Source organism: Aquarana catesbeiana, linkage group LG06 (assembly GCF_042186555.1).
Source record: "Aquarana catesbeiana isolate 2022-GZ linkage group LG06, ASM4218655v1, whole genome shotgun sequence".
In the NCBI taxonomy this organism is placed as follows: Eukaryota; Metazoa; Chordata; class Amphibia; order Anura; family Ranidae; genus Aquarana; species Aquarana catesbeiana.
Genome location: NC_133329.1, coordinates 168,849,086 through 169,137,443, shown reverse-complemented (window position 1 = coordinate 169,137,443; position 288,358 = coordinate 168,849,086).

The window sequence follows — 288,358 nt, the reverse complement described above, 5'->3', positions numbered from 1 at the left end:
AAAATGTAGAAGGCGAGCTTCCACTTGGCCAGTCTGAGCGGGCCCAATCTCAAAAAGACTTGGTCGGCTCTCTCTCCCCCGTTGAACTGCTCTTAGCAGCTTTTTTGAAGAATGACTGCCTTGACTTCCATGTCCTGGAGAATTAACGACCCAGTCTGTAACTACGGGCCTCCCTGACTCGTTCCTGGTATCGTTTTTTAGGAAAAAATTTTCTCTGGCTGAGGAAGGAACCCCCGACTTCCCCCCAGTGGCTCGGGTTATGGCAGTATCCAATTTGTTGCCAAAGAGGGAAGACCCTTCAAAAGGAATTCGGCACCAAACCTATTTAGAGGCTGGATCAGCCAGCCAGGGGCGAAGCCAAAGGGCTCGCTTGGCAGTAACCGCAGAGAGCATGACCCAAGCCACCAGTCGGATGATATCAATCGAGGACTCTCCGGGAAAAGCAGATGCTAGCCGTAACTCCTGGATAGGAGAGCTCTTTGCTACTTCATCTGAAATGCTCTTGAGAGTATCATCCACAATATCCGTCCAGACTTCCATTGCTTGGACATTGCGGCCAGAGCCAATACTGGCTTACAGGCCATACCAGCCGTGAGGTAAAGTCTCTTTAAGTCGGAGTCAATCCGCCTGTCTAAGGCATCCTTGAAAGAAACCGTATCCTCTAAGGGGAGTGTTACATGTTTTACTAGCCTCATCACAGCTGCGTCCACCAGTGGGGCTGATTCCAATTGCTTGACCTCATCTTCCTTGAAGGGGTATAGCTTTAGAATTTTTGAGAGCATTGAATTCTTTTTCTCCACCTTGCCCCATTCATCTGTAATGACCTCACCAAGTTCGGCAAGAAATGGAAAGTTGAGACTTTCCTTCTTTAGTTGTTTGAAATATTTTCTTTGTTTTGAAGGAGAAGTCACAGGATCCTCCCAATTCAAGGCCTCTCTAATAGCCATTACCAAGGGGGAGAGTAAAGCAAAGTCAAACCCTACACAGGAAGTATCTTCCTCAGACTCACTGTCTGATACTGCAGCTGAAGGATGACTTGGTAGAGACGATTCCCAGGTGTCTTGAATTTGTGAGTCCCTTACTGGCGACTGTGGAGATTCTGCCGGAGTGACAGGGGTCTGGCTGGACCCGATACCTTTAAGAGGCTCTTTAAGAGCCCTTTCGATCAGGGATTTAAGCTGCTGGTCCGTACTCCCTCTTTCATTGAAAGCCTTGGAAAAACAAAGATCGCATAGAGATCTTCCAGTAGGTACTTGTGACCTACATCCCCAGCAAACACTAGCAGCTGAATGGCTGGAGTGAGCCTTAGAGGAGCGAGACCGATCCTCGATACGGTGCCCAGATCTTGGGGGTGAGCCGCGGTGCTTAGACCTGGAAGAGGAATGTTGGTGATGCAATTTTGAAGAGTCGCTTCCTCTGTGAGAGCTGCGTCACTGTTCTGACCTGGATGGGCTGAATGAAAGAAATACAGGGAACATAAAGATAAAGATGAAAGTAATCTAGGATGACCAAGACAGGCCCCCCCTTTTTCCCCCAGCCCGCAATACCTTTTGTGAGTGGGCTGGCCACAAGCAGGTGGTGGAGAATCCATGTCTCTAGATGCCTCTATAGTGCTGTAAAGATAGTCAGATAAAAGCCAGGTGCAGAAAATATTTCCCCACCTGCCAAAGAGAGCCACTTACCAGAATGAGATCAACAGAGACTAGGGCAAGTCGTCACAATAGCCCACCAGCATTCCCAAGGCTTGTAGGCTATTCCCCCGTTTAAATAAGGCACCCTTGTGAAATCACCGCCGTGCCGTGCGCAGCGCTAGTGCGCATGCGCGATTAGCGGGACTTTGCGCTATCGCGCATGCGCGAACCAAGCCTCACTCTCACGCCATACTCGCGCATGTAAACGGCGGCTGGAATGCAGGAGGAACCAGCCTCCATGCCTGTTGGCCATAACAAATGAAAAAGAAAAAACAGCATACAAACGGAAGGAATGAACAAACACTGCTGCCATGAATAGAGGAACACTCTCACCACTCCCACACGATCATCACCGGGGCCAAAGGTAAGGAGATCACCAACTTCTCATGGGCAAACAAGGTCACCTGCTAATTAGCTGGGCTATTAGACCAATGTGCAGCCTGCCTGCCAGTGGCTAGGTTCCTGGCTTCCACAGCGCCTCTTCCAGTGCCCACTCCATACCCCGCTAGTAGCTAGGGCTTAACGGAGTCTAGCAACATTCCAGTCCCAAGTCCCCACCCGGCCATCAGATTGTGGAAATGTGTGGGAATCTTCAGGTAGGAAGACCAACATAGGTCCTACGGAGGAGGACAAAAAAAGAACACGGCCGTGGGTAGTGTCCTATAGGGTAGTAGAGGCGGGACTTAACCCACAGGTTGCTGCCATGGAGTCTGTCAGGAAAGCAGATTTATGCAAGCGGGCATGTACCTCTGTGTACTGTGCTAAACAATACTTTGGATAGGAGGAATAGTAACTTGTCCTTGTCTAAATCCACAATTCAATCCTCTTAAAGCACCACACACAGATAAGTATCCTACTCTATCCCTCTCACCTGCCCACTTTAGCAACGCTCACCTACTTAGCAGGATCATAGGATATAGATCAACTACTCAACAATCCATTTGCATTCAGAAGAAAAAAACAGCCTATACTCTAAATTGGAATTTCAAGACAACAACAAACAAAAAACACATAAAATGTAAACATTTCTCTCTGAGCAGATGGAAGAGAATTCCTGTAACGAGCCCCTTGCTCACTTGGTTCCACTCTCCCGACACTCCTCTGCAGCTATGGAATCAGATTGCAACGTCTGATGGTTCGGTCATCCGATGCTCCGGGACTAGAACTACAGCTCTGTGCCGTTCTAGTCCAGTTGTGATAGCTCAGAACAAACACCAGGCAGGCTGTATGTAAGTTCAAACAGGAAACCTCTTTTATTGCAAAATACAGGCTTTTATACACTAAAAGTGGAAGTGCAGACCTCCTGCTCATATTACTCTAACAATACAGCTGCAACCTAATTAACCTAATTAACATGAGCTAATTAACTAATCCCTTTAGACAGCCTAGATGACTCAGACATGACCTTTAGGCCAGACTGGCCGTCTTGTAGTTCAGAAAATCAACATAGACTCTTCTTCACACAATAGCAGAGTTAATTAACACAAATAACAATGGGGATCTAATGACTCTTAGATCCCATAGTAGACTTATTTACAATACACATTTTAGCAGACAATAGACAGACAGGTGTTGGAATTTACATCACCATCTCCTAACAGTATCTGTCCCAGCATTATGAATCAGCCACTATTCCAATATGGCAAATCCAGGGTCCCCAGAGTCTGTGTGTCCTGGGGGACCATGACCCAAATCCACAGTAATACCACCTCAAGGGTCCCCAGGCATACAGCTCACAAAGAGCACCGTTCCCCCAAATGCAAGGGCCCCGATCGATCGGCAAGAGGCTAGCATACAGTCCCTCCAAAAGTCTCTCTCCTGGCTAGGTCTGTCACATTTCTCCCCTTTTGGCAGGAGACTAACACAGGAGGAGACCCCAGACGGATTGACTCCGAAGTTAGTCAGTAGTTCCAGTCCTTTAATGCCTGTACCCACACAGTACCCCAAACAAATCGTTCCAAACAGAGTATTACTCACCCAGCCAACCTCTGCCTCTCTCAGAGAACATATCTGCTGCTGGGGAGAGGCCTGGACTGGCCCTTCTCTCTGGAGTCCTTTCTGCCGCTGGAGAGAAGACAGGGTGTCTGGGCTCACTCCGTCATGCTGTTGGGGATCTGGGCCGACTGCCCAGCATCCCTGGGGTATACAGGTGGAGACTGAAGTCCCATCCACCTTCACAGGACATCCATGCTCTTTTAGTTGAGGGCAAAGTCCACCAGTACTCGGCCCTGTTGCCAGCCCTTCTGCTGGAAACCCCACACCATCTGCTCTGGCTAACTGTTGGGGAGGGATGACGAACACCTCCTCTCTCTTCTCCCCCTGTATCCTGATCTGCTGCTGGGAAGTGACCACCTCCTTCCCACCCTGAGCCTCCGGAACCGCCGCAGGTGTAGGGCAGAGATCTTGGACCCTCTGTCCGGTTACCAGCGCTTCAGCTGGGGAAGTTCCTTGTAACTTCACAGATACTTCTGTTGGTGCTGGGCAGAGCATAGTGAAGTTTGGCCCTAATAAAAGCTCCTCTTCTGCTGGAGGCTCACCAGGTTGTTCTTCCTCAGCAGAAAAGTCTATCAAATCCCCTGTCTCTGCAACTGGTGTCTGGGGATAAAGGTTCACCATCTCCTGTCCCTGGAACCCAGAAGATGCTATCAGTGCTGGGCAGAGCACAGTGAAGTTTGGCCCTAATAACAGCTCTTCTTCTGCTGGAGGCTCACCAGGTTGTTCTTCCTCAGCAGAAAAGTCTATCAAATCCCCTGTCTCTGCAACTGGTGTCTGGGGATAAAGGTTCACCATCTCCTCTCCATGGAAACCAGAAGATGCTATCAGTGCTGGGCAGAGGTTAGCAGAGCTCTGCCCTGTTGTCAGCACTTCAGGCTTGGGGACGGCAATCTTCAGATTTTCCACTGCTGATTCTCTGACATTCAGCTGGACAGGCACATTCCTCCATTCAAGATCATCCAATGCAGAAACAGGTTCATCAAGGTCAGTCAGCACTGACTGCATCCGCCATAAGACCTCCGCCTCCATAGCTGCGGGGGCAGGTTGGCAAAGCACACCGTTACTATGCCACATTGTCAACTCTTCAGCCAGGATTTCAGAGTTGTCAACTGGTATTTCATGATAGTCCGAGACAAAGGGAGCACCACCCTGCTGCTGAGCAGAGTCTAACAGCTGTTTGTAGGCGATCTCCAACTCCCATTCCTGAACGGCCAGAAACTCCAAATCTTCCAGTGCCCAGTGCACTTCTGAGACATTCAGTCTCTGCTCTCTGTGCTCCATTATTTCCTCCAAACGCCACTCCCGATCACTACCAAAGTCAGGGTCCCTGGGCAGCCTCCAGTATAACAATCCCAGGCCATCGTAGTCAAAGCCTTCCGTGGGGCTGTCATCCGCTGTCCATGGGCACACTTGGGCTACATACCACTGGAGGGCTCTGTAGCTCTCGTCCAACTGCATTTCTGCCCGGATCAGCCTGCTTAACTCGGCTGTCCACTCCTGGTTCGGATGTTCCCCCAAAAACAGCATTCGCACTTCATACTGCGACCAGTACCTCACATGGATGGAGGGGAGAACTTTTCCCTGGTGTCACTGCTCACGGGCTAGTGCTTCCTTCCAGAGTTCACAGCGGATAGAATCAAACCATCCTAGCAGGACCTGCTCTGATACTGGTCATCTGTGCTGTATCTCCTTCTCTCACAACCTCCTTCTGAATTCCTCATCCATGGTGGCTGGTATCTCTCCTCTCCTGCTATCCTGCTACCTTGGATCCAGGTGATGGTTTGGATGTGTACACGGCAAGGAAGCATGATCCCACCATTCCCTCCACGGCTCTCAAGTAAGTCTTTCAGCGTGGCTCTCCTGCAGGCTGGTTTGGAGTGTCCCAGTAACTAGAGAGCAAATCGCACGGCTGCCAACCAATGTAACAAGCCCCTTGCTCACTCGGTTCCACTCTCCCGACACTTCTCTGCAGCTATGGAATCAGATTGCAACGTCTGATGGTTCGGTCATCCGATGCTCCGGGACTAGAACTACAGCTCTGTGCCGTTCTAGTCCAGTTGTGATAGCTCAGAACAAACACCAGGCAGGCTGTATGTAAGTTCAAACAGGAAACCTCTTTTATTGCAAAATACAGGCTTTTATACACTAAAAGTGGAAGTGCAGACCTCCTGCTCATATTACTCTAACAATACAGCTACAACCTAATTAACCTAATTAACATGAGCTAATTAACTAATCCCTTTAGACAGCCTAGATGACTCAGACATGACCTTTAGGCCAGACTGGCCGTCTTGTAGTTCAGAAAATCCAATCAACATTATCACAATCAATATAGATTCTTCTTCACACAATAGCAGAGTTAATTAACACAAATAACAATGGGGATCTAATGACTCTTAGATCCCATAGTAGACTTATTTACAATACACATTTTAGCAGACAATAGACAGACAGGTGTTGGAATTTACATCAGCATCTCCTAACAGTATCTGTCCCAGCATTATGAATTAGCCACTATTCCAATATGGCAAATCCAGGGTCCCCAGAGTCTGTGTGTCCTGGGGGACCAGGACCCAAATTCACAGTAATACCACCTCAAGGGTCCCCAGGCATACAGCTCACAAAGAGCACTGTTCCCCCAAATGCAAGGGCTCCCAAATGATCAGCAAGAGGCTAGCATACAGTCCCCTCCAAAAGTCTCTCTCCCAGCTAGGTCTGTCACAATTCCCTATACTAACAACAACTTTCCCTTAACTAATAATCAGTAATTCACCTTTTAATCATTTAACACTACCAACAAATAGTATGCTGATAGGCAAGTTCCCCTTTTCTTAGTTTTAATACTAACACATATAGGCTCACACAAATCTATCTACTGCTAGCTTGCAACTGGCTGTAAAAATTTAACTTCCTCATTTTAAACAGAAACTTTTTTTTCAACTACTTTAAACCTTGGCTTGTATAACATAGCTTTGTCCCATCTGCACCACAGCAACTACATTTATAAACATACATACAAAAGTACTTACCACTTTCACAATATTTGGATTTGAGGGAGATTTCTAATTACTTTTTCCCTATTTCTGACTAAAATTCCTGATCAATCACCTTTTTTTTCCCAGGAGCACCAAGCTTCCAATGGGCATGTACACTTTTCTACAGTGTTCCCAAAATGCTTTTATAGTGTTTCCAAAACGCTTCTACAGCGTTTCCAAAACGCTTCTACAGCATTCCCAAGACGCTTAAATCCAACCTGGGCATAAAATTATAGAAACCCCAAGCTGCTACAAAACATGCAAATAATTTAGCAATACCAACCAGCAATCATAAGTTATGTTACCAGTGTAGCAATACTAATCTGCACACACTTCCTACACTGAGGCGTTTATCCTATAAGGATAAACGATTTGGACCCATATTATCTTATTACTTCTATGTGACAGAAAGAAAAACGAAAGTAGGTTGGAAGTATAATCCTCATTAACCATTTCAGCTCCTTAGGACCTTCTCAGAGGTACTTTCAAAGGCGGATTTTCCCAAAAAACCCCTATACACCAAGGTGTGGTTCGTATCCCTCTTCTACATAAATTTAGTTTGAGATGAAATTTAAATCAGAGCTAAGGCAAGAGAAAGAGTCTGTCTAAAAGACAAATAGATCCTGCTTACCAAAGGTGATTATTTCATCCCACCACTGCTACCATCTGAGGCACGTAATACCGCCACCCAGGTGTACTAACTTTCAGTGACCCTCGGATAGGTGAGAAATCAAATGAGACACGGAAACAGATTTGAGTGTGTTCATAAGACCTCTGACCTTTACTGAATACCACAGTGGCTATGCAAAAGAAAGAAGGGAGGAGCTGTGTTTTAATGCGTATGTTTCTAAAAGTTATACAAACTCAGTATTTTCTTATCATGATTAAAACTGCTCAATTTAGTTTAACAAGAACTAGATGATTTTGCTTACACAACAGGATGCTCCATGAATCAGCTTTAATTTTAAAGTATTTTATTGAGTTTTTCACATAAAAAAGGATAACATAACGTTACGTAAATTCAGAAAGCCATAAATTCCTGAGACTGATACATACAATAGCTTGTGAACATTATGCATACAGTATGAAATAAAATAACAAAGCTGATATTAAAGTAAAGAGGAGCAAAGAAGTACCAAATTGGAGCTTATTATATAGAACACAATTCAAAAGAGGATCTTTGTCGAACTTGCTACCGATTACTCCAGCATTACCTATAAAACCTTCCAATCAGTTAGTCTGCCACCCCTACTGTACCGAAGCCATTCAAAGAGTTTAACCTTGGGCGAAAAGGGCGGGCAGAGAGAGAAAAAATCCTAGAACTAAAGCTGAACACCATTATAAGCTGTCCTGAGGGTATCTAAAAACTGAATGACGTTAGAGATCAACTTTACTGACTCTTTGAGTGAAGGGTAGAGTGTTTCCGGGGGATAAAATTAGATTCTAAAGCTCCGGTCAGAATAATCAGGTTGGAGCCGTCGGGGGGAACCCGCCACCGCCCGAGCAGGAAACCATTCTAAAGCATGTTTTCCTAAGGGGCGTACGCCTGGACGTACTGGGGGCCCACACACACTACCCCTATGGGATCTTTCTGTAGATGTGAAAAGGGAATCCCCAGCATCCCTCGCCGCCCCCTGGAATATGAGAACCTAAAGAGCGGGCAATAAAATGGTGCCCTCCCCCTTTAGATCATTAATTAAGTAAAGAGTAAAAGATGTTGGGCAGTGAAGTAAACCCTACCGACCCCAACCAAAAGACCCCACAACTTCCCCTGCGAATGATGTAAAACTCGCTTAGTACTTAGAAAGCGCCAAAGAGGCTAGGTAGAAACAGGGAGGAAAGAGAGAGAACATGGGAGAGATGAGGGTAGAAGAAGAGAAGAGCAGGAGGTTGATTAGCTTAGAGCGTGAGCAGGTCCGGAACTGGGTTCTAACCCTGGAAAGAGAGATATATTACACAGTGTGGCCCATGGCTCCCAAATAGTATAAAACCTCTCCGTTTTGTCATTAAGCTTAGCAACTATTTGTTCCTGAGACATGATCCAAGACACCTTTCTTTTACAAGCCTGAAATGCCACCGAGGTTTTCTTCCAGGCTTTAGCTATAGTGATTTTAGCCCCTAGAAGGACAAAGAAGGTGAGGGCCTGAAGTTGTTTAGGTATCTCGGGGATGGTATGGTTGAACAAGGCAATGTAGGGGCTGGGGGCTACTGGGGTCCCCACTAATTTGCTTATTGTGTGAAAGGTTTTCCGCCAGAAGGATCTAATTCGTGGACAGGTCCACCAGGTATGTAGCATAGACCCCATTAGCCCGCAACCCCTAAAGCACAAGGGAGAAGTTCCCGGATATATCAGGGGCAATCTAGAGGGGACATAGTACTACCTGGAGAGAACCTTTACATTAGCCTCGATAAGAGAAATATTACATATACCTCTAAAGGAGCGATTCCAGACTCTGAACCATTCAGCTGGCATCCACGTACCTCCCGTGTCCTCCTCCCAGGCCCTTGCGTAACCCGGCTTGTCCAAATTCGACTGTAGTGCGTTGTATATCAGAGAAATTCCACCCTTTTGGTCAGAAGTATTGGAGCACCAGGATTCATATGGGGTAATGGAGGGGGGTTCCGGTTTAGTGACCCAAATAGTGTTTAGGAAGTGAGAGATTTGTGTGTATCTAAACTGTTCTGATGTGGGCATTTCCAACTTACGTGTACAGTGGGATAAGGTAAGAGGGCCAGATTGGGTAAAGAAGTGGCCTATCCTATAGAGACCTTTATCCGTCCACCAACGGAAAGCCTGGATATTCAGGCCCGGGGGAATCTAGAGTTATGGAAGATGTGTGATAATGGTTTCAGTGGGGATATGATGGATGAATTTTTAAATATCTTAGTGCTTAAAGATATAGAGGGAGAAAGCGTAGGGGCCATTATGGCTGGTCTTTGTTTGGGATCACACCATAGCAAAATTTCTATGGTGTTTAGGGGGATTGCCCATCTTTCCATGGAAAGCCATTCCGGTTTCTGGCCTTTGGAGAAAATCAGCAAGATTTGGGATAATTGGGCCGCCTGGTAGTATACCCAGAGGTCTGGTAAGCCCAGGCCTCCTTGGGATTTCAGTCGTAAAAGCAGTTTGGATGGACATCTATACCCCTTGTTTCCCCAGATAAATCAAATTATTTCAGATTGAAATTTTCCCAGGAAGCTCTTCGAGAGTGGAATTGGCAGGGATCTAAATAAATATAGGAGACGAGGCAAGAGCGTCATCTTAACGGCATGTACTCTTCCCAACCAGGACAGACCACATCTCGACCATCGTTGAAGCTCCCCTCTACATTTGATGATCATAGGGGGATAGTTGGCTTTAAACAGATCTTTAACATCCAGGGTCAAGTTTATCCCCAAATAGGGGATGGCCTTAGGAGCCCAGGAAAACATGAAGTTATTAGTGAGTTGTGAAAGTAGATCAGGCGGGACCGTGACATTTAGAGCTGTGGATTTGGACATATTAACCTTCAAGCCTGAAATTCTACTGAATGAATTTAGTACCCTATGTAAGACTGGCATAGAAATCAACGGAGAGGTAACATATAGCAATAGGTCATCCGCGTACAGGGCACATTTGTGTTCCCTGTCACCGCAAGTCACCCCCCTTATATCGGGATTTGTTCTAATGGCTATAGCTAGAGTTTCAATCGCTATGGCAAAGAGGAGTGGGGAGAGAGGACAACCCTGTCTGGTCCCCCTACCAATGGAAAATGGATCTGAGTATCTACCCATAAGTCTCACTTGAGCAGAGGGGTTAGAGTACAAAGACTGTATTATGTTTGCGAAGTGGGGCCAAAGCCCCATCTTTGCAGAATCTCTGACAAGTAGCCGCAATCTATTGAGTCAAAAGCCTTGTGGAGGTCAATCGATAGTAAGAAGCCTGTTTGGGGTGGGCTCCCATCCCATTGCGATTTAAGGAGAGAAATTACATCTATAGACCTTCTAATCTGGTCGGGGCCCTGTCTCCCCGGTATAAAGCCCACCTGATCTCCATTGATGTAGGAGGGTATAAAGCTTGCTAATCTGTTTGCCAAAATCTTGGTCATAATCTTGATGTCGTTATTAATTAGCGAGATAGGCCGGTAATTCCCTACTTCGCTCGTGTCTTTCCCCGGCCTGGGAATCACTGAGATATATGCTGTGTTTAACTCTGACCCCAACGGGGAGCCTTTCCGGAGAAAGTTTAAAAACTTAGAAAGATGAGGTGCTAGGGTAGTACCAAATTTTTTATAATACTCGGTGGAGAACCCGTCTGGACCAGGAGAGGACCCTATTTTCAAAGATTTGATCGTATCAAGGACCTCTGATGGTGAAAACGGGCTGTCCATCAGCTCCTTGTGTTCTTTAGCCACTGTGGGTAAACTGGGAAGCCGCTTTTTATCTGTCCCGAAGAGGGGCCTTGAGGTTTGTACAGTTCTGAATAGAACCGATGGAATTCCTCCATAATTTTTGTAGGGTGCTGGGTTAGATCTCCCGAGTGCATCTTGATTTTGGGAAAGGCAAGTTGTCTAGGTTTCGGGCTAAGTTTAACTGCCAGCTTCGAACCTATCCTATCCTTCTGAGAGTAAAAACGCGCCCCAGTCCACCTAAAGTGCTTTTCAGCTGCTGTGGTTAAGGATAGATTGAGAAGAACCCGAGCTTTGTCCAGTTTAGCCAAAGGATCTGGAGTGGGATTTAGTTTATGAGCTTTTGCGAGTGTTTGAAATTCTGCTGTCAGCTTCACTGTGTCTGCTCTATGTTCTGCTTTAAGTTTAGCGGACAATTGTATTATTTTCCCCGGGATTACAGACTTATGTGCCGCCCACACCGTTGTTGGAGTAACATCCGGTGTAGTGTTAAGGCTGAAGTATTCCTTAATTGCCTCCTCTATAATCGCGGCTATACTGGGGTCGCTAAGCATAGATTCCTGTAGGCACCAGTGCGGACGATCTCTACGTCCTGAGGGTCTGAGAGCTGTCAAAGTAACGATAGAGTGATTGGATAAAGGGGTATCTACAATCCGGGACTTGACAAGTAAAGGAATCAAGTTGGAGCGAGTAAAGATGTGGTCTACCCTGGCATAAGATCCATGGGGTGCCGAGAAGTGCGTGTAATCTTTCGCCCAAGGATTAGCTTCCCTCCAAATATCCACCAAATATCCCCGTGTATCAACTTCGCTATTCATACACTTTGTTTGGAAGGACGTTTAGATTTTGATAACCTGGGGCCAGATTTGTCCAGGGAAAAGTCGAAAGCTATATTAGAGTCCCCCCAAATAAATTTGTGCCCTTTAGGTGAGGTCCCAGTTTGTGGAGTAGGGATTCAAAGAAAACCCTCTGACCCTTATTGGGTGAGTAATAGGAAACAAAAGTGTATAATTCCCCGTCTATATTCCCCGAGACCAAAATATACCTGCCGTGGGGGTCCACTACTGTTTCAGGCTGAGACAGATTGATATGTCTAGCAAACAGATCGCTACCCCCTTTTTTTTATTGGGCGCAGAGGACAAAAAGAATTGGGGAAACCGTTGGTGAAGGAAGGTGGTATTGTAGGAGATGGGAAAGTGGGTCTCTTGTAATAGGAGAACGTCCGCTTGCATAGACTGATATCGTTGGAAAAGTTTTCTCCTTTTGATGGGGGAGTTCAAGCCCTGGGTGTTATGCAAAATAATTTTGAGGGTAGGAGACTTGGTTATGTGGTCAGCCATAAAGTGAGTGGAGTGAAGTCGTGCTTGAGTGATTGGTCCTACCTGACTGGTGAGAGGAGGGTGTCTTGAGGTTCCTGAAGTTGGAGAGAGCCGGGAACGTGAGGCCTGGGAGGAAAGACCAGAGCCGAATGCGTGGTCCGGACCTGCTCATGTGGAGATATAGGGAAAAGGAGAGGAGAGAGATGAGAAAGAGAAGAAAAGAGATTTCAATGATTGCATAATATTGTAACAGTAAACAATTCTGCATGTAACATAAAATAATAAAACGGGGGTCCCCAGACCCCCCCAAACCCTGGGGTAGGATGGTTTTGCCATGCCTAACCCTAAACCTGAAAGGTTCGGTGTCCAAGCAGTAGGACTACCGAGGAAGAAGCCCAGTGCACTACCAGTGCACTTGGTTTCTACTTGAGGTGCATTTAGAACACCGTGGCCCCGCCACCAAAATTTAACACAACTGGAGACCGTTAAATAGTCTAACATATCTTGAAAGAACTGAGCGTCACCACATCTAAAAAAAAGGAAAATAATCAGATACGAAATACCCGCAGCATGAATCTGAATGATAAATCCCAACTTCTACACGGTCCCCCCCCCCACCCTGGAGCTCGGGAGGATTGGTAAACACGTAAGATCTGGGTAACCATGAACTAAAGAACTATTAGGTCCACAAGCTGTGAAGTGAACATGAGAGAAAGCACTGCAATGCCTGGACCCTGGGCCCTTATAGTTGTGCAGAGTAAACCGTGATATGTGGTAAAAAGACTATCCCTTGGTTAAAACGAGACAATATACCCAAAGTCTTTCTACCAAAAAAAAAGGGAGAAAAGAAAAAAAAATTAATATGGTGTTACTACACATATGTAGAGGGGTAGATCTCAGAGATGTTAAATCACACCAGCATATCAAATTTAACCCCATCCACACTGTCCAGAGGTTTCTTAGGCAAAATTACCCCCCTGTGCCTGACCCCGGCCAATGGATGTGTAGATACTGTTGTTATCGAGCCGGTGAGGCTGTGAACCCAAATATAAACAGTAATTTGTACCAAATAAGTCAAACCCTTAATGTGGGATATCTCAGAAATGTGGGCAGCGGATAAGTGGGATAGACTCTGAGCAACCGAGAAAGGTAGAAGGAGAGAGATCCAGATCAGAGCCCTGATCTTTGGTTAAAGCCGGTCATCATGGGGGAAGATTCTCTTTCGAACGCTTGGAGCTTTGCTTCAGCCAGGTAGGTTGTAGTGGACTTGCAGGTGGAGGCCTTTTTGTGGATGAAGTGGAGCTCCTGCTGTTCTGGGAGGACGATGGATCCAGGGGAATCAGGCCTAACTGAAGGAGCAGACGTTCTCCCTCTGCGAAGGAAGAAAAGTTATAGTTTTTGTTTTTATAGGAAAAGTTCAGACGCAGGGGGAATGACCAACGGTATGAGATGTCCTTTTCCAGCAGAAGTTGCAGTAAAGGTTTAAGGGAGCGCCTTTTTTGAACTGTATATGGCGACAAGTCTGCAAAGATCTGCATCCTATGCCCCAGTAATTTGATGTCCTCTGCTCCCCTAGATCTCCTCATTACTTCCTCCTTAATGGAGTAGAAATGGGGCTTCACGATAATGTCTCTGGGGAGTCCATCTGAGCGAGGGGGTTGCAGGGCCCTGTGTGCTCTGTCAAGCTCAAGGCGGTGATCAGAGATATCAGGAATGCGGTTCCGCAGCAGGGTTTTCACACAACTTTGTACCTCTTTTTCTGATTCGGGAAGTCCGCGGATGCGAAGATTATAACGTGTCTATTCCTTACCCAATTTGCTGCAGATCAGCATGGATGGATGCTGTAATTTGGGCTGCATTTAAGGCCAGGCTTTTAGAGATCAGCTGTGAAAAGGCATCCATCATTGAGGGGAAGTCTGAGGGGGCTGGGATGGCAGCAGAAGGCTCTGATACAGTCAATAGCAGACCTGTGTGGGGGTCCATCATAGGGGTGGATGGAAGGCCAAGGCACATCCTGCCCAATATTGACTCAGTGGAGGAAGGAGAGGTGGCCAGAGGCAGGGGTGGAAATTCCATACCTGGGGACTGAGAAGGCTGTGTGTCCTGGTCAGCTATGGAATCTTCAGGTCCCTCCGTGCTGTGCGTGCCTCGTGGCGCCGCCGCCATTTTGGCATAGCTGGACGCTTTCATCTGGCCCTCTAAGTTCCTCCTAACGTTCGCTGTTTTGTTCTCGTGTTTCCCGGGGGTCTCCCCCACTAATATAGCCCAGCGGTGTGCTGTGTGGTGTACTCAGAACACTCCAGTGGCTGTTACAGGGCCGCGGTGGAGCGGAGCACTAGAAGGCAGCGCCCATCTTCGGAGCTGCCGCACATGCGCCTCCCATGAATCAGCTTTAACCTCAATGACTTGCAGGGTGTGTTTCTATGCAAATTGTTAGTTAAGCTAATTATGTCAAAACACATATTGAAAAGTTAATTTCTACTTAAATAAAATGGAGTCATTTATACATTCTATTACACAGAGTTCCAGGGCTATGTGGCCATCTTGGATGCTTCCGCACATGCGCCTCCTGTTGTCTTATTTTTTATTTCAAAAAAGTATATTTTTTCCAAAAAAACTGTGCTTGTAAGACCGATGCGCAAATACGGTGTGACAGAAAGTATTGTAATGACCACCATTTTATTCTCTAGGGTGTTAGAAAAAAATATATATAATGTTTGGGGGTTCTAAGTAATTTTCTAGCAAAAAAAAAGTTTTTAACTTGTAAAACACCAAATCTCAAAACGAGGCTCTGTCCTTAACTGGTTAAAATATTAGTACTACGTTGGCTTTTTGCCAATCAGCCGGTACCATTCAGGTCACTAAGCTGTCCATAAAAATTAAGAATAATGGTCTTGCTATTAATTGGCTAGGTTCTTTGAGGACTCTCGGGTGTAAGCCGTCCTGGTGATTTATTTGCGTTACATTTTTCTCATCTTTTTCACTGGCTTCTGTTAGCCACTAGTGCACATTCAGTGATCTGTTACTATTGATACAGTCTTGATTACTTTACCTTTCTTTTTCCTTTGAAAAAACTGAGGAGAAGAATACATTTAGTACAGTTGCATTGTCATTCATAACCAACTTCTAATGATCATCCTTTATGGGGCCAATATGCTCTGACCTATCTTTGTTACTATGAAGATATTTTAAAAATTGGGGGGGATTTTTTTTCACTCTCTACTGCTATGTTTCTCTCATGTTCTATTTTAGCTGCCCTAATTGCGCTCTTACATTTCATATTGCATTCCTTTTAGTGTTGCAAATTCCGACAATGACCCATCTGCCTTATATTTTCTGAAGGCCATTTTTTCTCTTTTATATGCCTTTTTATGTTAAAGTTTAGTCACCCAGGTCTAACTTTAGCTCTCTTATATTTGTTGCCCATTGGAAGGTACTGGCTAATACCTTTATTTTATATGTTAACGGACTTTCCTCATCTATAATCTCAGTTCTCTTTTTAGCAATTTACCTGGTTGTCCTCTTCAGTCCTTTTTCTTTCTGCTTTTTTATTTTAGCTTTTGCTTTAAGTCTAGTTTTCATTGCGAAAATCCCTTGCTTCTGTAAATTCTTTAAATGGGAAGTATGGGTTTGGGGTTTTTTCCACATTATACTTACCTAGGTGGATGCAGCATCGGTCCAATGTTGCATCTGTCCCCCACCGTCTCTGCACTGAGAACCGAGCCATCGAACACCGACGATGGCTCGGTTCTCTCAGCTCCCCGAGTGGAGAGCTGCTGACTGTCTATCAGCAGCTCTCCTGCTCTGCTCCTCCACACTCACTGGGGAGCTGAGCTGTGGAGGGGCAGGAAGTGGCCATTTCAGCATCTCAGTGGCTCGCAGAGAGGCTGAGACAGCCATCAGTCCAGGCACCTGGTGGATCCAGACTTCCAGATTCAATGTTGTGAATAGTGACCCAACTCCAATGTTGCAATGCACAAGTAAAGGCGCAAAAACTGGAAAGTTATAAAACCATCATGCTGGGCAGACAAATATTATAGATATATATATTGTTATATTGGAAGGAAGGGAAATGATATATTTAGTCCATGACAGTCTATGTTGGGGACATGGGGAAACAGACTATCGGTATGGGATCCACAACCAGGGCTGCCTTCCAAAAGAACTGAAACCGAGCTCCAGAATGTGAAGGAAAAAACACAAGGGGAAAGGCATCTCTGGGTGTAGTATGAAAACCAATTTATGAAAAAAACAATGTGCAAACAACTCACATTTGGATGATTAAAAGATACCATGTGGTAAAATGAAGAGATGATCCATCATAAGAGGTCCGTCGTGTCAGTCACAATAGTCTCTGCTGGCTTGCTGTGCATGTGGCTTGCTGTACACCGCTGAAGCCGGCCGCGGTGATGATGAGATTCAAAGCGAGGCCAGGAACGCTGATGGAAGGCAGGCGCGGATTTGTGACGTCACTGGTAAGCAACGTGTTTCCTGAGCGTACGGCTACGATGTCACGTAGCCGCGCTCCTTCATCAAGCTACAGATGGATCGTGATGTTAGCTTAAGAAGGCCGGTGGAAGGGGGGGTGGCCAAAGTAAAATCACTAAACTTAGTGCAATTTAGTATGCACACATCTGGGGGTATTATGTTTATGGAAATTATAAAAACTAGTATAAACACACGAGTACAGACAATAAAAAATATATATCTAAGATATATCTATACATGCATATGTTTCAGAAAATCATTATTAATAGGGAATGATTAAAACAGCAGTATTAAAAACAGCAGTATTAAAAACCTCAGCAGTACGGTCAAGATCAACAATATACATATGTACATACATGGTGAGTCGCCTCCATGTACAACCTATGCATAAATACACACAGGGGACATGGAAGCGCTCATAATAGAAATCCAGTATATGTATATGGGTCATATATGACTTGTAACTCATGTGGGCAATACAGTAAAAGGGAAAAGTTATTAGAACAACACAAGGTCAATTGTGACTGTAGGGGGCAATATATAGTCTATACTTACACCACCCACATGTAAAGGGAGAATCAAAGAAGGGACCAACCTGTAATATAGATTAGGTGGTTAAAATATGTGGGAACAGGGCTGGAGAACAAAAATAACAGCACCAGGTGATATATTTATAAGATGGTAGCAATCCCAATACTCTCGTTTATACCCCCTGGCGAGAGTACATCCAAGGTATAGATCCAGTAGGTCTCACGAGCGCAGAGCTTCTTGAATCTCTCGGTGGCCGGAAGGGACCTAGGGATCTGTTCAATGACCCAAACCCTGAGGCCAACTATAGAGCTATGGTGGACCATTGGAAAATATTTTGGGACACTATGGGGGTCCGTACCTCCCTCAACAAGTCTTCTGTGTTCGCCAAACCTCTGTCTCAAGGCCCTAATTGTCCAGCCTACATAAATTAGGCCACAGGGACAACTTAGGCCATAGATAACGAAGTCGGACAAGCAATTGAAGAATTCTTTCAATACATAAGTCTTACCCTTAGTGGTGAAGGATTTTTGTCCATGTAGGACGAATTTACAGGTTTTGCATAGAGCCTTTCGGCATTGATACATGCCTACCAGGGGGGATCAATGTAGGTATGGGCGGTATGGTTGAAACGGATGTGAATTTATTAGGTGCAATCTTGTTTTCAAATTGGGAACCCTACGGTAAATGACTTTTGGGCGGGCAGGAAGTAATGTTTTTAGATGAGGATCTTGGTGTAAGATACCCCAATGTCTTTCTAAGATCTTCTCCATATTTTTGTGCTTGTTATGAAAAGTGGTTATGAACCTACTGGAACAATCATGGGAAGGTTGGGTTGTTTTTGAAGGTTTTCCATGCAGATAATGTTTGTAAGCTTCTTCAACTAAGGTTTCAGGATACTTTTTGTTGAGAAACTTTCTTTTTAGAGTTTTGCTGAGTTTGACATAATCAGAATCCTTGGTACAATTCTGCCGAAGATGGCAAAATTGTCCTTTAGGGATATTCGTAATCCACTTATGGAAATGGCAATTCTCAAAATGTAAATAAGAATTGCCTGCTGTAGGCCAAGTGTAGTTTTTTGAGGCCTCAGGGTTTGGGTCATTGAACAGATCCCTAGGTCCCTTCTGGCCGCCGAGAGATTCAAGAAGCTCTGCGCTCGTGAGACCTACTGGATCTATACCTTGGATGTACTCTCGCCAGGGGGTATAAACGAGAGTATTGAGATTGCTACCATCTTATAAATATATCACCTGGTGCTGTTATTTTTGTTCTCCAGCCCTGTTCCCACATATTTTAACCACCTAATCTATATTACAGGTTGGTCCCTTCTTTGATTCTCCCTTTACATGTGGGTGGTGTAAGTATAGACTATATATTGCCCCCTACAGTCACAATTGACCTTGTGTTGTTCTAATAACTTTTTCCTTTTACTGTATTGCCCACATGAGTTACAAGTCATATATGACCCATATACACATACTGGATTTCTATTATGAGCGCTTCCATGTCCCCTGTGTGTATTTATGCATAGGTTGTACATGGAGGCGACTCACCATGTATGTACATATGTATATTGTTGATCTTGACCGTACTGCTGAGGTTTTTAATACTGCTGTTTTTAATACTGCTGTTTTAATCATTCCCTATTGATAATGATTTTCTGAAACATATGCATGTATAGGTATATCTTAGATATATATTTTTTATTGTCTGTACTCGTGTGTTTTATACTAGTTTTTATAATTTCCATAAACATAATACCCCCAGATGTGTGCATACTAAATTGCACTAAGTTTAGTGATTTTACTTTGGCCACCCCCCCTTCCACCGGCCTTCTTAAGCTAACATCACGATCCATCTGTAGCTTGACAAAGTAGCGCGGCTACCGTGACATCGTAGCCTGTACGCTCAGGAAACACGTTGCTTACCAGTGACGTCACAACTCCGCGCCTGCCTTCCATCAGCATTCCTGGCCTCGCTTTGAATCTCATCACCACCGCGGCCGGCTTCAGCGGTGTACAGCAAGCCACACGCACGGCAAGCCAGCAGAGACTATTGTGACTGACCTGACGGACCTCTTATGATGGATCATCTCTTCATTTTACCACATGCTGTCTTTTAATCATCCAAATGTGAGTTGTTTGCACATTGGTTTTTTAATAAATTGGTTTTCACTTTTCATACTACACCCAGAGGCACCTTTCCCCTTGTGTTTTTTTCAACTCCAATGTTGGGTCACTATTCCTTCCATTTACACCTATGATCGGTTACTTTTACTCCCACTGACACCAATCAAGGGTCACTATTCCTCCCACTGACACCAATGAAAGGTTACTATTCCTCCCACTGACACCAATAAAGGGTCACTATTCCTCCCACTGACAACAATGATGGGTCATTATTCCTCCCACTGACACCAGTGAAGGGTCACTATTTCATTCACTGACACCAATGATGGTTCACTATCTCTCCCACCAAAACCAGTGATGGGATATGATTCCTTCAACTGACACCAATAATGGGGACTATTTCTTCCACTGACAACAATGATGGGTCACTATATTCCTCCCACTAGCACCAATGATGGGTCATTATTCCTCCCACTGATATCTATGATGGTTCACTATTACTCCCACTGAGAACAATGATGGGTCATTTTTCCTCCCCCTAACATCAATGATTGGTCACTATTTCTCCCACTGATACCAATGATGAGTCACTATTCTTTACACTGACACCAAAAATGGACACTTTTCAGTGCAATACACAAAATAGAGCCAGACACCAACAATGGGGTACTTATTTCTCCCACTGACACCAATGATAGGTTACTATTATTGCCACTGACACCAATGTTGGGTCACTATTCCTTCCACTGACACCAATGTTGGGTCACTATTCCTCACACTGATATCTATGATGGGTCACTATTACTCCCAATGACACCAATGAAGGCTCACTATTCCTTCTACTAACACCAATGATGAGGTACTTTTCCTCCCACTGACACCAATGAATGGTCTCTATTACTCCCACTGGCACCAATGAATGGTCACTATTCATTTCACTGACACCAATAATGGGGAATTTATCTTACAATGAGACCAAAAACAGGGTACTATTTCTCCCACTGATACCAATGAAGGGTCAACATTCCCTTCACTGACACCAAAAATGGGCACTTGTCAGTGCAATACACAAAATAGAAGTTTTAGAACAATAATAACCCAGCCCTGTTTGTTTAAATGGTTAATGGTATGTATTTTATGTTAATGGTGGTGGATGTACTATCCCTTTAAATATGTTAAGGAAGGTGTCCAGGTCGGATCCAATGGGATTTCAGGGAATGTTCTGGAGTTTTCCTTGGGAGGTGATAAAAGGACTGCAGAGGGTCTCCTCTTCCTCTTGCAGCACCCTGGACCTCGAGTGAAAGAGCTCCCTCCCCAGGGAACAGAATACCTGCGAAAGATGGAAGACCTTGTCCGTGTTTTTATGGAGAAGATAGAGAGCCACGGGGGTGAAGCCTGGCTGCACCGCTGCTTGGTTCTAGCTGAAGCTGAAGAGAAGAGCCAGAATGTCAGCATCAGACGAGCGCCGGAGGAAGAGCAGCAGCTACAGTTTGCACCAGTGAGAGTGCAGCCTTCCCCTAAGAGAAGAACGAGGTGAAACATGCCCCCAGAGCATTTGTCGGCGAGGGGAGGAGAAAAGGATTGTTCTCGCCAAGCAGGAGAAGAAGAAAAAGACGGCGTGGGGGCGGCGCCCAGAAGACGGTTGGGACAGAAGAGGACCTGCTGGCAGTCACCTGCAAGACAGAGAGGTGGTGGGCATTCAAAACAGAGGGCGAAGCGGCCGGAGGGAATGGAAACGCCCTCCTCAGCAAAAACTCAGCAACCGGCGGCTCTCCCACAGCTCTCGGCTCCGCACAGTAACCTGGTCCCAGGTGCACTTTCCAGCAGTATGCACCTGGGTCAACAAGCTCCTGCAGGGCCGCTGTTACCAGCTGGGCAGGGTGAGTTGTCTTTGCATAATATTTTGCCTGATATTATGGGATATCTGTCCAGTATTGCTACTGCTCTCTGCTGCTGGCATTTCTGCCCCTGTTTTTCCTGTCTCTCTGGCAGCATCCACATCTGGGTCTGCCTCTGCCTCTGTTTCTTCAGTCACTGCTCCTGTTTCACTGGGTCAGCTAGGAAGTCATAAAATACACACAAACCCATTCCTGTTAGTGGGACTGTAAATAGGTCAGTACCGGAATCCTGTATGAAGGAGGTGATGCCTTGTCAGGTCTGCCCTTTAGGTTACCACTTACCTATGCTGATTAAAGAAAAGATCTGGAGGGGGGATTTTGTAGATGTTTTATCCCTCTTTCCTGCAGCCAAAGATTTTATTATGATAACTGATAAGAAAGGGGGGGGATAGACAGGAAGAGGATAGGTGCAGGCCTATACTGCGCTCTTTTAACAATTGGTTACAAATGTTTTGTGTTGTTGCAAGTGTGTTAGTGGAAAAGCATCCTAATTTGAGCGGGGGTCTTTTTCAACACTTAGAACATGTGCTGGAGGCCTATAAAAGCTTTGGAGGCCTGGACTGGTACTCCTATGATGAGTCCTTCAGCCAGAAGCTGACTGTTCATCCATCCCTAAGATGGGGGATGAAGGACGTAGGCCTATAGCTAAATTTGATCCTTCTGCAAAAAGTGAATATGGCTAAGCAGAACCCTGTTAACTCTGTCAGCTCAGTTTATCGCAGGGGTTGTTGTTTTTTTCGTTTAATGAGAGTCAATGTTGTTTCAATACTGCTTGTAAATACAGACATGAATGCTCCTTCTGTGCGGGGCCATGTCCAGTGGTGAGGTGTTTTAAAAAGACTGCAATAGTAGTGTCCCAGCCACAGCAGGATATTTTTCCCAAAAGCCTGCATGCCAGTGAGGCTGGAAAATATGCGCCCCTGGCTGGACCTCTACCCAAACAGGGAGAAAGCACTTTTGCTTCTTGAAGGATTTTCAGTCGATTTTCCTCTTCCATCCTTCTTGGGTAAGGGGTGCACTATTGTAGATAATTTAAAGTCGGTTCAACGATTTCCAGATGTGGTGCGGGAGAAAGTTTTTAAGGAGATTGCGGAGGGTCGCATGGCAGGTCCTTTTCGATCTCCGCCGTTCAAAGATTTCCGTATTTCTCTGCTAGGTGTGGCTCCTAAAGTGGGAACCAAATACCTTTCGGTTAATCGAACAGCTCTCTTTCCCAAAAGGGCGATCGTTGAATGACGATATTGATGAGACTCTGTGTTCAGTCGATTATGCGACTTTTGAGGAGGCGATCGTTAAAGTTAAGTCGTGTGGCCGGGGGGCCTTGCTTGCCAAAGCCGACATCAAGTCGGCTTTCAGGCTTTTGCCAATCTCCCATCAGCTTTCAGTTCGTTAGGATTTTATTTTGAAGATCATTATTTCTTTGACAAATGCCTCTCTATGGGATGTTCTTTGTCCTGTATGTACTTCTAGATGTTTTCCACTTTTTTGTATTGGGTCATGCTTTTTTAATTCAAGCAGGACTTAATAGTGCATTACCTAGACGATTTCTTATTTATAGGTCCGGCAAAGTCTGACATGTGTTCGCGGCTGCTACAATTGTTTGGCGTTATTGCGGAACATTTTGGTGTTGTTGTCCTGCAACTTCGGTGGAGTTTTTGGGTATTTTGATTGATACAGAGGCTAGGGAATTTGGTCTGCCGCAGGCGAAGATTGAGAAAATGAGGAACCTCATTGCTTTATTTTTAAGGAGACGGAAAGTTTTGTTGAAAGAGATGCAGTCGCTGTTGGGCCTCCTGGCTTTCGATTGTAAAATAATGCCGGTGGGTAGGATTTTCTCGCGGCGTCTATATCTTTCCACTTCAGGTTTAAAGTCCCTGTTTGCTCACATCAGCTTGACGGGCTCCCTCAAAGATGACTTAATGGTGTGGGCCGATTTTTTGGAGTCTTTTATCCCCAGACTTCTGCTTATTCATTTATGCAGCAGGTTCGAAAGGTTTTGCGGCTATCTGAGAGTCGCATTGGAGTTGTGGGGCGTGGCTGGAATCTTGGATTTGAAATAAGGCTACTAGGAACATTGTGCTGCTAGAGCTCTTTCTAATAGCAGTAGCAGTGTCCCTTTGGGCACAATCCTTTACTAACAAACGGATTCTGGTGGAAACTGACAATAAAGGTGTCTTTTTGCTGTCAACTGCTTTTCTTCTAGCTCTTTATATGTCATCAAGATCTTGCGGCCCTTGTTTTTTTTTATGTTTGAAATGCAATATCTGGATTAAGGCCAAGTAAATGCCGGGGGTGTTGAATATCATAGCGGACTCTCTTTCCCGTTTCCAGATGCAGCGGTTTCATCAATTGCTTCCTGGGCAGACGCAGAAGGGATGCAGTACCCAGTTTACCTTTGGGATTTGATTTAACGCCAATTCTTGATGCTATTAGATGCTCAGTCACTCCTCGTACATGGGCGGATTACTCCGCTGCTTGAAAGAAGTGGATACATTTTGCTGTCAATGCTGGTTTTGCTTGGGATACCCCCACTGAGCAAGCTGTTCTGGCTTTTTTGGCCTTTTTGATGGGTGGGCAAACTTCATATGGTTTTCTGTCAAAGACCCTGGCCAGGGTATCCTTTTACTTTCGCCTAAGATGACTTCCTGCTTGCTCCAGTTTTTTTACAGGGAAGCAGGCATTGAAGGGGCACAAGAATGGAAACTTTGCCCAGGATGGAAGACGGCCTATTTCTTTTAAAATTCTAAAGCAAATTTGTGAAGCAACGTCCTTTGTCTGCTTTAACAGTTATGAGGCTTTGCTGTTTGAAGCAGCTTTTGTGTTGTCATATTTTGGGGCTTTTCGGGTTTCTGAATTGCTTCCAGCATCCAAGGGTAGTTCTTTGGGAATGCTAACGGAGCACGTTTTAGTTGACCAAGGTCGGGTATGCCTTTTTCTGAGGCAGTCTAAACCCGACCCATGAGACGTAGGGTATGGGTAACTCTACCTGCTTGAAGTGACCTTTCGGTGTGCCAGTTGGCGGTGGTGGCGGGTTTCTTGGCAACTCGACCGGTCGGGTCCTGCCAGTTTTTCATTCATTTAAATCTATCTCCTCTCACTCAGTATCAATTTCCATATGTCCTTAAGCGCTGTCTGGAGCACTTTGGTTTACATCATTTTACGTTTTCATCCCATTCGTTTAGGATAGGGGCAGCCTCCGATGCTGCAGAGAGGGGTTTGCCAGCCGAGGCCATATAGGGTATGGGTAGATGGAGTTCCAATTGTTTTAAAAGATATATCAAACCTAACCTTTCCCTTTGATTTCATAGGTTTTCAGCATTGCGTATGGATTTTGGGCTACTCGTATGTACACTGGCCATGGAGGTGTGGGGCTCAACACAGGTACTCAGTTAATTTATCCTTACATCCAAAATCCTTCACTTTGTACTGGAGGGGTATGAGAGGTCTGAAGTGGTGCCAACTTTATTTTCTGTTGTCTCAACTGTATCAGATTTGGCCGCCACCCTCGATACTGATAATCCATCTGGGAGGTAATGACTTGGGTAACATTCGTACATTGGATCTGTTGTTCATGATAAAGAGACCTGTACCGCTTTTGTCTGTCCTCCCCTGATATAACCATTGTGTTTACAGAGATAATTCCCCGCTTGGTTGTCTTCTCCATTGCACAGAGTGATGCAAAAAATGAGGAAGAGGGTCAATAAGGCTATGGCTAAGTACATGCCACTGTTAGGAGGTTTTACGTACAGGCACGTGAATCTGAAGGGGGGGATCCCGGGGCTGTATAGGCAAGACAGGGGCCACCTTTCGGGTGTAGGTGCCAATATTTTCAATCTGTGGTCCCATGTAAAAAAGGGGCGTATCATTTGAGCCCACTTTCTTGGGACAGCGGCCACTCAGCCCTATTTTTTTAAATGGTTAATGGTATGTATTTTATGTCCTAGATTGTAAGCTCTAACGAGCAGGGCCCTCTGATTCCTCCTGTGTTGAATTGTATTGTACTTGTACTGTCCTCCCTAATGTTGTAAAGAGCTGCATAAACTGTTGACGCTATATAAATCCTGTATAGTATTAATAATAATGTTATTGGTGGTGGGTGTACTGTCCTTTTAAATATGTTAACCACTTGCCGACCGCCGCACGACGATGTACGCTGGCAGAATGGCACGAGCAGGCAAAAGGACTTACAGGTACGTCCTTGCCTTCCCACGGGCGGGGGGTCCGATCGGACCCCCCTGGTGCCTGCGGCAGTCGGATTCAGGTCAGGGGTGATCAAAGGTGAGGGGGAGGCCACTCATTTGTGGCTCCCCCCTCACGATCGCTCCTGGCGAATGACAGCCTTCCTCGGCTTCTGTAATTTAAACAGAAGTGGAGGAAGTTATGTCATCTCTCCTCGAGCCGGTCTTTTCGTTCCGGCACCGAGGAGAGAAGGCATCCAAGTAAGTTTGCACAACACTACACTTCCAGCAGAACACACAGGCACACTTTTCACCCCCCAATCACCCCCCAGTCACCCTCTGATCATCCCCCTGTACCCCCTGTCACACTGACACCAAAAGCAGTTTTTTTTTCTGATTATTGCATTGGTGTCAGTTTGTGACAGTTATAAGTGGTAGGGCAGTTAGGGTTAGCCCCCTTTAGGTCTAGGGTACCCCCCTAACCCCCCCTAATAAAGTTTTAACCCCGTGATCACCCCCCCCCCCCGTTGCCAGTGTCACTAAGCGATTGTTTTTCTGATCGCTGTATTAGTGACACAGGTGACGCTAGTTAGGGAGGTAAGTATATAGGTTCGCCGTCAGTGTTTTATAGTGACAGGGACCCCTATATACTACCTAATAAAGGTTTTAACCCCCTGATTGCCCCCTAGTTAACCCTTTCACCAGTGATCACCATATAATTGTTACGGGTGACGCTGGTTAGTTAGTTTATTATAGTTTTAGAGCACACGCCGTTTATTACCTTATAAAGGTTTAACCCCCTGATCGCCCGGCGATGATATAAGTTAAGTTTTTAGGGTCAGATAAGGTCTACGTCGCCCCAGGCAGCGTCAGGTTAGCGCCAGTAATGCTAAAACCCATGCACGCAGCATACACCTCCCTTAGTGCTATAGTATCTGAATGGATCAATATCTGATCCAATCAGATCTATACTAGCATCCCCAGCAGTTTAGGGTCCCCAAAAATGCAGTGGTAGTGGGATCAGCCCAGATACCTGCTAGCACCTGCGTTTTGCCCCTCGGCCCAGCCCAGTCCAGCCCACCCAAGTGCAGTATCGATCGATCACTGACACTCACTGACACATAACTGCAGCGTTCGCAGAGTCAGGCCTGATCCCTGCGATCGCTAACAGTTTTTTGGTAGCGTTTTGATACAGTCGCTGACAGTCAGGAGCTTTTTTGCCTGTGAGTCTCACTAGTGTACCCCTAAATTTAGAGCCCAAAATGGCAAATCGAAGGTACACTAGTGAAGAGGCCTACACGTTTCTGAGCATGACAGATAGTGAAGAGGAAGTCACCCATCTGTCAGATTCAGGCTCAGAATACGATCCTGTAGACGACAGCGGCTCCATGACAGATAGCTCTGACGACTGAGTTGTGGTCCCTGCCAAGGTCAGACGTACCAGACCCCAAACTTCTTCTCCTGTCCTTGATGTGCAAGAACCGCAGGTCCCTCGTATGGAGCAGAGCAGTACTAGCGCCGCTATTTCTTCTGGTGAACTGGCAAGCACCAGCAGCCTAGTACACCCTGGTCGTACATCCAGCACTGCAGTATCACGTGGTGACGTGGCGAGTCCCATAAGTGCAGTTCAAGCTGGCAAGGTGGCAAGCACTAGTAGTGTCCCGCAGCCACCAAGAAGACGAACACAAGCCCGTCGTGCCCATAGTGCCCTTCCTGCTGCATTCGCCAATCCGAATTGGAAACCCACCACTTCTGCAGCACTTGTACGTCCCCCATTCACTGGCCAACCCGGAATTCAGGTGGAAACAGTTGATTTTACGCCACTGGATTTTTATTCACTGTTTTTTCACCGAAGATCTCTATAGATCTATTGTGGACCAAAGCAATTTATACGCTGGTCAACACATCGCTACTATTCCCCAGCCTCCCTTGCCAGAGATTGGAGACCAATTACGGTCTCCGAATTTAAGATCTTTCTGGGCCTTTCCCTCAACATGGGCATAACTAAAAAGAGTGAGTTGCGGTCATATTGGTCCACTGACCCAATTCACCATATGCCCTTGTTCTCTGCCTCCATGACCAGGGCACGATACGAGCAGATTTTGCGGTTCATGCACTTCAATGATAATGAACTCTGTCGTCCTCATGGAGACCCTGAATACGATCGGCTCTACAAAATTCAGCCCCCATAAACCACTTCAACCAGCGTTTTGCAGACTTGTTTACTCCCCATCAAGTTGTCTGCGTTGATGAGTCCCTGATTACATTTTCTGGCCGCTTGTCATTCAAACAGTACCTTCCCAGCAAGCGTGCCAGATACGGGGTCAAGATGTGTAAGCTCTGTGACAGGGCCACAGGCTATACATGTAGTTTTATGGTTTACGAGGGCAAAGATAGTCACGTAGAGCCGACAAACTGCCCTGACTACATAGGAAGCGCTGGCAAGATAGTGTGGGACTTGGTGTCACCCTTATTCGGAAAGGGGTACCATTTGTATGTGGACAATTATTACACGAGCGTGCCACTTTTTAGTCACCTTTTTGATCATTAAATTGGAGCATGTGGCACCATGCGACCTAACCGTTGGGGCTTTCCCCAGCGGCTTGTAGATTCCCATCTTAGGCTGGGGGAGAGAGCCTGCTTGCGCTGTAATAATTTGCTCGCTATGAAGTGGAGGGACAATAAGAATGTTTTCGTTCTTACCTCCCTTCATGCAGACACGACAGTCCAAATTACTACAGTGACTGGTGTTGTGGAAAAACCCCTCTGTGTCCACGAAAATAAGCAAAATATGGGAGGGGTGGACCTCAATGACCAGTTGTTGGCGTCGTACCTAGTTGCCTGTAAGGCCAGACGCTGGTACAAAAAAGTGTCTGTATACTTATTTCAATTGGCTTTACTGAATGCTCATGTGCTATACAGAGCTTCAGGACAGACTGGATCCTTCCTTAAATTCCAGGAAGAGATCGTCAGAGCCCTTCTGTATCCAGACGGTGCTCCACCTCACCTTCCCCAACCAGATGCAGTAAGCCGGCTGCATGGGAGGCATTTTCCTTATGTCCTCCCGAGTACCCCTACCCAACGAGCCCCCCAAAGAAAATGTCGTGTCTGCAGAAAGCGTGGATATAGGCGTGGTATTATTGTCCCTCCTGTCCTGGCAATCCTGGTCTTTGCATTGGTGAATGTTTTGAGCGCTACCATACACTAGTTGAGTTTTAGCGTAGGGTACAGCATTGCACAGACTAGGACACACTTTCACAGGGTCTCCCAAGATGCCATCGCATTTTGAGAGACCCAAACCTTGAACCGTTACAGTTTTAAAAGTTACAGTTATAAAAAAAAATGTAAAAAAAAAGTAAAAAAAAAAAAAAAAAAAACACAAAAAAATATAAAATAAAAAAAACAAAAATAGTTGTAGTTTTATTGTTCTCTCTCTCTCTATTCTCTCTGTATTCTGCTCTTTTTTACTGTATTCTATTCTGCAATGTTTTATTGTTGTTATGTTTTATCATGTTTGCTTTTCAGGTATGTATTTTTTTTATAGTTTACTGTGTTTTAACCATTTTTTTGTTTTTAGGTACGCCATCCAGCTGCAGTGCAGATTTATTTATCTTGACAGCAACAGCGTTTGCTCCCACGATACATAAAGCCGTGACTCCAGCGCTGTTGGAGGTGATTTCACCACCACAGTTACATACTTCAGCATATATGCCGAAGCGTGGGGGCAGCAGTGGGTGGAGGAGCGATTTGCTCCTGCCTTTTGCGGGAGGATGCCTCCATGCTTTGGCATATATATATTTTAGTCACAGGTTGCGTTAAATGTTTTATTTTTAACTATGTTTTTTTTTTATTTGCTTTGCAGGTATGGTAAGTCTTACTGTTATACTGTAATGTTATTTTGTTTTATTGTTAACCATCATTTGCTTAGCAGGCACGCCATTCAGTTGCAGCGCGGATTTATTTATCTTGACAGCAACACAATGCCCTCGCACGATACATAAAGCCGTGACTCCAGTGCTGTCGGAGGTGATTTCACCACCACAGTTACATATTTCAACATATATGCCGAAGCGCGGGGGCAGCAGTGGGCGGAGGAGCGATTTGCTTCGGCATATAAAAACGGTGCATATATGCCCATCATTAGAAGTGGGTGGATGAAGGGAGGTATTCTAATGGTGGGCATACCCACCGATCAATCTCTTTTTTTTGTTCAACCCACAGGCTGCATCAAAAAAAAGTTTACAATATATGCCCAACAATGAACAGCAAGGTACTGGTATGTTGCTGGACTTTGATAGGTTATACCAGAATGATGCCTGCAGGTTTAGGTATCATCTTGGTATCATTCTTTTCAGCCAGTGGTCGGCTTTCATGTAAAAGCAATCCTAGCAGCCAATTAGCCTCTAGACTGCTTTTACAAGCAGTAGGAGGGAATCCCCCCCACCATCTTCCATGTTTTTTTTCTGGCTCTCCTGTCCCAACAGGGAACCTGAGAATGCAGCTGTTGATTCGGCCAGCTGACCACAGAGCTGATCAGAGACCAGAATGGCTCCAATCATCTCTATGGCCTAAGAAACCTGAAGCTACAAGCATTTTATGACTTAGATTTCGCCGGATGTAAACAGCGCCATTGGGAAATTGGGAAAGCATTTTATCACACCGATCTTGGTGTGGTCAGATGCTTTGAGGGCAGAGGAGAGATCTAGGGTCTAATAGACCCCAATTTTTTCCTACCTGTCACTACCTATTGCTACCATAGGGGATATTTACATTCCCTGAGATAACAATAAAAATGCTAAAAAAAAAAAAAAAAATGAAAGGAACAGTTTAAAAATAAGATAAAAATGCAAAAAAAAATAAGAAAGAAAGAAAGAAAGAAAGAAAAAAAAAAGCAACCCTGTCCCCCCCCGCTTTCGCGCAAAGGCGAACGCAAGCGTCGGTCTGGCGTCAAATGTAAACAGCAATTGCACCATGCATGTGAGGTATCACCGCGAAGGTCAGATCGAGGGCAGTAATTTTAGCAGTAGACCTCCTCTGTAAATCCAAAGTGGTAACCTGTAAAGGCTTTTAAAGGCTTTTAAAAATGTATGTAGTTTGTCGCCAATGCACGTTTGTGCGCAGTTTTAAAGCATGTCGTGTTTGGTATCCATGTACTCGGCCTAAGATCATCTTTTTTATTTCATCAAACATTTGGGAAATATAGTGTGTTTTAGTGCATTAAAATTTAAAAAAGTGTTTTTTCCCAAAAAAATGCATTTGAAAAATCGCTGCGCAAATACTGTATGAAAAAAAAAAAATGAAACACCCACCATTTTAATCTGTAGGGCCTTTGCTTTAAAAAATATATATATAACATTTTGGGGTTCAAAGTAATTTTCTTGCAAAAAAAACGGAAAATTTATATCAAATACTTACCATAATTTTCCTTTTCTGATAGGCTCCATGGCAGCATACGTGTGGGTAGGCTCCGCCTCCATAACTACCCAATAGGACCCCTCTCCCATAAATCTTTGCTCTAGGCTGCTATCCATGTTCCGTAACTAGCCTACTTCAGACATTTGGGAGGGACTCCTGCTGCCATGGAGCCTATCAGGAAAGGAAAATTACGGTAAGTATTTGATATAAATTTTCCGTTTTCCTGACAGGCTCTATGGCAGCATACGTGTGGGAAATAACTAGCCAAAACACACCCGGGTGGGCAAAAAATGTTTGAGCAAAGAAACCAAATTTATTTTACATTGTCAACCGACAATACTTGTAAACCAAAATTAATGGATGACAGAGCAGCAGGTTCAACACAGTAGTGAGAAACAAATATGCTAATAGAAGACCAAGAAGCCGCTTCACAAATGATTTCAGGCGCGACATGCCGAGAAGCTGCCCATGAGGTCGAGATACTCCTGGTCGAATGAGCTGTCACTGCCTCTGGAGGAGCCAAGCCCTTTGCCTTGTATGCCCTCTGAATGGTCTGCACAATCCAAGAAGTAATTGATCTGACCGAAGCTCGCATTCCCTTATTTTTACCATGGAGAAGAACAAAAAGAAATTCTGTTTGTCTGAATGGAGCCGTGACCTCCAGATATTGTTTTAGAGTGTGGCCTACGTCAAGCGGATGAACATCCTGATTATCCGTTGTTCTGAAAGTAGGAAGTACAATCTCTTTGTTTTCATGAAAGTCTGAGGACACTTTAGGGTTTGACCCCAGCATGGGAATCAACACTACCCTGTCTGGAAATAAGGTCAGAAAAGGTTCTTCTGAACCTAGATTTCTAATCTCCGACACTCTTTTAGCTGAAGTCACAGCTACTAAGAAGGTGGTCTTGAGCGTGAGGTCTCTCATGGAAAGAGGTTTGTCAGGATCTGATCCGAGATTGGAGAGAAAATCCAAGACAATAGCGAGGTCCCATTTGGGAAACCTAGGTCTTCTTTGAGGTTTAAGCCTGATAGCTCCTTTAAAGAATTGACAAACTAATGTGTGATTTGCCCAGGATACTCCTGTGAAGGCCGAGATGGCTGAAACTTGAACTCTTAGTAAGCTGACTGCTAAGGATAGGTCCAGCCCTGATTGGAGAAAACTTAGAATGTCCTGCACTGCTGCAGAGTTACACAGATTTGACCTGGAAGACATATGATCAGTGAATTTAGACCATATACGTTTGTATACCCTATTAGTACTTCCCCTCCGGGCACTAAGAAGAGTTGGAATAGCTTCTTCAGGACAACCTAGAGATTCAAGCCTTTCCCTCTCAAGAACCACACCCTGAGGTGTAGGCAGGATGGGCATGGGTGTAATGTCATGCCTTGAGACAGTAGATCTGGCCTGAGAGGTAGGGGAACTGGGTCTTGATAACTCAGAAGCGATAACAGAGGAAATCACGGCCTGTTGGGCCAGAAAGGAATCACTGCAATGATCTCCACCTTCTCTCCTTCTCTGTTCTGAGCCTCCGGAGAAATTGAAAAATCACCGGTACCGGAGGGAAGGCATAAGCCTTCTGAAACTTCCATTGATCTGAGAGAGCATCTATTCCATATGCCTGAGGGTCTCTGAACCTTGAATAATATCTGGGCATTTTGTGATTGCATGGGGACGCAAACAGATCGACCTCTGGAAGTACTCCCAGGGTCAGAAGCCACTCAAACACCTCTCTGTGGAGAGATCACTCGTTGTTGTCCATTTGAACCCACAAGAGAAAGTCCGTCTGAACATTCTGAATCCCCGGAATTAAAACTGCCAAGATGTTGGACAAATACTTCTGAGCCGAGCTCATTATTGGCTCCACTTCCTGTAACAGAGACCAGCTGCGAGTTCCACCTTGCTTCTTTATGTAAGCCACCGTGGTTGTATTGTCCAACCTTAGCATTACTGATGACCCTTCTATTAGATGGCGAAATGACCGGAGTGCCTGAAAGGCGGCTCTCAGCTCCAGAATGTTGGAGACAATCCCTCGAGCAGGGACAATCCATCGGCCTTGAGCTACTTCTGAAAGGCAATGAGTGCCCCAACCCCGATTGCTGGCATCCGATGTTAATGTGACCCATGAGATGGGAACGATTGAATGGTGATTGCGCAGATTTTTCCCTTGAAGCCACCAAAGGAGAGACGTCCTCATGATTGGAGTAAGGTGTATGCGCTGGACTTGGCTGGAAGAATCCCATTGTTGAAGGAACCCTTTTTGGAAGGGTCATGTATGCCATTGGGCCCACTTCACCATAGGAATGGTGGCTGTCATCGTGCCAATTACTTTCAGGCATTGGAGAGCGGAGAGGTGAGATGACGCAAGGGCTGCGTGTATTCTGTCTCGAATCACTCCAATCTTCTCCTCTGGAAGGGAGATGGTGCCTTCCAATGTGTTGAAGTGAGCCCCTAGAAACACCAGAGATTGAGTTGGCTCTAGATGGCTCTTCTCTAGATTCAGAAGCCACCCGAATTCCTGCAGGGTGGAGATGACTAAGTTTTTGTGCTCTAAAAGTTGATCTTTGTTCTGAGCTAGCAGAAGTAGGTCGTCTAAATAGTGGTGGAGACGAACCCCCTTGATGCGAAGTAGAGCCACAACAGACAAAAGGACCTTGGAGAAGACCCGAGGTGACGTTGTTAGGCCGAAGGGTAGACATGTGAACTGCAGATGCTGATTGCCTACCGCAAAGCGGAGGAATTGTTGGAAATCTGTAGCCACTGGCACGTGAAAGTACGCATCTTTTAGATCGATTGAAATCATCCAATCCCCCAGATGTACTGATTGTTGAATCATAAGTAAAGATTCCATTTTGAACTTTTCCTTCCGGATAAAGGAATTGAGATGGGTTAAGTCTATTACTGGCCTCCATGTACCGTTTTTCTTCCGTATCATGAACAGAGGAGAATACATGCCTTTGCCTTGTTCGTTTTCTGGAACAGGGATGGCTGCGCCTTGATCCAATAAACAATTCACGTAGGTTAACAGGACCTGCTTTTTCTCTTCTGAACCTGGAAGAGATGTGGGAACAAATCTGAGTCTTGGGGTATTGTTGAAGACCCACTTGTGACCGGAGGAGACCGTCTTGATGGTCCAGTAATCCCGGATTGAGGCCGCCCAGACATGCCTGAAGTGGGGAAGACGAGCCCCCATCTGGCATGCCTGAGCGGGCCCAATCTCAAAAGGACTTAGCGGAGTCCTGGTTGCCAGAGGAACCACCTTTTGCGGGTTTCTTCAAAGAGGACTGCCTGGATTTCCAGGATCTTGAAAACTCCCGACTAGGTCTGTAGCTGCGCGCTTCCCTAGCGCGATCAGAGTTTTGTCTTCTAGGAAAACTACGTTTCTGACTTTGTAGACATCTGTCTTGAGGGAGGAAACCAGACTTCCCACCCGTGGCCCGGGCTATGGCACTATCAAGCTTGTTGCCGAACAATGAAGAACCTTCAAACGGAATTCGGCACCAAGCTTGCTTGGAAGCTGGATCCGCCAACCACGGACGGAGCCATAAGGCACGACGTGCCGAAACAGCCGCCAACATAACCTGGGACATCAGGCAGATGACATCAATAGAGGCCTCCCCAAGAAAGGCTTATGCCAGCCTGATCTCTTGGATAGGAGAATCCTTCACTGTTTCAGTAGAGATACCTCTTAAGAATTCATCCACATTATCAGACCAAGATTCCAAAGCTTTTGAGACTGCAGCTATCGCAAGTACTGGCTTACATGCCATTCCTGTCAGGTAGACCCTTTTTAAATCTGAATCAATTCGTCTTTCCAAAGGATCTTTAAAAGATACAGTATCTTCTAAGGGAAGCGTTACATATCTTGATAGTCTCATCAGTGCTGCATCCACTAATGGAGCTGACTCAAGGTGCTTTACTTCTTCTTCCTTAAAAGGATATAGTTTCAAGACCTTTGACTGCATGGAACTTTTCTTGTCCATCTTGCTCCATTCCTCAGAAACGCCCAGCTCAGAGAGAAAAGGAAAATACTCTTGCTCCTTTTTGAGCTGCTTGAAAAACTTTCTTTTATTTTGGGGGGAAGTAACCGGATCTTCCCACTTCAGGGCCTCTTTTACTGCTTTCACCAGAGAAGGAACCAGAGCATACTCAAACCCCATGCCAGGATCTTCCACATCCGATTCACTATCTGAAACAGGAGCAGAATGATGACTTGGCTGGGAAGACTCCCATGTCTCCTGTACAGAACCTTCACCCACTGGAGGGCATAATGGGTCTGATGGGGAATCCCGGAGTTGTTGAGCCTCTCTTTCCTGTAGAGATTCTTTCACAACCCGTCTCACCATCGATTCCAAACGCTGGTCTGCACCATCCCTCTCATCTGCAGCTTTAGAGAAGCAGTGATCACAGAGAGATTTGTCTGCTTCTACAGGCATCCTTCACCCCCAGCATGATTTTCCTGATCTCTTGCTAGAGTGAGATGAAGGGGCGTGAGAAGGATCTTTATTGCGCTGTTCAGATCTAGAAGGAGATCTATGATGGCTAGACCTGGAAGAAGATTGCCGGTGGTGTGATTTTGATGATCCACTTCCTTTATGAGAACTACGGTGTGGATCAGACCTAGGAGGGCTGTGAGGAAAGAAGCACAGAAAAGATAGAGACAGAAATCAGCTAGTGTCCTAAAATCCCACTCTCAATCCTTGTACAGGAAGAAAAGCATAACTGTAAACATACCTGCTACAAGCGGGCTGGCCACTAGGGGGCAGTGAGGAGTCCATGGTGTCAACACAATAGGAAGCTGCAGAGACAGATTCACACATCAGCTGGCTGACAACAGACCTCAACCCCCAGACAATAGAGATTGTCTTACCTTAACTGCCAAGATAGTTGCCCTAGAAAGTTGCCGTATCCCCCACGATCATTCCCGGGGCTCTGTAAGCTTTCCACAGCTTTTAAAAGTGGGGCCCGTGACATCATCACCGACGTCAGACGCGAGACGCTCGCGCGAACCAAGCTTCGACTTTGTATCGGGTCCGCGCATGCGCAGAGCGCACGCCGGTACCCGGAAGTAATAGAGAGAGCGGCTGCTGGAACGCAGGGAGCGTCAGCGCCAACTAGGACACCAGTGATGCGGAAGAACACAAAGAAAAGAGGTACAACAACACATAAATACAGCTGCCATATGCATATGAATAAAACAACTTACCCCTCCACCTACGATCACCTGGGCCGAGGAACCGCCATCCACAGACACACACACCGGACTTGGTAGCAGATAATGGTCGCCTGAAACATTAGGCAAACAGACCTTGCGCACATAGATTAACCGATCCAATCTTCAGTGCTACTCTGCTATACACTCCATACCCTGCTTAACAGTCAGGGCCTATCGGAGGAATTTTTGGCACTCGGCTGCTTCGATCGTAGGGGAGCTTATCTTCAGGTAGGAGAACCAACACCTGGTCCTACAGAGGAGGACAAAAAAGGAACATGGATAGCAGCCTAGAGCAAAGATTTATGGGAGAGGGGTCCTATTAGGTAGTTATGGAGGCGGAGCCTACCCACACGTATGCTGCCATGGAGCCTGTCAGGAAAAATTATTTTTTCATGTAAACAAAAAGTGTCAGAAAGGGCTTTGTCAGGGATCAGCACCAGACCGGCACATGTGCGTACACCTATGCACCAGCGCGCCCCTGTTCAGGCAATACAGCAATCTCCAGCTGTTACTGTGCGTATGCGCGCACGGGCACATTAGCGCCGTTTGGCGCCAAAAGGTGCATAAAAGTTCTCCTGCTGCAGGGATGCGCTGCTGTTTCGTCTCAGCTCTGTGGATCTCCTTAACCTGTACCTGATTGATTGATTGATTACCCCTTTGACCCGGCTTGTCTGATCATCCCTCCTTCTCCAATCTGACCCAGCCTGCCTGACCCTGCTTCTGCATCTACCAATACCGTTGCCGACCTCTGCCTGCCTACCGACCCTGCTTCTGCCTGCTGTATTAACCGCCTTGCTACCTGCTGATCCGGACTGTCTGACCCTACCTGTGCCTGCCATTTGCTGCTGTGCTGTTGCACCCTCTGCTCCTGCTCCAGGGACTTCTGCATCTGCATCCTCAGCGCTGCAGCCTGCTGCTTCCTGTTACCACCTCACCTGCAGTCCAGCCGTCCCTGGAGGGATCTCTACTCTGCTCCAGCATCAGAGCCTTTCATCTCAACAGGCACTCCTACCCCACTGTGCTCACGAGACCACTGTCCCCACTCCAGTGGCTCTTTAACCAGCATTGTATGAGAGGTCTTCTCCTACAAGTCAGGTTCGCTACCAGGTACCTAACAGGCTTTGTCTTCAAGTGGTTAGAAGAGTGGGTGATGTGTGACATAAGCTTCTAAATGTTGTGCATAAAATGCCAGTACAGTTCAAAAAACCCCTAAATGACCCCATTTTGGAAAGTAGACACCCCAAGCTATTTGCTTTTTTTTTTTGGGGAGCCTAGCTGCGTATGGGACCCCAAAAACCAAGCACCGCCTTCAGGCTTTCTAAGGGTGTAAATTTTTGATTTCACTCTTCACTGCCTATCACAGTTTCGGAGGCCGTGGAATGCCTAGATGGCACAAACCCCCCCAAATGACCCCATTTTGTAAAGTAGACACCCCAAGCTATTTGCTGAGAGGTATGGCGAGTATTTTGCAGACCTCACTTTTTGTCACAAAGTTTTGAAAATTGAAAAAAAAAAAAAAACATTTTTCTTGTCTTTGTTCATTTTCGAAAAACAAATGAGAGCTGCAAAATACTCACCACGCCTCTCAGCAAATAGCTTGGGGTGTCTACTTTCCAAAATGGGGTCATTTGGGGGAAGTTTGTGCCATCTTGGCATTTTATGGCCTTCAAAACTGTGATAGGTAGTGAGGAGTGAAATAAAAAATTTACGCCCTTAGAAATCCTGAAGGCGGTGCTTGATTTTCGAAGCCCTGTACGCGGCTAGGCTCCCAAAAAGTCCCACATGTGGTATCCCCATACTCAGGAGAAGCAGCTAAATGTATTTTGGGGTGCAATTCCACATATAATCATGGCATGTGTATCATTTAGTGACAACTTTTTGTAAAAAAAAAAAATGTATTTTTATTTTTTTATTATTATTCAATCACTTGGGACAAAAAAATGTAATATTCAATGGGCTTAACATGCCTCTCAGCAATTTCCTTGGGGTGTCTGCTTTCCAAAATGGGGTCATTTGGGGGGGCTTTGTACTGCCCTGCCATTTTAGCACCTCAAGAAATTAGATAGGCAGTCATAAACTAAAAGCTGTGTAAATTCCAGAAAATGTACCCTAGTTTGTAAACACTATAACTTTTGCGCAAACCAATAAATATGCGCGTATTGACTTTTTTTTACCAAGGACATGTGGCCGAATACATTTTGGCCTAAATGTATAACTAAAATTGAGTTTATTGGATTTTTTTTATAACAAAAAGTTGAAAATATCATTTTTTTTCAAAATTTTCTGTCTTTTTCCATTTATAGCACAAAAAAAACCGCAGAGGTAATCAAATACCATCAAAAGAAAGCTCTATTTGTGGGAAGAAAAGGACGCAAATTTCGTTTGGGTACAGCATTCCATGACCGCACAATTAGCAGTTAAAGGGACGCAGTGCCAAATTGTAAAAAGTGCTTTGGTCAGGAAGGGGGTAAATCCTTCCGGGGCTGAAGTGGTTAAGGAAGGTATCCATAATGGATCCAATGGGATTTCAGGGAATGTTCTGGAGTTTCCCTTAGGAGGTGATAAAAGGGCTGCAGAGGGTCTCCTCTTCCTCTTGCAGCACCCGAGACCACGAGTGAAAGAGCTCCCTCCCTCCTTTCCTGTCACGTGCATTTTGTGTGGTTGGGTCACCTTGGAATCCGAGGGGGATGTGTTTTTTGGTTAATAAAGTTTAAGCTGCCCGCATTCTGAAAACTGGGCAAAAGCATGCTATGTTTTTATTTCATCCAAAGTTTGTATTAATATTGTTGTGGTTATGAAATTGTAAACCAATAAAGTGCCGTGGCCATTTTCTGCCAAACACAATTTGTTTGTGTTATTATACTATATGGTTGCATCGAGGGGGGATAAGGTGGGGGGCAGGTGTGGCCTGCGGTCCCATAACACAAAGCACAAAGTGCAAATTACAACGGTGTAAAAGAATGGGCATTCACAGAATACATAGAGAATAAGAAAAAAAGAAGAAATACAATGTGTCAGATCACCTGAGGCTAGGTGACAGATGCACACTGTTGGGGTTGAGGACCCTTCGGCTGACTGCTGCCAATGGAGCTCTGGGTGGTTCAGGAAAGCTGTTTCAGCTGAACACTGACATGGACCAGTAGGAAGCTAGAGCGTAAGATTCCCCAGGGTACGGAGTCTAAGAGCCAGCAGGTTTTCACCAAAGCCTCTGATGGTGAGGGTTAAACACAGGATAATCAGGAGAACAAGCCAAGGTCATAGCAACTAGCAGACAGGGATGGTCAGAGGGATACTCCAAGGTCAGGGTCATTGGCAGATAGGAATGGTCAGAAGGACGACCACAGTCGGTACACGGAATTCAGAGATAAACATACAGCAGGACACCACAACAGAAGCCTACTCATAACTTTGCTCGGCAAAGCTGGCTTGTAGTGCACAGGGTTAAATAGTGTTTCCTGTTGAGAGGCTGGGGTGGAGCCATGCTGAGAGTTCATACTTAAACCCCCAGGTGTGGGGACTTGCTCTCTTAAGACTGAGAAACAGACCTGAAAGGTAAGCAGATAGTCAGAGAATAAAACATTACTGCAGATTCATGACACAATGAGATCTGCAGGTCAATCATAAGAAATAGCAGGGATGCAGTCTGTGTACTAAAAAGTTTGGAGAATCAACAAGGGGACCTTAGAGTTGAGGGACAATATCTCTACTTATAGGAGCTTAACATTCTGAGGATAACATAGCAGGTAACCAATGATAGGTGGGTAGTGAGGGGTCTGCGTAAGTTGAGATCCAAAATGGGAGGCATCACAGGATGCTGAGGGAAGGGATCCGTGAAGATACAAATGTCGGGGGGGGGCACCCTATTCTCTGCAGCATAGGTCAATAATGTTAGGCAACAAGGAATGGAGGGAGTGGTCCTGATGGGACTAGGCAAAGGAAAGGGAGAGAGAGAAGCAGAGAAGGAGGATAAGCAGGAGGAAGAGGAAAGGGGAAAAAAGAGGGAGAGGAGTGTGAGAGTGTTGCCGGGGGGAGAGAGGTTGGGGTGAGGTAGAGCCGGGGACTGTATAACAGCAAAGCTGAAAGGGAAGGAGGTTATGGAAGGAGTAATGAGTTAACATCAGGAGGGAGGAAGAGGTCAACCCATGGCTGCCATAATTGCTCACATTTTGAAACCTTGTCAAGGATTACAGCCTTGATCTTAGCATGAACCAATGCTCTCGTGATTCTGTTTTTGGTTTCCACAATATTTAAGTGGGCAGATTTCCAGGCCTTTGCAATCGTTTGCTACTGCAGGTTACCACCGCTGTGAAGCAATTTGAATTGGATCTATGTGATCTTGGGGGTCTGAGATTGAGTAAGGCAATTGAAGGGTCTGGATCCAAGGCAGATCCAACAAGTGTGGAGAGAATGCAAAGGATTTCAGCAGAGAAGGATTGAACAATGGGGCAATTCCACCAGATGTGAAGGTGGGTGCCACTGTCAGAACAGCCTTGGAAGCAATTGGAAGGGTAGGATTAGAGATATTTAGAGATCAGGGCAGGGATCAAGTACCACCACATTATCACTTGGTAATTGGATTCAGAGGCTGCAATGTTGTTGGAGGTGGACTTAGTAGCTAGCCAAATATCAGACCAGTTTTTGGCTTCCAGATGAAGGTCCAAGTCTGATTCCCACTTCGCTACATAGTAGAGGGAGGAGTGTGGGGGGAATCTAATAAATGCACATCACCTTTCCAGGTATGCTTTAAAGCTGTAAGAGCAGGTAAGGAGGGATCAGATGTAGGCACAGAGTGAAGACATTTTTGAGTTGGAGATAACGGAAAATTTCAGGGATGCCATAAGATTATTGAAATGCAAGGAACGATTTAACAGTATCAGGGGTTGTGATCTGATGAGGACCACTTGTGGAAGGAGGAGGGGGTGACCAAGCTGGATTAAAGACTGGATTATGGAGGTATTATTACAAGAGGGTTATGGGGGGACTGAAATCTGAATTCAGTTTTTTAGATTATCCCATAGGTGTAGGGAGTGGCAGGTGATGGGGTTCTGCAATGACTTTGTGAGTTCAGAGGGTAGTGATAAATGAGAAGTACTCGGATTGGACCAGTGTGGAAAGTGGGTTCCCCCAGGGTTCTGTCCTAGGACCAATCCTATTTAATTTATTCATAAACGACCTGTAGGATGGGATAAGCAGCTCAGTATTTGCGGACGATACTAAGCTAAGAAGGGCAATAATTTCTCTGCAGGATGTGGAAAACTTGCAAGAAGATCTGAACAAATGAATGAGGTGGGCAACTACATGCAAATGAGGTTCAATGTATAAAAATGTAAACTAATGCATATGGGTAGCAAAAACATGAATGCAAGCTACTCACTTGGGGGTGAACCTCTAGGATGGAAAAGGACCTGGGGGTCCTAGTAGATGACAGACCTTAGCAATGGCATGCAACGCCAAGTTGCTGCAAGTAAAGCCAACAGAATTTCAGCATGCATTAAAAAGGGATTAACTCCAGAGATAAAACAATAATTCTCTCACTCTACAAGACTCTGGTCCATCTGCACCTGGAGTATGCCATCCAGTTCTGGGAACCGGTCCTCAGGAAGGATGTGCTGGAACTAAAGAGAGTCCAAAGAAGGGCAACAAAGCTAATTAAGGGACTGAAGGATCTCAGCTACGGGAAAAGACTGCAAGCACTGAACTTATTCTCTCTGGAAATGAGACGCTTGAGATGAGATATGATTTAAATGTACAAATACCATACTGGTGACTAAGGATGGGCTGTCTGTTCGAGTCAAACTCATGTTCGACTCAAACATTGGCTGTTCGCCCATTCGCCGAACAGCGAACAATTTGGGGTGTTCGCGGCAAATTCGAAAGCCACGGAACACCCTTTAAAAGTCTATGGGAGAAATCAAAAGTGCTCATTTTAAAGTCTAATATGCAAGTTATTGTCATAAAATGTGTTTGGGGACCTGGGTCCTGCCTCAGGGGACACATTTTTTTTTTTTTTAAATGGCCGTTTTTTCGGGAGCAGTGATTTTAATAATGCTTAAAGTGAAACAATAAAAGTGTAATATTCCTTTAAATTTCGTACCTGGGGGGTGTCTATAGTATGCCTGTAAAGTGTTTAGAACAGTCTGACAGCAAAATGACATTTCTAAAGGAATAAGAGTTATTTAAAACTACTCGTGGCTATAATGAAATGTCGGTCCGGCAATACACATAAAGGTTCATTGATAAAAACAGCATGGGATTCCCCCACAGGGGAACCCCGAACCAAAATAAAGAAAAAAAAATGCGTGGGGGTCCCCTGAAATTCCATACCAGGCCCTTCAGGTCTGGTATGCATATTAAGGGGAACCCCGCGCCAAAATTAAAAAAAAATGGCCTGGGGGTCCCCCTAAAAATCCATACCAGACCCTTATCCGAGCACACAACCTGGCAGGCCGCAGGAAAAAAGGGTCTGGTATGGATTTTGAGGGGGGCCCCCACGCCATTTTTTTTATTTTGGTGCGGGGTTCCCCTTAATATCCATACCAGACCTGAAGGGCCTTGTATGGAATTTCAGGGAGACCCCCATGCATTTTTTTTCTTCATTTTGGTTCGGGGTTCCCCTGTGGGGAATCCCATGCTGTTTTTATCAATGAACTTTTATGTGTATTGCCGGACCAACAATTCATTATAGCCACGAGTAGTTTTAAATAACTTTTATTCCTTTAGAAATGTCATTTTGCTGTCAGACTGTTCTAAACACAGGAAACATGCGCCACTTTACAGGCATACTATAGACACCCCCCGGGTACGAAATTTAAAGGAATGTTATTTTCCACTTTATTGTTTCACTTTAAGCATTATTAAAATCACTGCTCCGGAAAAAATATCAGTTTTTAAAACTTTTTTTGCATTGATACATGTCCCCTGGGGCAGGACCCAGGTCCCCAAACACTTTTTATGACAATAACTTGCATATAAGCCTTTAAAATTAGCACTTTTGATTATTCATGTTCGAGTCCCATAGACTTTAACGGTGTTCGCGTGTGCAAACAAATTTTTGCCCGTTCGCATGTTCTGATGCAAACCGAACAGGGGGGTGTTTGGCTCATCCCTACTGGTGACCCCACAATAGGGATGAAACTCTTCCATGAAAGGAAAATGAAAAAGACTTGCAGCCATTCACTAAAATTAGAAGAGAAGCAGTTTAACCTTAAACTGTGTAGAGGGTTCTTTACTGTAAAAGCGGTAAGGATGTGGATCTCTCTTTCACAGGCAGTGGTTTCAGCAGGGAGCATAGATAATTTCAAAAAAACTATTAGATAGGCACCTGAGCAACCATAACATACAGGGATATACAATGTAATACTGACATAAAAACACACACACACACACAGGTTGGACTTGATGGACTTGTGTCTTTTTTCAACCTCACCAACTAACTATGAAGCCACAGCAAGTTGGCTACTGATAGAGGGTCGAAATCGACTGATTTGAGCGCCACTCATAAAGGCACTTTGTGGGAAGCATGATATTTAGGTAACTGAGCCAGCTGCGCCACCTGGTAATATTTAGTAAAGTGTGGGATCCCCAATCCACCCTGGATCATAGACAGTCACATGGTGGAGCTAGCTATCTGCCCCAGATATATGAAAAAACTCTGCAGGATGCAGAGGAAGTGAGATGGTACTGAGATAGCTAATACTCAAAATAAGTAGTGGATTTTCTGAAGAATGGTTATTTTGGAAACAGTGATACGCCCCAGCCATGCCAGAGGGACTGCGGATCAATAAGACATGAGGTTGGTCAGGTGAGTTAGCATAGGGGGATAGTTAGTAGAATACAGGGTTCCAGGATCTGCAGTGAGCTTGATGCCAAGGTAAGGGATGTGATGGGAAGACCAGGAGAATGGAAGATCCTGCTGAAGTTGAGAGATTATTGGTTGGGACAAAGAGACATTCAGAGCTGTTGACTTCTGCGCGTTTACTACCAGGCCTGATATAGCTGAGAAGTGGTCGAGTGTAGATAGAAGGATAGGAGAGGATGTCAGGGGGGAGGAAAGGAAAAGGAGGAAGTCATCAGCAAACAAAGTTTGTGATGATGCCCTCCTATTTCAAGGTCCTTAATATCAGCATTGGAGCATATCTTTTGAACTAGGGGTTCAATGGCCAGGTCAAAAAGAAGTGGGGACTGGGGACATCCCTGCCTCGTCCTGTGTTGAACTGGTAATGGGTCAGATTTATAGCCTGCATACTTTAGGTGAGCTGAGGGGACTGTGTAAAGGGAGGAGATACAAGTGAGGGAAAGTGGACCGAACCCCCATTTGCGCAATACAAAATGGAGGTAGGGCCATGAAAGTGTGTCAAACGCTTTTTTAATATCTAAAGATACAAAGCACGCAGGAATGTATCAGGAGCGTGCTGCATGAGCAAGCAGAACTGCTCTTCAGATATTATCTCCAGCTTGCCTCAAGGGGATGAACCCGACTTTGGATGGGAGAACCAATGATTAGTTTCAAAGAGTGGAGATGACTTTGGCCAGCAGTTTAATATCAATATTTAGTAAGGATATTGGGTGGTAAGCCCAGGAGGAGTCATCCAGTTGAGGTTTAGGTATCATGGAGATAATGGCCAACAGGATGTGGAAGGAGTGACCTTTTAGGATAGAATTGAAAGCTTTGGATAACAGTGGGGTAAGGAGATTAGCAAAGTGTTTATAGTGTGAAACGGTGAAACCGTTGGGGCCCGGTCGCTTATTTGATTTCAAAGATTTAATTGCAGACCGAATTTCCTGTTCATGATAGGTTGGTCAAGATTAGTCTGCTTGGAAGATGACAGAGATGGGAGAGAGAGATTGGAGAAGAGCTCAGACGCATGGTTTTCATCTAACCTGGAGGACGTGGAGTATAGTTCGGCAAGATATTTCTGAAAAACCGCTAGGACTTTCACTGGGTTACTGGAGAAAGGGTCGAAAGGGAGGTGCACAGGCGAATCCGTTTATGTGGGCAGTCTAGTTTATGAAGTGATAGGGTGAGGAAAGTATCCCGTTTGTTTGCCTTGATCTAAAAACATTTTATTAGATAAGTTCCACTCATTAATGCAAGACTGAGCTTACATCAGGTGTTACATTTGTCCCTAAGGGATTGTAATAGGTGAACCAAGTTCATGTCACTATAGTGGTAAAGGGATGGTGTGATCTGTACTCCTAAACAGGTAATTTGTTGCACTACTTTTAAATAGGGATGAGCCTAATGCCGCGTACACACGGTCGGACTTTTCAGCTACAAAAGTCCGACAGCCTGTCCGACAGACTTTCGACGGACTTTCGACGGACTTGCGGCGGACTTTCTAACGAACAGACTTGCCTACACACGATCACACAAAAGTCCGTCGAATTCTTACGTGATGACGTACACCGGACTAAAATAAGGAAGTTGATAGCCAGTAGCCAATAGCTGCCCTAGCGTGGGTTTTTGTCCGTCAGACTAGCATACAGACGAGCGGATTTTTCGACCGGACTCGAGTCCGTCGGAAAGATTTGAAGCATGTTTCAAATCTAAAGTCCGTCGGATTTGAGGCTGAAAAAGTCCGTTGAAAGTCCGGAGAAGCCCACACACGATCGGATTACCAGCCAGCTTTAGTCCGTCAGCGTCCGTTGGACTTTTGTAGACGAAAAGTCCGACCGTGTGTACGCGGCATAACACCCCCTGGTTCAGTTTGCACCAGAACATCCGAACATGCAAAAAAGTTTGTTCGAACGCACAAACACCGTTAAAGTCTATGGGACACAAATGTGAAAAATCAAAAGTGCTAATTTTAAAGGCTTATATGCAAGTTTTTGCCCTAAAAAGTGTTTGGGGACCTGGGCCCTGCCCCGGGGGACATGTATCAATGCAAAAAAAGTTTTAAAAACGGCTGCTTTTTCGGGAGCAGTGATTTTAAGAATGCTTAAAGTGAAACAATAAAAATTAAATATTCCTTTAAATATTGTGACTGGGGGGTGTCTACTAGTATGCCTGCAAAGTGGCACAGTTTTCCAGTGTTTAGAAAAGTACCACAGCAAAATGACATTTCTAAAGGAAAAAAGTCATTCAAAACTGCTTGCGGCGGTAACGTATTGTCGGGTCTCGGCAATATAGATGAAAATCATTGAGAAAAATGACATCCCCCCCCAGCCCATTAACAGGCTCCTTGGGTCTGATATGGATATTAAGGGGAATCCCAGGCACTATATACTCTGAACAGAGGTATATATATTATTCGGACTGCCCTATATACTCTGCAGAAAATTGGGCCTTAGGTGTTGGTGGTGCCAGAACACGGTAACACCTCACAGTTACTCTTGTTGTGCGCAGGAACGGGCCCTGCTGTTAAATATTATTTCAAAAATTGTAATTGCATTGCCTTGTTAAACAGGGGCAGCAAAAAAATTAAATGGGCCTTAGGCAGTGGTGGTGGTGGTGCCACAACACTGTAACCCCTCACAGATACTCTTGGGCACAGGAACAGGCCCTTCTGTTAAATATTATATCAAGAATTGTAATTACATGTCCCTGTTAAACAGAGGCAGAAAAATTGGGCCTTTGGTGGTGGCGGTGGTACCACAACACTGTAAGCCCTCACAGTTACGCTTGTTGGGCACAGGAACGTGCCCTGCTGTGAAATATTAGATCAAAAATTGTAATTACATGCCCGTTAAACAGGGGCAGAAAAATTGGGCCTTAGGCAGTGGTGGTGCCACAACACTGTAACCCCTCACATATAATCTTGTTGGGCACAGGAACAGGCCCTGCTGTGAAAAATTCGATCAAAAATTGTAATTACATGCCCCTGATAAACAGGGGCAGAAAATTGGGCCTTAGGCAGTGGTGGTGATGGTGCCACAACAATGTAAGCCCTCACAGACACTCTTGTTGGGCGCAGGAATGGGCCCTGCTGTAAATTATTTGATCAAAAATTGTAATTACATGCCCCTGATAAACAGGGGCAGAAAATTGGGCCTTAGGCAGTGGTGGTGATGGTGCCACAACAATGTAAGCCCTCACAGACACTCTTGTTGGGCGCAGGAATGGGCCCTGCTGTAAATTATTTGATCAAAAATTGTAATTACATGCCCCTGTTAAACAGGGGCAGAAAAAAATGGGCCTTAGGCAGTGGTGGTGGTGCCCTAAACCAAAAATATTTTTGGAAGCTAGCATCATCATGATTGAGGAGGAATAGGATAGTCACTCAGCATAGGCAGTCTTCAAGGGATCCCACATCCATAGAAAAATCAATCAGTTATATCAGCATCAGGTGCTTGATAGCTGCTGCTGATCCAAGACTTATTCATTTTTATGAAGGTGAGCCTATCAACGGAGTCTGTGGACAGGCGCACTCTATGATCCGTTACAAACCCTCCAGCAGCACTGGATGTGCGTTCAGAAAGAACGCTGGATGCAGGACAGGCCAGTAGCTCAATTGCATATTCAGCAAGTTCTGGCCAGTGGTCCATCCTCAAGACCCAGTAACCCAGTGGATGGTCTGTTGGAAAGGTCTCCTAGTCTGCTCTTGCCCCTAGATATTCCTGCACCATGTAATGCAGGCGCTAGTGATGGTTGCTTGAACCAATCAGACCCTGGCGCTGAGGACTGAAAAATTGTCTAAAGGCATCAGTCAGCCGGCCACCTTCTCCATCGCTCTTACTCTGACTGAACGATGCCTTAGCAACACGTTGTCCAGCACTAGGAAATTGTAACCTCCCAGGGTCTGGAATTGTATTGCACAAACCTTTCTTCATGGCCTTCTGAAGATGTTTCATCCTCTGCTCCCTCTGCGAAGGCAGGATGAGTTCTGCAACCTTACCCTTGTAACATGGATCAAGAAGGGTTGTCAGCCAGTAATGATCCCTCTCCTTGATACCACAAATCCTAGGGTCCTTTTGCAGGCTTTGCAGAATCAGGGAGTCCTGTGGGTCACTGAGGATGATGTTGTCAGGAACTACCCCCTCCCAACCACGCACAACTCCTTGGGTTTCTGGGGACTGAAAACCATCCCTTGAAGACTGCTGCTGAGTGTTATCCTCTACACCCACGCTGACACAATCCTTCTCCTCTTCTTCCTATGTGTTTGGCGGGCCCACAGGAATGCTATCTGGATAAAGGGGGCATTGAGATGTAAGGAAGTCCTCCTCTTCCTCCTGCTGTTCTGCCTCAAGTGCCCTGTCCATTATTCCATGAAGCGTGTGCTCCAACAGGAACAAAACAGTACAAAACATATTACAGCGCACACATTCAAGAATGACATTTCCTGCAAGGCTAGTTAAAAACACCTGAACATATTCAAAAAAATACGGGGGTTTGGTCACACTATATGGTTATATAGTGCTAAGCCCACTTACTGCGACAAAGTACCCCGAATTAGTGGGTCCTAATAGAATGGAATATCCTGTGTCTCAACCATGGGAGCTGAACTCCTCTATGTGGGAGAACTGAAGGGGATTCTTCCTATGCACTGGTGGCCACTAAATAAGAGGTAATGAAGAGGGGGAGGGGTGCTCCAACAGGAAGACAAGAGGGACAGTATCACTCATGCACTGATGCATGCATTGTCGCTGCTCACCATCCTCGTGGCATCCTCAAATGATGACAGGACAGTGCATGCCTTGATCAGTAGCCACTGGCGTGGAGAAAAAAGCCAAGCTCCCCTGACCATGTCCTGGTGCCATACTCACACAGGTACTCATTGATGGCCCACTGCTGCGATTGCAGCTGCTGCAGCATTGTCAATGTTGAGCTCCACCTGGTGGGCATGTCACAAATGAGGCGGTTGGTGGGCAGGTTGAATGTCAGCCAGCCGAGCACTGGCATTGTATGAACGGCGGAAATGATCACAGACTTTTCTGGCCTGCCTCAGGAGATCCTGTAAGCCTGGGTACCTGCTCAAGAACCGCTGCATCACCAAATTCAGGATGTGTGCCAAACATGGGACATGAGTCAAGTGTCCCTGTCGGAGGGCGGTTGGTTGGCGCCATTTGTCGCATACAACCATTCCTGGCTGAAGCTGGTGTGGCGTCAACCACCTCAGAACCTGCCCCTGCAGAGCTGACAGAATCTCTGCCCCAGTGTGGCTCCTGTCCCCTAAGCAGACCAACTCAAGCACCGCATTGCATCTTTTACCTGAGTGCTTGTGTAGCCCCTTGACCACTTACGGAGCATGGCTGGTTCAGATGAGAAATCTGCAGAAGAGGCCATAGAGGAAGAAGAAGAGGAGGGGGTGGAGGAGAGAGCTGTGGCAGAATCACCACTAGCCTTTTGGAGGTGTGGTTGCGGAACAAGCTCCAACAATACTGAACCCTCTCCTGCATCCTTCCCAGCTGCCAGCAGAGTTACCTAGTGTGCTGTGAAGGAAAGGTAATGTCCCTGCCCATGCCTGCTAGACCATGAGTCAGTGGTAATATGCACCTTACTGCTGACTGCCCTGTCCAACGAGGCCAAAACATTACCTTCCACATGCCGGTAGAGAGCTGGAATAGCCATCTGTGAAAAGAAATGACATTTTGGTACCTGCCACTGAGGTACAGCACATTCCACAAATTCACAAAAGGGGGCAGAGTCTACCAGCTGAAAAGGCAGCAGTTGCAGTGCTAGCAATTTGGCCAAGCTAGCTTTCAGATGCTGAGCATGTGGATGGCTGGGACCGAATTTCTTTTTACGGTTCAGCAACCGGGGTGGGGAAATTTGCCTGCTAAAATCAGATGGTGGTGTACTGCTAGCAGATTAGCTGCAAGTACTTGAGACACTTATTGCTATACCTTCATTCCTCTCAGTGCAGGTTTTTGAGAGGACTGGAGGTATAGTGGGGTTGGAGATCCCAGATGAGGAGCAAGGAGAAGTCTGCCTTTTTCTTTGATGTGGGTCTTTCAAGTGGACTTCAATGGACTTCATGGCAGTTCATAATATGTCTGGTCAAGCATATGGTGCCCAAGCAGTTTCTGTTCTGGCCATGCTTGATCCGCTTCAGACATAGGTTGCAAACAGCAACGGTGCGATCTGCTGAACACGTGTCAAAAAAGTCCCACACCAGGAAACTTTTCAAAATCAGTGGGGAGTCAGCAGTGCCTGGCACCTGAGGAGCTCTGCGGTGTGATGCAGTAGGGTGGCTGCCCTTAAGCTGCCCCCTAGAGGACATCCTGCCTTGTTGGAGTTGTACCTCCTCTCTTCTATCAGGCACCCAAGTAGAGTCAGTGACCTCATCATCCCCTTCTTCCTTGTCACTGGAGCAAACTTGGCCGTATGCTGCGGCTGGGGGAACATGACTACCAGTTTCTTGTCCTTCTTGGGCACCCCTCTCTCTAGGTTCACGTTACTCCCTTCCTCAACCTGGGAACCAACATTGGAGCCTACTAATCGTTGTGCATCCTCCATCAGCATGTACCCGAAACTGTGGTCAAATAGTTTGGGGGACTCCTCCGTGCATGATGGTGGGGCTACGGAAGTGACTGTGGACAAGGAGCTGGTGGAAAAGGCCGCTTTGGCAGCTGCATTGGAAGGCAAACTACTCTGATCCTGGGTGACAGAGGATGAGGAGGATGAGGAGGGCTTTGTTATCCACTCCACCAACTCTTTTGCATGTTCTGGCTCAATAACACGGCCAGCAGCAGAAAAAAAGGACAAGCGTGCCCCACGGCCACCTGCAGAGGATGCACCATGTCCACGACCAGCACTGTTGACTGTAGACACAGAGCCTGCTTGCCCTCTTTTAGTGGCCTGTGAGCGTCCGCCTCTCCTTGGTGGCCTTCCGGACATGATGTATATTTTGTTTTACAACACCACACTGCACTGTATTGTGTACACCACCAGAAGTGCAGTAGCAACTGCACTATGGCTGCACTGTATTGTGCACTGTGTACACCACCAGAAAAGTAGTAGCAACTGCACTACGGTTGCACTGTATTGCGTAATGTGTACACCGTCAGAAAAGTAGTAGCAACTGCACTACGGTTGCACTGTATTGTGTACACCACCAGAAAAGTAGTAGCAGCTGCACTACGGTTGCACTGCATTGTGTACTGTGTACACCACCAGAAAAGTAGTAGCAATTGCACTACGGTTGCACACTGTATTATGTACTGCGCACTCCACCAGAAAAGTAGTAGAAACAGTACACCACAGAATGTACTGTAGATATAGGCTACACTGGAAGCTGCAGAGTATATACACACACACACATATATATATATATATATATATATATATATATATATATATATATATATATATATTATATATATATATATATATATACTCTGCATCCAGTCTGTGTAGCCTAAATCTACATTCTACAGTGCATTCTATGGTGTACTATTTCTAATCTACTTCAGGCAGTGTATTTGAGATATATATACAGTATTTCACAAAAGTGAGTACACTCCTCACATTTTTGTAACTATTTTATTATATATTTTCATGTGACAACACTGAAGAAATTACACTTTGCTACAATGTAAAGTAGTGAGTGTACAGCTTGTATAACAGTGTAAATGTGCTGTCCCCTCAAAATAACTCAACACACAGCCATTAATGTCTAAACTGCTGGCAACAAAAGTGAGTACACCCCTAAGTAAAAATGTTCAAATTGGGCACAAAGTGAGAATATTTTGTGTGGCCACCATTATTTTCCAGCACTGCCTTAACCCTCTTGGGCATGGCGTTCACCAGAGCTTCACAGGTTGCCACTGGAGTCCTCTTCTACTCCTCCATGACAAAATCACGGAGCTGGTGGATGTTAGAGACCTTGCGCTCCTTCTCCTTCAGTTTAAGGATGGCCCACAGATGCTTAATAGGGCTTAGGTCTGGAGACATGCTTGGCCAGTCCATCACCTTTACCCTCAGCTTCTTTAGCAAGGCAGTGGTCATCTTGGAGGTGTGTTTGGGTTCGTTATCATGTTGGAATACTGCCCTGCGGCCCAGTTTCTGAAGGGAGGGGATAGTGTATGTCACAGTACATGTTGGCATTCATGTTTCCCTCAATGAACTGTAGCTCCCCAGTGTCAGCAGCACTCATGCAGCCCCAGACCATGACACTCCCACCACCATGCTTGACTGTAGGCAAAACACACTGGTCTTTGTACTCCTCACCTGGTTGCTGCCACACACACTTGACATTATCTGAACCAAATAAGTTTATCTTAGTCTCATCAGACCCCAGGACATGGTTCCAGTAATCCATGTCCTTAGTCTGCTTGTCTTCAGCAAACTGTTTGTGGGCTTTCTTGTGCATCATCTTTGGAAGAGGCTTCCTTCTGGGATGACAGCCATGCAGACCAATTTGATTCAGTGTGTGGCGTATGGACTGAGCACTGACAGGCTGACCCCCACCCCTTCAAACTCTGCAGCAATGCTGGCAGCACTCATACGTCTATTTCCCAAAGACAGCCTCTGCATATGATGCTGAGCACGTGCACTCAACTTCTTTGGTTGACCATGGCGAGGCCTGTTCTGAGTGGAACATGTCCTGTTAAACTGCTGTATGGTCTTGGCCACCATGCTGCAGCTCAGTTTCAAGGTCTTTACAATCTTCTTATAGCCTAGGCCATCTTTATGTAGAGCAACAATTCTTTTTTTCAGATCCTCAGAGAGTTCTTTGAAATGAGGAGCCATATTGAACTTCCAGTGACCAGCATGAGAGAGTGAGAGCGATAACACCAAATTTAACACACCTGCTCCTCATTCACACCTGAAACCTTGTAACACTAACGAGTCACATGACACCGGGGAAATGGCTAATTGGGCCCAATTTGGACTCTTTCACTTAGGGGTGTACTCACTTTTGATGCCAGCTGTTTAGACATTAATGGGTGTGTATTGAGTTATTTTGAGGGGACAGCAAATTTACACTGTTATACAAGCTGTACTTTACATTGTAGAAAAGTGTCGTTTCTTCAGTCTTGTCACATGAAAAGATATAATAAAATGTTTACAAAAATGTGAGGGGTGTACTCACTTTTGTGAAATACTGTATATATATATAGATATATATATATCTATATATCTATATAGATATATAGATATATAGATATATAGATATATATATATATACACTTGACTGACTCTATCTATCTATCTATCTATCTATCTATCTATCTATCTATCTATCTATCTATCTATCTATCTATCTATCTATCTATCTATCTATCAAATACACTGCCTGAAGTAGATTAGAAATAGTACACAATAGAATGCACTGTAGAATGTAGATTTAGGCTAACTGACTGGATGCAGAGTATATATATATATATATATATATATATATCTCTATCTATCTATCTATCTATCTATCTATCTATCTATCTATCTATCTATCTATCTATCTATCTATCTATCTATCTATCTATCTATCTATCTATCTATCTATCTATCTATCTATATATATAAAATACACTTTCACTAACTGAATAACCTGCCTGCTTAATCTAAATCAAGCTATCTCTCCGTCCACACCAACAATACTACACAGGGCTGCCGCGTAGGCATCCTTAAATAGTGTGGGGCATGGACTTAGTCCCCCTGAGCCATGATTGGCCAAAGGCACCCTGCCTTTGGCCAATTATGGCTCTCTTAGCAGAGGGCGCTGGGATTGGCTAAAGCATGCAGGTCAGGTGCATGCTTTGGCCAATCATCATACAGCAATGCACTGCGATCTTGCAGTGCATTATGGAGCGTTCCACGGGCGCTTGAATTTCCCATGAAAGCCCCATAATGTTCACTCTTCGGCGAATGAGCAAACACCCGATGTTTGAGTCAAACTCATGTTCGACCCAAACATCAAGCTCATCTCTACTTTTAAAGGTGATAATGTATCTTCCTGCAGGGTCTGACAGTGGGTCTTAAACCTGGATGCTTCCCAGTTGAGATCCGCGTTGTAGCTGTCATTCTGCTATAGCACGGATCTGAACAGGTTAAATACACTGCCTGAAGTAGATTAGAAATAGTACAGCATGGAATGCACTGTAGAATGTAGATCTAGGCTACACTGACTGGATGCAGAGTATATATATATAGACTGACTCTCTCTCTATAAATATATATAAAACTACACTGCTACTAACTGAATAACCTGCCCGCTTAATCTAAATAATCATGCTATCTCTCCGTCCACACAAACAACACTACACAGGGCTGCCGAGTAGGCAGCCTTATATAGTGTGGGGCATGGACTTAGTCCCCCTGAGCCATGATTGACCAAAGGCACCGTGCTTTGGCCAATTATGGCTCTCTTAGCAGAGGACACTGGGATTGGCCACAGCATGCAGGTCAGGTGCATGCTTTGGCCAATCATCATACAGCAATGCACTGCGATCTCGCAGTGCATTATGGGGCGTTCCGCGGGCGCTTGAATTTCCCGCGAACGCCCCATAATGTTCGCTCTTCGGCGAACAGGCAAACACCCGATGTTCGAGTCAAACTCATCTCTACTTTTAACCACTTCAGATCCGGGCCATTGCCAAATGATGGCAACAGCACGGATCTACATTACCGGGACAACGTCTATTGACGATGTCCCCTTTCCTCGTTCCTAGCGCGCTCTCATGAGCATGCCTCAGGGAAAATCTGTGTTGGCCGTGTCCCTTGGACACAGCCAATCACAGATCGCTGTAAACGGCCAATCACAGCGACCGTTTACAGCGCGATCGCCGCCTCCAATGAGAGATGATCTGAAATGTAAACAATTGAGATCATCTCTCATTGCCGGCTCTCTCTCCTCACACAGAGACAGCGTGTGAGGAGAGAGAGCTTCTGTGAGTAAATTTGTGACAGTATTAAAGTGAAGTGTGCCCAAAAAGTGCCCAACAGTGCCCACAGTTACATCTATCTAGTGCCATCTGTGCCCACCTGTGCGCCTCAGTGCCCACTTGTGCCATCAGTGCATCATCTGTGCCATCAGTGCCCGTCTGTGCCCATCAGTGCCCGTCTGTGCCCATCAGTGCCCGTCTGTGCCCATCTGCAATCAGTGCGCATCTGTGCCAACTCATTAGTGCCCATCTGTGCCACCTCATCAGTGCCCATCTGTGCCATCTCATCAGTGCCCATCTGTGCCACCTCATCGGTGCCCATCTGTACCAATCAGTGCCCATCTGTGCCGCCTCAGTGCACATCTGTGCAATCTGTGCCCATCTGTGCTGCCTTATCAGTGCCCATCTGTGCCGCCTCATCAGTGCCCATCACTGCCACCTCACCAGTGCCACATCAGTGCATATCTGTGCCCACCTGTGCGGCCTCATTAGTGTAAATCTGTGCAATCAATCAGTGCCCATCTGTGCTGCTTCCTCAGTGCCCATCTGTGCTGCCTCAGTGCCCTTCTGTGCCGCTTCATCAGTGCCCATTTGTGCCGCCTCATCAGTGCCTATCTGTGCGATCAGTGCCCATCTGTGCGATCAGTGCCCATCTGTGCCGCCTCATCAGTGCACATCTGTGCCATCAATCAGTGCCACCTCACCAGTGCAGGCTTAGCACACACCTGTGCAATCTCATAACCACCAGCAGCCATGTCCAAAAAAAACTTTTCTGCCGAGGAGGCATACCAAATTCTTTCCATGGCTGACGAGAGCAACGGGGAGCTCTCTTTTTCGGATTCCCTTCTCAATTCGGATTCTGACGTAAATTCAGTAGTTCCTCAGTAGTGGAACACTAACAGACTCAGAGGAGGAAGAAACTCGGCCCGCCAAATGAAGGCGTTCTGGTGAGGAGGCAGTGGCATCCACCAGCACCGCAGTGGCATCCACTAGCACCGCAGTGCCATCCACCAGCACTGCAGTGTCATCCACCAGCACTGCAGTACCTCGGCAAGAAAGGCCAAGTACCAGTGGGGTGTCACCTCAGCCCCAAAGGGTTAGGTCCCATGCCAGCCTTCCCTATGCCCTCCAGAACCCCTTGTGACTTCCTCCTAATTCAGGAGAAGCTAGCGTTCCCCCTTTCACTGCCCAGCCAGGAGTCCAGGTGGATACAGAGAACTTTACCCCAATTCATTTTTTTAATTTAATTTTTACAGAGGACATGTTGGCGTCAATTGTTACCCAGTGCAACCTGTATGCACAGCAATTTATTTTGCAAAATCCCACATCATATTATGCCCGTCCCTATGAGTGGAGAGACCTGACAGTGGAGGAGTTCAAGGTTTTTTTGGGCCTCACATTTAATATGGGGCTCACCAAAAAAAATGAATTCCGTTCCTATTGGTCAACCCACCCCCTCCACCACATGCCACTCTTCTCCGCAGTAATGCCCAGAACCAGGTATCTGATGATAATGAGGTTCCTACATTTCAGCGACAATACCCAGTGCCCTCCCCGAAATGATCCAAATTATGACAGGCTTTACAAAATTCGGCCAATATTAAATTATTTTTCTGAACTATTCCCCCAGCTGTTCACCCTGGACCAACACATATGTGTGGATGAGTCCCTTGTTAAATTTAGCGGCAGGCTTAAAATTAAGCAATTTATCCCCAGCAAAAAGGCACGCTATGGGGTGAAGGTGTACAAACTATGTGACCGAGCCACAGGGTACACATATTCCTTCATAGTGTACAAAGGGAAGGACACCCAGCTGCAACCCCCTAATTGCCCAGACTACTTGGGATCCAGCGGGAAAGTTGTTTGGGACCTCATATACCCCCTACTCGACAAAGGATACCAGCTGTATGTAGACAACTTCTACACTTCTCTGTCCCTGTTCCACAACCTTCATCGGAAGAAGACGCCAGCATGTGGCACCGTAAAAAAGAATCGGAAGGGCTTTCCTCAAAGTCTTGTTAATAAGAAGTTGAGAAAAGGAGAAACGGCGTAACAAAGAGATTCTGGCAGTGAAGTGGAGGGACAGAAGGGATGTGTACATGTTGTCTTCCATCCACAATAACACCTATGTGGAAATCCCCAGAAGGAATGGCCCCATCCAGAAACCCACATGCATCCATGAATACAATTCGTTTATGGGGGGAGTCGACTTCAACGATCAAATGTTGGAACCATACCTTGCCACAAGATGGACATACCATTGGTACAAAAAAGTAGCAATTTATTTTTTTCAATTGGCCATATTCAATTCCTATATCATTTACCGCAACTCCACCCAAAACCCCCAACCCTTCCTTGGCTACCAGGAGGAAATTTCCACTGCCCTTATATTCCCGAACGGCCCACCAGAAAACATCCGATCAGATGTTGTTAGTTGACTCTCCAAACGCCACTTTCCAGATAAACTCCCTCCCAAACCAACAGGCCAAAGACGTCAAAAAAGATGTAAGGTGTGTACCAGAGCAGGAGTCAGAAGAGACACATCTTATTATTGTGCACAATGTCCTTCCCAACCAGGCCTCTGCATAGGTGAATGTTTCCGCCGTTACCATACTTTACTAAATTATTAGTGAAGTATGGTAAACGTAATCCTCAGTTCCTGCCTTCACACCCCTTATGCCACTGCCTGCTCTGTAACTGACCCTGGCTTGTTATTCGACCACGCTTCTGCCTGTCGATTTTGTACATACCGCTGCCTGATCTGGAACTGACCCTGGACTGTTATTCGACCATGCTTCTGCCTAACGATTCTGTACATACCTCTGCCTGATATGGAACTGACCCTGGACTGTTATTCGACTATGCTTCTGCCTAACGATTCTCTACATACCTCTGCCTGATCTGGAACTGACCTTGGACTGTTTGACCATGCCTCTTGCCTGCCTCTTGGACTGATCTTGTATCCTGCAACTGGACTAGTGGGATTCAACACAGGGGTCTCACATATGTGAGGGTCTCCAGAATAGTTTTTCTGGATGAAGAAAACAATTTTCTTTGTTTTCTCATTCCTAGATTAGGGTCTCTACCCCTGTCCCCATTCTGTCCTGAACGAGGCCCTACTTCTGCCTGCTGCCTGTAGGACTTACTGCCGTCATGCCTCTGTTTGTCGCACTGACCACAGCACATGGACCATGTTCCTGCCTACTACCAAGACCAATATTTTGGCACTGCTGACAATCTCTGCCTGCACTGACCCTGCACTGCACTGACCTATGGACAGTATCCCTGCCTGCTGCCTGTACTGACTATGGACAGTATTTCTGCCTGCTGCCTGAAAAATTGTGTTCGCTGTTGCTGACCAAGTCCCTGCCTGCTGCCTGGACCAGTGCTATCCTCCTGTGGACAACTGTACTACTAAAACCACAGGTAATATTTTGTTTCTCTTTGCTCAGCGTAATGTATTTTGGAGTGTAATTCTTGGTATGTGCATGCTGTGTGTCCCTGGAACACCTGATGGTGTTCCTTGCATGTTGGATCTCTGTATGTGGTCAGGCTGTGTAAAAGTCTCACACATGTGATATTGTTTTACTCAGGAGGAGTAGCAGAATGTATTTCGGGGTGTTATTTTTGCTATGTAAATGCTATATGTTGGAAATATCTTATAAACGGACAACTTTGTGTAAAAAAAAATGCGTTTTCATTTTTTTCCACATTTTCCAAAAACTTCTGCAAAAAAATGAACCGTTCAAAAGACTCATTATGCCTCACAGATTATACGTTGGGGTATTAGCTTTCCAAAATGGGGTCATTTTGTGGGCGTTTCCATTGTCCTGGTGCTCCAGGACCTTCAAAAGTGTAATAGGTGGGTGAGAAATGAGATGTGTAATTTATGCTTCTAGAACACCTAAAGGTGCTACTTCAATGTTAGGCCTCTGTATGTGGTCAGACTGTGTAAAAGTCTCACACATGTGGTATCGTTTTACTCAGGAGGAGTAGCAGAATGTAATTCAGGGTGTTATTTTTGCTATGTAAATGCTATGTGTTGGAAATATCTTATAAACGGACAACTTTGTGTAAAAAAAAAATGCGTTTTCATTTTTTTCCACATTTTCCAAAAACTTCTGGAAAAAAATGAACCGTTCAAAAGACTCATTATGCCTCATAGATTATACGTTGGGGTGTTAGCTTTCCAAAATGGGGTCATTTTGTGGGCGTTTCCATTGTCCTGGTGCTCCAGGACCTTCAAAAGTGTAATAGGTGGATGAGAAATGAGATGTGTAATTTATGCTCCTAGAACACCTGAAGGTGCTACTTCAATGTAAGGCCTCTGTATGTGGTCAGACTGTGTAAAAGTCTCACACATGTGGTATCGTTTTACTCAGGAGGAGTAGCAGAATGTATTTCGGGGTGTTACTTTTGCTATGTAAATGCTATGTGTTGGAAATATCTTATAAACTGACAACTTTGTGTAAAAAAAAATGGGTGTTATTTTTGCTATGTAAATGCTATGTGTTGGAAATATCTTATAAACAGAGAACTTTGTATAAATCATTTTTTTCCACATTTTCCAAAAACTTCTGGAAAATAATGAACCTTTCAAAAGACTCATTATGCCTCATAGATTATATGTTGGGCTGTCAGCTTTCCAAAATGGGGCCATTTTGTGGGTGTTTTCATTGTCCTGGTACTCTAGGGCCTTTAAAGGTGTAATAGGTAGTCAACAAGTTAGATGGGTAATTTATGCTCCTTGAACACCTGATGATGCTCCCTGCATGTTGGGCCTCTGTATGTGGCCAGTTAGTGAAAAAGTCCCACACATGTGGTATTGTAATACTCAGGAGGAGTAGCCAAATGTATTTTGGGGTGTCATTTGTGGTATGCACATTCCATGTGAGAGAAATAAGCTATTACAATGACAATTTTCTGAAAAAAATATAAAAAATAAAAAAAAACTCACCATGCCTCTTACTAAATACCCTGGAATGTCTACTTTCCAAAAAGGGGTCATTTGGGGGAATTGTACTTTCCTGGCTTGTTAGGGTCTCAAGAAATGAGATGGGCCTCCGTACATCAGGTGTGATCAGATGTGATCATTTTTTTATGATTTGCACCATAGCTTGTAGACTATATAAATTTCATACAGACCACATAATATCCACTAATTTGGGTAATTTTTACCAAAGATATGTAGCAGTATAAATTGTGGCCAACATTTATGAAGAAAAATTGCTAATTTGCTAAATTTTATCACAGAAACGAAGAAAAAGGCATTTTTTTTTCAAAATTTTCGGTCTTTTTTCATTTATAGCGCAAAAATTAAAAAACCCAGAGGTGATCAAATACCACCAAATTAAAGCTATATTTGTATGAAAAAAAGGACAAAAAAATCATTTGGGTACAGTGTTGCATGACTGAGTAATTGTCATTCAAAGTGTGAGAGCACTGAAAGCTGAAAATTGGTCTGGGCAGGAGGGGGGTTTAAGTGCCCAGTAAGCAAGTGGTTAAAGGTGATAAGGTATCTTCCTGCAGGGTCTGACAGTGGGTCCTCAACCTGGATGCTTCCTAGTTGAGAGTCAGTCCTGAAAAAGTTCTGAATTTGGTGAAAAACTCCATTGCTTAGTTATCAAGGATCTAGTACTTGCTACAGTAGAAATAAAAGAGTGTCATCTGCTTAGTTTGCCACTTTCTCTTTACTAGGTCTTCTCTTGAAACCTTTTAACTTAGTGTCTTGCTACAGAAGAGCTGTAAGGGAGAGGGGGCATGGTTTGGCACGCAACAGAAATTATTGTGTGGAGTGGAACTCTGCTGCCTTAGGTGACTCTTCAAACAAGGATAGGATTTAGCCTGGATCAACCACCAAAAATAAAAAAGTATAATTAAATTAAATGTTAGTTAGAAACTCGTCCACATAATAAATATGGGATGCAGTTCAGGTTGCCCTGACGCATACAAAGGGAAACTAAGAGAATAGAGTCTCTTAAGAGGGCAGAAAAGCACCTGAACACTAAATGGAAAAACAAATCAAAATTTTATTGTATAAGAATGGAGACACTACACAAATTTAATACTACAAAAACATAAAGTGGGCTATGGTAAGTGACTATCACAGACCCTATTACAAATGACAACATTGTCGTTAAAAACACAGGAGCCACAGCTAAGCATACCACATACAAACACCAATCACCACTCACAGACACTGATGATATAGGAATAAATTCATATATTCAGAGAAGCTGCTAATAGAATTCTATAAATCATCATTCAGAAGCGTGGTATATCGGGAATATGGGTGGGTGTGGATGGAGAGGATAATGAAAGTCCATAGATTGAGTTGATTCAACACGGTCAATGGATCAAAAAGGGACCGGAACCAGAAGATATTTACCAAGGGAGGCAGCAGATATGACCAGCAAGCTAAACAGTGTGGATAAGTGAATCATGGGTATAGGCAGAGTAACAGCGGTATTCGTAGCAATGGCAGAGGCAACAGGGGAAAAGAAGGGGCTGCACACAGAATCGAAGGAGTGGGAGACTGAGGAGCCAGAAGAGATGCTGAGTAGCACTACCAGTGCTGCCTGTTGTGTTGTCAACTTGTCAGAATTCCAACTTAATGATGAACATATTAGATTACTTAAAAAGGGACTCTCCTTTTCTCCCACGACGCCCATGAACGAGTTTGAAGTCTTTAAAGACATCAGCCTCTTCCTAAGGAAAGTCCTTTTTAGATTATGGCATACTAGAAGTGCAGATGATCTTCAGACCCCTGAAGCCAACTTGGATAAGAATGAAAAGGAGGCTATTGAAAGCCTCATATCCTTATTGGATGAGAACTGTGATAGTGATTCTGAAACAAATCTGTGTCACTCACTTAGACGACCCTCTATTTGAAAATTAGATCTACAAAAATGCCCACACTATCCAAACATAAATGGCTCCAGTTGTTTTTGGACCAGGTTAAATAGGACCTGGGGAGAATTAACTGGGACTGGGTTGGCCCGAACAATTTAACTTTTGCTGAAAGACCGGCCTTACATGATCTTTGGAGAGAATTGGTAAATATGTGGACTCTATGATCAAACATCTTGTCAACATGCTTCCTTCCTTTGTCCGTGATAGTCGAGATGTTCTCACCAAGTAGGGATGAGCTTCATGTTCGAGTCGAACCCATGTTCGACTCGAACATCGTCTGTTCGCCTATTCGCTGAATTGTGAACGATATGGGCCGTTCGCGTCAAATTCCTGTGGCGCGTCACAGCCCATAATTCACTGCGGCATCGCAGTGCATTGCTGGCTGATGATTGGCCAAGCATGCACTATGACCCGCATGCTTGGCCAATCACAGCGCCGTCTGAACAGAGAGCCGTAATTGGCCAAAGCCAAGGAGACTTTGGCCAATTATGGCTCAGGGGATTTAGCACACGCCCCACACTATATAAGGCCACCTGCACGGCGGCCCTGTGTAGTGTGTGTTCCGGCATTCATAGATAGAGAGAGAGAGAGACAGACAGTGTCATTTGATTTGAGTTAGATAGATTAGGCAGAATAGTCAGTCAGTTAGCTGCACTTACAGTGTATTGTGTATATATATGCATCCCAGGTGTTGCATATATATATATATATATATATACACTGTATTCAGTTTAGCTAGATCTGTTCCTGTTATCTTCTTACTGACAGGCAGGCTTGTCTTGTTACAGTATTTACAGCTACCTGAAGAAAATTGCTGGTGTTCTTTTGATCCTATTAGTACCACAGTCAGGCAGCTAGACTATTTACAGTTAGTGCAGTGCGTCCTGCTCACAGTGTTCAGCTAAAACTACAAGTTAGTGGGGTGCGTCCTGCTCACAGTGTTCAGCTAAAACTACAAGTTAGTGGGGTGCGTCCTGCTCACAGTGTTCAGCTAAAACTACAAGTTAGTGGGGTGCGTCCTGCTCACAGTGTTCAGCTAAACCTACAAGTTAGTGGGGTGCGTCCTGCTCACAGTGTTCAGCTAAACCTACAAGTTAGTGTGGTGCGTCCACCTCACAGTGTTCAGCTAAACCTACAAGTTAGTGCGGTGTGTCCTGCTCACAGTGTTCAGCTAAAACTACAAGTTAGTGTGGTGCGTCCACCTCACAGTGTTCAGCTAAACCTAGAAGTTAGTGCGGTGTGTCCTGCTCACAGTGTTCAACTAAAACTACAAGTTAGTGCTGTGTGTCCTGCTCACAGTGTTCAGCTAAACCTACAAGTTAGCGTAGTGAGACCTCTGCACAGTGTTCATCTAAAGCTACAAGTTAGTGCAGTGCGTCCTGCTCACAGTGTTCAGCTAGATCCGTTCCTGTTATCTTCTTACTGACAGGCAGGCTTGTCTTGTTACAGTATTTACAGCTACCTGAAGAAAATTGCTGGTGTTCTTTTGATCCTATTAGTACCACAGTCAGGCAGCTAGACTATTTACAGTTAGTGCAGTGCGTCCTGCTCACAGTGTTCAGCTAAAACTACAAGTTAGTGGGGTGCGTTCTGCTCACAGTGTTCGGCTAAACCTACAAGTTAGTGGGGTGCATCCTATTCACAGTGTTCAGCTAAACCTACAAGTTAGTGTAGTTAGACCTCTGCACAGTGTTCATCTAAAGCTACAAGTTAGTGCAGTGCATCCTGCTCACAGTGTTCAGCTAAAACTACAAGTTAGTGTGGTGCGTCCACCTCACAGTGTTCAGCTAAACCTACAAATTAGTGTGGTGCGTCCTGCTCACAGTGTTCAGCTAAACCTACAAGTTAGTGTAGTGAGACCTCTGCACAGTGTTCATCTAAAGCAGTGTTCATCTAAGTGCAGTGCAGTGCATCCTGCTCACAGTGTTCAGCTAAAACTACAAGTTAGTGTGGTGCGTCCACCTCACAGTGTTCAGCTAAACCTACAAGTTAGTGCGGTGCGTCCTGCTCACAGTGTTCAGCTAAAACTACAAGTTAGTGCAGTGCGTCCTGCTCACAGTGTTCAGCTAAAACTACAAGTTAGTGTGGTGCGTCCACCTCACAGTGTTCAGCTAAACCTAGAAGTTAGTGCGGTGCGTCCTGCTCACAGTGTTCAGCTAAAACTACAAGTTAGTGCTGTGCGTCCTGCTCACAGTGTTCAGCTAAACCTACAAGTTAGTGTAGTGAGACCTCTGCACAGTGTTCATCTAAAGCTACAAGTTAGTGCAGTGCATCCTGCTCACAGTGTTCAGCTAGATCCATTCCTGTTATCTTCTTACTGACAGGCAAGCTTGTCTTGTTACAGTATTTACAGCTACCTGAAGAAAATTGCTGGTGTTCTTTTGATTATATTAGTACCACAGTCAGGCAGCTAGACTATTTACAGTTAGTGCAGTGCATCCTGCTCACAGTGTTCAGCTAAAACTACAAGTTAGTGGGGTGCGTCCTGCTCACAGTGTTCAGCTAAACCTACAAGTTAGTGGGGTGCGTCCACCTCACAGTGTTCAGCTAAACCTACAAGTTAGTGCGGTGCGTCCTGCTCACAGTGTTCAGCTAAAACTACAAGTTAGTGCTGTGCGTCCTGCTCACAGTGTTCAGCTAAAACTACAAGTTAGTGTGGTGTGTCCACCTCACAGTGTTCAGCTAAAACTACAAGTTAGTGCGGTGCGTCCACCTCACAGTGTTCAGCTAAACCTACAAGTTAGTGCGGTGCGTCCTGCTCACAGTGTTCAGCTAAACCTACAAGTTATTTTTTTGCGAGCTCTGCACAGTGTTCAGCTAAAGCTACTTGTAGAAGGTTGGTGGTGTTTTCCTGATCCTATCACTACCGCAGGCAGCTAAAAAAGCTACAAGTTAGTTTTTTGCGAGCTCTGCACAGTGTTCAGCTAAAGCTACCTGTAGAAGGTTGGTGGTGTTCTCATACTACAGGCAGGTAGTTTATTTTGCTAGCTGCAGTATCAGTATATATATATATATATATATATATATATATATCCCAGCTTAGTGCAGCTACAGGCCATTAGTATGTCTGGAAGGCCAAGAAGGAGAGGCAGACAGTCACAAGCCAATAAGAGAAGGCAAGCAGGCTCTGTGTCTAGTGCTGGTCGTGGAGATGGTGCATCCTCATCAGCACGTGGCCGTGGGACACGCTTGGCCTTTTTTTCGGCAGCTGGCCGTGTTGAGCCGCAACATGCGGAAGACTTGGTCGAGTGGATGACCAAGCCGTCCTCATCCTCCTCATCCTCTCTCACCCATGCCCAGGGTACTTTGTCTGGCAAAGCAGCGGCCTCTTCCCTTGGCTCAATGTCATCAGTGACTCCTTCCCTAGCCCCACCATGTCCTCCTGAGGAGTCCCTCGAACTGTTTGACCACAGTGTTGGGTACATGCTCCAGGAGGATGCCCAGCGTTTGGAAGGCTCTGATGATGATACTGAGCTCGATGAAGGCAGTAACGTGAGCATGGACAGAGGGGGTGCCCAAGAAGGACAGCAATCTGGCAGTCATGCTCCCCCTGCTGCAGCATACTGCCAGCTTTGCTCCAGTGATGAGGAGGGAGGGGATGATGAGGTCACTGACTCAACGTGGGTGTCTGATAGGAGAGAGGAGGAGGAGGAGGCAGCACATCACCAACAAGGCAGGATGCCCTCCAGGGGCCAGCCTAAGGGCAGCACCTTGACTGCATCACACCCCAAAGCTCCACATGTGCAGGGCGCTGCAGTCTCTGCGCGTTATTCAAAAAGTTCTTTGGTGTGGGCCTTTTTTGAGACGAGTGCATCAGATCGCACCGCTGCTATTTGCAACATATGTCTCAAGAGTATCTCGCGTGGCCAAAACATCTCCCGCTTGGGTACCACATGCTTGACCAGACATATGTTGACCTGCCATGCAGTTCGTTGGCAAGCGTATCTAAAAGACCCACACCAAAGAACAAAGAGGACCTCTCCTTGCTCCTCATCAGCTGAGATCTCCAACCCCACTATACCTTCAGTCCTCTCTGAGACCTGCACTGAGAGGAATGAAGGTGTAGAATTAGGTGTGTAACAGCCAAGTACTTGTGGGCAATCTGCTTTTGGTACACCGACGTCAGATTGTACCAGGCAAATTTCCCTGCCCCAGCTGCTGCACCGCCAAAAGAAGTTTGCTCCCAGCCATCCACATGCCCAGCGGTTGAATGCTAGCTTGGCAAAATTGCTAGCACTTCAACTGCTGCCTTTTCAGTTGGTAGACTCTGCCCCCTTCCGTGAGTTTGTGGAATGTGCGGTTCCTCAGTGGCAGGTACCCAAACGCCACTTTTTCTCAAGGATGGCGATTCCGGCTCTCTACCAGCATGTAGAAGGCAATGTCCATGCCTCGCTGGACAGGGCGGTCAGCGGTAAGGTGCATATTACCGCTGACTCATGGTCCAGCAGGCATGGACAGGGACGTTACCTAAGTTCCACGGCGCATTGGGTGACTCTGCTGGCAGCTGGGAAGGATGCAGGACAAGGTGCAGTAATGTTGGAGGTTGTTCGCCACCATGCCTCCAAAATGCTAATGATTGTGACACACCTCTCTCCTCCACCCCCTCCTCTTCTTCTTCCTCCATGGCCTCTTCCTGTGCTTTGTCCTCGGAACCAGCGGTGCTCCGTAGCTGTTCAAGGGGCTACGCAAGTACGCAGGCCAAAAGATGCCATGCGGTGCTTGAGCTGGTGTGCTTGGGGGACAGGAGCCACACTGGGGCAGAGGTTCTGTCAGCTCTGCAGGGGCAGGTTCAGAGGTGGTTGACGCCACGCCAACTTAAGGCAGGAATGGTGGTTTGCGACAATGGCACCAACCTCCTCTCTGCCCTCCGACAGGGACAAATGACCCATGTGCCCTGTTTGGCTCACGTCCTTAACTTGGTGGTGCAGCGGTTCTTGGGCAGGTACCCGGGCTTACAGGATGTCCTGAGGCCGGCCAGGAAAGTCTGTGTGCATTTCCGCCGGTCATATATTGCCAGTGCTCGGCTGACGGACCTCCAAAAGGAGTTTAACCTGCCCAAGAACCGCCTAATCTGTGACATGCCCACCAGGTGGAACTCAACGTTGGCCATGCTGCAGCAGCTGCACACACAGCAGAGGGCCATCAATGAGTACCTGTGCGACTACGGCACCAGGACAGGGTCAGGGGAGCTTGTTTTTTTTTCCCCACGCCAGTGGGCCATGATCAGGGATGCATGCACTGTCCTGTCACCATTTGAGGAGGCCACGAGGATGGTGAGCAGTGACAGTGCATGCATCAGTGACACTGTCCCCCTTGTCCACCTGTTGGAGCACACGCTGCGTGGAGTAATGGACAGGGCACTTGAGGCAGAACAGAGGCAGGAAGAGGAGGACTTCCTTAGCTCTCAAGGCCCCCTTTATCCAGACAGTGTTCCTGCGTGCCCGCCGATCACACAGGAAGAGGAGGAGGAGGAAGATTGTGTCAGTATGGAGGTGGAGCCAGGCACTCAGCATCAGCAGCAGTCTTTAAGGGATCAGTCCCAAGAAACACATGGACTTGTACGTGGCTGGGAGGAGGTGGCTGTGGACCATGTCGTCCTTAGTGACCCAGAGGACTCCGGACCGAATGCCTCAGCAAACCTACGCTGCATGGCCTCCCTGATCCTGCAAAGCCTGCATAAGGATCCTCGTATTCGTGGTATCAAGGAGAAGGACCAATACTGGCTGGCAACCCTTCTTGATCCACGTTACGAGGGTAAGGTTGTGGACCTTATCTTGCCATCGCAGAGGGAGCAGAGGATGAAACATCTTCGGGAGGCCTTGCAGAAAGGTCTGTGCAACGTGTTCCCAGAGACTGGGAGGTTACAAACTCCTGTTTCTGGACAACGTGTTGCTGAGGCTTCGGTCAGTCAAAGAAGGAGCGGTGGAGAAGGTGGCCATCTGACCGATGCGTTCAGACAATTTTTTGGTCCGCAGCCCCAAGGTATGATCGGTTCCAGCAACCATCGCCAGCGTCTGTTTTACATGATGCAGGAATACCTAGGGGCAAGATCTGACTTGGACACCTTTCCCACCGAAAATCCTCTGAGTTACTGGGTCTTGAGGATGGATCACTGGCCAGAGCTTGCACAGTATGCAATTGAGCTACTGGCTTGTCCTGCATCCAGCGTTCTTTTGGAACGCACATTCAGTGCTGCTGGAGGCTTTGTATCGATCACAGGGTGCGTCTGTCCACCGACTCGGTCGATCGACTGACCTTCATAAAAATGAATCAGTCTTGGATCACCACCAGCTACCAAGCACCTGATGCTGATGTAACCGAATAATTTTTTTTGAAATCTCAGATCCCTTCAAAGACTGCCTATGCTGATGCTGAGCGACTATCCCTGAGTAATTATCCTCTTCCTCCTCAATCATCACGCTGATAGCTTGTAAGAACATTTTTGGTTCTGGGCACCACCACCAGTGCCTAAGGCCCAATTTTTCAGCCCCTGTTTAACAGGGGCGTGTAATTACAATTTTTGATGCAATACTTTGCAGCAGGGCTCGTTTCTGCGTTACAACTAGAGTATCTGTGAGGGGTTGCAGTGTTGTGGCACCAGAACCAGTGCCTAAGGCCCAGTTTTTCTGCCCTTGTTCAACAGGGGCATGTAATTACAATTCTTGATCTAATATTTCACAGCAGGGCCCATTTCTGCACCCACCAAGAGCGAGTGAGGACTTACAGTGTTGTGGCACCAGCACCACCACCACCACCAAAGGCCCAATTTTTCTGCCCTTGTTCAACAGGGGCATGTAATTACAATTCTTGATCTAATATTTCACAGCAGGGCCCTGTGAGGGCTTACAGTGTTGTGGCCACAACCACACCTAAGGCCCAAATTTCTGCTGAGTATATAGGGCAGGCCCCTACTTTCAAACATCTAACTTACAAACGACTCCTACTTGCAAACGGAAGGAGACAACAGGAAGTGAGATGAAATCTACCCCTAGGAAGGGAAATTCTCTCCAGTAAGAATTAATATGGGAAAAACATTTCTCCTTTCCACTGATGCTTTCCAATCCTTGTTCCACAAAAAAACCCAAATTTTCAAAAAACATTTGTCATTGGGACAAAAAGTGAGGTGAAATCTTCTGAAGAGGAGGAAAGACAGCAAAACAAATGTCACAGGGGTGATAACCCTTCCCTATGTTTTCCAAAAAGCTTAAAAAAGATTTTTTGGCTGGAGCTAAACACGTTAAAAATGTACCCGTTAAAAATTACAAACAGATTCTACTTAACAACAAACCTACAGTCCCTGTCTTGTTTGCACTGCCTGTATACTGCTGTTCAGAGTATATAGGGCCTGGTGGCCCCACACCTTTCCTTATTTTAATTTGGGTGCGGGGTTCCCTTTAATATCCATACAAGACCCAAAGGGCCTGGTAATGGTCTGGGGGGGTACCCATGCCGTTTGTCTCACTGATTTTCATCCATATTGCCAGGACCCGACATTACATTAAACCCGCAAGCAGTTTTAAATTAGATTTTTTCCTTTAAAAATGACATTTTGTGCAGGGACTGTTCTAAACACGGGAAACACGCGCCACTTTACAGGCATACTATAGACACACCCCAGGTATGATATTTAAAGGAATATTTCACTTTTTGTTGTTTACTTTAAGCATCATTAAAATCACTGCTCCCGAAAAAACGGACGTTTTTAAAAGTTTTTTTTGCATTTATACATGTCCCCTGGGGTAGGACCCGGGTCCCCAAACCCTTTTTAGGACAATACCATGCAAATTAGCCTTTAAAATGAGCACTTTTGATTTTGAACGTTCAAGTCCCATAGACGTCAATGGGGTTCTAATGTTCGTGCAAATTTTCGGTCCGTTCGCAGGTTCTGGTGCGAACCGAACTGGGGGGTGTTCGCCTCATCCCTATCGCCAAGTTATCACAGTTTGTTCTCCCTGCCGACGCCCTGCTGGTGGGGATTGATGTGGAGAGTTTATATACGTCAATACCCCACCAGTGTGGCCTTGATGCTACAATGTTTTTCCTGGATCATTACTACCCTTTACAGGGTGCCCAAAACGAATTTATTAGAGAGCTACTGGACTTTATGCTTAATACTAATTTTTTTCAATTTTTGGGCAACTACTATCAACAGGTGAGAGGCACAAGTATTGGGGCACCCTGAGCTCCCTCATATGCGTGCCTCCACCTGGGCCTTTGAGAGGAGGAAATTTTCTATAAGTCCTCGCTGTACCTCAGCCACTTCCTGTTGTGGCTGAGGTACATTGATGATGTCTTTATGGTGTGGACGGGATCAGAGGAACAACTCATGGACTTTATGTCCGAATTAAATATTAATGATAGGAACATACGTCAGACCTTCTCACACCATACTGAGACACTTAATTCCTGGATCTACTAATCAGTAGATCCGGAAGCAAAGAGTAAAGCCGCTAATACTTTACTCTTGGCCCAGAGCCATCACCCTAAGCGATTGATCAAAGGGATACCCACAGGACATTTCCTGCGAATCAGACGGAACTGTTCTGAGGAGGAAGAATTCCATAAAGAGGCACGTGAGATGTATCAGAGGTTTAGACAGAGAGGTTATTCTCATCGTTCCCTTAAAAGAGCTCAGAAAAAAGCCTTATTGAAAAAACGTGAAGAGCTCCTTGTTGCATCTAAATCTTCACGTCTGAAAAATAGTGAGCAGAATTTCCCTAAGATCATTACCAGATATGGTTCCCAGTGGAAAATGGTCCAAGGGATCCTTGAGAGACACTGGCACATCCTAAAATCAGCCCCATTGATTACTAACCTTGTGAGTCCTAGACCACTCATGAAGGCCAGAAGATCATGTAATCTTGGTAATCTTTTGGTCCATTCTGAGTATACTCGGACAATTAGTAAGAATTGGCTCACCAGCTCTAGACCTTCTTCTGGTATGTATGCATGTGGACACTGTAATATCTGCACCTCCGATTCCTCAACATTTTGCCAGGTTCCACAATTGTGATCCAAAGGACCTGACTGTAAAAGGAATCTACAGACTAAATCTGCCTGCCAGACGTGGAGATTTTGACACTATTCTTCTCCAGAAGGAAAAAATGTGGACATATTACTTGGACTCTATGGTCCCTAAAGGGTTAAATACTGAATGTAGCCTACAGCCTTTTCTGGAGAAATAAATACCTTGGCTGTTTCTTTTCCCATTAGTGGAATGTATATACAATTTTCTTTAATATATGTTCCTATATTATCTATTAATACCGAAAAGTGGCCTTTAACCTTTAGTCGTCATTTTATTTAAAATGCTTAAACAGGACACGATCGATCATATATGGCCAATTGCAGTTTTCATTTACTTACTATCCTTGCTGAATGTTCGTAATGAGAGGTGACCTTGGATGACATCTAGTGGTAACAATTAGTAACTACACTATCTAATGCCCTGTCTATTTAAACCTGACCCACGGACTCCTCCTTGCTCTGAAGAAACCAGCATTCATTGGCTGGTGAAACACGTCAGCAACGTGACATCAGCACGTCACTCCGGAAAAAGTGAAAAAAAGAAAAGTGTGTGAGTGTGGCGCTGTCCCAGAGTTGTAAAAGAAATGTCTGCATATATACAATTATATCCAAAGTGTCATGTGTGTATTCCTTTAAGTGAAATATGTATGGCAGTTGTTACCACTCCTGTGGGTTAAAGTGACTGGTGATTTAAACATAAAAAGCATAATGAGTGCAATAAATCGCATCCAAGGTGTCTAGTGCTGTATTCCCTCAAGAAAAAAAAAAAAAAAAAAACAGTATTAACCACTGCCAAGAACATGAAGTGGTCTGTGTCTAAACACTAGAAAACACAAAGTTGCAATAAATACATCACACGTGACATGCAAAAAATTCTAAAGTGTCTGGTGCTAAATATATAAATATTAAAATATTGCTCTACAAACGTTGCAAATAACAAAGTGACAAGTGCCCTATAAAAAGGTCACTCTGAAAAATACTAAACACACGTGTCATGCAAATGGTTCTATGATAATAAACAGTTCATAGGGTATGTGCCCGGTGCACTATAAGTGAAAAAAGGCGTCCGTTGTAGGATTCCTCAAAGCACACAACAGGTGTTAATCCAGTGCTGGTGTCTCGCGTTGTGATTGTGCAGAGACTCACCAGCTGTATATCCCCTGCAGGGGTAACGAGTAGTCACAGTATGTGCCACTGTGCAGCCGTACTTGGCAAGACCAGGACCAGGATGATATCATAAGGACATAAGAAGAAAGGATTCCATAGTGTGAAACCGTTTAAAAACACTATTTATTAGGTCAGATAAAAAGGGTACTCACATTGTAGTGGAAAAAATGAGCGATGTACAATGCTTACAAAGATGTTCCTAAGCTTCAGCTTTGCAGGGAGATGTCAGCAAGGTGTTCAGTCAAAAGGCCACGCCCTACGTACGTTTCTTGACACGGACTTCTACGGGAGCGTGGTCCCTGCATCGTCTCCCCTATCCTTATATGCTGTGCGGTCCGTAGTGCATCTGCGTTCCAGCGGTCATGTTTGGTGTGTTTGTGTTCCAGCGGCCATGTTTTTGTGTGTCGGCGGCCATTTTCCCTGGGACAATGCAGACCGAAGCCCGCATCCCCATGCCAGCGGCCATGTTTTTGTGTGTCGGCGGCCATTTTCCCTGGGACAATGCAGACTGAAGCCCGCAGCCCCAATAAAGTGATTAAATCCCCGTGGAACGGCCTGATACAGCGCTGATTTCCTGGTGACACCTTACTAATATATGGGTCCATTGCATGTGTGTCACAGTGGTAGCTATTACGTTATTTATGCACAATTCTACCGCACAGAATATATGGTATGTAGTAAATGGTTGGCCCTTACTTAGGAAACCTAGACAATAGTGATATAGACAACAGAATATACTAAACTATATTAAAATATTAAAATTGTGGTTCTTCAAAAATGTATGAAATGACATATATCCTAGCAATACGATATACAAACAGGTAAATTGTTATATTTAAAATGCTAAAAAAATGCTAAAAATTTTAAAAATATTTTATTATGAAGATATATGTAAAAATAAAAATAAAAAATGTGTTTAAAAATATATAAAACAATATATAAAAAAGTGCGAGGCAAGAAAATCATGTGCCAGTTACATAAGGCAGATAGTAGGTGTATATTAGAATACTGAAAGTATTTTGAATAGCTTGTTAGCCAATAAGGGGAGCCTTATCATCAGAGAGAGGAGCATTATCATTAAAAAAGAGAGAAGGAGCGTTTACCATCAGAAAAGAGAGGTTTTTTATAAAAGGCGCTCAGTAATTGGTAAGAAACAATTGAGATCCACATCTATGTTCATTCCAGAAGGTTGAAGTGTATCCAGCTGGAAGATCCATCTGGTTTCATTTTGTGACACCTTTGTTTTCTTGTTGTCACCCCTCCAGTGTCCCTTAATTTTGTCAATTCCATAAAAAAGCATACCACTGGGGTCCCTATTGTGATGATCTCTAAAATGTCTGGATACGCTATGTTTTTTAAAACCGTTCTTTATGTTTGTGACGTGTTCTCTAATTCTAATGTGCAGTTTTCTGGTAGTGCGTCACACATACTGTTTACGGCACGAGCATTCTAGCACATACGTAACGTGTGTGTTGTTACACGTTATTAGGTCCCTAATTGTATACTCTTTGCCGTTTGTTTTGGATTTGAACTTCATAATTTTTTTGTTTGTTTTTTTGGTTTCCCTACACAGTAAACATTTTCCACATTTGTAAAAGCCTTTTAAATTGTTGCCTATTTTAATTTGTTTCGGGGGATCAAGTGCATTGTGCACTAGTTTATTTCTAAGGGTTGCAGCCTACCTATAAATAAAGATGTTTTTTTTTTTTGGTAACACTGTTTTTAAGACTTGGTCTGACTGTAAAATGGGCCAGTGTTTTTTGACAATTGATTCTATTGATCTGTATTGTCTGTTATATCCAGTCAGAAAAGCAAGGCCCAAGGACTTATTTTTATCCCACTTGTGGGTGTTCTGTGTTCCTTCCATTAACTTATTTCTATCCATATTCTTTATTTGTTCTTTTAATGTCAGAAAATCCCTCTTTTTGTATCCTTTATCCACAAATCGCTTGATCAAATTGTTTGTTTGTTCCTCAAAGTCGGTTATGTTACTACAATTTCTACGTATCCGCATGAACTGTCCCTTAGGGATGTTTCCAATCCACTTTGGGTGATGGCAACTACTAGTGGGGATGTAGCCATTTCTGTCTGTATCTTTAAAGTGCGTCTTTGTGCTAAGGTGTCCAACTTCTTTAAAAATCTGGAGGTCAAGGTAGTTGATGTTATGCCTGCTCCAGTTCCCAGAAAAGGATAAACCATAAATGTTATGGTTTAATTTGTCAAAAAACATTTGTAACTCTTCCTCAGTGCCACCCCAGATGATTACAATGTCATCTATATATTGTCGATAAAATTTCAGATGGCTTCTGCTGGTACTGTAAATTTGTTCTTCTTCCCACTTATTGAGTAATAGATTAGCTACGCTCGGGGCGTATTTAGCCCCCATGGCTACCCCTTTCACTTGGGTGTAGTAGTCTCCCTTGTGCCAAAAATAGTTGTGGCTCATTGCTAATTTAAGTCCTTCTAGTAAGTATTTGATTTGTTCGTCTTTGAGGTCTGTCTGTTGGTATAGGGCCCATTCTGCTCCATTGATGCCATCTGTTTGTACGATATTGGTGTATAGTGAGTTGATATCGATTGTTATGAGTATATCTTCTTCTTTGACGTTTTTAAGCTCAGTAATCAACTGTTTGCTGTCTCTTAGGTATGATTTGCCCCTAATGACCAATGGCTGTAAATATCCGTCCAGATAGGCCCCTAGTCTTGAAAATAAGCCATCAATGCCACTTATTATAGGTCTTCCTGGCGGGTTGGTTTGGCTCTTGTGGATTTTTGGCTTTTAATTTCTTGTGATATTCCACCTTTGGGTTACCCTTCAGTTTTTTATATGTGTTTGGGATGTTTAGTAGTTTTCCCATCTCTAGTTCATAATCCTATTTATTTAATATAACTAGGCCTCCCCCTTTGTCTGCTGGCCGTATGGCGATATTCTTTTTCTTTTCTATTTCTTTGATAGTTTTCCAAATTCTCGATTTAGTTTTTCTTGGGTTCATCTTCCTGATGTCTTGTTCCGCCATTTTTTTGAAGGTTGTCAGGCTCTCATTTTGCTGGGTATTGGGATTAAATGTGGAGTTGTTTTTCAGTTTTGAATGTTTGTATATTGAATCTTCATTTTCTTTTTGTGGTTCTTGTTCCCCTTTTATTGCAAAAAATTTTCTAATGTTCAACTTCCTAACGAATTGTTGCAAATCTATGAATACTTCGAAGGGATCCAGACTTTTCTCTGGTGCATATTTTAATCCCAAATCGAGTACTCTCATTTCGTTTTTGTTGAAAGTAGCTTCACTAAGATTAAAAATGCCTCCACCTAGTACTCTCTTCTTCTTTTTCTTTGCCCCTCCTCTCTTTCCTCTTGTCTGTTTTCTCTTCCTCCTCTCGGTGTTCTGTACCCCTGATTCGTTCTCTCTTCCCATTGTGTGCCCTCTTGAGTTCTGTTTCTTATTCTTGTATCTACATTTCTTGTCACCCTTGGGTTCCACCATGACCGTGGATGCTTGTTGGAATTCCTGTCTGGAATCCTGAAAGGTCTCCATCCTTGGGGATCTCTTTCTCTTCTGTATGGTGACATTCTTCGTCTGTAGGCCGGTGGTCTTCCGCAATATTCCCTGGGAAAAAAACCCCTTCTCTGTTGGGGTTCTAAATAAGGGGTATATTCTTGTTCATACCTCAGAGGTGAGTATCTGTTTCTGTACCTTGGTGTTCTTGGTGTGAAAGGTACGTTTTCTTGTTGTTGTCTTCTATTGTCATACGTTTCATATTGTCTATTTCTCCTATATTCAGGGCTATTCCCTTGCCTATTCCCTCCTGGAGGAAGCTGATGATAGCTCAACAGAAGAAGATGCACCTACATGGCAAGAGACAAATACTATAACTAACAGGACACAAAGGGAATCATTAGGACAGGCGGCAACATCTGAAAACGTTAGGCGAGGGAATAGCCCTGAATATAGGAGAAATAGACAATATGAAACGTATGACAATAGAAGACAACAACAAGAAAACGTACCTTTCACACCAAGAACACTGAGGTACAGAAACAGATACTCACCTCTGAGGTATGAACAAGAATATACCCCTTATGTAGAACCCCAACAGAGAAGGGGTTTTTTTCCCAGGGAATATCGCGGAAGACCACCGGCCTACAGACGAAGAATGTCACCATACAGAAGAGAAAGAGATCCCCAAGGATGGAGACCTTTCAGGATTCCAGACAGGAATTCCAACAAGCATCCACGATCACGGTGGAACCCAAGGGTGACAAGAAATGTAGATACAAGAATAAGAAACAGAACTCAAGAGGGCACGCAATGGGAAGAGAGAACGAATCAGGGGTACAGAACACCGAGAGGAGGAAGAGAAAACAGACAAGAGGAAAGAGAGGGGGGGCAAAGAAAAAGAAGAAGAGAGTACTAGGTGGAGGCATTTTTAATCTTAGTGAAGCTACTTTCAACGAAAACTAAATGAGAGTACTCAATTTGGGATTAAAATATGCAACAGAGAAAAGTCTGGATCCCTTCGAAGTATTCATAGATTTGCAAAAATTCGTTAGGAAGTTGAACATTAGAAAATTTTTTGCAATAAAAGGGAACAAGAACCACAAAAAGAAAATGAAGATTCAATATACAAACATTTGAAACTGAAAAACAACTCCACATTTAATCCCAATACCCAGCAAAATGAGAGCCTGACAACCTTCAAAAAAATGGTGGAACAAGACATCAGGAAGATGAACCCAAGAAAAACTAAATCGAGAATTTGGAAAACTATCAAAGAAATAGAAAAGAAAAAGAATATCGTCATATGGCCAGCAGACAAAGGGGGAGGCCTAGTTATATTAAATAAACAGGATTACGAACTAGAGATGGGAAAACTACTCAACATCCCAAACACATATAAAAAACTGAAGGGTAACCCAAAGGTGGAATATCACAAGAAATTAAAAGCCTATATACATAAAGGGGAGAAAAAAGGAATTTTAAACAAAAAAGAAGCCAGATATCTGATCCCAGAGGCAGCAAAAACTCCCGTGATCTACTATGTCCCAAAAATCCACAAGAGCCAAACCAACCCGCCAGGAAGACCTATAATAAGTGGCATCGATGGCTTGTTTTCAAGACTAGGGGCCTATCTGGATGGATATTTACAGCCATTGGTCATTAGGGGCAAATCATACCTAAGAGACAGCAAACAGTTGATTACTGAGCTTAAAAATTTAAACGTCAAAGAAGAAGATATACTCATAACAATCGATATCAACTCACTATACACCAATATCGTACAAGCAGATGGCATCAATGGAGCAGAATGGGCCCTATACCAACAGACAGACCTCAAAGACGAACAAATCAAATACTTACTAGAAGGACTTAAATTAGCAATGAGCCACAACTATTTTTGGCACAAGGGAGACTACTACACCCAAGTGAAAGGGGTAGCCATGGGGGCTAAATATGCCCCGAGCGTAGCTAATCTATTACTCAATAAGTGGGAAGAAGAACAAATTTACAGTACCAGCAGAAGCCATCTGAAATTTTATCGACGATATATAGATGACATTGTAATCATCTGGGGTGACACTGAGGAAGAGTTACAAATGTTTTTTGACAAATTAAACCATAACATTTATGGTTTATCCTTTTCTGGGAACTGGAGCAGGCATAACATCAACTACCTCGACCTCCAGATTTTTAAAGAAGATGGACACCTTAGCACAAAGACGCACTTTAAAGATACAGACAGAAATGGCTACATCCCCACTAGTAGTTGCCATCACCCAAAGTGGATTGGAAACATCCCTAAGGGACAGTTCATGCGGATACATAGAAATTGTAGTAACATAACCGACTTTGAGGAACAAACAAACAATTTGATCAAGCGATTTGTGGATAAAGGATACAAAAAGAGGGATTTGCTGACATTAAAAGAACAAATAAAGAATATGGATAGAAATAAGTTAATGGAAGGAACACAGAACACCCACAAGCTGGATAAAAACAAGTCCTTGGGCCTTGCTTTTCTGACTGGATATAACAGACAATACAGATCAATAGAATCAATTGTCAAAAAACACTGGCCCATTTTACAGTCAGACCAAGTCTTAAAAACAGTGTTACCAAAAAACCCATCTTTATTTATAGGAAGGCTGCAACCCTTAGAAATAAACTAGTGCAAAATGCACTTGATCCCCTGAAACAAATTAAAATAGGCAACAATTTAAAAGGCTTTTACAAATGTGGAAAATGTTTACCGTGTAGGGAAACCAAAAAAACAAACAAAAAAATTATGAAGTTCAAATCCACAACAAACGGCAAAGAGTATACAATTAGGGACCTAATAACATGTAACAACACACACGTTACGTATGTGCTAGAATGCCCGTGCCGTAAACAGTATGTGGGACGCACTACCAGAAAACTGCACATTAGAATTAGAGAACATGTCACAAACATTAAGAACGGTTTTAAAAAACATAGCGTATCCAGACATTTTAGAGATCATCACAATAGGGACCCCAGTGGTATGCTTTTTTATGGAATTGACAAAATTAAGGGACACTGGAGGGGTGACAACAAGAAAACAAAGGTGTCACAAAATGAAACCAGATGGATCTTCCAGCTGGATACACTTCAACCGTCTGGAATGAACATAGATGTGGATCTCAATTGCTTTCTTACCGATTACTGAGCGCCTTTTATAAAAAACCTCTCTTTTCTGATGGTAAACGCTCCTTCTCTCTTTTTTAATGATAATGCTCCTCTCTCTGATGATAAGGCTCCCCTTATTGGCTAACAAGCTATTCAAAATACTTTCAGTATTCTAATATACACCTACTATCTGCCTTATGTAACTGGCACATGATTTTCTTGCCTCGCACTTTTTTATATATTTTTTTATATATTTTTAAACACATTTTTTATTTTTATTTTTACATATATCTTCATAATAAAATATTTTTAAAATTTTTAGCATTTTTTTAGCATTTTAAATATAACAATTTACCTGTTTGTATATCGTATTGCTAGGATATATGTCATTTCATAAATTTTTGAAGAACCACAATTTTAATATTTTAATATAGTTTAGTATATTCTGTTGTCTATATCACTATTGCCTAGGTTTCCTAAGTAAGGGCCAACCATTTACTACATACCATATATTCTGTGCGGTAGAATTGTGCATAAATAACGTAATAGCTACCACTGTGACACACATGCAATGGACCCATATATTAGTAAGGTGTCACCAGGAAATCAGCGCTGTATCAGGCCGTTCCATGGGGATTTAATCACTTTATTGGGGCTGCGGGCTTCGGTCTGCATTGTCCCAGGGAAAATGGCCGCCGACACACAAAAACATGGCCGCTGGCATGGGGATGCGGGCTTCGGTCTGCATTGTCCCAGGGAAAATGGCCGCCGACACACAAAAACATGGCCGCTGGAACACAAACACACCAAACATGACCGCTGGAATGCAGATGCACTACGGACCGCACAGCATATAAGGATAGGGGAGACGATGCAGGGACCACGCTCCCGTAGAAGTCTGTGTGACGAAACGTATGTAGGGCGTGGCCTTTTGACTGAACGCCTTGCTGACATCTCCCTGCAAAGCTGAAGCTTAGGAACATCTTTGTAAGCATTGTACATCGCTCATTTTTTCCACTACAATGTGAGTACCCTTTTTATCTGACCTAATAAATAGTGTTTTTAAACGGTTTCACACTATGGAATCCTTTCTTCTTATGTCCTTATGATATCATCCTGGTCCTGGTCTTGCCAAGTACGGCTGCACAGTGGCACATACTGTGACTACTCGTTACCCCTGCAGGGGATATACAGCTGGTGAGTCTCTGCACAATCACAACGCGAGACACCAGCACTGGATTAACACCTGTTGTGTGCTTTGAGGAATCCTACAACAGACGCCTTTTTTCACTTATAGTGCACCGAGCACATATCCTATGAACTGTTTATTATCATAGAACCATTTGCATGACACGTGTGTTTAGTATTTTTCAGAGTGACCTTTTTATAGGGCACTTGTCACTTTGTTATTTGCAACGTTTGTAGAGCAATATTTTAATATTTATATATTTAGCACCAGACACTTTAGAATTTTTTGCATGTCACGTGTGATGTATTTATTGTAACTTTGTGTTTTCTAGTGTTTAGACACAGACCACTTCATGTTCTTGGCAGTGGTTAATGCTCACTGTGGATGGAGTGTCAGCAGGGATCGAACAGCTGATGACCGGCTTTTTTCAAAACCTGCATGATTGTGATACATGGTGAACACTACACAGCGAGGACATTGATCTTTTGGCAGGAACCTGGCTCATGACAGACTAACACTCCTAGCCATTCATCTTTTGGGGTTGAGTACTGCTATCTGAGGATGCTGGATGCCCTTTAGCTGGTGAGAGATGTATCGATCCAATTTACATTACTGATTATGCTCCTCTAGCTGTTAACACTCCCCCTGTTGCCTCTGCCATTGCTACGAATACCGCTGTTACTCTGCCTACACCCATGATTCAATTATCCACACTGTTTAGCTTGCTGGTCATATCTGCTGCCTCCTTTGGTTAATATCTTCTTCGTCCCTTTTGATCCATTGACCGTGTTGAATCAACTCAATCTATGGACTTTAATTATCCTCTCCATCCACACCCACCCATATACCCGATATACCACGCTTCTGAATGATAATTTATAGAATTCTATTAGCAGCTTCTCTGAATATATGAATTTATTCCTATATCATCAGTGTCTGTGAGTGGTGATTGGTGTCTGTATGTGGTATGCTTAGCCGCGGCTCCTGTGTTTTTAACGACAACGTTGTCTTTTTTAATAGGGTCTGTGATAGTCACATACGATAGCCCGCTTTATGTTTTTGTAGTATTAAATTTGTGTGGTGTCTCCATTCTTGTACAATAAAATTTTGATTTTTTTTCCATTTAGTGTTCAGGTGCTTTTCTGCCCTCTTAAGACTCTTAGTTTCCCTTAGGTGACTCTTCAGCTGCTACCATTGCTCCACATACTGCCAGGGGGAAAATAGGGAACCCATTGCTCATTACACACCACAAGAACCTCCCCACTCCCAACCAGAGCACAACCTTCTAGAGATCTTCCACACACAGCCTCCAGAATCCCAGACTATGTCCCCCTCCATTTCTTCTCCATGGGTAACATGCAGAATTTCCTTGGGAAGAAGGTGGAGACCATAGGGAAACATTTAACAACCAATGCCAAAAATTACAGACTTGCAGTCCATATCTTTCTCAGTGGTGGTATCAGAAAAGAGGAAATAGCCAATTGCTTATCAGAAGTAATATAATTTGCTGCCATGATGCAGACCTCCATGACCTGCAGAAGATAGCGACACAGCATGCACATCATTTAATTGGACCTAGACAACCGGGCCAGTGCCATAACTTGCGGATAAGGGAGATATGGCCAATGGCAGAGAGCGCTGATCAGAATGTTCTGGCGGGGGGCTGCCCCTTGTCAGAACACGATAGCTCAGCGGCTCCAACCGGAGATGTCAGTGTTTTTTTTTTTAAGAAGCACACACTACAGCTACAGGCAGGTACACCACTGGGTTGCAAAAAAAAACCTGACAGCTCCGGTCCATGTGAGATTACTCCAGCTATCTCCCCCACTGAGCTATTGTGTTTTGACAGGGAGGCGCCCCCCCGCCAGAACACTCTGATCAGCACTCTCTGCCATTGGCTGAGAACGCTGATCAGGAGTCGGTCGGCTGCTGGTTTTCTAGCATAGACGTCCGACAGAAGCCGGCTGAACATACACATGGGCAGAATGTTTTTTTGAACCAGCAAAAAATAATACCCATTTGTGAATTAAATTTACTTTTATACTACACTTAGAGTGGTGCATTTTATCCTCAGCTGTTCCAGAAGTTGCTTCTTATCTTCCACTGGCGTGCCTTCAAGGTTCTATTACACTGACTTTATGGACTTTTTATCAGTCATTTTTTAAATTCCCCCTGACCATCCCCATCCCCCATGTGTTAAATAGGCTGGTGTGCTAACACTGAGCCTGCAAGCGCCAGCTTATTTCTATGTGTGTTATCTTGCATTTACTGGCTTTCCTAGTAGTAAGTAAGCAACTGATTTTTACTCAGCTGTACCAACATGAAACTCATGAATGAAAGACTAGCCCTCAAATTAAATAGTTTGCTATGAAATTAATACAATATTCACATAAATTCCTATCAACGTTTTGCCCCAGCTTTCCTAGAGATACAGACCTTGGTAGCTTAATTATATTTTTCTCCTTTTAATTTTGACTGCTTTATTGGTTTTCTACTTTATGTATTACTTTCCCAGAAATGTCCTTTGTTATAAAACTTATGTGTATACTGCCTTATTATTAACTATTTTAAAATCTATATCTTGCCCTGGGCAATAAGGTTGATTGACGTATCATCACTAGATCTGAGAGTATATTCATATATACTTCTAATAAAAACTGCCAAGAAATATTGCACTTCTCCATTACACTCTATATTAAATTTCAAAAGTGGCCTTTGTTTTCCATGTCCAGGGAGAGAACCAGTAATAAGTATTAAATGAATAAATACCGTAAATATAAAAAAAGTCCAGGTTTTTCTTTATATATAAAACATTACAATACATTTTTCCATAGCCATTTTTGATCTGAATGCATTATTTTTTACTTTTCACCACTGGTGAGTTGTAAACTGCCTGAAAGAGAATTTGGGAATATAAAGTCATCAATGTATTCTGAAGAAAATGCCCTGAAAAAATTCCCCTTTTAGAAGCAAATCAATTCACAATTATTGTAATGTCGGGGAAAAAGAACAGTGACTCCTGTAGTTTCAGAAACTTAGATCATATTTTTCTTTCTTCAAAATATTCTTATAGAAAGAAAGAAAAACTGCATTCTCATAGTATAACTTTGCATGTATTATAAAAGAGAACCTTTAAGGAAAAGACAGATGGATAAACCAATTATTATCATCCATAAACCCCCTCCCTGTGAAAAATGTGTACAAACTAAGGTGCATAAAATGCACACTGAACCCCTCATGGACTATAAGGCAGACTCAATTTATGAATTAAAAATATATTTTTATTTTGACATTGATATCATTAAAATAGAGAGATTAGATTAGTAGACATGTGCAATTAGTTTTGTTACAAATTTGTTTTTGGATGAAATCCGGCATATTTGCTCATTCGGAAGCATCCAAATGAATGAAAGACTCTTTTTATGAATGCATAAGAAAACGAATTGTCAGAAAGAATGAAAATCGCAAAGAACGAAAAAAGGGGCACACAGCTGAGCTCTGGGAAGCGGGCCGGGAGATAACAGCTCCACAATCTGACGGCATAGGGTGGCTGGTCTCTACTCTTCCATGATGCCTGCCTCTGGAGGACATCCTGCCTCATTGGGGTTGTTTCTCCCCCTGACCTCATCATCAGCATCCCCTCCATCCTCATCATCACTGAAGCCAACATCAGAATCAAGTAATGTCTGTGCATCCTGAAGAAGCAAGTGCCTGACGCTGTGTACAAATAATTCAGTTGACTCCTCCAAGCATGGTGCTGGGGCTATGGCGGGAGTAGCTGTGGACAAAGAGGAAGAATAACCCACTCTGGCAGCTGCGGTGGACCGCACTCTAGTGGCAGCTTGGGTCATAGAAGATGAGGAGGATGAGGATGGTTTAGCAACCCAGTCTACCACCTCCTCTACATGCTGTGGCTGGATAGAACGGGCAACATCACTAAACAGAGACAAAGGTGCCCTGCCTGAGGACGGACCGCGTCCACCTTTGCCTGTGGAAACAGATGCTGCTGGCCCCTTTATAGTGGCATAGGAACGTCTGCCTCTCCTTGTTGGCCTCCCAGACATGATGGTGGAGCTTATTACCCAAATTTTATAGATACTGGGAAATGTGTAATTGGATGCACTATTCTCACACACTATACTAACACTAAACTAACACTTTACACTCAGAGTCAAATGTTATGTAAATCTGTGTTAAACACTGCACTACACTAACACACAAGGCAGCCATCAGAAATGTTGGGGCCCTGTCATGCCTTCAGCCTATAAGGAAAAAAAATATCTTCTGGACTTGCAATACCAACATTGTCCACTAGATGCCACTCTAACAAAAGACTATTGATGGGCAGTGTTCTATGGTTAATACACATTTCCTGTCATATCACTGGGAACTAGCTTCACCTCCTGTTATAACTCTTTCATCTTCTCCATTGAGACAGACCGCATGGAGCCAGTTAAGCCTGCACCACATGTTTCCTAGGAAAATCCTGACCCTTCTAAGGCAGCTTCGCTGGTATGCTAAGGATTGTTTAGCTGTATACCTAGTGGACATTTGTTTATGTTCATGTAATTCTTATATGTTCATTTATCTATTTATTTCTAATTTCACCATACACATACGCGTACATCCTATTCTTATATGGCCACCACCTGTTCATTGTAATAAAGATCCAAAGTTATAGACAGTCTGGTTATTTTAGGATTCAAGGTTTAAACTGTATGTTGAGCTACATACACACCAGGGGCAAACGTGTAGCGAGAACAGAACAGGCCCCTTACACAGCTTTAGGCCTGGGCCCCCCCAGGCCTGCTCACCAACATTCTTAAGGGCCCACATACTAGTCTTCCCATCGAATCTGCCCACTGGCTATCCCACCAAGTCCTTCAGTGCACCCACTTAACACTCTTACAACTTAATGTATGAAAATGTATTTCAAGTCATCAGTGCTTGCATCCCCATATATTCAGCAAAGAGTTGGTCCAATCCATCAAAGAGACATCTTCATATATTCAACAAAGAGACAGCCTGATCCAGCAAAGAGATAGCGAGTGTAATCCAGCAAAGGGACAGCCCCATATAGCAAAGAGACTGCCCAATCCAGCAAACAGACTACCCAGTCCAGCAAAGAGACAGCCCAGTCTAGCAAAGAGATTTCCCAATCCAGCAAAGAGACAACCCTGTCAAGCAAAGAGACAGCCCAATCTAGCAAATAATCTGTTTGGTCCAGCAGACAGCCCAGTCCAGAAAAGAGACAGCCCCAGTCCAGCAAAGAGACAGCCCCAGCCCAGCCCAGCAAAGAGACAAACCCAGCCCAGCAAAGAGACAGCCCAGTTTATTAAAAAGACTGCCCAATCCAGCAAAGAGACAGCCCAGTCCAGCAAAGAGACAGCCCAGCCTTGCAAAGAGACAACCCAATCCAGCAAATAGACAGCTCAGCCCAGCAAAGAGACAGCCCAGTACAGCAAAGAGACAGCCCAATCCAGCAAAGAGACAGCCCAGTCCAGCAAAGAGACAGCCCAGTCTAGCAAAAAGACAGCCCAGTCCAGGGAAAAGACAACCCAGTCCAGCAAAAAGACTGCCCAATCCAGCAAAGACACTTCCCAAACAGCAAAGAGATTGCCCAGTCCAGAAAAGAGACAGCCCCATCCAGCAAAGAGACAGCCCTGTCCAGCAAAGAGACAGCCCCATCCAGCAAAGAGACAGCCCAGTCCAGCAAAGAGACAGCCCAGTTCAGCAAAGAGGCAGCCCTGTCCAGCAAAGAGACAGCCCAGTCCAGGAAAATGACAGCTAAGTCCAACAAAGAGACTGCCCAGTCCAACAAAGAGACTGCCCAGTCTAGCAAATAGACTGCCAGACCCAGCAAAGAGACTGCCCAATCCAGGAAAGAGATTTTGTATAAAAAACTCCAAAAGGTTAACGCTGTGCTAGAAAACGAATTATTATAAATCAAAAAAATTGAAAAAGTGAAAATCCAAAATCAACAAAGCCGCCAGCATCAGAGTCAGATACAAAAACTCCAATACATGTAATAAAGAAATTATGCAGCGCTATAATAGTACAAAATAGAATAAGTGATAATATAAATGAAAACTAAAGCAGTTACTAAAAATGAAAAAACATAAAATGAATTATATTTTTTACATGAATAAGTTGATTCGTGCTAAATTAGTGATAATAAAGAAATCATCATATCATAAATAAGTGCCACAAAAAGATAATTGATCCACCAGAAAGCAGGCAAAAATGTGCGATAAATACTGAAATCAACTAAAATAAACCACCAATAGACATCCAAGCACTATTTAACACCATAAATAATGAAACAATAAATGTATATAAAATCCCATCACAAGCGGTGCAAAAATTAAATTAAAAGAGTAAATAGTCTATGAACATAGTAAAGATGCTAATCCAGAAAATGTGGTCTAGATAGGTCCAATCCCCCAAATGTTTAGCACACCCGAGTGAGTAATGAGGCTCCTTACCGACTCAGATGACCACCCAGGTGGTCTCACCAGGCACAGGGAATATTAAGGTCTCCCAAGAACCTATAGCAGCATCTGTAGTAATGGCTAGATCTGTGATGCTTGGGAAATATAAACAAGAAATGCAAACCTTTGGCCAACCCCCAGACAACGTCCTATCGTGACAAAATGCGAAGGGTGGGGCCTGTGATGCTGACATCACTACGTTTTCCTTGCCGAGACTGATGGGAAGCAAATGAACAGCGGGAAGCCTGTGGAGATTACATTTTAAATCTTTTATTCAAATTTCGTATATGCTCTACTGAATGGATCTTCTTGTAAGTGCAAACTTTTATACAATAAATCCCCCTTTTGTACAATTACACTATGGGAGCATTTCTTCTTTATATTTCCCGAGCATCACAGATCTAGCCATTACTACAGATGCCGGTATAGGTTCTTGGGAGACCTTAATATTCCCTGTGCCTGGTGAGACCACCTGGGTCGCACTGTACCTCAGTGCTAAGGAACAATGGCAACGACACAATAAGCTCCTCGAGAATCAGCGTGTTGGATGCGGGCGACGCCACGATCAAGGGCACGTGGTTTCCATACCCGTTATGTCCCAATGGGCGGGACTTCATCAGTGGTGATGGAATGATGCAAGCCACCCGCTATATAAACACTGTCAGCTGACATGTCTGGCCAATGGGGGTGGATATACACAAATCACCAAAGCAACCAATGGTCAACAGAACACGGCAGTGACATATAGAGGCAATACAACCCAATGAGGATAAGCCCTGACTCCGATATAATAATAAACTACAAAAATAGCAAAAACAACCCTGTTTCATAGAAACCCAGCTGTTTCTAAATCGGAATCCTAAATATTTGTAAGCATTAAAAACATAATTAAAAACATTATAGTTAAAAACGTTTACACCTTCCCATGTACCTGTTGATTCTCGTAGGTTACTTATTAAAGGTAAATACCATAAAATTTACAGAGACAGCAAAAAATCCATAATTCAAAACTATTGTCTTACGATCAGAAATAAAACAATTAATGTCAAACTCAATGTTCAGGCCTCCCGGTACTAAAACCTTGGTCTCATGAATCCAATGAGATTCCCTACGGCTGAGTTGATGAATAAAATTGCCACCTCTCCAGTGTTTTATTACTCTTTCAATACCCCAGAATTTTAAACCTCTGGGGCTTTGATTATGGACCAACTTAAAATGCTTGGAGACATTGTGTGATTTTAAACCTTTTTTGATGTTGTTCACATGCTCTCCAAGTCTAACATGGAGGAGTCTCGAGGTCCTTCCAATTTATTGGAGACCACACCCACACTCAAGCATGTAAACAACACCCACTGTCACACAGGTTATGAGTTGACCAATCTTATATTCTCTATTAGTGGCCGTAGCTAGAAAGTCTTTCCGCTTTCGAATATTGCATTTGGAATCTCTACAGGCTGTACATCGCCCACAGGCATAAAAACCTGAGAGAAAGGAGAATAACCTACTTTCCGACTGCACTGGAGGATCAACCACTCCTGGTGCTAGACGGTCACGTAGGGATGGGGCTTCTTTGTATATGAAAGCAGGGCGCTGTGGTAGCAGAGGGCCCAGCACTCTATCCTGTTTCAAGATAGACCAGTTTTTAGCTACTAATTTCTCAAATTTTTTATACTGAACATTATAATTTAGTACCATCTTGAAATTAGAGACACTGGTGTTAGTTTCTTTAATTTTATTGGACACCAGTGCTGCCCTATCCATAATGCGTACTTTCTCAATGTCACTATCTAAGGAATGTTTCTCATATCCCTTTTCCTGAAATTGTGATGACAGCACTTGTGACTGTATCATAAAATCCTCTTCTCATGTGCAATTACGTCTAAGCCTGACGAACTGACCCTTGATGATGGTACATACTGTAACCATGACTTATGGTGGCAACTCCCCAATGGGATATATGAGTTCCGATCAGTGGGTTTGAGGTAATTACACAAACGGAAATTATCGCTATTCTTCCATATTTCCAGATAAAACATATTTTCTGTACTGAAATTCCAAGTAAGCTGAATATTCTTGGTGTTACTATTGATTGTCTGCACAAAAAGATCCAGACTAAAGTGATCACCTTCCCAGATCATGATAAAGTCAATTATATACCTTTTATAACAGACTAACTCGGGGGGGCGATGTTTGAAGACCACATCTTCCACCCAGTGGGCCATAAACAAGTTGGCCACACTGGGAGCAAAACGAGCTCCCATCGCAACTCCCTTGTCTGCAAAAAGAATTGACGGTTGTACCAAAAATAATTTCTGGATAAACAAAAACCCAGACATTTCAAAAGGTACTTTTTATGTTTATCTGAGAGATCAGAGAAAGATGACAGAGCCCACTGTACTGAGGATAAAGCATCCTCATTCCCAATGATAGTGTACAGTGAGCCAAGTCAGCTGTGACCAGAATACTTGAAGGAGAACACTTCACCGATTCAATAATCTGTATGATATGTTTAGTGTCTTTAAGGAAAGCATCTGTCTTGGATACCAACGGTTGTAGGAAGCTATCAATATATTGTCCTACCCTTGAAGAGATGGAATCAATTCCATTAATGATAGGCCTTCCTGGTGGGTTGGCACTATCCTTATGGATTTTAGGGAGGCATTATATAATTGGAGTCCTACTAAATAGGGGATCCAAATATGCCGCCTCCTTCTTAACACAAATACTTTTAGCTTTCCCTTCCTCTATCAACCAGTGCAATTCATCCTTATAGGTCAACACTGGGTCTTTATTGAGGATTTTGTATGTATCATGGTCACTAAGCAACCTATTCATCTCAGCTCTATAATAAGCTTTATCCAAAATCACCAGACCTCCTCCCTTATCGGCTGGGCGTATTATAATTTCATTCCTTTTCTCCAAAGATTCCATGCCCTGTCTGATATATTGGGGATCAACTACTTTCCGTATTCTCATCTTATCTAGATCATTGAACAACATATTTTTAAACACCTCTAAATATTTATTATCAACATTGAGAGGGTTAAAAGTGGATCTATTTCGAAGATTGGAATGAGTGCCCTCTTCAACTGTAGATGACCTAATCGGATTGGATAAAAAATATTTTTTCATGTTCAAATTTCTGACAAATTTGTGAATATTTACATAAGTGTGAAATTTAGTAAGATTCTGGGTGGGAGCAAATTTAGGCCCTCTGTCCAGGACTTTCATCTCATTCTCACTCAGAGAGCAGCTACTCAAATTGTAAATACCAGCATCTATTGGGGTTTTTGTCTTTTGAATTCTCCTACCCTCTCTCCTTCCTCTCTCTCTTTTCTTTTTCGGTGTTGGCTATTTGTTTGTGGGAACCGCTGGGACTGATGTCTCCACCAATCTCCTGGATTCAGCTGGTACACTAGAGGACCCCTCCCCGGTCTACTCTGTGCCCCGAAAAATCCCCTCCTTCTCTTGCCACATAATGTTGTAATGGGGCAAATCTATTAGAAATGGGCAACTGCCCCCCCAGAGGAAATTGAGGTTTCCCCCTCCCTTGATAACCATAGTGGGGTTCAGATTCCAGTCTATAATTATCCCACCCATGTGGTGACTCATAACACTATTAATAATGAATTATTCCTAAAAGGAGTTTGAGGAGGATCATCTCTGTCAGGAAAAGTTCCATTTGCTGGTAATATCTGTCATTTGGCATGCAGTACTGAGGTTCACCAGCAGGTGTCTCCTGGCAGTTTGGAACTATCAGGAGAGCTTTTCCCTGCTGATGTTATGTCATCCTTGTGCCACAGTACTGGCGTCCACCAGCGGATGGATCCTGGCAGCACCTCCTACAATCAGGTGTCACTTGAGGCCAATTACAGGCATATAAATACCTGGCAAGCACTCACATGTTTGCCTTGGTTTCGTCCTTGCGCCCTGACCTGCTAGCTTGTTATCTGATCCTGATTCTGAACCTGTTCCTGTGCCCTGAACCTGTGACCTGTGTATCTGATCCCGTCTCTCTGTCCTGATCCCTATCCTGTTCTACCTGTTACCTTGCATTGCTGCCTTGCAGTCTTATCCGTCCATCCTCTCCCTGTTCTGTGTTTCTTACCCCATCTGCTGATCTCCCTGTGTATGACCTTGGCCTGGCTTATGTTTATGTTTCTGAAACATCCCCTGTCCATCTGCTGATCTGCTGTGTATGACCCTGGCCTGGCTATTGTTTATGATTCTGGTATTTCCCATTTATTGTACTTATCTGTCTGTTGTTATTTTATGGGTCTCTGTCTGTTGGTTGGTTATTGCACTGTGTCATATTGGAGGTGGTTGTACTTATATTATTCACTTACTTTAATAAATCATTATATTTTCACTCACATGTGTTTGGTGTTCCTCTGTAGCTAACTATGCAGTTCTGGTCACACCTGATACATGACAGTAAACCAAGGCCATCCCTGACCAGAAGTGGCTACACAGAGAAACCATTTTGGTTCAGGTTTGTCATGGTTATGCAATAGAGTTTTGTCTGTCAGCTTACCTGTCTCCATGTGTTCATCTCTAGAGACCAGCTGACTCTCACCTGACTGCTTTTATATCTCTCCTCTAGCATGGCTCCACCCCAGCTCCTATCAGAGAACTCTATATTAACCTCTGCACTGCAGGCCAGCTCTGCTGATCAACCTTTGTGTGTTCTGGCTTTCTGTTCAATGCCTGCCGTGTGCTCTACGTTTGTTTCTGTTATCGACCTAGGCGTGTTCTCAACTATTCCTGTCTGCTCGTGACCCTGACCTTTGGCGTGTCCCAGACTATCCCTGTTTGCTTGTGACCCTGAACCTTGGCGTGAACTCTGTTGTCCTTGCCTGCTTGTGGCCCCAACCATGGCTTTTTCCCTTACTATCCCTATCCTATTTGCAATCAGCCCCAGCTAGCCCACAAAAAAACATCTCTGCTGCCAGACACCTGCCTGCCCAAGAGTCTTTTTCCCCTTCACTTATAGCAACCTCCGTTTCAGCCCAATATACCCTGCTTCCCACCAAATATCAATACCCTGTCTCTACCCGCTGCACTTATCCTGCCTTTAACCCACCTGCCTCTTCTCTGCTACCTACAACTTCCCCACAAGAACTTCCTCTGCCGCTGTTCCCTCTTCCTTGCCATATCCAAGCACTTCTCTTCAGCACGACTCACCTCCTACCTACAGTCCTGCAGTCACCTACAGATCTCCAGCAGTTAAGCCAAAGAAGAAATGGAAGTTCTTTCCAACCCACATGATCCTGCCAGTAACCCAACCTGCCTCCACACCAACCAACCTGCTCCAGTCTGCTTGCATGCCAGCTGAACCTGATAATCCACCTGATTCTGCCAATCCTCTGTCTGCTGCCCAGCCTGATGTGCCTCTGTCTGCTGCCCAGCCTGATGTGCCTCTGTCTGCTGCCCAGTCTGATGTGTTCCTGTCTGCTGCCCAGCCTGATGTATCCCTGTCTGCTGCCCAGCCTGATGTATCCCTGTCTGCTGCCCAGCCTAATGAATTCCTGTCTGCTGCCCAGCCTGATTTGCCCGTGCCTGCTGCCCAGCTTGAAGTGCCCATGCCTGCTGCCCAGCTTGAAGTGCCCATGCCTGCTGCCCAGCTTGAAGTGCCCATGCTTGCTGCCCAGCCTGAAGTACCCATGCCTGCTGCCCAGACTGAAGTACCCATGCCTGCTGCCCAGCTTGAAATTCCCATGCCTGCTGCCCAGCTTGATGTGCCTGTGTCCCCACTTGAAGTCTCGGTGTCCCAGTCTGAAGTCCCGGTGTCCCAGTCTGAGGTCCCAGTGTCCCAGTCTGAGGTCCCAGTGTCCCAGTCTGAGGTCCCAGTGTCCCAGTCGGAAGTCCCGGTGTCCCAGTCTGAAGATCTGATGTTCCAGCCTGAAGATCCGGTGTCCCAGTCTCAGCCTGAAGTTTTGGTGCCCGTGTCCCAGCCTGTCATGCCAATGTCCGTCATCCGGCTTTCTGGGCCAGTGCCTGTCATTTGGCTCACTGATCTGGGGCTTGTTACCCAGCCCATTGGACCGGGGCCCGTTACTCAGCTTGCTGAGCCAGTGCCTGTTACCTAGCCTGCCGTTACAGTGCTCGCTGCTTGGCCTGATATTCCAGTGTCTGCCGCCCAGCTTGATGACCCAGAGCCAGCCGCCCAGCTCGATAACCCAGAGCCTGCTGCCCAGCTCGATGACCTGGAGCCTGCCACCCAGCTCGATGGCCCAGAGCCTGCCGCCCAGCTCGATGGCCCAGAGCCTGCCACCCAGCTCAATGACCCAGAGCCTACCACCCAGCTCAATGACCCAGAGCCTGCCGCCCAGCTCCATGACCCGGAGCCTGCCGCCCAGCTCCATGACCCGGAGCCTGCTGCCCAACTCGATGACACGGAGCCTGCTGCCCAACTCGATGACCTGAAGCCTGTTGCCCTGCTCAATGACCCGGAGCCTGCTACCCAGCTTGATGACCCAGAGCCCGCTGTCTGCCCTGATGTGCCTGCTGTCTTCCCTGATGTGCCTGATGCCCAGCCTGAAGTGCCTGATGCCCAGCCTGGCGTGCCTGTTGCCCAGCCTGGCGTGCCTGTTGCCCAGCCTGACGTACCCCTTTCCGTTGTTCTGCTTGATGCCATAGACTATGGACAGTTACAACCAGTTGGAGCGGCCGGAGGCCGCTCCTTTGAGGGGGGTACTGTCAGGAAAAGTTCCATCTGCTGGTAATATCTGTCATTTGGCGTGCAGTACTAAGGTCCTCCAGCAAGTATCTCCTGGCAGTTTGGAACTGTCAGGAGAGCTTTTCCCTGCTGATGTTATGTAATCTTTGGGCAGCAGTACTGGTGTCCACCAGCGGATGGATCCTGGTAGTGTGGAGCAAACAGTACCTCCTACAATCAGGTGTCACTTGAGGCCAATTACAGGCATATAAATACCCGGCAAGCACTCACATGTTTGCCTTGGTTTCGTCCTTGCGCCCTGACCTGCTAGCTTATTATCTGATCCTGATTCTGAACCTGTTCCTGTGCCCTGAACCTGTGACCCGTGTATCTGATCCTGTCTCCCTGTCCTGACCTACCTGTTACCTTGCATCCCTTCCCTGCAGTCTTATCCGTCCATCCTCTCCCTGTCCTGTGTTCCTTACCCCATCTGCTGATCTCCCTGTGTATGACCTTGGCCTGGCTTACGTTTATGTTTCTGGAACATCCTCTGTCCATCTGCTGATCTGCTGTGTATGACCCTGGCCTGGCTATTGTTTATGATTCTGGTATTTCCCATTTATTGTACTTATCTGTCTGTTGTTATTTGTGGGTCTCTGTCTGTTGGTTGGTTATAGCACTGTGTCATATTGGAGGTGGTTGTACTTATATTATTCACTTACTTTAATAAATCATTATATTTTCACTCACATGTGTTTGGTGTTCCTCTGTAGCTAACCACGCAGTTCTTGTCATACCTGGTACATGACAATCTCGCCTTCCTCTACCTCTTTTTCCCTTTTGGTTATTCCCTCTATATACCTGGCCTTCCCTCCAAATAAAAGGAACAGGTAGAGAGTGATCATAACCATAAACAAGATTAGTACTAGGCAGAGGCAAGGGTGAATCAACAACTTCATTAGAAATATTATCGGGCATGGACTGATTAGGAACACTGACATTCTGCCATTTAAATACATTCCCATTATGGAAGTCATCAGAGTCCCTAATATATTTTTTCTTTTTCTAATTTTGAACATCTGAGTCCCATTTAGTAAGTTTATTTCTAAGATCAACAGATAGCCTTAAAAATTCATCACTCTCCTTAAATGGTTCTATGACATTCTTGATGTCACGAATCTGTGATTCCAAAACTTTCATTTTTCTTTGTTTACGTAAAAGTAAAAGTTCAAGAAGTTCAAGACCTTTCTTAACAAAGAAATCTCCCCACTCTTTCATAGATTCCTCATTCATAAGCCCGTCATTCGGTGGTACATCCCATCTCAGGCGTCGGGGAGTAAGTTTAGCGGGTAGATATTGTTCAAAAGATGCAATATCCCACCATGTCTTAACCTTTTTCTCAAAAATATGACCCAATTTTTTGAAGGAATAAGCCAAATCATTGGCCTGTTCGGTCAATGGGTTATGAGAAAACACTTCCCCCAACTTTACTTCACGTTTCTCTAAATATTGGAAGACATCCATATTTGCAGCTGAAATTGTGATAAATTGATATAAGAACAAAATTTAAGAAGAATCAACCAGCACAAATAAAACCTAATACAGCGGCTGAACACTGAGGGTCAAATTATCAAATCCCCAAAAAGTCTATCTAAAAAATGCAGTGCAGCGCGAGAGAACATAAAACACAATACTACATAAATAATAAAACACAGGAACAGTCCATGCTCTTCGTATAAATTTTCATAGGATGGTCAAAAAAACACCAGCAAGTGTACAGTGAAATGGTAATAGATGGATATATAAGGTGACTTATGTGACAACCTCCACCAATGAGATTCCTAGCCGCTCACCTGAAACAATAGACCCCTGAATGAATCAGTCCAGTCTAAACAGCGGTTCCCTTTAACGGGTTGAGTCAACGGGATCACACACTGGCAATAGCTGAATGCCGATAGCTTGCTTAATCACAGGATACTCGCCATCAACTCCGGGTAAGTAGATACAGAAAATGAAAGCAATAACATCTAGTGCTCTCTGTATGCTTAAAATGATTTATTTAAAATAAGAAGTGCGCATTTACAAAAATCACACTGTACCTCAGTGCTAAGGATCAATGGCAACGACACAATAAGCTCTGTGTTGGATACAGGTGATGTCACGATCAAGGTCACATGGTTTCCGTATGCGTTACGTCCCAAGGGGGCGGGACTTCATCAGCGGTGACGGAATGACGCAAGCCACCCGCTATATAAACACTGTCAGCTGACATGTCTGGCCAATGGAGGTGGATATACACAAATCACCAAAGCAACCAATGGTCAACAAAACACGGCAGCGACATATAGAGGCAATACAACCCAAAGAGGATAAGCCCTGACTCCGATGTAATAATAAACTACAAAAATAGCAAAAATAACCCTTTTCCATAGAAACCCAGCTGTTGCTAAATTGGAATCCTAAATATTTGTAAATATTAAAAACATAATTAAAAACATTATAGTTAAAAACATTTACACCATTCCACATCCCTGCTGATTCTCGCAGGTTACTTATTAAAGGTAAATACCATAAAATTAACAGAGACAGCAAAAAATCCATAATTCAAAATTATTGTCTAACGATCAGAAATAGAACAATTAATGTCAAACTCAACGTTCAGGCCTCCAGGTACTAAAGCCTTGGTCTCATGAATCCAATGAGATTCTCTACGGCTGAGTTGATGAATAAAATTGCCACCTCTCCAGTGTTTTATTACTTATTCAATACCCCAGAATTTTAAACCTCTTGGGCTTTGATTATGGACCAACTTAAAATGCTTGGAGACATTGTGCGATTTTAAACCTTTTTTGGATGTTGTTCACATGCTCTCCAAGTCTAACATGGAGGGGTCTCGAGGTCCTTCCAATTTATTGGAGACCACACCCACACTCAAGCATGTAAACAACACCCACTGTCGCAAAGGTTATGAGTTGACCAATCTTACAGTATATTCTCTATTAATGGCCTTAGCTAGAAAGTCTTTCTGCTTTTTAATATTGCATTTGGAATGTCTACAGGCTGTACATCGCCCACAAGCATAAAAATCTGAGAGAAAGGAGAATAACCCATCTATCACCAGTTCACTGGACACTTGCTGGTGTTTTTTTGACCATCCTATGAAAATTTATATGAAGAGCATTGACTGTTCCTGTGTTTTATTATTTATGTAGTATTGTGTTTTATGTTCTCTCGCGCTGCACTGCTTTTTTTAGATAGACTTTTTGGGGATTTGATAATTTGACCCTCAGTGTTCAGCTGCTGAATTAGGTTTTATTTGCACTGGTTGATTCTTCTTAAATTCTGTTCTGACATCACCTGGTGGCCCCACCTCCTTGTGATGTTACTGACCAGTGCTGTTGCCAGGTGGCCCCACCATTACCTCCATAAGAACTTTCAAACGGCGGAGCCTGCAATAAGCGGTCAGTCTTCATTTTTTTTTTTCTTTTTTGGGTCAGGCGGTGGTGGTGATCATCAGATCTACTTCAGAGGACATTCTTTTTAATTTTATTTTATTTTTTAATAGAGGCATTGTTAAAAACCTGTCTACTGTTTTTATCTATTTTTGACACTTTTTTTGGTGAATGAGTAGTGGTACAATGTACCCCATACTCATTCATATAGGGGGGAACTGGGATCTTGGAGCCCCCTTGTCCGATAAGCCCCCTGCCAGCAGATCCCCACAACCATAGCCCAGGGTCCATCAACATGGGGACAAGGTGACAAGGTGCTTTGGGGTGGGGGGGCAGAGCCCCCCTGCCTCAAAGCACCCACCCCCCATTGTTGAGGCCATGTGGCCTGGTATAGTTGGGGGGTCACTTATTCATCCCTCCTTTCCTGGCTTGCCAGGCAGTGTGTTCGGATAAGGGTCTGGTATGGATTTTGGGGGGGGACCCAAAGAGACTGCCCAGTCAAGCAAAAACACTGCCGAGTCAAGCAAAAAGACAGCTCAATCCAGCAAAGAGACAGCCCGGTCCAGCAAACAGGCAGCCCAGTCCAGCAGATAGCCCAGTCCACCAAAGAGACAGCCCCAGTCCAGCAAAGAGACAAATCCAGCCAAGAAAAGAGATAGCCCTGTCCAGCAAACAGACAGCTCAGTCCAGCAAAGAGGCAGCTCCATCCAGCAAAGAGGCAGACTAGTCCAGCAAAGAGACAGCCCAGTCCAGCAAAGAGACTGCCCAGTCCAGCAAAGAGACAGCCCAGTCCAGCAAAAAGACTGCCCAATCCAGCAAAGAGACAGCTGTGCACGCAGCCTGGTAGGCCAGGAAAAGGTGGGGAGGCCAAATGCCCTCAACATTAAACATTTTTATTACAGAAAAAACAAAAAAACAATGTCCCCCCATGTAGATCCTATTCCCGCCGCCACCGCCGGACCTGAAAACAGAAAAAAAAAATGATCCGCAGTCAATGAAGGCTGACCACCTACTGCAGGCTCCACCGTTTGACCATTCTTATATAGGTAAGGTGCAGAGCCACTTGGCGACGTCACCTGGTGGCCCCACCCCCTTGTGCATGCTGTGTTAGTGACATCACAAGGGGGTGGTGCCACCAGGTACCTACATAAGAACTGTCAAACGGAGCCTGCAGTAAGCGGTTAGCCTTCACTGATGGCAGAGCGTTTTTTTTTTTCTTTTTTCAGGTCAGACGGTGGTGGTGATCATTGGATCTACTTCAGAGGACATTGTTTTTTTTATTTATTTTAATTTTTTTAATAAAGGCATTGTTAAAAACCTGTCTACTGTTTTTATTTATTTTTGACACTTTTTTGGTGAATGGGTAGGGTTACAATGTAAATGGAAAAAAGGTTGGAAGAAACTGCACTCTGGTGAAAACCTAAGCAACAAAACTAAATAATTGTGCAATATAGGAATCAGCAATTCCTCTGCGCAACATAAACACAGTGAATAACAAATGGAAAAAAATGGATTTGCACTAAAAACTGACATGCATAAAAATGATCGCTAATTCAGCATTAGATCCTTGAATGCATATCAAACGAGGTGTAAGCATTTCAAAGTGTCATAACCCCAAACAGTGTAAAATAAATGATGTTAGAACAATTGAAAATATAAAAAATAATAGGTAAATATAAATATAAAAAATAAATATAAATGTGAGTCCACACACATAAATGACTAGATCACCCATGTGGTAAATAAATACAATGATGTGAAAAAGTCCATTGAAAAGCTGTGTAATCCTTGCTGGTGTGAAGATAGTGGTCGATCCACCACCAAGAGTGAAAAAATGGCCGCTTACCAGAGATTCATGATCCACCACTACAGAAGATCAGAGAAAGCCTGAATAGGAATCAGTCCTCCGGACCACAACCGATGAGCCAAGGTCTTTAGGGTGTAATGACAAAACCAGAATGTAGCCACCGGAGCATAGGTGTTTCAAACTGCCACGTATTGACACCAACCCGCAAATGAATGGATGCACCATAAAAGATAAAAGGCTCCAATAGTGTAAAACCTTAAACCTTTGTTTAAAAATAGATACAATATTGCACTCACATGATAGTAGTAAAATAAGCGCCTGAGATGTCTGGAGCACCGGCCGGTAAGCTCAGACTGACCCGTCCTGCTGATAACACAATCATCGCTGTTGTGTTACCAGCAGGACGGGTCAGTCTGTGAGCTTACCGGCCGGTGCTCCAGACATCTCAGGCACTTATTTTACTACTATCATGTGAGTGCAATACTGTATCTATTTTTGAATAAAGGTTTAAGGCTTTACACTATTGGAGCCTTTTATCATTTTATGGTGCATCCATCCATTTGCGGGTTGGTGTCAATACGTGGCAGTTCGAAACACCTATGCTCCGGTGGCTACGTTCTGGTTTTGTCATTACACCCTAAAGACCTTGGCTCATCGGTTGTGGTCCGGAGGAATGATTCCTATTTAGGCTTTCTCTGATCTTCTGTAGTGGGGGATCATGAATCTCTGGTAAGCGGACATTTTTTCACTCTTGGTGGTGGATCGACCACTATCTTCACACCAGCAAGGATTACACAGCTTATCAATGGACTTTTACACATCATTGTATTTATTTACCACATTGGTGATCTAGTCATTTGTGTGTGGACTCACGTTTATATTTATTTCTATATTTATATTTACCTATTATTTTTAATATTTTTAATTGTTCTAACATCATTTATTTTACACTGTTTGGGGTTATGACACTTTGAAATGCTTACACCTCGTTTGATATGCATTCAAGGATCTAATGCTGAATTGGCGATCATTTTTATGCATGTCAGTTTTTAGCGCGATTCCATTTTTTTCCATGGGTTACAATGTACCCCATACTCATTCATATAGGGGGGACTGGGACCTTGTCCGATAACATGGGGACAAGGTGCTTTGGAGTGGGGGGCAGAGCACTCACCCCCCCATGCTGAGGGCATGTGACCTGGTATGGTTCGGGGGTGTTTGCTCATCCCCCTTTCCTGGCCTGCCAGGCTGCATGCTCAATAAGGGTCTGGTAGGGATTTTGGGGGGGCCCCGCACCATGTTATTTTTAATTTTGTACTGCTGCCATTTTTTTTTCCTTTCAACTGTCAGTGGGGAAGCCATATGACAGCTGATGACTCATTTGTTATTAAGGACAATACAGCTGGCTTCCTGGCCCTGCTCCTAACAACATATTGACTGCATGCTCGGCGGGCAGCCCAACAATCAGGTGCAAAGATTCATCCAATTAGTGCCCTAGAATGCAAGCTGCAAATTTGGATATTCACCGAAAGAGGGGAACAAGCAAAGTTTGGGCCAAACTTATGCTCAGCTCGATCTGTTCACCCATCTCTGTCTATCAGAATGGCGTCTTACCTAAAGCATAGGAGTCCTCAGAGAAAAGTATGTTAATATAGGGAGCCTTAGTAGAGACAACCAGCTTGTATGAATCCTCCTTCATTCAAATAATAGGAGACTCCTTCAGTCTCTATGGACACCAATTGGCCCCAATTCCTCCTACACCTGCCCTCACTGAATGTTGCAGATATTCCAAGAGGTTGTTAAAATGCACAAAGTAAATGCCAAATGCTCTGCCCAACATGTTTTGTCACAAAGGGGTGTTGTCAGGAATCATTGACACTGACTTAAACCATACATGTAAAGATGCAAAAATGAGTGCAACCACAAAGAAAATTAGAAGATACTGCTTCCACTACTGGCCAAAAAGACAAGCACAAACAGAAAGACAAATGAGTGTGTAAGGGTAAAACGCTTCCCACCATCCCAAAACGGGTAAAGATAGAAGGAGCCACTCCCCCAAACACCACTCAGATATATCAAAGCAAATCACCTAATATAAAAAAAAATAACATACCATGTAATATAAAAATTACAAATTTAAAGGTAACCTAAATAATAAAAATACAGTAAAATACAATCATTGATAAAACATTAAACTGAACACTCAATATTTATTAATAAAATAGTTAATTGCATAATCAATGCTAAGGCCATATGGGTTAAATGATAACAATTAAAACATCTATTTTGTTTCCAACCTAGAAATTTCCCTATTTTTGTTTCAACTCCACCAATGTGGTATTAACTTGTCCTATACTCATAAATTTTGTACCAGATGGACTTTTTTATGGTAAAGTGAATAATGCCTAGACACACTGATGGAGATTTACTAAAGCTGATGCACACAGAATCTGGTGCATCTGTACATAGTATTAATTGTACATAGTAACCAAACAGTTTCTAGGTTTTATTGTCAAAGCTTAATTGAACAATCTGAAGTTAGAACCTGATTGGTTACTATGCACAGCTGCACCAGATTCTGTGTGCATCCGGTTTAGTAAATCTCCACCTCTGTGTCCCTTAAACCTCTTTTAAGGGGCTTCTGGTTCTGGCATCTGCATGTATATTTCCAACGCTCCTGCTTCATTGGGGAATATCCTTTATACAAACCCGCAGCCCACTCCCCTCCAGGGCACCACAAGATCTACTATCTCCCTACACAAGTCATGGAATGCTTCCTCGGCTCACAGCAGGACCGCTCACACTCAGTGCAGCCAAGATGGCTAATGCAGCACCATCAGTTCTCACAAAAAACTGCTCCCTGGCCACTTCTGAGGAAGATCTACACTTGAAAAACTCCTCCATAGCTGCAGAGGTGGCCATACTAATTACACAGCTGTAGATAAAGCCATGCAGATCGGCATCCAGCAACTGAAGCAGGAACAGCAAACCCAAGTATAGAGACTGACAGGGGATAAAGACAGGGTATCCTCATTAGAAGATGCATTGCTGCAGACTTATGCCACGTACACACGAGCGGACTTTACGGCAGACGTGGTCCGGCGTACCGGATTTCGTCGGACAATTCGATCGTGTGTGGGCTCCAGCGGACTTTGTTTTCTCAAAAGTTGGACGGACTTAGATTTGAAACATGTTTCAAATCTATCCGATGGACTCGAGTCCGGTCGAAAAGTCCGCTCGTCTGTATGCTAGTTCGACGGACAAAAAGCCACACTAGGGCAGCTATTGGCTACTGGCTATGAACTTCCTTATTTAAGTCTGGTCGTAGGTCATCACATACGAATTCGTCGGACTTTGGTTGATTGTGTGTAGGCAAGTCTGTTCATTCAGAAAGTCCATCGAAAAGTCCACCGGGCAAAGTCTGCCGTAAAGTCCGCTCGTGTGTATGCGGCATTAGACTGACCTAAATTAAGCCTTACAGTACAACATCTCTTTCATGACAAAACGTAATGACTTAGAAAATTGCTCTCACAGGAGAAATCTCAGGGTAATGTGTGTTCCTGAGTCTGTGAAAGTGGCATCACTGAGCGAACTCTGCTCAACTAGTATAGTTGGTGCCTTGGGCCTAGATGGTCCCTTTATGTTTGAGAGAGCCCACAGACTTGGAGCACCTAACTCCGACTGCAAAACTCCACACTCTGTGGTGGTTAAACTATGCTGATAAAATGACTATCCTTCAACATTTTTCTAAGACAAATTCCTTGATGGTTGACAGAGCTAAAGCTCTCACGAAAACGGAAAGCCTTTGGAAAGGTCTGCACAAACTTGTTCAACCGTAATATAAATTTTACTCTAGCCTTCCCTGCTGTACTTCTTTGCCAGATGCCTGATGGCCATTAATACTCAATCCAAGACCCAGCAGATGCCGAAACACTTCTTTCTACCTTGCTTTCATTGATGAAGGAATCATTGGCTCCTCCCAAACAACAGCACACCCCTCGGGTGAAAACCAAAAGTAAAGAAGTTACCACACAAAGAAGAAGACCTTGCCCTGCGGACTGATATAACATCCTTGCAATTACTCAGTAAAGCTGTATTTTATCTCTGGATGAGTAAAGCATTTATTTATTTTACACTTTTGTGTGATTAATCCTTATGTCCTCAACTGTTACCTTTTGAAAATACTCTATAGGATATTGGGCCATTCTTTTTTCAGTATGTGAGCAGCTTTACAGCTAGGCCACCTATTACATCCTTACTTGAAGGGCTGCATTTCAGGTTTCAAATTCCTCCCTTTCCTAAACATACCAAGGAATTCACCTGTCTTAGGGACACTGTTTTTCTGCTCATCTACTGAAGACAAAAGTGAAACTCCAACAGGTGTATTGCTATGGCCATTTGTATTGTCTTGATAGCAATAATATAGAGTTAGGTTTAGTAAGAGCATATGTTTACAGAGGCTCTTCCCCCTCTATTGATATGTAAATAAACCAGTTGGATAGGTTATGGAGCTGAGACAGGAAGTTCTCGGCAGGATGTGATGTAAGCAGGAGTTAGGGGGAGGAGATTTAGCTTTTGAAAGAAATTCAGACAAGAGATGTGTTTGGAAGGACAAAGAGGAAGACATACATGCCAGGAGCTCTTGAAACTTTGGAGACATTTTAAGTTGGACTGAGAAAGGAACCATGAAGGACATTACATTTTGACCCCTAAGTTGAGTAACTGTTTAGTTTACTTAATGCGTACATATTGTACATGTTTATGTTGTGGACATATTTCTGTAAGCTATGAGTTGTGTTGTATTGTGCATCCTACAGTTGTATGGGCAGTTTTTCCTGTTTAGTAAAGCATTGATACACTACAGAAATCTAAGCTTCCTTGGTTTTACCGCAAGAACTTTAATGGATAGACACAAAGCATAATATTGGGGGCTTGTGCAGGATTTGTGCTAAAATTGCGCTAAAGATTCAAACATCGGGACCATCCCTACTCCTCTGTTTCCAGTTATTCTAGGTCTACCCTAGCTGCGGTCCTTAACCCACAAATTGATAAAGCCACTGAAAGAATCAACTTCCAAGAAACATATTGTCAAGAACATTGCCTGTCAGAGCTTTCCGTTGCCCACACAACTCACTATGCATAGACTCTGAGAATGTGGTATGACAGAATTTGCCTGAGCTCTACCATGATTTTCTTGCTGTCTTCAGCAAACAGGGGGCTGACATTCTCCATCACATCGACCATACGATTGCCCGATGGAGTTACTCCCAGGAGCTGACATTCCTTTTGTAAGGATCTTCACTCTTTCTGAATGAGAACAGGAGGCTTTGAAAGAATATGTCCATGAAAATCTGAAGAAGGGCTTCATCTGGCCTTCAATTTCCCCAGCAGGGGCGAGAAATTTCTTTGTAGAAAAGAAAGATCACTCACTGCGACCCTATGTGAATTACCGGAAACTCAAAGAACCAATATCCACTCCCCCTTGTACCTGAACTATTCCAGAGACTGAGATCGCCAACTATCTTTACCAAGCTAGACTTACGGGAGCCTACAATTTGGTCTGAATGCGTGAAGGGGATGAATGGAAGACGGCTTTCCGCACTCGATTCGGCCATTTTGAGCATTTAGTAATGCCCCTCGATCTGTGCAATGCCCCTACTACCTTCCAGCACTTCATTAACAATATTTTCAGAGACTTCCTGGAAATTTTATGATCGTGTGTCTGGATTAGGGATGAGCCGAACACCCCCCCATTTCGGTTCGCGGCAGAACATGTGAACAGGCAAAAAATTTGTGCAAACACCGTTAAAGTCTATGGGACTTGAACGTGAAAAATCTAAAGTGCTAATTTTAAAGGCTAATATGCGAGTTATTGTCATAAAAAGTGTTTGGGGACTCGGGTCCTGCCCTAGGGGACATGTATCAATGCAAAAAAAAGTTTTAAAAACAACCGTTTTTTTCAGGAGCAGTGATTTTAATAATGCTTAAAGTGAAACAATAAAAATGAAATATTCCTTTACATATCGTGCCTGGGGGGTGACTATAGTATGCCTGTAAAGTGGCGCATTTTTCCCATGTTTAGAACAGTACCTGCAGCAAAATGACATTTCTAAAGGAATAAAAGTAATTTCAATCTGTGGCTGTAATGTAATGTTGCCCCCCAACCCCAGCCCATTAACCAGGCCCTTTGGGTCTGGTATGGATATTAAGGGGAACCCTGCACCCAAATTAAAAAAAAACAAAAGGTGTGGGGCCCCCAGGTCCTATATACTCTGAACAGTAGCACTATTCAAGTGGTCTCCGGGTTACAAACAAGATAGGGACTGTAGGTTTGTTCTTAAGTTGAATCTGTTTGTAATTTGGAACAGGTACATTTTGTAAGTGTAGCTCCAGCCAAAAAATCTATTTTTAAGCTTTATGGATAGCATATGGAAGGGTTATCATCTCCCCTGTAACATTTGTTTTGCTGCCTGTGCCCCATGTTCAGAAGATTTCACCTCACTTTCTGTCTCAATGACAATTGGATATAGAACATTTTGGGTTATTAGGGAAACAAGGATTGGTGATAAAGCATCAGTGGAGACACCTTTTTCCCATATTAACTCTTACAGGAGAGAATTTCCCTTCCTAGGGGTAGATTTCTTCTCACTTCCTGTTGTCTCCCTCCGTTTGTAAGTAGGAGTAGTTTGTAAGTCGGATGTTTGAAAATAGGGGACCGCCTGTATATACTATACGGCCTGCCCTATACACTCTGCGGAAAATTGAGCCTTAGGTGTTGGTGGTACCAGAACACTGTAAGCCCTCACAGTTACTCTTGGTGGGTGCTGGAATGGGCCCTGCTGTGAAATATTATATCAAGAATTTTAATTACGCACCCTTGTTAAACAGGGGCATAAAAATTGGGCCTTAGGCAGTGGTGGTGGTGGCACAACACTGTAAAGCCTCACAGATACTTTTGCTGAGCGCAGGAACAGGCCCTGCTGTGAAATATTCAATCAAAAATTGTAATTACACGCCCCTGTTAAACAGGGGCATAAAAATTGGGCTTTAGGCAGTGTTGGTGGTGGTGGCACAACACTGTAAAGCCTCACAGATCCTTTTGTTGAGCGCATGAACAGGCCCTGCTATGAAATATTAGATCAAAAATTGTAATTACGCACCCCTGTTAAATAGAGGCATAAAAATTAGGCCTTAGGTGGTGTTGGTGGTGGTGGCACAACACTGTAAAGCCTTACAGATACTTTTGTTGAGCACAGGAACAGGCCCTGCTGTGAAATATTAGATCAGATTGTAATTATGTGCCCCTGTTAAACAGGGGCATACAAATTGGGCCTTAGGTGGTGTTGGTGGTGGTGGTGGCACAACACTGTAAAGCCTCACAGATACTTTTGTTGAGTGTAGGAACAGGCCCTGCTGTGAAATATTTGAGCAAAGATTGTAATTACACGCCCCTGTTAAACAGGGGCATAAAAATTGGGCCTTAGATGGTGGTGGTGGTGGCACAACACTGTAAAGCCTCACAGATACTTTTGTTGAGCACAGGAACAGGCCCTGCTGTGAAATATTCAATCAGAAATTGTAATTACGCGCCCCTGTTAAACAGGGGCATTAAAATTGGGTCTTAGGCGGTGTTGGTGGTGGCACAACACTGTATAGCCTCACAGATACTTTTGTTGAGTGCAGGAACAGGCCCTGCTGTGAAATATTAGATCAAAATTTTTAATTACGCGCCCCTGTTGAACAGGGGCAGAAAAATTGGGCCTTAAGCAGTGGTGGTGCCCTGAACCAAAAATATTCCTAGAAGCTATCATCATGAAGATTGAGGAGGAATAGGATAGTCACTCAGCATAATAGGATAGTCACTCAGCATATGCAGTCTTCAAGGGATCCCACATCCATAGAAATATCAATCCGTTACATCAGCATCAGGTGCTTGGTAGCTGGTGATCCAAGATTGATGAATTTTTATGAATGTGAGACGATCAACAGAGTCTGTGGACAGGCGCACTCTGTGATTGGTTACAAAGCCTCCAGCAGCACTGAATGTGCGTTCAGAAAGAACACTGGATGCATGACAGACCAGTAGCTCAATTGCATATTGAGCAAGCTCTGGCCAGTGGTCCATCCTCAAGACCCAGTAACCCAGTGGATGTTCTGGTGGAAAGGTCTCCAAGTCTGATCTTGCCCCTAGATATTCCTGCACCATGTAATTCAGACCCTGGCGATGGGTGGGGGCGTGGCTACCGCGCTAGAGTACAGACGCATGTACTGTTAGCTCTGCTCTGACGGCAGGATCTAAAGAAATTCGAGGCGATCCAGACTGCTCCTTCTGGTACCAGCACCTACCTAAAGATCCGCACCACCTCTCGAGATGACTAGAAAGAGACAGAACTCCTCACAACCGAAGAAATTGAATGATTTCTTTCCCCCTAAGAACCACAGCGAGATCCAAGATGGCGCCGCCGGCTGCACTCCGGTCACATCAGTCGGATCACATTCGACCACACCAAGCCCGAGCTCCGAAAAGGACTTACACTCCCACTCTCCAGATGCCTCCACTCCGTTCTCTGGCAGCCCGGCCAAATCGAAACCCCGCATGTCGAATGATTCGACCAACCAAAAGGTCAGTACGGGCCATGACTCTCTAGAAGACACGAGAGAGATTGCTGATTCCATTAACTCCTTCCCCACTGTAAACCAACCTCTCTCAGACACAACACTTAGAGACATGCTAGTCTCATTACGCAGCTCATTACATGCAGACATGATGGAATGCATGCGGAGCTTTAAAACAGAAATGAAAGAGCTGGGAGGTAGAGTTGACCACGTGGAGAAAAAAATGGGGGATTATGCTGCATCATACAATACCCTGGTAGATGCTCATAATGACCAATCAGATGAGGTAACATGGCTTAAAGAAAAAGTCACGGACCTCGAAGATAGATCACGCAGAAACAATTTAAAAATGCGCGGAGTCCCTGAAAGTGTCCAACCCTCACAACTCCGTCAATACGTCCAGGAATTCATGTCAATCTACCTACCATCTACCCCTTCTTCGGAGCTAGTCATCGACAGAATCCACAGACTTCCTAAACCTGCACACCTACCGGACAACATCCCTAGAGACGTTCTGATGCGGGTGCACTTTTTCCATGTTAAGGAGCAGTTCATGCTAGCCTTTAGGAAAAATCCACAACCTCCTGAGCAATACTCAAATATCCAAATGTTCGCAGACCTCTCACAGTTTACGATGCAAAAACGTAAATTACTGTTAACTGTGACTAAGGCACTGCGCAATCACAACATCCCATACAGATGGGGCTACCCGACAAAACTTATCATCACCCATGATGACAAGACCTCGGTGGTCACCAACCTGGAAGACGGCCTAGCTATGCTACGCACATGGGACATTCTACCAGAACAACCCTCTCCAGGGCCTTCCCCATCCCCAAAACTAGATGACCAAAACGAGTGGAAGGTTGTGTCATACAAAAAGCAGCAGAAAAGCCGCAACAAATATTCGCCTCGAATGTCATAAGCAACCCACAACTACGATTTTCCTGACATCCAATGGAGCTAATATCCCACGTAGTTCCCCTCCTAAAGAATGTGCAGTACACCTGCCACCAGATTCCGGAAGGAATCTCACCTTTTTTACACATCAGTTCTATTTTTGATTGTTGTTTTTCTCTGTTTTATCTCTTCTTTTCCTCATCCCTTAACCCCCCAAATCGGTGATGGACTGCAAGATCATACCATTGGAGAAATTCTTCTCATTCAGAAAGAAGGAAAACTACAACTAAGACCAACAGAAGCCTACCCAGGAACACATAAGGTACCAACATACTATCATTCCACAAATTACATATGGCGGTTAGAGTGATCTCTTTTAATGTCCATGGACTGAACCACCCTGCTAAAAGAGCCTCAGTGTGGAGAGAGGCCCTCAAACTAAAATCTGATATCCTGTGCTTGCAGGAGACGCATTGGGCAATCTCAGCAATCCCCAAGTTCTCCCACCATAAATTCCCTCACATTTTTCAGGCATCAGCTCCTAAAAAACAGAGGGGTGTACTTATTGCCATTAGAGACTCTGTTTCTCTCTCAATCCGGGAGACCCACGTAGATCCTGAGGGTCGGTATCTAATCCTAATTGGAGAATTCAACAGCCATTTGTACACGCTAGTTAATCTCTATGTGCCAAACACACGCCAACTTAGTTTTTTGAAAAAGATGTTCCGTAAGATCAACTCAATCAAACAAGGAGCAATTATAATGTGTGGAGATTACAATGCCACAGTGGATTACAAAATGGACACCACCTCCAAATCAAGACGCCCTCCTCCCTCAATCCAAAACTTACTACACAAAGAAGAGATGTACGACGCTTGGAGGTGTCAACACTCCAATGAACGGGACTACTCCTTTCACTCTTCTAGACACAATTTGTACTCACGCATAGATCTAATCTTAGTGGACAGAACTCTACTTCAGAAAGTGTCCTCCTCTGCCGTGCATGACATTACGTGGTCGGACCACGCTCCTGTGTCCCTCACGGTAGAGGAGAGATGCGCATCAGCACCATCTTACATTTGGAGGGCCAACCCTCAAATCTTCCAACAGTCCTCCCAGGTTGCTCTGGTGAACAAACATCTAAAAGATTATTTTGAAATTAATGCTAAATCTGTTAACAGTCCTTTTACTATGTGGTGTGCTCATAAGGCATATATTAGAGGTATATTGTTACAGATCAGCTCGCGGATGAAGAGGCAGAGGACACAAAAATTAGATTCCCTTCTAAAAGATATAAAACTTCTGGAAGCTCAAAACAAAAATTTACCTGACCCAAACATAGCAAACAAACTAAACCAGTTGAGATCGGACCTCAGGCTCATGTTGCTAGAACAATATGACAAACATATTAGGTACCTAAAACTAAATCATTACTCTTCAGGTAATAGAGCTGGCAAATATTTGGCCCAGAGACTGAGAGACCGTAGAATTCAAATGAAGATCCCTTACCTAATTCGTAGCTCAGATAACAGCAAAATATTCAACCCTAAAGACATAGCAAATAATTTTGCTGAATATTACTCTTCCCTTTATAATCTAAAAGAAGATACAAACACACCACAACCCTCAGATGATGCCATTCAATCATTTCTGGCAGATCTCACACTACCCTCCCTCTCAGCATCACAATTAGAACAGCTCAATTTACCCATAACAGAGAGTGAGATCCGCGGAGCAGTTAAAACGTTGCCCACTGGTAAATCTCCAGGACCAGATGGACTACCAAACAGCTACTATAAAGCGTTTTGCGAAATCTTGTCTCTCTCACTCAAAGAAATTTACTCAGAAGCAATGTCCTCTGCCTCATTTCCTGCCGAGATGCTCAAAGCATATGTTGTCACTATTCCAAAACCTGGGAAAGACCCTATTACACCTGCTAATTTCAGACCCATTTCCCTATTAAATACAGATGTTAAACTGTACGCCAAGATCCTAGCACATAGACTTATAACACTCCTACCACTTCTGATCAACCCAGATCAAACGGGTTTTACCAAGGGTAGACAAGCATCTGATGCCACAAGGAGGATTATTGACATGGTCTGTCGCGCTGGGCCCTGTCGGGTGCCTTCTCTGCTGCTCTCTTTGGATGCGGAGAAGGCATTCGACAGGGTCCACTGGGGGTATATGACACAGACACTAAAGAAGTTTGGGTTCGCGGGCCCCATTCTCTCAGCTATTTTGGCCCTGTACTCTTCACCATGTGCACAAGTCTACACTTCAGGTACTCTTTCCCTCTCCTTTCAAATTACCAATGGCACCAGACAGGGATGCCCCCTGTCCCCTTCTATATTCAATCTCCTTATAGAACCTCTAGCGGAAAAAATTAGAGCACACCCAGATGCACCCGGATTCTCCCTACTAGGTAAATCACACAACATTAACTTATTCGCAGATGATATCATCCTTCTTTTGACTTCACCAACTAATTCCCTAAGTTGTGCCCATGATATTCTCACAAAATTTAGTCAAGTGTCCTACTATAAAGTAAATTTTTCAAAATCCCTAATCTTGGGCCTAAACATTCCTCCATCTCTTCAAGTAGATCTACAAAAATGATTCCCTTATACATGGAACTCATCCAGTATCCCCTATCTGGGACTACAAATAACGGCCGACCCCTCAAAATTAGCAGATGCCAACTATGACCTGCTGATAGATAAAATCACGAAAGAAACAAAAAGACTCACCAAAGTAGAATTATCATGGTCAGGACGATTAGCATCCTTCAAAATGCTCCTACTCCCCCAAATTCTGTATGTGTTTCGAACACTACCAATCCCACTTAAGAATACTCATCTCCAATCACTAAACTCTCTTCTTAGAAATTACATATGGGGATCCAAAAGACCCAGATGCTCTAGAAATGTTCTAGCTAAACATAGATCAATAGGAGGTATGGGCCTGATAGACATTAAGGATTATCATCGAGCATCTTTGCTTACCCAACTCAGACAATGGTTATCACCATCCCCAGACATCCTCTGGCACAACATAGAACAAGCCCTCAGCCCAACCCGAGATCTCCGACTACTATTACTACTTGACACATGGAAACCTTATCCCTTAAGATCATTACCACTAACTGTTCAGGCCTCCCTACTAGCGTGGAGGGAATTACACAAATCTCCCCCACCCCCAACTAAAAGTATAAACATCCCTATTCCAATCACAATCTTGAACCACACCATACCATACTCCAACCTTTCGAATTGGTCTGCAGGAGGTATATCTCTGATTGCCGACCTATATATTAACAATACGCTCAAAACATTCAATACACTAGTGGAGGAATACTCACTACCCCTAGCGGACCACTTTAAATATAGACAGCTGGTTCATTTTCTAAAATCTTTAAAATCAATCCATATACCTATACACGAATCAATATGGCAATTTTACACAAAAACCCCTGCTACACCTAAAGGCATATCCTTATTTTACAATTTCCTCCAAAACAAAACTTCTTTTACGAAACTCCCACCTTTCCTAAAGTGGGAGTTGGAGCTGGGAGAATCCTACACCAATAATCAATGGGAAACTGCACTCAAAACCACGTACAAAGCAACTAGATGTGTAAATCATTGGGAACTTTCCCTAAAAATAGCTCAGAGATGGTACCTCACGCCTTATAGATTATCTAAATTCTCCCTCTCCAACTCACCACTATGCTGGAGAACATGTGGGGAGGTGGGCAATATCTTACATGTATTCTGGTCATGGAAACATCTCACCAGCTTTTGGAACAATATATTCAAGTGTATATCTCGTATCACAGGAATACTAAAACCACCAAACCCAGGTTTGGCACTGTTAAACTTGGGTATTGAAAATTTCCCTCCTTGCTTTCGTACAGTGATCACACATATGCTCCTGGCTGCTAGATCACTGATTACTAAATATTGGAAAACGAATATTGCACCCAATGTTTCAGAAGCCCTCGCAATAACACAAACCAATTATATCTTTGAATCATCAATAGCAGCTAGAACTGAACAAAAACCTACCTTTGACAAACATTGGAAAATATGGTCGGATTGGTTTAGAGATAACTAGAGATATCTGAAATGAAATATATACCCCTCGCTATTTCTCAGTTAAACTTGTATGGTTAATGAAAATAAACAGACCCTGGCGATGGTTGCTGGAACCCATCAGACCTGGGCGCTGAGGACTGAAGAATTGTCTGAAGGCATTGGTCAGCCAGCCACCTTCTCCACTGCTCTTTCTGTGACTGAACGAAGCCTTAGCAACACGTTGTCCAGCATCAGGAAATTGTAACCTCCAAGGCTCTGGAAACACATTGCACAAACCTTTCTGCAAGGTCTCCCATAGATGTTTCATCCTCTGCTCCCTCTGCGGAGGCTGGATAAGTTCTGCAACCTTACCCTTGTAACGTGGATCAAGAAGGGTTGCCAGCCAGTAATGATCCCTCTCCTTGATACCACAAATCCTAGGGTCCTTTCACAGGCTTTGCAAGATCAGGGAGGCCATGCAGTGTAAGTTTGCAGAGGCATTCGATCCAGAGACCTCTGGGTCACTAAGGATCACATGATCCTCAGCCACCTCCTCCCAGCCACGTACAACTCCATGAGTTTCTGGGGACTGCAAACGATCACTTGAAGACTGCTGCTGATGCTGAGTGTTATCCTCCACCTCCATGCTGACACAATCCTCCTCCTCCTCTTCTTCCTGTATGATCGGCGGGCCTGCAGGAATACTAGTATCTGGATAAAGGGAGCCTTGAGAGGTAAGGAAGTCCTCCTCTTCCTTCCGCTGTTCTGCCTCAAATGCCCTGTCCATTATTCCACGAAGCGTATGCTCCAACAGGAAGACAAGAGGGACAGTATCACCGATGCATGCACTATCACTGCTCACCATCCTCGTTGCCTCCTCAAATGGTGGCAGGACAGTGCATGCATCCTTGATCAGTAGCCACTAGTGTAGAAAAAAAAACAAGCTCCCCTGACCCTGTCCTGGTGCCATACTCACACAAGTACTCATTGATGACTCTCTGCTGTGTGTGCAGCCGCTGCAGCATTGCCAACGTTGAGTTCCACCTGGTGGGCATGTCACAAATGAGGTGGTTCATGGGCCGGTTGCATTCTCTTTGAATGTCAGCCAGCCGAGCACTGGCATTATATGACCAGCAGAAATTACCACAGGCTTTCCTGGCCTGCCTCAGGAGATCCTGTAAGCCAGGGTACCTGCTCAAGAACTGCTGCACAAACAAATTCAGGACGTGAGCCAAACAGGGAACATGGGTCAAGTGTCCCTGTCGGAGGGCGGAGAGGAGGTTGGTTCCATTGTCGCATACAACCATTTCTGGCTGAAGCTGGCGTGGCATCAACCACCTCTGAGCCTGCCCCTGCAGAGCTGACAGAATCTCTGCCCCTGAGTGCTTGTGAACCCCTTGAACGCCTATGGAGCACCGCTGGTTCAGAGGAGAAATCTGCAGAGGAAGAGGCCATAGAGGAAGAAGAAAAGATGGGGGTGGAGGAGAGAGCTGTGGCAGAATAACCACTAGCATTTTGGAGGCGTGGTGGCGGAACAAGCTCTAACAATACTGAACCATGTCCTGCATCCTTCCCAGCTGCCAGCAGAGTTACCCAGTGCGCCGTGAAAGAAAGGTAACATGCCTGTCCAAGCCTGCTGGACCATATGCACCTTACTGCTGACTGCCCTGTCCAACGAGGCCAAGACATTGCTTTCCACATGCTGGTAGAGAGCCAGAATGGCCTTCCGAGAAATGACATGGTGTTTGGGAACTTGCCACTGAGGTACCGCACATTCCACAAATTCACGAAAGGGGGCAGAGTCTACTAGCTGAAAAGTCAGCAGTTGCAGTGCTAGCAGTTTGGCCAAGCTAGCATTCAGACGCTGAGCATGTGGATGTCTGGGACCAAATTTCTTTTGACGGTTTAGCAACTGGGGTAGGGAAATTTGCCTGCTAAAATCCGATGTTGGTGTACCGCTAGCAGATTGGCCGCAAGTAGTGGGGTTGGAGATCCCAGCTGATGAGGAGCAAGGAGAAGTCCGCCTTGTTCTTTGATGTGGATCTTTTAAGTGCTGTTGCCAACAGACTGCATGGGAGGTTGTCATATGTCTGGTCAAGCATGTGGTGCTGCTGTCTTGGTCATGCTTGATACGCTTCAGACATATGTTGCAAACAGCAATAGTGGGATCTGCTGCACATGTGTCAAAAAAGGCCCACACCAAAGAACTTTTCAAAATAAGTGGGGAGTCAGCAGTGCCATGCACCTGCTTAGCTCTGCGGTGTGATGCAATAGGGTGGCTGCCCTTAAGCTGCCCCCTGGAGGGCATCCTGCCTCATTGGAAATGTGCCTCCTCCTCCTCCGCTCTTTTATCAGGCACCCAAGTAGAGTCAGTGACCTCATCATCCCCTCCCTCCTCGTCACTGGAGCAAACTTGGCAGTATGCTGCAGCTCGGGGAACATGACTGCCAGTTTCTTGACCTTCTTGGGCACCCCCTCTCTCTAGGCTCACGTTACTCCCTTCCTCAACCTGGGTACCATCATAGGAGCCTTCAAATCGCTGCGCATCCTCCTGCAGCATGTACCCAACACTGTGGTCGAATAGTTCGGGGGACTCCTCTGTGCATGATGGTGGGGCTAGGAAAGGAGTGACTGTTGACATGGAGCCGATGGAATAGGCCACTTTGGCAGCTGCATTGGCAGGCAAACTACTCTGAGCCTGGGTGACAGAGGATGAGGAGGATGAGCAGGGCTTTGTTATCCATTCCACCAACTCTTCTGCATGTTGTGGCTCAATAACATGGCCATCTGCAAAAAAAAAGGACAAGCGTGCCCCGCGGCCATGTGCTGAGGATGTCCACGACCAGCATTGTCGACTGTAGACACAGAGCCTGCTTGTCCTCTTTTAGTGGCCTGTGAGCATCTGCCTCTCCTTGGTGGCCTTCCAGACATGCTGTAAATTTTGTTTAGCAAAACCACATTACACTGTATTGTGTACTGTGTACACCACCAGAAAAGTAGTAGCAACTGCACTAGGGGTGCATGGTACTGTGTACACCAACAGAAGTGTAACAACAACTATGGGTGCACTGTATGTATTGTGTACACCACCAGAAAAGTATTAGCAACTGCACTAGGGGTGCACGGTACTGTGTACACCAACAGAAGTTTAATAACAACTATGGGTGAACTGTATGCATTGTGTACTGTGTACACCACCAGAAAAGTGTTAGCAACTGCACTAGGGGTGCACAGTACTGTGTACACCAACAGAAGTGTAATAGCAACTATGAGTGTACTGTATGTATTGTGTACTGTGTACACCACCAGAAAAGTAGTAGCAACTGCACTAGGGGAGCACGGTACAGTGTATTACACTTATTACACTTTTATTGTTTCACTTTAAGCATTATTAAAATCACTGCTCCCGAAAATAAGGCCATTTTTAAAACTTTTTTTTGGCTTGATACATGTCCCCTGGGGCAGGACCCAGGTCCCCAAACACTTTTTATGACAATAACCTTTAACCTTGCATATTAACCTTTAAAATTAGCACTTTTGATTTCTCCCATAGACTTTTAAGGGGTGTTCTGCGGCTTTCGAATTTGCCGCGAACACCCCAAATTGTTCGCTATTCGGCAAACGGTCGAACAGCCAATGTTCGAGTTAAACTCATGCTCGACCCGAACATAAAGCCCATCCCTATTTAATGATTTACTATCAACATTACATAAACAAGCCTGGCAAACGACCAAACTCAATTTAGATCTATTGATACATATGAACACGTAAAATACTCTTACGATTTTACAAATTCATAAATAAAGCTGGAAAATTAGTGTCCCACCTGGCTAAAGGCAGGCACACTCCCTCCTATATTTGCAAGTTAAGCTCACCAGCAGGTGTCCACACCATCTGAGATTGGTAAGGTTCTTGGGGATTTCTATAGACAACTGTGTAAAGAGACTGTCACAGATCAGCTACGGAGCTGTTGTCTCACCTTTACTGCTGTAGGTCGGCTGGCACCTGTTGTTCCACAAGCTTGTGTTCAGCTCTGCTGCACTCTGCAGCTATGGGTGTCGCCGGCCTCACCTGTTGCTTAAGATATGATTCCTTCCTGCTGCTTCCTGTTCAGCCCCTCATGTGCTTCTCTATTTAAATCCCTCTCAGGCTAGTTCTGGTTGCTTGAGCAACATTTGTTTCTGAGCTCCCTTCATGTAACCTGCCTTAAACTGACCTCTCGTGAACTGATTTCTTCTGTACCAACTCGGCTTGTTCTGATTACATTGTCTGCAGCCCGCCCTGACCTTGGCTCACTATCCGGCTCTCCTTTGCTTCATCCATCCATCCTTGTCTGACAGTGTCTTCTGGCACCTCCCTAGCGAGCGGTGTGAACCCGGGGGTCATGAACTGGAGTCAGCAGGCAGCTAAGCTCAAACCCTCATGAGGGGGTCCCTGGCAGAATACAGGCTGGCACTTAGACTCCACGCCCTGGGGGATCCCGTGTCACCTGCTCGCCTGTGGGCTCACTGTAAGTAGTACCGTGACAGAGTCCACTGCCTTTACTACTACTGAGGGGACTGATTTTCTATCCAAGCTTTCATTATCTGAAGTAACTACCACTCAGCTGGCTGCTCTGCACAAGCCTATTTCCACCTCTGAAATCCTTGACACCATAGCTAGTCTTTCCAACTCCAAAGTCCCAGGACCTGACAGTTACACACCAGAGTTTTACAAAGCTATGAAAGAGGACAATATAGACATCCTATATTCCTTGTATAACTATGTTTGGAATGGGGTAATTATCCAGTATCCAGCAATGAAGCCTATATCAAACTGACCTCTATAACAAATAGAGACCCCACCTTACCGGGGTCTTACAGACCCATCTCGCTCGTAAACATAGATGCCAGAATATTGTCCAAGTTAATAACCAATAGCCTACTATCATTGCTTATTCACCCAGCTCAGATGGCTTTTGTTAAAGGAAGAACAGGAGTTAAACATAAGAAAAGTGCTGTCAGTTTTAGAAAACACCAAACAACTTCCCACATCTGCTGTTTCTGCTATATGATGATGCTGAAAAGGCTTTTGATAATGTTAATAATGCTTGGCTATTCCAGACAAAGACAGCCTTCAGCTTTAAGGGTAAATGCATATCATTTTTATCATCTATGTACACAGCACCCACAGCCAGAATCTGCACTCCAGGCCATTTATCGAACTCCTTCACCTTTCAGAAAGGCACCAGACAAGGTTGTCCATTGTCTCCCCTTCTCTTAATCTATCATTAGAACCACTGTCTAGGTTTCTTCTTCAGACTCCCAGGATTCAAAGGGTTACATTTGGCAAGTCAGAAATTCACTCTGCATCATTTGTGAAAGACATATTGCTATTCACCTCCAGACCCTTGACAGATATTCTCAATATCCAGTATATTTTTGAGGAACATGGCTCCTTCTTCAAGCCTTCACATAAATTTCACAAAAAGTGAAATCCTTCAATTAAATAAAATGGCTTTAAGGGTTGCAGAAGCTGGCTATAGCTTTGCATTAACTAAGGATCATACAACATACTTTGGCTAATTTAACTTCCTCCTGCTCATCTCTAAAATTGTAAAGGAACTGGAGGCATGGTATAGACTCCCTCCATCGTTTTTCGGGAGATGCCATTTTTATAAAATTATTAGCTTTACCGATTGCTACACTCTCTATAAGATATCCCTTTCCTTTTAAAACACAAAGACATTTTATCTTTGCACAAAGCCTTAATTATGTTTATTTTGGAAGATAGAAGGCCATGCATAGCACTGATTAAAATATATCTCCTGAAGAGTGAGGGTGGATTGAGCCTCCCAAATATCAAAGTCTATAATCAAGCTTGTTTGGTAAGATGTGTTGTAGACTGGATCACCAATGGCTCCAAATATTTGAACTTTGGAGGCAGAAATGTCTTCCCCCTGTCACTTGAAGGGATTCTACACTGCAACTCAGCACTTTGACCAGCTTAGCAATGCAATAATATTAATATCAGGGATACTGTCATCTCATTGACAGAAATCAGGAAAGCAATGGGTCTCTCCCCTCTCATATCTCTTTCCACCCCAATAAAACCAAATCCAATGATTCTTTCGGGTCTTGAGCATCTAGTCTTTCATACATGGTATACAGCATGGCTCCGCTCCATATCCTCTTTGTTAGCAGTTTCTTTACAAATACCTTCCTAGAGAACATGATCCCCCTTCCTCCCATATTTTTCACTTCCATCAAGTCACCAGCTATTGGAAATCTTACACTAGTAACATTGTGAGAGACCTACAACCAAACTTTCATAATACCTTGATGGGACATGATAATACTTTTATCTCAGCCCTTTATATTTCTCTTCTCTACATCTTTATTAAAAACCTTGAGAAATCTAATGTTGAAAAATAGGCCAAAGACTTCCCTACTGACAATGTTTTAGCTAGCCAGGTTCAGGGCTATCGTACCACTGCATCAGTGATCACAAACGAATCATGGAGGGAAACCTTCATTGGCTCACTGTCCTTTGTCAGAAACAGGTGTAGCCAGAAATGTGGACTTCCACAGAGAACACCGGGCACAAATAAAAGGTAAAATAACGTAATTAAAAATGGATAACATAAATATAAACGCACCTTCAATATACCAGAACTGTATAAATCAAAGCAGAGAACCTAATAAGTAGTGAATACACAATGAACAGCGGCCCAAGCCAAGTATATAGCGGTAGCAGGATATGCAAAGCATAGTCGTAACATATCCAGGGTCATATTTGGGAGATCAGGCGGAGGGAGCTGGGAGCAAGCCAGGACAGGTAGAGGGTAAACAGGAGAAGGGACAAGCAGGCAGGTAAGGGATTAGGCTGAAGGGTCAGTTTCAGGGTCCAGGATCAGGATTAGGGTGAAGGAACACAGGAACACAGGTCAGGGGCACATGGAACAAAACAACAAGGCAAAGAGGAAAAGACAGGGCCTAAACACACTTCCTGCAACAAGCATCTGGTGATGCCTGATTCCCATGAGCTTCTGGCCGCTGAGGGACACCTGCTGGTTGGCAACGGAACTGCAACCTATAGATCTGGGAGCAACAGTGCCACCAGCAGGTGAACCCTTTCCTGACAAACTGCCTTCTGGAAGCAAGTAAAAATATGCCTGTTTGTCAGAAACCACGAATCAGACTGCGACAGAAGTACAGTTAAATCATTCTTGTTTAATAATAATAAAAAAAGGTAAACAGAGTAAACGTAGTCAAAACATAGCCAGTAATGGAACGGATAGTTAGACAAGCCAAAACGTCAGGGAACCAGAGATGAGTGTAGTAGAACAGCAAGCAGGATCTGGAGCCAGAAGGAATGTCAGCTAAGCAAGTCTTTAACAGGAACACAGGAGAGTGTCTCTAGAGATGTGACAAAGGCAAAGGCAGAGATCATCTGGGCTGGATGGCTTAAGTAAGCAGGACTGATGAGCAGGATATCATCAACAGGTGAGTCACTGTGGAGAGATAGGAGCTGGCAATTAGCCTACAGCTGAGCAGCCAGTTTAAAGAAGGAAGGGCTGAGCCAGCCCTGACACTGTTCCCTATACCTCACATTTTGCCGCCACATGACCATTTTCTTCACCAATTTGGCTATGAAGACCAACATACGAATCCTTGTTTAAACCCATGACTCTCCACCTCGAAATGGATCCATATATTTTTACTAGCTGCTAGACACTCAACCATCAGCAGATGGAAATTTATGTAGGCCCCCACTATTGCTGAGGTCAAAGCAGCCATTCAATATTTCTACTCTAACGAAAAAACTTCATGCGGACCTAAATTCACATCTGCAACATTCCTGCTTAAAATAAAAGGCAGGACTGATGAGCAGGATATCATCAACAGGTGAGTCACTGTGGAGAGATAGGAGCTGGCAATTAGCCGATATCTGAGCAGCTAGCTCAGAGAAAGAAGGGATGAGCCCAGCCCTGACAGTACCCCCTCCCCACCAGGCTTGAGGGGAAAATGTCTATGGAAGGAGGACAGGGGCATGTATGTCCGAGGATGAGACCCAAGAGCGTTCCTGCGGACCGTACCCTTTCCAATGCACCAGGCACTGTAAGCGCCCACTGAACCTACGGGAGTCAACAATGGACTGTACTTCATACTCCTGGTCCATGGTTCTCAACCTGTACAGGGTGAGGATGAAGCAGCAAGGTGGTAAAGCAGTTCCAGACCAAAGGTCTTAATAAGGAGACATGAAATACATTTGAGATATGCATATTAGAAGGTCTAATGCGTAAGCCAATGAAAAGTGTAATTTAAACCCGCGCTATGGAACTAAAAATTTTAAAATGTATAATAGGGCTGCCGCTGTGGTGCAAGGTAAGTACCCCAAAAAAGTGACAAAGGAATTTATATTCAGCGCTGTACCTATAAACTGATAGTATACATATATACAAACATCAAGATGTGTAACATAATAACAACATATATAATAAAGTGCTCAGTGCCAATATTGTGCAAAATAAAGTGCAATCAATAAGGTTTATCAGATGTGCAAAATTATTATTATTATTATTATTATTATTATTATACAGGATTTATATAGTGCCGACAGTTTACGCAGCGCTTTACAACATTAGGGCAGACAGTACAAGTACAATACAATTCAATACAGGAGGAATCAGAGAGCCCTGCTCATTAGAGCTTACAATCTAGGAGGGAGGGTCAAGTTATACAAAAGGGTGATAGCTGTGGGGGATGAGCTAATGGAGAAAATAGTGCAGTTGTTAGATGGAGGCAGGATAGGCTTCTCTGAAGAGGAAAGTTTTCAGGGATCGCCTAAAACTGGATAAATTTGGAGACAGTCTGACAGATTGGGGTAGGGAATTCCAGAGGATAGGCGAGGCTCGGGAGAAGTCCTGGAGGCGGATATGGGAGAAGGTGATGAGGGAGCTAGAGAGCAGGAGGTCTTGGGAGGAACGGAGATGGCGATTAGGTTGGTATTTTGAGACTAGGTTAGTGATGTAGCTGGGGGCAGAGTTGTGGATGGCTTTGTAACTTATTGTTAGTATTTTGAATTTAATTCATTGGGCAAGTGGTAGCCAATGGAGGGATTGGCAGAGAGGGGTAGCAGACACTGAGCGGTTTGTAAGGTGGATGAGTCTGGCAGCAGCATTCATGATGGACTGAAGGGGGGATAGTCTATTTAAAGGTAAGCCAATGAGGAGTGAGTTGCAGTAGTCAAGGCGAGAGATAACCAGGGAGTGAATCCGGAGCTTTTTGGTTTCACTGGTTAGAAAGGGACATAGTTTAGAGATGTTGCGGAGCTTGAGGCGGCAAGCTTTGGAAAGTGATTGGATGTGGGGCCGAAAGGAGAGTTCAGAATTCAGGATAACACTTAGCACCCTGACATGTGGGGATGGGTGGATGGTTTTGCCATTGCTCTTGACAGAGAAAAATAAAGTGCAATCAATAGGAATATATATCAACGTGTCACCAACTCTGTATCTCACATCTGATGAACTTTATTGATTGCACTTTATTTTGCACATCTGATGAACTTTATTGATTGCTTTTTATTTTGCACAATATTGGCACTGAGCACTTTATTATACATGTTATTATGTTACACATTTTGATGTTTGTATATATGTATACTAGCAGTTTATATGCAGTGCTGAGTATAAATTCCTTTGTCACTAATGTGTAAGCCACTGGGTTAATCCTGCGAAAAATACATAAAGGCCCAATAAACTGAGGTGCGAACTTCAGAGAGGGAACACAAAGTCAGAGGTTGCGAGATGACAGCCAGACCCTGTCCCCAACCTGGTAGGGAGGTGCAGGCAGGCGTCTGCGGTCAGCATGGAGTCTGTGCCTAACATAAGCATGTCACAAAGCCTCCTGGACTTGGAATAAAGACCACAAAGATGCTCCTCTAATGCAAGAATACTCTGCGGAATAAACGAGTCAGGCAACATGGAAGTTTGGAAACCATAGTTCACCATAAACGGGGACAATCGGGAAGCAGAATTCAAAGCAAAAGCACTAATGTGAGCAAACACCGCCCATGGTAAGAGGTCTGGCCAGTTGTTATGATGGTGAGGAATATAGCAACGTAGGAATTGCTCCAAGGACTGATTGGCTCATTCTGCAGCCCCATTAGACTGCGGGTGATACGCAGAGGAGAAAGCAAGATGAATTCCCAACTGTGCACAAAAGGCTCACCAGAACCGTGACTACCCCTGTCCGAGACAATCACCTTGGGCAGCCCATGTAAGCAAAAGATCTCCCGAGCAAAAATGGAAGCCAGTTCCTTATAAGTGGGCAACTTCTTAAGTTGAATACAATGAGACATTTTTGAGAATCGGTCAACCACCATAAGGATAACTGTGTTGTCCTGGGAGTTGGTTAACTCCACAGTGAAATCCATAGACAGGTGGGTCCAGGGCCTCTTTCCATTGGGTATGGGTTGTAGGGGGCCCACTGGAAGGTGTCGTGGAGTCTTGCTCTGAGCACACATGGAACAGGCAGCTACGAAGGCAGTTACATCAGCAAGTAGACTAGTCCACCAGAATTGTTGGGAAATGGCCCAAAAGAGTTGATTCTTCCCAGGGTGGCCAGCAGCCTTGGGAGAATGATAAGTCTGGAGCACGGCAGTACAGAGACTCTCTGGTACAAAGAAGCGGTCACAAGGTTTCTCAGGAGGAGCATGAACCTGAGCAGCAAGAATTTTGTCACACAAAGGAAAAGTGGGACTGGTGCAAACCATAGCCAGAATACGATCAGGAGGAATCACAGGAACCGAAACCGACTCCAACTTAGAAGTGGAGGAAAATTGTTGTGACAAAGCGTCAGCCCTTACATTCTTAGTACTGGGTAAGAATGAAACAATGTAATTGAAACTAGACAAGAAAAGAGCCCATCACACCCTTCTGGGAGAGAGGCGTTTAGCCTCGGACAAGAATGTGAGATTCTTATGGTCATTAAGAATGAGAACTGACACAGTGGTACCTTCGAGGGGATGTCTCCATTCTTTCAGGGATAAAATGATCGCTAACAGCTTTCTGTCACCAATCTTGTAACTGCACTCTGCAGGTGACAATTTCTTGGAAAAGTAGCCACAAGGATGCATAATGCTCTCAGAGGAAGGACGTTGAGACAGAAGGGTGCCAACTCTAGTCTCAGAAGCATCAACCTCAAGGATAAACTGTAACGTAGGATCAGGATGTGCCAACACAGGAGCAGAAACAAAGGCAGCCTTGAGATTCTCTGTCAGAGAACTCACATAGCTAACGCCCGTCTCCGTGCAGCAGTGGCCATTTCCCGTTCCGCTAATGCCAATGCACATGATCGTGTTCCAGACAGAGACAAGCTAGATCCAGAGTGAGCATGCGCACTGGCGCATACATACAATCGTGGCGTTAGTGCGCACTTGTGCACACACACATGCACTCACCAATCCCGGCGTACGGCATCCTATATAAACAGAGACTCTGCCTGGTGCCAGTGCTGGATCATCTTCAGCTTGTCCGTGTGTTCCTGATTGCTGTTCTTACCTGCTGACCTTGCTCCTGAAAACCCGGCTTCCTTGACTTCTCTCCTGGATCACCCCTGCCTGTTCACCTGCCTCTGCTCATGATACAAACCTTTGCTTGGATTTACGACTACGGCTCCACTTCTTGATTGTGTACCTTTCTGCCAGCCCGTTGCCAAACTTGGCCTGTCCCTGACTATGATTCTGCCTCCTGATTGTGTACCTCGCTGCCAGCCAGTTGCCAACCTTTGCCTGTTCCTGACGCTGCAGTTGATCCTGAGTCTGTACTTACCTGCCTGGCTCCCGCTGAACAAACCTGGTAATCAGTTTCCATGCCTTCTCTATAGAGGTTCCTGTATCTCCAAGCTTCATCCTTCTGCCTGCAGGCACCTGCACCCTTTCGTTGCCCTAGCACTCCCTGTCTCCACTACCAGGGGTGTTTGGACGGGAACCGTGCAAGAGGCCAGAATTTCGGGCTCCGCTGTAAGGCCTAAATGGACTCCGGAGACCAACAGTGTGGGTTACCATCCTTTCTGGTCATATCAGTCAGAGGCTTGACCAGAGATGAGAAGTTATGAATAAACTTCCGATAATAGTTGGCAAAGCCAGGAAAACGCTGAAGAGGATGTAAACCCATGGGTCGGGGCCACTGTAGGACTGCTGAAAGTTTCTCTGGGTCCATCGAAAAACCAGCAGTGGAAATGACATAACCCCGGAATTTAACCTGTTCACAATGGAATTTGCAGTTCTCCAATTTACAATAGAGATTGTTCTCTCTTAGTTTCTGAAGCACAAGACAGACATCTGTGTGGTGGCTCTCCAGGGACTTGGAAAATATGAGGATATCGTTGAGATAAACCACCACATAAAACTGCAACAAATCTCGGAGGACAACGTTAAAAAATTCCTGGGAGTTACAAAGGCCAAAAGGCATTACAAGGTACTCATAATGGCCTGTTCTGGTATTAAACACAGTTTTCCACTCATTGCCCTCCTTAATCCTCACAAGATTGTATGCCCCTCTCAAATCAAGCTTTTTGAAAACCGTTGCTTCCTTGAGGCGGTCAAATAACTCTGTAATCAAAGGAATCGGATAGGCATTCTTAATCGTTGTCAGGGCTGGGCTTAGCCTTTCCTTCTCTGAGCTGGCCGCTCAGCTGTAAGCTAATTGCCAGCTCTCATCTCTCTCCACAGTTACTCGGCTGTTGATGATCCTGCTCGTCAGTCCTGCCTACTGAAGCTGTCCAGTAAATCAAAAGAGGGGTTATGCCTCTGTAACCAAGGATAACCAATAACCAGCGGAAACTTAGGTGAGGAAATAACTTGGAATTGGATTATCTCATGGTGAAGAGCCCCTACGGTCATGGACAATGAAACAGTCTCATGAGTCACATGGGAAGGCTGTAGAAGTCTCCCATCAAGAGCCTCAATGGCAAGTGGAGTGTCACGCAGGTGCAGCGGAATCGAGTGCTTCGATACAAAGGCAGCATCAATGAACATGCCTGCAGCCCCAGAGTCGATTAGAGCCTGTATGTCAGGGCTGGGCTCAGCCCTTCCTTCTCTGAGCTGGCCGCTCAACTGTCGGCTAATTGCCAGTTCCCATCTCTCTCCACAGTTACCTAGCTGTTGTTGATTCTGCCTGTCAGTCCTGCCTACTTAAATCCATCCAGCTCACTTGATCTCTGCCTTCGCCTTTGTCAACATCACAGAGACTTTCTCCTGCGTTCCTGTTGAAGACTTGCTCAGCTGAGGTTCCTTCAGGTTCCTGATCCTACTTGCTGTACTACTACGTTTATCTCTGGCTCTCTGACATTTGCTTGGCTGACTACCTGAACCAGTTACTGAGCTCTGGCTTGTTTTGACTACGCTTTCTCTGTTTACCTTCTTATTATCATTATTCAACAAGTGTGATTTAACTTTACTTATGTCTCGGTCTGATTCATGGTTCCTGTAAGTAGGTGAAGGCCATGAATTCAGAAGATAGAGTCAATCCACTTGTTGGTAATATTTTCCAGATTGCATGAGCAAGATCACCACATGGATCAGTTTGCCATAGCGTTAAAAATGCTCCTGAGTCACACGGCTCACCTGGAAACTCCCACTGTGGCTGCTCTGGTACAACCTGAGTTGCAGGCCACCCCTGCTGCTGCGCCAGTCTCTGTGCAGGCATCTGCCTCGAGTATTACCTCTATAAGAGGTATGTCTGGTTCTGCTCTGCTCCCCCAGCGATTATGGGGGCGATCCAGTTCAATGCAGAGAGTTTCTCAACCAGGTTGAGATTTACGTTGAGATGCTGCCCCAGGCGTTTCCCACGAACAGAAGTAAAGTAGGTTTCTTGATATCTTTGCTTTCTGAGAGAGCCTTGGCCTGGGCAAACCCTCTATGGGAGACGCAAAAACCTGTTGTCTTGAGTTAGCCTGACTTTGTGGCCTCCTTTAAAAGGGTATTTGATGTTCCTGCATGCTCTGCTTCTGTTGCCAAGTGCCTCATGTCCATCAAACAGGGTACAAGAACTGTTGCCGACTACGCCATTGAATTCCGTACTCTGGCAGCAGAGGTTGCTTGGAACAATGAGGCCCTTGTGTCTGCTTTTTCTCATGGTCTCCTTATTAAAACCTTTGGTCTGCAATCGCTTTACCACCTCGGTGCCATGTCCTCAGCCTATACAGGTTGAGAACCATGAGGAGTATTAAGTACAATCCATTGTTGACTCCCGTAGGTTCCGTGGGTGCATTGGAAGGGGTACGGTCCAGAGGAACGCTCTTGGGTCTTATCCTCAGACATACATGCCACTGTCCTCCTCCGTGATTTCCATAGACATTTTCCTCTCAGACCCGGTGGTCCTCTGAGGGGGAGGGGTCGTTGAGGAGGGGGTACTGTCAGGGCTAGGCTCAGCCCTTCCTTCTCTGAGCTGGCCGCTCAGCTGACGGCTTATTGCCAGCTCCCATCTCTCCACAGTTTCCCAGCTGTTGTTGATTCTGCTTGTCAGTCCCGCCTACTTAAAGCCATCCAGCTCACTTGATCTCTGCCTTCACCTTTGTCAACATCACAAAGTTTTACTCCTGCGTTCCTGTTGAAGACTTGCTCGGCTAACGTTGCTTCTGGCTCCTGATCCTGCTTGCTGTACTACTAAGTTTATCTCTGGCTCTCTGACATTTGCTTGGCTGACTACCCAATCCAGTTACTGAACTCTGGCTTGTTTTGACTACGCTTACTCTGTTTACCTTATTATTATTAAACAAGTGTGATTTAACTTTACTTCTGTCTCGGTCTGATTCAAGGTTCCTGATACTGTATCTCGTGGATGACTCAGCCCAAGAAAGGGTAACCAAAACCAGGGGCTTATCCTTCTGGATAACTGGGGACGAAACAACGCCACCTAAGGTATGGAAAGGTAGGACAAGACTTCAAAAAGTGACATGCTTGGCCAACAATAAAGGCACAATCTCTCCCTCCTCCTATCATCTGCAGAGAGACGCGTGAAGCCCAAGTGCATGGGTTCATCTTCACAGACAGACTTGGAACCAGGAGGCATGGGAGGTGAGGGAGGCAAGGGTGGGACTGCAAAGTTCGGAGACAAATGTACAGGAGGCTTCTGCAAGCGCTATTTAAAAGAGAGTCTTTCTCTCAATTTGGAGTCAATAAGGATGGCAAACGTGATCACCTTCTCCAGCTCAGTGGGTATATCTCAGACTGCTATCTCGTCCTTGATGGTATCCGAGAGACCATGAGAACAAGCAGTCACAAGGGCCTCATTGTTCCAAGCAACCTCTGCTGCCAGAGTATGAATTTCAATGGCGTAATCGGCAACAGTTCTCGTACTCTGATGGACATTAGGCACTTGGCAGCAGAAGTGGAGCATGCAGGAACGTCAAATACCCTTTAAAGGAAACCACAAACTCAGAGTAACTCAAGACAACAGGTTTTTGCATCTCCCATAGAGGGTTTGCCCAGGCCAAGGTTCTCTCAGAAAGCAAAAATATCACGAAACCTACTTTGCTTCTGTCCGTGGAAAATGCCTGGGCAGCATCTCAAAGTATATCTCTACCTGGTTGAGAAACCCTCTGCATTGGACTAGATCGCCTCCAAATTGCTGGGGAAGTGGAGCGGAATCAGACATACTGCTTATAGAAGTAATACTCGGGGCGGGTGCCTGCACAGAGATTGGAGCAGCAGCAGGGATGGCCTGCTACACAGGTTGTACCAGAGCAGCCACAGTGGGAAATTCCAGGTGAGCCGTGCAACTCAGGAATATTTGTAACGCCATGGCAACCTGATCCATGCATTGATTCTGCTCATCCAATCTGGAAAAAATATTACCAACAAGTGGATTAACTGTATCTTCTGAATTCATGGCCTTCGCCTACTGTCAGAAACCATGAATCAGACTGAGACAGAAGTACTTGTTTTATAATAATAAAAAAAGGTAAACAGAGTAAACGTAGTCAAAACAGAACCAGAGTTCAGTAACCATAATGGATAGTCAGACAAGCCAAAACATCAGGGAGCCAGAGATGAGTGTAGCAGAACAGCAAGCAGGATCTGGAGCCAGAAGCTATGTCAGCCAAGCAAGTATTTAACAGGAACACAGGAGAGCGCCTCTAAAGATGTGACCAAGGCAAAAGCAGAGATCATCTGGGCTGGACGGCTTAAGTAGGCAGGACTGACGAGCAGGATATCATCAACAGGTGAGTCATTGTGGAGAGATAGGAGCTGGTAATTAGCCGACAGCTGAGCGGCCAGCTCAGAGAAGGAAGGGCTGAGCCCAGCCCTGACACTGTTCCCTATAACTCATATGACCTTCTTCTTCACCTATTTGGCTATGAAGACAAATACTTGCTTAAACCCACGGCTCTCCAACTTGAAATGGATCCATATATTTCTACTAGCTGCCAGACACTCAACCATCAGCAGATGGAAATCTATACAGGCCCCACTATTTCTGATGTCAAAGCAGCCATTCAATATTTCTACTCTAACGAAAAACTGCTTTAAATAAAAGCGGCAGATTATATAACTAGTTTCTCTACAAGCCATGAGAGGTGTCAGAGATCTCCTACCCCTCTTCTTTAAAATAATCTTATAACACCTTCCTAGCCTCAAATTTTCTTTTCATTTCTTTTAGAGACTTCTGACGCCTAACCACATACCACTAGTTGCGATCTCAACATTACGTATATTTCAGCACCGTACAACAACGTTACTGTCTGTTTATCTCCTTTTTCCCCTTTATCTTTCTCTAGTTCATAATACAATGTTCAAAGCTCACCATGTCTCCACTTCTAGCACTTTTTCGAGATTTCATCTGACAAATCCAAGCCGTCAACACCTATCATTCATAACTAATTTGTTGATGTCATCTTTGACATCAATATATAATTGAGATGGTGTTTAATACTAATGTGCCAACTTCTGTTGTTTAAAGGCTGTCGAAATATGAGCTTGTACACGTGACATCATTTTCAATATGTTTGTTAAAAAAAATTCCAATAAAATATGAAGAAAAAAAATGTTTAATGTTACCTATGAGTTTCACTGCTTAACATAAATAACCTAATTGATCAGGTTACTGTAGATGGCTAACAATACTAACCAAAGTGGAACCGTATGTGTCTTGGAATAGGAGCAATGGTGGCAACCTTATGCTGAAAAGGCAGACATAGAACTCAGAGTATGCATTGGATCCCTCCAGTTAGTGTTGCAAGTTTTAACTGTCTAGCATGTTAACCTTTTCCCTGGAATCAATGAAAAAAATGGGGATGACGATGGTGACCGATGATTGCAATAAACGTAGTAGATCCCAATGTCCAGTCCACATGGCGTATTAAGTGTTTTCAGAAACTGGATGACACTAGAGGCTGTGCCACAGCCCTGAACCTGGAAAGTAATGCAGCTAATTAACACAGTACACTCAGGTCTGGAAAGAGCAACAAGCTGAGCCCAGTGCCCAAAGGTCATATACCATACAGGCCCCTACAATCTTTGGTCCAGCAGGTACAGACTCCAAAGCCATTGCTGAAGAAATGTTGATCTGGATAGCTGCATAAAAAGCCCAACTCAGCATTATGTCAAAAAAGTTTTGAGTGAGTGGGAGGGGTTATACCTGGCTGAACAATTGCTTGTTTGTCAATTTCAAGTTCCCCTCTGAAGACAGCTGTAAAGCCCCAAATGCTTCAGAATAACAAGAAACATTAAGCAAATACAGAGATGTATTCAAAACTATTTTAGTCAACTTTCCAAAGATTATAAAGAAAACTAACATATGAAATTATTTTAAACTAGACTTAGTTACACTAGTCACTCTTCATGCTAAAGATGTTCTAACAATTCAGACTAAAGGTGAACACCGCAGATAAGGACAATTACAACAACAGATTTTAATAATTCCAACAAATTCCACCAAAGTCAAGTGTGGCAGTGGAAACATTAAGGCCATGATAATTAGAGGGAAAAAAAACTCTCTTATGCCTGCCTTCCCTTAATGCCATACAAATGTGCTTATTTTGCTTAATGTTTAATTCAGGGCTAAAGATGATCATAGAACCACAATGTATCATTACTGTGTTGCATATCATATCACAATACTACCTTTTAAGGCCACTTTCAAACAGCAAGCCCACTCGGATCCGCCTGCCTGTCCGTTTTTTAGGCGGATCCGAGCGGGCCATCCATTGGTTCCTATGGGGAGATGGATGTCAGCGGAGATGTGTACGCGGACACCTGTCTGCCATCCGATCCGCTAAAATCAGACGTATGGTGGTACGTTTCCCATCCGTCTGGGCAGATCGGATCGGATGAGGTCTGATGATCGTCCGATTCCTCCATAGGTATCAGCAGCGCTCTGACAGGCCCCTCCCCGCTCAGTGAGGAGAGACGGACCTGTCATCTCATGGCTCAGCGGAGATCAACGGAGAGATCTCCCGTTGGGCTGGCGGACTTCGCTGAGTGGATCCACCTCGTGTGAATGAGGCCTTACACTATCAGAACACAGCTCCTTGCCATTTTTCTAATACGTCTTTTGGCAAACTTCAAAAGGGTTTTTATGGATTTTTAGTCACAGCTGTTTCATAAATCCCAGTTTTGTGGCACACCTGCTTTTTAAATAGTACCATGGATGTTTTCTTTTATTTACCGTTTATTATGAGTTATTATGCTTTCAATAACCTATTGGATTAATTATGTTATTACCCAGTAATTAAGTTTTAGTTGATAGCCCAAGACTCATGTTATTTAAATTTTTAAATAATACAGTAACCAGTCTATAGGCAGGTTTTGGTTTTAAGTGGTGGCTGGCCTAGGCTGGGAGGAAAAAGATAATGTGTGTGCTGCTGTTCCCAGGCTTTTTGGATTCAGCATGTCACTTGCCACCTGTCCCAGGCCTCCAGATTCAGCGTGTCACTTGCCACCGTCACCTGCCTTTAGATTCAACGTGTCACTTGCCACTGTCACCTGCCTCCAAATTCAGAGTGTCACTTGCCATGTCCCCTGCCTCCGGATTCAGCATGTCACTTGCCACCAGTTCACTGCCATCAGATTCAGGGTGTCACTTACCACCCATCCCCTGCCACCAGATTCAGCATGTCACTTCCCACCCATCCCCTGCCACCAGATTCAGCGTGTCACTTGCCAGTTGCCACCCATCCCCTATCACCAGATTCAACATGTCACTTGCCATCCGTCCCCTGCCACCAGATTCAGCGTGTCACTTACCACCGGTCCCTTGTTACCAGATTCAGTATATCACTTGCCACCTGTCCCCTGCCACCAGATTCAGCATGTCATTTGCCACCTATAGCCTGTCTCTACTGGGGGGCCGCAGTTTCCCGCTTAGGATTGCTGGGGATTGCCAGTCCTGGGGACTACATGTCCCGTGATCCTCCTTTGTGCTCCTTTTTTATTTATTTAATTATTTTACTTGGCCAATAGGAAGGAGAGGACTCCATTCCCTAGTACAGCAGCATGAGGAGGAGAGGTGGGGGGGAAGCCTGCAGCTGCTCTCTCCAGACAGAGACACAGCCGCTCCCAAAATAAAGCCCTCCTCTGACAGTGGCGGCTCAAGGAGGGGCTGGGGTGGCAGCACAGTTTCTCCTCCTCTGACCCGCTCGCCATCGGCACTGCTATTATTTGCCTACCGGTGGGGAGATGAAAATGGGAGGGGGATCCGCAGCAATTGAGCTTCAGTGCCCACCCTCTGCTTTAGCTTGCACCACCTGGGTTGGCCCTGCCTGGCTGGGTAGCAGGTGAAGGCAGAGCCGCCAACATTTGATGATGATTCACTACAGACAGTCACTCAGGAGGCTCAGGAGAGGTGGTGACAGTCCAGCTGGCAGGTGGAACCAAAGATGCTGCTGCCCGCTGGACTGCCTGTGCCCACTCAGCCTGACTCCCTTGCCACACTGCTAGTGCTATTTTTCCAGCTCTGATGGTGGTGCCCAGGGGTGCCCACTCAGTAAGACGGCTCTGGGATTCAGATATTAACCAGGCCTTGAAAGATGCCAATATGGACTACTACCTTGTAGAGGTATGCCTGGGCAGCCAATCAATCATAATTATGGTCAGGATATGGACATTGCTGCCCCCACATGCGAGCTGGGTACCCCCAATGTCCTGCCCCACAAGTCATTTTTTTAAAACCCAATCAGGTCTCATATTATTATTATTTATGTTATACAGGATTTATGTAGCGCCAACAGTTTGGGCAACGTTTAACAAAATGAAGGCAGACATTACAGTTACATTACAATTTGTTACAAGAGGAATAAGAGGGCCCTGCTCATTAGAGCTTACAATCTAAGGGGGAAGGTCAATTGATACAAAAGGTAATAGCTGTGGGGGATGAGCTGACGGAGAAAGTAAAACAGTGTATTAGTTAGAAGCAGGATAGGCTTCTTTAAAGAGAAGGGTTTTCAGGGATCGTCTAAAGATGGATAGATTAGCTGACAAGGGAGCTAGAGAGCAGGAGGTCTTGGGACGACCAAAGAGAGCGGTTTGGTTGGTATTTTGAGACTAGGTTAGTGATGTAGCTGGGGGCAGAGTTATAGATGGCTTTGTAACCTATTGTTAGTACTTTGTATTTTTTTTGTTGGGTGAGTGAAAGCCAGTGGAGGGATTGGCAGAGATGGGTGGAGGACACTAAATGGTTAGTAAGGTGGATGAGTCTTGCAGCAGCATTCATTATGGACTCATGTAAAGGTAATCCAATGAGGAGGGAGATAACCAGGGAGTGAATTAGAAGCTTGGTGGTGTCATTGATTAAAAAGGGGCGTATTCTAGAAATGTTGTGGAGGCTAAGGCAGCATGATTTGGACAGGCATTGGATGTGGGCCTGAAAGGACAGTTCAGAGTCTAAGGTTACCCCTAGCACCCTGGCATGTGGGGACGGACTGATAGTTGTGCCATTGATCTTGACAGAGCTGTCAGGGGAAGGGGCACGTGGGGGAGGAAATATTAAGAGCTCAGTTTTAGATAGATTCAGTTTGAGGAAGTGATGTCACATCTAGGCTGATATGTCTGTTAGTAAATCAGTGATGCGTGAGGAGACTGATGGGGTGAGCTAAGGGACAGTGAACTGTTGTAGACAGAAGTGGCCAGGTTGGGGCAGGACAAGGATAAGATTTTGTCATAGAGACAATCTAGCAGGAAAAAAATGTATCATATTTCTTTAGAACCTTATCCTAAACCTAATTTTGATCGCTACTTGGCCTTTATGATGCTATTTGTTTAGATATTATTCTCTGTGAAACTCTGGAGATTTCCAGAATAAATATATTTGTTTTTAGGTCATGTGACACTTTATATAGGCTAAAGTGGACTCAGGGTCAAATATATCACCCCAGCCTCCTCACAAACAAAGAGACCTATGTCAAATTTTCCTTGTTGGAGGAAGAGAGCATCTAAAAAAGGTAAGCTGCAATTTTTTATTTATGTATTTATTTTTAAGTTATGAAGTTATGCTATGTGAATGGGGACATGTAACAAATATAAAGTAGGTGTTGGCCCAATTTGACAGAAATAGTTGAAATATACTTTTAGGGCCAGTTCACACCACATGCAGTCAAGTGCGTTTCTTTTTCTGCATCAAAAATGCATAGAAAGTAGGTTATATGGTTTCCAATGGCATATTTCACACCAGTGCAGTCAGTTCCAGGGTGTTCCTGTTACATAGTAGGTGAGGTTGAAAAAAGACACGTGTCTCAACTTTAGCCCTTAGGGGTGTCCCTGCTTCCCAGCTGGGACGTTGATAGGCACTTTGATCCATCAAGTCCAACCTATGTGTGTGATTATAAGTCAGTATTACCTTGTATATCCCTGTATGTTGTGATCATTCAGGTGCTTATCTAATAGTCTTTTTAAACTGTTGATGCCCCCCTTCACTGAGACCACCGCCTATGGAAGGGAATTCCACATCCTGGCCTCTCATACAGTAAAGAACCCTCTACATAGTTTACGGTTAAACCTCTTTTCTTCTAATTTTAATGAGTGGCCAAGTGTCTTGTTAAACTACCTTCTGCAAAAAAGTTTTATCCCTATTGTGGGGTCACCAGTACAGTATTTGTAAGTTGAAATCTTATCCCCTCTCAAGTGTCTCTTCTCCAGAGAGCATAAGTTCAGTGCTCGCAACCTTTCTCCATAACCAATATCCTCCAGACCCTTTATTAGCTTTGTTGCTTTTCTTTATACTCACTCCATTTCCAGTACATCCACTTTGGCATTGTATGCCATTGCTGAGCCTATCATCTACTAGGACCCCCAGGTCCTTTTCCATCCTAGATTCCCCCAGAGTTTCTCCCTCTAGTGTATAGATTGCATTCATGTTTTTTGCCATCCAAATGCATTATTTTACATTTTTCTACATTAAACCTCATTTGCCATGTAGTTGCCCACCCCATGAATTTGTTCTTGCAAGGTTTCCACATCCTGCGGAGAAGTTATTGCCCTGCTTAGCTAAGTATCATCCGCAAATACGGAGATTGAACTGTTTACCCCATCCTCCAGGTCATTTATGAGTAAATTAAATAGGATTGATCCCAGCACAGAACCCTGTGGGACCCCACTACCCACCCCCAACCATTCTGAGTAGTCCCCATTTATCAACACCCTCTGAACTTGCCCTGGTAGCCAGGTTTCAATCCATGTATTCACCCTATGGTCCATGCCAATGATCCTTATTTTGTACATTAAACGTTTATGGGGAACTGTGTCAAATGCTTTTGCAAAATCCAGATACACCACATCTATGGGCCTTCCTTTATCTAGATGGCAACTCACTTCCTCATAGAAGGTTAATAGATTGGTTTTTCAAGAACGATTCTATTTGAATCCATGCTAATTACTGCTAATGAGATACCGTTTTCATTACTAAAATGCTGCATTTTTCCTGCACTGGGCTGTACTGGTACACAGTAAAACGCATTATAAATACACTGGAATGCATTAAAAACACATTAGAATATTGCACTGGACCCCAGTGAAAAAAAAGTAAAAAAGAAGAAAAAAAGCATCTGGAATGCATTCATAAACACATCAAAAATGCACAAGAATGAGCCAAAAACACATTAAAAACATGCATGCAGAAACACACCTGTAATGGATCTTTAGTGTGATTTTGTGGTGTGAACCAGCCCTTAGGAAACAACTTTAGCATGATCATGACATACTGGCACAAATAGCTCCAGAATTCCCAGAACTAAGAATGATTTGTGCGTACACTGGTTCAGTTTGAGGTGGGTTTCACTGACATTACTGAAATTAAGGTGCCAAATCCAACCCTTATTAAAGTCAGTTAAATGTAAAAATAAACAGCAATCACTATATTCTAGACTAACAGGCAAGGCATTGTTAAAAAAAATGGTATGGTGGGGATAAGTACTACCCTGGGGAACATGCAGTGGGGACAGAAAGTATTCAGACTTCCTTAAATGTTTCACTCTTTGTTATATTGCAGCCATTTTCTAAAATCATTTAAGTTCATTTTTTCCTCATTAATGTACACACAGCACCCCATATTGACAGAAAAACACAGAATTGTTGACATGTTTGCAGATTCATTAAAAAAGAAAAACTGAAATATCACATGGTCCTAAGTATTCAGACCCTTTGCTGTGACACTCATATATTTAACTCAGGTGCTGTCCATTTCTTCTGATCAACCTTGAGATGGTTCTACACCTTCATTTGAGTCCAGCTGTGTTTGATTATACTGATTGGACTTGATTAGGAAAGCCACACACCTGTCTATATAAGACCTTACAGCTCACAGTGCATATCAGAGCAAATTAGAATCATGAGGTCAAAGGAACTGCCTGAAGAGCTCAGAGACAGAATTGTGACAAGGTACAGATCTGGCCAAGGTTACAAAAAAATAGAGCACAGTGGCCTCCATAATCCTTAAATGGAAGACGTTTGGGAAGACCAGAACCCTTCCTAGGGCTGGGCGTCCAGCCAAACTGAGCTATCGGGGAGAAGAGCCTTGGTGAGAGAGGTAAAGAAGAACCCAAAGATCACTGTGGCTGAGCTCCAGAGATGCAGTCGGGAAATGGGAGAAAGTTGTAGAAAGTCAACCATCACTGCAGCCCTCCACCAGTCGGGGCTTCATGGCAGAGTGGCCCGACAGAAGCCTCTCCTCAGTGCAAGACACATGAAAGCCCACATGGAGTTTGCTAAAAAAAGACCTGAAGGACTCCAAGATGGTGAGAAATAAGATTCTTTGGTCTGATGAGACCAAGATAGAACTTTTTGTCCTTAATTCGGATTTTCCGACAACTTTGTGCGATTGTGTATATGCAAGACAAGTTTGAGCCAACATCCGTCAGAAAAAATCCATGGATTTTGTTGTCGGAACGTCCGATCAATGTCTGATCATGTGTACAGGGCATTAGACTTAGCACAGCTGGCAGCCACTGGCCGCCCACCCTCTGCTTCCTTCACTGTTGAGGCGGAGCCTGCTGTTAGGTTACTTGTATTGTAATTAGGCGGGGTGGGGTGGGACTTGAAAGTCTCATCAGAGGTAGGAGTGGACACAGCCCTCTCAGGTGCATGAATTACAAATGCGAGACAGAGAGCAGCATGGAGGGTAAGTCACCAGTGTGCAGTGGCGTTCTGATGTGCTGTAGATTGGAGTGGACCAGTGAAAATGGATGAGGATGATTTTGGGTGGGGATGAGAGTTACATTGTGGAGAGGCTCTTCACAATGTAACTCTCATCCCCACCCAAAATGATCCTCATCCATTTTCATAATGTAACTTTCAGTGGCGGCCTGTCCATTAGGGGCCCTGATCCCCCTATCCATGCATCCGGCCCCCTAATCTACATGCAGGGTGCCGGACGCATGGATTCCAATGGGGGATTTTGGAGCACATGATTAGAGCCAGAGGCTCTAATAGGCTTCAAAATAGGGTGGGCTCGGGGCGCAGAGCACTCTGTTACAATATCCGCTATTGTAACACTGATTCTCCTCCCAGCCAATCAGGAAGTGGGTCGTGAGACCCATTTCCAGATTGGCCAAAAGGAGAAACGATCCCATTGGCTGAGGAGGGAGGAGACACATGGCGTAGGACCGAGAGACTGACCCACCAGCCGCCAAGTCCGATCCCCGGGCCCCTCCATGCAGAGTGCTGTCAGCTCCTCCTGTGGCTGCGGAAGAGAGGAGCACACGCCGAATGCCCCTGTGACACCTTGGACACCTTACTGATCCACACCGACATCAATCCCCACCTGCCGCTGACCTCATCTGGCATCCCTGGGCATGGAGCCTGCACAGAGCCCCTATTATCTCCAACACAGGGTAGGCAAGCAGGGTTGGGGGGGTGGTGACTGGTGGGTGGTGGCGTGCTGGAGCAATATGGGGTGGGGGGGTCAGGTCCATCCCCCCCACCGATTGAGCACCAGTCACCACTGAACTCCATTATCTTCATCCCAACCCAGAATCATCCATTCCTCTCCACAATGTATCCCCATCCCCACACTGAATCGTCCATCCCTCTCCTGGAGAGTGATGTGGATAATTCAGGGTGGGGATACATTGGGATAAGAGTGTTAAAATAACAGTGGGTGCACCGAAGGACTCGTGGGATGACCAGTGGGTGGATTCGGTGGGACGGCCAGTGGGCGGGCCCTGGGGAATGTTGGCGGTCAGGCCCAGGGGGCCCAGGCCTAAAGCGGTGTAAGGTGCCCCAAAATTTCTGATGGCTGGGGGGGCGTGGCCGGATGGAGGTCTGAACAGACATGCCCATTGAGAGCTCCTGCTGTTTTGGGGCACATTTCTACCTTTTTCCCCCTAACAGTACTGCCTCGACACCTACACAGAACCCGGGGTCCCCCTGAACACCAAGGTGTCACCTGGGACCGCTGACACGGTGATCCCGCATTAACTACAGGTCGCGGCTTCGGCCTTAACAAGGGGAGCGGCGGCCATATTGGAACACCCGGCCTGCATGGCGCCACCGCATCTGGACCTTCCAGGCTACTCTGCGCCTTGCTCTCTCCCTGCACGGACACCAGGGCAGCTCAGCCTGGGACCTCTGACATGGCGACTCCGTGTTCCAGCCACTTTCACTACAGGCCGCGGCTTCGGCCTTAACAAGGGGAGCGGTGGCCATATTGGAACACCTGGCCTGCACAGCGCCGCCGCATCCAGACCTTCCTGGCTACTCTACACCTGGCTCTCTTCCTGCACGGACACCGGGGCAGCTCAGCTCACTGACCGCAGCCTGCGTTCTCCCCTGTACCACCCCTGCATGCCAGCCTGAAGGACTACCAACATACACAGTAAGTGGCGGCCACAGTAACTTCCCCGTCTCCTCTGTGCTCAATCCAGGCCCAACTTAAACACCAGGGCACCGCGACCTAGTAGACTGTGACCCCAGAAAGAGATTAAAACTAATATTCACCCCCATTTGTGGTGTGGATTGCAACACTGACCCCTGGGGCCACGTAAGCGGCCATCTTGCTCCACCCTGCTGCAGTATATGCATTTGATCCTGGTCTCTTAACCCCTTTGCTCCCAGATAACTCCCTACACTGTCCCTACACTGTCACCAGAGCTGCCCAGAGGACCCAGCTGCCACCTGTAACCCTTTTTACAAAATAATTACTCCTTGGCTGACAGTTTGCTACCTCACCATAGTTCTGCAACACGTTTCCATCTCATTCTGTGGTGAAAAAGACAAGCAGGGAACACAGTCGTAGCTCCAGAGTCGCAGGTAGCAACTGTCCTACCCCCCCATACTAGATACCATGCTTCCTGGCTGACGATGGACGGCTGAAGACATGGGCTACTGAGCTCTGTGCTCTCCCAACATTACCAGGCTGTGTTACTTATTACCTACGCCCGGAATCTCTATGTCATCCTCAAGCTCTCACTTGACTGACTTCGCTGAGCTGCAGCAAGGTTCAACCCAGCGCTACCTACTCCGCACATCCTTGCTCGACTCCCGCATGGGAATGGACAAGTTGGCGGCCAGTCGCACCCCAGGCAAATCTAAACCTCCTTCTCTGGTTCACATGGACTCCTCTCTGTGCAGGGACACTACAGGTGAGCCCTCGGCCCCTCCGATGGCCCCTCCAACCCTTGTCACAGGGGCAGTTATGCCCCCTGTCATCTCCACTGAAGATGGCCCCATGGGGCTACTTCCTCCGGCTTTGGGCGGATTAACCGGCTCTGCGACTACAGCCCTTCTTTCTGCTTTTAGGGCGGACTTTGAATCCTGGGCGTCCAAGATGGAAGCCTCCCTCCATGTAGAACTACAAGCCCTCCAACATTGGGTTTCAACAATGGAGACCGCTGTATCCATTCTGGCTACTACCCAAGATGACCATATGGCTCATACTGTGGCTCTCGAATCTGCAACCACATCACATTTGTCCCGCTTGTGGCAACACCAACTCTGCATAGAGGACAGTGAAAACAGGAGCCGCAGGAACAACATTAGGATACGGAGAGTCCTGGAAGCAACCTCAGGCACTGATCTAAAACCCACTGTCATCTCTATCCTCAACCAGGTCCTGGGTAGGGAAGTTACATCCCCTATTGAACTGGACAGGGTACATAGAGTGGGAGGCATGGGGGGAGACCGCAGCGACCGCCCCCCACAATGTCCTATGCCGGGTCTATTACTATACCCTCAAGGAAGAGATTATGCGTAAGGCCTGGCGCTTGGGTCCTGTAGAATTCGATGGATCTACAGTACACCTCTATCAGGATCTCTTCAGCAACACCTTATACATGAGACGGGTGGTCCGCCGACTTTTGGATTTGACCTGTCAGGCTGCGGCTACCTACACCTGGGGCCATCCTTTCAGTATCAAGTTAACCAGAGATTATAACTGTAAGTTTGTTCTGTCTGACCCTGAACAACTTCCTGCCTTCTTCACCTTCCTTGCACAAGACCCTATTAGCATCCCGAACTGGCTGGACCCTCCAGAGGATCGTCAATGACTACCGGGCCCTCTCCCGCAACGTCACAGACGTCTGAGATCTAGATCTGCTTCTTTTGGTCCTAGAGCAAGACATCCAACATCCCCGGAAGACTGAATTGGCTCCCCACGTGAGTCAACACTGTTACTTGTTCTCTCTGTCCAATGTTTTACAATGGGTTTACACTTTTCAATCCGCAGTTTTCATTAAGGGACTTGACCAGGTTTGCATTGGTACTGTGTTCTCTCTGTACCCTCCTTCTTATGAACTCATACTAACCATACCACTCCGCATACAGGAATGGTATAGAAGTTTACTAAGCTCGGGGGGGGGGTTTGTGTTGCCCTTACTGGGACCGTTACATCTAAAAAAAAGGATGTAGATTAGACGTTGACAATATTGCTGCTCTTTATAGCTGCATGGGGGCTCCGTTCAACACCGGACGTCCCTGGCCTTAGCTGTACATTTTTCCACACACAGACCATACCAAGACCAATTTGAATACTATGAGCATTGTTTCCTTCCTCTGTTACCTAATTCTCCAGAACCTTATGATTCTCTTAATCGGGATGCGGCCCGGCCCGAATGGAGCCCACCACTAAGTTCCTGGGGTGGTACCTGCAGCCAATGTGCCCTTCTAGTTCTTCGGGCCTGGGGACCCGCTGACTGACTTGGAGTCTCCCAGAAGCAACCTTATTACCTGTTCTGGGCTTCTTGGTCTCCTCTCAGTCCCGGGTCTAACTGATCCTATACCATAGAACTAGTAGAATTCCTCAACATTACCTCATTTTTTTTTAAATGCTTGTTATACATACTATTGCTTGTGATGATAGCTGATTGATTATGGGTGTTCAAGTGTTTTTTCAAACACTGATTAGATATATGCCATGTTCTTCTGTAACCTAAAATGTTAAGTACTCAATATACTACGATAGACGGGTGTGATACATATACGTTATATATGCCTGCTATGTTGTCGGGTTGACAACTCAGACCTCTCTAATCCAACCTCCCTCCCCAAATAGGTTTGGCACGATTTGTGCCTAGCACGTGATATTTCAAGGAGTGTCTCGCTGCTGCGAACACATTAGATTTTGTTTTGAGACACCTTTCCCAGGTGTCCTCTACCTAGGCATCTTCCATTCCTCTTCCCTTTTGTAGCTACCTTCTCTTTTCCATTTCTTCCCCAAACGCCTCCCCCTCTTTCTTTTTCTAGACTTTCAAATTTCTTCTCATCTCCTCGCTCCACTATGGCCTATACGGTATTATCTCACCCTCGACTAAAACTGTGTTCATACAATGTAAATGGACTCAATGTAGCCTCTACACGTGGATAAATTCTATATCAAATGCATAAATGCCAAGTTAATGTACTCCTCTTACAGGAGACACACTTTCAATCAGCCTCCACCCCTTGCTCTAACAGATATTTCAACAGATGGATCCATAGTACTAATCCATCCCAGAAAACTAAGGGAGTATCTGTAGCTTTTCACAAAGCTCTCCCCGTTGAATTGCTTGATCATCTCTCCGACACTCAGGGAAAGTACGTCTTTGTGAAATTTTTGCTGTGGGGAGTTAAATTTACGATAGCTAACATATATTTGCCAAATGTCAACCAAGTTCCATCAGCTTTGCAGTATCTGAAGATTCTATCTGAATTCATGGAGGGCAAGCTCATCCTCGGTGAAGATTTTAATACCCCCCTGGAGCCACCATTGGACTCCTCCACCTCAAGGTCACGTATCTCATTCCCCAAATTGAGGGCCCTGAAACGCACACTATATGACTTACGCCTTGTAAACGTTTGGAGGGTAATGTACCCTAAGGCTCGTAACTACACACATTTTTCTCAGGTATATCAGACCTATAGTCGCATAGACTATATTAAGCGACCACAGTTGTCTAGACTGGTCTCCTGAGTGTGACATAGACTCTATGATCTGGTCAGACCACACCCCTATATACTTGACGTTCTCGCTCCCCTCCACACCTGTGAGGGAGTGGACATGGCGCTTGAACGATTCATTGCTAGCGAACTCAGGCTGTATTACACGTATCTTGGAAACAATCTCTAACTTTTTTGGGGACCACGCACAAGATACCACGTCATTCCCCATCCAATGGGAGGCACTGAAAGCAGTATTACATGGAACCTTTATTCAATTAGGATCTCGTCTGAAAAAGGAAAGCTCAGCCGCTATAGTGGATGCAATTCAAAAGCCCTGAAACCTGGAAACTGACTGTGACAGACCTAGCCGGGAGAGAGACTTTTGGAGGGGACTGTATGCTAGCCTCTTGCCGATCGATCGGGGGCCCTTGCATTTGGGGGAACGGTGCTCTTTGTGAGCTGTATGCCTGGGGACTCTTGAGGTGGTATTACTGTGGATTCGTGTCCTGGTCCCCCAGGACACACAGACTCTGGGGACCCTGGATTTGCCATATTGGAATAGTGGCTGATTCATAATGCTGGGACAGATACTGTTAGGAGATGCTGATGTAAATTCCAACATCTGTCTGTTTATTGTCTGCTAAAATGTGTATTGTAAATAAGTCTACTATGGGATCTAAGAGTCATTAGATCCCCATTGTTATTTGTGTTAATTAACTCTGCAATTGTGTGAAGAAGAGTCTATGTTGATTGTGATAATGTTGATTGGATTTTCTGAACTACAAGATGGCCAGTCTGGCCTAACGGTCATGTCTGAGTCATCTAGGCTGTCTAAAGGGATTAGTTAATTAGCTCATGTTAATTACCGTATTTATCGGCGTATAACACGCGCCGGTGTATAACACGCACCCCAAGTTTAGGAGGGAATTTTAAGGAAAAAAACTTTTAGGAGGGAAGTTTAAGGAAAAAAAACTTACATTTAAATGCCCATCAATGCAGCCTCATCAGTGTTCATCTGCAGCCTTGTTAGTGCAGCCTTGCCCCAGTGTCCAGTGCAGCCTTGTCAGTGCAGCTTTGCCCCAGTGCAGAATTGTCAGTGCAGCTTTGCCCCAGTGCAGCCTTGTCAGTGCAGCTTTGCCCCAGTGCAGAATTGTCAGTGCAGCTTTGCCCCAGTGCAGAATTGTCAGTGCAGCTTTGCCCCAGTGCAGCCTTGTCAGTGCAGCTTTGCCCCAGTGCAGAATTGTCAGTGCAGCTTTGCCCCAGTGCAGCCTTGTCAGTGCAGCTTTGCCCCAGTGCAGAATTGTCAGTGCAGCCTTGCCCCAGTGCAGTGCCAGTGCCCCAGTGCAGTGCTATGTGTATCTCGGCTCCGCCCAGTCACTGTGTTCTCGGCGGCGCTCGTTCAGCTGAACGAGCGCCGCCGAGTCCCTCCGAACTCCGTGGCGCCATATTTAAAAATACACGCTATGTGAATGTCGGTGGCTATCGCTCCGATAGATCACAAAAATAGCGGGGATCGGCGTATAACACGCACCCACCATTTTCCCCTGATTTTAAGGGGAAAAAAGTGAGTGTTATACGCCGATAAATACGGTAGGTTAATTAGGTTACAGCTGTATTGTTAGAGTAATGGTCTGCACCTCCACTTCGAGTGTATAAAAGCCTGTATTTTGTCAATAAAGATAGATTCCTGGTTGAACTTACATACAGCCTGCCTGGTGTTTGTTCTGAGCTATCACAACTGGGTTAGAACGGCACATAGCTGAAGTTCTAATCCAGAGCATGGGATGACCGAACCATCAGACGTTGCAATCTGATTCAATAGCTGCAGAGGAGTGTCGGGAGAGGGGAACCGAGCGAGCAAAGGGGCTCGTTACACTGACCATAAGCGTTCCCCAACAATCTAGGTTTCCAATGCCCGATCACATCTCAGAGGTCTATATGAGCTTTCCATCAATATAAATTCCAAGACAAGTGTGGCAGGTCACTGGCCCGCTCTCTGCACCCAAAAAGATCCTCTACTTTCATCTCCTATATCCAAGGACCGCATGGAGAATCAATCTCCTCACCTTCTAAGATTGCGCAGACGTTCAGGGATTTTTATCAATCCCTGTACAATATACCTGCGGCCCAGTCGTCAGGCTTCCCCTCTACTACAGAGGAGCACAAGTCCTCTTTTATCATGGAAACCGCGCTCCCCACTTTGGATGAGGACACCGTTACCGAACTTGAAACACCTATAACAGCAGATGAAGTTGCGAAAGCCATTGCAAGTACACCAACTGGCAAGAGCCCAGGGCCGGACGGCTTTACCCCAAAGTTTTATAAACTATTTGCTCCCCTTCTTATTCCTTTCCTCACTAAAGTATTCAAATCTGTATCAGAGGGCTCAGTGTTTCCCCCACAAACACTTGAGGCTCATATTTCCCTTATTCCAAAACCAGAGAAGGACCCAACTTTATGTACAAATTATAGGCCAATATCCTTGATCGGGGTGGATTTGAAGATCTTCGCTAAACTGTTAGCCAACAGGTTACAACCATTGTTGCCCAGTTTGATCCACTTAGATCAAATAGGATTTGTGAGTGGCCAAGAAGCAAGGGATAACACCCTGAAAACCCTTCTTTTATCCAACTATGCTCAAACTCACGATATTCCTTTATGCCTCTTAACAGTCAATGCGGAGAAGGCATTCGACCGAGTAGATTGGCAATTCCTTCAGCTGTCTTTACAGCAAATAGGACTGGGAGCCCACATGATCTCAAGGATAATGTCCCTGTACTCCTCTCCATCTGCTAGGATAAGACTGAACGGCTCTTTGTCGCCGGTATTCTCTATCTCTAACGGGACACGACAAGGATGCCCCCTATCTCCCCTCCTGTATGTTCTCACCATGGAACATTTAGCTATTGATTTGCAAAACAATCCCTCTGTGCACGGAATAACAGTCGGGCCCACTCAAACTAAACTTGCTCTGTTTGCAGATGACCAGCTCCTATTTGTGACATGTCCACACTCGTCCCTGCCCTCGGTGATGCAGGAGTTCCAGAGATTTGGGGAAGTCAGTAACTTTAAAGTAAACTACAATAAATTGGAAATTCTCAATATTTCTCTGCCAAAGTCGGACCTACACAGACTCTCTACTGCCTTTTCCTTTAAAACGGGATCCACCTCCATCCGATACCTTGGTATTCAAATACCGGAGGATACATCCCAACTCTTTTCCAAGAATTTTACCCCCTTACTTCTTAGAACTCAAGCCGATCTGTCTACTTACACCTTTAAACGGCTCTCCTGGCTTGGTAGGGTGAACACCTTGAAAATGGATGTCCTTCCCTGGTTTTTGTACCTATTTCAGACAATCCCTATATACATACCTAACTCCTATTTTTGGAAATTGCGCCAGCTGTTCTCTAAATTTATTTGGAATTCAGCCCGTCCTAGAATTAGATACAGAACATTATCTCTTCCGAAAGCGAGAGGGGGAGCTGGAGCCCTGGACGCTTCATTGTACCATAAGGCAGCGATACTTACTCGTATACTGGACTGGTTCCATAACCATACGACCAAGCTCTGAGTTCACTTGGAAAGCCATATGAACTCCATTAATCTATCAGCTCTTCCATGGACCACACCCGCAATTCATAGGGGTTCACACCCCCTCTTTGACCTCACCCGTCAAATGATCCAAAATCGCTTAATCTCTAGCAGTAACATATCCAATCCTATGACCCCCTTATTTGGTACCCTAGCCTTCCCACCGGCTATGCACATAACAAGCTTTGGACCTTGGCGAAAAGAAGACCATAGGAGGCTTTCCCAGGTTCTCCGAACAGACCCCACTCTAATGCCAGATACCCCCCCAAATCGCTTTCTCGACACCCTATGCAATGGCTTCAGAAACAACAACTGACTTCCTATATCCGAACCTTCCCATCAATACCAGATATTCTAGCTGAACCGACGGGATTCGAGGATATGCTCCTCCAAACCGATCCTCTAACGCATGTGGTATCAGAGCTTTATTCTCTCTTGCTGAATGCTCTTCACCCTGATCTCGATCGAAGGCTTGGGAAAAAGATCTCCAACATTCTGTCTCCCTCATTGACTGGCAAAAATGCTTTATCCTAAGGCACAAGCTCTCCCTAGCCACTAAAACTCAAGAAAAGGGGTTTAAACTGGTGACGAGGTGGTATAGATGCCCTTCGACTATACACCACTTCAACTCGACAATGCCAGATACTTGTTGGCGATGTCTAAGCTCCAGGGGCACCATGCTCCACATTTGGTGGGAATGCCCCCCCATACAGAAATTCTGGCAACAGATCTTCCTACTATACTGCAAACTGATGGCGACTGCTCTCTCTCCTACACCCGAGATAGCTCTCTTATCCATGCTCCTGGGCACACTCAAGTCCATTAAAAAAGATGTATTACGTAATTTCTTGGCCGCTGCTAGAATAGTGATTCCAAGATATTGGAAGTCAAGAACCGTACCTTCCCTGGGGGAGCGGGCTATTGAGGTGGACCGCATTAGAGACCTTGAACGTCTGTTGGCTGAGGAATCTAATAAAGACAATCAGTTCTCTCTTACTTTGACTTCGTGGTCCATGTTCCGCTACTCATCGGACTTCATCTCCTGGGCAGAGGGCAACCTAGACAGTACCACCCCATGACCATGCTGGAGCGACTCTTGTTCCTAACCTTTCTGCTTCCCTACTTTCCCCCTAATCCTTCTCCTCTTCGTATAAATGTACTCCTCAGAATCCAGATGCAAAATATGACCCTCACAAGCAAATCCTCTACAACATAACAGGTTTCTGGAATAAGTTTGATTGTAGTAACACATGAAGTTTACATGTAATCCCCTCTGCACACATAACGAACTTGGTACGATAATACATTATGTATCCTTCGAATACACTGGATTTATTGTCATCACCTACTATTATTAATGATGTTTATGTGGAATACATTTCCTTGTATGTTTCTTTCAATAAAATAAGATTGAACTAAATTTCTGATGGCTGCCCTGCTCACAGCTTCCATCCTACCAGTCTTGTCAACTCAATACATTTCAGCCAGTACCTGCGACTGAGAAGGAATTGTTCTATGGACTCCACCTTCAAACTAGAAGCTGATACATTAAAAGGGTAAGTTCACCTTTGTACACTTTTTTTTTGTTCTAATTTCCAGATCCCCTATGCACCAATATAGCATTCCCTTACTTTTTTTGCAAAAATATCAAAGCTTTGCATTAAATCTACACTCACTTACTTTTCTTGTCTAAATCCACTTTTCCAGATGTTTCCATTAGTAATGTCTTCTTCCTGATCAGACTTTAGGTCATGACACAGGAAGGAGTTGACCAGCTGACTTTATTAGCACACACCCTGCATCATCCACCCTCCCATTCCCAGGTGCACGTTTTTAAATGTTTTTGAAATGCAATCAATTAGTGATCACAATTCATTGAGTAGGTCTCACAATGATCGATACAAACAATGTGAAACTCTAAATGAATGAATACACAGTGATTTTGCATGAAAAAGAATCAAAAATTAAACATAAAGTCCATGAGTGAAATGAAAGACCAAAAATGTGGTGTAACCAAACGACCCTTAAAGGGACATACGCCAAGTGTTCATGACATAATTTTAACAACAAAAGAGTGAATAGATGATGAGACAATATGTGAAGGTGAGTGATCCACCACCAATAGGATGAAGGCTTACCGCATGGTTTGAATCAAAAGGATGTACATCCTATGAATCAAACTTGTATTGGCGAACACCAAAGCTGGAAGAGCACTTGGCCTGGGAACCTCAGACAACTTCTGTCTAGGAGAGCAACAGACTATGCATGCAAATATATTGGAATATATGGGAGAATCTATCTATATTTTTTATGAAAATACCTTCCATGGAGACTACTATCCTAATGACTGTTTGAGGACTTGGCTTATTCATCAAAGGTCTCCAGATCAGATGTTTCCAACTTTGGTGTTCACCAATACAAGCTTGTTTGACTCACAGGACGTACGTCCTTTTGAGTTCAAACCATCCGGTAAGCCTTCATCCTATTGGTGGCGGATCACTCACCTTCACATATTGTCTCATCATCTATTCACTATTTTGATGTTAAAATTAGGTGAGACCTATTCAATGGTCTTTGTTCACTTGAAAGTTTAGCACTGCACTTTTACCTTTATTATCAATATCGCAATTGTCTGTTTGCTGTGTTAGCTGCTGTGTATTATTTTAGGGCGTAGCGCGGTAATATATCTGCATTTTTTCACAGTGATCACTCTTCTCACTAAATACACAATCAGATTGCATAGTGTATGGCCATCTTTATACAAGTACATAGGAGGGAGTGGACAGAAACACTCAGCTGTAAAGCCCCATTCACAACTCTGCATAGCTGGAATTCGCATTCCCACATGTGTTTTTTTTTGTTTTTTTTTTGAGCAAGGGGGAGGCGTTTTAGAGCATTTTCACTCATCACACATAGGGCAGCCCATTCAATTGAATGGACTGCCCATACACACAGCAATTGCCCCAAAGAAGCTTCAGAACTTTTTTATAGAGTGGAGCTTGGTGCGTTTTTTACTGCAATTTTTGGTGCATCGCATTTCTGAAATGCAAGGAAATGCACAGATATGAATGGAGCCTTGTTGTTCTTGCGTTATCGCACCAATTTCACTTTTATGCCCCATTCACATGTAGCATAGTGGGAGCGCACATTTTGTGTCTCGCTTTTCCTGTGACACACATAGGGCAGCCTGTTGATTTAAATTGGCTGCACTACATGTGGTTAATGGGACATTTTGGTGTTTTGTAGGTTGTGTGTTTTTTATTGTGTGTTTTGCAACATTTGCCCCTCGTTTTTTTTACATGGCAAAATGTGTGTTTGCTTCTATGCTTGGTGTACTGTTAACAAATAATGGCACTGAAAGCGCAACTAGGTGTATAAATGTGGCTATACACTATGCAATCTGATTGTATATCTAGTGAGAAGGGTGATCACTGATTGATTGCATTTCGTTTAAAAAACGTGCACCTGGGAATGGGAGGGTGGGTAATGCAGGGTGCGTGCTAATGAGGTCAGCTGGTCAACTCCTTCCTGTGTCATGACCTAAAGTCTGATCAGGAAATAGACATTACTAATGGAAACATCTGTAAAACGGAAAATTGTATACATACCTTTCCGTAATTTTCCTTTCCTGACGCATCCCATGGCAGCACACACATTGGGTTGTGATTCCGCCTCCACAACCTGATAGGACTGGTTAGCTATAAGATTTGAACAGGAGTCCACCTTGCATTCTCAGTAACTATCACCTTAGAAGAGTGGGTTCTGTGTGCTGCCATGGGATGCGTCAGGAAAGGAAAATTATGGAAAGGTATGTATACAATTTTCCGTTTTCCTGACGCATCATGGCAGCACACACATTGGGAAATAACTCGCTAAATGGGTGGGTGCTTTCAAAGATTTTTATTTGCTCAAGTACAGGGTATAGAAGAATTAGTCTGAATGATTGATCTCCCGAACTCAACCGTAGTTAATTGAGCCGGGTCTATTCTGTAGTGTGAAATGAAAGTGTTTCTGGAAGACCAAGTTGCTGCCTTGCAAATGGTTTCTGAGGACACTCTACAGTATGCTGCCCAGGAGGTCGCTACCACTCTAGTCAAGTGGGCTTTTAATCCGTCCGGTATTGGGAGTAGCTGAATTTGGTACGCTCTTCTGATGGTTCTCACTAGCCAAGAAGCTATTTTTCTTGAGGAAGCTGCCTGGCCTTTTCTTGGGCCATGCGGTATGACTAGAAGGTTGTCAGTCTTTCTGAATTGTTTGGTAGCTTCTAAGTAGGAGGAGATAACCGATTTAATGTCCAGCGGATGTGGATTCCCTTCGCTAGTAAGGAAAACTGGGAGATTGATCTCTGAGTTGAAGTGGAAGGTAGATGCTACCTTAGGTATAAATTGATCTGATGGTCTGAAGACAATTCTATCCAGATAGAAGACCAGATGCGGTTCTTTGATTAGTAGTGCTTGTAACTCTGAGACTCTTTTGGCAGATGTTATTGCTACCAGGAAAGCTAATTTAAACGTTAGATCCCATAAGGATGCTGATTCTAGAGGGAAGAACGGTTCTCTAGACAGAGCCTCTAGCACAATCGATAGGTCCCAGGTCGGAAAGGTTGGTTTTCTTGGTGGCCTTATTTTCAGGCATGCTTTCTGGAAGTGGATTATGAGTGGATCCACTGCCCATTTGGTTCCCGTCATTGTGGACAGTGCGGAGACCTGAACTTTGAGAGTGCTGGAAGCTAGTCCCCTCTCCAGTCCTAGTTGTAGGAATTCTAGGACTTGGGAGACTGAAGGAGAGAGTGGGTTCCAACACTGCTGCTGCGAAAATTCGGTGAATCTTTCCCAGATTTTGCTATACATGTTATTTGTTGTCACTTTTCTTGCCTGCTGGAGTGTGTTCACTACTCTAAGTGAGCATCCTTGGTCTAGTAGCCTCTCCCTTTTAATCTCCAGGCCGTTAGGTGTAGTCGTTCCGGTGCTGGGTGAAGGAATGGGCCTTGTGAGAGCAAATCTGGGAGCGGAAACGGCTCTTCTGTGTTTAGTTGTAGGATGGTCGCAAACCATGGCCTCCTCGGCCAGAACGGCAATACTACTATCACTATGGACATTGATCTCCTCAGCCTGGCCAGAAATATGGCTATTAGGGGAATCGGAGGAAAGACATATCCTAGTTGGAAGCTCCATGGATGATGGAGACAGTCGATCCCTGCCGCCGTTGGATAGGTGGCTCTCGATAGGAACCGAGGGCATTTGCTGTTCTGTGGAGTTGCTGCCAAGTCCATATCGGGGATCCCCCATTTGCGAGTGAGAAGAGCAAATACTTGAGGGATGAGAGACCACTCGTTGTTTGATATGAATATCCAGTACAGGTCGTCCGCGAGTTGGTTCTGTACTGCCGGGACGTATATTGCTTCGAAATCCGTCAGGTGAACTTGAGCGTATTCGATTATAGGACGAACCTCCTCCATGAGTGTGTTGCTCCAGGTACCTCCTTGTCTGTGAATGTAATTTACAGCCAACGTGTTGTCCATGCGTAGGAGAACGTTTCTTCCTGTGAGAAGTGGTTCGAATGTTAGTAGAGCTTTCCAGGCAGCTCTGAGTTCCAGAATGTTTGAAACTATACCCTGTGGGTGAAAGGACCAACGGCCCTGTGCCCCTTGATGCCGATAATGTGCTCCCCACCCCTGGAGGCTGGCCTCCGTGGTGATTATCTCTGGTAGTGGTGGTATTATGGGACGGCTGCGTGATAGGTTGCTGATTCGAGTCCACCACCATGCCGATTTCTTTACTGCCGGGTTGATCCTGATCCGCTGGTTCATTGATGACCCATTCCACTGTTTTAGGAATGAATTCTGGAATGTTCTTGAGTTCCACTGTGCCCACTGGACCATTAAAAAGGTGGAGGACATTGAACCTAGGATACTTGGACACGTTCTGGCTGATAAGTATTCTGCTGCTAGGAGTTTCTTTATTTTCTGTATTAGCGGATCTATTTTCGCTTGAGGAAGACCTACTGTGTTGGAACAGGTGTCTATCTCGGCTCCCAAAAAAATGATTCTTTGTGCCGGAACCAGGTTGCTCTTTTTCCAATTTATTATCCAGCCAAACTGTTGGAGTGTGGAAATTAATATTGTTTGATGTAGAAGCAGAGTTCGCCGGCTGTCGGCTAGTAGCAGTATGTCGTCGAGATAATGTAGGACTCTCAGTCCTTTCTCCCTCAGCTGTGCTATTATTGGTAGCAAGACTTTCGTAAAGATCCTGGGAGCTGTTGATATTCCAAATGGGAGACTCTGGAACTGAAAATGTTGGTGGCCTATTGCGAAGCGTAGATACTTCTGGAAGGTTTGGTGCACGGGGATGTGCAGATAGGCGTCGGACAAATCGACCGAGAGCATCCAATCCTTTGCTCCTATTACTGGAGTACCTAGTACTGATTGCAGGCTCTCCATTTTGAATCCCCTATGCTATATTGGTGCATAGGGGAGCTGGAATTTAGAAAATAAAAAGTGTACAAAGGTGAACTTAACCTATAAAAATAGAATTTTGGAAAGATGCTACAGTAAAACTTGACTTTAGAAGCCTTTAATAAAGTGGGTAGACTTCCTCGTTAGGAGATACTCTTTAACCACTTCAATACAGGGCATTTTCAACCCTTCCTGCCCAAGCCAATTTTCAGTTTTCAGCGCTGTCACATTTTGAATGACAATTGTGCGGTCGTGCTACACTGTACCCATATTAAATTTTTATCATTTTTCCCCCACAAATAGAGCTTTCTTTGATGGTATTTGATCATCTCTGCGTTTTTTATTTTTTGCGCTATAAACAAAAGAAGAGCGACAAGTTTGAAAAAAAACAATATTTTTAAATTTTGCTATAATAAATATCCCATTTTTTTTTTTTTTAATTTTCCTCAGTTTAGGCTGATATGTATTTTTCAACATATTTTTGGTAAAAACAATAAGAGTATATTTATTGGTTTGTGCAAACGTTATAGAGTCTACAAAATAGGGGATAGTTTTATGGCATTTTTATTATTATTATTTTTTTTTACTAGTAATGGCGGTGATCTGCGATTTTTCATCATGACTGCAATATTGGGGCGGACAGATCGGACACTTTTGACACCATTTTGGAACCATTGACATTTATACAGCAATAAGTGCTATACAAATGCATTGATTACTGTATAAATGTCACTGGCAGTGAAGGGGTTAACAGTAGGGGGCGGTGAAGGGGTTAACTGTGCTACCTAGGGAGTGATTCTAACTGTAGGGGGAGGTGACTCACAAGGGGAGGAGACCGATCGGTGTTCCTCTGTACTGGGAACACATGATCGGTCTCCTCTCAACAGACGGCCGGGAAGCCCAGGACGTCATATGACACCAGCCCAGGATGGGAGATCCCTCCTGCGGACGTCATATGTACATGGGCGGGATGTGAAGTGGTTAAACATAAAAAAGTCACTAGTGATTCTCCATCTACACGTGTAATTTTGAATCATCCTAATCAACAATCAGAAATTAAAAGAATTTTGAATAGCCATTGGCCTGTACTATGCTGAAGACACTGTAATTAAGGGGTTCATCGATGAAAGACCAGCCGTTACTTTTAGAACTGCTGTTTTATTGAGGGACAAACTTGTAAGTAGTGAATTCCGAAATGGGAAAGGCGATCCATGCCGACAAGGTGGCACTTTTGCCTGTGGTGGGTGCTCTTACTGTACTTACATGTTGGGGAAAAGTAATTTAATTCTTCCCAATGGTGAATCCTTTGGGTTAAAACATTTTAGCAAATTGTCGCACGCAGGGAGCAGTATATATATGATCACATGTGATCGCGGTTCTTTCTATGTTGGTAAACCAAACAAGAACTATGGCAACCCTTATATAGACAAATCCATTGCATGCAAACATGCAACCCAGATTTACCATTGGGAAGGCATGTTATGAAGATGCATGGGGGTAAATTTCCAAAAATTAAAGTCACAGCACTGGATAGGATACATATACCCCAAAGAAAGGGGGATTGGAATAAGATATTTTACAAACAGGACAGAGATGGATATACAAATTAGGTGCCACTTCCCCTATTGGGTTAAATTACGCTATCACCTTTAAGCCCCTTTTGAAGGGTTTTGTGTCAGGCAAAACAGATTAATCATTCTTGGATTTGTATTTTTTTTCGCTTTTGTCATTTTTATTCTTAAACATTTTTTGTCCCAGTTTCAAGATTTTCTAATTGTGAATTTTTTGAATAATATCCATTAAATCTTGAAACATTTGATATTGTTAATATCTATGCGATCTCAGGTTCATGGCTCATTTGGTGCGGTTGCTCGGTGGTGGATCATCTGGGCTCTTGGGTCCCCCATCGTAGACGTGGGGGGTTTGTGTCTGTCCAGTGGACTAGCTTATCTCCCTTCTTGCCTTTCTGCCTGCTTGATCACTCTCGCGGGTGGTGTTTGGACACATGTCCACACTGTTGATGTCCCCATCGTGTATATGCCGAGTTCCACATGCGTGGTTACCATTAGGGATGAGCTTCGAACAGCGAACAATTTGGGGTGTTCGCGGCAAATTCGAAAGCTGCGGAACACCCTTTAAAAGTCTATGGGAGAAATCAAAAGTGCTAATTTTAAAGGCTTATATGCAAGTTATTGTCATAAAAAGTGTTTGGGGACCTGGGTCCTGCCCCAGGGAATCAATGCAAAAAAAGTTTTTAAAACGGCCGTTTTTTCAGGAGCAGTGATTTTAATAATGCTTAAAGTGAAACAATAAAAGTGTAACATTCCTTTAAATTTCATACCTGGGGGGTGTCTATAGTATGCCTGTAAAGGGGCGCATGTTTCCCGTGCTTAGAACAGTCTGACAGCAAAATGACATTTCAAAGGAAAAAAAGTAATTCAAAACTACTCGCGGCTATTAATGAATTACCGGTCCGACAATACACATAAAAGTTCATTGATAAAAACGGCATGGGAATTCCCCACAGGGGAACCCCGAACCAAAATTTAAAAAAAAATTACGTGGGGGGTCCCTCTAAATTCCATACGAGGCCCATATGGTATGGGTATTAAGGGGAACCCCGGCCAAAATTTAAAACAAAAAATGGTGTGGCGTCCCCCTCAAAATCTATACCAGACCCTTCAGATCTGGTATGGATTTTAAGGGGAACCCCGCTCCAAAATTTTTTAAAAAATGGCGTGGGGTCCCCCCAAGAATCCATATCAGACCCTTATCTGAGCACGCAAGCTGGCAGGCCGCAGGAAAAGATAGTGGGATGAGAGAGCACCTCCCCTCCTGAACCGTACCAGCCCACATGCCCTCAACATTGGGAGGGTGCTTTGGGGTAGCCCCCCAAAACACCTTGTCCTCATGCTGATGGGGACAAGGGCCTCATCCCCACAACCCTTGCCTTACCCTTGCCCAGTGATTGTGGGGGTCTATGGGTGGGGGCTTATCGGAATCTGGAAGCCCCCTTTAAGAAGGGGATCCCCAGATCCCGGCCCTCCCCCCTGTGTGAAATGGTAAGGGGGTACAAAAGTACCCCTACCATTTCACAAAAAAAGTCAAAAATGTTAAAAATGACAAGAGACAGTTTTTTGACAATTCCTTTATTTAAATGCTTCTTAAGAATGGTTTATTGGAATACATGTACACACATGATTATAGCTAAATACTGCAGTGCAGTTCCATATAGATACTGTGGGGACGGAAAGTATTCAGACCCCCTTAAATTTTTCACTCTTTGCTATATTGCAGCCATTTGCTAAAATCATTTAAGTTCATTTTTTTCCTCATAAATGTACACACAGCACCCCATATTGACAGAAAAACACAGAATTGTTGACATTTTTGCAGATTTATTAAAAAAGAAAAACTGAAATATCACATGGTCCTAAGTATTCAGATCCTTTGCTTTGACACTCATATATTTAACTCAGATGCTGTCTATTTCTTCTGATCATCCTTGAGATGGTTCTACACCTTCTTTTGAGTCCAGCTATGTTTGATTATACTGATTGGACTTGATTAGGAAAGTCACACACCTGTATATATGAGACCTTACAGCTCACAGTGCATGTCAGAGCAAATGAGAATCATGAGGTCAAAGGAACTGCCTGAAGAGCTCAGAGACAGAATTGTGGCAAGGCACAGATCTGGCCAAGGTTACAAAAAAATTCTGCTGCATTTAAGGTTCCTAAGAGCACAGTGGCCTCCATAATCCTTAAATGGAAGACGTTTGGGATGACCAGAACCCTTCCCAGAGCTGACTGTCCAGCCAAACTGAGCTATCGGGGAGAAGAGCCTTGGTGAGAGAGGTAAAGAAGAACCCAAAGATCACTGTGGCTGAGCTCCAGAGATGCAGTCGGGAGATGGGAGAAAGTTGTAGAAGGTCAACCATCACTACAGCCCTCCACCAGTCGATGCTTTATGGCAGAGTGGCCCGAAGGAAGCCTCTCCTCAGTGCAAGACGCATGAAAGTCCACATGGAGTTTGCTAAAAAACACCTGAAGGACTCCAAGATGGTGAGAAATAAGATTCTCTGGTCTGATGAGACCAAGAAAGAACTTTTTGGCCTACATTCTAAGCGGTATGTGTGGAGAAAACCAGGCACTGCTCATCACCTGTCCAATACAGTCCCAACAGTGAAGCATAGTGGTGGCAACATCATGCTGTGGGGGTGTTGACTGGTTGCAATCGAGGGAAAGATGAATGCGGCCAAGTACAGGGATATCCTGGACGAGAACTTTCTCCAGAGTGCTCAGGACCTCAGACTGGGCCGAAGGTTTACCTTCCAACAAGACAATGACCCTAAGCACACTGCTAAAATAACGAAGGAGTGGCTTCACAACAACTCAGTGACTGTTCTTGAATGGCCCAGCCAGAGCCCTGACTTAAACCCAATTGAGCATCTCTGGAGAGACCTAAAAATGGCTGTCCACCAACATTTACCATCCAACCTGACAGAACTGGAGAGGCTCTGCAAGGAGGAATGGCAGAGGATTCCCAAATCCAGGTGTGAAAAACTTGTTGCATCTTTCCCAAAAAGGCTCATGGTTGTATTAGATCGAAAGGGTGCTTTTACTAAATACTGAGCAAAGTGTCTGAATACTTAGGACCATGTGATATTTCAGTTTTTCTTTTTTAATAAATCTGCAAAAATGTCAACAATTCTGTGTTTTTCTGTCAATATGGCTTGCTGTGTGTACATTAATGAATGAAAAAAGTGAACTTAAATGATTTTAGCAAATGGCTGCAATATAGCAAAGAGTGAAAAATTTAAGGGGGTCTGAATACTTTCCGTCCCCACAGTATCTATATGGAACTGCACTGCAGTATTTAGCTATGATCATGTGTGTACATGTATGCCAATAAACCATTCTTATATGGGGTGTGCTCTACTTTGTGCATCGCTATTTCCTTATATTACAATTATTGTATGTAGTTTGTTTTCTTCTTTTGCTAACAAATGCTGTTCTGAATAATTATTACAGAGTAATTTCTGCTATTTCATGAGGTTACATATATTTATCATTTACAGTTACATATCTGTTATATGTCAGTTTTTTTCCATGTTTCATTTTTTTTTTAGGAGACTATAGACTTCTAATTATCTATGTTCATTCTTTAATCATACTAAATTATTAGCAAGCCTATTGGTACTCAGCACATTGGCCTAGTGTTCTGCACTCATGAACAAAAAGCACTAAGGTCACAAGTTCAAATCCCAACCATAATAACAGCCTGCGTATTCACTAGTGTTGGATTATTTTATTTCCACACAATAATATTTTTGCTAAATAACATACCATTGTATGCAATTGAGCATGCAAATTATGGAAACAAACATGCTGATGTGGGGTACCCCAAAGCACTGTTCTGATTTCCGCTACTGGGCACCTGACTCTGGGTGGAATGACCCAGCTTTAAGAAGCCAGATCAGATTAGGTTTATCAGACTCCATCAAACACTCCTTGGTACACCACCATGAGCCAAAGGCTTTGAATGAAGCCATGCAAGTAGCCATCCGTATAGACAGGCGTTTACAGGAAAGGTGTACACAGAGGTTTTCATGGGCTCATCCTTCCAGTCCCTCCACGAGGATGAGCCCATGAAAATTGGCGCTACCCATTTATCCTCTGGGGAAAAGGCTAGAAGGAGATCTCAGGGACTCTGCTTATATTGTGGAAACCACGGCCACTTGTCTCTAGCTGTCCTAATAAGCCGAGAAACGCCAAGAGTCTATTGCAGGTGGGGTCTGCTTCTATAGGCTATACTGTGTCAGTTTCCCTCAGAGATAAACCATTTGTTCCTGCACAACTTAGCTCTGCCAAGTTTTCCCGCCACCTCTTAGCTCTGGTGCTGCTAGGAATTTCATTGATAGGGACCTAGCACACCGTCTACAGATTCCAGTGACTAAAGTGCACTTTTCAGTCTTAGCTGTTGATAACTCTCCCCTTGTCTATAGGCCTGGTGACCTTGTGCACTGTACCTATTATTCTGAGAATTGGGGAATTTCATAAGGAGACAATTAGGTTCTACTTAGTTACATAGTTAGTAAGGTTGAATAAAGACACCAATCAATCCTGAGTGAGTGTTGGTGCATGTCTACAATTGTCCCTATCCCTATACATTGTGTCTAATTAAGATGCTCATCTATTATTATTTATTTAGGGTACCCATATAGCGCTGTCAAATTACGCAGCGCTCTACAAATACATCGCACACTCACACCGAGCCCACATTCCAAGGTCCCCACATTCATATACTAGGGTCATTTTTTTTTTTTTGGACAGAAGCCAATTAACCTACCAGCATGTCTTTGGAGTGCGGGAGGAAACCGGAGTAACCGGAGGAAACCCACGCAGGCACAGGGAGAACATGCAAACTCCACGCAGGTGGTGTCGTGATTGGGATATGAACCAGTGGCCCTTTTTACTGCTAGGTGAGAGTGCTACCCACTGCACCACTGTGCCGCCCCTCATCTCCTGCCTATCCAATTACCTTAGGGCAGTGGCGTCGCTAGGGGGTGGCTTTTGGGGCTATAGCCCTGAATCTGGGGCCCATAGCCTCGAGTCTCTGCAGGGGTCTCCAAGGGGAGGGGGGCTCTCTGTGGACCCTAATGTAAGGGGGGGCTCTCTGCGGACCCTGATGTAAGTGGGGGGGCTGTCTGGGGATACACACACACACACACACACACGTACGTATATTATGTACATGTGTATGCCCACCCAAGCGTATGACTTTCTTTACTACGCTGCTATGGGCTCTAGCCCCAGATATTTTGTAGACCTAGCAATGCCCCTGCCTTAGGGTATCCCTGGATTAAACTTCACAACCCACACATAGACTGGGCTACAGAGGAGATTAGGTCCTACATCCAGAACTGCATTAAAACTGCTAACCAGTTGCCCATTTATAACTCTTGTGTGGCCAGTACCAGTCCTATTCAGATCCTGATCATGATAATGTTTTAAAATGTGACTCCAGTTTGCATAACCATGTGCCTTTATATGACTCTGTTATAGAAAAAGACGCTGACAAGTCTATTGAATTCTCTACAGGTCACCTATCGGGCCAATTGCCACAGCCTGAATCCTCTCCTCCTAAGAGCCAAACTTATCTGTTGTCTCGCAGCCTTGAGCCCTGTTTGGAAACTTCCTCTAAGTTCTCAGAAGTCAAGTCCCCTGGATTACCCCTACCTTTGCCTGTCGCTAAACTCCCTTGGACGCACAGCCAGGCTAACTTGTACGCAAGTTCAACAGTCGCTACGCCTGGTGATGCGATTCAGACAGTCGCTACGCTTGGTGACGATTTAAACAGTCGCTACGCCTGGTGATGCGATTCAGACAGTCGCTACGCCTGGTGATGCGATTCAGACAGTCGCTACGCCTGGCGATGTGGCCCAGTCGGCCACTGCATCAGTTATGCCAGTCCAGCCCATGTCCATTGAGCTTCCTGCTTCTTCTTATTCAGGATTTTCTGTAACCTGGCCTCACCCTACTTCACCCGACCTTTGCCCAGTCTGATGATCCTGTGCTGGATGTCCAGCTTGTCTTTGAGGGTCCGGGGGCCCCTTCATCAGAGGGGGGTAATGTCAGGATCACTTAAGTCAGTGGTTCTCAACCTTTCTAGTGCTGTGACCCCTTGATAAAATTTCTTAAGTTGTGGGGACCCCTAACAATAAAATTATTTTCGTAGTGTGGGTTGTCAGCACCCAAGGCAAGACAAGTAATTTGCGCCCCTAACCCACAGACATTTAACACTCCATGAGTCCCTTCCACTTGTACAGTATTAAAACCCCTTATGGTACATTTTAGGATGTACCACTCTCTTTGTTCTCATTTCTTTCCCTTTTATCTCTCTATCCTAATTTCTTGTTTTTTTTTCCCCCTATCCCTCTCTCTAGTCATCTTTCTTGTTCTTTCTCTTATTCTTTCTCTCCCTTTTTCTTTGTTCCGCCCCCTCTTTTCCTCTCCATGTATTCTCTCTATTTTTATTCCTTCTCTTACTCCTTGGTGGGGGGAATGGGATGAGTGGCAGTGCTGGTGGGGGGTGAGATCAGTGGCAATGCTTGGGGGAGTTCTGATCCGCCAACTTAGGTGCTCTTGATCAAGGTCATCTGCTGAGCTGAGAACTGTAGTGGGGATTTTAATGGCAACTCTAATCACAGGTAGTGCTACTCACTCTCTCCGGCTTCACTGTGTCTCCAGCTCTGTGGTGTCTCGCAGCAGTGACACCTATTCCAAAATCAGGAGATAGTGTCTCCTCCAGCCCCTCCCACTTCACATTCCTCACCAGTAGGGATGAGCTGAACACCCCCCGGTTCGGTTCACACCAGAACCTGCGAACGGACCGAAAATTCGCACAAATGTTAGAACCCCGTTGACGTCTATGGGACTCGAACGTTCAAAATCAAAAGTGCTAATTTTAAAGGCTAATTTGCATGGTATTGTCCTAAAAAGGGTTTGGGGACCTGGGCCCTGCCCCAGGGGACATATATCAATGCAAAAAAAAGTTTTAAAACGGCAGTTTTTTCGGGAGCAGTGATTTTAATAAAGCTTAAAGTAAAAAAGAAAGTGAAATATTCCTTTAAATATCGTACCCGGGGGGGGGTGTCTATAGTATGCCTGTAAAGTGGCGCGTGTTTCCCGTGCTTAGAACAGTCCCTGCACAAAATGACATTTTTAAAGGAATAAAAGTCATTTAAAACTGCTTGCGGCTTTAATGTAATGTCGGGTCCTGGCAATATGGATGAAAATCAGTGAGACAAATAGCATGGGTACCCCCCAGTCCATTACCAGGCTCTTTGGGTCTTGTATGGATATTAAGGGGAACCCCGCACCCAAATTAAAAAAAGGAAAGGTGTGGGGCCACCAGGCCCTATATACCCTGAACAGCAGTATACAGGCAGTGCAAACAAGACAGTGACTGTAGGTTTGTTGTTAAGTAGAATCTGTTTGTAATTTTGAACAGTTACTCTTGGTGGGAGCAGAAACGGGCCTTGCTGTGAAATATTAGATCAAGAATTCTAATTACATGTCCCGGTTGAACAGGGGTGGAAAAATTGGGCCTTAGGCACTGGGGCCACAACACTGCAACCCCTCACAGATACTCTAGTTGGAGTGCAGGAACTAGCCCTGCTGCAAAGAATTGCATCACATTTGTAATTTCATGCCCCTGTTAAACAGGGGCTGAAAAATTGGGCCTTAGGCACTGGTGGCGGCACCCAGAACTAAAAATGTTCTTACAAGCTATCAGCATGATCATTGAGGAGGAAGAGGATAATTACTCAGCATAACAGGATAGTCAATCAGCATAGGCAGTCTTTGAAGGGATCTGACATTTCAAAAAAAATTATTCAGTTACATCAGCATCAGGTGGTTGGTAGCTGGTGGTGATCCAAGACTGATTCATTTTTATGGAGGTCAGTCGACCGATTCGGTGGACAGACGCACCCTGTGATCGGTTACAAAGCCTCCAGCAGCACTGAATGTGCATTCCGAAAGAACGCTGGATGCAGGACAGGCCAGTAGCTCAATTGCATACTGTGCAAGCTCTGGCCAGTGATCCATCCTCAAGACCCAGTAACCCAGAAGATTTTCGATGGGAAAGGTGTCCAAGTCAGATCTTGCCCCTAGGTATTCCTGCACCATGTAAAACAGATGCTGGTGATGGTTGCTGGAACCGATGATACCTTGGGGCTGTGGACTAAAAAATTGCATCGGTCAGATGGCCACCTTCTCCACCGCTCCTTCTTTGACTGACCGAAGCCTCAGCAACACGTTGTCCAGGAACAGGAGTTTGTAACCTCCCAGTCTCTGGGAACGCATTGCACCGACCTTTCTGCAAGGCCTCCCGAAGATGTTTCATCCTCTGCTCCCTCTGCAATGGCAAGATAAGGTCTGCAACCTTACCCTTGTAATGTGGATCAAGGAGGGTTACCAGCCAGTATTGATCCCTCTCCTTGATACCACAAATACGAGGATCCTTCCGCAGGCTTTGCAGGATCAGGGAGGCCATGCAGCATAGGTTTGCTGAGGCATTCGATCCGGAGTCCTCTGGGTCACTAAGGACGACATGATCCGCAGACACCTCCTCCCAGCCACGTACAAGTCCATGGGTTTCTTGGGACTGTAAATGATCCCTTAAAGACTGCTGCTGATGCTGAGTGCCAGGCTCCACCTCCATGCTGACACAATCCTCCTGCTCGTCTTCTTCCTGTGTGATCAGCAGGAACGCAGGAACACTGTCTGGATAAAGGGGACCTTGAGAGCTAAGGAATTCCTCCTCTTCCTGCCTCTGTTCTGCCTCAAGTGCCCTGTCCATTATTCCACGCAGCGTGTGCTCCAACAGGTGGACAAGGGGGGCAGTGTCACTGATCCATGCACTGTCACTGCTCACTGTCCTCGTGGCCTCCTCAGATGGTGACAGGACAGTCCATGCATCCCTGATCATGGCCCACTGGCGTGGGGAAAAAAACAAGCTCCCTTGACCCTGTCCTGGTGCCATGGTCACACAGGTACTCATTGCTTGCCCTCTGCTGCGTGTGCAGCCACTGCAGCATGGCCAACGTTGAGATCCACCTGGTGGGAATGTCACAGATTAGGCGGTTCTTGGACATGTTAAATTCCTTTTGGAGGTCTTCCAGCCGAGCACTGGCATTATATGACCTGCGGAAATGCACAGACTTTCCTGGCCTGCCTCAGGGCATCCTGTAAGCCCGGGTACCTACCCAAGAACTGCTGCACCACCAAGTTAAGGACGTGAGCCAAACAGGGCACATGGGTCATTTGTCCCTGTCGGAGGGCAGAGAGGAGGTTGGTGTCATTGTCGCAAACCACCATTCCTGCCTCAAGCACCGCATGGCATCTTTTTGCCTGCGTACTTGCGTAGCCCCTTGAACGCCTACGGAGCACTGCTGGTTCTGAGGACAAAGCACAGGAAGAGGCCATGGAGGAAGAATAAGAGGAGGGGGTGGAGGAGAGAGGTGTGTCAGAATCACCAGTAGTGGCATTTTGGAGGCGTGGTGGCAGAAAAACCTCCAACTTCCTACTGCACTTTGTCCTGCATCCTTCCCAGCTGCCAGCAGAGTCACCCAATGCACCGTGAAACTTAGGTAACGTCCCTGTCCATGCCTGCTGGACCATGAGTCAGCGGTAATATGCACCTTACCGCTGACCGCCCTGTCCAGCGAGGCCAAGACATTGCCTTCCACATGCCGGTAGAGAGCCGGAATCGCCTTCCATGAGAAAAAGTGGCGTTTGGGAACCTGCCACTGAGGAACCGCACATTCCACAAAAGGGGACAGAGTCTACCAACTGAAAAGGTAGCAGTTGAAGTGCTAGCAATTTTGCCAAGCTAGCATTCAACCGCTGGGCATGTGGATGGCTGGGAGTGAACTTCTTTCTGAGGTGCAGCAGCTGGGGCAGGGAAATTTGCCTGGTACAATCTGACGTCGGTGTACCGATCGCAGATGCCCACAAGTACTTGGCTGTGACACACCTAATTCTACACCTTCATGCCTCTCAATGCAGGTCTCAGAGAGGACTGAAGGTATAGTGGGGTTGGAGATCCCAGCTGATGAGGAGCAAGGAGAGGTCCTCTTTGTTCTTTAGTGTGGGTCTTTTAGGTACGCTTGCCAACGAACTGCATGGCAGGTCAGAGTCAGGGGGTTCTTGGGCACCCCCTCTGTCCGTGCTCACGTTACTGCCTTCATCTAGCTCAGTATCATCATCAGAGCCTTCAAAACGCTGGGCATCCTCCTGGAGCATGTACCCAACACTGTGGTCAAACAGTTCGAGGGACTCCTCAGGAGGACATGGTGGAGCTAGGGAAGAGACTGATGACTGATGCCATTGAGCCGAGGGAAGAGGCCGCGTTGGCAGCTGCTTTGCCAGACAAAGTACCCTGAGCCTGGGTGAGAGAAAATGAGGAGGATGAGGACGGCTTGGTCATCCACTCGACCAAGTCTTCCGCAAGTTGCGGCTCAACGCGGCCAGCTGCCAAAAAAAAGGCCAAGCGTGTCCCATGGCCACGTGCTGATGGGGATGCACCATGTCCACGACCAGCACTGTTGCCTCTAGACACAGAGCCTGCTTGCCCTCTTTTATTGGCTTGTGACTGTCTGCCTCTCCTTGTTGGCCTTCCAGACATACTATTGGCCTGCAGTGAGCTGCACAAAATTGGTGTGTGTATGTGTGTATATATATACACAGCTTTTTTCCTCAGAGAAAAACTCCCCTTGTCTCCGCCCCCTACCCACCTCTGAGCTCCGTATCTTGGTTCCACCCTCTACCCACCTCCCAGTACCGCCCCTTTTAGAGAATACAGAACCAAGTATAATTTTGTGGTGCTAAATAATTTGTATGGAATATGTTATTGATAACAGTCAAGTAGAATCCCTGCAGCTAGCAACAATAGTGCCTCCACACAACAATAGACTCCCCCAACAACAATGGACTCCACCCCAGCAACAATAGATCTCCCACCCAACAATAGACCCCCCCAAACAGCAACAAAAGATCCTCCCCAGCAAAATTGGACCCCCAGCAACAACAACAGATCTCCCAGCATCAATAGACCCTCCAACAGCCAGCAACAATAGACCTCTCCCTCAACAGTACATTCCTACCAGCAACATAAGACCCCCCCAGCAACAATAGATCTTCCACCAGCAACAATAGACCCTCACACAAAAACAGATCCCCACCAGGGACAATAGATCCCCCAGCAGCCAGCATCACTAGCCCTCCAGCACACCCTACACCCCTTTCTAGCACATACATTCACTGCTGGAGGTGTCTGAACTGTGTTCCCCCTCGTTCCTGCTGAAAAATTGCCTGTATGTGTGTATATATGTGTGTGTGTGTGTGTGTGTGTGTGTGTGTGTGTGTGTGTGTGTGTGTGTGTGTATATATATATATATATATATATATATATATATATATATATTCGATTATACTGCAGCTAGCAGAATCAACTGCCTGCCTGTAGTATTATTAGTATGATAACACCTGCACTTGTCTTCAGGTAACTATACTGTAGGTGCAACTGTGCAGGGTACACTGTACAGTAACTGGAAATACTTCAATGAGCCTACGCAAGCACCTGGCTGCAGGTAGCTTTACTGTAGGTGAGACTGTCCAGGGTACACAGTACAGTAGCTGGAAATACTTCAATGAGCCTACGCAAGCACCTGGCTGCAGGTTGCTATACAGTAGGTGAGACTGTGCGGGGTACACAGTACAGTAGCTGGAAATACTTCAATGAGCCTACACAAGCACCTGGCTGCAGGTTACGATACTGTAGGTGAGACTGTGCAGGATACACGGTACAGTAGCTGGAAATACTGTAAAAACGCCTGTCAGTATATTAGGAAGAGAAGAACAGGATCTAGCTAAACTGAATACAGTGTGTGTGTGTGTGTGTCTATATATATATATATATATATATATATATATATATATACACACACAATACACTGTAACTGCAGCTAACTGACTCGACCTGTCTACTTTATCTAACTTAAATCAAATGACACTGTCTGTCTCTCTCTCTCTATCTGAACGCCAGAACACACCACACAGGGCCGCCGTGCAGGCGGCCTTATATAGTGTGGGGTGTGTACTAAACCCCCTGAGCTATAATTGGCCAAAGCCTCCTTGGCTTTGGCCAATTACAGCTCTCTGTTCATATGGCGCTGTGATTGGCCAAGCATGCGGGTCATAGTGCATGCTTGGCAAATCATCAGCCAGCAATGCACTGCGATATCGCAGTGAATTATGGGCCATGACGCGCCACTCGAATTTGGCGTGAACGACCAAACACACGATGTTCGAGTCAAACATGGGTTTGACTCGAACACGAAGCTCATCCCTACTCACCAGTCAGCTGACCTCTAGTCTCTGCCCCCCAACCATGCCATGAACTGAATGGGCGGCTGCAAAGAGGCTGAGTGGGCGGCCGTGGGCTCCAGGGACAGCTCTGCTGGGCGGCCACAGGCTCCAGGGACAGCCCGCAAAAAGGCTTGGAGAGCAGTGCGGGCTTCAGGAACAGCCCAGGATTCGGTGACCCCTGGCAAATTGTCATTTGACCCCCAGGTTGAGGACCACTGACTTAAGTGCTCCTGCTCCTCATTCCAACATCCAGGTTTTGGCTGTTGCATTCTCCCTGTTTGTGTCCACCTGCTGGGTGATTGATGTGGTCATTCACCTGTTATAACCAAGTCAAATGCTCTGTCCTTTGCTTGTGATAGCGAATGATACCTGTTGTTCCTGATCGTGCTTGCTGTCTGTCTGCCCTGCTTCACTAGTTTGGATTGTGTATGACCTGGATCGGATATTGGACTATTCCCTGAACTCAGCCTGTCTTTTACCTGGACTGTCATAGAACCACGCTATCTGTCTTCTAACTGCAAGTAGTCTGTTTGTTTGCTCTGTTTGCATCTGACCTGGCATGGTGGCCAGGCACTATAGCATTGGGGACAACCAGGTGCCAGTAAGCCTGCTTGCCTTAAGGGAAAGGGGGCTGCTATAGATGAAGCAAACAGTAGCTAGCTATAGTGTCTGATCACCTGTGTTGGGGTAGATGTGACACCCATAGTGTCAGGAGTATAAAGCTCAGCAGGGCAGAGTATACAGCCCCAGAATCACAGGGCAGAGTATACAGCTCAGCATCACAGATGGGGTATACAGATCAGCAGCAGCACCACAGATAGTATACAGATCAGCAGCAGCACCACAGATAGTATACAGATCAGCAGCACCACAGATAGTTCAACTAACAGTTCTGACATGAATCAGATTGCATAGGTTTGAGCACCCATGCGATCCGATTCTGGTGTGGACCAAAAAAGGGTCCTGTGTGAGTTTGGTCTGCATGCAATGCGATTTCAGCCATACTATCTGGCTGAAATCACATTGCATGGACATCGCATGTGATGTGCAGTGTGGTGCGAATCTCATGCAATCTCACACCATGCAGCAGTGTGAACAGGCACTTATATGGAAGGCTTATCCATCTACAGTACTTACAGCAGAGAATTATGAGACATTTGCCAAATCCAGTGTTTCATACAATTATAGGTTTAAGTGGCAGCCATTGAAATATTAACAATATTGGATTACATTATTTTGCCTTATATCATCATGGTCCACTGACTACTTAATAATATCAAACCTGCCTGCAGATTGATTAATAGGCTAATATATGTCATATGCAAAATGTTATGCTTTGCCAAACCATGCTAAACTGGGACAGGATTGCTAAATTTACAATGATGAGCGCTACAGCATACCAATTCTGGATTCTGAAGGAAAAAAAAAAGCACCGCCCAGGCCATGTGTCACGGACCTGGCCAGAGCAGAGGCTGTTGGAGAGGACTGTGTGCGGGCCTGTTGCCCACCGATTATGGGCCCTAGCATTTGAGGTGAATGAGAAATCCAGTCTGAACTGTATTAATCGGACTCAGTCATGTATATATTGTATGGGGACTCCTTACTGTAGATTTGTGTCCCTGAAGAGGGAGGGGGGATTCCTCCAGCAGCCCCCTGCTGATAATACTGATTCATTCTGTTGGGACACATCCTGTGAGGAGATGCTGGTGTTATCAACATGTGTTTATGTTAATTGAGAGAGCTGATCACATTAGCCACCAGCACTGGCTAATAGACGAATGGTCTAGGCTGAGGAGGGGGGAGATTGTTGTTTGTATTGTTAATTGTAATTAGCTCCAGCTATTGTGTTTATATTAATGTGTGAAGCTCGGTGCCCACAAGACTGTCATCTGGTCTGGGTACATTTTGTAGTAAATTAGCTCATGTTAATTAGGTTAGCTTTGAGTCATCCCTGCTGTATAAAGGTCTGTGAGATCTCAAAATAAAAGTAGTTCTGATGTACTCCAAGACTGGTGTTGTCTAGTTCTTGGGGTTCCTATAGCCAGATTCATTGGACTCGTGTTCCAGAACTTAGGAAGCGGTATATGACGGAAGCACTCAAGCGGAGTGTGGGACGTTCCGTGACACCATGCGTTCCATCCACGAAGCTGCGGACGTCACTTCCGGTTTATCACTGGCACAGAGAAATTGGAAATGACTCAGACGCTCTGAGGGAAAGCATGGTACATGCTTCCCCCTTCTCCTGTGCCCTTTGGAATGCCCGCTCTGTTTGTAACAAACTCACCACCGTCCATGACCTATTTATCACAAACTCCCTGAACCTACTTACAATTACTGAGACCTGGATTCAAGAATCTGACCTTCCTTCTCCTGCTTCTCTCTCCATTGGTGGCCTCCTGTGGACTCACTCTCCCAGGCCTAGTGGACGGAAAGGAGGTGGTGTTGGGATCCTCCTATCCCCTCAAAGCACTCTTCAGGTTCTTCATCCACCCCCTCTCTGTCCCTCTCTTCATTTGAAGCTCACTGTATTCGTCTATTTTCTCCACTTTCATTGAGAATTGCTGTGATCTATCGCCCCCCGGACCGGTATCAAACTTCCTTGATGACTTCTCTGCCTGGCTACCCTACTTTCTCTCTTCTGAAATTCCAACAATCATTCTTGGTGACTTCAACATCCCTGTTAATCTTAACACTCCAGCTACTTCTAAGCTGCTGAGCCTAACCTCCTCTTTTGACCTAAAACAATGGACAAGCGCTTCTACTCACTCTGTTGGCAACTGCCTTGACCTCATATTCTCTTACCTATGCACTCTGCACAACCTCTCCAATAGCACAACCTCTCCAATATTCCTTTTCCTCTCTCTGATCACCACCTTATTAGTTTCACTCTCTCCTTGTCTGCCTCCTCCTTGCCTTCCAACTACCAAACTATTACACGTAGAAACCTTCGCCATCTTAACCCTTCTCTTCTTTTTTCTGCTACAGATTGTCTCTACGACAACATCTCATCCTTGTCCTGCCCCAACTTGGCCACTTCTGTCTACAATAGTTCACTGTCATCCACCCTGGATACCTCCCCCCCTCACTACACACAGAATCAGGCCCCAACCGCTACAATATATAGAAGCAAAATACTCTTGCGCACAGGTGTATTAGCTAGATGATCCCAAGAGTTCAGAAAGGACAATGGATTTCGGCCTTGCTGCTCTCCAGGATGGGATTATCCTAGTAGTAAATGATAAGAAAGAAAGAGAGCGCACCAGCCTAGTGCATTATCCTAAGTAAATGTATTAATTAAAACCAAGATTAAAATCTACTCACAAAGGTAGGAAGAAAAAATCGCACTATATACAGTCACAAAGCGATTGGCCCACTGGTAGCGGTTTTCCAGGTCCTAGGAAGAGGATGTACGAACCGCTGCTGGCTAACGTGTTTCGAAAGGTGTCCCTTCTTCATTAGAGCCTCCCAACCGCTACAACCCTGGCAGACAGACAATACCAGAAGCCTCAAAAAGCGTAGCCACGCTCTTGAGCTTCTGTAGTGTAAAACTAAGTCACAGCAAGATTTCAGCCAATATAAATGTGCCCTCCAAAAATACCATTCCTGCCTCCGCACTGCCAAACAGATCTACTTTATCACTCTCATTAACACCCTCTCAAGCAGTCCCCGTCAACTCTTTTCTACCTTTTACCACTCTACTTCGTCCTCCATTACCCCCACCCACTAACTTACTCACTGCCCAGGAGATTGCTAATTACTTCAAAAATAAGATTGAGACAATTCGTCTTGAGATCTCCGCTCTACAGATATCTCCCTCACTTTACACTCCTTTTCCGCCTGCACAATCAATACTTCCCTCTTTTAACCCAGCTACTATAGAGGAAGTCACTAAACTTGTTTTCTAATGCCAACCTAACCTCCTGGACCCTGTTCCTTCTCAAATACTACGGTCACCATCTGACTCAATCCTACACTCCTTAACTCATACCTTCAACCTCTCCCCCTCTACTGGCATCTTCCCCAACCCACTAAAACATGCGCTAGTCACTCCCATACCAAAAAAGGCCTCACTAAACCTCACCAATCTTAACAACCTAAGACCCATCTCTTTAATCCCTTTTGCCCTCCAAATTCCTTGAACGTTTAGTCTACAATCGACTGAGCGACCACCTCATTGAGAATAACCTTCTTGAACCCCTTCAGTCTGGATTTTGCCCACAGCACTCCACAGAAACTGCCCTCCTAAAACTCACAAACGACTTACTAACAGCCAAAACCAACAGTCATTATTCCATACTCTTACTCTCGGACCTTTCTGCTGCCTTTGATACAGTTGACCACCCCCTCCTCATCAAAAAACTCAATTTGCTTGGTCTTCATGGCTGCACTCTCCGTTAATGAAAAAAAAAAGAAGGAGAAAACTGCTGCGCCAACTCAATAGTGTCAAGCGGCCAACACTGACAATTAGACAAATTGTGTATGGAAATAAGAAATAAAAAGTGCAGCGCTATATTTGAGTGAAAAACACATACATATATGAAAATGACTAAAAAGTGAGCTTCAGTGTAAATCATCCATATGTAAACTCTGGTTTCAACCAACACTCTGAATCAACAAAAAAAAAAACAACAAAAAAGGAAATAAGTAAATGCAAAAGGTCTTATGACAGCACCTGTTAATATTATAATAAAAAATCAATCAGAGAGTGTTATCTCTCTCAAAAATGTGTGACTGTGTTAAAGCGGTCCCATAAAAACATAAACATAAATGTTGCTCAAAGTAACAAGAAACATCATCGTGAGAAAGTGACCAGTATGAATGGGTAGGATTCAAACAAGTCTCTGGGATTTAAACAGTTCATCCAATGTAAGGGTGATCACAGGGCGTATATACAGATCTCACACCGCTGTATGTATATTCACATCCAGGGTAATTCTTCTTACATTCAACAAGAGTGGAAGTAAGTAAAATGCCCTTACCAGAAGCGGTGGACTCACTGGCCGTTGGCGGTGAGTCATATAAGCTTTCACCGTTTGCACGATAGAGTTAAAGATGTCTCCGATCCTGGGGTGGGAGCTGCGGAGGGCCTCACGACTTTAAGTCTTCAACGATGGGACCAGGTCCACTCAGATGAGGGAGCGTGTTCGGTTGTCAACTGGAGTCCTCCTCCGGAAATCACTCACTTGGCTTTGCCCATATATGATCGAAAAAAGAGAAAAGGCTTCCACATGGTGTAAAATCCAAGTAACCAAAGATTTTATTGTTATTGTTAAAATTTCCAATAAAAATTCAGGTTTTAAAATTAAGTTCATATGAACAAAAATCTAGTGCAGTGAACTCTGATGGCTGTGGTAGCGTCACACACCCGACGCCTTTCTTCTACCAAGACTTCAACTGGGGTAAAGCTAGCCTGCTATCTCCTGCGCTATTTATCTAAAAATGCAGAAAACCTCCATTGGGGACACCTGTGTGGCATGACTTCCATGTTTCCGCATCATGTGACTACCTATCAGATCACGTGACTGGCTTTAGACGAATCCTGGGTGGAGAATCGACTGAGGCACCAAGCCTCCATCTGATTCTCCCGTCCCCCCAATGGTCGTCAGAGATAAGGGTCACGTGACTCCCGCGTCATCACGCCTAAGCGCGGTGACGCGGTGTACCTTAAAACGAAGCCAAGCCTCTGTCCTGTTCTCCACTCATATCGTTCTCTGTGTTTGTCCGTAGTCTAGATCACATGACCACCACGTCATCCTCCATCACCATGACAGCACTCGAAACACTCCAGGAGAAAACAAATCATTGGGATACAGGATCAGGGAGGGTTTGTGGCTTATTGTGGAACGCGAAAGCGTTCCGTGTAGCACCAAACAGGGCTAGATTATTGAATTCAAAATATCCCAATTATTGATAAAGATAATAATAAAAAATTGATAATAAAAAATATGGTAAAAAAAGGAGTTATCATGTCGCACTCGTTCCCCTATAGTTACATATACATATCCCTCATAGAGGGAGCAAACACCTATAATGTTATAAATAATAATATCAAACATTATAGAGTATATTATTCCTGTGCTACCATGCAGTTGTGGTAAAAATAATGAGGGAAAAGCAGCTTGCACCGAATGGGGTCCAGCCTGGCCCCTGGTGTGGACATAAACTGACAAGTGGGAATGGTGCTGCGCTAATCCTAAAATAGGCTCTAATACATAGGTGCAGGCATACTACAATTTCCTTAGGTGGGGGACTTATCTCCTTCCCTCACTCAAGCATATGCTAGTGATCTCAAACAAACAGAAAGTGTAACACTGTGCTGCGCTCTAACAGTATATACATAAAAAAATTAGAAGAAGTCAGGGTCACCTAAATGGTCCTAAAATAGGACTATATGTTAAATATCAACATAAGTGTATGCAATGTAAACACTTCGCTTATAGTGCAAAAATAAATGTCAAAAAAATAAATCCATTTAATAAATTATAACAAAAAGTGCATTGTGACAATGAATGCCCAAATAATTACACAATGTCTGTGACAAAAGGAATAAGGTGTCCAGTGCCAACAGTAAGTGCTCACAATCATATGAAGGCAATGCTCTAATTCAATAAAACCGTGATTCGTGCAGCTAAATAAAATCACTACAAGATAGATCACATAAAGGCGAAAACAGATACAATGTTACAATGAATGTCCAAAGTGATCACAGTAACTGTGCAACGTGCAGTAAAGTGTCCAGCACCAACAGATGGTGCTCACAGTTATATAAAAAACAGTATTACAGTTCAGTAAAAGGTGACTTGGTGCAGCAGCAAACAACTCCAATGCTTCATTGGTGGTGCCAAACAGTGAAATGGTGCAGGCAGCAACTGGATTTTAGCATCACTTGCTTAGAAGAGTGGTGAATGTGAAGTGTATAACGTAATCCTCTCCATGCAACAATCCTCTAATGGTAGATAATGGCCCCTTACCTCACTACACTGAGGCTACAGCATAGAGCAATCAGCGCTTGTGGTGTCTCCTGTAAGGAGAGGTCCTGAGTCTTGGGCTGTCATACATTAAACCTCAGATCCATGGGGAACATCATGACCAACGGAGAGATAAAGATCCCATATAGTGTAGTATTTAAGGGTATTAAGGCTTTATTTAACAATAACAAAAATTGGGTGCTCACACAGTGAAATAACAGAGGGTACAGTGTATCCAGACGAGCGGCGAGCTCGTACACTGCTGACAAAATGTGTGACTGTGTTAAAGCAGTCCCATAAAAACATAAACATAAATGTTGCTCAAAGGAACAAGAAACATCATCGTGAGAAAGTGACCAGTATGAATGGGTAGGAGTCTCTGGGATTTAAACAGTTCATCCAAGTGTAAGGGTGATCACAGGGCGTATATACAGATCTCACACCACTGTATGTATATTCACATCCAGGGTAATTCTTCTTACATTCAACAAGAGGGGAAGTAAGTAAAATGCCCTTACCAGAAGCGGTGGACTCACTGGCCATTGGCGGTGAGTCATATAAGCTTTCACCGATTGCACGGTAGAGTTAAAGATGTCTCCGATCCTGGGGTGGGAGCTGCGGAGGGCCTCACGACTTTAAGTCTTCAACGATGGGACCAGGTCCACTCAGATGAGGGAGCGTGTTCGGTTGTCAACTGGAGTCCTCCTCCGGAAATCACTCACTTGGCTTTGTCCATATATCTTCGAAAAAAGAGAAAAGGCTTCCATATGGTGTAAAATCCAAGTCACCAAAGATTTTATTGTTATTGTTAAAATTTCCAATAAAAATTCAGGTTTTAAAATTAAGTTCATATGAACAAAAATCTAGCGCAGTGAACTCTGATGGCTGTGGTAGTGTCACACACCCGACGCATTTTGGATAAAAAAGAAAAAAATTATCTGGTCCTGGTTGCACGGCGAATCCCTATAATGTATTACCTGCCAAAGGTACACAAGAATGCGACACAACCCCCAGGGCGCCCTATCATCAGCGGCATTAATTCTATAACATCACGGATAGGGAAATACATAGATTTTTTCCTTCAACCTATAGTTCAAGCCACTCCTTCTTCTTTTTTGAAGGATACCAGAGATACTATAGTAAAATTACAACAGATCACGTATAGTGATGACTTAATATTGGTCACCGCTGACGTTACGTCTTTGTATACATGTATACCTCAGGAACTAGGCCTGGGAGCTGTGGAACTGTTCCTCTTGAGAGATAGGATTATCCCCCGAACACAGAAAAGATTTATAATGGACCTATTGAAGTTTGCTACGAGCTCAAACTATTTCTGGTACGATAACCAATTCTACCTGCAAACAAGGGGAGTGGCTATAGGGGCAAAATTTGCCCCCCAGCCTGGGGAACAATAGCTCTGTGGGCGAGGTACATAGACGAAATCCTCCTCCTATGGAGAGGTAGTATGGAATCCCTGGAGTCATTTATGGCCACTCTAAATGACAACCAAATGGGCATTCATTTGACTCATGAGGCAAGTCTAAAATCCATTTTCTAGATTTAGAGATCACATCTATAAATGGCTATCTTGAAACAAAAACCTTTTTCAAAACAACAGACCGTAACGGATATATTCCGACGGATAGCTGCCATCATGCTGCATGGTTTAGGTCTGTACCTAGGAGCCAACTAATGAGGATAAGACGAAACTGCTCCCATCTTTCTGACTACTTCCAACAGGCAGAAATGTTAAAATCCAGGTTTTGTGAAAAGGGTTACAACACCTTTCAAATTAATGAGGAAATTCGACAGGTGGCTCTTATAGACAGAACGTCCTTACTGACGGTACAACCCAAAAGACCAACTGAATCTAAACATAAGTGGTCTTTCTTGACGAATTTCTCCACCCAATACAAACAAATTAAAGAGATTATCAGTAGGCAGTGGAGAGTACTAAAAAATGATTCTGTCCTAGGCCCTCTGCTTCCTGAGCGAGCGGCCACTATTTTCAGGGGCGCTCCATCGGTGAAAGGCCAGATTGCACCAAATGTGATCGATCCTGCCAGTACAATATCATTTTTTCACAACATGAAGGGATTCTTCCCATGTCGTAGATGTACAGTATGTAAACAGAATGCTTGTAAAGCACGCAAAATGGAAACATATAGCTCCACGATCTCAGGAAAAGAGTATAAGATGAGGCAATTTGCCACGTGTAGAACTAAATATATTGTTTATCTTATTACCTGTCCTTGTAAGAAACAGTACATAGGTCGGACAATACGGAATTTTGCCACAAGAGTAAAAGAACACATCACGGCAATAAAAAAGGGGCGTACCAATCATAGCGTGCCCAAACACTATGCACTTTATCATAATCAAAATCCAATGGGTACTACTTTTCAGATCATAGATAAATTTGTACCGCATTGGAGGGGAGAATCCAATATCAGGGGAGTGTCCAGACTGGAAACATTCTGGATACACCAAATAAAATGTTATACGCCCCATGGCCTAAACATCGAGTGGGACATTAATGCGTTCATAAATCAATCATAGAGGTCTGTTCCGAGTTCCCCCATTGACCAGTCATTTTACTCCATTTATACAGAGATGGGTATCTATTCATTTAGGATGTTTATCCAACTGAGGCCCCCTTATTTATAATATTTATAATATTTTTCAAACATTCTTGGTAATATTTTTCCTAAATAACATTTTTCACAATACTATTCTTAATGTTTTTCACAATATTTTCCACAACACCTGCTAAGAGTTTAGCAGGTTAAAGATGTGGTTATATTTGGATATTTGTTTCATTTCTACTTAGAAGATATCCTACGAGCAAGTTTTTGGTAAGATATTGAATATAGACATGCTCCCATTTTTTACAATTTCTTTTTATAATTTCTCCTGACAGAAAGGTTTTGTGAGATGTACCATTCTTCTTTTCAACATTATTCTATGTATCTGGAAAGTGATTGTATATGGGTCCTTTATTATAGTCCCTTATATATTAGTAACACAGATCTTATTCATATCCATAAAGAGTTCAGTGGACAGATGTGTTTTTTAAAACAACATCGTTTTTTCCAGATTTTCAAATAATATTGTGTTCCCCACATAGTAATGTTTGATATTATTATTTATAACATTATAGGTGTTTGCTCCCTCTATGAGGGATATGTATATGTAACTATAGGGGAACGAGTGCGACATGATAACTCCTTTTTTTACCATATTTTTTATTATCAATTTTTTATTATTACTTTTTATCTTTATCAATAATTGGGATATTTTGAATTCAATAATCTAGCCCTATTTGGTGCTACACGGAACGCTTTCGTGTTCCACAATAAGCCACAAACCCTCCCTGATCCTGTATCCCAATGATTTGTTTTCTCCTGGAGTGTTTCGAGCGCTGTCATGGTGACAGAGGATGACGTGGTGGTCACGTGATCTAGACTACAGACAAACACAGAGAACGATATGAGTGGAGAACAGGACAGAGGCTTGGCTTCATTTTAAGGTGATGACGCGGGAGTCACGTGACCCTTATCTCTGACGACCATTGGGAGGATGGGAGAATCAGATGGAGGCTTGGTGCCTCAGTCTTTTCTCCACCCAGGATTCGTCTAAAGCCAGTCACGTGATCTGATAGGTAGTCACATGATGCGGAAATACGGAAGTCACGCCGCACAGGTGTCCCCAATGGAGGTTTTCTGCATTTTTAGATAAATAGCGCAGGAGATGGCAGGCTAGCTTTACCCCAGTTGAAATCTTGGTAGACAAAAGGCGTCCGGTGTGTGACGCTACCACAGCCATCAGAGTTCACTAGATTTGTGTTCATATGAACTTAATTTTAAAACCTGAATTTTTATTGGAAATTTTAACAATAACAATAAAATCTTTGGTTACTTGGATTTTACACCATGTGGAAGCCTTTTCTCTTTTTTCAATCATATATGGGCAAAGCCAAGTGAGTGATTTCTGGAGGAGGACTCCAGTTGACAACAGAACATGCTCCCTCATCTGAGTGGACCTGGTCCCATCGTTGAAGACTTAAAGTCGTGAGGCCCTCCGCAGCTCCCACCCCAGGATCGGAGACATCTTTAACTCTATCGTGCAAACGGTGAAAGCTTATATGACTCACCGCCAACGGCCAGTGAGTCCACCGCTTCTGGTAAGGGCATTTTACTTACTTCCACTCTTGTTGAATGTAAGAAGAATTACCCTGGATGTGAATATACATACAGCGGTGTGAGATCTGTATATACGCCCTGTGATCACCCTTACACTTGGATGAACTGTTTAAATCCCAGAGACTTGTTTGAATCCTACCCATTCATACTGGTCACTTTCTCACGATGATGTTTCTTGTTCCTTTGAGCAACATTTATGTTTATGTTTTTATGGGACTGCTTTAACACAGTCACACATTTTTGAGAGAGATAACACTTTTTGATTGATTTTTTTATTATAATATTAACAGGTGCTGTCATAAGACCTTTTGCATTTACTTATTTCCTTTTTTGTTGTTTTTTTTTGTTGATTCAGAGTGTTGTTTGAAACCAGAGTTTACATATGGATGATTTACACTGAAGCTCACTTTTTAGTCATTTTCATATATGTATGTGTTTTTCACTCAAATATAGCGCTGCACTTTTTATTTCTTATTTCCATGCACTCTCCGTTGGTTTGAATCTTACCTATCTCATCGCACCTTCAGTGTCACTTACAACTCCACTTCCTCCTCTCCAACTCCACTTACCGTTGGGGTCCCCCAAGGTTCTGTCCTTGGACCTCTACTATTCTCGCTCTACACGTCCTCCCTGGGTCAGCTGATAGCCTCCCATGGCTTTCACTACCATTTATATGCTTATGACACCCAAATCTATCCCTCTGCCCCTCAGCTCACCCCACCAATCTCCTCACGCATCACTGATCTACTAACAGACATATCAGGCTGGATGTCAAACCACTTCCTCAAACTGAATCTATCTAAAACTGAGCTCTTAATATTTCCTCCCCCACGTGCCTCTTCCCCTGACTTCTCTGTCAAGATCAATGCCACATCTATCATTACGTCCCCACATGCCAGGGTGCTAGGGGTAACCTTAGACTCTGAACTGTCCTTTCAGGCCCACGTACAATCCCTGTCCAAACTAACTAATGACACCACCAAGCTTCTAATTCACTCCCTGGTCATCTCTCACCTCGATTACTGCAGCTCCCTCCTCATTGGATTACCTTTACATAGACTACCCCCCTTCAGTCTATAATGAATGCCGCTGCAAGACTCATCCACCTTACCAACCATTCAGTGTCCTCCACCCCTCTCTGCCAATCCCTCCACTGGCTTCCCAACGAACACAATTTCAAAGTACTAACAATAATTTACAAAGCCTTCCATAACTCTGCCCCCAGCTACATCACTAACCTAGTCCCAAAATACCAACTAAGCCACTCTCTTCAGTCATCCCAAGACCTCCTACTCTCTAGCTCTCTTGTCACCTCCTCCCATGCTCGCCTCCAGGATTTCTCCTGAGCTTCTCCCATCCTTTGGAACTCCCTACCCCAATCTGTCCGACTGTCCCCTAATCTATCCATCTTTAGGTGATCCCTGAAAACCCTTCTCTTCAAAGAAGCCTATCCTGCTTCTAACTAACACTGTTTTACTTCCTCCATCAGCTCATACCCCCCCACAGCTATTACCTTTTGTATCAATTGACCCTTCCTTTTTAGATTGTAAGCTCTAACATGCAGGGCCCTCTGATTCCTCTTGTACCAAATTGTAATGTAACTGTAATGTCTGCCCTCATGTTGTAAAGCGCTGCGCAAACTGTTGGCGCTATATAAAACTGTATATTAACAATAATAATGTCTAGGGTGGTGCAGTGCCAATCAAAACAATGCCTAATAACACTATGGGGAGGAAGTATTCAGGCGCACTGCATTGCGCCACAAGGCAGGTCAAAACCTCACAAATGAAGCGTCTCGTCTGCAATCACATGATTGCATAGACCTCATGCTTCCCATAGTGCACTGTGTCTGGCACCCGAACACAGTGCACCTAAAAGGACATTATTTATTTTTATTTTTTTTATGGGCCCTTTTTTTTGTGACTAGGGGGCGGTGTCCGTGCACCCACTATGGACAGGCCGCCACTGAGTTGTATCATGATGAAAGCATAAACATATATAACTAAAATAAACATTCTAATAAAATTCTAGATAGACATTAACAATTATTTATTATATAATAGAGACCTAAGAGCCTGGTTTGGATTGGGGGGACCCCCATGCTGATTTTTTTTTCTGATCAAATTTGTGTTGTTACACCCACTTGAGGCAGGCAGCACAACTCCACAAAGCTACGTAGAGTTGCCTGGACACAATTAAGAGCTACCCCTAACTTTCTAAATGTTACTGAAGTGGATTTGTATTTTTAAAATGTACTTGCAAAGCAAACAAGGATTAGAAGTAGTTGGTAACTAGTTCATTTTAGCATTTTAGGTGACTAAAGGTCAGAGGCGTATCTAGTGAAAATAGCGCCTATGGCAAGCACTGAAACTGCGCCCCTGTCAAAAAAAAAAAAAACAACAATAAAAAAAAATTAGCTAACAAAACTACAAGTCAAGCTCTTTAATCCTTCTATTAACAAATTATGGATTAGTACTATATAAACTGCCCAATGGATCAGTTCGCCCCTGGTCATTAAACATTCTACATTCAGTGAAAGTTCATGTACTGCAAAGTTTGCTCTGCATGAACTTTCACTGAATGTAGAATGTTTAAGGAGCTTGTTGCACAAATCACTTTATTAAACTTTATGATATCTATTTATTTAATCCATATTGAGCACTATTTGATTGTGTGTATATGCCAAGTAGAAGCAGCCAATCAAATATGGTGCTCAATATGGATTAAATTAATATGCATAGCCATAAATATCAGAAATAAAAGTGTAATAAAGTGATTTGTGCAACAGCAGGTACTACTTTTAAATAGACTGCGAATGTGACTATAGCAGATGACCAGACTGCGAATGTGACTACAGCTGATGACCAGACTGCGAATGTGACTACAGCTGATGACCAGACTGCGAATACAGGAGATGACCAGACTGCGAATGCAACATACTACAGGAGATGACCAGACTGCAAATGCGACATACTACAGGAGATGACCAGACTGTGATTGCGACATACTACAGGAGATGACCAGTCTGCGAATGCGACATACTACAGGAGATGACCAGTCTGCGAATGCGACATACTACAGGAGATGACCAGTCCTGCGAATGCGACATACTACAGGAGATGACCAGACTGCGAATGCGACATACTACAGGAGATGACCAGACTGCGAATGCGACATACTACAGGAGATGACCAGTCTGCGAATGCGACATACTACAGGAGATGACCAGTCTGCGAATGCGACATACTACAGGAGATGACCAGAATACGAATGCGACATACTACAGGAGATGACCAGAATGCGAATGCGACATACTACAGGAGATGACCAGAATGCGAATGCGACATACTACAGGAGATGACCAGAATGCGAATGCGACATACTACAGGAGATGACCAGACTGCGAATGTGACTACAGCAGATGACCAGACTGCGAATGTGACATACTACAGCAGATGACCAGACTGCGAATGTGACATACTACAGCAGATGACCAGACTGCGAATGTGACATACTACAGCAGATGACCAGACTGCGAATGTGACATATTACAGCAGATGACCAGACTGCGAATGTGACTACAGCAGATGACCAGACTGCGAATGTGACATACTACAGGAGATGACCAGACTGCGAATGCGACTACAGCAGATGACCAGACTGCGAATGTGACAACAAGAGATGACCAGACTGCGAATGTGACATACTACAGGAGATGACCAGACTGCGAATGCGACTACAGCAGGTGACCAGACTGCGAATGCGACACAGCAGGTGACCAGACTGCGAATGCGACTACAGCAGATGACCAGACTGCGAATGCGACTACAGCAGATGACCAGACTGCGAATGCGACTACAGCAGATGAACAGACTGCGAATGTGACTACAAGAGATGACCAGACTGCGAATGTGACATACTACAGCAGATGACCAGACTGCGAATGCGACATACTACAGGAGATGACCAGACTGCGAATGTGACTACAGGAGATGACCAGACTGCGAATGTGACATACTACAGCAGATGACCAGACTGCGAATGTGACTACAGGAGATGACCAGACTGCGAATGTGACATACTACAGCAGATGACCAGACTGCGAATGTGACATACTACAGCAGATGACCAGACTGCGAATGTGACTACAGCAATGGCGACCCTAGGGGGGGGCCAGAGGGGGCCCTGACCCCCCCAACATTATGCTGGGCCCCACCATGTGCCCCCCCCCCCCCAAAAAAATTTTTTTTTTACATTTTTTTTTTTTTTTTTTTTTTACAAAAAGGCAATTTCTTTTTGTTTGTATTCATATTGGATGTGCCGCATCTTACTCGGGCCACCGCTGGGGTAACACAGTCTCTATTGAGAGGGAGAACGTCCCCAGTCAGCTCCTGCGGGTGATTCCTCCCCCGTCCCTCTGCTCGCTGACACTGCATAATGCGAGCGCTCACACAACCACGGCCGCCCGATCTGCTCCTTCCCCTGCATCCTCATTGGCAGGGAGAAGAGCGAGTTGCAGGAAGGACTCCACCAGGACTCTCAGTTACTGAAAAAACAGATTGATTTCTCCTGTCCTTAGGACAGGAGAACCAGCCTGTAAATTCCAAGAAATGCCAGACCAGCGCTGTCAATAGCAGGGGCAGGACAGCAAGAGGAGGCTGGGGAACCCCACAGTGACAGAACACCAGGGCCCGGTGGCAAGACAACCTTTGCAACCCTGATAGTTCTCCCACTGCTTTGGACCCTTATATTTTCTTGGTATGCTGGTGACATATATCTCTTGTTTTCTACCACCCTGGGGGGGGCCCAATACAGTAGGAATGGAGCTCACTGCAGAACATGTGAAAGGGCCATTGTGGGATCGTAGTAAAGGGGTAAAGGGCCCCAGGATAGATAAAATATATATAGATCTATCTATCTATCTATCTATCGCCCCCCTATTTTTGTCCCTGTCCCCCCATGTGCCCCCCCTAAATATGAAAGCTGGAGACGCCACTGGACTACAGGAGATGACCAGACTGCGAATGTGACATACTACAGCAGATGACCAGACTGCGAATGCGACTACAGCAGATGACCAGACTGCGAATGTGACTACAGCAGATGACCAGACTGCGAATGTGACATACTACAGCAGATGACCAGACTGCGAATGCGACATACTACAGGAGATGACCAGACTGCGAATGTGACATACTACAGGAGATGACCAGACTGCGAATGTGACATACTACAGGAGATGACCAGACTGCGAATGTGACATACTACAGGAGATGACCAGACTGCGAATGTGACATACTACAGGAGATGACCAGACTGCGAATGTGACATACTACAGGAGATGACAAGGCTACGAATGCGACACACTACAGGAGATGACCAGTCTGCGAATGCGACACACTACAGCAGATGACCAGACTGCGAATGCGACACACTACAGCAGATGACCAGACTGCGAATGCGACACACTACAGCAGATGACCAGACTGCGAATGTGACATACTACAGCAGATGATGTATAAGACAACACTGCGCTTTAGGATCCGTATATAGGTTCAGAAATTCAGGTTGCTGCCTCCCTTACACAAAGTCCCTAATAAGGTACTTTGCCAAAGTACAAGAATGAGAAATTTGGGTATATTGGCGCTACCTAAATATAGTTATTTATATATATACTGGGATAGCCTAAAATAGATCTTGTGAGGTGTGCAGTATATATGAACCCCCCTTCCAGTATGGGTGATCCCACAGCTAATAGATATGTCCCACTGCTCATATACTTTAGAATTAATGACAAACAACAAGTGTCGCACAGCTTATACAAGTGTCACAGCAGATGACCAGACTGCGAATGTGACATACTACAGCAGATGACCAGACTGCGAATGTGACTACAGGAGATGACCAGACTGCGAATGTGACATATTACAGGAGATGACCAGACTGCGAATGTGACATACTACAGGAGATGACCAGACTGCGAATGTGACATACTACAGCAGATGACCAGACTGCGAATGTGACTACAGCAGATGACCAGACTGCGAATGTGACTACAGCAGATGACCAGACTGCGAATATGACATACTACAGCAGATGACCAAGTAGCCAGTTTTAAAATTTAAGCTTTCAGCAATGCACAGCTATACAGGGGGATAAAGAACATTGTCAGGGAGGGTTTAGTAACACTGAGTCTATATGTAGAAAGACCTACCTGACCAGCCGGGCTTACCTCTCAGAGGTCCGGAGGTGGAGCTTTCTGCGGTAGGGGCGGGGCTTGCGGTACTAGGGGCGGGGCTTACAGCGGTAGGGGGTGGGAATATTCGTGGTCCAGGAGAGGCGATGTCAGTGCTCCGAGCACATACAGAGTACATGGGGCGGGGCAGGGCAGGGTCAGAGCGTCAGTGGAGCTCCCTGTCCCGCCCCTCCCTGCTGACAGAGCCTCCCTCAGCCTAAACCAAGCCCGACAGCCATCAGATAGAACACCAGCGCCGCGATCCTGCAGTCTGGCCGCGGCGCCGGGGGCTATATTAGTCTGGGAGGACAGGTGGGGGTTTTTTTCATGCAGAGGGTGGCTTTTTGCTGCCCCTTCCCCCCATGGCGCCCATGGCACTTGCCATGGCTGCCATACCTTAGATACACCACTGCTAAAGGTGGCCATACACTATACAATCTGATTATACAAGCTCTGTACAATCTCCTTTATATTTACCAAAACTAATCTATATATGTGTGTGTGTGTGTGTGTGTGTGTGTGTATATATATATATATTAGAGAGAGGACACACCAGCTATCCGATCACTCTTTATCCAGTCAGGCAGGCCCTTGCACTATGTAATTGATGGCAGATCTAAAGGTGATTGTACAATCAGATTTATAGTGTATGCTGAGCTTTACAGAACACAGAACACGCTTCTCTTGTTTTCCGCACTACAGCTCTATCCATATAGGCTGTTATCTGATCTCTCATTTCCTGCACTCTCCAAATGAACAGATCTTTGCTTTTAAGACAAAAAAAAGTCTGTCACTGATTAATTTTATTAGAAAACCGTGCACCTAGCTGGGGGTGGTTGGGATTTGCTGGAAGTAGGGAATGCAGCCACAGGTGTGTGCTAATGAAGTCAGCTGATGAATACCTTCCTGTGTCTTACCGGCTTCTATGTCTAATTTCTACATACCAGCAAGAGATGAAGCTTTGTACATGTACAAAAGAAGGAAGTCTACTGTGTATAGAATCAGGAAGTGATGCTTGTTGAGGATCACTAAACACAAAATTCTAAACAATACATCTCCCTAAACCCTAGGAACACCAATAAATCTCCCGTACTTACCTTGCAAATCAGCAACATTTCCTCATGATAAAAAAAAGTGACCTTTTGATCAATTTAATTTGGCCATTTACCAATTGTCCAAGCAAGCAAAATTTTGTCCAAGGCTGGGTTTGGACAAACTGTCATCCATATCCAAAATGGCCAAGGTTATCAATATTACAAACAAACTGAAGAATGGTGTGCATGCATGAATACGAAGTAGAAACAATGTATATAATTTTGTAATTAGGTAGGGAATGTATGTGCGCTATGCATAATGTATGTACGCTGTGCTGGTGAGAAATGTGGAGGGTATAGCATGGGGTGGATTGCAGAGGGCAATACAGTATTTAGTATTTGCAACCCTGCACATTACCCCAGATGAGTTGCTCTTCTGAAGTAATCTGAAGGGCTCCATGGTCAGTTAGACTACACATAGCAGGATTGCCTGTCACACCAGCAGGTGAACAGGTGGTGTAGACCAGCAACCATTCTGAACAGTAAGGGAAGGGTCAGTAAGCCATAAGGCAGAAATGCAGGCAGTTTTTACCAAACTTATAGTACAGTTTATAGCTTCTAAAGTTCATCTGTCCCCAATAGCTTCTAACACATTTCCTGTTCTAGTATGACAGCGCTCACTCACCCTACAGTGTCAGGACAACAGAAATAAAAAGCAGGACTACTGGAACTTCCATTCATCCTCTTGTCCAAAACATAGATGGATGGGGTTCTGTAGTCCTCAGAACAATGTGGCTGATAGGAAAAAGCACAAGAAGATATCAACCAACAGGATTTCTGCCAAGATCAAGAGGTATTTTTTATGAGACAGATATAACAAAACACTTTTATATGTATATTTACCAGACCGAAAGGGAGCAAATAAAATAAGCTATTTGTTGAGGTTTACATACATTTAATATACATAGAATACATAAAAACAATTAATATAGCCTATCGTGGAAGAAGGGTGGACAATCTCATTTTATTGTTCCCTATTCACGTGACATTTTCTTGGTTAAAACTTGCATTACATGAAGCTGATGCATTCAGCTTGAAATATGTTCTATTTGTCACAGCCTGCAGAAGGTGGATGCATCTCCATTATTTTAAATTATCTCTCACATATGTACCATTGGCAATTTCCAGATATAAAAACTGTATACACTGCCCTACCACTGACCTTAAAGCAATCTGTCAAGGCATCCAAATCTTCAGATTGCTGTCTGTTTACCCAAAGCTATATGATCCTGGAGTTTAGCCAGACATATGGATAATTATTGCTGATGCCCAGAAGCAGGCAAGCAAAAGGGATCCAAATTAATTAGATTTCTGGCGGCTTTTACAGCAAAAGACCACTATTCTTAATGCATTTATCTATTTTTTTTCTGTTTACCAGAAGATTGCAAACACGTAAACCATATATCTACCAAACACTCCCTGGATAGGTATGGAGTAGTGTAAATAAAATGAAAACTTCTATTTTTCTTCTAGGTAAATATTTGTATGCTCAAGCCTCAAGCTAAGTCTTATATGCCATAATATTTCATAATGTTTTTATTGTGCACTACAAATTATTTATATGAGATGTACAGTTACATACATAATAATTCCAAAAACCCTGTATATTCTGTTTTCTGAGGAAGACATCTATAAATTTTTTGAAGATGTCAACACTCTCAGTTAGTACCATTTCCTACGGGAGCAAGTTCCACATTTTCCTGATCTAACAGTAAAGTAGACATGTGCATTTCGTTTCGTTCCGAATCGAAATTCGGACAAATTTTTAATTATTCGGAAATTCGGATGCATCTGAATTTCCGAATTACAAAAGTGATGAATTTAAACGAATCTGAAAAAAAGCGAACAAATTCGAATCGAATTTGAAAACAAATTCGAATCGAATTCGAAAACATAATCGAATTCAAAAACAAATTTGAATCAAATTTGAAAACAATAGAAATCGATTTTCTAAAAAAATACAATAAAATAGAACATAAAATCATAAAGCAATAGAATACATATATATAATATTTTTTTTAATTCGGTTTTATTGTTTTTCTTTTCAAATATTTTATTGGTAATTAACAAGCATCTGTTCCATTCATTACATTGGAGATAGCAAGGTAGCATAAGACAGTGCTTTTCATTGTCATAGATTATATCTTTAACAAAATGGAATATAGTGGATTATACCAACAAGTGAATACTCAGTCAAATCTCAAGTATAAACTAATAAGATTGGGTAGCTAGAAGTTTAGAGGGAACAGGGTCCCCTAAATAAGTATATAAAGGTGCCAGGTTTCTCCCCAGAAAACAACCATGGGAGTCACCAGGACCATTGTATAAGACCGAGTACAATACCATTAGGTATTAATGGGAGAAGAAGGGAGAGAGAGAGAAGAGAAAAGGGGGGGAAGGGGAGAGTAAAAGTAGATAGAAAAGAGAGGAGCAAGAGGGGGTGTGGTATCGATATCTTAGGTTTAGGACCGAATAGATTCAAAGTCCCAACAAATGTTCATCAATACCAGCCGGCAGGAAGTGATCCATCCATGGTTGCCAGATTCTGACATGCTGGGGGACCTTATCCAAAATTTTCGCTTCGGTCTTGCTATGCACCATTGCTTGGGTGATCCGGTTTTTAGTTTCGGTTATACTGAGCGTGGGTGTTTTCCAAGCCTTAGCGATCGTTTGATTAGCTGCGGTGAATAGCTGGAGAAGGAGGCGAAGCTGTGCTCTTGTGTAGTCCTGGGGAATTAAACTGAGCAGGGCTATCGTTGGGCTGGGTTTTAGGGTGACTTGGTGAAGGGTGGACGCCATTTGGAATATAGTTTCCCAAAAGCGTTGCACTAGTGGACATGTCCACCAGATGTGCAGGTGTGTACCTCTGTCACTACATCCCCTAAAACAGTTTGGGGAAAATTCAGGTAAGAATTTAGCAATTCTAGCCGGGACTAGGTACCACCGCATCAACACCTTGTAGCTTGCCTCTGAGGCAATCACGTTTTGGGAAGAGTTTTTTGTGTTGGTCCAGATAGTCACCCAGTCCTCCGCTTCAATATTAATATCTAGATCATTTGACCATCGTTGCGCATACGCGGGAAGGCCCGAGGATGGTGTAGTGAGATGGGCGTAGAGTCGGGAGATAATGCCTGGAGCGTGCGGGTCCGAGTCACACATAGTCTTGTACTCTGTCAAAGTATCCAATCCAGAGAGAGATTTTATTGTTGATTGAGTAAAGTGCGCAATTTGGAGATAACGGAAGCATTCTCTACTGGGGAGCTGTGTTTGTGCTTGGATACTGGCGAATGATTTAATAGGGTCAGTATTGACTATATCACATATGCGAGTCAGGCCCGCCCGCTCCCAGGACTGAAATGATATTGGTTCAGTATAGGCTGGGTAGAATTGTGGGTGACCTAGAAATGACAAGAGGGGGGAGTGAGGTGGTGTCCGTGTTTGGTTTCGGGATCATCAATATAAGTGCCGTCAATGTGTCTCTGCCGAAGGAGTGCTGTTTAAGTATAGCGTTAAAGGAGTTGGTAAGGAGGGGGGCTAATTCAATTGCAAATTTTTTATAATAAAGGCTCGGTAGACCGTCCGGGCCTGGGCGTTTATGGGGTTTGAGTGACTTGATGGCTGATAAGACTTCCTCCGTGGTGATCGTACTCTCCATAAGTTCACGACTAGCATTAGATAATGTAGGAATAGGGAGATTGCTAAAAAGCTTTTCCGCCTGATTCGGCGAAAACACCGATTTAGGCTCGTACAAGTTTGCTAATTGTTTACGGAATTCAGCGAGAATTTTAACCGGATTGCTAGTCACATTATCTTTAGACAGTCTAATTCTGATAGGGACACGAACACGGTCTGGTCTACGAAGGCGTAAGGCCAGATATGTGTCAGGTTTGTTTGCTTTGGTGTAGATCGTGTGACTAGACCTGCGGATAGTCTTATCAGCCGCTTCAGCCAAGAGTAGGTCTAGTTCGAGTTTAGTCTTTTCTAGAGTTATTTTATGGGCTTCAATTGGGTTAGTTTGAAATTGTAGGAAGTGGTTCTGGTATCCTGATTTGAGTTGGTTAATCGGAGATTTTTTTTTTTTAATACTTTATTTAATATTTTTCCATACAAAAACCGATCCCCTTAAAATACAAAAAAAAATACAGATTCATTGACAGAATACCTCATGTTGCTAACCGTCATCCTACCCCCCCCGAAACCCCCATTCCCACCCCACCCCCGTTCCTGCAGAAGGATCTATAAGGAGGCCAATGGAACATTCATGGACACCTAACCATGTCCAATTCGCCGACCCCTCAAGTATTGTCTATAAATTCCTCAGCATAGCTCCAAGTCTTTTTGTACCTTTGCCAGCCTTCCCATTTACCTTCCCATACCGCTCCCTCCCCAGGATCCGTTCCCCTGCTATCCAAAATTTCAACGTTGTACACCTCATTGACGCAGAGGAGCCAGTCCCGAATATTTGGGGTAGCCGGGTCTAACCATTTTGTTGCTATCTGCTTCTTGGCTGCATCAAGCAAAATAGGTACCATAGAGGACCGGTAACTCCTCAGCGTCTTTGACGTGCCGTGGAATAGACACACCCATGGGTCTGCCGGGATAGCCTCTCCTGTTATTGCCTTGATCAGACTTATGATTTTTCCCCAGAAAATTTTTATGCCGGGACACTCCCACCACATGTGGGCCATAGATCCTACAGAGATACATCCCCTCCAACATTGGTTGGATTTAGTGTTGTCCATTTTGGCTAATCTGTCTGGGGTGGTGTACCATCTTGCCAAACATTTGTAGTGACTTTCCGTTCTCCTGGAATCCAGTGCTGCCAGGTGTACCAGTTTCAAAATCTTCTCTAAGATGACTTCACTGCATTGTGATCCTAATTCCCGTTCCCACTTTTTGACGTACGGGGGCACCTCCAGCTCCGACCTCCTACACAGAATCCTATATATTTGTGAGATAGCCCCAGTCGGCTGCTCCCTCACACAGAGCTGCTTGAGTGGTCTATATTCCTCTTCACCTCTGAGTGGCTTCGGTAATTTTTCAGTGAAATGCGAGAGCTGAAGGTACCTCCACGCGTCCAAAGCCCCTATCCCCGGATCTGCCCTTAACTCGGAAAATGTGCGTAGACTCCCATTATTAAGGAAGTTTTTAAGTTGAATGCCCTCGTCTTTTAACCAATTCCCTCCCACCTCCCTCCTCCCTGGCTCAAAAAAAGGATTGTCTTTTATATAAATTAAAGGTGAGTTATATGTCCACTTGTTCTGAGTGTGTACCAAATCCCAACATTTAAGAGTGTTTTGTGTCAAAACCGCTGTGTTTGTGCCCAGTGCTCTATATTTTGGTGGGTAACATATATTCCTATATAAATCAGTGTTACTCATATAGTGTTCTAAGCTGACCCATCTCTTTTCGGTATCCTTTTTTGACCATTCAATAACCCGTGATAATGTGATTGCTAAGTAATATTTATAAAAATCCGGTAGGGCCAAACCCCCCTTTTTTTTACCCCTGCTCAAAACCACGTAGGAGATACGTGGTTTTTTGCCACCCCAGACAAATCTTGCCACCAATCTCCTTAAGGCTCCAAAGTAATACAGAGGGAGTGGAATGGGAAGCATCTGGTATTTAAACAGTATTTTAGGGGTCAGTATCATCTTAACCGCATTCACGTGACCAAGCCACGAAAGCGGTCTCGACGCCAACCTTCTAGTTTCCTGCCTAATCTCGTCCAGCAATGGTATAAAATTTTTAAGATACATTTCATTAATAGAGTTGGAGAGTTTTACACCTAGATATTTGATTTCCTCTTTCCAAGGAAATGGGAATACCTGAGAAAGGTGGACTGCCTCTTCTTTGCCCACACTGATATTCAGGATCTCCGACTTCTTCAAGTTGACTTTGAAATTTGATAGTTCCCCATAACCTCTGATTATTCGGAGCAGGTTCGGGAGGGTAATTCTAGGATTGGTAATAAAGAACAATATATCGTCGGCAAACGCCGCGAGTTTGTGCTCCTCCCCTCCCGCTCCTACCCTGTTGCAATCTGGGTCGTTGCGGATGGTAGCGAGGAGAGGCTCCAGGGACAGAACAAACAAGAGAGGGGACAGAGGGCACCCCTGCCTAGTACCATTTTTCATCACAAAAGGTTCTGAGAGAACCCCGTTAACCCTAACTGTAGCCGTAGGGTGACTATAGAGGGACTTAACCCAAGTGATATACCTCGGCCCCACCCCCATAACTTCCAACGTTTTCATCATGAACCCCCAGTCTACCCTGTCAAACGCTTTTTCCGCGTCTACTGACAGGAATAATCGGAGATTTTTATCTCTATTGAGGTGTGACGCCACTGAAATGCATGTGCCTCGTATGACTGGCTTATGGGCTTCCCAAAGTAGTATAGGGGAGATATCGGGAGTGGTATTATGAGTTAGGTAATCTTTGAGGGCTGTCTGGATATCTAAGCAGTATGATTGGTTGGTTAGGAGGGAGTCATTCATGGACCACCACCTTTGAGAGGCCTGTGGTATTAAAGATACTGTGGTGATAACAGCACAATGGCCTGTCCATGTGATTGGATGAATATGTGAATGGAGGAGGAGCGGGGCGGATGCTATAGGAATAAAAATGTGGTCAATTCTAGAGAAAGATTTATGGGGGTGTGAATAAAACGTAAAATTTTTCTTGGGATTGGATTCTCTCCATGTGTCTAAAAGAGAGGCCTTAAGTATTTGTTTACGGAATTGGATAGAGGGGGTGTGATGTTCAGGGGCATAGGGGGATTTATCTGTATGTGGTTGTAGAACAGAGTTGGAGTCACCACATAGGAACAAGGTTCCCTTACAGTGGGTTTTCACTATTTGTAGTAAATGTGAGAAAAAGGGGTTTGGGTTTGAATTAGGGGCGTAATAAGAAACAAAAGTCGTTGTAACATCCTGCAACAGACCTACAAGAAGCAAGTAACGACCCTCCGGGTCTTTTATTTCAGTTAAGGGGGTGAATGGCGTGGTGTGATGAAAGGCTAGCAGGACCCCTCTGTGTTTTGTGTCTGCTGAGGTGGTAAAGGCTTTGAGAAGAAAGAAGTTGGGGGTGTGGCGCTTTAAATAATGGGTTTCCTGAAGAGCCACTATGTTGGCTTTTAGGGATGCGAACGTTTGAAAGGCTTTGACCCGCTTATGTGGAGAGTTAAGCCCTTTAACATTTAGGGTAAGTACATTAAGTGGTGCCATGGTTAGGTATGTGGAGAATTATTAGCCAGGGATACAGAGCCCGTGCGAGCCGACCGACAAAGGAAATAGGGAAAAGTAGAGGGAGAGAGTTTGAGAGAAGAGAAAGAGAGGGAATAAAAAAAAAGGGAGGGCATATGGTGTAGGGTACGCCACCGAGATCGCCCTCTATCAGGGAGGCAAACGGTCAGTGGCGCCCGACCAGTAAGTGCGCCATCTCTGCGATCAGTAGATCAATCAGAGAGAGGGTGCACCATAGAGAGGGAGCGCATTGACTGCTCCCCGCCGCAGTCGGGAATAATCAAAACAGTTTAAAGTCAAAGCCCTCAATGTTGCAACATATATTAAGGCATAAACCCAACACAGAACATGAGTTAAAAAAAAAAAAAAAAAAAAAAACTTTTAAGGGGGAGAATATTGATCATAGGTACTTCAGTGGTGTATACACTTTTGTTTTCATAGTAGTATTCTCAAGGTACAAGATTGTACACCCAGGCAGAGTTCATGTGAGATCAGGGGAAGGGGTGGGGGGGGAGAGAAGGGGGAAATGGGATGTGGGCAAGGGAAAGGCCTAGGAGGGGAGGGAGGGGGGGGATTGGGAATGGAGGGAGGGGGGAGGAGGGAGGGGAAAGGGGGAGGGGGGAAAATAAGGGGAGTAAGGGAATAGGGACACACAACATAATCTGTTAATTTTTCTCTTTTTTTCTACCCCTGACATGACTTGTATTCAGGATAAAGTCTCGTGAGATTATGGTTGCTATATTATGATGGTATTGGAGTGGGAATGGCAGGATACCGGGATTAACCTGGCACACTTTGTGTATACCAGTTTAATCGTACGAGCCATAATACAGTATGTGTATACATTATACATTATACAGGCAGGTAGAAATACAGTTTTAAGGTTAAACATTTTAATTTAACGAGAAAAAAAAAAAAAAAACTAAAGAAAACCTTTGAAAAGGGTGAAGTAACTGAACCTGAGTAGGCCTTAAAAGGCCTAGAAGCCCTGCAGAGAAGGCTTGCAGGAAGCTGTATTAGTTCCTAAACCAACCGATGTCATCCAGCAGCCCCTGGTCACTGAAGCGTTCTATGCGAAGATAGTCATGGAAGATGCAACTGAGGAACTGTATGCTGGAAGAGACAAGGGGAGAAGGAAAAAAAAAAGGGGGAAAAAGAATATATGTCTGTCAAGCTTTCAGCGGAGGGCTTGAGATTTCGGGCTGGGATGGTAGTTTCCAGAGGATCGTGCTGGGGTTCCTTTCCGGATGGACTGTGGATCGGGGTTATTCCTCTTCGGGGTCATGTTGTATGGTTGGGAGATTGATCTGGCTGGTGTGCGAGGCAGAGACGTTTCAGGTTGACGCGTCTGGGGCGACAGGTGCAGAGATTCTAGCAAGCGTTGCAGTGACTCAGGGGTGGTGCAGGTATGTTGTTGTCCTTGATAGGAGAATTGCAAGGCAAATGGGAATCTCCTTGTGTACTTGAGTTGGTGCTGTTGTAATATTTGCAGCTGTGGCTTCATAGCACGCCGTTTAGCGATAGTGAGGGGCGCTAAGTCCATGAACAGTTGGTAGTCATGATTCTGGAACTGAAGGGAGTTCTTATTCCGTGCTGCTGTTAGTAGTTGTTCCTTCGTGCGGAAAAAGTGTAGTTTGACTATGATATCTCGCGGTGGCCCGTCTGCTTGACGGCGGGTTAGTGCCCTGTGAATTCTGTCAAACTCAAGGCGTTCGATGGGTATGGAGGGTTCAAGCTCTTGAAATAAAGCAGTGGTAAATGATTGTAAATCGTCAATCGCCTCCGGTATACCCCTGAGGCGCAAATTGGACCTGCAAGAACGGTTTTCCGCGTCTTCCAGGCGCGATAAAAGCATAGCATTTTCCTCACAGAGGGCAATTTGTTCATGTGCCTGTTCCTGCAGTGTGAGTTCCATATCATCAACCCTGGTCTCAAGGTCTGCTGTGCATTGTCCTATTTCACGGATCTCTCGTGTCAAATTGTTAGTGATTTGATCTGAGATTGTTTTCAGCGCCTTATGGAGCATAGTTTCCATCAGCCTTATGAAAGCAGTCTGTGACATACCTGCTTGCGGTAAGGAGGGGGAGCCGCCTGAATTAGATTGCATGTCCGTCTCATCTTCACTCTCCAGCACCTCTGAGTGTGCAGGAGAGGACGCTGCTTGATCAGCCAGGGCTCGGGCCTTCGCCGCCATCTTGGAAGAAGCGCGGGCCAGCGCTTCTTTTATGGGTTTCGGCTTTGTTTTGCCGCGGTGACCCATAAGTACCATACCGGAGGAGGCACTGATGTCCGGGGGAGGTAATCCCTGGAAAACGGGAGCCGGATCGCTGATTTAAAGGTGCTTTAAGGTCCCGAGTGTGCGGCGGGGAGTGCGGAGCTTCACAGAGAGACGTCCGCCATGTAAAGCTTCGCACATGCGCCCCTTATTGTTTTTCTATGCTTTTCTTTTCTTTTCTATTATTTTCTATTATTTAATAGTCTTTTCTATTCAATTTCGAACCCATTCTATACAAAATTCGAATTTCGGAACATGGCTTCTGAAAAACGAATTTCGTATAGAATGAATTTGAATAGAAAAGTTTAGAATAGTAAAAAAAATAATAGAAAAGAATAAACTAGAAAAAACATATATTGTATTTTATTCTATTCTGTACTATTGTTTTTCTATTCTATTTTTTATTTTCTATTCTATTCTAATCATTTCTATTCAAATTCAAAATCATTCTATACGAAATTTGAATTTTGATGGATATATATATATATATATATATATATATATATATATATATATATATATATATATATATATATATATATATATATATATATATATATATATATATATATATATAACCATTTAAACCATTTTCAGAAAATCGAATTAGGATAGAAGAAAGTAATAGAAAAGAATAGACTAGAAAAACAATAGAATTATATATATATATAAGTTCCAAAGGTTGCTGCACTTAAAAATTTGTTGCTTTATTCCATCAAATCTTTAGAAAAAGATTACAAAGCAAGTAGAGTCATTCCAAACAGAATCATTACAATCATTATTTTCTATTCTATTCTAATCTTTTCTATTCAAACTTGATTTCAGTCTATATGAAATTATGAAATTCGAATTTCGGAAGATGTTATATATATATATATATATATATATATATATATAATATATATATATATATATATATATATATATATATATATATATATATATATATATATATATATATATATATATATATATATTCATTCTAGATGAAATTCGAGAATGAATTTGAATTTGAATAGAAAATAATAGAAAATAGACTAGAAAAACAATAGAACAGAATAGAATAAACTGTAATATATATAATGTTTTATTCTATTCTGTTCTATTGTTTTTCTAGTCTATTCTTTTCTACTCTATCCTAATCTTTTCTATTCGAATTCAAATTCATTTTATACAAAATTTTGGAAGATGGTTTTATATATATATATATATATATAAATTTATTTCTATGCTGGTCTATAGTTTTTCTATGCTATTCTTTTCTATTATTTTGTAATCTTTTCTATTTGAATGCAAATTCATTCTATACGAAATTCGAATTTCGCAAAATGGTTATATAGAAATAGAATGAAATCGAATTCTAATAGAAAAGACTAGAATAGAAAAAACAATAGAACAATATATATAAAACATCTTCCGGAATTGGAATTTGGTACAGAATGAATTTGAATTTGAATAGAAAAGATCAGAATAGAATATATTATATTTTTTCTATTCTGTTCTATTGTTTTTGCATGCTATTCTTATTTTCTATTCTATTTGAATCTTTTCTATTGGAATTCGATTTCATTCTATATGAAATTCGAATTTCGCAAAATGGTTATATATAGTTTACTTTTTCAAAATCGTTCAAATTTTTTTCGAATTTGATTGTTTTTTTTGAATGCGGTCGAATTTTTTCGAATTCGAATACAAAACTAAACGAATCCCAAAAACGAATGTAACGAATGCAACTAATTTAACTAAACGAATTTAGTTAAATAACGAATCTAAACTAAACAAATGTTTTCATCCTGCACATGTCTACAGTAAAGTACTCTTTCCTAAGGTTAAACCTCATTTATTTTAACATCAATATAAGATATATATATATAATACTTTAACTTATAACTTAGGGTCATAATTAGTGGAACGCTAAAGAAAGACTATTTTATTTCATGCACCTTACACTGCTTCTTGAAACTAGAATCATTTATAACATTAAACTATGAGAGATCGGTTTTATATATGTTTTGCTAAGGAGGAAAAGATGCTACTGTACTATAAACAAGATACTATTCCATTAAATATACCCACTTTAGTTGTAGTCTTCTGCTTTACATATTAGGACTGTATTTTAGGGCTAATTTTGCCTAATGGAGTTGTGCATGGAAAAATAATGCCTGAGCATGCCAAAGGCCTCAATAACCCATATGAAAAAACATGATGCTGGTTTTCTTTAGTAAAGCCAGGAGTTAGAGGAGACAACTAGAGGTACAAATATATATCAAACATTACATTTTTACTCACAAACTGAAATTAATTGCATCACCTTAGAAGCCAGGGAAGGCTGGGCTTATGAACTTCTTTGGTGCAGGGATGTTTCACACATACTGCATGTCCTTCCACTTGGAACTTAGTTTTACACTGGTCTCAGTGAAATGAAAGAACAAAAACCTTCAACTTTCCTAAAAAAAAATTCCTGACATTTACTGGCATAGCCTAAGGAAATGTACATCTGCTGGCTTTCTAGCTAGATGTACGTACGTACATACATATATGTACATTAGGGATGAGCTTCGAGTTCGAGTCGAACTCATGTTCGACTCGAACATTGGCTGTTCGCAAGTTCACCGAACAGCGAACAATTTGGGGTGTTCGCGGCAAATTCGAATGCCGCGGAACACCCTTTAAAAGTCTATGGGAGAAATCAAAAGTGCTAATTTTAAAGGCTAATATGCAAGTTATTGTCATAAAAAGTGTTTGGGGACCTGGGTCCTGCCCCAGGGGACATGGATCAATGCAAAAAAAAGTTTTAAAAACGGCCGTTTTTTCAGGAGCAGTGATTTTAATAATGCTTAAAGTCAATCAATAAAAGTGTAATATCCCTTTAAATTTCGTACCTGGGGGGTGTCTATAGTGTGCCTGTAAAGGGGCGCATGTTTCCTGTGTTTAGAACAGTCTGACAGCAAAATGACATTTTGAAGGAAAAAACTCATTTAAAACTACTCGCGGCTATTGCATTGCCGACAATACACATAGAAGTTCATTGATAAAAACGGCATGGGAATTCCCCAAAGGGGAACCCCGAACCAAAATTAAAAAAAAAAAATGACGTGGGAGTCCCCCTAAATTCCATACCAGGCCCTTCAGGTCTGGTATGGATTTTAAGGGGAACCCCGCGCCAAAAAAAAAAAAAAAACGGCGTGGGGTCCCCCCAAAAATCCATACCAGACCCTTATCCGAGCACGCAACCTGGCAGGCCGCAGGAAAAGAGGGGGGGATGAGAGTGCGGCCCCCCCTCCCTCCTGAACCGTACCAGGCCACATGCCCTCAACATTGGGAGGGTGCTTTGGGGTAGCCCCCCAAAACACCTTGTCCCCATGTTGATGAGGACAAGGGCCTCATCCCCACAACCCTGGCCGGTGGTTGTGGGGGTCTGCAGGCGGAGGGCTTATCGGAATCTGGAAGCCCCCTTTAACAAGGTGACCCCCAGATCCCGGCCCCCCCCCCGTGTGAAATGGTAAGGGGGTACATAAGTACCCCTACCATTTCACGAAAAAAGTGTCAAAATGTTAAAAATGACAAGAGACAGTTTTTGACAATTCCTTTATTTAAATGCTTCTTCTTTCTTCTATCTTCCTTCATCTTCTGGTTCTTCTGGTTCTTCTGGCTCTTCTGGTTCTTCCTCCGGCGTTCTCGTCCAGCATCTCCTCCGCGGCGTCTTCTATCTTCTTCTCCTCGGGCCGCTCCGCACCCATGGCATGGGGGGGAGGCTCCCGCTCTTCTCTTCTTCTTTTCTTCTCTTCTTCTCTTCTTCTTTTCTTCTTTTCTTCTCCGGGCCGCTCCGCAATCCATGCTGGCATGGAGGGAGGCTCCCGCTGTGTGACGGCGCTCCTCGTCTGACAGTTCTTAAATAACGGGGGGGGCGGGGCCACCCGGTGACCCCGCCCCCTCTGACGCACGGTGACTTGACAGGACTTCCCTGTGACGTCACGGGGAATGCCACAGGGAAGTCCCGTCAAGTCACCGTGCGTCAGAGGGGGGCGGGGTCACCGGGTGGCCCCGCCCCCCGTTATTTAAGAACTGTCAGACGAGGAGCGCCGTCACACAGCGGGAGCCTCCCTCCATGCCAGCATGGATTGCGGAGCGGCCCGGCGAAGAAAATGAAGAAGAGAAGAAGAGAAGAAAAGAAGAAGAGAAGAGCGGGAGCCTCCCCCCATGCCATGGGTGCGGAGCGGCCCGAGGAGAAGAAGACAGAAGACGCCGCGGAGGAGATGCTGGACGAGAACGCCGGAGGAAGAACCAGAAGAGCCAGAAGAACCAGAAGAACCAGAAGATGAAGGAAGATAGAAGAAAGAAGAAGCATTTAAATAAAGGAATTGTCAAAAACTGTCTCTTGTCATTTTTAACATTTTTGACACTTTCTTCGTGAAATGGTAGGGGTACTTATGTACCCCCTTACCATTTCACACAGGGGGGGGGCCGGGATCTGGGGGTCACCTTGTTAAAGGGGGCTTCCAGATTCCGATAAGCCCCCCGCCCGCAGACCCCCACAACCACCGGCCAGGGTTGTGGGGATGAGGCCCTTGTCCTCATCAACATGGGGACAAGGTGTTTTGGGGGGCTACCCCAAAGCACCCTCCCAATGTTGAGGGCATGTGGCCTGGTACGGTTCAGGAGGGAGGGGGGGCCGCACTCTCGTCCCCCCCTCTTTTCCTGCGGCCTGCCAGGTTGCGTGCTCGGATAAGGGTCTGGTATGGATTTTTGGGGGGACCCCACGCCGTTTTTTTTTTTTTGGCGCGGGGTTCCCCTTAAAATCCATACCAGACCTGAAGGGTCTGGTATGGAATTTAGGGGGAACCCCACGTCATTTTTTTTTTTTTTTTATTTTGGCCGGGGTTCCCCTTAATATCCATACCAGACCTGAAGGGCCTGGTATGGAATTTAGGAGGACTCCCACGTCATTTTTTTTTTTTAATTTTGGTTCGGGGTTCCCCTTTGGGGAATTCCCATGCCGTTTTTATCAATGAACTTCTATGTGTATTGTCGGCAATGCAATAGCCGCGAGTAGTTTTAAATGAGTTTTTTCCTTCAAAATGTCATTTTGCTGTCAGACTGTTCTAAACACAGGAAACATGCGCCCCTTTACAGGCATACTATAGACACCCCCCAGGTACGAAATTTAAAGGGATATTACACTTTTATTGTTTGACTTTAAGCATTATTAAAATCACTGCTCCTGAAAAAACGGCCATTTTTAAAACTTTTTTTTGCATTGATCCATGTCCCCTGGGGCAGGACCCAGGTCCCCAAGCACTTTTTATGACAATAACTTTCATATAAGCCTTTAAAATTAGCACTTTTGATTATTCATGTTCGTGTCCCATAGACTTTAACGGTGTTCGCATGTTCGAACAAACTTTTTTCCTGTTCGCATGTTCTGGTGCGAACCGAACAGGGGGGTGTTCGGCTCATCCCTAATGTACATGCTTGTAGCACCAGACTGGTAGTGTCCAGACTGGAGTATTTTATTTTATTAAAAGTTCTTAATTGAAAAAAAGCTCAAAAAGTGTAGCATTGCTGAAGTGAATTATCATAGACAATCAGTCTTTCAGTTTCTGAAATTTACCTGAATAATCACTATATTAAAAGTAATTATTTGTTCAGTCAAAAGAGAATCAAAATAAAGTCTAATGTGATTAATACGACTTTGATAATTAATGAATTGCCAAGGAATGCGTTCACCACTTTACCATTTTTGAAACAATAAGACAGTTATTTGAATGTAGTTTACAATTTTTTAATGTATGTTTAATGAATGATCAAATACTAGCAAAACTGCCAGTGTTGGATAATTTGTTTTATAAATACGTAAATTAGATTTTGAAAAGGAACTTTTGTTCAGTTTTATACTGCTAAAATTACAGTCATATTAAATAGACACAAAAATGCTGGCATGATTGTGAGAAGCCCAGAGTGCGTTAATGTGCAAAGAGTGACAGGGAAAGCTGAAGTTATACTTGGCTTTGCCCCCTTTCACCTCCTGTCCCTTACTACTTGTCCACCACAATGATGGACAGCCTTAGTCACTAATAATGAGGCAGATGAAGCAAGAAGGAGGGATATCATGTGCAATGTCAGTTCCCAAAATTGCTTTAAATTTAGAGCATTTTTAGCTTTGGGATTCTCAGGATGCTCTTTTTGAGCATAGCAAGATTTTTTAGCATGTGTACAAGCAGCTTTAAGAATCCGCAGTAAATGACTACTTGTAATTTTAAAAGCTTTCAATAAAACATAGTCGTGATAAAATAAGGCAGAGCAAAATGCACAGGACTTTTAAGTCATGTCCGTAGGAAACAGTGGAATAATGGAGGTCTGCAGCAAATGTGTAAGATCGGGAAATTTTCACCAGACCAAAAAACACACTTGATCCAGTAGCTTCAACCAGATGGGTCCACAAATAAAACAAAGTAGCGTAAGAGAAAAAAAGAATGCACAGACTTCACGCAACACAAAGGATAACATTTATTGAATAAAAGCAAAGTAGCAACTCACATATTCCCAACATGAACAGTGCACATCAGGCTAGAGGAGGATATTTCAGTAGTAATCTGCATGCCATGGCTAGAGGCAGGGCTTAGAAGATTTTCTTGCAGCTCTTAGTTCTGCAGAGGGGACCTGTTAAATTTAAACACAACCAAAGAAATTCCCAGCTCAACTTACTGACCAGCCTGCAACTATCCAAATTATCCTGTCTAGCAATATGCGTTAAAACAGGGGTTAAGTTTGCACACATTTGCAAATACATACATAACCTAAAGATCCCAGTCAAGACACCCCAGTATTTTCTGTAGTCCCAATGAATAATGGATAGGCAGAGGGCAGGTGATCCTGGAGGGAGCCCGCCCCTCCTTAAAGGCACAGGGGTGCACTGAAAAGGTGTCCAGTGCGTTCCCTCACCTATATTTCAAGAGTACAAACAAATGGCCACTGCCCTCACCTATAACTGGCCTTTGAAGCAAGGAGCACATGGAAGGGCAATGCATGCAAAACAAAACCATAGAAATTCCAAGCTCAACTTACCGACCAGCTTGCAACCAACCAAATTTTCCTTTTTAACCTGTCCTCTGCCTACCCATTATAATGCATGTGCTTCCACGGTGGAGGCTCTCAAAATTTAGAGTTAGGATTACAGACAATACTGGGGTGCCTTGACAGGGCTTAGTAGCTTACACATGTATTTGCAAATATGTGCAAATGAAACCCTTGTTCTTAACGCATACTATTAGACAGGATAATTTGGTTTAGTTGGTTTCAAGCTGGTAAGTTGAGCTGGGAATTTCTTGGGTTTTGTTTTTTATGGGTTGCCCTTCCATGTTCTCGTTGCTGCAAAAACCAGTTATAGATGAGGGCAGTGGCCATTTGTTTGTAAATTTAAACACCGGTTTACTTTCAATGAGGTAGAGAAGAGTCTGCTCACTAGTGACCAGATTAGGACAGTAAGTGTCAAAATGGAATTATGAGGTTATTACCATAGCCTTTTCTGTAATTCACATCTGTTTTTATGGCAGGGATTACCTCTCTTGAAACATTGCTGTTTTTAAAGTATCATCACCAGTAAATATGTTCGATAGAATTTTAAACATATATGTTAGAACATGCCATTAACGACCTTGGTGTGTTTGTTGGGTCTGGTGGAGGGAGTGATCCCTACAAGAGCTTTGCTTGTAAGGCCATTGTGCTGCACTGGAAGGCACCTGCAGCTCCTATGGTGACCTTTTGGAAATCTTTAGTGAATAAAATGGTCCCATTCTACAAAGCAACCTATATGAGCAGAGTATCCTAAGAAGTCACTCAGCCCTTTAAGGGGTTTAAGATGCGGGAGGCGGGTCAGGGTTTATGATTATGTGACTGCCGTGATTGGCTGTCAGTGTTCACATGATCTGAAAGCTCCGGTTACAAGTAGCAATCAGGAGCTTTCCGTTACTCACCAGTAACTGTGTCGGGCGCGCACTTTCGGCACAGCTGTGTTCACAATCTGGAACGCAAATATGAGGCCACTCGGCGCCCATACACCGATATTTGCTTACTGTCAGTGTAAAGGAGTTAATAAACATTTGTAAAAAATATATATATGTTAGAACAGAATTTACAAAATGTATTAATTATAAATAATTTTAGTACAATTAATTACAAATTGAGAAGTCAGTAATTTTTTAACCAATAAAATATTAAAGTATATCAAACCATTTTGAGCCATTCCCAGCTAAAGGGAACCACTGACTGAAAACAACACTAACTACATTTAAAAACATGATCCCTTTCTTTCTATAGATGGATGCATTACGACCAATTATAAACACAAATCTGGACTTATTCAATAAGACTTAGGCCCCTTTCACACGGGCGGATAGAATTGTGCTTTTAGCTGCGGACAGATGAAGTTATCTACCACAGCTAAACGCACACAATGCATTCCTATGGCCCCATTCACACACTGCATTTAGCAACAGTTTCGTTACATGCGGTTTTGTGCAGATAGAAAAAAATTTTGACTGCGTCCAGGAACGATTTAGCGCAGCTATCTGCAGCTATCTGCACATAACTGCAGGTAATTGCAGTGTACTATTTCTCCTGCAGATAGCAGCGGCATCATGGGAAGAAAAACAACAGGAAGTACATCAGAAATTGCAAGAATGTTCCAACGCAGCTAAATGCAGCCGCATGTAAACACAGGTAAACGCAGCTAATCGCAATGTACAACTGCAAGTGAACGCTGTACCAGGATTCTCTGAATTTCAAAATAACAAAACATGCTTTTAACAGCGGCAGAACAGCCACCCGTGTGAAAGGGGGCGCAATGGTCATGTACAGAGCCATTTGATTCCCTGTGTTAAGAGCAGAGTCAAGCAATGTGCCTGCAATTCACATGATCATGATTACTAACAGGATGCAAATGTGCATTCTTATTAGTGTATCTACTAGAGGGAGATCTTTCAATAGTGAAATATGTCCAGCCACTGTCTAAATCCTGCGACCAAATTTTGTAAGAACCAAATAACTTAAAGCTGAACTTCAGTCGTTTTTTTTTTTCAACTTTCCATCTATTAAATCTTCTGCCCTTGTTGTTTTAACTTTGGATAGTAAAACATTTTTTCTGCCAGTAAGTACCTTATACAGCCAATTTCCTGTTTCTTGTCTGGTAAAAAGCCTAGGCTTATGACATCATGCGCTCTCTCTCTCTCTCTCTCTCTCTCTCTCTCTCTCTCTCTCTCTCTCTCTCTCTCTCTCTCTCTCTCTCTCGAGAGAGAGAGAGAGAGAGAGAGAGAGAGAGAGAGAGAGAGAGAGAGAGAGATTGTCAGGAAGGGAGGGGGATGAGTCATAAGAGATCAATGAGAGCTGCAGAGCTGGGGGTGTGTCTGTGTAAGTCCAGGAAATGAACAGGCAACAGCTTCAGCTACCCATCGTTAAAATGATTGCAGCCAGACTCAGTGGACGGAGATTTCTGCAGCATATTTGGCAAGTACAGAATCACAGTATATATAAAATAATATGCAAAGTGTTTGGAGGGAAGCTTCAGAATGGCAAAGATGTTTTTATTACAAATTATGTGAGCAGACCACAGTTTCTCTTTATATTATTATATCCTAAACACTGCATTGAAATAATTTACCAAACAATAAATCAACCCATTTAAGTTCACAAAAAGCTGTTTTCTGTTAAATAAAACTTGAGGTTGCCTAAAACCATAAGTCATGTTTATTCATTTGTTTAATTACTCAAGCTGTGTTTTATTTAGCAATTTCAAACAACCTGAACAATAATCTTACATTAATTATCTAAACAAAGAACAAAGTGAAGTATGTTGGTGAGCTCATCATTTTGTTGCAAGCTATGATTTGCTTATGGATATATTTTGATCATATTAAAAAGGCCACTGTTATCTCTTTTGAAAATATGAATGTCTTTGTATTTGAATGGTTTGCAGAATTAGTCCTGCACAGTAATTAGCATGTATTTACATATAAAAAAAAAGATAGGGCAGGACTTCCTGTGATAAAGAATACAAACTGTTAATAGAACATTGGATCGGATTATAAAAAAAAAATGTATTTTTCCAATAGAATTCAGATTCTATCAGTTCATTTTCTTGCCCATGTTTAAAAAACTAAAATGGGTCAGGCTGAAGTGTAGCATCTTTTAGTTTTTTATGCAATAGGTTGCCTGTATTTAGAGTCCATAAAGAAATGTTGAGATTAGGTTGAAAAAGGGTGGGCCCACATCCCAATTACAAGGAACAAGTGGAAAGGTTCCCTCTTAATGGGACTTTAATGGCCCAACTGTTTTTCTTTAGAACAGTCACAGTATGAAAAATCAGAAAAGCAAAATATATATTTATAAAAAATATACATTTTATTTAAACAATGGATAAAAGGTATGCATATTCACAACAATGGTGGCTGGTGAACATATAGGTCGACATAACATAGCAATTGAGATAAAATACACATAGGTCCAGGACTACCGTGATGTTGCCAGGCAGATATCTAAAGACCACACCCAAAGCATTTCAGAATCCCTTCTTTCTTCAGGTATGTATATATTGATAGAGCATATTATTTCTATAATGGAATAAATAAGAAATAATAGAAAATGGAACACAAAGGAACACACACACAAAATACTTCCATTCATTGCTTATATAGTTTGTAGGATTGAACTTACATGTTGACAGAGGTTCGTAGAAAAAACAAATGCATCAACCATGGAATATTGCTATGTATATAGAGTCCAGCCAAGTTCAGCTCTAAGTTTTGGATAGAATTTTTTTATTTTTGCCTTCTGTGTTTCCCATTTGGGAGATTTTAGTGTCAGACAACAAAAAGTGAGCAATTATCTCCACACTTCCTGTCTATTACAATACTACTATCTGTGCTGAATAGATAATTGGTCGTGGAAAATACAGCTAGATAATGGCACCAATCCCCAAATTTGCATGGAAACAATAGGAAGATGGGGCGGGGATTTTTTGAGGCGCAAAAATATCATCAACTATATTCAATAAAAAGGAATTTATGTCTTGTTTTGAGAAGCAAAACAGAAATATATACATAAAAACAGAGAACACAGGCATGTACAGTATGTGACAGACTCACCCGGGACAGAGGCTATTGGAGGGGACTGAACGCAAGCCTCTCGCCCACCGATTATGGGCCCTAGCATTTGGGGGAATGGTGCTCTCTGTGAGCTGTATGCCTGGGGACCCTGGGGTTGGTGTTACTTTGGATTCAGCTCCATGTCCCCCCAAAACACACAGACTCTGGAACCCGTTATATGCCATATTAGAATGATAAGACTGAATTATACTGTTGGGACACATCCTGTGAGAAGATGCTAATGTCATCAACTCCACTCACCTGTCTGATGTCAGCTATAATGTGTTTAATGTAAATAAGTTTAGTCTAGGTTCTAAGGGTATTCAACTCATTGTTGTTTGTTCTAATTAACCCTGTGTTGATGTTTATGGTAATGTATGTTAATTGAATGAGCTGATCACATTGTCCTCTATACAATGTAGGAGACGGGACGACTCCTATTGGAGCTCATGTTAATTAGGTTAATTAGATTATGTTTGTATTGTTAATTGTAATTAGCTCCAGCTATTGTGTTTATACTACTGTGTGAAGCTCGGTGCCCACAAGTCTGTCATCTGGTCTGGGTAAATTTTGTAGGAAATTAGCTCATGTTAATTAGGTTAGCTTTGAGTCATCCTGGTGTAAAAATGTGTGTGAGATCTCAAATAAAGAGTTAGTCCTGATTTACTCCAAGACTGGTGTTGTCTAGTTCTTGGGGGTTCCTATAGCCAGATCCATTGGACTCGTGTTAAAGAACTTAGGAAGCAGTATACTGACGGAAGCACTCAAGCGGAGTGTGGGACGTTCCGTGACACAGTACTATTATGATGTTAAGCAAGACAGCATTATAAAAGATCCCTACATGTTTCGCCCATAGTTCGGGCTTCTTCAGGGGGGCTGTCTTTTGGAGGTACAGGCCTTCTAGAATGGACAACAAATAAACAAACAAGATATACAGAAAATAGTAAGTGACTGACTACTAATGGAAAATAAGATGTACATGTTATATATATTTGAAAAAACTACAGAAGACTATTTAAAGACATAAAGTGTACAAAGTGATTAAATATGCACCTGTGTCTCCACTCCCAGAGCAGTGCTTCTAGCCCAATTCACCCGAGACAATGGGGGCGAGGGTCCTATTGCAGTCTCCCCAGAGGTTAACAATGAAAGTCGGGACCACAGGCGACCGGGGGTCACAGAGGGAACAAAAGGACCAGCTAAAAGCAAATACAGTAGGTCAAACAAATAAGGGAATGAAGGAGAGGGAATATATAGTAACGATATTGTACCCATTAAATAAATAGGAGATAGGCTTACAATGGGGACCCAAAGGAAACTTGAAGCCAAGGGACTTGGAGAGGCCACCTAACAGCACTGGAGGTACTCAGTAGGCTAGTATAAAAAATGAGAAAAAGAAGAAAATTAGCAATAAACAAGTGGTAATCCATAAAGGAGACCAATCGTTCAAGCAAGGATGATATATCAAAAAGGGATGATCAGAGGGAGCCTGGACAATCACAGAGAAAGATAGCCCGGCGCCAGATCAAAATATATACATTAAATGGAAGCAATAGTCCTCAGTGAAGCTGGGGAGTTACCTGCGAGTGTGTGGTGGCAAATTAACTTGTCCCCCTGGCCGCCCAATCATTTCTGGTTGCGGCTGTCTAACCGAAAATGCTAGTAGTTTCGTTGACACTTACCTCAATCACCATGTTAAGGCACTATTCTCCTATGTACAAGATACAATCGACCTTATTAAGGTTATAGAAGGCATCTCTGTTCCAGAGGATGCCTGGTTAGTCACCATCGATGTTGAGAGCCTTTACAACACAATCCCGCATGAGAAGGGTTTATCGGTAGTGGCCGAACATCTACGCGAATGTGGTCGGACTGCGGACCCATACAATGTATTGATACGTGAACTATTGAGGTTTATACTCACCAGGAATGTGTTTGTTTTCTGTCTCTCCCACTACCTCCAGGTGCAGGGGGTAGCAGTGGGGACATGTTGTGCCCCATCGCCAACCTGTACCGGGGGGGGGGTGGGAGAGAGACCTCTTTTCCAGAGAGGATATAACCAAGTATTTAAACAATGTGGTGACGTTTCACCGCTACATCGATGACATTTTGATTATATGGTCAGGTACCCATGATGAGCTACTTGAATTCATGGATATCCTGAGCCATAATACCTACAACCTTAAATTCACTATGTCATGTGATAGGAAGTCCATTAACTTTCTGGACATTCAAATCTTTGTAGAAACCGACGGCTCCCTGGGTACATCCCTTTTTAGGAAACCATCACCAGCAATACTATCCTTCATCCATCTAGCTCACACACCAAGCCCCTTATCAACAGCATTCCCTACAGCCAATACCTCAGACTGAAGCGTAACTGTAGTAGGGATGATGACTTTCAGAGGGAAGCTAAACTTTTGTATTCTCGTCTGCGTGAAAGGGAATATTCCCATAACACTTTGAAGAGGGCCTACAACCGAGCAAGGGCCCCTGCTAGGAACACGTTGATTCATAAGAAAAAAACAAATCCCCCATCACAATTAGTAAGGATTATAACTTCTTACACTAAACAACATAGACAAGTGAGACAGATTATTAATAAATACTGGCCTTTACTGTTGGCAGATCCCATAGCATGCAAGTATGTTGATAAACAACCTCAAATCACATACAGACATGCAAGGTCCTTGAAAGACCGTCTAACCCAAAGCCATTACCAAATGTCCTCCCTATCAACTTCCACTCCGGGATCGTTTCCCTGCAAAAAATGTGACAAATGCCTTTTCATGTTAAACCATCAAGAAATTAATCTGCCTAATGGTCAAATCCATAGAATCAAACATAGTTACATGCCAAACTCCTGGCATTGTCTACATGATGCAATGTACGTGTAATTGTTTCTATGTTGGAAAGACAAAACGTCCCTTTTTTAAAAGAATCAATGACCATATATCACTTATTAAGAAACATAAAATGGAAACTCCAATCAGTCAGCATGTTGGTCTGTACCATGGCTTCAGATTGGACACCATTAAATTTATGGCTTTGGAACATATCCACTTAGATACTAGAGGAGACAGTAATGATCAAAGGCTGTTACAACTGGAATCCCGCTGAATTAATTTATTGGAAGCTACTACTTATCCTGGATTAAATGAAATACTGAGTTTCAAGCCCTTTCTATAATCCCTCCCACTGTTCTCTGTTGCTATAATTAAATTATTTTTTTTTTCTTTCTCTCTTTCCCTCCCCCTCCCTCCATTTTTTTGGCCTTTGTTATAACCTTTATGTTGCTTACTAATGAGTACTATAATACATTATCACCATCAAATAATTCATTACTATATCCATAAATTCTGATATTATTTATGGTTTATTATTTGCGTCCGTGGATTTTACATTTTTTTCTTTTTTTATGATTTATTTCATTTAGTATTTTCATTTACTGATTGAAGTTATTTATTGTTTTCCTCACGTTCTTTTGTTTATGCATTTGCATTTATTTATTTATTTTTCACTCCCAATTTGTTCTGTGTTAATTTGTATTGTCTATCTTTATTCATTATTATACTATTGTAAATGCACCTGTCTCCCCTATACCCATGGCACTGCTTTAGAGTATAACCACCTCTCCCCCTTTTGCCTCTTGAGTGGATGTTTTGTTCCTATTTAGGTCCTCTGGCTACACTGCAGTCTAACCCTTTGGCATTTTTGGTGGCCACATGGACGCCCAAGGGCGTTCTTGGTTCTTAGCAATACACCCGCTATTCTGTGCCGCCCTGCGTGATTCAAAATCATATCTCCCTGCATCACAGGGATGATCTCTCTCTCTCCCCCATGTTCATCACTGGAGGGAGCCGCTCTGCTCAGTCTGGCATCCGAGCCTTAGGACCCGGTGCAGACGAGCGGAGCTATGTGATGGTGCACTGCGCATGTGTGGCACAGCTTCACGTCCGCTTCCGGTCCTTCGGGACCGGATGGGGGGGGATAAAACATCGCTGCTCTGGCGTTCAAATGCTGCTGGAGTCCCTTGGGACATGATGTGCCACCACACACTCGCGGGTAACTCCCCAGCTTCACTGAGGACTCTTGCTTCCATTTCATGTATATATTTTGATGTGGCGCCGGGCTATCTTTCTCTGTGATTGTCCAGGGTCCCTCTGATCATCCCTTTTTGATATATTATCCTTGCTTGAACGATTGGTCTTCTTTATGGATTACCACTTGTTTATTGCTAATTTTCTTCTTTTTATCATTTTTTATACTAGCCTACTGAGTACCTCCAGTGCTGTTAGGTGGCCTCTCCAAGTCCCTTGGCTTCAAGTTTCCTTTGGGTCCACATTGTAAGCCTATCTCCTATTTATTTAACGGATACAATATTGTTACTTTATATTCCCTCTCCTTCATTCCCTTTACTTGTTTGACCCACTGTATTTGCTTTTAGCTGGTCCTTTGTTCCCTCTGTGACCCCCAGTCGCCTGTGGTCCCGACTTGCATTGTTAGCCTCTGGGGAGACTGCGATAGGACCCTCGCTCCCATTGTCTCGGGTGAATTGGGCTAGAAGCACTGCCCTGGGAGTGGAGACACAGGTGCATATTTAATCACTTTGTACACCTTATGTCTTTAAATAGTCTTCTGTAGATTTTTCAAATATATATAACATGTACATCTTATTTTAGTAGTCAGTCACTTACTGTTTTCTGTATATATTGTTTGTTTATGTGTTGTCCATTCTAGAAGGCCTGTACCTCCAAAAGACAGCTCCCCTGAAGAAGCCCGATCTATGGGCGAAACATGTTGGGATCTTTTATCATGCTGTCTTGCTTAAAGTGGAGTTCCACCCAAAAATGGAACTTCCACTTTTTGGATTCCCCCCCTCCAGTGTCACATTTGGCACCTTTCTGGGGGGAGGAGGGAGCAGATACCTGTCTAATACAGGTATTTGCTCCCACTTCCTGGCATAGATCACCGCAGTGATTGCGGTGACCTAAGCCACTTCCGCCACCTACTCTGTCCTCCTCCACCGCTGTATTCTGTGAGACACAGAATAGAGCAGGGACCTGAGAGGACGCGCAGCGTGACTCGCGCATGCGCAGTAGAGAGCCAGGAAGTGAAGCCGCATGGCTTGACTTCCTTATTCCCATACTGAGGATGGTGGCGGCAGCAGCCGAGAGCTGAAGGATGGATTGGCTTTGGCTGCCGACACCGCGGGCTCCCTGCACAGGTAAGTGTCCATATATTAAAAGTCAGCAGCTGCAGTATTTGTAGCTGCTGGCTTGTAATATTTTTTTTTTCAGCGAACCTCCGCTTTAACATCATAATAATAGTACTGTACATGCCCGTGTTCTCTGTTTTTATGTATATATTTTCTGTTTTGCTTCTCAAAACAAGAAATAAATTCCTTTTATTGAATATATTTGATATTTTTGCACCTCAAAAAATCCCCATCTTCCTATTGTTTCCATACTATCTGTGCTGGGAAAATCTAAAAAAGTAGAATGAGTGAATTTGGAACCTCCCTCAGGCAGATTTATATTTAGAACTGTATCCTCAACAGGGACATATATAGAGTTAAAAATCTATAAAACTCTACAGATCAACAAAAATATAAATATACTATTTTAGAAATATTAGTTTTAAATACATATTTTTTTAATTTCAAAGTGTATAAAAAGCAAAATGTTTTTTGGGTTGAGTCTTGGAGGATTAGAAACTCTGTCAAGATTTTTATTGCTGAAGTTGTCCCTACTGAGGAGATTCAACTCACTATTTGTGCTAGTAATCATTGTCAATTGGTCTATACATAAAGTGCTGGGCAATCCAACATTTTTGAGTTGTCACCAGATCGAAAGGTAAGAGTGCATTTTCTGAGGAAAACATCTGTTCTGATCTGTTTACAAAATCTGGCATCTTCAGCACAGGAAGCAAATGGAAATTTTCCCAATGAGAAAGAGATGACAAAACATTGACAGGGGTTTTTACTATTTCATACTTTATCTAAAACTAACAAAAATATTTTGGATATACTTACACTTTAAACCTACAGTATATGCTATTACATACTAAGTATAAGCATCATGCATATGCATAAACTAAAAAGTATATATGTATAACCAGACTAATGCTTTATAATGATTTATGTATTACCTAAGTTCTTAATACCACCCTTATGATCAGTGTATCGAAGTGTAGGAGCACTGAAGTACAAGAGGAGAAAAAGCACTTCAAATTAAAATATGTCTTGTGATTTTTTTTTTTTAGGTTTATGAAAATAAATTATAAATGTGGAAGGGAGGGGGGGTGTGGCCTAGCGCGAGAGCCAGATGGACGTGTGAGACTGGAGCTCCGGCGAGATAGGGGACAGTAGCAGCACACAACGGCCATCCGAAGCGGAAAATCATAAGGTCAGGTCAGGTGGTGGGCAAGGCTGGGAGACCCCACAACTATGTCCGGGAAGCGGAGAAAGGACAGAAAGGTCCAGCGTCTCACGGACTTTTATCCCCCCAAACGGCAGAGCAGATGGGCAAGATGGCGCCGAGGCCTACTCAACGCTGGTAGCTCCAGCACAACAGTGATCATCTCAAGCAGGTAATCGTTCCCAAAATAAAAGCTCCTCAAGGGATAAGATGCAGAATCCATCCACCCCATCCACCTGCAGTCCAGCCAAAACAAAACCTAGGCTGGATGCTGACGGATTCCATAACGCAGGGGGCCTGGCCTATGATTTTGGGGAGGACACCAGAGAACTCCCAGAATCGATCGAATCTTTCCCCACACAAAACCAACCAGTACTAGACACAGTATTAAAAGAGATACTGCTATCTTTGAGAAGCACTTTACAATCTGACATGGCAGGATATACAGTGGCTTGCGAAAGTATTCGGCCCCCTTGAACTTTTCAACCTTTTGCCACATTTCAGGCTTCAAACATAAAGATATAACATTTTTATTTTTTGTGAAGAATCACCAACAAGTGGGACACAATTGTGAAGTGGAACGAAATCTTTTGGATTTTTGAAACTTTTTGAACTAATAAAAAAATGAAAAAAGTGGGGCATGCAAAATTATTCGGCCCCCTTGCGTTAATACTTTGTAGAGCCACCTTTTGCTGCGATTACAGCTGCAAGTCGCTTGGGGTATGTCTCTATCAGTTTTGCACATCGAGAGACTGAAATTCTTGCCCATTCTTCCTTGTAAAACAGATCGAGCTCAGTGAGGTTGGATGGAGAGCGTTTGTGAATAGCAGTTTTCAGCTCTTTCCACAGATTCTCGATTGGATTCAGGTCTGGACTTTGACTTGGTCATTCTAACACCTGGATACGTTTATTTGTGAACCATTCCTTTGTAGATTTTGCTGTATGTTTGGGATCATTGTCTTGTTGGAAGATAAATCTCCGTCCCAGTTTCAGGTCTTTTGCAGACTCCAACAGGTTTTCATCCAGAATGGTCCTGTATTTGGCTGCATCCATCTTCCCCTCAATTTTAACCATCTTCCCTGTCCCTGCTGAAGAAAAGCAGGCCCAAACCATGATGCTGCCACCACCATGTTTGACAGTGGGGATGGTGTGTTGAGTGTGATGAGCTGTGTTGCTTTTACGCCAAACATATAGTTTTGCATTGTGGCCAAAAAGTTCGATTTTGGTTTCATCGGACCAGAGCACCTTCTTCCACATGTTTGGTGTGTCTCCCAGGTGGCTTGTGGCAAACTTTAGACAAGACTTTTATGGATATCTTTGAGAAATGGCTTTCTTCTTGCCACTCTTCCATAAAGGCCAGATTTGTGCAGTGTACGACTGATTGTTGTCCTATGGACAGACTCTCCCACCTCAGCTGTAGTTCTCTGCAGTTCATCCAGAGTGATCATGGGCCTCTTGGCTGCATCTCTGATCAGTCTTCTCCTTGTCTGAGCTGAAAGTTTAGAGGGACAGCCAGGTCTTGGTAGATTTGCAGTGGTCTGATACTCCTTCCATTTCAAAATGATCGCTTGCACAGTGCTCCTTGGGATGTTTAAAGCTTGGGAAATCTTTTTGTATCCAAATCCGGCTTTAAACTTCTCCACAACAGTATTACGGACCTGCCTGGTGTGTTCCTTGGTCTTCATGATGCTCTCTGCGCTTTCAACAGAACCCTGAGACTATCACAGAGCAGGTGCATTTATACAGAGACTTGATTACACACAGGTGGATTCTATTTATCACCATCAGTCATTTAGGACAACATTGGATCATTCAGAGATCCTCGCTGAACTTCTGGAGTGAGTTTGCTGCACTGAAAATAAAGGGGCCGAATAATTTTGCACACACCACTTTTCAGTTTTTTAATTGCTAAAAAAGTTTAAAATATCCAATAGATTTTGTTCCACTTCACAATTGTGTCCCACTTGTTGGTGATTCTTCACAAAAAATTAAAATCTTATATCTTTATGTTTGAAGCCTGAAACGTGGCAAAAGGTTGAAAAGTTCAAGAGGGCCGAATACTTTCGCAAGCCACTGTATGCACCGTATGAATAAAGACATACAGGATGTGGGGAACAGAGTGGATCATATAGAGACAAAAATGGGGGACTATGCTTCCACTATTAATGACCTGGTCGACTCTCAGGAGGAAACTGAAGCAGACAACGAATGGATCAAGGCAAAGCTGGCAGACATGGAAGACAGATCCAGAAGGAACAATTTAAAAATTAGGGGGATCCCTGATTCTGTACAACAGGATCTGGGCTCATATACTGCCACTTTGTTCAAATCTCTTATACCAAGTCTTACGGATTTAGACATTACCATTGACAGAATTCACCGACTGCCGAAGCCATCCCACTTACCAGACCTGATACCTAGAGACGTAATACTTAGGCTGTGTGCGTGTCACCGGCGCAAAAACAAACCTTAGTTCCTCAAACAATATTACATACTAAATGTTGGGGATGCTGCATTCAAAAAAAGACCCTTCACTTAGATGGGTAAGAAATACTAGTTGGTGTATGTGAATGCGCTACTCCCTTAATATCTCAAATACACAAGTGAAAGCTACCATCACCTGTAATGCTTATCAGCTACCCATCACAAATATTTCATGTGTATAAGTTTAAAATTTAAGATCAATAAATCATACATATACATATAACAAAAAGTCCTTCAGATATGTTGCAAAATCTTGTAACCATTAAAGTGACTGACGTGCTCCTATATTGCTTCAGTGTTCATATGTGACTGAGTGGGACCCTCCACCATTCAGATTGGCCACTCACCAGATACTTCACTAGGGGTACGCCTTTGGTTCATTCAGGGATAACCACTCCACCCAGGTACCACTTCTCACCGGTTAAAAACTTGTATTCTAATGCTCCTCATAGGAAAGCATAGGGACAAAAGGCGATCATAGCGCAATATGTTTGAACCATTTATTTTTTAAAAGATTCCAAAGGTTAAAATCACTCACATTTAAAAGTGCCCTCGAGCCGGCACGAAGCTTATCCAGCAGTTACGGACGAGTGGCTATTAGCATGGTTCGCCTGATGTTAATGTGCGGTCTCCACGCTCGGCTTGCGCTCCAAGCCTCGTTTCCGTTTTCGTCCGGTCACGTGATGCATAAAATTCTCCCAGCAGCCTCTACGCGTTTCGCATCATCAAATGCGTCATCAGGAAGCTGCCGTTTGATTGGTGCCCGCTCTATTTATACTGTGTGTGGCCGGAAATGTGTATTCCGCCATTTTAACTAAGGTAATGTTCCCATCTATGACTTCCTTTCCATTGCCGCCATTTTGACTAAGGTTTTTTCCCTTTTTGCATAATCCATACTTATATAGCTATTTCCTCTTTACATTTTCTTAGTTTGTATCTAAATTTTAGGAGTACTGACCCGTCTATATCTGCTGGAGAGGCTTTTACAATGTCTCAAACATATTACATATTTCCAAACTTTATTATACTTTCTACCCGTTCCGCCCTAGCCGTTCGTCCATATAAATATGGGACAGCAAAGAAATCCATTCTTTACAAAGATATACAGGGCAATTCCAAAAAAATTTCCAAAAAAAATTACAAGAAAAATATACAATTATATGTATAACCCCTATTCTATTATGTTACGTTCTGTACATAAAAAATTTTATTGAAAGGAGAAAAAATAGAAAATAAGAAATAATAAAAAATATGTATAATGCTACTAAAAATATGGGAAAAAATTTAATATAATGAAATAAAGAAAATGTGAAAAAAATGTGAAAAAAAAAAAAAATTATATAAAGAAAATGTGAAAAATGAAAAAAAATTTTGAAAAAAATGAAAAAATATAATAAAATAAAATAAAAAATAAAAAAATGAACAAAATGAAAAAAATATAAAGAAAATGAAAAAAATTGAAAAAATGTGAAAATTAAAATAAAAATAGAAATAAATATAAAACTAAAAATAAAAATAAAAATAAAAATAAAAATAAAAATAAAATAAAATAAAAAATGAAAAAAATGAAAAAAATGAAAAAAATATGAAAAAAATAACTAAAATAAAAATAAAATAAAATTATTACTGTACTAGTTAATAATTTTCCAGGTAGCAGTTGATGTCGAGTTCCACGTTCAACCCTTTTGGTCTCATCGGGGATGTGGGTGCAGATATAGGAACGAGTAGAACATTAGGGACTCCCATCGCCAATTTGACAAGAAAAGACACTGGAGCAATAGCACAGACCCCAAGAGATAACCAGAAGAAAATAAATACCCAGAAACCCGATCAAGGGAATAATAACACTTATGTAGCTCCCTACCAACCCCCGATGGGACAATACCTTAGACCTTGGAGGGGGGGATATAGAGGAAGGGGGAGGGGTTATTATAATTATGGCCTGAACTATGACCCACCTATGTGGCAGGGGGAATGGCGGGATTGGAGGGAACCCTACAAACCACCTATGCCAGTATTCCAAACCAGCAGGGGGGGCTGGAACAGGAACCCCCAGGAAACTGGAGGCAGTGTAAACCAAAGAGAAAAAGAGGCTGCAGAGGGGGATGCAAAAAGAAAAAGAGTAAATTAGGGGAGGGTATTTTTAACCTAACAGATATAACATTTACCCATGAGGAACTGTTAGTACTAGATAGGGGCATCAAGTATGCACCCAGTGCAACTTTTAACCAATTCGAAGCATTCATTGATTTGCAAAAGTTTATTCGGAAACTAAATTTAAAGAAATATTATTTAGAGAAAGGAGAACCCCAACATCAAACTAATGAAACGGAGTACACACATAGTCAGTTGAGGAACAGGTCCACGTTCAACCCTAGGTCGAGTACCAATCAACACATTGAAGTGTTTAAAAGGATAGTAGAGAAGGAAATGAGAAACATTAAACCGATAAAGTGCAATAAAGACAGAATATGGCAAGGCCTGAAGAAATTAGAAAAAAGAAAAAACATAGTAATTAGACCCGCGGACAAGGGGGGAGGGGTAGTGATCCTAAATAAACAGGACTACCATGCAGAACTGGAGAGACTAGTTAAAGACATAAGTACATACCAACCCCTGAAAAAGAATCCTAATAGAGAACTAAAAAAGAAATTAAAAGAGTACCTAAATAAGGGCATAGCAGATAATATTATAAATAAGAAAGAAGGTAGGTATTTACTGACAGAAGCACCAAGGATACCAGTAATATACCAGGTTCCTAAAATCCATAAGAATAAAACTAGACCACCAGGAAGGCCCATAATTAGTGGTATAGAATCAGTCTATTCAAGATTGGGGGAATATTTAGATATATTCCTCCAGCCAATAGCGGGAGAGGGCAAGGCATTCCTCAAGGATAGTAAGGATGTAATCAATAGCTTAAAGGATTTACAGGTGGACGACTCCACGCTATTGGTAACAATGGATGTGGAGTCGTTGTACACCAACATAAAACAAACGGACGCTTTGGCAGCTGTAGCATGGGGAATGAAGAACCTATCGGACCTAAAATTAAAACAAAGAAGGTTTATACTGGAGGGATTAAGGATGGCCATGGGGAATAACTTCTTCTGGCACAACCATAATTACTATAGACAGATAAAGGGAGTAGGGATGGGTAACAAGTATGCACCAAGTGTGGCCAACATCTTCCTCAGTAAATGGGAGGAGGAGGAGATTTTTGGAAGATGTTGGCCACACTTGCTGCTATACAAACGCTTTATTGATGACATTTTGATAGTATGGAAGGGCAGCCAAGAACAACTGGAAGCATTTATCCAACATATTGGCCATAACAAATATGATATTAAATTTACAGCTACAGCACACCAACAAAAAATAAATTTTCTGGATCTAGAAATTTATAAGAATAAAAATAAACTTGGAACTAGAACACACTTCAAAGAAACGGATCGGAACGGGTATATACCGATGGGGAGTTGTCATCACCCCCATTGGAAAAAAGCAATCCCAAAAAGCCAGTTTATTAGGATAAGACGAAATTGTGACCAAATAGAGGATTATTTTCAGCAGACTGATATACTAATTAAGAGATTCGTAGACAAGGGGTACAAAAGAGACACACTGGAGGAAACACGTCTAAAAATAGCCAATATGGATAGAGAGCTAACATTAACCAGTAAAATTAGAAATCATAATCACAAAGATAAAGTACCATTTATAACAGTATTCAATAAACAATACAAAACACTAGAAAAAATTATAACAAAACATTGGCCCATAATCAGCAATGATCCACAGTTGAGCAAGGTCCTTCCAAAAAAACCAGAGTTCGTATATAGGAGAGCAAGGAGGATCAGGGACAAAATAGTAAAAAATGTACCAGATCCCCCTAAAAAGATGTCAACATTTTTTGAACATGAGGGTTTCTTTAGGTGTGGGAAATGCAAGGCGTGCAAGTCTACCAACAAAAGGGATAGAAAAACAATTAACTTCGAATCAAGCAGTAATAAGCAAACTTTTAAAATTGACAAACTTATAACATGTGCTAGTACACATGTCACCTACGTATTGGAGTGCAGCTGTGGGCTGCAATACGTGGGCAGAACAACCAGAGCCCTATCGGTGAGAGTAGGAGAACACGTTAGAAATATCAAAAAAGGATTTAAACACCACAGTGTATCCAAACATTTCAGGGATGTACATGGTAGGAACCCCCAACATTTAAAATTCTATGGAATAGATAGGATAGAAAAAGATTGGAGAAACACTAACATGAGAAGGGAGGTATCAAGAAATGAAACCCATTGGATATTTAAAATGGACACTATGAGACCAAAAGGGTTGAACGTGGAACTCGACATCAACTGCTACCTGGAAAATTATTAACTAGTACAGTAATAATTTTATTTTATTTTTATTTTAGTTATTTTTTTCATATTTTTTTCATTTTTTTCATTTTTTATTTTATTTTATTTTTATTTTTATTTTTATTTTTATTTTATTATTATTTTTATTTTTAGTTTTATATTTATTTTAATTTTCACATTTTTTCAATTTTTTTCATTTTCTTTATATTTTGTTCATTTTGTTCATTTTTTTATTTTTTATTTTATTTTATTTTATTATATTTTTTCATTTTTTTCATTTTTTTCATTTTTTTCATTTTTTCAAAATTTTTTTTCATTTTTCACATTTTCTTTATATATTTTTTTTTTGTCACATTTTTTTTCACATTTTCTTTATTTCATTATATTAAATTTTTTCCCATATTTTTAGTAGCATTATACATATTTTTTATTATTTCTTATTTTCTATTTTTTCTCCTTTCAATAAAATTTTTTATGTACAGAACGTAACATAATAGAATAGGGGTTATACATATAATTGTATATTTTTCTTGTAATTTTTTTTGGAAATTTTTTTGGAATTGCCCTGTATATCTTTGTAAAGAATGGATTTCTTTGCTGTCCCATATTTATATGGACGAACGGCTAGGGCGGAACGGGTAGAAAGTATAATAAAGTTTGGAAATATGTAATATGTTTGAGACATTGTAAAAGCCTCTCCAGCAGATATAGACGGGTCAGTACTCCTAAAATTTAGATACAAACTAAGAAAATGTAAAGAGGAAATAGCTATATAAGTATGGATTATGCAAAAAGGGAAAAAACCTTAGTCAAAATGGCGGCAATGGAAAGGAAGTCATAGATGGAAACATTACCTTAGTTAAAATGGCGGAATACACATTTCCGGCCACACACAGTATAAATAGAGCGGGCACCAATGAAACGGCAGCTTCCTGATGACGCATTTGATGATGCAAAACGCGTAGAGGCTGCTGGGAGAATTTTATGCATCACGTGACCGGACGAAAACGGAAACGAGGCTTGGAGCGCAAGCCGAGTGTGGAGACCGCACATTAACATCAGGCGAACCATGCTAATAGCCACTCGTCCGTAACTGCTGGATAAGCTTCGTGCCGGCTCGAGGGCACTTTTAAATGTGAGTGATTTTAACCTTTGGAATCTTTTAAAAAATAAATGGTTCAAACATATTGCGCTATGATCGCCTTTTGTCCCTATGCTTTCCTATGAGGAGCATTAGAATACAAGTTTTTAACCGGTGAGAAGTGGTACCTGGGTGGAGTGGTTATCCCTGAATGAACCAAAGGCGTACCCCTAGTGAAGTATCTGGTGAGTGGCCAATCTGAATGGTGGAGGGTCCCACTCAGTCACATATGAACACTGAAGCAATATAGGAGCACGTCAGTCACTTTAATGGTTACAAGATTTTGCAACATATCTGAAGGACTTTTTGTTATATGTATATGTATGATTTATTGATCTTAAATTTTAAACTTATACACATGAAATATTTGTGATGGGTAGCTGATAAGCATTACAGGTGATGGTAGCTTTCACTTGTGTATTTGAGATATTAAGGGAGTAGCGCATTCACATACACCAACTAGTAATACTTAGGCTGCATTTCTTTCATGTAAAGGAACAACTGATGACCACAATGGGAAATCAAGAGCAGATTCCGTCACAGTATCACAATCTACAATTTTTTGCAGACTTGTCACAGTACACCCTGCAAAAACGTAAAAACCTGAACACAGTGACAAAAGTACTAAGCAACCATAAAATTGTGTACAGATGGGGGTATCCCACAAAGATAAATATCACTAAGGGCAACCGCACTTACACAGTGACATCCCTGGAGAAGGGCATCAACCTTCTGAAAGAGTGGGGTATCCTCCCTGACCCCCCGGAAGAAACTGCGGCCACTAGCACTCCGCGCCACTTATCACAGGAATGGAAAACGGTTACAGCAAAAAATGCCACCTCTCATTCTTGAACAGATAAGGATGGTCTATATTCTTTTCTTTTAGTCCCTGACTAATGAAGTCCTCAAAATTGAACTTATCCCCCAGTTACATGTAACAGCAAACTGCTGTCCTTGGGTATTTTTTACCCCCCGTATAAGTTGCATCATTTGCGATGTACCAAAGTTGAAAGTTAAAAATCTTTTGTTTTTCTTTTTGGTTATACTTTATATTTTTTCTAGGTTCTTATTGTTGCTTTTGGGATGTAGGCAGCATCGCTTCACCCACACTCCCTCCTCTTCCACACAGGAAAGACAACAGAAGCTTCTACTATGGGAATCGGCTTCCAATTTGACCTCCAAGGCTGAACAACCTCTATTATACCAAAAGATAACCTACCTTATGACCTATACAAGTAAGTCTACACTAACACGTAGAGTCCTAATTGTACCAAGCATATGTGGACTAAGCACTAAAATTGGGACGATGGTCTTAATTTTAAAGCTTACCTCATATAAAACCAATGCCTATTAACATAATCTTCATTAATGCTAAGGGGCTCAATCACCCCGTAAAACGTAAATCACTATGGCAAGAAGCATTGTCACATCATGGGGATATATTATGTGCTCAAGAAACTCACTTTTGCAACCAAGCACCACCGAAATGTACCCACAAAAACTTCCCGCATGTTTTCACTGCCAATGCGGATTCTAAAATGAAAGGAGTATTAATAGCCATAAGAGACTCTGTAGCATTCACTCTACATCAGGAAATCCAAGATCCTCTGGGCAGATACCTAATTCTGATATGCGAACTGAATTCTTCAATATACACCCTAGTAACTGCTTACTCCCCTAATAAGCATCAAGTACACTTCTTTAACAAATTAATGAGGAAAATCGGAAAGTGTCAAAGAGGTCCGCTTATATTGTGTGGTGATTTTAATGCTACCCCGGATCCATCAATAGACTCTACATCTAAATCCATACGCTACAATCCTACTCTATCAACTTCCTTTCACAAGTATAATCTATACGACGCCTGGCGTTGCTTTCACGCCAACGAAAAAGACTTTACATTTTTTTCTGCAGCGCATAAAGTTTATATGAGAATTGATCTCTTCATAGTGGCCCAACCTGTTTTATTGGGAACTAAAGCAGTATCTATTAACTCTATAACATGGTCGGACCACGCGTCTATAGTACTGACGCTATCAGATTCTGCTTCTCCCAGACCCAGCCCGATTTGGAGAATTAACACCTACTTACTCATAGGTATAAATCGAGAATACCATTTATAATACATCCATCCACCAATCAAAAAGTCTATCACCCACAAAAAATTGCTGATGCTTTCAGCCACTATTATAGATCTCTTTACAATCTAAAAGACGACCCATCCACCATTCAACCCACCCCTGACGCAATTAATTACTTTTTAAGTAAATTATCCATACCGAAACTAACTACACACCAGATCCAAGCTCTTAACCAACCATTTACCGATGCAGAAATACATAAAGTTATTGATTCACTCCCTACGAATAAATCACCAGGACCGGACGTTTTTTGTGGAGAATACTATAGAGAATTCAAGACCTTACTGACCCCCTTCTTGACTCATATATTTAGTTCAGCAGCTGCCTCTGCCTCTTTCCCTCCAGAAATGCTAGAAGCTTTGGTTGTGGCTTTGCCAAAGCCGGGGAAGGAGCCCACCTCTCCTGCAAATTTTAGGCCAATATCTTTACTAAACATTGATATTAAATTTTATGCCAAGATCATAGCACTACGTCTGGTCGACATTCTGCCAAACCTTATCCACCCTGATCAAACAGGCTTTACAAAATATAGACAAACTTCGGATGCGACTAGAGGCATGATTAATATTATTCATATGGTGAAGGTGCACCAGAGGCCTTCTCTGCTCCTGGCGGTGGATGCAGAGAAGGCCTTTGACCGAATACATTGGCTATATCTAACCAAAGTATTAGAATCATTTGGTTTTGTGGGACCTATCCTCTCTGCCATTATGGCTCTATACTCTAGCCCATCTGCCAAGGTCTATATATCTGGAACTATCTCAAAACCTTTTAGCATATCAAATGGTACAAGGCAGGGATGCCCGTTGTCCCCTCTAATCTTTAATTTATTAATGGAACCCCTGGCCATATATATTAGAAGTCATCTAAATATAAAAGGATTTCCTGTTGGTAATGATACTCACTCTATAAGTCTATTCGCAGATGACATTATCATGATATTGACAGAGGTGGGCTCTTCCCTTACGGCGGCACATAAGGCACTAAATCTATCCAACAAAATCTCATATTATAAAGTGAATGAAAATAAATCGTATATTTTAGGTTTGGGAATAGACAGTACTACTAGCAACAAGCTTAAATCACAATTTCCGTAGAAATGGTCTACAGAAGGGATAAAATATTTAGGAATAACACTAACAGCTGATACTAAAAAAATAGTAGAAACAAACTATACTCATATTTTACTAAACCTAAACCAAAAACTGCAAACAATAAATAGAGCAGAATTCACATGGTCAGGCCGTCTTGCGGCCTTTAAAATGATGATACTCCCCCAATAGGGCCCTTCCAATACCAATCCCAGATAGTTTCTTTATCAGAGCGCAATCCATGGTTAATGGATTCCTTTGGCAGGGAAAAAAAGCTAAATGTGCATTCCATAAGCTTATTAAATCTAGAAGAACAGGAGGAGTGGGACATGTCCTATTGAAGAACTACTATCTTGCGGCAATTTTGGCCCAACTAAAATACTGGTTTCCTGGAAATCATATATCAAGATGGCAAGAATTGGAATCTTTCCAATCTCCTAATAATAGCTTATATGACCTAATATTGGCATGCAGAATGATGCCACAATCTCCCCCCAAACTCTCACCCACAATGGAAGCATCCATTAATACATGGAAAACATTCCTAAACACCCCTGTCACTGATAATCCTCTGAAATCCTTTCCCCTTCCTATCACCAGTTTACAACTATTGATACCAAATATAAATATTAAACATTGGGAATCCAAAGGCCTTAAAACAGTTGAAAATCTCTACATAGGCCCTACAATAAAGACTTTTAGAGCAATTCAACTGGAACTGAACTTAGATTCTAAAGAATATTATGCGTACTTACAAATATCACATTTACTGTCCTCTGTCAAGGATACTAACATAAATATTTTATGGAAGGTTTATCTATATTTTACAAACCCTACGACCTCCATCAAAGGCATCTCCTTATTTTATAACCTTTTGCACCAGAAATCAATATTCAGCAAGACACCTACTATGAGGACTTGGGAAATTGATTTCAATATATCCTACACTCCAGAGCAATGGAAGCAAGCAATCTCGTCCATATACAAGGCCACCAGAAGTGTTAACTTGTGGGAACTATACCAAAAAATACTCTTAGGCCCCGTTCACACTGGGGCGGTTTGCAGGCGTTATTGCGCTAAAAATAGTGCCTGCAAACCACCCCTAAACAGCCTCCGCTGTTTGTTTAGTGTGAAAGCCCGCTGGCAGGAGAAGAAAAAATCTCCTGTCAGCCGCATCTTTGGAGAGGTGAAGGAGCGGTGTATTCACCGCTCCTAAACCGCTTCTGCCCATTGAAATCAATGGGACAGCGTGGCTATACCGCGGTAATACCGCGGCTATAGCCGCGCTATATGAGGGGTTTTAACCCTTTTTCAGCCGCCAGCGGGGGGTTAAAACCGCACTGCTAGCGGACAAATACCGCGGTAAAACAGCGTTAAAATAGCGCTGTTTTACCGCCGACGCCCCCTACCGCCCCAGTGTGAAAGGGGCCTTAAGGTGGTACTTAACCCCTACACGACTAGCAGGATTCAATTCCCATATATCTCCACTATGCTGAAGGAAGTGCGGTCAAAGAAGTTCCATCATACATATATTTTGGTCATGCCCAAGATTGAGAATCTATTGGTCCGATATCTTCCATCTAATAGAGCAGATTACCAAAGCCCAATTATATCATACCCCCAACATGGCTATCCTATCCTTAGGAATAGATATGGTACCTCACTCTATGAGACATATAGTCACTCAGATCCTCACCAGTGCTCGTCTTGAGTTGACGAGAAGATGGTTAAAAGCTGAAACACCAACTCTTAATGACGTGTTTAGAACCACTAATCTCCACATTCCATACGAACTTATGTTTGCCGCCTCTCAAGGCGCTTACACATCCAAAAGTCTGATTTGGAAACCATGGATAGATTGGTATCAGACATTTTGCACCAAGTGAGAGAGGGAGTTATGTTTGCCTTATATATCTATACTAGATATCCTTTTACCCTTTTTTCTTTTTAAGTAAAACTGCCTATTTACCACCTCTTTATGTAACTATTGTTCTATTTAGCGTTGAAGCATAACATTACCTTGGTACAGGTACATCTGAAATACACAATTAAGCCTAAGTGGAAGTAATAGAGATAGGAGGATATTAACAGAGCTCGTCTACCGAGGCACAGAGAGTCCCCATTGGGGGTGCCGGGTGGATATAATTTCAACTAAGATGTTATTGATGTGGAAGTTTTCACAATGGAACAATAATAGCACATTTCTATGTATACAGTTACTACCTATATGATAGTTCTCTTCTTTTGTTTTATCTGTTATTATAAAACTCAATAAAAATTATTGATACTAAATGTGAAAGGGAATTAGTGCAAATGTATTAGAACCTTTGAGTATGTACTGCTTTTTGGGGGCTTATTAACCACTTTAATAATGGACTTTCACCCCCTTCCTGCCCAGGCCAATTTTCAGCTTTCAGCCCAGTCTCACTTTGAATAACAATTGTGCGGTCGTGCAACACTGTACCCATGTTAATTTTTTATCACTTTTTTCACACAAATATACATTTATTTTGATGATATTTAATCACCACTGTTTTTTTTTTATTTTTTGCTAAATAAATGAAAAAGGTCAGACAATTAAAAAAAACAATTTTTCTTCGTTTCTGTTATAACATTTTGCAAATTAAATAATATTTTTTCATAAATGTAGGCCAAAATCTATTCTGCTATATTTTTGGTGAAAATAACCCAAATCAGTGTATAATATTAAGTCTGCAAGAAAGTTATAGAGTCCAAAACCTATGGTATATATCTGAAAATTGATCAATCCAGTTGTACTGATGGCCTATCTCATTTGTTGTGGCCTGAAAACACCAGGACAGTACAAATATATCCCCCAAATGACCCCTTTTTGGAAAGTAGAAAGTCCAAGGTATTAATAAGAGGCATGGAGAGTGCAGTACAGCATTTTCATATAATGGGTGTGGAAGTGATTAGGAACACTGACTTATGGCAGTATGAAAAATAAAATGTATTAATTTTTTGAATTTTCTTTTTTATATGATTTTTTTTTTTTTTTTACACACTGTGACCAGAGTAATGCAGTATTACCATAGTAACACTGTACTACTCTGGGCAGTATTTTATTTATTTATTTATTTTTTACACATTATGATTGTTTATACCAGTGATATTCACCAAACATGAAACTGATTCATTCAGTGTTTTGTTGTGAGTGGCTATGATTGGCCACAGCTAATCACAAGGTACAGATGGGCTGTAATTGGCCATGTCTGCACCATGTGATCACTGTGACTAATGACAGCTAGCAACACAATTGTGTACATTGTATGGCATGAAAGGAAGCCATCCATCATCTACAATTATGTGATTTGCTGTAATTGGTCACAGTGGTCACATGGTACCGGCAGCGGGCTGGTACACTGATCAACCATCAGCTGTGTAAGATGGACACAGCCGGTGAAAGAATAACAGTAAAAACCTGACATTTTGGCCTAGAAGTAAGAAAAAACATGTACATTTCCTAACTGATAATTGTAGCCTTTTGGCCTTCATGGTTCCCTCAATGAACTATAGCTCCCCAGTGCCAGCAGCACTCATGCAGCCCCAGACCATGACACTCCCACCACCATGCTTGACTGTAGGTAAGACACACTTGCCTTTGTACTCCTCACCTGGTTTCTGCCACATACGCTTGACACTATCTGAACCAAATAAGTTTATCTTGGTCTCATCGGACCACAGGACATGGTTCCAGTAATCCATGCCCTTAGTCTGCTTGTCTTCAGCAAACTGTTTGTGAGCTTTCTTGTGTATCATCTTTAGAAGAGGCTTCCTTCTGGGACGACAGCCATGCAGACCAATTTGATGCAGTGTGTGACGTATGGTCTGAGCACTGACAGGCTGACCCTCCACCCTTTTAACCTCCTGCAGCAATGCTGGCAGTACTCATACTTTCACAAAGACAACCTCTGGATATGATGCTGAGCTAGTGCACTCAACTTCTTTGGTCGACTATGGCGAGGCCTGTTCTGAGTGGAACCTGTCATGTTCAACCACTGTATCACACACTCAGAGCAGCATCTTAACCAGCTTTCAGATATAGTCTCGAGGAGGGCCTTTCACCCATGTTACGAGCCTAAAATCCACCTTTATCCCACTATACCATGACATGAATCAACCCATCACCATAATATATACATATGTGTCCCATCCAATTATGCATCCCGCTCCCAACCTCCTATAACTCCTCACTGTAGATACGGGTCGGGATTAGGAAGGCTTGCTCACAATAGCCTTTCCTACCACACTTTTGGCCTGTCAGTGGTATTGCAGGGCTCTGACTTGGCGGCAAAGTCTCTAACTTGTATACAGAGGCCCTACCGTCACTTTGTCCCCCAGCTTGCATAGATAACTGAGCGACCTTTCTATATAAATATCAAGTCTAACAACACATATAAATCTGCAACAATGACAAAACCCACACAATTCCATCCCTGTGCCTGGATTTCAGAGACCATGCCCAGGGTGTACCATGCACCTCTACCTATGGTTAGGTTCAAGGAACCCTCTAGTTCCTTGACTAACGTTACATCGGTATTCTTTACAAAGAAACAAACTTATCTATGTCCCAAATACCCAGGTGCTTCCTTCCCAGCAATGATCTCTTCATCCAGAACCCAGAGTGAAATATCTTCCCAACATTTTTCGTTCACCACCATGCATTGACCTGGCCTACAAAGGACATCATGGTCATGCTTCCGACCGAGGGAAGCATCAACCTGCCTCCAGCTTCCCTCTTCTCTGATCGCATGTGGGTAATTTAGCCTCACATGTAACAAGATAGAATCCGCAGTCAGCAAGCAGATTGATGCCACCAAATATACAGACCGAGTCTGCACTTCTGTAAAGCATAACACCTTTCACAATCCAAACTGGTACAGCCCATCCAGGCATTCGACCACCACTTTGGATCAGTGTAAGCGACGTGTTTGGCAAAGTCTTACTGCTAACTCATCAGGACAATCAGCTCAATGCTTGATACTTCCGCCTGCCGCTACATACACGCCAGAGACAATGACAGATTTCTGTCCTATACCATCACATTCTCTACCAACCTCTCAACATGGTTGACAAAATCTTGAGCCACCTTAACCTGGGTATTTATGTGACTTTGTTGAATGTTATCAAGGATGCCACCAATCTCTCTGAGTAACAAAGCCCCGCTTATTCTCTGAAGCTATGGCTGCGAGTTTATTCCTCAGGAGGCCAATGTCCACTCCATTAACAACACCCCTCCCAGCTCCTATTCCCCCAATATAGTGCTGAATACATCCCTCCTCTTCCGGTTTACTCCTCAGAAATAAGCGTCCTGCATGAACCTCATTCTGTGTCTGCACATCTCTGGGAGTAAGTCACTGGTACAATGACCGCATTTGATTCAGTGTATACTCAGCACATATAAGGTAATAGGTTTTTATCAACCACTGTGAGATGTTTCAGCACCATGTGGTGAAGGCATACTGTACCCTGGTAGCCAGCGTTTTGTTCCCTTTATCCAATGGAGCATGCTCCTGTGTGTGTTCACTGGCCTTCCCTGTGCCGGGTTTCAGCCTCTCAGGTGAGACATCAACCAGGCGTATCCCCCCTACAAGGAAATTTTCACCCCATTGATGTGTCACCTGGCCAACCTCTAGTCTGGCCAACCGACACCTTATTATGTATAAGCGCCAGTCTCCTGGGTACCTGCACCATTTTACTTCCGTTACGTCAATACATGTCATACATTAAAAATCCTTTTCTTCTTTCAATTCCTCCCTCCAACAAAAAAAAACATATATTTCACATTTCATGTTCTGACGGATTGTATGTGTATATTCCTTCCCCAACCTCCAACCCATTGCACATGTATTAATAGCATGTTTGCATTCATCAGGAGAGACTCCAGCAAAAATGTTTCACAAGTCTTGTTGATGGGCACAGTCCTTCAGATTTAGCATTGGCCCTAAATTGTCCATAAGCAAAAACAAGTATTAAACTGAATCTTTTCGTTTGTCTCTTCTCTCCTGATGTCTATCAGAACAAATTTGTGGTGTGCTATGGCACAGACAAATTGCCAATCAGATAAACATCTGTCATCCATGTTCCAGAGACCTCTCCAATCTCGCTCCACCAGGACTCTGGAAGTGAAAAACAAGAGCAGAATCAAATTCTTATCCATATTATCTGCTCACTTGCTACGTTTATTTACAGTTCTTTCCTTGGAACCCAGGAACTTAGTATTCCTGGCTTCTGCAACTCTGACCAAACTATCAAAACAATCAGGACCTTTTTACACTGAACCCACTCTAAAATGGATCCCCATGGTATGATCAAAATTTTTTAAAAAACGAACGTCAATGTTGACTCTCAAAATTCTCAGTTTAAACACTAAAAAACAATGCATTTATCTATCTTTAAGATCTATGCACTAACTCATCTCTCAGGTGGACAAAGGCTAAACCTTTTGGAACTTTTTCCACCTGAATGAACATAAAACAAAGAGAAAAAAAATGAACTCCAGAGGCTAGAATGGCTTCCTACCAACAACTCTTGTCTTAAATAAACAAAATGTATTCAGCTGGAGGACATATTCAGCTGATAATTGACGGAATAGCCAATTACCCCCCTTTCAGGTGGACTAAGCAATCATTTTTCCACCTGAACAAACAAAAATAAAATGGATGACTAAACAAATACCAAAAATATAAAAAAAAAAGAATAACAAAAAGAAATTAAAATTCTGGCCATTATCACACAAAAACAACATGATAAGACAACCACCATAAAACAATGACAAACACTCAACTTTTAACTATAGACATCCCTGGATTTTCCTCCTGAGAAGAGACAAGTGCTCATTTCCATCTGAAAGACAATTAGTTAATGGAAAAAACAAAACATCTGTACCTCATCACAACATTTGTAACTTCACTTGTAACTCTTGAATCCATTAATGCCTGACTATTGTTTATCTTATTTTTTCATTGTTTGCAAACAATTACTAATTAATGAGCTCATGGTACCATATGATAATCGGTTATGCATTTACAATAACCTAACCCCTGTTTTGCTAAATGTGCCCACTGTTCTCCCTTTGAAGGACCTGCAAGCAAACACAGACATTAGTATCCAAACCAGTTTTATCTTCTTCCAAGGTCTCTGGAAAAAGGAACACAAAGACAGTGATTACACACAATTATCATGACAATTGACTTCTTGAGTCCCCCAAGCCTTTTCCCATTAATTGCAATGCCAGGGGAACAATTGCTATGAATAAGGTTTAGATGTGAGCTTCATATTTAAATAAAATATGGCAAATCGCTATCCACCCCCCCATCCTGAAACAATCCCCCTGTGTGACCACAGCAGCCTTCGGGAGAGGAGGGAATCTGGCAGCAATGTGGGGTGGGGGGTACATAGGGGCCTAACAGTAGGTGGAAGGGGGTGCAGATCCTAGAACCTATGCTCCTGCAGCACAGCCAGAGGGAGGAAGAGGAGTAGAAGCCAGCAACATTGCAGGGGAATCCACGGGGGTCACAAGTGTCAGCAATAAGGCAGTACAGTCGGTCCTCCTGCTCGGCAGGTGCCCGGGCCCCCCTTTGGAACTGATGGGGCCTGGGCCCAGTACAGGAGGGCTGGCTATACTGCCTTATCAGCAGCCCTGCAAGTACACACTATAGAGGGGATATGCTTTACTCATATTTCCTGTCTGAGGTTTAAAACAAAATGTATTGTAATCAAAATATACTCACAAAGCAGCAGAAGAAATAAAGCGTACCACATTTAGCCACACAGCACACATGTGTAGTGATGTCTCACCGCTAGGCCCTTCTCTTTTCTCAATGCAAGCTAATGCGCATCACATATTCCATGAGGTACAGCGGGCAAAGTGCACTTCATTCACCTAGGGAAATGCACAGGGCAGGGGTCAGAAGAGTTAGTACAAACAAAAGTTAAAAAAAGCCCAATTTCAACTGCGGAGGGGAGGATGAGTGCAAAGGAGTGTACATGAGAAAAAGGTTGAAGATCGGCTTTAAGTTAGTTCCTGCCTTTCACCTCAACCTGGATATCTCTCTTCTGTCCCTTTGTTTGTGTCCATTTTTCCAGAGGGAAATGTCCCTCTTTTGCCTGAATGTGGTTCAGGCTGTAAGCGTCTATTGTTCAACCACCCAGCTGGTGCCTGTATGGGTGCACCAGCTTCTCGTTCTACCATCACTAGGGGGCTTAGACAAACCACCATCAAAGCTAATGTTCTCAAGGACTGGGTTCCACCCTTTTGCTATCAAAAAGCTCTATTAGCTTTGTGAGTGTTTCTAGGATATTTCGGCATCAAGCAATTGTTTCCCAGATTTGAAAGGCTGCCAACTAATTCTCTGTTTAGATTTTTTGTACATTATACCAGGTGAACATTGAGGTCTCATCTGATGCCAGTTTTGGGCATAAGATACTGACCACAGTCAGTAGTTTCCTTTTGGTTTGTTTGGACTTGTTAGTGTTTGTTTGCAGGGTTGCCCACTCCACAGTTGGACTGACTTCAGATGTGCCAAAGATTAATGACTTCCTGCGTCCCTCAATGTACAAAAAGATAAAAAATTGCCTTTGCATAAAATTAAAGGGAGTGACACAGGTCTCCTCTTTATGCATGTATAATCATGATCTTGAGTGCCACCATTTCCTGTTAAAGCTCACTCTAATAAATTTGTGAGTGCCTCGATTTTGTTTTTCAGGATAAGGCAACTGTGATCCTGTTAGTATATCTTGTTACTGTTGCCCACTCCTCATTTAAACTGCTTTTTGTAAAAAAGAAATTTTGCTTACCTTAAAATTTGGTTCATTGAGTTCATTAATGCCTTCTGGACCCACGTGTTATACCCCCTTCCCGTCCAGGCCATTTTTCATCTTTCTGGTACTATGATACCTTAACCCCATTGCGGATTGACGTCCTTGATATATAACTGGGCGTCATATGACATCCAGCTGCTTGCGCACGGTGATTGGAGGTACTGTGTGTCACTCTGACACACTGCATCTCTGATCGTAAAGAAAGGTCCCCCAAAAGAGGGTTGGGACTTTGAAGGCAACTAAGTATAAATGCAAAAACAGATTATGTATAAATGTAATTTATTAAATATTATTGTAATAAGAATTCAGTGCATGTACAACACTACACTTGACTGGTTAAGAACAATATCAATAATTAAACATTGAAATACAAAATGACACTGATATAGTCTCCTGCATTTGGAAATTGAGCCCAACGCGTTTCAGGATCTTGTCCTTTTTTCAGGGGCTTTTAAACATGGAGAACAGTGTGCATCTATGAAAAAACACATATTAGCATTGAGACACATAGAGACAAGGGCATGTGAGCAAGCAAACAAAATCACCCACCACCCACCTAAGTATGATCCAACCACCAATCACAAAAAACAAAACATAAACCAAATGTAACCTGGTATTAAAGAGATATATGTTCACTGCTGGATGTCAAAGCAGATGTAGATGGAGGAAAAAGGTCCAAACTGAAAGTTGAGGCAATCCCCTGGGACCAGGTGATAAATGATAGCACTTGGTTCAAGTATTTGCTATCAACAAGCAATCAGCGCTGGCTGTATTGTTTGCAGGATGCCCAAATACTAACATATAAATGTTCAAGAAAACGAGTATTAGTACCTGTTTGATCAATACGAGATAACAAAAAATATGAAATTATAATGCAACTGATTATATCTATATTAAAACTCAATTGCATAAGTTGTATAGTTCAAAAGGACGGTAATGAATAGAACGGGTTAATTGAAAAATAGCCATCAATATAAAGACTGAAAATATCTAAATATTATCTTTCAGTCAGGGCATAAGAATTCTAAACCATTGTCATCCAGAAAACCTTATAACATTCTGTCTCATCTCCAATTAGAAGACAATAACATTCAAGCAAGCAATACTGCAATGTGCTTGATATATACTGCTGAAAAATCAGGCAGGTAGCTGGATAGTAATCCAGCAATCAAGCATCAGTGTGATAATTTTAAACTAGTTAACACAGATATATGACACGAAAACAGCAAAAAACTGAGGGCACACGAAAATAAAAGATTAATGTATTTACCCAAGGGTGCCAAGAGCAGCATATGGAATGAACTTCCCGTCAGCGAACAGCAGGACTAATTAACATTTTTGCCATGAAACTTTATAGGGGCTAAAAAGACGCCTGCATCTGTGCAGAGCAACCTAGTCATCAGCTGTTGTGAGTTTGATTGAAAATACTAGCAGTGTGTAGTGACGTCAGCAGCGGTGTGGGCGGCAATGAATTGTCCGTAAACTCTGTATGTTGCCGCGCATGTGCATATGTATGAAGACCTCAGAGCGAACTGCTTGCGCTAGTTGATTAATGGGAGTGTCAGTGACAGCACCGTGAATGGTCACATCATCACTGACGTCTACCTTAGACTGGCACGTACATGCCAGTACTTGAACGTAGTAACAACAGAGCCACGTAGCAACGTCGTGGCAGGGGTTCACGTCAATCAGGCATTCCCATTACACTGTACAAAAGCGCCAGCCAAAACAGGAAATGCCAGTACCTAAACAAGTACATGCCAGTATTTGAAGGTGATAACAAGAGAGCTGCATAGCAACGTCACATCAGGGATTTACGTCAATATGGTGTTCCCATTACACTGGGCATAAGTGCCAGCAAAAACGGGAAATATCCCATTTGAGCCAAAACCCGACAAATTAGATCATAAGTAAGATATATAAGTGTCATAAAATAAAAAACATAATAAAAGAACCACTTGTAAATAGATAATAAAAATACATATGTAAATGAAAATGTCATTCTTGATTTCCAGACTCAACATAGCTGATTTTATGGAGTCATTTATGCAAGCATAATCCCTATTAGAATGACATAAAGTATAAATCAATAAAAGCAAATCCAGGTCACAGAGATTCATTCTGAGTAATATAAAAGGTGGCAGGATCATGCGTCAGGCAGGTAAGGCGAACAGAATGCCATCCCACCCTCAAGGGATGATGCAGTCACTATCGGCAGGCACAACAAACAATGCATCCCCATATAGTGTCCCTCACTGTTGTAAAAAGAGAGAATAAACAAAATCCATGTCTCATAATAGCATATTCTAATCATGATGGTCATACATTTTATAGAATATTACAGAAAATGATCTCAAAAGACATACAAAAGCATTAATCATCAATTTATATATCCTTTTCACATACACCAGAGCTAAACCCCTCAAGAAAAGGTTTATAACTGAGTACACTGTTGAGGCCCGGTGCAACAGTCACACCTAACTCCATAATCCAGCGAGATTTTCTTCTGGAGAAGGAGTTTATTTCAATCTCCACCTCTCGCATTTGGATGAATCCTATCAAGGATTATGCAGGAGATTTTAGGGGTTTTGCCACTATGTAGGTCCCTCACGTGTCTACCAAGGGGTAGGTCTGGATTGGCTGTGGTTATGCTTTTGATATGTCTCCCTGCCCTTTTTCGAAACTCAAGTTTCATTTTGCCAATGTAGAAACTATGGCACTGGCATTGCAACATATAAATCACACCCAGGGTCTTGCAGTTCGCAAAGTGCTGAGGTTTGAATGCTCTACCATTAGGTAGAACAATGTGAGATCTCGTATCCATATATTGGCATATGACACATCCCCCGCAGGTGAATGTGCCTAGGCGTTTACATGGATCTTTTCTGAATTCTCCTACAAATTCAGAGCGTACTAGTTTGTCTTTGAGCGGTCTAGCTTTGTGAAATGTAATATTGGGGTGTGATATGTAAGGACAAATGAGGGGATCAGCCTGTAAGATTTTCCAATGTTTTTTTAAGAATGTTTTTGATATTTTTATGCTGATTACTAAATTTAGTTATTAATCTAGTATATTGTGATTTTGCAGAAATGCCTTTTGTCTTTTGGGAAAAGTAGATCAGGTTTGTTACAAGCCTGCCTATATGCCTTTTTGAGGCAGGTGTGAGAATAGCCGCGTAAGAGCAGATCATTTCTCAAACCATCTGCCTCAATTTTTTAAGAGTCAGCCAATGAACAATTCCTCTTGAGCCTAAGATATTGGCTATAAGGGATAGACCGAATGAGCGAATTGTGGATGGGCGTTAGATGCATGGAGGATGGTGTTTCCCGCAGTGGGCTTCCTAAAGAGCCCACTGGAGAGACCATCATTCTCATTTTTTTGGACAGCGACATCTAAAAAGGTAATCATGGTGTCACTGTAAGACATGGTAAAATGTAAGTTAAAGGCATTTTTGTTGATGGCCAACATAAATGCATTTAAAGCGTCAATGAGCCCTCCCTGATCATAAACACATTGTCTATATAATGATACCACATTGTAATGTTGCTCGTTAAAGGTATTAACTCCTCATCATCTAGAAGAGAACGCTCTCCCAGGTACAGGTTCGCATAAGAGGGGGCACAGGATGTCCCCATAGCGACCCCCTGTACCTGGAGGTAGTGGGACCCATCAAAAGTAGAGGTGTTATGTGTTAAAATATATTCAAGGGCTGATGTAATGAATTGATGGATTGTTTTGTCGTCTCTGTGTGACTGGGACAGTATATGCTGTATCGCCGCTAACCCAAGATGGTGCAGGATAGAACTATACAGTGTTTCAACATCAATAGCCACTAATAGGCTGTCTGGATTTAAAAAGACATTTTTGAGAATCTATAGAAAATGTATGGTGTCTTTTATGTGGGACGGAAGGTTAATCACATGAGGCCTAAGAATTGCATGAAAAATGATGGGCCGGGGGCGTGGTCTCGAGATGGCCGAGTGAGGACGTCTTTCTGAGGAGCTCCCGGCCTGACCCGTCCATTATCAGCTTTTAAGCGTATATACTCTGCTTGTTTCTCCCGGCATGTACTCTGCTGGAAAGCGGAGAGGCAGATTCAGACAACGGGTGTCTCCTAAAACACGTAACGGCGGGGATATACACCGATTTCTAGTGAACGCTCCAGGAACAACACCAGCTACCAAGATGGCGGACACCACGAGGCCCGGCACACACAAAGACCAGCAACCACAGGCTACATCTGGCCAGAGCTCGACACCGACAGTGCAGAACTTGGATGGTTCGATCCCCGGTATATTCCGCTCCGACTCACAAGAATCCCTCTCCCTCCCTCACACACCGCTGACTCTGAGGGCTGATGCGGAACTAAGGGCGCTTCTACAGGCCCTCCCAACCAGGGCAGATTTTGAGGCCATCGTCAGCAGAATAGAGGCTTCCCACCGACAGGAGATAGAAGAGGTAAGACAGGAGATACAGACCCTGTCAGGACGAGTGGAGGTAGGAGAATCCTCACTGACCACGATCGAAAGACGATTGGCGATAATCGAGACAGAGCAAACTACACAAGCCTCAGCACTCCTCACTCAACAGCTGCGGTTGGAGGAGGCCGAAGACCGCAGCAGACGCAATAATTTGCGTCTGAGGGGAATGCCAGAGGCTACGGGGATAGAAGACCTGGCGGAATCCACACTGGCGATTTTCAGGGACTTACTGGGAGATCGTTACCCTTCAAACCTGTCTTTTGATCGCATACACCGGGCATTGGGTCCCCGCTCGAATGATATGAGCAGACCGAGAGATGTTATTTGCCGTATACATCAATATACACATAAAGAAATGATGCTGCGAGCGGCCTGGGAGAAAGGAGATGCCACATTTGATGGAGCAATTATCCGAATTCTCCCGGATTTATCGCAATCAACGCTACAGAGAAGAGCACAGCTAAAACCAGTTCTGGAAGTGGCGAGAAATGCTGGCTGCACCTATAGATGGGGTTTCCCCATTTCAGTAACATTTAGAAAAGCACAGCACTCATTCACTCTGCGGTCTCCGGCCGAACTTCCTGCCTTGTTTGCATTCCTGGGGGTGGAACCGGTGGTGGTCCCGGACTGGCTACAGTTGCTGCAACGCCCCAACATCCGACCTGGAACATCTGGCAGGCAGAGATCACGATCACCGAGACCACAGCGGAACCAACGCATGTCACGCTACACCTCTGCAGAGGCGCCGAGAGAGGACTGAATGAAACATGCCGAGTGGTGAGCTGATAGTGGCTGCTGTCTATTTCCACTGATAGTCCTATATAGACTCACTTTTATATATATATATAACTTTTTCTTTCCACCGTCTCCCCCTTCTTATTTTATTTTGATGGATACCGCATGGCCTCCTTATATTTTTGGGATGCTAACCCCAGACATATACCTCTCATACCCTCAAATGCAATCCTCCTGTGAGTTGTTTATTTGCTCCCCCCCTGCTGATAAAGATGTCTTGCCCTACCTGAACAGCCGCACAAAACGACACGAAAAAAAGGAGAATAATTACACAGATTGTCCCTGTAATAACCTATGATGTTACTGTGGCCTCCTCCCCTCTTCACCTGACCTGATATTTTAACGCAGGATTACATTCGCCACGATTGCCACATATACCACTAACTAATGGAAAGGTCCTGAAGAATATACTCAGAACTTTGATCCAAGTTACTACATGGAACACAGTATGACTTTAACAGGGCTGTGGTGGTCGGTGGTTTTTACGGAGGTGTTTTTGTTCTTTGAATCATATACATGGTTATGGGGAAATGTTAGCTAGGGGAACATTGATATTGATATTGCCTATAAAGCTGCTCATAAGTTGAAATTTTTTTTTTTTTTTTTTTTTTTGTTCTCTGGGGCAATACAGGGGGGTAGGACTACCTAATCTAATCTGCCCATCATATATATATCCCGAGAATCAGGTCTGGTGAAATCTTGGGCTGCTAAACAGGAAGGGGATACTGCAGAGCAATAGGGGCGGGGAGGGAATTAGAAGGAGACATCCACCCACGTTAGCGGAAGGAGATAAATAACATCATGGACAACTCCCATTAGGTGAGGATGACATGGGAGGTATCAGATCCCTGGTTATGGAGGATAGATCATCTGTATATATGTCCACCCGCATATACCGATAATAGAGTTCTGACTCCACATAGGGGAAAACGTAAATAGTATAGGAGGGGTGGTTAACTTCAGAGGGGAGACATGGTAACAATGAAAAGGTTCGCTCGAGGAGTAGTGAGGATACTGTACATATCCTGTCTTTTCTCAAAGGTATATATACAATATTGTAAAACGAATGGCCCACAGTTGGTGGCTGTACAACAAATCAGGATGCTATATATTTTATACCACACTCCCTACGAAAATTTCTGCTCGGTTACTTGTTGAGCTAAATTGAGTTTTGTCTTTTCAGTTTGTTTCTTTTATTTTTTCTGCCATGTTCACTGACATATATAGCAACATTCTAAGTAGAAGTTCACATAATACTGTCAAGCTGGGTGGTAGGGGACGGTCCGGAGACGCCTTCGCCGGTCTACTCTTACCTCTCCCCCATTAGGTTGGAGCAAGACTCCTGGTAAGGCCCAGGACACGCTCTCTTGTTAAGTAATTTACTTAATTTACTTTAGTGCATCGAAGATACAAACCAATTAATAGACGTCGTACTTGACGGTCTTTTCATCTCGTTTTCTCTTTCTATCCTCTCCTTTCTCTACATATTCTCTTCCTTACATTCCCCCACCCTCCAACTTCTTATCCCACACCCACCTCTTAACCTCCTTTGACCCAGGTGAGGATGGATTCAATCAACATATACTCCTTGAACGCCAAGGGTCTTAATATTCCAGAGAAACGCCGCATGCTCTTGTCTGACCTTAGAAGAGCGCGCATAGACGTCGCATTCATTCAAGAGACACACTTCAGGACAGGAAATCAGATATATCTAAAAAGTCGACATTTTCCACATGCTTACCATGCTACTAATGAGACAGCCAAGTCTAGAGGAATATCAATACTTATTGCAGGGACGGTACCCTGGACCTGTGCTGACACCCTTGCGGACCCGGAAGGCCGCTATGTGTTCGTTAAAGGCTTACTTAGAGGTACCAAAGTAACACTAGCCACCATATATGCTCCAAATGACCGACAAGACACCTTCCTACATCACACACTGAACTTACTTAAGGATTTCATGGAAGGACAATTAGTGCTAGGTGGTGATATCAATGTACCCTTAAACCCCTCAGAAGACACATCGTCTAGATCCACGTCCATACGGTCTAGAGTACACAAGCACATAACCCGAGAATTGCATGACGCTCGGCTGATAGATGCGTGGAGATTACTCCACTCCGGGGAACGCGATTATACCTTCTATTCCTCTCCACACAAAATATATTCGAGAATAGATTATTTCTTTGTCCCCCATAATCAGTTGGAGGCGGTCCACAGGGTGGAGATAGGCAACATCACGTGGTCGGACCATGCGCCTGTCACCATGTGCTACTGTTTGTCTCCGTCCTTGACGACCAGACCCAAATTCTGGAGATTGAACGAAAGTCTATTGCAAACGCCAGAGGTCCTAGCAGATGTACAGACTGAACTGACACATTACTTCTGACTAAATGACACAGGAGATTGTAACCCGGGCATAGTATGGGAAGCCCATAAGACGGTAATAAGAGGCATATTTATAAAGCACGGTGCCCGTATCAAGAAAGAAAGGGAACAACTACTTTTGACTCTTCTTGACAAAATACATGACGTAGAAGCCAAACACAAACAAACGCCGACCGTCTCTTTAGAAGCAGAGCTAACATCCCTCAGGAAACAAATTGTTGATTTATTACAATATAGAGCTAAAGCTGCCCTGCAAATATGCAGGAAAATATCTTATGAGTCAGGGAACAAATGCGGGAAACTTTTAGCACAATCAGTCAGAAAACATCGTCTTAATACGTACATCCCTCAAATTATTGACGTAAAAGGGCAAAAACAGACCACACCAACTCAAATTGCGGATACATTTAAGAAATATTACACTTCCCTATATAACCTCCCTGTCAAACCGCTATCTGATGACACAGTCAATGACTACCTTACAACATCTCAAATGCCCAGATTATCCTTAGAGGACAAGTTAGGATTAGAAGACCCCATCACAATAGAGGAATTGCAGAGAGCGGTAGGGGGGATGAAACCGGGTAAAGCTCCGGGTCCAGACGGGATGACAATACAATACTACCAAACACTCCTGACAATATTGGGCCCCCATATGGTGAAGATGCTCAATGGACTAGGTAGGGGGGATCCCTTACTGAGAGATACCTTACGAGCACACGTATCTCTTATACTCAAAGAAGACAAGGACCCAGCAGCATGTGGCAGCTATAGGCCCATATCGCTCCTGAATGTAGACCTTAAACTATTCACCAAAATCCTAGCCAACAGACTGACACAATTTATGCCAAAGTTAGTTCATTTAGACCAAGTGGGATTTATCCCTGCCCGAGAGGCAAGGGATAATACTATCAAGGTACTCAACCTCATCCACGAGGTAAACAAACAACATACCCCATCTGTCTTTCTCAGCACGGACGCTGAGAAGGCGTTTGACCGTGTTAACTGGGTATTCATGCTGGCGGTCCTCAAGCATATTGGCCTGGGACACAAAATGATACATTGGATAGCGAGCATATACTCTACACCCACAGCACAGATCAAAGCGAACGGACTTCTCTCAGATTCGTTCCCAATAACAAACGGTACCAGACAGGGATGCCCGCTCTCGCCCCTCCTTTTCGCCCTAACGTTAGAACCCTTTCTTTGCACTATAAGACTGAATTCTGATATATCAGGTATAACAGTAGGGGACACTCAATATAAAATCTCGGCTTATGCAGACGACCTTATGTTCACCCTAACTAATCCTACAGTGTCACTTCCGAACTTGTTGAAGGAATTTGGAAAATATGGCACTCTTTCCAATCTAAAAATCAACTTTGATAAGTCAGAAGCCATGGGAATTGATATACAGCCAAACAGACTGAGCTCCTTAAAATCAAAATTTAAGTTCAGATGGTCAGATACATCCCTCAAATATTTGGGGACCTTGATTCCTAGGGACCTAAGACACACCTTTGACCTTAACTTCCCCCCCCTGCTAATTAAATCTAGAATGCTGTTAGAAGAGTGGAACAAGGGGATACACTCATGGTTTGGTAGATGCAATCTAATTAAAATGACCATACTCCCGAAATTTTTATATTTGTTCCAAACCCTGCCAATTAAAATCCCGCTTCAATATTTTAAGCAAATACACTCTATTTTCATACAATTTATATGGGGGAAATCAAAACCTCGACTACGTAGAAGTTATCTCACCCTCCCCAAACATTGTGGAGGACTAGCCCTCCCAGATTTAAAAAACTACTATAGGGCAGTACATTTGGGCAGAATAATAGATTGGTGTAGGCACGGCGACAACAAGTTGTGGATACAACTAGAACAGGCACAGTCCGAGGCCTCGCTGCAGGGAGCGGTCTGGTGCTTTGACAAACTACCTAAGACATTGAAATCGCATCCTCTAATTGGCACGTCACTTAGGGAAGGATATGCCGCGATACGGGCAAACTCCTTATCCACAGACAGCTCACCTCTATACCCAATTCTGGGTAACCCAAGTTTCCCTCCAGGCCTGGAACGTTTAGGATTTGAGTCACTTCGTGTGACAGGTAGAGATCGTGCCTCTCATTTTTTGATAAACAACAAATGGCCATCCATACAATCCCTAACTCTAGAGAGTGGCCATTTTCGACTCCCATTCTGGCCTGCAATACGTCTACATCACTTTCTCTGTACGATCCCCAACCCACCACAGTTTAATCGTGACCTAAAGACTTTTGAAAGCTATTGTAAGGACGAGGGAAATTTGCCTCAAGTCCTGTCCAAAACATATGCTTTGCTTAACTCCCCTTCGGAACAACCTGCTTTGACATTCATACGTGCATGGGAGAACGACTTACAAAGCACATTTACTAGTGCCCAAATACAAATGATTATCACATTTTCCTTAAAATCATCTATATGCACCAAAATACAGGAACTTAATTATAAGATACTGACTAGATGGTACTACACGCCAAGCAGACTTCATGAATACTTTCCGGATACATCTGATAAATGCTGGAGGTGTCAAGCGAGTAAGGGGACGCTCCTCCATATCTTCTGGTCTTGCCCACTCCTGCATCATTTTTGGACGACAGTCCGTATGATAACGCAAAAATTCACGGATTACACAATAAGTGAAGATCCGGCGCTAATTCTACTTCATGCATCTACGATCTCGCCTCGAGCCTATAAAAGATCGATAGTACGACATTTGCTGAACGCAGCTAAAGCATGTATTCCTCTCCTGTGGAAACAGACGCTCCCGCCGTCTATAGGGCTGTGGCTGCGCAGGGTGGAGGAGATCAGGAGATTGGAGGACCTGGTTCAAACGGCGCAAAACAAACAAGATCAACATTCACAGACATGGAGGCTGTGGAATATGTTCATACTTTCAGATGAGGGAATAGCCCTTCTGGCAACATAGAACAAAACAATTTAAAAACAGACGGTTCACCTGGGTCGAATACCCCCCCTTCCCCCCCCCTTTTTTTTTTTTTTTTTTTTTTTCTTTTTTTTTTTTTTTTGTTAACCAACCCCCCCCCCCCCCCCTTCTTCATAAAACTTATCTGCCTCTCTCTTCTTTCTTCCCTTTCTTATCTTCCCTTTCTCATTTATTGTATTTCTAGTTTTCAAGTTGGAGGCACTACATGACCGTAACCTCAAAACATCTCAGAAATGAAATATACATCGTACGTAGTAGACGCAGTCTCGTAATATCTGTAAACACAGACTTGGTTAACCGGATGTCAACCAGCAATTTTGAACTCATAAACACAAATACCAGATTATTGTTATGGTCAAAATATGTTTTCAACTGTGTATAATGGATGACACACTGGAGAATGTAATACAATGCTATTGTTTGATTGTTACTTTCCTTTTTTGAAAATAAAATTTATATTTGAAAAAAAAAAAATGATGGGCCTTCTGGGAGGGAGGGGAGTTTGTTTATGGATTTTAGGTAAACAATACAGTGTAGGGATCATAGGGTGCTTGGTGCAAATAATTTCCCATATACCTTTGTCAATGATGCCCCGTGAAAAGGCGTCATCGACAAGTGTATAGAATGCCTCATAAAACCTATTGATTGTGCTTCTTGTGATTCTTTTATACCAGGCTTCATTTTGTAAGATTTTAAGGCACATTGTTTTACATTGTGTGTTGGACATAATGACTATATTGCCGCCCTTGTCAGCCTGTTTAATTGTGAGAGAGTGTTGTGCGCTAAGTGAACGTAGCACAACGGTCTCTTGCTAAGAGAGATTTCCACGAGATTTCCACCTCGTTTACATTTGTGCATTTTTTTTAATGTCATTGGTGACATGATTAACAAAAGTTGCCAAAGTCAGGTTTTCAGACAGGGGAGGAAATCTGTCAGATTTGGATTTGAAGGCTGGTACTTTTTTTTTGCTTTTCCGCCCTCAACGATGCTCATCACATGTCCTTGTCTCTTTGTGTCTCAAAGCTAATGTATGTTTTTTCATAGATGCACACTGTTCTCCATGTTTAAAAGCCCCTGAAGAAAGGACAAGATCCTGAAATGCATTGGACCCAATTTCCAAATGCAGGAGACTATATCAGTGTCATTTTGTATTTCAATGTTTAATTATTGATATTGTTCTTAACCAGTCAGTGCCGGTTCACACAGGGGCGACTTGTCAGGCGACCTAGCCGCCTGACAAGTCACCTCCCGTTGTGTACAATGGAACCGTTCTAATAGTAGCGACGCAAAGGTTCCTGACAAAAAGGTCCCTGTACTACTTTGGGGGCGACTTGCATAGACTTCTATACAGAAGTTGTTTTGCAAGTCGCCATGGCAGTCGTGTGCAGGTCGCCTCGGTGAGGCGACCTGCAAGTCGTGCCGCTCCTGTGTGAACCGGGGCTCAAGTGTAATGTTGTACATGCACTGACTTCTTATTACAATAATATTTAATAAATTAAGTTTATATATAATCTGTTTTTGCATTTATACTTAGTTGCCTTCAAAGTCCCAACCCTCTTTTTGGGGACCTTTCTTTACATATATTTGTATGGGGTGGTGGCAATGCTTTAGTACACTTTTGGTGAAACCTCTTTTTGAGTCATCTCTGATAGTGGTAAAGAGCCTATGATGTAGGCTCTTTACCACGTGATCAGCTGTGACCAATCACAGCTAATCACAGCGGTAACCAGAAAGTCCCGGTAATCGGCTTTCCCGGTTTGCGCTGACAGGGAGAGCCGATCGGTGGCCCTCCTGTCAGAGGTGGGGTGTGGGCTGATAATCAGTGCATTATCAGTGAAGCCCCCTTCAGAGGTGCCCACCACAGCTGCCTATCAGTGCCATCTATTGCCCATCCATCAGTGCCACCTCTCGGTGCCCATCAGTGCCGCCTATCAGTGCCGCCTATCAGTGCCCATCAGTTCTACATATTAGTGCCTCCTCATCAGTGCCCATCAGTCCCACCTTATCAGTGCCCATCAGAGCGGGTTTCCCCGCATCCAATTTGCATGAGAGGAGAGTGTGACCGCCTCTCAATGGAGCCAGTTCACACATCTCCGGGGCGGCCGCGGAGCGCACAGTAGAAGAGTCCTGTGCATCTTTGGTTCCATTTCAGGTCTGAATTCAGCCAAAAATTCTGATCTAATTTGGACCTGAAATGGTGAATGGAGATGCACTGGACCCCCTGCTGTGAGCCATGGCCACACAATGTGAACCCAGTCTTAAGGAGAGCATTTAAAACAAATGGCTAGAGAAGCACCTGTTAGCCAAAAAAACACAGGGAAACAGCAGCCTGTGAAAATTCTTGTCATAGTAACCAAAGGCACAGGGCACACAGACAGAGAGGGAAAAACTATAAACTAAAAAAAATAAAAATAATGTTACCAACATTACTAAGTGCACGTTCCTCCTTATCCTCCAAATTACCTCACTGTAATAACACCAGTGGGATCAAATACCCTAGATCAAATACCCTATCGTTAATATTATTTTATGATTCTTACAGGGTGTGTGTGTATGTGTGCATGTGTGTGTGCGTGTGTGTGTGTGTGTGTGTGTATATATGTATATGTATGTGTGTGTGTGTGTGTGTGTGTGTGTGTGTGTATATGTATATATATATTACTAATGTAGACTCTGATGTTCCACCATTTAAAGAACATGTTCCCCATTCAAAAAAAAATAAAAAATTGTATTTATTTATTTGGGAGCCTGTAAAGCATTGCACCCACGTTCAGGAGATCACAGGTGCAATCTCAGGTTTCTGCAGATTGCCTGTGTAGCTGTCTGCTCATACCCCATATGGGCAGACAATTACTGGAAGCATCAACTACTAGAGTGCTCACCAGTGCCCTGGTAGTTTATTGAGAACTAAAAGCTATCAGCAGTGGCGTCGCTAGTTGGGAGCGGGGGGGGGGTGCGGTCCACACCTGGATGACACCTGCCAGAGGGGTGACACAATCCCAAGGGTGGCAAAAGTTTTTTTTCAGCCAGAACACCCAACGCCGTGGCCGTGCCTGACCTGTGTTTTCCTCCTCTCCACACTGTCCTCTCCAGCTGTCGCCCGGGTTTACCTGAGACTGACCTGCCCACCCTGGCCCTGAGCTGGTGCGGTAACAGGCGGGGGGATTACGATCAGGGTGTCATCCCAAGCCCAAGGTGAGCTGCTGTGATGACAGGGGAAAAGAGGGTATGGCATGGTGTCCTCCACCCAGTCACACCTAAGCCACCCAGAGCTGGTGTAAAAACAGGGAGCAGTGTTTGTGTCCAGCGCCCTTTGCTGGTCTGATCATGGAGGATAGGGGGTGCTGCTGGACACAGCTATGTGTATGTGTGTGTGTGTGTGTGTGTGTGTGTGTGTATGTGTATGTGTGTATATATATATATATAGTATCTCACAAAACACAAAAGTGAGTACACCCCTCACATTTTTGTAAATATTTTATTATATCTTTTCATGTGACAACACTGAAGAAATGACACTTTGCTACAATGTAAAGTAGTGAGTGCACAGCTTGTATAACAATGTAAATTTGCTGTCCCCTCAAAATAACTCAACACACAGCCATTAACGTCTAAACCACTGGGAACAAAAGTCCTTAAGTGAAAATGTCCAAATTGGGCCCAATTAACCATTTCCCTTCTCGGTGTTAAGTGATATAGTCAATAGTGTTACAAGGTCTCAGGTGTGAATGGGGAGCAGGTTTGTTAAATTTGGTGTTATTGCTCTCACTCTCTCATACTGGTCACTGAACATTCAACATGGCACCTCATGGCAAAGAACTCTCTGAGGACCTGAAAACAGAATTGTTGCTCTGCATAAAGATGACCTAGGCTATAGGAAGATTTCCAAGACCCTGAAACTGAGTGGCAGCACGGTGGCTAAGACCATACAGTGGTTTAACAGGACAGGTTCCACTCAGAACAGGCCTCGCCATGGTCAACCAAAGAAGTTCAGTGCATGTGCTCAGCGCCATATCCAGAGGTTGTCTTTGGGAAATAGACGTATGAGTGCTGCCAACATTTCTACAGAGGTTGAAGGGGTGGGGGGTTAGCCTGTCAGTGCTCAGACCACACGCCACACACTGCATCAAATTGGTCTGCATGACTGTCATCCCAGAAGGAAGTCTCTTCTAAAGATGATGCACAAGAAAACCTGTAAACAGTTTGCTGAAAGCAAGCAGACTAAGGACATGATTTACTGGAACCATGTCCTGTGGTCTGATGAGACCAAAATAAACTTATTTGGTTCAGATGATGTCAAGCGTGTGGGGAGGCAACCAGGTGAGAAGTACAAAGACAAGTGTGTCTTGCCTACAGTCAAGCATGGTGGTGGTAGTGTCATGGTCTGGGGCTGCATGAATGCTTCCGGGACTGGGGAGCTACAATTCATTGAGGGAACCATGAATGCCAACATGTTCTGTGACATACTGAAGCAGAGCACGATCCCCTCCCTTAAGAGAGGGCAGTATTCCAACATAATAACGACCTTAAACACACCTCCAAGACGACCACTAAAGAAGCTGAGGATAAAGGTGATGGACTGGTCAAGCATGTCTCCAGACCTAAATCCTATTGAGCATCTGTGGGGCATCCTCAAACGGAAGGTGGAGGAGCGCAAGGTCCCTAACATCCACCAGCTCTGTGATATCGTCATGGAAGAGTGGAAGAGGACTCCAGTGGCAACTTGTGACTCTCCGGTGAACTTCATGCCCAAGAGGCATGGTTTGGCACATCACGGATCTGGTGGACAGATTACTGGGAGGGGCTGGGGAAGACCCAGCTGTCATGGTGCACGTTGGCACCAATGACAAAGTCAGAGGCAGATGGAGTGTCCTAAAGAACGATTTTAGGGACTTGGTAGCTAAATTGAGGAAAAGGACCTCCAAGGTAGTATTCTCAGGAATACTACCGGTACATCGAGCCACACCAAAAGGCAGAAGGAGATTAGAGAATTAAACAAGTGGCTGAAGAGCTGGTGTAGTAAGGAGGGGTTTGGGTTCCTGGAGGACTGGGCCGACTTCTTAGTCGATAAAAAGTACTATAGAAGGGATGGACTGCACCTAAATAAGGAGGGTACAGATCAGCTGGGAATGAAGATGGCCAAAAAGTTAGTGGGGTTTTTAAACTAGGCAATGGGGGGGAGGGTCCAGAGTTAGAGATAGTCAGCGCGAAACATATTCCAGAGGGTAGTACTGGGGACATTAATGGTAGGTTGAACAAAGCACATAAGTGTAGTAGCAAGTCCTAGTTACAATCTCGGAACACCCAATAAGAGCATAATATGCGACCGGTCTAAACTACGTGGCATGTTCACCAATGCCAGGAGCTTGGTGGACAAGATGGGTGAACTAGAGATACTGTTGTACGAGGAGGATTTGGATTTTGTGGGAATTTCAGAGACCTGGTTCAACAGCTCTCATGATTGGCTGGCAAACATGCAAGGTTATACCCTTTATCGCAAGGATAGAGAGGGTAAAAAAGGGGGAGGGGTATGCCTATTAGGGATGAGCTTAAAGTTCGAGTCAAACTCATGTTCGACTCGAACATCGGCTGTTCGCAAGTTCGCCGAACAGCGAACAAGTTGGGGTGTTCGCGGCAAATTCGAATGCCGCTGAACACCCTTTAAAAGTCAATGGGAGAAATCAAAAGTGCTAATTTTAAAGGCTTATATGCAAGTTATTGTCATAAAAAGTGTTTGGGGACCCGGGTCCTGCCCCAGGGGACATGGATCAATGCAAAAAAAAAGTTTTAAAAACGGCCGTTTTTTCAGGAGCAGTGATTTTAATAATGCTTAAAGTCAAACAATAAAAGTGTAATATCCCTTTAAATTTCGTAGCTGGGGGTGTCTATAGTATGCATGTAAAGGGGTGCATGTTTCCCGTGTTTAGAACAGTCTGACAGCAAAATTACATTTCAAAGGAAATAAGTCATTTAAAACTACTTGCGGCTATTGCATTGCCGGTCCGCCAATACACATAGAAGTTCATTGATAAAAACGGCATGGGAATTCCCCACAGGGGAACCCCGAACCAAAATTTAAAAAAAAAATGACGTGGGGGGTCCCCCTAAATTCCATACCAGGCCCTTTAGGTCTGGTATGGATATTAAGGGGAACCCTGGCCAAAATAAAAAAAAAAAAATGACGTGGGGGTTCCCCCTAAATTCCATACCAGGCCCTTCAGGTCTGGTATGGATATTAAGGGGAACCCCGGCCAAAATTAAAAAAAAAAAAATGAAGTGGGGGTCCTCCTAAATTCCATACCAGACCCTTCAGGTCTGGTATGGATATTAAGGGGAACCCCGCGCCAAAATTTAAAAAAAAATGGCGTGGGGTCACCCCAAAAACCCATACCAGACCCTCATCCGAGCACGCAACCTGGCAGGCCGCAGGAAAAGGGGGGGACGAGAGAGTGCCCCCCCTCCTGAAATGTACCAGGCCACATGCCCTCAACATTGGGAGGGTGCTTTGGGGTAGCCCCCAAAACACCTTGTCCCCCTTGATGAGGACAAGGGTCTCATCCCCACAACCCTGGCCGGTGGTTGTGGGGGTCTGTCAGTGGGGGGCTTATCGGAATCTGGAAGCCCCCTTTAACAAGGGGCCCCCCAGATCACGGCCCTCCCCCTGTGTGAAATGGTAAGGGGGTACAAAAGTACCCCTACCATTTCACTAAAAAACTGTCAAAAATGTTAAAAATTACAAGAGACAGTTTTTGACAATTCCTTTATTTAAATGCTTCTTCTTTCTTGTTTCTTCTATCTTCCTTCATCTTCTTCTTCTTCTGGTTCTTCTGGTTCTTCCCCTGGTGTTCTCATCCAGCATCTCCTCCGCGGCGTCTTCTTCCCTTCTTCTCCTCGGGCCGCTCCGCATCCATGATGGCATGGAGGGAGGCTCCCGCTCTTCTCTTCATCTTCTTCTCTTCTTCATCTTCTTCTCCGGGCCACTCTGCATCCATGCTGACATGGAGGGAGGCTCCGCTGTGTGACGCGTCTCCTCTTCTGACGGTTCTTAAATAACGGGGGTGGGGCCACCCGGTGACCCCACCCCTCTCTGAGGCACGGGACATGATGGGACTTCCCTATGGCATTCCCCGTGACGTCACAGGGAAGTCCCATCAAGTCACCGTACATCAGAGGGGGCGGGGTCACCGGGTGGCCCCCCCCCCCGTTATTTAAGACCTGTCAGAAGAGGAGACGTGTCACACAGCGGGAGCCTCCCTCCATGCCAGCATGGATGCGGAGCGGCCCGGAGAAGAAGATGAAGTAGAGAAGAAGATGAAGAAGAGAAGAAGGAAAGAAGATTAAGAAGAGAAGATGAAGAGAAGAGCGGGAGCCTCCCTCCATGCCATCATGGATGCGGAGCAGCCCGAGGAGAAGAAGGGAAGAAGACGCCGCGGAGGAGATGCTGGACGAGAACACCGGAGGAAGAACCAGAAGAAGTAGAAGAAGATGAAGGAAGATAGAAGAAAGAAGAAGCATTTAAATAAAGGAATTGTCAAAAACTGTCTCTTGTCATTTTTAACATTTTTGACAGTTTTTTAGTGAAATGGTAGGTGTACTTTTGTACCCCCTTACCATTTCACACAGGGGGGCGGGATCTGGGGGTCCCCTTGTTAAAGGGGGCTTCCAGATTCTGATAAGCCCCCCGCCCGCAGACCCCCACAACCACCGGCCAGCATTGTGGGGATGAGGCCCTTGTCCTCATCAACATGGGGACAAGGTGTTTTGGGGGGCTACCCGACGCTGTATCCTGGCCTAAGCCAACAAGGCGCAGGCCTAGGGCAGCACTTTACAGGGGGGCAGCACGGAAAGAGTCCCCGCCGGCTTGCGCTGTTAGCGCTAGTCTTATGTGGCGGACTGGGCTGAGAGGCAAATTAGTCTAGAGCCCCCATAAAGCGGCCGCACTGCTTCCAGTATGCGGGATGCCGACATTCCTCAACTGTGGGGGGAGGGAGCCGCTTCTAATTTTGACTGTCCCATCATCCTGGACCACAAACCTTCCTCACTGTGCTATATGTTTTCTGCTGCACCATTGGCATGGTTATATTTTCTTAGTGCTCTCCATAAAATTATCAGAAATTTGTGCTTAAAGTAGAACTATAGGCAATACTTTTTTTTTTTCATTTTGGATAGAATAAGGGAGGGTTATAGCCCCTGTCAGTTTATTTTTTTACCATCCCTGTCCCATTGCAGAGATTTCCTTTCACTTCCTGCTCCATAGCCAAACAGGAAGTGAGAGGAAATCTATGCAAATTAAGGGAATCCATTGCCGCCCCCCCCCCGGCCCTCAGCACTAGTGTCCCCAATCGAACGTTTTTCTGGGCAGGTCTTAAACGGCAAGGGGTGTGGCCTTGACAGGAAGGGGTGGGTCATATTTAAATTAGGGGGTGCATGAGTTTAGTCAGGCCTAGGGCAGCACAAAACCTAAATACGCCACTGGGGCTACCCCAAAGCACCCTCCCAATGTTGAGGGTATGTGGCCTGGTACGGTTCAGGAGGGGGGGCGCTCTCTTGTCCCCCCCTCTTTTCCTGCGGCTTGCCAGGTTGCGTGCTTGGATAAGGGTCTGGTATGGATTTTTGGGGGGACCACACCGTTTTTTTTTTAAATTTTGTCCGGGGTTCCCCTTAATATCCATACCAGACCTGAAGGGCCTGGTATGGAATTTGGGGGGACCCCCACGTCATTTTTTTTAAATTTTGGTTCGGGGTTCCCCTGTGGGGAATTCCCATGCCGTTTTTATCAATGAACTTCTATGTGTATTGTCGGACCGGCAATGCAATAGCCGCAAGTAGTTTTAAATGACTTTTTTTCCTTTGAAATTTAATTTTGCTGTCAGACTGTTCTAAACATGGGAAACATGCACCCCTTTACAGGCATACTATAGACACCCCCCAGGTACGAAATTTAAAGGGATATTACACTTTTATTGTTTGACTTTAAGCATTATTAAAATCACTGCTCCCGAAGAAACGGACGTTTTTAAAACTTTTTTTGCATTGATCCATGTCCCCTGGGGCAGCACCCGGGTCCCCAAACACTTTTTAATGACAATAACTTGCATTTAAGCCTTTAAAATTAGCACTTTTGATTATTCATGTTCATGTCCCATAGACTTTAATGGTGTTCGCGTGTTCGAACAAACTTTTTTCCTGTTCGCATGTTCTGGTGCGAACCGAACAGGGGGTTGTTCGGCTCATCCCTAATGCCTATATATCAAGAATAATGTACAAGTGAATGTGAGAGATGACATCCCTAAGGTAGCTAGGAAGGAGGTGGAATCCTTGTGGGTAGAGCTCCAAAGGGATGAAGCTAAGGGGAAAATATTACTGGGAGTATGCTATAGGCCCCCTAACCTGAGGGAGGAAGGGGAGACAGATCTCCTATCACAATTTGGATTAGCAGCAAGGATGGGAAGTGTTATCATAACGGGGGATTTTAATTATCCAGACATAGAATGGGCGGATGGAACCGCACATTTATCTAAGGCTCGCCAGTTCCTAAATGTCTTGCAGGACAATTTTATGGGTCAGATGGTAGACGCAAGAACTAGAAATAAAGCATTACTGGATCTACTAATTACCAACAATACAGACCTGATCACGGATGTGGAAATACAGGGCAATTTAGGTAACAGCGATCACAGGTCAATTGGCTTCAGTATAAATCACACAAATAGGAAACATAAGGGGAATACAAAGACACTGAATTTTTAAAGATCCAACTTCCCTAAACTACAAACCTTGCTAGAAGGCATAAATTGGGATAAAATCTTAGGAATAAAGAACACGGATGAGAGATGGGTTTGCTTTAAGAGCATATTGAATAAGGGCATTAGACAATGCATCCCATTGGGTAATACATTTAAAAAAGAGCAAACAAAATTCCTGGATGGGTTAACTCCAGTGTAAAAATGCATATAAAAGCAAAGGAGAAGGCCTTAAAAAAATGCAAGGTTGAGGGATCATCATCAGCATTCAGACTTTATAAAGAATGCAACAAGAAATGTAAGGGTGCAATAAGGACGGCTGAGATAGAACATGAAAGACACATATTGGAGGAGAGCAAAAAAAATCCCAAGAAATTCTTTAAGTATGAAAACAGTAAAAAAGGGAGGACAGACCACATTGGCCCCATAAAGAATGAGGAAGGACATCTGGTTACAAAGGATGGGGAGATGGCAAAGGTATTGAATTTATTCTTCTCCTCAGTCTTCACGAGGGAATAGGGGGGCTTCAGTAATCAAAACTGCAGTGTTTATCCTCATGACACATCACAGGAAGCACCTCCATGGTTAACAGAGGACAGAATTAAAATTAGACTTGGGAAACGTAACATTAATAAATCACCAGGACCAGATAGCTTGCACCCGAGGGTACTTGGGGAACTCAGTCAAGTAATTGCCAGACGATTGTTCCTAATTTTTACTGACAGTCTACTGACTGGAATGGTACCAGCTGATTGGAGAAAAGCCAATGCAGCACCAATATTTAAAAAGTGCCCAAAATACATCCCTGGGAATTACAGACCAGTTAGCCTAACATCAATAGTATGTAAACTCTTGGAGGGGATGATAAGGGACCATAGACAAGATTTTAGTAATGAGAACGTTATCATTAGCAGTAATCAGCATGGATTCATGAAGAATCATTCTTGCCAAACCAATCTATTAACCTTCTATGAGGAGGTGAGTTGCCATCTAGATAAAGGAAGGCCCATAGACGTGGTGTATCTGGATTTTGCAAAAGCATTTGGCACAGCTCCCCATAAACCTTTACTGTACAAAATAAGGTCCGTTGGCATGGACCATAGGGTGAGTACATGGATTGAAAACTGGCTACAAGAGCGAGTTCAGAGGGTGGTGATAAATGAGGAGTACTCGGAATGGTCAGAGGTTGGTAGTGGAGTCCCCCAGGGTTCTGTGCTGGGACCAATCCTGTTTAATTTGTTCATAAACGACCTGGAGGATGGGGTAAACAGTTCAATCTCTGTATTTGCAGACGATACTAAGCTAAGCAGGGCAATAACTTCTCCGCAGGATGTGGAAACCTTGCAAAAAGATCTGAACAAATTAATGGGGTGAGCAACTACCTGGCAAATGAGGTTCAATGTAGAAAAATGTAAAATAATGCATTTGGGCAGCAAAAATATGAATGCAATCTATACACTGAGGGGAGAACCTCTGGGGGAATCTAGGATGGAAAAGGACCTGGGGGTCCTAGTAGATGATAGGCTCAGCCATGGTATGCAATGCCAAGCTGCTGCTAACAAAGCAAACAGAATATTGGCATGCATTAAAAAGGGGATTAATTCCAGAGATAAAACGATAATTCTCCCGCTCTACAAGACTCTGGTCCGGCCGCACCTGGAGTATGCTGTTAAGTTCTGGACACCAGTCCTCGGGAAGGATGTACTGGAAATGGAACGAGTACAAAGAAGGGCAACAAAGCTAATAAAGGGTCTGGAGGATATTAGTTATGAGGAAAGGTTGCAAGCACTGAACTTATTCTCTCTGGGGTAGAGACGCTTGAGAGGGGATATGATTTCAATATGCAAATACCCAGGGCTTTTTTTCTCAGAAAATAGGTGCTGGAACTCACCCTCCCCAGCCAACACCCCACCCCAACCACACCCACAACCCCACCCCCAGCCACACTTTCCTTTAGAGGTGAAAATTCTGCAGTTGCCAAATAGTGCATGTGATCGAGGCTCAGAACTGTGTATTGCAGAAGGCGCAAGGTTCAGAAAAGGGAAACGCACAGAGTACAGCACTCAGGAGTATGTATTGTGCAGTGCAGAGAAGTGCATATCATACAGGGTGCAGTAGCCATAAACATGTACAGTACACAACATGAAAAGGTACAGTATGTACCATACAGCACAGTATAGAGACTGTGATCAGGGGAGTATGTAATGTACACTGTACATACATAATCTGAGGCAAATTATACACTCTCCTAACCACTACCCCTGTATACTGTGCTATACATTATATAATCATGACCCCTGTTCTCTTTATACTAGGCTGTTACATACTTCTGACCACTGCACTCTGACAGTTGTGTTGTACCTTACATACTCCTGACTGCTGAACCCTGTATTCAACATATAGCCCTGTGTACAGAGTGCAGTGGTCAGGAATATGTAATATAGAGTGTACTTTTCAGTCCAGCATACAATGTGCAGGGGTCAGGAGTACATAACGTAAAACCCATTGTACAGAGTGCAGAATTCATTAGTACCGTCCAGGGGCCATTAATGTAACATATGACTGTAAGAGGTATATAATGTATAGCACAGCATACAGTTATGACTAGGTAATGTACAAGGTATTTTACTAAATCCTCACTGTTGCACCCTGCATACCCTGCCTCACATACTCTTGGTTACTGAACTTTGTATACTTTGCTGCCCCCCAGCAAAGTTCCTTTGTGTCAGGTCATTTGAGACGAGGTGACAGATGCACTCCGTAGGAGTCAGGAGTGCACCACTAAGGTAGTGGACCGTAGGACTGACTGTTGCGGGTTGAACCCTAGGAGGTTCACGAAGCAGGTCTACTAGATCACTAACACAGATCCCAGTGGGAGCTAGGGCATCTGTGCCCAACATCCACAGCCCAACTACACACCTCCCCATCCACAACACACCTCTTCTGCCCCATCCACAGTTCAACTCTGCACTTTTTCCACAGTTTACCTTAGCATCCTGTCCACAACTCACCTTTGTACTCCATTAACATCTCACCTCTGCACCCCTCCCCCCACAGATTACACCCCCAGTCCACAACTCACCTCAGCACCCTCATCTACAGCTTATTTTCACAGCTTTCACCTCTGTACAATCTGCAAACCCCCTTCCCTGCTATAACCTCTGCAGAAATCCCCTCTTTTCCAGCTCTCCCCTTTGCAAAAATCTCTCACCCTTTACAGATCCCCTCCCCCTAGCTCTTATCCTTTCACAAACACCCACCATCCCCCCAGCTCTCTCACTTTTTTCACAGATCCCTCCTTCCAGCTTTCTCACAAATCCTCCCACCACCACACAAAAAGCTCAGTGACACAGTGACATTCCTGCAGCTCTGCCCATGAGCAATGTAGCACGGAGCAGAGGAGGAGTTTCACAGCACTCCGCTCCGCTCTGTATTACACACAATTGTAACAGGCTGCAGGTGGAGAAAGAAGCTGCCTCCCAAAGCCCCATATTTACAAATAATGTGGGCGATTGCAGCATCGAGACCCAGGACATCTAACTGTAAACATCCAGCATCATGTGCCCTGGATGCAGTGCCGACACTACTACACAGAAGCTGGTGAAGGAAGTAAGTCCTTTACTTTTCTGTGTTACTGACAAGAGGGAGAGGAGAGGGCTTCCAGAGGTGGCGGAACTCCATTCCGGCAAGTACTGGCAGAAAAAAAGCCCTGCAAATACCATACTGGTGACCTCACAATAGGGAAAAAACGTTTTCGCAAAAGGGAGTTTAACAAGACTCGGGGCCACTCATTAAAATTAGAGGAAAAGAGGTTTAACCTTAAACTACGTAGAGGGTTCTTTACTGTAAGAGCGGCAAGGATGTGAAATTCCCATCCACAGGCGGTGGTCTCAGCAGGGGGCATCAATAGTTTCAAGAAACTATTAGATAAGCACCTGAACGACCGCAACATACAGGGATATACAATGTAATACTGACATATAATTACACACATAGGTTGGACTTGATGGACTTGTGTCTTTTTTCAACCTCACCTACTATGTAACTATGTAAGAGGTTTAAGGCAGTGCTTGAAAATAATGGTGGCCACACAAAATATTGACAGTTTGGACCCAATTTGGACATTTTCACTTAAGGGGTGTTCTCACTTTTGTTGCCAGCGGTTTAGACATTAATGGCTGTGTGTTGAGTTATTTTGAGGGGACAGCAAATTTACACTGTTATACAAGCTGTACACTCACTACTTTACATTGTAGCAAAGTGTCATTTCTTCAGTGTTGTCACATGAAAAGATATAATAATATATTTACAAAAATGTGAGATATATATATATATATATATATATATATATATATATATATCAATCAATCAACTGGTTAATCGCCTAGCTTGCTGCCAGTCTGTTTCCCTCCCCATTGGCCACAGCGGAGCAAAAACAGAAGAGACTAGGGTCTAGCAGAGCATCATGGGACATGTAGTCTCAGAAGATTGGCTGCCTCAGTGTTGTCAACAGGAGCAGGCTACAGCCTCTAGCATTCACTCTGCTGGGGGAGAGAGAAAGCCTGGAACCTGGGAAAAAGCTGGGAGTGAGTGCTACAGGAAACACGAAAAAGAGAGGACTGTGCTGGGAGAAGCCAAAGAGATCCACACTGTACCTGCACCACCAGAGAGAGCCAGGCTGTACCCCCACCACCAGAGAGAGAGCCACGCTGTACCCTCACCACCAGAGAGCCATGCAGTACCCGCACCATCAGAGAGCCACGCTGTACCCGCATTACCAGAGAGCCACGCTGTACCCGCACCACTAGAGAGCAATGCTGTACCTGCACCACCAGAGAGAGAGCCATGCTGTACCCTCACCACCAGAGAGAGAGCTACGCTGTACCCTCACCACCAGAGAAAGCGAGCCACGCTGTACCTGCACCAGAGAGATATGCTGTACCAGCACCATCAGAGAGCCACACTGTGCCCGTACCACCAGAGAGCCACGCTGTACCCGCACCACCAGAGAGCCACGCTGTACCCGCACCACCAGAGAGCCACACTGTGCCCGCACCACCAGAGAGCCACACTGTACCCGCACTACCAGAGAGCCACACTGTGCCCACACCACCAGAGAGCCATGGTGTACCCGCACCATCAGAGAACTTTATCATTAGCAGTAATCAGCATGGATTCATGAAGAATCCAATCTATTAACCTTCTATGAGGAGGTGAGTTGCCATCTAGATAAAGGAAGGCCCGTAGACGTGGTGTATCTGGATTTTGCAAAAGCATTTGGCACAGCTCCCCATAAACCTTTACTGTACAAAATAAGGTCCGTTGGCATGGACCATAGGGTGAGTACATGGATTGAAAACTGGCTACAAGAGCGAGTTCAGAGGGTGGTAATAAATGGGGAGTACTCGGAATGGTCAGAGGTGGGTAGTGGGGTCCCCCAGGGTTCTGTGCTGGGACCAATCCTGTTTAATTTGTTCATAAACGACCTGTAGGATGGGGTAAACAGTTCAATCTCTGTATTTGCAGACGATACTAAGCTAAGCAGGGCAATAACTTCTCCGCAGGATGTGGAAACCTTGCAAAAAGATCTGAACATATTAATATGGTGAGCAACTACCTGGCAAATGAGGTTCAATGTAGAAAAATGTAAAATAATGCATTTGGGTAGCAAAAATATGAATGCAATCTATACACTGAGGGGAGAACCTCTGGGGGAATCTAAGATGGAAAAGGACCTGGGGGTCCTAGTAGATGATAGGCTCAGCCATGGCATGTAATGCCAAGCTGCTGCTAACAAAGCAAACAGAATATTGGCATGCATTAAAAAGGGGATTAATTCCAGGGATAAAACGATAATTCTCCCGCTCTACAAGACTCTGGTCCGGCCGCACCTGGAGTATGCTGTTAAGTTCTGGGCACCAGTCCTCAGGAAGGATGTACTGGAAATGGAGCGAGTACAAAGAAGGGCAACAAAGCTAATAAAGGGTCTGGAGGATATTAGTTATGAGGAAAGGTTGCGAGCACTGAACTTATTCTCTCTGGGGTAGAGATGCTTGAGAGGGGATATGATTTCAATATGCAAATACCCAGGGCTTTTTTTCTCAGAAAATAGGTGCTGGAACTCACCCTCCCCAGCCAACACCCCACCCCAACCACAGCCACAACCCTGCCCCCACCACACCCACAACCCCACCCCCAGCCACACTTTCCTTTAGAGGTGAAAATTCTGCAGTTGCCAAATAGTGCATGTGATCGAGGCTAAGAACTGTGTATCACAGAAGGCGCAAGGTTCAGAAAAGGGAAACGCACAGAGTACAGGACTCAGGAGTATGTATTGTGCAGTGCAGAGAAGTGCATATCATACAGGGTGCAGTAGCCATAAACATGTACAGTACACAACATGAAAAGGTACAGTATGTACCATACAGCACAGTATAGAGACTATGATCAGGAGTATGTAATGTACACTGTACATACATAATCTGAGGCAAATTATACACTCTCCTAACCACTACCCCTGTATACTGTGCTATACATTATATAATCATGACCCCTGTTCTCTTTATACTAGGCTGTTACATACTTCTGACCACTTCACTCTGACAGTTGTGTTGTACCTTACATACTCCTGACTGCTGAACTCTGTATTCAACATATAGCCCTGTGTACAGAGTGCAGTGGTCAGGAATATGTAATATAGAGTGTAATGTTCAGTCCAGCATACACTGTGCAGGGGTCAGGAGTACGTAATATAGAGTGTAATGTTCAGTCCAGCATACAGTGTGCAGGGGTCAGGAGTACGTAACGTAAAACCCATTTTACAGAGTGCAGAATTCATTAGTACCGTCCAGGGGCCATTAATGTAACATATGACTGTAAGAGGTATATAATGTATAGCACAGCATACAGTTATGACTAGGTAATGTACAAGGTATTTTACTAAATCCTCACTGTTGCACCCTGCATACCCTGCCATACATACTCTTGGTTACTGAACTCTGTATACTTTGCTGCCCCCCAGCAAAGTTCCTTTGTGTCAGGTCATTTGAGACGAGGTGACAGATGCACTCCGTAGGAGTCAGGAGTGCACCACTAAGGTAGTGGACCCTAGGACTGACTGTTGTGGGTTGAACCCTGGGAGGTTCACGAAGCAGGTCTACTAGATCACTAACACAGATCCCAGTGGGAGCTAGAGCATAGATTCCCCAGGGTGCAGAGTTTAAGAGCCAACAGGTGTTCACCAGAGCCAATAGTGGTGAGGATGGACTGCGCTGCAGTCTAGTTCCAGGTCGCGGCCCCCAGGGTCTCACAGCTCACGGAGATAGAGGAAGGAAGCAGCAGGCTGGAACAACAAGGATAGTAAGGGAATAAGCCAAGGTCGGGGCCACTAGCAGACAAGGACAACAGAGTACACGCCAAAGGTTCAGGGTCACAGGCAAACAGGGATAGTCGGGGACACGCCAAAAGGTCAGGGTCATGAACAGACAGGAATAGTCTAGAACACGCCAAGGTCGGTAACAGATACAAACATAGAGAACCCGTAAGCAGGAAACAGGAAGCCAAACACACAATGGTTGATCAGCAAGGTTGGCCTGCAATGCACAGGTTAATATAGTGTTCCTAATTAGAGGCTGAGGGAAGATTATATATGCAGTCAGGTGAGAGGCTGGCCTCTAAAGGAATTGAGAGAGGTAAGCTGACAGACCCACATTACTGCATAACCATGACACCTTGTCCTCTCTAAGCAAAAATCCTCCACCCCTCAAAGTAACCATCACCTCTGCACACCTCTTTGCTTTCCTCTGTGCCCATCCCCAGCTCAGCTCTGTGCCCAACATCCACAGCCCAACTACACACCTCCCCATCCACAACACACCTCTTCTGCCCCATCAACTCTGCACTTTTTCCACAGTTTACCTTAGCATCCTGTCCACAACTCACCTTTGTACTCCATTAACATCTCACCTCTGCACCCCTCCCCCCACAGATTACACCCCCAGTCCACAACTCACCTCAGTACCCTCATCTACAGCTTATTTTCACAGCTTTCACCTCTGCACAATCTGCAAACCCCCTTCCCTGCTATAACCTCTGCAGAAATCCCCTCTTTTCCAGCTCTCCCCTTTTCAAAAATCTCTCACCTTTTTACAGATCCCCTCCCCCTAGCTCTTATCCTTTCACAAACACCCACCCTCCCCCCAGCTCTCTCACTTTTTTCACAGATCCCTCCTTCCAGCTTTCTCACAAATCCTCCCACCACCACACAAAAAGCTCAGTGACACAGTGACATTCCTGCAGCTCTGCCCATGAGCAATGTAGCACGGAGCAAAGGAGGAGTTTCACAGCACTTTGCTCCGCTCTGTATTACACACAGTTGTAACAGGCTGCAGGTGGAGAAAGAAGCTGCCTCCCCAAGCCCCATATTTACAAATAATGTGGGCGATTGCAGCATCGAGACCCAGGACATCTAACTGTAAACATCCAGCATCATGTGCCCTGGATGCAGTGCCGACACTACTACACAGAAGCTGGTGAAGGAAGTAAGTCCTTTACTTTTCTGTGTTACTGACAAGAGGGAGAGGAGAGGGCTTCCAGAGGTGGCGGAACTCCATTCCGGCAAGTACTGGCAGAAAAAAAGCCCTGCAAATACCATACTGGTGACCTCACAATAGGGAAAAAACGTTTTCGCAAAAGGGAGTTTAACAAGACTCATGGCCACTCATTAAAATTAGAAGAAAAGAGATTTAACCTTAAACTACGTAGAGGGTTCTTTACTGCAAGAGCGGCAAGGATGTGGAATTCCCATCCACAGGCGGTGGTCTCAGCAGGGGGCATAAATAGTTTCAAGAAACTATTAGATAAGCACCTGAACGACCGCAACATACAGGGATATACAATGTAATACTGACATATAATTACACACATAGGTTGGACTTGATGGACTTGTGTCTTTTTTCAACCTCACCTACTATGTAACTATGTAAGAGGTTTAAGGCAGTGCTTGAAAATAATGGTGGCCACACAAAATATTGACAGTTTGGACCCAATTTGGACATTTTCACTTAAGGGGTGTTCTCACTTTTGTTGCCAGCGGTTTAGACATTAATGGCTGTGTGTTGAGTTATTTTGAGGGGACAGCAAATTTACACTGTTATACAAGCTGTACACTCACTACTTTACATTGTAGCAAAGTGTCATTTCTTCAGTGTTGTCACATGAAAAGATATAATAATATATTTACAAAAATGTGAGATATATATATATATATATATATATATATATATCTCAATCAACTGGTTAATCGCCTAGCTTGCTGCCAGTCTTTTTCCCTCCCCATTGGCCCCATTGGTTCCCCATTGGCCAAAACAGAAGAGACTAGGGTCTAGCAGAGCATCATGGGACATGTAGTCTCAGAAGATTGGCAGCCTCAGTGTTGTCAACAGGAGCAGGCTACAGCCTCTAGCATTCACTCTGCTGGGGGAGAGAGAAAGCCTGGAACCTGGTAAAAAGCTGGGAGTGAGTGCTACAGGAGACACAAAAAAGAGAGGACTGTGCTGGGAGAAGCCAAAGAGATCCACACTGTACCTGTACCACCAGAGAGAGCCAGGCTGTACCCCCACCACCAGAGTGAGAGAGCCATGCTGTACCCTCACCACCAGAGAGCCATGCAGTACCCGCACCATCAGAGAGCCACGCTGTACCCGCATTACCAGAGAGCCACTCTGTACCCACACCAGCAGAGAGCAATGCTGTACCTGCACCACCAGAGAGAGAGCCATGTTGTACCCTCACAACCAGAGAGAGAGCTACGCTGTACCCTCACCACCAGAGAAAGCGAGCCACGCTGTACCCGCACCAGAGAGATATGCTGTACCAGCACCACCAGAGAGCCACACTGTACCCGCACCACCAGAGAGCCACACTGTGCCCGCACCACCAGAGAGCCACACTGTACCTGCACCACCAGAGAGCCACGCTGTGCCCGCACCACCAGAGAGCCACACTGTACCCACACCACCAGAGAGCCAAACTGTGCCCGCACCACCAGAGAGCCACACTTTACCCGCACCATCAGAGAGCAACGCTGTACCTGAACCATCAGAAAGCCATGCTGTACCCACAATTCCAGAGAGCCACGCTGTACCCGCACCACCAGAGAGAGAGCCACGCTGTACCCACACCACCATAGAGAGAGAGCCATGCTGTACCCGCACCACCAGAGAGAGAGCCACGTTGTACCCGCACCACCAGAGAGAGAGCCACACTGTACCCGCACCACCAGAGAGAGAGCCACGCTGTACCCACACCACCAGAGAGAGAGCCATGCTGTACTCGCACCACCAGAGACAGCCACGCTGTACCCACACCACCAGAGAGCCACGATGCTCAGAACCACCAGAGGGAGAAAGACTGAGCCACTGCCGGGGTACACAGCCATGCTACACTACTGACCAGAGCTGGCCTGGGCAACCCAGAGAGAGTGAATGTCCAGCCAGAGGGATCACTGCTGCAGTTTTACTGGGTCTTGTAGGAGGGCTTTTTGGCCATTATCCATTACTGTTCCTAGGGATCCTCTAACCCTAATACTGCCTACAGTACCTTATTGACCACCGAAAAGCACACAAACAAGCTCTAATGCTGGTCTGTCAACCCAAAAATAGGGGGTGGGGGGTGACATTTTTTTTACCGCACCAGGTGACACCAACCCTAGTGACGGCACTGCCCATCAACCACAAAGCCTGTCGGTACTCGTAGTTCTGTGAACAAATGATGCCGCCATATGGGCGGAGACCTGCATGGCAGAATTCTTTTTAAACTGTGACAGCCAGTGCTGGGAGAAGATCCCCTGCCGTCTGTCACAATTAGAAGGGGGGTCAGGGAGAGGCTGCAAGGCTGTAGGAACGGGAACACATTACATGTTCCATCCTAAAAATAGGTGGAACATGTAACATGTTCCCAAAGGTGAACTTATCCTTTTAAGAGCCAATTCGCACTATATATCTCAGGAAACAATTTTAAAAGGGATCTGATCTAAAGCCTGTTTCTTCTTTCATTGCATCATATGGTATAAAAATGTCAAGCGTTAACTGATGAGTCTATTTGATCCCTTTAGAAGCCCACTAGGGGGTATCTAGGTGACTGCACAATTCTGTTTTATCAGCTGTGACAGACCTAGCCGGGAAAGAGACTTTTGGAGGGGACTGTATGCTAGCCTCTTGCTGATCGATCGGGGGCCCTTGCATTTGGGGGAACGGTGCTCTGTGTGAGCTGTATGCCTGAGGTGGTATTACTGTGGATTCGGGTCCTGGTCCCCCAGGACACACAGACTCTGGGGACCCTGGATTTGCCATATTGGAATAGTGGCTGATTCATAATGCTGGGACAGATACTGTTAGGAGATGCTGATGTAAATTCCAGCACCTGTCTGTCTGTTGTCTGATAAAATGTGTATTGTAAATAAGTCTATAGTATGGGATATAAGAGTCATTAGATTCCCATTGTTTGTGTTAATTAACTCTGCTATTGTGTGAAGAGTCTATGTTGATTGTGATAATGTTGATTGGATTTTCTGAACTACAAGACGGCCAGTCTGGCCTAAAAGTCATGTCTGAGTCATCTAGGCTGTCTAAAGGGATTAGTTAATTAGCTCATGTTAATTAGGTTAATTAGGTTACAGCTGTATTGTTAGAGTAATATGAGCAGGAGGTCTGCACCTCCACTTTTAGGGTATAAAAGCCTGTATTTTGCAATAAAGTGAGATTCCTGTTTGAACTTACATACAGCCTGCCTGGTGTTTGTTCTGAGCTATCACAACTGGACTAGAACGGCACAGAGCTGTAGTTCTAGTCCCGGAGCATCGGATGACCGAACAATCAGATGTTGTGATCTGCAGTCTGATTTTGGATTTTGGTATATTTTTGGGACTTAACACGAGCTTGTATTAATTGTAAATATAGTTTAAATGTTCCATACAAATCATTGTTTTGTAACAGTTTTATGACCTGTTCAAATAAATTAATGCATTATGTAAAAAACATACCCCCTTTAAAATAAGCTTTGGTGTACAGCTGATTCTCTCCTTTCATCACCATGACATCTAGATAGTGTATCTGCTCACGACTCCAATTAATTTTATTCAAGTTTGATGTTATTGGTGTTGCTATTTAGCCATTGGGAGTATTCAACTAGTGAAGATTCTGTGCCCTGCCATATGATAAACAGGTCATCAATGTAGCATTGGTAAAACACCAATTCTTTTCTCCTATTTAGATAGACCCATTTATCCTCCCATTCACTCATAAATAAGTTTGCCAGGCTTGGCGCAAACTTAGCGCCCATTGCCACTCCAGTCTTCTGGCTGTAAAAGTTACCTGCATACCAGAAGTAGTTATGTGTTAGGCAATAGTCCAGGATCATCCCTAAAAATTTCTTATATAAAAATATTCTTATTCTTAAATAAAAGGAATATCGTTCCTTTTACTAAAGGCCCAGTTAAGAGCTAAAAGCGCGTCATCATGCTGGATTGTCGTATATAATGGCGCCACATCGCAGTCACCAGATAAATTTCAGCGTCTTTAGAAAAAGATACACTCTTAATCTTCTGCAGGAAACTTGTCACAGAGTCTGTGCCATTGACGATGGGTCTGGCTGGGGGTCTCTCTGGGTCCTTATGAATTTTGGGGACCATGTATATAGTGGGTATTTTGTTAAAACTGGGACATAGATACAATGATTGCATGGATGATTACATCTTTTCTATTCTCCAGGGCTTTGATGTCATCCGTTATGTGTTTGGGGTTTAAAGTTTTATTGGGTATAACATTGTCCAGATCTTTTAGGACCAGTTGTTTAAAGACCTCTACCTGATGGTTGGCAGGTTGTGGAGGATTAAAAAGCGATCTATTTTTAAGGCCGCTATCAACTCCTACCATGTCTGCTGTTTTTTTGGTTCTTAAGTTGTAATTGTTGAACAAAAAAAAATTTCTTTATATTAAGTTTTCTAACATACTTGTGTATGTTAATGTAAATATTGAATTTGTTCATGGGTTTTGTAGATGTACATTTTAAACCCGCATTTAGAATATTTGTTTCCTTTTGTGTTAGTGTGACTTTAGGTTGTAAATTCCGCTTAGTCCTGTTCTCTTCGCCTTTTTCTGCTGGACTCTCCGCTCCTTCATGGCAGCCTCTTCGTGATGGTTCATCATACCCCTGGCTGGGCTGTACTGTTCCTCCCGTTCTGGGGGGTGCCACCATTCCTGTGGGTTGTTGGAATATTGAGATTGTCTCGAGCGGTCTCTCCAAGGGCAATTGCTTCGACTGTGACTCCTGGGGAGGCCTCTCATGCCTCTCCGTAAAAAAGGAGTTGGGCAGTGAGATTGTGTATTATATTCATTATCTCTATTACTTTGGTGGCTCAACCTATCATATCTATTCTGAGTATTAATATTGTACATCTGGCCATGTCCTGTGTTGTCAGATGTGTGTCTGGAGATCCTTTGGCCAGTATTCCTGCCTCTTCCAAATTGTTTATTACCCCTCCCTCTTATATTTTGGGGGGTCTGTATGAGTCGTCCATCCCTATTTGGTTGCTTAGCCTTTGAAGGTGTTACAACTGGTCTTTCACCAGATGTACCACGACTATACTGACTGGTAATAGGTAGTGGTACACCAGTCTGTGGCTGTTGTGGGGGAGTACCCGTATTGTCCACATTTTGCCATAGGTAGATAGAGTTATTTTTAAAATCATTCATATCTCTCCTGAACTTTTTAAATTTCTTTTTCTGAGTTTAACCATCAATTTTCTCCAACTTCTTTTTAATTTCATTATCAAAATGAATTAGTTGTTGTGTGCCTTTTGATAGGGTCTAATTTACCCTGTAGATCGGTGATCTTTTTTTCCAATAATGTCATCTTTTTCCTTTTATGTTTTAGCAGTAATTGCTGCAGTTTAAGGCCTACTCCATTAAAGAAGTCTAGCCATTCTGATGTTGATTCACTATCATCAAGTCCGTCTTGCGGACTGACCTCCCACCTCAAACTGCTCATAATAATGTTTTCTTTCAAATAATGCTCAGAAGTCTGCACATCCCACCAAGTGCGGATCTGCTTCTCTAGTGCATTAGCCAAAGAGTTCAAAACGACATTAAAATCCTCATTCTCTTCCCATTCTTCTTCAGACGGGAAGAGTGTATCCAAATTAACTTGCGGTTATTAATAAAATGAATGAAATCCATGATCGCTATGGGTACTAGTAAAATGATAATTAAGACAAGATATCAGAGGTAATGAGGATCTCTGATCCCAGTGCTCAAAATGGATAAATAATAATTATTTTATGCACTACAAGCTGCTATTATAAAAGACAAAGATTATGTAAAAAAAAAAAAAACCCCTAAGAAGAAGGTATTAACAGCGCTTAATATGAATAAAAAATTCACAAGTATGATGTATCATAGAGTGCAGTGGTAAACTATTTCCACTCAAACCATATTGAGCAATGAAACACTTGATAACAGGGAGACCAACAATCCTAAAATGAAGTGATAATGCTGATCGGCCAGGGTTGTCGGGAAGAGGCCCTTGTCCTCATCAACATGGGGACAAGGTGCTTTGGGGTGGGGGGGCCGCAGGGCGCCCCCTGCCGCACAGCACCCACCCCCCATGTTGAGGGCATGCGGCCTGGTACGATTCAAGAGGGGGAGTGCTCGCTCGTCCCCACCCCTTTCCTGACCGGCCGGGCTGCGTGCTCGGATAAGGGTCTGGTATGGATTTGGGGGGACCCCCAAGCTGTTTTTTTGGCATAGGGGGTTCCCCTTAAAATCCATACCAGACAGAAGGGCCTGGTATGCTCTTGGAGGGGGAACCCATGCCGTTTTTTTATTTAAAATTTGGCGTGGAGTTTCCCCTCAAGATCATCTGAGCACAAGTCGCATGCCAAAGTCGGATCATGCAAAACGGCGATCCGACTTTGATCCGACTTCAATGATAGTCAATGGGCTGAAGTAGGATCAAAGTCAGACCAAAGTAGTACAGGAAGCATTTTCAAAGTCGGACCGACTTGTGTCAGACCAGTTAAGACGGTTCCCATAGGGAAACATTGGTTTTCACACGTCATGCGACATGAGCTCCCAATGTCGGAGCGTTTGTCGCACTAGTGTGAACCCGGCCTGAAGACAAAACTCGGTCATGAGATCTGGTTGTTCCACTCAGATACTGCATCCCTTGTGTGGGAGACTTCTGTCTGGGAAATTTGAGGTGGCTTAAGGAAGTCTGGAAGAAAGAGCAAGCAAAACCCAGGGGGGCTGGAAAATCTTATTTGGAGGCTAGGAGAGGGCCCTGTGCAGGGAGGTACTGTATCTGAGACTGAAGTGAGCCTAAAGCCTGGTACACATGGGCCGAATAATGGGCGGAATCAGCTGGTTTCTATACATTCAGCCCATGTGTACTACAGCCGGTCCAACAGAAGCCAGCCTTTCGGCCCACCTGTGTCGAAGGGGCATGACTGAAAAAGGTCTACCAATTGGCTCCAAATCAGCACTCTCAGTCAATGGCTGAGAGTGCTGACCAGAGTGTTCTGGTGGGGGGGCATCCCCCTGTCAGAACACAATAGCTAAGCAGGGGAGATCGCTATACTAACCTCACATATTTAGTAGAGCGGCTTCACATGAGCTGTCAGGTTTTTTTTTTTCGTTCACTGGTAGTGTTTACCAGGCTTAAGAGCCAGGTAGCTTAGTATTTTTTGTTATTTGTGTCTGATTGAGAAGAACCCATGTGTGGGCAATCATTGTCAGCTTAATTGTCGGCTCTTTTTCTTCTATACTTAATAGCTCAGTGACATCACCTGGTGACCCCACCCCTTTGTTTAATTTAGTGGTGGGACCGAATGACAACTCCTTCCCAGCGCTATTAAGTATAGAATAAAAAGAGCCGACAATTAAGCTGACAATGACAGTTTACATCCGTTTTTCGTCTTGTCAGTTTTTTTGACAGATGAAAAATAGGGCTTTCATCCGTTCAAAAAAATGGATGTTGACAGAAGCGGATGAAAATGGATGATCATCCGTTGTAATCTGTTTTTCCATAGAGATGTATTGATGTCCGTTTTTCATCCATCAGCGGATGGATGAAAAATTAACAAACGGTCCGTATGTGTGAAAGGGACCTAAATATAGTTTCTGTCTAACAGGAACACACTTTACAAACATATCTATCACAAGAGCTAAACACCCCCAGATCAAAATAGAAACATATACAATATATATGTGTCCACTAGGGATGAGCCGAACACCCCCCGGTTCGGTTCGCACCAGAACCTGTGAACGGACGGAAAATTCACGCAAACTTTAGAACCCCCATTGAAGTCTATGGGACTCGAACGTTCGAAATCAAAAGTGCTAAATGTAAAGGCTAATTTGCATGCTATCGTCCTAAAAAGGGTTTAGGGACCCGGGTCCTGCCCCAGGGGACATGGATCAATGCAAAAAAAAGTTTTAAAAGTGGCCGTTTTTTCGGGAGCAGTGATTTTGATGATGCTTAAAGTAAAAAAAAAAAGTGAAATATTTCTTTAAATATTGTACCTGGGGGGTGTCTATAGTATGCCTGTAAAGTGGCGCGTGTTTCCTGTGCTTAGAACAGTCCCTGCACAAAATGAAATTTTTAAAGTAATACAAGTCATTTAAAACTGCTTACGGCTTTAATTTAATGTCCGGTCCCGGTAATATGGATGAAAATCAGTGAGACAAACGGCATGGGTACCCCCCCAGTCCATTACCAGACCCTTTGGGTCTTGTATGGATATTAAGGGGAACCCCGCACCCAAATTAAAAAAAGGAAAGGCGTGGGGCCCCAGGCCCTCTGAACAGCAGTATACAGGCGGTGCAAACAAGACAGGGACTGTAGGTTTGTTGTTAAGTAGAATCTGTTTGTAATTTTGAACTGGTACATTTTTAAAGTGTAGCTCCAGCCAAAAAAATCTATTTTTAAGCTTTTTGGAAAACATAGGGAAGGGTTATCGCCCCTTTGACATTTGTTTTGCTGTCTGTGCACCTCTTCAGAAGATTTCACCTCACTTTCTGTCCCAATGACAAATGTTTTTTGTCAATTTGGGGTTTTTAGTGAAACAAGGATTGGTGATAAAGCATCAGTAGAGAGGAGACACGTTTTTCCCATATTAACTCTTACAGGAGAGAATTTCCCTTCCTAGGGGTAGATTTCATCTCACTTCCTGTTGTCTCCTTCCATTTGCAAGTAGGAGTCATTTGTAAGTTAGATGTTTGAAAGTAGAAGCCTGCCCTATATATGCAGAAATTATGGCCTTAGGTATTGGTGTTGCCACAACACTGTAAGCCCTCACAGTTACTCTTGGTGGGTGCAGGAACGGGCTCTGCTGTGAAATATTAGATCAAGAATTGTAATTAGGAAAGAAAAAGATCCTGGACGGCCGCACACCATAGAAGGCATCTTTATTGATATGGAGAAATAAAATTCAAATGCAGTCACCTCATGTACAGGGAGGAACAGGAAACATAGCTAACATGTTTTATGCCCCATCATGGCGCTTATTCATAGCAGCTATGAATAAGCGCCATGATGGGGCGTGAAACATGTTAGCTATCTTTCCTGTTCCTCCCTGTACATGAGGTGACTGCATTTGAATTTTATTTCTCCATATCAATAAAGATGCCTTCTATGGTGTGCGGCCGTCCAGGATCTTTTTCTTTCCTCAAGCTTGTGCAGAGCCAGCACCTGTGAGTTCCATTAGCGCGGGTGTCTTGATACAGATTTGAGAGATTGGAGCGGCAATCTTTTGCTTAAGAATTGTAATTACATACCCCTGTTGAACAGGGTTAAAAAAATTGGGCCTTTGGTGGTGGTGGTGCTGGTGTCACAACATTATAAGTCCTCACAGTTACTCTTGGTGGGCGCAGAAACGGGCCTTGCTGTGAAATATTAGATCAAGAATTGTAATTACATGTCCCTGTTGAACAGGGGCAGACAAATTGGGCCATAGGCACTGGTGCCACAACACTGCAACCCCTCACAGATACTCTAGTTGGAGCGCAGGAATGAGCCCTCCTGCAAAATATTGCATCAAAAATTGTAATTACCTGCCCCTGTTAAACAGGGGCTGAAAAATTGGGCCTTAGGCACTGGTGCTGGTGCCACAACACTGCAACCCCTCACAGATACTCTAGTTGGAGCATAGGAACAAGCCCTGCTGCAAAGTATTGCATCAAAAATTGTAATTACACGCCCCTATTAAGCAGGGGCTAAAAAATTGGGCCTTAGCCACTGGTGGCGGTGCCCAGAACCAAAAATATTCTTACACGCTATCAGCATGATCTTTGAGGAGGAAGAGGTTAGTCACTCAGCATAACAGGATAGTCACTCAGCATCAGCATAGGCAGTCTTGAAGGGATCTGACATTTCAAAAAAAATTATTCGGTTACATCAGCATCAGGTGCTTGGTAGCTGGTGGTGATCCAAGACTGATTCATTTTTATGAAGGTCAGTCGATCGACCGAGTTGGTGGAAAGACGTACCCTGTGATCAGTTACAAAGCCTCCAGCAGCACTGAATGTGTGTTCCGAAAGAACGCTGGATGCAGGACAGGCCAGTAGCTTAACTGCATACTGTGCAAGCTCTGGCCAGTGATCCATCCTCAAGACCCAGTAACCCAGAGGACTTTCTGTGGGAAAGGTTTCCAAGTCAGATCTTGCCCTTAGGTATTCCTGCACCAAGTAAAACAGACGCTGGCGATGGTTGCTGGAACCGATCATACCTTGGGGCTGTGGACTAAAAAATTGTCTGAACGCATCAGTCAGGCGGCCACCTTCTCCACCGCTCCTTCTTTGACTGACCGAAGCCTCAGCAACACGTTGTCCAGGAACAGGAGTTTGTAACCTCCCGGACTCTGGGAACGTGTTGCACAGACCTTTCTGCAAGGCCTCCCGAAGATGTTTCATCCTCTGCTCCATCTGCGATGGCAAGATAAGGTCCACAACCTTACCCTTGTAACGTGAATCAAGGAGGGTTGCCAGCCAGTATTGATACCTCTCCTTGATACCACAAATACGGGGATCCTTCCGCAGGCTTTGCAGGATCAGGGAGGCCATACAGCATAGGTTTACTGAGGCATTCGGTCCGGAGTCTTCTGGGTCACTAAGGACGACATGATCCATAGCCACCTCCTTCCAGCCACGTACAAGTTCATGGATTTCTTGGGACTGTAAATGATCCCTTAAAGACTGCTGCTGATGCTGAATGCTAGGCTCCACCTCCATGCTGACACAATCCTCCTCTTCCTCCTCCTCCTCGTCCTCTTCCTGTGTGATGGGCAGGCACACAGGAACACTGTCTGGATAAAGGGGGCCTTGAGAGCTAAGGAAGTCCTCCTCTTCCTGCCTCTGTTCTGCCTCAAGTGCCCTGTCCATTATTCCACGCAGTGTATGCTCCAACAGGTGGACAAGAGGGACAGTGTAACTGATGCATGCACTGTCACTGCTCACCATCCTCGTGGCCTCCTCAAATGGTGACAGAACAGTGCATGCATCCCTGATCATGACCCACTGGCGTGGGGAAAAAAAACAAGCTCCCCTGGCCCGGTCCTGGTGCCACAGGTAGTCATTGATGGCCCTTTGCTGCGTGTGCAGCCGCTGCAGCATGGCCAATGTTGAGTTTCAACTGGTGGGCATGTCACAGATTAGGCGGTTCTTGGGCAGGTTAAATTCCTTTTGGAGGTCAGCCAGCCAAGCACTGGCATTATATGACCTGCGGAAATGCACACAGACTTTCCTGGCCTGTCTCAGGACATCCTGTAAGCCCGGGTACCTGCCCAAGAACCGCTGCACCACCAAGTTAAGGACATGAGCCAAAAAGGGCACATGGGTCAGTTGTCCCTGTCGGAGTATGGAGAGGAGGTTGGTGCCATTGTCACAAACCATCATACCTGCCTTAAGCTGGCGTGGCATCAACCACCTCTGAACCTGCCCCTGCAGAGCTGACAGAATATCTGCCCCAGTGTGGCTCCTGTCCCCCAAGCACACCAGGTCAAGCACCACATAGCATCTTTTGGCCTGCGTGCTTGCGTAGCCCCTTGAACGCCTATGGAGCACCGCTGCTTCCGAAGACAAATCAGCACAGGAAGAGGCCATGGAGGAAGAAGAAGAGGAGGGGGTGGAAGAGAGAGGTGTGGCAGAATCACCTCTAGTAGTATTTTGGAAGCGTGGTGGCGGAACAACCTCCAACACTACTGCACCCTGTCCTGCATCCTTCCCAGCTGCCAGAAGAGTCTCCCAGTGCTCGGTGAAAGATAGGTAACGTCCCTGTCCATGAGTCAGCGGTAATATGCACCTTACCGCTGACCGCCCTGTCCAGCGAGGCCAAGACATTGCCTTCTACATGCTGGTAGAGCCGGAATTGCCTTCCGTGAGAAAAAGTGGCGTTTGGGAATCTGCCACCGAGGAACCGCACATTCCACAAACTCACAGAAGGGGGCAGAGTCTACCAACTGAAAAGGTAGCAGTTGAAGTGCTAGCAATTTTGCCAAGCTAGCATTCAACCGCTGGGCATGTGGATGGCTGGGAGCAAAGTTCTTTCAGCGGTGCAGCGACTGGGGCAGGGAAATTTGCCTGGTACAATCTGATGTCGGTGTACTGATAGCAGATTGCCCCCAAGTACTTGCCTGTGACACACCTAATTCTACACCTTCATTCCTCTCAGTGCAGGTCTCAGAGAGGACTGAAGGTATAGTGGGGTTGGAGATCCCAGCTGATGAAGAGCAAGGAGAGGTCCTCTTTGTTCTTTGGTGTGGGTCTTTTAGGTATGCTTGCCAATGAACTGTATGGCAGGCCAACATATGTCTGGTCAAGCTTGTGGTGCCCAAGCAGGAGATGTTTTGGCCACGCGAGATACGCTTGAGACATATGTTGCAAATAGCAGCAGTGGGATCTGATGCACTTGTCTCAAAAAGGCCCACACCAAAGAACTTTTGGAATAACACACAGAAACAGCAGCGCCCTGCACATGTGGAGCTCTGCGGTGTGATGCAGTCGGTGTGCTGCCCTTAAGCTGGCCCCTGGAGGGCATCCTGCCTTGTTGGTGATGTGCCTCCTCCTCCTCCTCCTCTCTCCTATCAGGCACCCACGTGAAGTCAATGACCTCATCAGCAGAGGACACAGTACACTAACTGTAAATACTGTAGCTGCCTGCCTGTGGTATTAATAGGAGTAGAACAACAGCAATTGTCTCCAGGTAGCTTTAGGTGCACACTGTGCAGAGGACTAGCTACACTAACTTGTAAATACTGCAGCTGCCTGCCGTACTGTACTAATAGGACCAGAAGAACACCACTAATTTTCTTCAGGTAGCTTTAGGTGCACACTGTGCAGAGGACGCACTACACTAACTTGTAAATAATACAGCTGCCTGCGGTACTGTACTAATAGGATCAGAAGAACACCACTAATTTTCTTTAGGTAGCTTTAGGTGCACACTGTGCAGAGGACGCACTACACTAACTTGTAAATACTACAGCTGCCTGCGATACTAATAGGATCAGAAGAACACCACCAATTTTCTTCAGGTAGCTTTAGGTGCACACTGTGCAGAGGACACACTACACTAACTTGTAAATACTGCAGCTGCCTGTGGTACTGTACTAATAGGATCAGAAGAACACCACTAATTTTCTTCAGGCAGCTTTAGGTGCACACTGTGCAGAGGAGGCACTACACTAACTGTAAATACTGTAGTTAATAGGACTATTAGGATCAGAAGAACACCAGCAATTTTCTTCAGGTAGCTGTAAATACTGTAAAAACTTCTGCCTGCCTGTCAGTAGTAGGAAGAGAATAACAGGAATGGATCTAGCTAAACTGAATACAGTGTGTATATATATATATATATATATATATATATATATATATATATATATATATATACAACACCTAGGATGTATATATATATATACACAATACACTGTAAGTGCAGCTAACTGACTCCCCGGCCTACTCTAACTTAAATCAAATGACACTGTCTCTCTTTCTATCTATCTCTCTCTCAATGCTGGAACACACTACACAGGGCCGCCGTGTAGGCAGCCTTATATAGTGTGGGGCGTGGACTAAACCCCCTGAGCCATAATCGGCCAAAGCCACCATGGCTTTGGCCAATTACGGCTCTCTGTACAGACGGCGCTGTGATTGGCCAAGCGTGCGGGTCATAGTGCATGCTTGGCCAATCATCAGCCAGCAATGGACTGCGGTGCCGCAGTGAATTGTGGCCCATGACGTGCCACTCGAATTTGGTACGAACGGCCAATATTGTTCGTAATTCGGTGAATGGCCGAACAGGCGATGTTCGAGTTGAACATGGGTTTGACTCGAACACGAAGCTCATCCCTATAGTGTCCACACTGTACAATGTTAATGAACCAAGGTCTCTGCAATCAAATGTGAGAGTCAATCCTTCATAACTAACACCAGTGAAAAAGTTCCAATCCATCCAAAATGAATAGACAATTAATATCCAAAGTGCCTTTTATACAACACCTCAATATCTTCATGTAATCTTAAAATCCTGTGTCTCTGCCAGCACTCTGATAGACAGGCACTCACCAGCTTAAATTGCCTCTTTTTATGCCAAGATGGGCTGATAAAGCTTTTAGCTGCAGTAATCCAGTCAGGATATACAAATCCTCCTCTTTCTCCACAATATTTGTATCATAAGATCATTTCTGGAGTATTTGATACAATAGCTCATATGACCATTCTAGTTAGGGGGTCATGATTTTCTAGAAAGCAGCCTTGCAATCGCAGAGGTGTGGCATGCAGTATTGATTTGATGCACTCCACAAGCACTATAGAGATGTTTCATGGACTTTATGTGATACTATTAACAAAATGTATTTTATAAATAACTTTCACTCTAGTTGCTTGGCACTTACTGTATTTATTTGTTCCAATTTGTGATATTTTCTTGCATACAGTTTCATGTTTATTGGCACAGGCATTTGCACTTTCACTTATTATGTGCTTACACAGGAGAGTATGTTTGCACCTGTTTATTCGCACTTGATGTTGTATGCACAATTTCTTGTGAATGCTGAGATTTATCTACACTAACTATTTATTAGATAGTCAAAAAAACAAAAAGTACAGTGCAACACCACTAAAAGTGAAAACATGTTACTAAATAGTAGTGAAAATATAGGAAAACTTTTCCTAAAAGGTGCCTCAAAATAACATTTCCACAGTCCCCTTATGTCATTGTGCCAAAATCATAACTATATGAAAATGTCAATATGCTAGCCATACACAGTGCAAACATTTTAAATAGTTAATTTTTAAATAGTCATCCTGCATTAATAATGCATGAAAACATAAAATTCATCATGCTCAAATTTTAATTCTCTTGTGTCCAATAAAACTACAGGCATAGTTGCTCCCCCTCTGTGTATCCACCACCGGTCTCCTCTGCAGCTTACCTCCACGGTCGACCTACACAATGGTAAGGTTAAATTAGTGAATAAGGCTGCACCACAGCCACGTGTGATCAGGAGCAGAGGGTCTGTGAGGAGGGCAAGGTGAAATTTCCTACCACAGTGCAGAAACGAGTTGGGTAGCAGGATGTGCCTGGACTATAAAGCCAGGGCAACTGTAAAATGTAGGTAGAACACACATCTTAAATGCATTGTTAACTAAAACAGAAAATAAAAATATGTGCTTTTTATGCCTTAAACATAATTAATTCAAATACAGAAGATGCCAAACCCAAATACATTAAATTAGTAGTAAACCTTTAGCATTTGTTAGCTGAATACATGTCCTCACACCTTTTTTCCATTCACACTAATCTTTTTTCAACCCTTTCATTCCTTCCCTTGCTCTATATCTTTCTTTCTCTATCTATTTCTTTTCACTTTTGCCCCACATCCACTCCACAGTCACATAATTTTCTTTTCCTTTACAGATTTGGTTTTTATTGTTCCACTATTATCTACCATGACATTCCTGCGGGACGTCGTCCATTCCTGTGTTCTGCCCGTTGCGGCATGTCCCCTCAGCTCCCGTGCGTGGCATATTTGGTTTGGCCTGTGTGTTTCATGGCCGCACCGCCACTGTGTGGACCACACATGTAAGTGTACAGGCAGTTCGGGTCCATCAGGGAGGACCCTTCCTGCCTGTTCTGAGCTTTTCCTCTCCTTTTTTCCCCTTTTCCTTTTCTTCTTTTGTTTTTTTCCTTTTCTCTTTTTCCCTTCAATTAAATACTTTTCCTTCATTTTTTAGATTATCACTATGGTTCCTTGCTCCTGATGATAGGTTAAATACCTTGAAACGCGTAGAGCCAACAACAACCTAGTGTACACATTGATGCATCTGACTAGGCCGTTCCACAATAATTTGTTTTTTTTCCCCCTACAATTAAACCCCCCCCCTTTTCTTTGTTTTCCAATTTTTCCATTTAATCATGTAACCATGCTCTAAATGTTTTTACACTATGTATTATGTATTGATTCCTTGTTGGAACATGTATGTATGTATATCTCTTCTGGTTTCAATGAATTGTAGTGGTTGTACGAATAGTTTTATATATAGCATTATGCATTGAATTATTCGAATACAGAAACTCTATAACCATTTGATTCTAATAAAAGCTATCAATTTTATTCCTGCTCCCGAGTGTCTATATAAAAAGTCCCGCTACCTTTTTATTTTTTATTTTTTTATCATTTTCATTCAACCGGGATGGAGGGGGGGACCTGAGCGGCACCCCTATACCTCATATAAAGTCCCACTAATTCCCTCATTTTCTTCCCATGTATATATGTATCAAAGTATGGAAAGGGATGGTCGGCACTCAGGATCACATCCAAAATAGTATTTCTTTATTAAATAAACGTTTACAATGCTGTAAAACAGCCTACGCATTTCGGACGTGTGTGCACGCCAATACATTCCTCAGAAAACCGTTTGATAAAATTCTTACTACAGCATCTGCAGGTTACATCTCTTAATGTGTGCATGTTCATATACAGTATGTGTATTTTACAAATAATAATGTAATTTTCATGTACTCCTTCCATCTGAAGTATCTGATTGATCTTGCCAATAACTTTCATTCCTTCTTCTAAACTGACCACGCAATACATGGAAGCTAGTCTATACGTGGATGGTCAGTTTGCATCCTTTGGCTGGCTATTCAGAGACAGGACACTGTGCAGACAAGCAGTGTGTCGTTATTAGATGGTCTATTCACTGCCATACCCCCCTGACTGATCACAGCCTGCCCCTAGCACATACCCCATCCAATAACAGCCTGCTTCTTGCACATGCCCCCTGCTCATTTACAGCCTGCCTCTTGCACACACACCCTACTCAATCACAGCCTGCATCATGCCTCATGCTGAACAGACTAAGGAATACAGACATGCTGTGTGTCTGTACAATGTCCTGTAACTCCCACTGGCCAGCATGGAGTACAGAAGGCAACATCTTTGTGTGAAGAAGTAAGAAACATGTCCCCCCCACTATCAGAAAGAGGAGATGCAGGGTATCATAACAGAACTTAATAACCTTGTAAAAATGTAAAAAAAAGATCATTTTTGAAACAAACAAAATGCTGTTGTGGTGCTGATATAGTTATAACTCTATTTTTTTTTAATATAGTGTGTGCTCACAAGTAATTTTTACAGTGGGCAGTGAAGTTGCCTGCCATCCTAGGCTATGTGACTGTGTGTTCCTATTTCTGCACACAGTGTAGGAAGATGCAACTCTAGTTCCTGCATGCAAGTGTGACTCAATAGGAAGTTGTAAGAGAATGGAGACTCCCTGAAACAGGAAACCAGGAAAAAAAAAACCTTTCATGATCATCTCCCTCCAGCAACCCCCCCCCCCAATACTTACCTGACTCCTGTCTCAATCCAGCGCTTCTCTCTATCTCTATCCCCACAGGACTCAGAGGTGGAAGCATTCTCTGCTGTCAGTCAAATCCTGTGAGGAAGAAGAGGGAAGGTGTAGACAAGCAATACGTATAAAATATAAATTGATGCGCTCAGATAAATAGTTCAATCAATGTGAATAAGTAAGAATCGTGCTAAAAGACAAATGTGATCAGGTATAGATAAAGACTGCCAAGTTGCTAAAATATAAAGTCGCTAAAATATATGAATTTGAAAAAATGTGTGCAACTCTACTCAAATACTAGAAAGATGTGCAAGTCCACTGAAAATTGTGTTGAGGTATGTACAATTTCTCCAAAGTGAGAAATGCAAAGGTTAATATATACGAAAATTGTGTACAAATATGCTATAAATGCACTAAAAATTATAAATAGGCTAAAAAATAATTATTACAATTGGTGCCAATAATCAAAAATAAGGCTCCATTCACACTAGCGCGTTTTTTGATGCATTTTGCATTTTGCAGAAATGCACAGGAATTTTTTAACATGGGTTCCTATGGAACATGTTTACATCAATGCCTTTTTGTTTCTCTGCATTTTTGGAAAGGGTCAGGGACTTTTTTTCATGCAAAAAGCAGCGTTTTGCATGTAATGGATTTCAATGGACAAGCATCAAAAACGCAAGTGCACCGTTTTTGCACCGTTTTTGCAGCGTTTTTGATGCGTTTTTGATGCGTTTTTGCCGTTTTTTTTTTTTTTTTATTTTTTTAAATTTTTTTTTTAGACTGTAAAAAAAAACCGGAAAAAAAAAAAAAAAAACGCAAAACGCAAATCGCGGCAAAAACGCCGCAAAAACGCTGCAAAAACGCTGCTCAAAAACGTGGCAAGCATGAAAAAAAAACCTCCAAAAACGCTCAAAAGCAACATGCATAGGTGTGAATGGAGCCTAAGGCTCCATTCACACTAGCGCGTTTTTTGATGCATTTTGCATTTTGCAGAAATGCACGGGAATTTTTTAACATGGGTTCCTATGGAACATGTTCACATCAATGCCTTTTTGTTTCTCTGCATTTTTGGAAAGGGTCGGGGACTTTTTTTCATGCAAAAAGCAGCGTTTTGCATGTAATGGATTTCAATGGACAAGCATCAAAAACGCAAGTGCACCGTTTTTGCAGCGTTTTTGATGCGTTTTTGATGCGTTTTTGCCGTTTTTTTTTTTTTTTTTTTTTTATTTTTTTTTTATTTTTTTTTTTTTTAGACTGTAAAAAAAAACTGTAAAAAAAAAAAAAAAAAACGCAAAACGCAAATCGCGGCAAAAACGCGCCAAAAACGCCGCAAAAACGCTGCTCAAAAACGTGGCAAGCATGAAAAAAAAACCTCCAAAAACGCTCAAAAGCAACATGCATAGGTGTGAATCGAGCCTAACATGCAAAACGCTGCATTTTGCATGAAAAAAAGTCCCTGACCCTTTCCAAAAATGCAGAGAAACAAAAAGGCATTGATGTGAACATGTTCCATAGGAACCCATGTTAAAAAATTCCCGTGCATTTCTGCAAAATGCAAAATGCATCAAAAAACGCGCTAGTGTGAATGGAGCCTTAGGGTAAAGGTTCCTAAATAAATAATAATTAATTGTACATATTCCCTATGATTGGCGCTAAACACTCCATGATGCTGAAAATAGATAAATCTATAACTATATAACAACTTATAACAGTGTTGTATATATACAATTGATAAATATAAATAAATAAATAATGCCGGTTGGGTGCGATTGAGTATAGGTGGTTTAGTTCATGAGATGGAATTGATAATAGACAACAGTTCACTCCTCAGTATCCTAGGATACCTGGTTTCCTGCAGTGCTTGTTTGTTCACATTATAGGTTATTTCTTCCACAGTCACAATAATATAGCTAGTGATTTCTCAGTATCAGATGATTTATGTAAGACAAATAAAGAAAAGAATCATTGCGCAATATTGCTACAAAGAAAGTCCACAAGCAAAACAGCACAGTGATAAACTCACGTGCGCCCGATTCGTTTAAGGTATGCAGCTAGGCAGATCTCAGCTGGCCGTTACGGACGAGGCTTGTTACACAAGCTGCTGCTGTTTGATACAATGTATTCAACAGACTACGTCCTAGGCTCCTCCCATGCGTTGCGTCACTGACACGTGACTTTCTCAAGGCTAGACATGAGATGCCAGCATCTCCGTATTTAGGCATTTCGGTTCCCATGGTCACGGCGCTGTGATCATCGGATCATCACTCTGCTTACTGCTTGTACTTGTATATGTATATTTATTTCAAAGACAATATTTATTCATTTAAAACATTTAAAAACAAATTATGATGCCAAGGTAAAACTAATTCAAAATAATGAAACTAAGAAGATAACAGAATAAGATCCTATATCCATACATTAATGGACTCCCTCAAGTGGCGCATAACGGTATTGCACACTCCTGAATTTAAACGTGTAGTTGATTTCTACACATGCCAAAGACTGATATTCTTAATCATGGTGTATGTGTTACCCTAAATGTTATGACCCCGCTAAATCGCTGATTTAGCCCTTGTACCTTTATGCTAAATCTAGACAATATATAGTATGCAAGTTATATCTAAATAGATATTAATCAAAAATTGTATATGAACCTATTAAAATGAAATATGTATTTAAAACAAATTAAAATATAAAATATAAAAGCAATTAAAAATATATTCCATAATACCGTATTTAATAGTCTGATATAAAACAATTAATATCAAATTCAATGTTGAGGCCTTTTGGCGCAAGAGTACCCATCTCATATATCCATTTTGATTCAGTTTGGCTCAGTTCTCTGATCTTATTTGAACCTCTCCAGTGGGGTTTGTATCTCTGTATTGCCCAAAATTTTAATTCTGTAGGATCTCTATTGTGGTGCGTAGCAAAGTGTTTGGAGATACTATGCTTCGGGAAAGCTTTTTTTATGTTTTGAATATGTTCCCTTATTCATTTCCACATAGGTCTTTTAGTTCTGCCAATATATTGCAGTGAACAGGAGCATTGTAGGACATAAACTACACCTTCAGTCCTACATGATATAAAGTTCTTAATGTCATATTCTTTTTTGTGCTAGTTGATGTGAATTTCTGGTATTTTTGGCCATTTTGTTGGGTATTTTTACACACATAGCACATCTTGCAAGGAAAGAACCCTTTCCCCTGAAAGAAGGATAATTCTGTAACACGTTTGGGTGGTTCCGGTACATTATTTGCTTACAGATCTCTTAATGTTGGTACTCGCCTATATATGAAGCGCGGTTTATCAGGTAGAATGTCGCCAAGGATGTTGTCTGTTTTTAGAACAGGCCAGTATTTCTTGATAATTTTTTCCATTTTTTTATGTTGTGCACTGAAATTCATTATCAAGGGTATGTCATTATTATTTTTATTAACTTTAATTTCATCTTGAATGAGTGCTTCTCTTGGTATTTGGTTGACTTCTTTGATTTTTTCCCAAATGAATTCTTTACTGTATCCTTTGCCTTCAAACTTTTTCCCCATCCATTGAGCTTGTGTTAGGTATTCTTTATTGTTAGAGCAATTTCTTCTCAGACGTATGAATTGTCCTTTTGGAATATTGATTAACCATGGTTGGTAGTGACAGCTGTCTGTGGGTATGTAACTATTCCTTTCAACTGGTTTGAAGAATGTTTTGGTACTAATGGAATTGTTCTCAAGCTGCATTTCTTGATCTAGAAAGTGGACTGATTTGTCACTTATCTCATATTCAAGTTTGATATTTTTCTGATTGATATTTAGTTGATTGAAAAACTGGACTAGGAAGGGCAGGAGGCGGATCCTAGCGGAGCAGACATGCATTGTTAGAGCTCCACACCGCTGAGGAGAGAAGAGAAGGACAAAGCGGAGCCTGCAGGCTCAAAAGGTATCCATTTGAACCTTTTTGCCCCAGGGAACAAACTGTGAAAGTTTGGGCAGGAAATATGGTACTGGGAGGAAACCGTGGCAGAAATAAAATCACCTCACAAAGAGCTCACAGGCACTCACTGCAGCTGAAGCAGCTCCAGTCACCTCACAAGATACAGCATCAGGGCGCTCTCACAGACAGAAAATGTCACAGCAAGACTCTCCATTTGAGTCAGATACAGAACAAATCCTCTCACAAACTTCTCCACAAGCCTCCTCAGTATCCCCAGTAATATTATTACAATTTGAAAAGATGCTTCATAAGGCTTTAAAACAAACCTCAGACCAAATAACAAAAAGCCTAACCAAAGAAATAAGAGAGCTGGGAAACCGCACCGCAGCCTTAGAAATAAAAATGGATGAAATTGAATTTACAACCCAAGAAAATATAACAGAATTGGAACAATTAAAAAAAGAGAATTTAATACTTCAAACTAAGCTCGAAGATTACGAAAATAGAGCCAGACGTTCAAACTTACGCATAAGGGGAATACCTGAAACTGTGACAGACCTGCAATCTACTATTACTGCTCTATTACAAGAACTAAAGCCAGATATCCCTATTGAACGTTTAGAACTGGACAGAGTACACAGAGCCCTCACAGCCAAAAAGAAAGATGGACCCCCACGTGATATAATCACAAAATTTCATTATTACAGAACGAAAGAACAAATACTAATTGCTGCAAGAGAAAAAAAGGAACTTAATTTTCAAGGACACAATGATCAAATTTTTGCTGACCTATCCCAACTTACTATTACTAAAAGACGATCCATGAAACCCCAACTAATGGAACTGCAACGTCACAACATTATGTATCAATGGGGCTTCCCCTTTTCAGTCAGATTTAACTACCAAGGTACAATTTAAAGAAGCAGATCAGCAGATGAACTACAACAAAACCTTTTTAAAATTAAATCTGACAGAACCCACAAGCAGCAACACTCCCACACGCAGAAGAATGGCATCATCTTCACCTTCAGGCAGCACCCAGAAAATTTCAGAACAAAATGGGAATCATCATTCTCACAAAAGAGGCCGTTATGCCACATCATCCATGGACCAAGAAGATTCAATGGACTGACATCCTAATTCCTGATATCTCTTCATTTATTATACTAAGAGATGGTTCTCTATAAAAAACCTATATTTATAACTGAATGTAACTGCATTCTGATAGTCACACACTGTGTGGGATCATGTTACATTCCAGTTATATTTCTTATTACTTCTGATTCATATAGCCTTAGAATATATAAGTGAAATAAGGAAATTCTTGTTCAGTTATATATTATCAGGTAATAACAATAGATTTATTACTTTTTAGGACAAATATGTTCAATAATCCAGAAGTAATGGAAGCTTTTTCTTTCTTTTCTTAAAACAAATATATTATTACCTAACTAGTTTCTAGAATTATGTTTTTGTTTATTCTAATCTAAAGCAATACAACCTCAATTTTATGAGTTAACATATCTAAACAGTTACGTATGAATAAAATATGTAATTTTTTACTCTAAAAGGGTTAAAATCCTAAAATAATTCAAACTATCTTCATCAATACCAAAGTTATTAACAGTACCTTTCTAACTGAATTATTTAGCCTAGGGCAAGACTAACCATATACAACCACCCTGGAATAAATAATTTCAACAAAAACTATATTCTGCACTCCAATTAATGAAACATCATTTGATGTCTTTTGACATAGCACTTCTCTCCTGTAAGCGGAAGATCCGTGTACCCCCATTAGCCCTCCTCATTCTCCCAACCATATTATGTGGGAGTGTGACGAAGGCACTTATTCCCCTGAGAGAGATATTTATTCTCTTTCACGGGTAAATTGTGATTACTTGCAAAAAATAATTTATACAATGTATCATCTAATCTCATATGTTTTTTGTTTACTCTTTACTCCAGAATTCACTGGTTTCTTTTCTATCTATTCATCTCTTCAGTCCACACAGGTTGATCTGCGCAGTCAGCTCTGCATAACAAAAAGTAAGTCAAAACTATTTGATCTATTGCCATGGCACCACTGAATATACTTTCCCTGAATGTTCAAGGAATAAATGTCCCTCAAAAAAGGACCAAAGCCTTCCGTACTTTCCATAACAAGAAGGCTCACATAGTATGCCTCCAAGAAACACACTTCACCAAAGATTCTACTCCAAAATATATTTCTCCTTTTTATCAACAAATTTACACGGCTTCTGCCTGTACCAAGCAAAGGGGAACTCTAATTGCATTTCACCGATCCACACCATTCACCTTATCATCAGAAATTAAAGACCCAGAAGGTAGATACCTGATACTCATGGGTTATATAATGGATACAGCAATCACTGTGATTTCCTACTACGCTCCTAACAAACAACCTACACCATTGCTCTCACATATATTACAAGTGATTAATACACACAAAATAGGAACAGTGATAATGTGTGGGGATTCGAACCAGGTCCTCCTCCCATTTCTAGATAAATCACCTTTTACACCATCCAAAATAACCTCTAGATTACCTTTTTCTCAACTTCTTTCCAAATACAATCTGGTAGATTCATGGAGAGAAAGTAACCCAATGAAAAAGAAATTCACTTATTTCTCGCACCCTCATCAAACCTTCACCAGAATAGGTCATATTTTTCTAACAATAGGAATGATACCAGAAATTATTGCATCAGTTATAATTCCGATTCCGTGGTCTGACCATAATGCAGTATACACTACTATAGCCTCAGCCATACCAAAAGCGCATGACCTAACGTGGTACTTACCGGACATAATGCTCAAACACCCACTACATCAGATGGCCATTGAACAAGCTTTAAAGGAATACATATCAATTAGTAATACAACAGACATCTCCCCAATAACACTGTGGGAAGCTCATAAGCCTGTCTTGCGTGGTACAATACAAAGACAAATGGCACTACTTAAACGGGAACGCAAAAATCTAGCAAAAAAACTAGAACTCAATTTTAATGCAGCCTACATATCATTTCAAGATAATCCATCTCAGAGTACAAAATCTCATCTGGAAAAATCTAGATTGGAATACGATCTATTTCTCACTGAGTCAGTTGATAAATCCCTCAAACGCTCCAAACACAATTTCTACATGAATACAAACAAACCAGGTACATATTTGGCTCGGGCATTAAATTCAACTAACAAATCTTTCAAACCAATACGTTTGAAATTATCAAAAAATGTTTACACTTGTAATCCAGTTAAAATAGTCCATAAATTTCACTCACATCTCGCAACTTTATACAAGACAAACAATGAATTTAATCCTACAGAGGCTGAATCCTTCTTCTCAAAAATAACCTTACCTGAGTTATCTCAGAATCAAAAAAGCAGTTTGGATGAGCCTATAACTATAGATGAAGTTGCTAACGCCATAAAAGACCTAAAACTTAACAAAAGACCAGGCCCAGACGGCTACTCGGCTTTATACTATAAAACATTCTCAGAAATACTCTCTCCCATTCTCACTGAAACTTTTAACAAACTTCTAGATGGACATTCTTTTCGGCAAGAAACACTAATGGCAATTGTTTGTATGATCCCAAAACCCCTTTCTGATGATACTTCCTGTGTGAATTATCGGCCTATCTCTCTGTTAAACCTCGATATTAAATTATTAGCAAAAATAATAGCAAAACGCCTCAATAGCATTATAGGAAAATTAATACATAGAGATCAAGTAGGCTTCATGCCAAATAGACAGGCAGGCGATAATATACGCAGGGCAGTGTTATTGGCACATATTGCTAAAAAACGGAAAATCCCTTTATGTTTTCTATCTCTCGATATTAAGAGGGCATTTGACGCAGTATCCTGGCAATATATGCAATATTCATTACAAAAATGGGGTTTTGGACCCCACTTTTTAACATGGATCAAAGCATTATATAATAAACCCAAAGCCTATATAAAATATGCTGGATACAAATCTGAAGCCTTTAATATCGAAAGAGGTACCCGACAGGGTTGCCAATTATCTCCCTTATTATTTGCCCTTATACTCGAACCCATGGCCCAATACATCAGAACAAACCAAACTATAACTGGCATTGAAGTAGGAGGTATTACACACAAATTATGTATATTTGCAGACGATATATTACTTTTTCTATCATCACCACAGGTCTCTGGTCCTAACTTAATACCAGCTCTTGATGGGTTTGCAGCCCTATCCGGCCTTATGATTAATCCTAAGAAATGCCTAGTGCTTAATATTTCACTCACAAACATGGAATTGATCCCGGCTAGGGCTGCACTCCCATTCACATGGGCAGAAAAATCAATCCCATATCTTGGAATTCATTTAACAGCATCTCATTCTGACTTATTCTCAACCAATTATCCTCCTGTATTAAGACAGATCACAAATCTAATAAAACAATGGTCGCAACTTCCTTTATCCTGGATAGGGAAGATTAATGCAATCAAAATGACTATTCTACCCAAATTGCTTTATCTATTCAGAGTCCTCCCTATTCCAATTCCTTCCTATTTTTTGAGAATAGTACAAAAAAGAGCAACTTTGTTTATATGGGGCTCTTCTAAACCACGTATACCTATACACACACTACATCTTCCCAAAAATAAAGGAGGCCTAGGATACCCTAATTTTACTAACTACTACAGAGCAGCACATTTGGCCAGTCTGTCCAAATACCATGCAAAACAGGAAATCCCATTATGGGTATTTATAGAGGCTTCAGAAAATGACCCTCTATTAATATCAAATTTATTATGGCTTGATCCTAAAGACCGCTTTAAAATTCATAATCCCATAACTAAACACTTCTTATCTCTCTGGGATAAACTAAAAACCAAATATCAGTTACAATCTCCACACAATCCTCTCCTTTCTTTTATCAGAAATCCGGCCTTTTATCCGGCATGGATCTACCCAAATTCTTTTAAAGCTTGGACAACATCAGGCATTCAGACACTAAATGACTTCATAGCATCTAAATCATTCCTTTCATTCCCATCGCTTAGAGAAAAATATGATCTACCAAACTCTGAGATATTTAGATATCTCCAAATCAAAAATTTCTATACACCATTCCTAAAGGGGGATACACCATTATCCCAATTATCCATTTTTGAATCAATCTGTACAAAAGATCCATTTGCTAAAGGTACAATTTCATCACTTTATAATCAATTATATGGAGTAGCAAATCTTAATAGACCCTCTTACGTTCAGAGGTGGGAGGAGGACCTGGGACGAACTTTAGAAGACACAGACTGGTCTAACATATGGCTCACATCTAAGTCATCTTCACCCAACATCTTAGCACTGGAGACAAATTATAAAGTCCTAACTCACTGGTACCTTGTACCCGCTAGAGTGGCAAAATATTCACCTAATACCTCAGCTCTTTGTTTTCGAGGATGCCCAGAAATAGGCACATATTTACACATATGGTGGACGTGCCCAGTAATCCAAACCTTCTGGAAGGAAGTCTTCGTGATTGCATCTAAAATATTTAAAAAAATAATACAACCAGATCCATATTTAACTTTACTTAATCTAAAACCGGAATGGTTAACACTCTCTCAATTCAAACTTATGATCCAACTAATAACGGCTGCAAAACAAACAGTGGCCAAGGCATGGAAATCTCCTACATTGGTACTAGCAGAAACAATTCACAGAATGAATAATACAATGTCCCATGCTAAGATGGTAGCCATCGATCAAAATCAAATTCCAAAATTTGAAAAACTTTGGCATCCTTGGATAAAACAACAGTTACTGTCAAACTTCAATGACTCTGTCCTGTTGCCATGGTAACAGATTAAATGACTTACAGAGACACCCATTCTAAGGCTTCAAAGAGAACTAAAAAGAATAATAAACTGACGAGCGGGACAACCTTGTGGACCATACCTCTACCTTTCAACCCTTTTTCTTCTTTCTCTTTCCTTTTCTCCACCTTACGATTAAAGCTCATTATCAGAATTTATTTGACCTATATACACTCTACTTGTAAACAATATGTATAGTAGGTATAAATCATTTAAATACCTACAAAAGTAACTAAGGAAATGATATATATCTTTAATTTAGGTTTACGTGAACCCAATGTTTAATATTTGAAATTTCATGATATTTACCTATATAAACCCTACTGTAAAACAATGAGCTTACTTTATAGATCCTTGTAAACTTACTTTATGTATCTTTATAACATTGTATACTCAATAAACTTCTTTTGACAAGGAAAAACTGGACTAGACTTGGTTCATCCCCTCTCCATATTACTATGCAGTCATCAATGAATCTTTTGTAAAGTACCATATTTTCTGGTTCATCTGCGAAAATTGCTTCTTCCTCCCATTTGGCCATGAAAACGTTGGCTACACTTGGAGCATACTTAGCTTCCATTCCAATTCCAGTTAATTGTCTATAATATAATTCATTGTACCAAAAATAATTATGTTGGATTCCAAAGGCTAGGCTTCTTAAAATGAATCTTTTTTGTTTTGAGATAAGGTTACTAAACCTATCCATAGCCCATTTTGATGCCTCTATCGCGTCGCTGTGATCAATTACTGTGTACAGGGAAGCTACATCAGCTGTTGCAATAATATATTTCTCTCCAGGTTTTAAA